Source organism: Myxine glutinosa, chromosome 10, assembly GCF_964187855.1.
Source record: "Myxine glutinosa chromosome 10, kmMyxGlut1.1, whole genome shotgun sequence".
Classification (NCBI taxonomy): Eukaryota; Metazoa; Chordata; class Myxini; order Myxiniformes; family Myxinidae; genus Myxine; species Myxine glutinosa.
The window spans coordinates 73,102,821-73,391,178 of record NC_136270.1 but is presented as its reverse complement, the minus strand read 5'-3'; the positions used below and the strand labels follow the sequence as shown (position 1 = coordinate 73,391,178).

Here is a 288,358-nt window from a genome sequence, read left to right as displayed (position 1 = left end):
TATATGGGGGCCTGTGAGTAGCTCACCATCACTTCTCCACCCGTCATCAGAGAAGATGGAGGATCCTGAGAGGCTTCGACAACAATACCAACTAGTCGTTCTCCAACATCAGTATGACATCATCGAATTGGCACTTCACTAGATCCGTGCCAATAGGATGAGGAGGAGAAGAGGTCAACGACGGGGGAAGGTCTGGGTCAGACCATGGATCGGCGGCTTTGGACGATGATGGTGAGGATGATGGTGTAGATGTGTTCTTGCCTCTACCTCGACCCCTGGCAGACGTCTCGGTTGCTGTCTTCTTCGTTTTCTTGGGTGCCATGTTGATGTTGATAGCTCGCGGTACTGTAGAGATCGGCGCCGTATTTATGCAGAACGTCACGTGATCGTCGGCAACACGCCGAGCGCGCTGCGCATAGGTTTCTCATAAGTTACTCATACGTTGGGCATAAGTCGAGAACGCTGGACCTACGCTGTCATAAGTTATATATAAGTTAGTGATAGGTTACTAATAGGTTAGACATACGCTATGTATACGTTCAATACATTATGCATACGCCCAATTTATTCATGCTGTAGAATTTGATGCTTTTTTTGGGCGCATGCCGACGTGTTGACATTATTTTATGATTTTTCATACGCTAGATATAAGTTTCTCTAAAACGTCATAGTGTGACTGCACCTTCAAGCTGCCTAAATCCAGAACCACTTCTCACATCCACTCATTTACACCTCTCTTTTCCCACCTGTGGATCAATCTTCCAAACACTTCAATCTCCTTCTTCCCTGCAGATCTTTTTGTCTTTATCTTTGCAATTGTTGGGGCTGTATTCGTTGCTATTACGGTTTCATGTATGATACATTATATCCGCACATGTCTTTGGAAACGTTTTGCAAGTGGAGTTAGAAATAGCTTTTTGGTTTTCCGTCTTCGTGTTTCCAAAGACATTGGATTTGGTAGTGTGTTGAACTTTTCAATGTGTGTGTGCGCGCGTGTAACTTTGCACTCCTGAACCGCTAGACTGAACGAGTTGAAAACTAGTTGTACTCAGGAAGGTTGTTTTTTTTAGGAGGGGGGGGGGGGTGGGGGGAGGGAGTAGGGGCAGGGAGTATTACAAGTATTACTAAAATATGCAAATTCTGGGGGAATTAACCAGTCCTTAGGAACAAATTATTTGATCTTATAAATGTTTAACTCGTGGGGAAAAAAATAAAATAATAATAATTTGAAAATGGACAAATCAAGAATGTGAATTCACTTGTGAAAACAGAAGGGCAGGTAGTTAAACATGAAACATTTCACCAAGGTAGAGATTGGTACGACTATCCATCGGAGTAAAAAAAAAAGTAGTTTTCATTTACCGTATTTCCTGCGAATTTGATCTGATCTGGCTCTCCTTTCCGCTTTCCTGTAAATAATAATAGTTTAAAAAAAAAAATTTCAATCCATTTCTGATGACAATTTCACCACTTGGTTACAGATAAAGCAACAAAATGAATGAGTCATTTGGAAACAAAACGAGTATCTCCATTGACCGAGAGGTGACAAACATGTTTTAATACCGAAACTTATGTGATACTTAATTGGCATGCAATGTTACCTGCTTTCTTGCTTTTCCAATCTTGCCCTCCTCTCCTGTTCCCATCTTTCATCTTCATTGGAATTTCTTCAAAGACAAGAAGAATGAGATTTGATGTTCCATTTGCAAAATCTCTCTTTAGCTTGCACACAGCCTACAGCTCCAAAAGCCGAGTACCATCAACTGAAAATTGCTAACCCTTAAACTACACAAAATTGCTAACCCTTAAACTACACAAAATTGCTAACTCTAAAACTACACAAAATGGCTAACCCTTAAACTACATAAAATTGCTAACCCTTAAACGACACAAAATTGCTAACCCTTAAACTACATAAAATTGCTAACCCTTAAACTACACAAAATGGCTAACCCTTAAACTACACAAAATGGCTAACCCTTAAACTACACAAAATGGCTAACCCTTAAACTACACAAAATTGCTAACCCTTAAACTACACAAAATTGCTAACTCTAAAACTACACAAAATGGCTTACCCTTAAACTACACAAAATGGCTAACCCTTAAACTACACAAAATGGCTAACCCTTAAACTACACAAAATGGCTAACCCTTAAACAACACAAAATTGCTAACCCTTAAACTACATAAAATTGCTAACCCTTAAACTACATAAAATTGCTAACCCTTAAACTACACAACATTGCTAACCCTTAAACTACACAAAATTGGAAACCCTTAAACTACACAAAATGGCTAACCCTTAAACGACACAAAATGGCTAACCCTTAAACTACACAAAATGGCTAACCCTTAAACCTCAACACGAAAAAAAAGCCTAATTATGACAATGAATAGCAAGATTTATATGATCATGATTGATCCTGTTCCAGTACATGGCAGTGCTCACAGTTTGTGCATTACAACTCATTCTACTATTCCTCCAAAAATAGTCTGATGATGAAATTCATGAACAAAGTAGAGAGGAGCAGTAGCTCTCAGACACCCTGGATAAAACACCAACTTTGAGAAGTGATAATACGTGACTTTTGAAATGACGCACGCATGAATGCTAGCAAGGCGTTCCATGCATGCATCGTGTGTGTGTGTGTGTGTGTGTGTGTGTGTGTGTGTGTGTGTGTGTGTGTGTGTGTGTGTGTGTGTGTGTGTGTGTGTGTGTGTGTGTGTGTGTGTGTGCGCTTCTTCAGTGACTCGTTATACTCGCCGAACACTTTAACCTGCCGTTGCTAGCATGAAATCTGTGATTCAAAGTCTTTTAAACATAATTTTCAGCATTTAAACAAAAGAGTTGAAAAACGAGATATATTTATGGATAAGTGGTGTCGGGTTCATGAATTTCCTGTTCATACAAGCTAATGTTGGCAGTGGATAGAACGTACACGTACACGCACACGCGTGTACATGCGCACACGCACGCACACACACACACACACCTTTTACCAATAGATGCAAAAAAATCTAGCACAATTTATCTTGTGGCCCCAGAATCACACCAAATATATATTTATAACAGCCCTCACAATGCATACGGCATCCACTCCCACCCCTACTCCCAAACGATTAATAGTAAATATCATTTTTAATGTACCATGTGCATCAACAAGCCCCAGATATGACCTTCCCTCACTGACAGGGATGATTGGGGATGTCGGATATAACACGCCGTCCATAGGCCTTGCACCTGTCCACGTCCTTGGCATTTTGCAGTACGGAAAGCTGCAAGATCTTGGCTTTTTGGGTGAACTGAGAAATTTCTCCAATTTTTGTTGTGCAGAGGCACATCCCTTTCTGGCAGGTATTTTTCCAAGTATTTTTGGCTTCTTTTAGAAGCGTTGTGCCATTTTAACAATCCTTACCTCGAACACACAATATACTTTGTCACCTGAACACCGCCATTTCTTGGGGGTTCTGTGCATGCCCAAACGAGCATTCTGGGGCAGATTACGTCATTTTGAAAGTCATATTGAAAACAAGCGTTACGCCTCGGTCCGCCGTCGTTGAAGTGATGCGAGTTGACAAAGTGGAAGACGCAAGGCGGCCATCTTGGATTTTGACGTGGCGACCCAATTTTCAATAGCGTTCTTCCGTATGCGTAGATACACACACACACACCAGATTAGAAGTTAGTAGTTCGTTTATTTTTCAAGACATTCCGCTCACAATGTCCAGACATACATGGCGGTGGCCATCTTTGATTTTGACGTGGCGACCCAATTTTCAATAGCGTTCTTCCTTATGTGTAGATACACCCACACACCTAATTAGAAGTTAGTAGTTCGTTTATTTTTCAAGATATTTCGCTCACAACGTTCAGACATATATATGGTGGTGGCCATCTTGGATTTTGACGTGGCGACCCAATTTTCAATAGGGTTCTTCCTTATGCCGAGATACACCCACACACCAGATTAGAAGTTGGTACTTCGCTTATTAGTCCCCTACCGGTGTACACCGGAGGGGACTATAGGTTTGCAGTCAGTCCGTCAGTCCGTCAGTCCGTCAGTCCGTCAGTCCGTCCGTCCGTCACGCAAAGAACAGTTTTCAGGACTTTTTTTCTAAACGCTTAATGCTAATGATTTCAAACTTGGCACATGGTTTCCTCATGATAAGTTACTGGTCAAGTTCGAACTTCACGACGTTTCGATCATTTTTGACAAAGTTATGGCACTGTTACATATTTATGTGAATGTATGTGAATTACCATTCAGGGTTGCTTATCCATGTTCAATAGATTAAGGGTTGTTGTGGTTGGAGGGTCAGGAGCCCTTCTGAAAAGTGTCCGGAAACGGAAGTGACCGGAAACGGAAGAAGAAAAGACACGAGGAAGAAAAACGACGAGTATTCTTCTTCTTCCTCGCCCCGCTCCGACGAAAGGTGGGATTGATTGAGCCGTGTGGAAAAGCGGCGTTCCCGAGCCCGTCTGGCGAGAGGAGTTACCGGGACGGATACCTGCCCGGTGGACGTCAAACTGTCGTGTGGCCGTGCACCGACCCAGCGTTTGGCACCGTTCGCGACACCGTCTAAAAAGACGCGTACGGGTCGCCCGTTGGGGCCTAACACACCTTGCAAGCGGCGTGGGGCTTTTGGCTTGCTTTCCCGTACCCGCTTCGCGTGGCCACGAGGGGCTGCAGCCGGGGTGCCGGGTACGATACCTGCCCGGTGGAAACACGTCCACCCGGGGTTCATTCAACCGCCCGAGTGCGGCGACGCCGACCATCATCTTGGTCAGGAGGGGCCCAGAGACCTTGTGCGGGACCGAGACCAAAAGGGGGTCGTGAGTACTCACGGGGACACACACATAAGATGGCCATCTTAATCATAGGGAATTGATTGTGGATTGGGAATTGTGTATGGTGGTTTATTGTTGATTGCTCGGGGAAAATCTCCGTGGTTGTATCATTGAAATTGTATGGTATCATTACCATTGAAATATATCCTTGAACATCAGTTGTCTCTTGGGTGGAATTCATATGGATTGCGTGGCGAAAGCGCATATATAATATAACTTTCTGGCGAAGTTCCTCTCACGGTCCGGGGGTCACCGAGACCAGGTATTCACCGAGGGGACCACGTAACAGAATTGGGGGCTCGTCCAAATTACGATTTGCGGATCCGCAATTGGGTCTACGTCCGGGATCTAAAATTGTATAAAATAATAAAATATTTTTATTAATTAAAATTTATTAATTAAGTATTAATTGGTAAATTTTTGGGGAAATTGGGGTAAAGTCTTGGGGTGAAGGTTAACAGGTGTTAACGATAGTCACCATGGCGTTTGTGGCACAGAACTTTGCGGTAACACCGAGTGAGGCACAGTTCCGAGCGTTACTAAAGTCGGACCTCTTGAAATTGGCCAAACATTTTAACGTGGAGGTCCGAACTAATTTGAGGAAGGCAGAGTTGCAGGCCACGGTGATACAATCTATGGTGGGATTAGGAACATGGGACGAGATAGCCTGGGAGTGGCTACCCGAAGAACCAGAAGACGTTGAGCTCCGGAAACTGGAGTTGCAATTACGGAGCCAGGAACGGATCAAAGAAGAAGAAAGGAAAGCAGAAGAGAGGAGAGAAGAGAAACAAGCAGAGGAAAGGAGAGTGGAACGAGAACTCCAGGAAAGGTTAAAAGAAGAAGAAAGGAAAGCAGAAGAGAGGAGAGAAGAGAAACAAGCAGAGGAAAGGAGAGTGGAACGAGAACTCCAGGAAAGGTTAAAAGAAGAAGAAAGGAAAGCAGAAGAGAGGAGAGAAGAGAAACAAGCAGAGGAAAGGAGAGTGGAACGAGAACTCCAGGAAAGGTTAGCAGAAGAAGAAAGGAAAGCAGAAAAGGAAAGATCAGAAGAAGAAAGGAAGGAAAGCAGAAGCGAGGAGAGAAGAGAAACAAGCAGAGGAAAGGAGAGTGGAACGAGAACTCCAGGAAAGGTTAGAAGGGAGAAAAGCAGAGGAGAGGAGAGCTGCAAGGGACCTCGAAGCAGAGGAGAGAAAAGCGGAAAGGGAATTAAAGGAACGTGACATGGAGCTTCAGCAAGAAATCAAATTCAAGGAGCTGGAGTTAATGAGAGAACGGGGAGAGGCACCACCCTTGCTGACGGGGTCGACACCTAACCAGAAAACCTGGGATGTGGGCAGACATGTGAGGCTGGTTCCACCGTTCAGTGAAAAGGAAGTCGCGAAATTTTTTCCACACTTTGAGAAAGTGGCTCGACAATTAAACTGGCCGGAGGAGGCCTGGACCATACTCGTGCAAAGTGTGCTGGTGGGGAAAGCTCAGGAAATTTATTCGGCGCTACCAATGGACCAATGTGCAGATTATGAGGTACTGAAGAAGCAAATCCTCAAAGCCTATGAGTTGGTTCCGGAAGCTTACAGGCAAAAATTCAGGAATGCCAGGAAGAGGGAGAGTGAGACCCATGTGGAGTTTGCCAGAGTGAAAGAAAACATGTTTGATCGGTGGTGTGAGTCAAAAGGAGTCGGGAAAGACTTTGAAACATTGCGGGACTTGATCCTGGTGGAGGAATTCCAGCAGTGTGTCCACGAGGACATCAAAGTGTACCTGCAGGAAAAGAAAGTACCAAAGTTGTGGGACGCAGCCACCATGGCAGATGATTATGCCTTAACCCACCGAATAGGGGTCCACGAACCTAACTCCTCGCCTAGATCTCCGCAGGGGAGGTGGGGAACAGCAGGTGCGGAGAACGACCATACATGGCGGCGGCCTCGAGATGATTATGGGGACAACTACGATACCCCACCTGTTCGAAATCAGAGGGATGCGGGCCCAAGACAAACTTATAGTTCGGGGGGCCCGAGGCAGACCACGAGTTTTTCCTCCGGGCCTACTTGCGCTTTTTGCAAGAAACCTGGACACTTGAGGTCCAGTTGTTACCGCATGAAAAGCGAAGACCCAGAGCGGAGTCCGACTACTACGACTCCAAACGCAATGGCCATTGTGAGAAATCGCCATCAAAAGGGTTACCAACCATTTATTTCCGAGGGGTTTGTGTCACGGGATGGAGCCTCGACTAACCGGAAACCGGTTAGGATATTGAGGGACACAGGGGCACATCAATCTTTAATACTTGAAGGCATTTTGCCATGGTCCGAGGAGACGGCAACGGGGGATAGTGTTCGTTTACAGGGGATCGGGGGCGGTGTTAGTGCTCCCCTTCATGTCATCCATTTGGAGTCCGATTTGGTGTCAGGACCGGTCACCGTCGGTTTACAAGCCACGCTTCCTGTAGAGGGTGTATCTGTGGTTATCGGGAATGATTTGGCCGGGGGTCAAGTTTATGGTAACCTGAGGGTTGGTAAAGAGCCCAGCAGGGAAAATAACGCCACACCAGCTCGGGATGGCGACAAAAGTGCCAAGTTATTTGTAGGGGGACTGAACTTCAAAACAGAGGAAGAAGTTCTGACCTCTGTCTTCAACAGATATGGGCCGCTGGTGGAAGTGCGGTTGGTAAGAGACTGGGAAACGCAACAGTCAAGAGGGTTCGGCTTTGTCACGTTTGCCAGCACAAAAGACGCCAGAGAGGCAGAGAAGAATTGGAATGGCAAGGATTTGGAGGGTCGGACCATAACAGTAGGGAAGGCATTTCGTAGGCGTCGAGAGGTCTTACAGGAGAGGACAACTGGGCGGTAGTTTTGGTGGTGGCCGCAATCAATATTATTATGGAGGCTCCCTGAGTTACGGCCGCTCCCGAAGGAAGGATTGGCAAAGTAGTGGCCGAGAAGGAGACCGCTATTCATGGGACTACAGGGACAAGTGGTCCCACCCTAAGTATTAGGGAAGTTCTGAGAAGTTGAAGCACTGAATGCGGCGGAGCCGCCGAGCCAAGATTCCTCCACGGATTAACCGTGAACGCCGTTCCTAAAGGCGTCCATGTAGTGAACTTTCATGCACGGACTAACCGTGAACTCCACGTTCCTCAAGGCGCCCATGTAGAGAACTTTCCTGCACGGACTAACCGTGAACTCCACGTTCCTAAAGGCATCCATGTAGTGAATACTCGGCTTGGCCTCCCGGAAAAAGTGCTATCGAGTGGCTTAACTTTGGATCTTTGATCAACCCCTTAACCTTCATTCACAAGAAACTGACGGTCAAAGTCAGAGGGTCATGAGATGGAGTTTGATTTGGCAGGGACAATGTCGTTGCTGGTGCTTAGTCCAGAGTGAGTAATCTGGAGGGGTTGTGGTGAAATTTTGGTTGCTTTATTTTTAAGTGATAACTGTGCCCGGGGGGAACTGATAATGTGGGGGGGTTGAGTTATCTGGTTTGTTTCTCCAAATTGGCCGGCAAAGAAAGTTTTCGCTGGGTTCAAACTTTCTTTCTTGAAGGGGGGGAGTGTTACATATTTATGTGAATGTATGTGAATTACCATTCAGGGTTGCTTATCCATGTTCAATAGATTAAGGGTTGTTGTGGTTGGAGGGTCAGGAGCCCTTCTGAAAAGTGTCCGGAAACGGAAGTGACCGGAAACGGAAGAAGAAAAGACACGAGGAAGAAAAACGACGAGTATTCTTCTTCTTCCTCGCCCCGCTCTGACGAAAGGTGGGATTGATTGAGCCGTGTGGAAAAGCGGCGTTCCCGAGCCCGTCTGGCGAGAGGAGTTACCGGGACGGATACCTGCCCGGTGGACGTCAAACTGTCGTGTGGCCGTGCACCGACCCAGCGTTTGGCACCGTTCGCGACACCGTCTAAAAAGACGCGTACGGGTCGCCCGTTGGGGCCTAACATGCCTTGCAAGCGGCGTGGGGCTTTCGGCTTGCTTTCCCGTACCCGCTTCGCGTGGCCACGAGGGGCTGCAGCCGGGGTGCCGGGTACGATACCTGCCCGGTGGAAACACGTCCACCCGGGGTTCGTTCAACCGCCCGAGTGCGGCGACGCCGACCATCATCTTGGTCAGGAGGGGCCCAGAGACCTTGTGCGGGACCGAGACCAAAAGGGGGTCGTGAGTACTCACGGGGACACACACATATAAGATGGCCATCTTAATCATAGGGAATTGATTGTGGATTGGGAATTGTGTATGGTGGTTTATTGTTGATTGCTCGGGGAAAATCTCCGTGGTTGTATCATTGAAATTGTATGGTATCATTACCATTGAAATATATCCTTGAACATCAGTTGTCTCTTGGGTGGAATTCATATGGATTGCGTGGCGAAAGCGCATATATAATATAACTTTCTGGCGAAGTTCCTCTCACGGTCCGGGGGTCACCGAGACCAGGTATTCACCGAGGGGACCACGTAACACTTGGCATTTTGCAGTACGGAAAGCTGCAAGATCTTGGCTTTTTGGGTGAACTGAGAAATTTCTCCAATTTTTGTTGTGCAGAGGCACATCCCTTTCTGGCAGGTATTTTTCCAAGTATTTTTGGCTTCTTTTAGAAGCGTTGTGCCATTTTAACAATCCTTACCTCGAACACACAATATACTTTGTCACCTGAACACCGCCATTTCTTGGGGGTTCTGTGCATGCCCAAACGAGCATTCTGGGGCAGATTACGTCATTTTGAAAGTCATATTGAAAACAAGCGTTACGCCTCGGTCCGCCATCGTTGAAGTGATGCGAGTTGACAAAGTGGAAGACGCAAGGCGGCCATCTTGGATTTTGACGTGGCGACCCAATTTTCAATAGCGTTCTTCCGTATACGTAGATACACACACACACACCAGATTAGAAGTTAGTAGTTCGTTTATTTTTCAAGATATTTCGCTCACAAGATCCAGACATGCATATGGTGGCGGCCATCTTGGATTTTGACGTGGCGACCCAATTTTCAATAGCGTTCTTCCTTATGCCTAGATACACCGACACACCAGATTAGAAGTTGGTACTTCGCTTATTTTTCAAGACATTCCGCTCACAATGTCCAGACATACATGGCGGTGGCCATCTTTGATTTTGACGTGGCGACCCAATTTTCAATGGCGTTCTTCCTTATGTGTAGATACACCCACACACCTAATTAGAAGTTAGTAGTTCGTTTATTTTTCAAGATATTTCGCTCACAACGTTCAGACATATATATGGTGGTGGCCATCTTGGATTTTGACGTGGCGACCCAATTTTCAATAGGGTTCTTCCTTATGCCGAGATACACCCACACACCAGATTAGAAGTTGGTACTTCGCTTATTAGTCCCCTACCGGTGTACACCGGAGGGGACTATAGGTTTGCAGTCAGTCCGTCAGTCCGTCAGTCCGTCAGTCCGTCAGTCCGTCCGTCCGTCCGTCATGCAAAGAACAGTTTTCCGGACTTTTTTTTCTAAACGCTTAATGCTAATGATTTCAAACTTGGCACATGGTTTCCTCATGATAAGTTACTGGTCAAGTTCGAACTTCACGACGTTTCGATCATTTTTGACAAAGTTATGGCACTTAGAACTTTGGGAATTCTGATAATTCTGATGATCCTTAACTCAGTGCCATTTTAAGTTTTAATTTCCTTTAAAAACAAATTTCTCTGCAATAATAGGACCGATTGAGATAGAATTTTCACCATATGATAGACTCGGTCTGTAGAATATTTTAATGGTAATTATGACGTCACAGGTCATGTGGTTCGGCCGCCATATTGTTTTTCATGAAAACACGAAAACCCCTTTTTCTCTGCAATGGCTGAACAGATCGAGGCCAAACTTTGCAGGCAGAATCGCATACCCATGACGAACAAAAAGGTCAACGAGCATGACGTCATCCTTCACATGGTTTCAGAGTTATGACGTTTTTAAGCATGAACCTTTAAAACCGAGCTCCTCACTCATTTTTGATCCAATCGAGGGGAAACTTCACAGATCTGTTCAGCACTAAAATGTCCTTTTGGAATTTGCGATAGGGCACGTGGTTTGGCAGATATCGTTAATTAAACGAAATTTTTTTTTTTTTTAAATGGATATCTCTTGTTTATTCTCGAGTTCTCCTCAAGCCGCACTGCACGTCCTCAGCCTCGTCTCGCGAACGTCAACAGCGCGACACAGCACGCGCTTTCCGGAGGGGCGGAACCAAGCCGAGCAACATATATATATATACACATCGATCATTGATCGTGAACCGGAAAATATAATAAATTACTGATGGTTTCAGAGTTATGACGTTTTTAAGCACGAACCTTTAAAACCGAGCCCCTCCCTCATTTTTGATCCAATCGAGGGGAAACTTCACAGATCTGTTCATCATGTCAGGCCACTAAAATGTCCTTTTGGAATTTGCGATGGGGCATGTGGTTTGGCAGATATCGTTAATTAAACGAAAATATTTTTTTTTAATGGATATCTCTTGAATCGCTCGTACATGAGTTGGCAATAATTTATATAATTCACACAGTGCAATACGTGCAGACCGCTCCACGGAGCGACCTTGCGGGCTTATCAACGAGGCGAGGCGTGACACACATGTCTCAGCATACCTCAGATCAAGTTTGAAAACCCGCATCAACCGTGCATAAATTTGCATATTCGATCATTTTTGACAAAGTTATGGCACTTTGAACTTTGGTAGGGGACATGTATTGCAGCGCAATACTCAGAATGCTTGTTTTTCAAGATATTCCGCTCACAAGGTTCAGGCATACATGGTGGCGGCCATCTTGGATTTTGACGTGGGTTGCACCCACACACCAAATTCGAATGCGGTCCTCGCACGCACGCACGCCCACACGCACGGAGGGGTAAACCACAGTCCCCCTTTTGCTCCGCGGTGCGACGGGGGACAACAAAATCGGAAGTTGGAAGTGAAAACAAAATCAAGAATTTGAAGGTGAATGTTAACAACCCATCATACACTAACAAAAGTACACAATTGTAAGGGCAACCCACAAAACCACTACCGCTTTCAACATCTGCAAATTAACCAATCCAGCTTTCAACATCTGCACATTAACCACTGCCCCTTTCAACATCTGCAAATTAGCCACTGCCCCTTTCAACATCTGCAAATTAGCCACTGCCACTTTCAACATCTGCAAATTAACCACTACCCCTTTCAGCATCTACAAATTAACCATTACCCCTTTCAACATCTGCAAATTAACCACTGCCCCTTTCAACATCTGCAAATTAACCACTGCCCCTTTCAACATCTGCAAATTAGCCACTGCCCCTTTCAACATCTGAAAATTAACCACTGCCCCTTTCAACATCTGCAAATTAACCACTGCCCCTTTCAACATCTGCAAATTAACCACTACCCCTTTCAGCATCTGCAAATTAACCATTACCCCTTTCAACATCTGCAAATTAACTACTACCCCTTTCAACATCTGCAAATTAACCACTGCCCCTTTAAACATCCCCAAATGTTTGGTGACTCTTTGTGAAGCCTGGTTCCGAAGAAGCAGAAATTGGAAGAGCCCTGTTGGACTTCGTCCGAATGTGTGTATTACTGCTTTCACAATCCCAAAACCATTAAACCCCCACTTACCTCAACACATCATTGGATGATTGATGCTGCAATGTACAAACTCAACTGTTTTTCTTCACTTACAAACACGAAGGTACACTTAAAACAGATCTGAAGTAGAGTCTAGTGAAAAAATGTTGGTGTTGTCAGCACTGCAATCAGAGTGGTTTGCAATCCTTCCACACCAATATCAAGTGGCAAAGCAAAAAAGGAAACCTTTAAAGGCATGTAAATGGAAGATAAATTAGAACATCCCTCTTTGTTTGACCAAAACGCCTCTGCTCACATTATCACATCATTATACATACTTGTACCAAGTTTGATTAATCCCTTAAGCTGTTCTCAAATATCACATTTTTACCCGCCATGACCTTTGATGCCAAAATCGAATCAGTCCATATTTTCATCACAATATATACTTATACCAAGTTTGGTCAAAATCCCATCACTGGTTCACAAGTTAGTGCAGTAACAGAATTTTTAATCAAACGGGACCTCTAACCTTTGACCTCTTGACCCCTTATTCTAATCAGTTCATCTTTACATCATTATATATACTTGTACCACGTTTGGTGTGGTTGCCTTCAGCCATTCTTAAGTTATCGCGATAGCAAAAACCTATCATGGACGTACGGACAGACAGACAAACCGAAAACAATGCCAATGGAGACTGTCAACGGAGGCATAAAATACAACACAACAAAACAGGCATTTTAAGGTCATTTTCCCTGCTAGAGCGGTGGTTAGCCTTGCGGTAAATAGATAAATTAGACAATCCCCATGGGAGGTCTTCTCCATTTTGCCCCATGACAATCTTCTCCATTTTGCCCTATTTTCTGCATCTCTCCTTGTTAACCCCCTTGCCCGCATTTCTTCTTCCGCCATCTTTAGCCAAGTCTTTCTCGGTCTTTCCCGTCCTCTACTTCCTTCTACATTCATTTCCATCACTCTTCTCAACCAGTCACTTTCATCCTTCCTCAACACATGACCAAATCATCCTAACCTTTTTCTCTTCACAGCATCCATCACAGGCTCTATTCCCATCATCTTTCGCAATTCATCATTTGTCTTCCTCTCTCTCAATGATACTCTGCACATCCACCGAACCATTCACATTTCCACCCTTTCCAGCCTTCGTTGCTGCTCTACGTTCATTACCCATGTCTCGCTCCCATAAATCATAACACTTCTCATTGGACTTAGCATAAAATAAATAATGCAATTAATACATATGCACCATGCTCAAGAAATTAATTTGATTCACTTTAATCTCTACCCTGGATTTCTTACTATAACTCTTTTTCTCGTTTTCAACAACGTTTTGTTTGATTTGTTTTGTCCAAGTCAACCACACTAAATCGACATAATGCAACAACATTTTCAGTGACACTTCAGTCGGCGACAGCTTTTTCTAACCTGTAATGTGTGGCAGTTGATGAGCCTCATCAACTTCTTTTCAGGTGCATCGGTGACAATGGTAAAAATTTAAACATGTTCAACTTTTACAACGAGGTATCCCTCTTACCTCTTATCAACTCTTACTATGTCTCTCCGAAAAGACCGACTGGACAACCCTCCCATCTACTTTCTGAATAATCCTCTCCAAGAAGTTCTGTCACTCAAGCTTTTGGGTCTCACTATCTACCATGATCTTTCCTGGGAAAACCACATTTCCAATCTGGCCTCCAAAGCCAGTCGCTGACTGGGCATCCTCCGTCGTGCGAAGTCCTTCCTTGGCACACCTGAGCTCCTCACCACATACAAGGGGGTATTAAGTGATAAGTGCGGGGTATTAAGTGATAACTGAGGCTATCCTCCTTTTAATAAAGCACCAAAGTTTGAGAAGTAGCTGAAGGATAAAAGATGAAATGTCCATCAAAAAAGAAGGACGATTGAGCGTTCTCCAACAATCGCAGAAGTGGCAGAATGTATTGACCAATTAAAATTCGGCTTTCATTGGCTTCTGGCTAAAGTGTCATATCATCTGCAGCATTAATAATAATAATAAAAAATTGTACTTTTTGTGAACTTAAGCAAAAGAGGTATTAGGAAACTTCAATGTAATAGCCAGAACCTGCCCTTTATTAGCCCCCATTGGACATAGTCCAAAACGGGGGCTTATGGATTGGGTCCCGTCTGTCCATCCACAACCATATCTCGGAGTGGTATGGACCGATTCTGTTCATACTTAACCACAAAGACAATATATGACGGTATACATATGCACGTCATTTTGTTTAACTATGTGATCGATCATAGATGGCCGACTGGCGGCCATTTTAGTTGAAAAAAACAACAACCCAATGTTGAACACGTCCTCAACCATTTCTCAGACAGGCATTTACATATGTTGTTCAAACTTGGCACACAGATAATGAATGATGGCTTACACATGCACGTCATTTTATTTTGAAATCAGATCCAAGATGGCCAACTGGTAGCCATTCTATTACTTAAAGGTGTCCCCAACAATTTTTCAGACATGAATGGACCAACTGTGTTCAAACTTGGCACAAAGACAATACATGAGAGTATACATATGCAGAAGACTTTGTTTTGTAATTCAATCAAAGATGGTCAACTGACGGCCTTTAGCTCCGTACAGCAAAATTACTAAAACCACCGGGGCTATGACATTTTATGTCTTTTTATCCTTGTTTCCTATACTTCGGTACCCTTTGAGTATGGATGACGTCCAGTGCCACAACCTGCGAAAAAGTTTTGTGTACGGATGACGTTACTACACGTCATCGACTATACCTATAAATAGATCGTCAGTACGTGGTTGCATTCCCATGCCAAAATGCAAATTAATCCCGTACCGGTGGTATTTTTATCAAAAAAAAATCCCGTACTCAAAGGGTTAACAACCCTTTAGAAACCAAGACCAAGTCTCAGGACACAGTCATACAAACTTATTACATTGATCGGTACCTACTTGGTGTGTGCGCATGTGTGTGTGTAGAGTCACTGCAACAGTACTGTGGTCAAAAACGGTTATTGCGACTCGCTCTCAAAATGATGGCACCGTTTGAAAGCTAATAATCAAATTATTTGGAACAAAAATTAATGTCCGTTTAAACATGAAGATGCTCGTTTTTAAAGCGCCTTTCCGGAATTGAAGAAGCGGAAACGAGAGTTTAATGCAGCGGCACATTCCCAAAGGGAATGGATATTTCCTAGTAAATATAAATATAAACTCCCTCGTCTTCTATAGCAATTTCCACGAGCAAGTTTGTTTTACAGTCCCAGAGCCGACCATCTCTCCACCCAGGATTTCTCCCACAGATGCTTCTTTCTCCTTGCATGACGTCGGCAACATATCAGCACAAGGTCCAAAGCAACAGTGCTCAGAACCTTTATCCTTGTCATCCCCTCCCTGTATTTGTTCTTCGGTACCATTTTATTTACCAAAAAACCTGACACTGACAATCGAGCAATGCGAGTCAAGTGTGCGGCAGTCTCCGACAAAACAAGATTCGTCACCGACAATGTTGTTACGTTGTTGGCAAACATTGGCTATTGTAAGGCAGCCTTTCGAGTACAAGGCAATGACTTCGGGAGTGGGAAGCCAGGTGGTGCAGATAACCAGAAAGAATGTTCATAGAATTGTGGCCATTTTGTTAAAATTATTTGACTGCTTTCAGATTAGGTTTTTTATGAAGAGAATTACTCAGGTTTTTGCTAACACCAATACTGCTTTTGTCATCTTCATCAGTGGTGTACAAGGTTGAGGTAATCGATAACTTCCTCTTATACAAAGTTCACTAGTACCTGCAGCAGTCTTTGCACCAATTGCGACGACAGCAACAGCAACAACAGAGGGTAATAGAGAGCAGAATGAGTCCAGCCATTGTTGCCATGGCAATTATCAAGGCCTCAAAGTTCACTGCAGAGATCACAGCACAATCAATAGGTTAAGCATCAGCCTCTCATCACTTTTCCAAACCTTTAAAACCTTTCCCTTCACCTGTTGGTGAAATCCCAACCTCTTCCTCCCCCAATCCCTTCCCATTATGAGTTCAAATTTCCAAGATCCACAATTTCCATCACAACCTCAGGGTCACAGGACAACAGTTTTGGTATCAAAATGAAAAAAGGCAAAAGGGTTTCTATGGAAGAAAATAGTTTTGAAAACTGAAATAAACTCGAGCAATGCGACTGTGTTGTCAATATGCCTCCGCATAATCCCACAATGGGTAGATGCCCTCGTTCACTGTCCTGAAAATAAACAAGTTTGATTTAAACCCCTTCAGCTGTTTTGAAGTATCACATTTTCACCAGCCTTGAAAGGTTTCACATCGATCGTTGAAGCACTTTCAGGAAGGTTTTTTTTTATTTAAAATATCGGCTTTTAAGCTAATATGGCTGCCACACCACGTGACATATGCCCTTTAAAAATGTACACTCTGCACATGTATGGGTAGGGGATAACGTTTGTGAAGCTTTGTGTTGATCGGATAAAGTTCGATTTTCTATCCAAGATGGCTGCCAAACTACATGACCTACAATATCATTTTCAAACTATATGCAACAATTGTGCTGGATGATATTTGTAAAATTTCGCATCAATAGGGTAAGCGGTTTCAGAGATATAATTATTTAATATTTTCCTTCAATCCAATATGGCTGCCACACCATGAGACCAATGATGTTTTTGTGATCATCTTTTAATCACCATGCCCAGTCAATGACACATGTAAAGTTTCAAGTCAATCAATTTGGTGGTTTGGGAGAAGATGTTTTTTTAAAGGTTTTAGGTTAAATCCAATATGGCTGCCAAACCATGTGACCTATGATGTCATACATTTAATATTACAATACAAATAGGTCATAGATCATGTGCATGCAATTTCATATTTTTAGGATAAGGAATTACATTATAATTTTTGGCTGGTATACGACTTCACCTATGATATAATCATTATCACCATTTTGTTCCCCATTGGGAGTACTTCACAATGTGCCAAGTTTCAAATTTTTCCATTCAGCGGTTTCCGAGAAATATTTTTATTATTATTTGTGTTTATTCCAAGATGGCTGCAATACCACGTGACCTATGACGTCACACGTGTGATAACATTCTGCATGGGTGTCTCTTACCCTGAAGGTTTAACCTCAATTGGACATGTGGTTGCTGAGAAAAACGAGGTTTAGCCCATATGGACAGACAACCCGAAAACAATGCCTCCGGCCACCTTCGGAGCGGAGGCATAAAAAAAAAAGTGCCACTTTTGTTTTCTCTCGACACGCCAAGGCTCATGGAATAGCTCGGGTTGTACGATTGCAAACTTCAGCTATGTCCACATTTTTCAAAATAATGTAAAAAAAACAAAAACAAAAAAAACCACCCACAATAGGCAAATTTTTCATGGAAATGCAAGATAAGTAACTTGATTTTACAAGTTCGTTTTTATAAATAACAGCCTAATGACCAGTCAGTGGCGTTGTGGTTAGAGCGTACACTGTGTGTCTTGGAGGTCTGTGGTTGGATTCAGACACCGGCCGAGTAATATGAAAGGGTACATGCCGTTTCCTTGCTTGATGTCCAGCATTTAGTGGAGAGAGCATGGACAAACAAGAATCCCATTACGAAGGGGGGAGTTAGGAGATTTTAAATTCAAATTCCTCAATTTCCCGCTGACTACATCACAACATGATGTCATCAGTACCCGGTGTACTCCATGACCTGGTGCTACACCTCATCCATGAGCCTGAGATAATGTTCAGAAAATTCAACTCTACAGGTAAAAATACACAATGAGCAAATACAATGCAACTAGTTAGGAATTTCTAAACCCAGAAGTGAAGTTGGTTCAACAAAGTGTCATGGAAGCAATTCGTAGAGAATGTGAATTGGAGGTGTACGTACCCCAGCACACGCCCCAGCGAGCCTTTGACAACGGGCAGGAATGTATGGGTAAAATTCTAGTTGTAGGGTAGTCCTTGCAGCTGTTGTCCACAAAGCACCATAAGCACTGTAAAGAGCAGCACGGAAGCTACATTATGATGTAAACATCGATAAGATTGTCCTCATCATCTTGTGTGGTCGTTTGAGGTGAACGACAAAGGAAGATGTCTCGTGGAGGGGACAGTTAGAAATTCATTTTCCACTTGTATGACTCACCGACACGTTCTTCAGACACCGCTCACAGCTTGTATTGCTGTACGTTGCACATTCTGCAGGAACATTCACAAAGCCAGAGAAATGTTCATCCATGCTTCCCAATACGGGAATTTCAAAATGACATAATCCGCCACAGAATGCTCAGCATGCATGCAGGAACATGTTAAACTACAGTTCTAAAGGGTAATGCCAGAGATTGTAATGAGTTCTCGAGGGTAATTCTAGAGATTCTAATTCTAGAGACTCTAATGAATTCTAGAGGGAAATTCCAGAGATTCTAATGAATTCTAGAGGGTAATTCAAGAGATTCTAATGAATTCTAGAGGGTAATTCTAGAGATTCTAATTAATTATTGAGGGTAATTCTAGAGATTCTAATTAATTCTAGAGGGTAATTGTAGAGATTCCAATTAATTTTATAGATTCTAATCAATTCTAGTATATTTCTAGAGATTCTAATTAATTCTTGAGGGTAATTCTAGAGATTCTAATTAATTCTAGAGGGTAATTGTAGAGATTCCAATTAATTTTATAGATTCTAATCAATTCTAGTATATTTCTAGAGATTCTAATGAATTCTCGATGGTAATTCTAGATATTCTCATGAATTCTAGAGGGTAATTCTCGAGATTCTAATTAATTCTAGAGGGTAATTCTAGATATGCTAATTAATTCTCGAGGGTAATTCTGGAGATTCTAATTAATTCTAGAGGGTAATTCTAGAGATGCTAATTAATTCTAGAGGGTAATTCTAGAGATTCTAATTAATTCTTGAGGGTAATTCTAGAGATTCTAATGAATTCTAGAGGGTAATTCTAGAGATGCTAATTAATTCTCGAGGGTAATTCTAGAGATTCTAATTAATTCTAGAGGGTAATTCTAGAGATGCTAATTAATTCTCGAGGGTAATTCTAGAGATTCTAATGAATTCTAGAGGGTAATTCTAGAGATTCTAATGAATTCTAGAGGGTAATTCTCGAGATTCTAATGAATTCTAGAGGGTAATTCTAGAGATGCTAATTAATTCTCGAGGGTAATTCTAGAGATTCTAATGAATTCTAGAGGGCAATTCTAGAGATTCTAATGAATTTTAGAGGGCAATTCTAGATATTCTAATGAATTCTAGAGGGCAATTCTAGAGATTCTAATGAATTTTAGAGGGTAATTCTAGAGATGCTAATTAATTCTCGAGGGTAATTCTAGAGATTCTGATGAATTCTAGAGGGTAATTCTAGAGATTCTAATTAATTCTAGAGGGTAATTCTAGAGATTCTAATTAATTCTAGAGGGTAATTCTAGAGATTCTAATGAAATCTTGAGGGTAATTCTAGAGATTCTAATGAATTCTAGAAGGTAATTCTAGAGATTCTAATGAATTCTAGAGGGTAATTCTAGATATTCTAATTAATTCTCGAGGGTAATTCTAGAGATGCTAATTAATTCTAGAGGGTAATTCTAGAGATTCTAATGAATTTTAGAGGGTAATTCTAGAGATGCTAATTAATTCTCGAGGGTAATTCTAGAGATTCTGATGAATTCTAGAGGGTAATTCTAGAGATTCTAATTAATTCTAGAGGGTAATTCTAGAGATTCTAATTAATTCTAGAGGGTAATTCTAGAGATTCTAATGAATTCTTGAGGGTAATTCTAGAGATTCTAATGAATTCTAGAAGGTAATTCTAGAGATTCTAATGAATTCTAGAGGGTAATTCTAGATATTCTAATTAATTCTCGAGGGTAATTCTAGAGATGCTAATTAATTCTAGAGGGTAATTCTAGAGATTCTAATGAATTTTAGAGAGTAATTCTAGAGATGCTAATTAATTCTCGGGGGTAATTCTAGAGATTCTGATGAATTCTAGAGGGTAATTCTAGAGATTCTAATTAATTCTAGAGGGTAATTCTAGAGATTCTAATTAATTCTAGAGGGTAATTCTAGAGATTCTAATGAATTCTTGAGGGTAATTCTAGAGATTCTAATGAATTCTAGAGGGTAATTCTAGAGATGCTAATTAATTCTAGAGTGTAATTCTAGAGATTCTAATGAATTTTCGAGGGTAATTCGAGAGATTCTAATTAATTCTAGAGGGTAATTCGAGAGATGCTAATTAATTCTAGAGGGTAATTCTAGAGATTCTAATGAATTCTTGAGGGTAATTCTAGAGATGCTAATGAATTTTAGAGAGTAATTCTAGAGATGCTAATTAATTCTAGAGGGTAATTCTAGAGATTCTAATGAATTCTAGAGGGTAATTCTAGAGATTCTAATGAATTTTAGAGAGTAATTCTAGAGATGCTAATTAATTCTCGAGGGTAATTCTAGAGATTCTGATGAATTCTAGAGGGTAATTCTAGAGATTCTAATTAATTCTAGAGGGTAATTCTAGAGATTCTAATTAATTCTAGAGGGTAATTCTAGAGATTCTAATGAATTCTTGAGGGTAATTCTAGAGATGCTAATTAATTCTAGAGGGTAATTCTAGAGATGCTAATTAATTCTAGAGTGTAATTCTAGAGATTCTAATGAATTTTCGAGGGTAATTCGAGAGATGCTAATTAATTCTAGAGGGTAATTCGAGAGATGCTAATTAATTCTAGAGGGTAATTCTAGAGATTCTAATTAATTCTAGAGGGTAATTCGAGAGATGCTAATTAATACTAGAGGGTAATTCGAGAGATGCTAATTAATTCTAGAGGGTAATTCGAGAGATGCTAATTAATTCTAGAGGGTAATTCGAGAGATGCTAATTAATTCTAGAGGGTAACTCTAGAGATTCTAATGAATTCTAGAGGGTAATTCTAAAGATTCGAATTAATTCTAGAGGGTAATTGTCGAGATTCTAATTAATTCTTGAGGGTAATTGTGGGGATTCTAATTAATTTTATAGATTCTAATCAATTCTCGTATAGTTCTGGAGATTGTAATTAATTCTAGAGGATAATTCTAGAGATTATAATTAATTCTAGAGGGTAATTGTAGAGATTCCAATTAATTTTATAGATTCTAATCAATTCTTGTATAGTTCTTGAGATTCTAATTCTAGAAATTATAATTAATTCTAAAGGGTAATTGTAGAGATTCTAATCAATTCTAGTATAGTTCTGGAGATTCTAATTAATTCTAGAGGGTAATTCTCGAGATTCTAATTAATTATAGAGGGTAATTGTAGAGATTCCAATTAATTTTATAGATTCTAATCAATTCTAGTATAGTTCTGGAGGGTAATTATAGATATTGTAATTAGTTCTGGAGGGTAATTCTAGAGATTCTAATTAGAAACCTCTAGAATTAAACTTTAGAACCATTTAAAATTAAACACTGCATGTTCGAAAGGTTCTTAATTTTTGATGGACGAATGAAAGGAAGGACATTAATTTGAGAGGTCTTGTGCTCCACTTCATCACCCCCAATGAACTAAAAATCAATAAACTGACAGATCAAATTAATATGGTGTGGGTAAATTTTAACAAGTTGCCCATAATAGTTTTTCACATCAAACCTAGGTTTTTTCGATGTTTTTTGATGAAATTCATTCGAATTTGATATTCATTTCGTCAGCAAATGACTCATTTTTGAGATGGGACCTCCCATCCCAATCATCAAACATCGGGGCAATACCCCTGGTGCTCACCTGGTGGAATAAACAGTATACTGCATCGACCAAGGGTATTTTAAACCAATTTCAATGGTTGCTGGAAGACTGAGCAGCATGTAGAATCATACTAACATAATCATAAGACTTTAAACAAAGAAAAAAAATACCTATTTTGGGGGGCAACCCTCCCTCCCCCAACCCCATATACCTCCTAAGACCCCAATTTCTGTAATGCCTTGAACAAACACATTGGTACATCATGGATGATGATGGTTGTGGTGAGGTTTCATCGAAATTGCGTGTGTGATTTCAGGAAAAAAATCAAATTCCTATTTTGGGGGTGAAACCTGGATCCACTTTGACCCCGGTAAACCCCCTTAGACCCCGATTTTTTTTTAATTCCGTGAACAAACTTTAGTCATAACACAACAAATATAATTTGGGCCAAATTTGGTCACAATCTCATTGGTGGTTTCGGAGAAGTTCCAAGTGTTTACGGACTGACGGACGGATGGATGGACGACGCGCCATCGCATAAGCACCCCTGAACTTCGTTCCAGGTGAGCTAAAATGAGTTATTTTGACCGAAATAAATATTAAATTTAAATGAATCTCCTGTAACCCTAACCTAAATGAAACCCTAACCCTAACCGGGAAGGCCGCTCATTGGCCGATATGATCACATGATGTGTCACTGCTCTATGATTGGCACCTTCTCGTCGGAAGGAGGCAATTTATTTTCGTATTTTCTCCGTTAATAATTTTTTCTGCAATATTACTCTGTAGAAAAGTTGTCAGAAATGACAAGATATAATCGATTCTGGGTCTAAAAATTGTGTACGAATTTATTAGTCAGGTTCACTATGTCAATAAATTACATTTCGTTCAAAATCATGGTAGATTAGCAAACCTATACATTTTTGGAAAGGTTATAGCATAAGGAAACTAAAAATCAATGTTTACATTTGGAGAGATACCTGTATGGCGGCCATTTTGGATTTTCAAAATGGCCACTGTAAAATACATATTTTGTTCTATTTCTGCCTCTAATTACCCTAAAAACTTTTTTAAATATACTAAACCTATATTTTCAGGCACAAGGAATCCAATGAAAGTATCAAATTAGTGCTATGGGGAATGGTAAGACACGAATCAAAGGTTTTGAATTGCAAAATACTGTCTTTATATTCGCGATAAGTTGCATAATCAAATACATGTTATCATTTTGTACAGGCAGTTAATAACATCAAAATGTGTCACAATAATTCATATCACCAAACATACACAGGCAGTCAGCAAAATCATATATACACATGCAGTCAGTATAACTTCACATCTACACAGGCAGTCAATGACAAAATATACACAGGCAGTCAATGGCATCAAACATACACGATTACAGAATATGCCATTTAGAGTTCGTCATCACTGTCCTGTGTGTCGTATCCGACAATATAGTCCGCATCGTTTTCACAGTCCGTTCCACACAAGCAAAGGTCGGTCAAATTGATTGGCAAATCGAATTGGTCGAATGGTCGATCGAATCGAATTCGATGAATCGAATCGAATCGAATCGATCGAATGGTCGATCGAAGCAATTGGTCTAATGGAATTGGTCGATTGGTCGAATTGGTCGAATCGAATTGGTCGGAATTGGTAAATGTAAACATTGATTTTCAGATTTTACATGTAATAACGTTTCCAAAAATGTATAGGTTTGCTAATCTACCATGATTTTGAACGAAAAAACATAGCGAACCTGACTATATGGACAACTTGGTGTGTAAAAAAAATAAATATGAAAATATGTGTGGATGTAGCACAGTGTTAATGGGTCAAATGACCTTCTAAGTCACCAAAGGACGGATCGCACACACAGTAATTAAAATAAATAAATAAATATAGAATACGGGAATGAGACTACATTGAACAAATTCCTTTCAGCGCATCAGTGACGGGATTATTATATCAATGTACCTGTGGCCATGACTCCTTCGAGTAACCAGTTCGTGAATACTCGAAGACTTTACAAACGACAACAAAAACACAACCTAGTCTCAGCACCAGACGTGAAAATCGTGAAATGACTTCCTTCCCCTTTACAGGAAATTAAATAATACATGAAGAGGAATAAATATATAAGGCTAAGCGCGAATGATCTTACCGCTTCGATGAGGAAATGCTTCGATCACCGATCCAAACGACATGGACATGCCAAGAATGAAACACACGATGAATAAACCGGAATCCATGTTTGGAGGAGAAACCCGCCAAGGAACCCCTATTGACAGCCACAAAAAACCTCCTTCGATGGGTCACATGAAACCAACGTCATTTCCCTAAACCAGTAAACGTCATCGAATTACGCTGACCTTTTGTGTCATTTGTGATTTAAGTTGATTCATTGAAATTAAAGTTGATATCCTAAAATAAAGCATAATCACTCACTATTACGATATTTGTATCGTGCAACATAGTGACCAGAGTTTAGAGCGATGTGACCAACATGGATATATATATCCAACACAGTAATTCACCTCCTACGAAACCGCCACCATTTCACCGCCACATTGGTTGGTATTGAAATAACAATACAGTATATATATATAGAACACATTTATATGGAATTCAAATTTCATATACATAATACAATATACGAGGGGCATTCAATAAGTAGCCTAAAAATATTTTTCACAACTCGTTTACCATATTGCATGTATGTGTGTTAATTGCTGTGTTATTTTTCAACATAATCTCCATTGCGTTCAATGCATATTTTCCAGCGCTTTACGAAGGCCTAGATTCCTCTAAAATAAAATAGTTTGGCTGCGTGTGTAGCCATTCGTGCACCGCCTCTTGGACCTCTTCATCGGATCAGAAAGTGGTTCCACCAAGCGTGTGGCGGGCACATGGGGCAATAATTCCGCGCACCAGTGGGTGGCGAGAGCGCCCAGGCGGGGACCGATGGCACATGCCCCGCCCTTCGACCGAGCGGCCACGCCCGGGGACTAGGCGTGGCCTCAGCACATATATGCGGGCTCAAAGCTCGAGCCCGCCCAGTGCTGCAGTTCGAGCTTTCGTAATAAAGACTCTTTTGGTTTTAACAAACGCGTTGTGGCCTCCCTCTTTGGCAAGCAAGTTGTGTGCGCAGCACCACACTTCACTGGTGACCCCGATTGGTTCAGCCATTGCTGACCATGGAACGCGCCATGGCCAACAACGCCGTCGCGGTAAAACTCCCAGAGTTTTGGAAAGCACAGGCCGACGTGTGGTTCGTGCAGGCCGAAGCGCAATTTCAGCTTCGAGGCATAACGGCGGACGAGACCCGTTACTACCGCGTGGTCGCCGCCCGAGTCGTGTCCATCCTGCGGCACCCGCCGGCCGACCACAAGTACAGGGCGCTCAAACGTCTCCTCATCGCCACGTTCGGCCTCACGGAGATTGAACGGGCCGACCGCCTCCTGGACCTTCCCGAACTCGGCGACACACGACCATCCGTGCGGATGGATTATATGCTGTCGCTGCTGGGTGACCAAGCCCCGGATTTCTTATTCCGGGCGCTTTTTCTACGCCAGCTACCTCTACAGGTACGCCGCGCGCTGGCCGGTTCCGAAATAAGGGAACCCCGCGCCCTGGCCATAGAGGCCGACAAGTTCTTCGCGGCTTGCGACACGCGGTCGAGTTACGGTGCTGCCGTCGTGGATCCCGGGGCAGAGGCTACAGCGTCCCTCGTGGCCGCTGCCGCGCCGCGCCCACCACCACCGCCGCCGAGAACACCGCGGCCGCCGCGGCCGCCGCTACCGCAAGCCTGGTGCTATTTCCACGCCAGGTTCGGCCACAAGGCTAAGAAGTGTTGCCCGCCGTGCTCGTTTGACAAGTCGGGAAACGACCGGGCCAGCGCTCGTTAGCGGTCCTGAGCGTCGGCCATTCCGGCAGCCTCCTATTCATCACGGACACCTTGTCCAGGCCCCGTTTCCTCTGCGATACAGGAGCGCAGGTAAGCGTCATCCCAGCCTACATGTCCGACAAGCGAACCGCGGGCCGGGGCCCCGCGTTGCTTGCCGCCAACGGTACACCCATCCGCACATTCGGGAAGCGCTGCCTCTCCCTGCGGTTCGGAGGGCAGCGCTTTCAATGGTCGTTCGTGACCGCCAGCGTGCCAATGGCATTGCTCGGTGCGGACTTCCTATGTGCGCATGGGTTGTTGGTCGACGTGAAGCGCAGACGGCTCGTCCAGGCCGAAACCTTTAGCTTGCTCGCTTGTTCGCTGAGCAGCTCGTTGAGCGGCTCACTGAGCGGCTCACCGAGCAGCTTGTCAAGCGGCTTGCTGGACGGTTCCGTCCCGGCGAGTTTAGTTTGCACGCTTCCGGCAGCGGACGACTTTACCCGCCTCCTCGCCAGTTTCCCGGCCCTCACGCGGCCCACCTTCTCAGCGGTGGCCATTAAACACGGGGTGGAGCATCACATCCCCACGGTCGGGCCGCCGGTCTATGCCCGGGCACGCCAACTCGAGCCCACGAAGCTCGCCGTGGCGAAAGCGGAGTTCGCCACGCTGGAGCGGCTGGGGATCGTACGGCGCTCCAACAGCGCTTGGGCTTCCCCGCTGCACATCGTGCCGAAGCCCGGCGGGGGATGGCGGCCGTGCGGGGACTACCGCCGGCTCAATGATGCCAACACCCCCGACCGCTACCAGGTCCCACACATTCAGGACTTTTCCGCCCGGTTGGCCAACACAACCGTGTTTTCAAAGGTGGACCTCATCCGGGGCTACCATCAGGTCCCCGTCCAACCGGACGACGTCCCGAAGACGGCCGTCATCACCCCTTTCGGCCTCTTCAAATTCCTAAGGATGCCCTTCGGGTTGAAGAATGCGGCTCGGGCGTTCCAGCGGCTTATGGATAGCGTCTTGCACGACTTACCTTTCCTGTTTGTCTACCTGGACGACATCCTAGTTGCGAGCGCATCCTGGGAGGATCACCTGCTCAACCTCCGCACACTTTTCGAACGCCTGGGCCAGCATGGCCGAATCATCAACCCTGCCAAGTGCCGTTTCGGTGTCGCCACCATCGACTTCTTGGGGCACCGCATCACCGAGCACGGGGCCGTCCCTTTACCGGCCAAGGTGGAGGTAGTCAGGGATTTCCCGTGGCCCCGCACGAGCAAGGGGCTCCAGGAGTTCCTGGGCATGGTAAACTTTTACCACCGCTTCGTGCCCCACGTCGCCCGGCTCCTCCGCCCCTTGCACGAGGCTCTTCGGGGCAAGCCGGGCAAAGGTGACATCCCATGGTCGGAGCCGATGGCCGCGGCGTTCGCGGTCGCAAAGCTGGCTCTGGCCGACGCCATCATGCTGGTGCACCCGGCGCCCGATGCACCGATCGCCCTCACCACCGACGTGTCGGACTACGCGGTGGGTGCGGTGCACGAGCAATGGGTGCGTGGTGCTTGGCAACCACTGGCGTTTTTTAGCCGGCAGCTTTGCCCGCACGAACGCCGGTACAGCACCTTCGACCGCGAGCTGTTCGGGCTCCACCTGGCGGTCCGACACTTCGCCACCTGCTGGAGGGCCACCCGTTCACGGCCTTTGTTGACCACAAGCCCCTTGTGTTCACGATGGCCAAGGTCGCCGAGCCATGGTCGGCACGACAGCAGCGCCACCTCTCTGCCATGTCCGAGTACACGACGGACATCTGTCACGTGGCGGGTAAGGACAACCCGGTGGCGGATTGCCTTTCCCGGTCCGTCGTGCACGCGGTCCACCTCGGGGTCGACTATGCCCGGATGGCGGAGGCCCAGACCACCGACCCCGGCGTCCAGGCCTTGCGGACCGCCGTCACGGACCTCCGCGTCACCGAGGTGCCATTCAACGCCGCGGGCATGGCCCTCCTATGCGACGTCTCCCTCGGCCGGCCTTGCCCCATCGTGCCCGCTGGCTGGCAGCGCCCAGTGTTCGACGCCATCCACGGCCTGTCCCACCCTGGCGCGAAGGCATCCCAGAAACTCGTCGGGGCGAAGTTCGTCTGGCATGGCCTCAGGAAGGATGTCCGCGACTGGGCCAGGACGTGCCTCGCGTGCCAGCGCGCAAAAGTCCACCGCCACACCCAGGCACCGTTGGCCCCATTTACGGTGCCTGAGCGGCGGTTCGACCATGTGCACGTCGACGTGGTGGGACCTCTGCCCCCCTCGCGAGGGTTCACCCACCTCCTCACCATGGTCGACCGCACCATGCGTTGGCCGGAGGCCGTCCCATTGGCGGCGACGTCTGCGGCTGAGGTGGCGCAAGCCTTTATCACCACTTGGGTTGCCCGGTTCGGTGCCCCCTCGGGCATCTCGTCCGACCGCGGCCCCCAGTTCACCTCAGAGCTCTGGGCCGCGGTGGCGCGAGGACTCGGGGTGAAGCTACACCACACCACGGCCTACCACCCCCAGGCCAATGGCCTGTGTGAGCACTTTCATCGCTCTATGAAGGCCGCGCTCTGGGCCAGCCTCCGCGACGGCGGCTGGGTCGACAGGTTCCCCTGGGTCCTGCTGGGCCTCAGGACGGCGCCCAAGAACGACCTGCACGCGTCCTCGGTGGAGTTGGTCTTCGGGCAACCACTGCGGGTACCGGGTGAATTTATCCCCGACGCCACGGCTCCTTGGTCCGCGGCGCAACAGCACTCCGCCCTTCAGGAGACCGCCCGGAGGTTCGCCCCGGTGCCAACGGCACACCACGGTTGTCCGCCTTCCCATGTCGCCCCAGAGCTTCGCACGGCAAGGTACGTGTTCATCCGGGCACGACGCCCACCGGGCACCGCTACGGCCCCCGTACGACGGGCCCTTCCGCATGCTTAAGACCGGTGACAAGTTTTTCACGGTCGACATCGGCGGTGCCCCGGATCGCATTTCCGTGGACCGCCTCAAGCCGGCCCACCTCGATCCGGACCACCCCCCGCCGGCAGCGCTGCCTCTGCGTCGAGGCCGCCCCCCGGCGGTCGGACCCCCGGCACCCCTCAGCCCCACCGGCCCGCTGCCCCCCAGCCCTGCACCCATCGCCATGGGGCATTTCGGCCGGGTCATCCGGCTTCCCCGCAAACGCACCCTTCAGGTGCACGGGAATGATGGGGGGGGCGCGTGTGGCGGGCACATGGGGCAATAATTCCGCGCACCAGTGGGTGGCGCGAGCGCCCAGGTGGGGACCGATGGCACATGCCCTGTCCTTCGACCGAGCGGCCTCGCCCGGGGATTAGGCGTGGCCTCGGCACATATATGCGGGCTCTAAGCTCGAGCCCGCCCAGTGCTGCAGTTCGAGCTTTCATAATAAAGACTCTTTTGGTTTTATCAAACGCGTTGTGGCCTCCCTCTTTGGCAAGCAAGTTGTGTGCGCAGCACCACACTTCAAGCGCCTCTTGAAGTGGCCCAAAGATGTGGTAATCCAAAGGGGCCAGGTATGGCGAGTAGGGTTGATGAGGAAGACACTCAAAATGCAGGTCCTCGATTGTTGCAACTGTAGCACGGGAAGTTTAGCTCCGAGCATTGTCATGCTGCAGCAAAACACCGGTCGTGAGTAGTCCACAACGTTTTGATCTGATTGCTGGTTTCAGATGATTTTTAAGGAGGTTACAGATTTGCAGTATGATGCACTGGTGACTGTGGTCCCTCTGGGCCCTCTAGACATTCACCACTGGGCCATCTTCAGCATCTGATACAGAACAGACGTTCCTTGCAACCTTCTTTGGCTTGCTGAGTTCCGTGCCTATTTCAGCCAAGTTGTTCATGGCAAATGTACGCATATCCAAGAATGTGGTTGAGGAGTCTGCTTTCACCTGCTTCTTCAGCTCCCACCGCAGCTGGACATCTGCGACACTCTCGACAAACTGCTCATTCAGCATTGTGTTCCTGTCAGTGATTCTCTCGGGGGCAATGCGAGCGAGGCGGTCCAAGATACCCACGAGTGCATGGAAGAAATCAGCCAAAGACTCGCCTTCCTGTTGCTGCCTCTCGTATAAATTTCTCAATAACTGAGGCTGAAAGACGCTCCCCGAACAGCCTGCGCAATACCTCAAAGACATCTCCTTCAGCCATGCAGTCCTGGCCCCTTATTTCAATTTTGGCTGGGTCTTTCAAATAAAAGGCTAAATAGTCCACAGCTTCGGCGCCACTGAGGTCTTCTGCTCGAAGTAACCTATGTGCATCATCAATCCAATCATAAGCCCTGCTCATTATACCGTTGCAACTTCCACTCTAACAACAGCAAAATTCCTGGCTTTTGGCTTTTCAGTACTGACAGACTCCCCTAAGGCTTTGAAAGCAGCCCGCTCCTGGTCTCTTTCCAATGAACTTCTGCAAGTTGTCTCTCCAGTTCCTGCATCTCCTCCTCATTTTACCTGGCATTCTTCCTTCTCCGGGACAGAACTTATGTACACCTGCTTATGACAATGACAAAAACGAAAATCAGAGGTAAGTAATTTCGAATGACAGTGCACTACTATACTCTCAGTGCAATTTCTCTAATACCCGATTGTTTAAATAAAAGCCATGAAGCATCAGTCACATCCAGCTGGAGTCCACCGGGCAGAAATATTGCAATCAGGTGAATCCCGTTCAACAATGGCAATTCCAGAGCTTATCGGTTGTCCAGCAGCCCTCTACTGAGTTAGCCATCGTCTTCCTTCCTCATCATGTGCCTATCCCACTCCTGACACCAGTGAAGTCATTCGAGACTCGCATGGACAATTAGGCACAACATTAATCAGACAGACAATTAGGCACAACATTCATCAGACAGATGAACGTTTTATTGATGAGGAGTGCTGCCAATGTTAAAGTAAAGCAAACGGAAAATCGATGGCTAACCAGTATACATCAAGGATATAGACCGATCCGACGGAGGGTTCACGGACGGTCGCCCTCTATAGACGCCGCCATAGTTGGGAGGCGTCTGCTTCATTCGGCTTGCTCTCCAGCGTTCAGATTACATGCAGTTACCGGTCTCAGTTCACTTTGCCGAAAGAATATCGATACAAAATATATTTGTTTGTTAGATTAATCGGAGAAGATGGAATCGTGGACTGATGACGTTCGTGAGTGGCCTCGGCTGCAATTTCAAAGTAGGTATTTTATTATTTGATGACGAAACGCAACTTATATGTCATGTTTGTACCATGAACCATCTTATGTCGTGTAGTCCCATGTGCTCGTATTCGTGTATTGTGGATTGTGTGCCGAGAGTTTGTCTCAATTTTTGCTCCACTTATTCCTTTTTTATTTATGATATATGATTTCTTGCAAATATATTAGTATATGCTATCCACCTGCCAAAGAGTAAAAACAGCCTCCAAAGTGTATTTCAATCTAAACTTTTTTGAAAAATACACATTAAGCTGTTTGTTGATTCACTTGATACAAATGAAGATTTGCTACTTAACAGGCGACCTTCACAAAGGAAGCGGACGGGCACAACCAACTGACTTGAGTCTAATCATACAACTGATTTGTAAAATAAGATGTATTCTACCTTGATTTTAAAATCATTTTAAATGTTTTACTGAGATAAAACCTAATGAATTTTTTTCTCATTAATCTCATTTTCAGATATTTACGAGTATTTTGTCTGTGCGCCGGCATGCGATGACCAGCCAAACAGGAACTTTCGCAGCATCGGCGAAGGGATGAATTATCTTCATTCAGGATGGATTGGTGTTGTTCAACATCGATTTTGTTCAACAGACAGGAACAGCATCACTTTGAGAGCTCAAGTTCGATATTCTCAGATGATCAACAGTTACCACAATGTTGAACTTACCATGGACAAGGACAAGCAGTCAATTATTTGCGTCAAATGTGACTGCATTGCATCAGAAGGCAGGTGTTGTACTGTTGTAGCCATTCCGCAAGGGTAGCTTTCAAGATCAACGAGGCCAACAAGAAAGGTTATGTAGGCGTTTCATGCACTGACCGGTCCTGTATCTGGAACCGCAGCACACAAGAGAACGTAGTACCAGACAGCATTGAGAACATTTGTGGTAATAGCAACAAGTCCACGGCCAACAATGTACTCGCATTTGAAACAGACAAGAGTTTACAGGAACATCTTGATCAGCCACATTTGCAAGTACCTGCTGCCATTCCAGGGACAATGCTTAACCACATACTGACGGCAAAGCCCCCAGCTGAAAAGCGAGACAACCAGGATGCCTGAACATGGAGATCACAGCAGTGAACTTGTGTGTGAACCCTGCAAAGCCACGTCAAAGGATCATGTTAAGCTGACAGGACGGGAGGCCACTGAGCTAGCCTCACAAACCAGAACTCTGCCTTATGGACATCACAAAGAAAAATAAGAATCACCAGTAGCACAGCAGCTAGTGTACCGAACAAAGCAGACTCCGCGAAATGGGTTGCAAACCACATTAATCCAACCTTCAAGGCAATGCCGCAACAAAGTGTGGACAGGAACATGAGGCACATGCTCGCGAGCTGTTTGAGAAAGTTACAGGAAGAAAAGTTAGCACGACAGGGCTAGTTGTTCCTCCGGAAGAGAGTTGGCTTGGTGCAGGTCTTGATGGAATCGTCGACCATGAGACCATACTCGAAATTAAATGTCCAACTGAACAAAAGCTAGCAAAACATGGGGGTACCGTTAAGGGACTAGTGGAGAGTGGAACATACGACGTTCGTCTCAAGGATGGTCAATATTTCCTTCGCCAAACAACAGCAGCGAGTGGGTAGGCCTACTACACACAAGTACAGCTAGCTATGATTTGTTCTCAACGTTCAAAGTGTAAATTTATGGTGTGGTCACCAAAAGATTACTTAATTATTGACGTGAACCTGGATGCTGTGTGGGTTCGTCAGAGGATGACACATCTCCGTAGATTTTACTTAAAGCATTTGCTCCCAGCACTCGCAGATTCTATCTGTTCTGGAGAACTCAAAGTTGTCAAGCCATTCCATAAACTGTAAGGTATACATGGAGGTGGAAGTACATGTAGAAATACACATTCAAAATGTATAATTTTACTTTCTTTTGTGTTTTATTTGAAGGAGCCTGAGTGGATGAAAGCGTGTGGAATTTGATATTTTGTGATGGACTGAGAAAGGATTACGAGAAATTGAGAACAGGAGTGTTGTATTTATATATAAATATAAATGTGACATTTTGTGATAGACCGAGAGAGAATTGTGAGAAATTGACAACAGGATATACAAACTTTTGTTTTCATGACTTTTATTCATACTTATTCATTCAATTGCATTCATAATACACCTTTTTTTTTTCAAAGCCATCTCACGTTTACATGAGAATGCATATCTGCATTACAAGTCATATTACAAGAATATATTACAAGCTCTTCAAACTCAAACATGTGACTTCACCATTGCATATCATCCTCATCTAGTGCCAAATCCACATCCATTGGTACAACTGCATCTTCATCATTTCCAGAGCTTCGAGCATTGCCATGCTGCAGCAAAACACCGGTAGTGAGTAGTCCACAACGTTTTGATCCGATTGCTGGTTTCAGATGATTTTTAAGGAGGTTGCAGGTTGCAGTATGATGCACTGGTGACTGTGGTCCCTCTGGGCCCTCTAGACATTCACCACTGGGCCATCTTCAGCATCTGATACAGAACAGACGTTCCTTGCAACCTTCTTTGGCTTGCCGAGTCCCGTACCTATTTCAGTTCCGTACCGTACCATATTTTTCGAGTTCCGTATGACCATCGTTCCCTTCATTGATCAAGCATGGTTGTAAAGGCAGAATGTCTGCAATGGTAAATCCACGATCTGCCAATACTTCATCACCTGGAAGCAAGTGTTCACCAAATCCCGACTTCTCAGATATAAATGTGTCACTGGCTCGGCCACCAAACAGTTTTGACACATATGTCACGAAACCATTTGGAGCAATACAATACAATGCCTTGTATGTGTTATGGTGTTTGTAATTTGAATATTTCTGTACAGTTAATAATACAAGCAGCCCTTGAGTGAGATGTTGCAAAACACTTTGGACGTATTCTTGATAAAGTGTCACGCGGTGGCCAGAAGATGAGATTGTCTTTCATGTACTTTGCGACGACCGGCAGCCATGTTGCAAAGATATCACAAGCAGTTGATCTGGAGAGTTTGAATCTTGTCCCAAGGTCTGTGAACATGAGACCCAATCTGAATCTCATCAAAACCAGCAACACCTGGTCATGTATAGCGAGTCTGAATTTCGGTTGTATAGACAAGCACATCAGCAAAGAGTTCACAAAAGCCCAAAATACCTTTGTACTTAATCCAGTATAAAATTGGACTCCAGAATCATCTAAACAGGGTACTGATATTTCAGGGCAGTGATCTGTCTGAACAGACCTTGATTGAGTACTAATTACAGTATCTTTATTGGTATAATTGTGATGGCAAATTGTGGCATCATACCACTGAATGCTTGCGTCTTTCGTCTCTGGCTCGTTTGTCTGGACCGATGTATGAACAAGGTGAATGAATGAATGAATGATCGTTTTAAGGCCATTTTCCCCGCTAGAGCGGGGGTTAGCCTTGCGGGCCCCATGACAATCATGGTTCCCTGTTTGAGGCAATGTTATTATGGCCGGATGCCCTTCCTGACGCCAACCCTTGGTCACGCTCTTACGATGCGCAGGGATACGGTGTACCTATTCTAAACCGGGGTACACACCGGTATCATTCATCCCAGCAAGCTGGTACTCAATTTGCCGACCTCGGAAGGATGACAGGCTGAGTCCCCCCTGGCGTTAATTTAGCGATCGACTGGGATTCGAACCCAGGATCCGAGGATCCCAAGCCGGCACCCTAACCGCTAAGCCAACACCAGGCTCTAACACCAGGTGATCCATTGTAATTTCTTCATGTTCTTCAATATCAGCTTTAGCCATTTCTGCATGCGGAGTGAGAGTGGAGACACGCTGCTGTGGAGCAGGTCTTCCTGGTGTCATCTGCTTCTGTGAAAATGGATATACAATTGAATATAAAATGAAGTGTCATGGAAGGATTGTTAGAGTCATTATGGTAAGAAAGAACCACAATAGAACTTCAATTTATGATTTACATTTTTTTCATACAATTTTTCTTTCTTCAAAACTTACATATCTTTTGTATCCCATGTTCAAAGATGGATATGGATGGCCTGAAGTTGATCTTCCATCACAGAAGTGAACTGAGCACACCTGGGTAATAACAGAAAAGACACAAGCAGAATAGTTTAGATGCAAGGGGCTCGGCTTTATTTGATTTATTTATTATATTTTGTGGGAGAGGTGGGTGCATGCTAGTTTGATACATATGCAAGGTGCAAGGGGCTTTATTTGATTTATTTATTATATTTTGTGGGAGGAGTGGGTGCATGCTAGTTTGATACATACGCAAGGTGCAAGGGGCTTTATTTGATTTATTTATTATATTTTGTGGGAGGGGTGGGTGCATGCTAGTTTGATACATACGCAAGGTGCAAGGGGCTTTATTTGATTTATTTATTATATTTTGTGGGAGGGGTGGGTGCATGCTAGTTTGATACATACGCAAGGTGCAAGGGGCTTTATTTGATTTATTTATTATATTTTGTGGGAGGAGTGGGTGCATGCTAGTTTGATACATACGCAAGGTGCAAGGGGCTTTATTTGATTTATTTATTATATTTTGTGGGAGGGGTGGGTGCATGCTAGTTTGATACATACGCAAGGTGCAAGGGGCTTTACTTGATTTATTTATTATATTTTGTGGGAGGAGTGGGTGCATGCTAGTTTGATACATACGCAAGGTGCAAGGGGCTTCATTTGATTTATTTATTATATTTTGTGGGAGGGGTGGGTGCATGCTAGTTTGATACATACGCAAGGTGCAAGGGGCTTTATTTGATTTATTTATTATATTTTGTGGGAGGGGTGGGTGCATGCTAGTTTGATACATACGTAAGGTGCAAGGGGCTTTATTTGATTTATTGATTATATTTTGTGGGAGGAGTGGGTGCATGCGAGTTTGATACATACGCAAGGTGCAAGGGGCTTTATTTGATTTATTTATTATATTTTGTGAGAGGGGTGGGTGCATGCTAGTTTGATACATACGCAAGGTGCAAGGGGCTTTATTTGATTTATTGATTATATTTTGTGGGAGGAGTGGGTGCATGCGAGTTTGATACATACGCAAGGTGCAAGGGGCTTTATTTGATTTATTTATTATATTTTGTGGGAGGGATGGGTGCATGCTAGTTTGATACATACGCAAGGTGCAAGGGGCTTTATTTGATTTATTTATTATATTTTGTGGGAGGAGTGGGTGCATGCTAGTTTGATACATACGCAAGGTGCAAGGGGCTTTATTTGATTTATTGATTATATTTTGTGGTTGGAGTGGGTGCATGCGAGTTTGATACATACGCAAGGTGCAAGGGGCTTTATTTGATTTATTTATTATATTTTGTGGGAGGGGTGGGTGCATGCTAGTTTGATACATACGCAAGGTGCAAGGGGCTTTATTTTTATTTTTTTTATTTTTTTATTTTTTTGTATACTGAATCGAGGCTTGTGAAAGAGCTAACATTTATTTCACAAACAAATCAACCAGACAAACAAAATATACAAAAAGAGGGAGCGGAAGACAAGATGGGGAGAGAAGGGGAAGCACACAACCACAACATTTGAGAGCAGGGAGAAGTGTGGGAGGGAGAGGGCTTGGGGGCAGGAGGCGTGGGAAGCGGAGGGGGGGGGGGGGTGAGGGGGGGAGAGGTATAAAACACAAGGGGACCGAAATTAGCAGGGGTAGAAAAGATCAAGGTTTTGGATGGGGGAGGATAAGAGATGGTGGTGAACAGCTGTTTTAAAGACCTGGAGGGTGGAGTGGGATTGAAGATAGTGAGGGAGTTTGTTCCAGAGGCGGGAGAAAAGAGAAATGAAGGAGTGAAGGTGAGCAGAAAGTCTTGATTTTGGCAGTTTAACCATAAGAGGGTTGCAGGCAGATCTTGTGCGACCTGTAGGAATATTTGGGGGACAGAGCCCAGAGAGGGCTGGGGGGGCAAGGCCAGAGAGGAGTCGGTAGAAGACGGAAAGACCACCAACCTGCCTGCGGTGAGTGAGTGAAAGGTCCTTGGAGTTAGCTTCATCGCGGGAGATTCCAATGATTCTGAACGCTTTGGTTTCAACAGCGTGAAGACGGGCTAGGTGTGAGGCAGGAGCACCAGACCAGAGGGGAGAGCAGTATTCCATAGAGCTGCGGATGAAAGCCTTGTATGTGGTGAGGAGCTCAGGTGTGCCAAGGAAGGACTTCGCACGACGGAGGATGCCCAGTCGGCGACTGGCTTTGGAGGCCAGATTTGAAATGTGGTTTTCCCAGGAAAGATCATGGCAAATAGTGAGACCCAAAAGCTTGAGTGACAGAACTTCTTGGAGAGGATTATTCAGAAAGTGGATGGGAGGGTTTTCCAGTCGGTCTTTTCGGAGAGACATCGTAAGAGTGTGAGATTTATCAGGATTGAAAGACATGTTCCATTTGTTTGCCCAGTCTGTGATTTTGTCCAGGTCTGCAGAGAGTGAGGAGGCTGCAGACTGCCGATCTGAGGGATGAGGAATGGAGCGACAGAGAGTAGAGTCGTCAGCAAAGAGATAGAGAGGATTTTCAAGAGAGTCAGAGAGATCATTGATGAAGACCAGAAAAAGCACAGGGCCCAGAACACTACCTTGGGGAACTCCAGCCTGAACAGGAAGAGGAGATGAGAGAAACCCATTCAGGGCCACACGTTGACTACGACCAGAGAGAAAGTCCGCCAGCCATGCTTGGAGATTTCCATGGATACCAAAGGAAGAGAGTTTGGTGAGCAGAGCAGGGTGCCAGACCGTATCGAAGGCATGTGAAATATCAAGGGAGACGGCTCTAATTTCCTGTTTGGCGTTGAGGACCTCCATCCATTGTTGAGAAAGCAGAAGCAGCATGTCCAGAGTAGAGTGACCAGGTCTGAAACCAAATTGATGATCAGAGATCAAGCCATTGGAGAAGAGGAAAGATTTAATATCTGAAGCAATGATGGATTCCATGACTTTGCTGATAATTGGGAGAAGGCTGATTGGTCTGTAGTTGCTGGGATCTGTTTTTGCACCTTTTTTGTGCAAAGCGGTGATGTTGGCTGATTTCCAAGCAGATGGCAGATGACCTTGAGCAAAAGAGAGGGTGAAGAGAACAGAAAGAGGGAGTGAAAGAGCGGAAGCACATGATTTTAGGACCCGTGGGCTGATGCCGTCAGGACCAGTTGCAGAATCAGAGTCGAGGGTTGACAGAAACTTTTCCACCTTGTCAGGAGGAAAGGACACAGAGTCCAGGAGCAGCTGGGTATGACTGGGTACGGTGGGTACAGAGAGGGATGGGTTTGGGACACAAGATTTAGAGGCAAACACAGAGTTGAGGCATTCAGCTTTTTCACGTGCGGAGTCAGCCGTTAAGCCGTTTGAGGTGAGGGAGGGGATGGAGGGGGAACAAACACCAGAAACAGATTTGACCAGACGCCACCAGGATTTGGAAGAGGGAGACAGATAAGAGAGTTCGGTCTTGAGAACGGTGAGATATTGTTTCCTGGCTCTCCTGAGGGTGGACACACACTTGTTTTGGGCTTTGTGAAAGGGAATGAGATTTCCTTCCGTTGGATTTGCTTTCCAGGAGACGAAAGCAAGTTGTTTCAGGGCAACAGCCTCACCACAAGATTCCGTGTACCATGGATGGGAGGAAGGGTATGACAACTGAAGACGAGATGGGATAAATCTGTGCATGAGAGAGAGCAATTTACTTTGAAAGAATTCCCAGGATGAGTTGATGTCAGAGGCGGTAGAGATGGGAGACCAGTCCAGATGATTGATGGCTGCTTGAAGACCGTGCCAGTTGTTGGCCTGAGTGAAATTCCAGACTCGTCGACGCTGAGGAGGCTCTCTGAGAATGGTCAGAGAGATGTCCACTTTGACAAGCACATGATCAGATGAGCCGATTGGAGCAGAAGAAGAGCAGCAGACATTTTCAGGGAAGTTTGTCATAACCAAATCCAGAAGAGAAGATGCTCCGTTGACTGAGATCCGGGTCGGGAAATTGACAGATTGTGTCAGTCCCAGTGAGTCGCAGAAGTCCTTTGCTGAAGAGCCATGGCTGGTGAGAGAGGTACCCACACCCAGCCAACTGGCATGGTGACAATTGAAATCACCACATATGAGGAAGAGAGAGTTGTATCATACCGGAGGAGGGAGTAACCTGGGAGAGATACCAAGGCATCAGAGACACCATGAAGGAGGAAAGTTTCTGTTAAGCAGATCACATCTGGTTTGTCAGAAGCAACCTGTATGGAGAGATCAGTCAAGTTTGAGCGAAGGCCCCGGATGTTTGAGGTCCATACCGTTAATGAAGAGGAAGGGGGAGCATCGGGTCCAGAACAGGGGGGGAGGGGGGAGGGGTAGGGTAAGATGTGGAAGAGGAGGAAGAGGTAGGGAGAGCTGTTGAAGGTGTGTCAGAGATTTCAGAGATTTCAGAATAGCTTGGAGAAAGGGAAGAATGGGGCGGACAAAAGGTTTGATGGAGATTGGGTGAGGCACAGTGAGGTGTTATTTGAGGAGGGGGAAGAGCGGGGCAGAAGGTTGGGGGAGATGAAGGTGAAAGTTGGAAGGGGGAAGAAGCAGGGAGGTTGCTTTGAGGAGGAGGGGTGAGAGGGGAGTCTAGGAGGGGAGGAGCGAGGGAGAGTCTCGGAGGGGAGGGGTGTGGGGGGAGTTTAGGAGGGAGGGGAGGGAAGGGGCAAGGGGGGAGATTTGAAAGGGATGGGTGATGGGAAGGATTTGGAGGGGTGAGATTGGATTTTGAAAAGTGTACGATTCATGGGAAACGAACATTTTTTGCAAAATGAGTTTGAGACCTTCGAGTCAAAAATACGTTTGAGGACACTGCAGGAGGGGTGGAGTTCTGGATAGTTTAGGGAATGTAGAAAGGAGTAACTGTAAGAGATGGTATTATATATATATTTTTTGGAATGAATAGATTTGGTGAGCAAGATGAAAGCATCCTTTTGTAGGAAAAGAAGAAAAGGGTGTTATAATATATGCGAGAAAATAGTTGTTCAGGGGAGAGATTATACATTTCTCACCACGTGATCGCGTGATCGCGAACGAAGAACGAACAAACAAAAAAGAACAACAAAATAAACGAATAAGACCTGGGAAGGAAATATTTTTTGGGTTTCTTTTTTTTTTTAAGTAGAGATATTAAACAAGGAGGTATGGGGTGAACGACTGGGACGAAACAGAGAACGAAAATAATTGCAGCGCATTCGACGAATCGCTGAGAGAAAAACAAAACCACAAGTTAGGAGACGGTACGGTAGCCAAGCCTACGAGTACTAGGCCTCAGAATACTCGATACGCATTAACCGACGATTGTGTATACATGTACGAAAAATTAGCACCGAAAATTTTCCAAAAGATACGCTATAGGTACATACACCGAAAGATGGATACAGTCTCGACAAAAACACAATTGAGAAAGATCACTTAGCTTCGAAAGCGTGAGCGCATGGAACAGCTTCGAAAAGACGTGACCTCGCCGTGATCTCGCGAGATTTATTATATTTTGTGGGAGGGGTGGGTGCATGCTAGTTTGATACATACGCAAGGTGCAAGGGGCTTTATTTGATTTATTTATTATATTTTGTGGGAGGGGTGGGTGCATGCTAGTTTGATACATACGCAAGGTGCAAGGGGCTTTATTTGATTTATTTATTATATTTTGTGAGAGGGGTGGGTGCATGCTAGTTTGATACATACGCAAGGTGCAAGGGGCTTTATTTGATTTATTTATTATATTTTGTGGGAGGGGTGGGTGCATGCTAGTTTGATACATACGCAAGGTGCAAGGGGCTTTATTTGATTTATTTATTATATTTTGTGGGAGGGGTGGGTGCATGCTAGTTTGATACATACGCAAGGTGCAAGGGGCTTTATTTGATTTATTTATTATATTTTGTGGGAGGGGTGGGTGCATGCTAGTTTGATACATACGCAAGGTGCAAGGGGCTTTATTTGATTTATTTATTATATTTTGTGGGAGGGGTGGGTGCATGCTAGTTTGATACATACGCAAGCTGCAAGGGGCTTTATTTGATTTATTTATTATATTTTGTGGGAGGGGTGGGTGCATGCTAGTTTGATACATACGCAAGGTGCAAGGGGCTTTATTTGATTTATTTATTATATTTTGTGGGAGGGGTGGGTGCATGCTAGTTTGATACATACGCAAGGTGCAAGGGGCTTTATTTGATTTATTTATTATATTTTGTGGGAGGGGTGGGTGCATGCTAGTTTGATACATACGCAAGCTGCAAGGGGCTTTATTTGATTTATTTATTATATTTTGTGGGAGGGGTGGGTGCATGCTAGTTTGATACATACGCAAGGTGCAAGGGGCTTTATTTGATTTATTTATTATATTTTGTGGGAGGGGTGGGTGCATGCTAGTTTGATACATACGCAAGGTGCAAGGGGCTTTATTTGATTTATTTATTATATTTTGTGGGAGGGGTGGGTGCATGCTAGTTTGATACATACGCAATGTGCAAGGGGCTTTATTTGATTTATTTATTATATTATGTGGGAGGGGTGGGTGCATGCTAGTTTGATACATACGCAAGGTGCAAGGGGCTTTATTTGATTTATTTATTATATTTTGTGGGAGGGGTGGGTGCATGCTAGTTTGATACATACGCAAGGTGTAAGGGGCTTTATTTGATTTATTTATTATATTTTGTGGGAGGGGTGGGTGCATGCTAGATTGATACATACGCAAGGTGCAAGGGGCTTTATTTGATTTATTTATTATATTTTGTGGGAGGGGTGGGTGCATGCTAGTTTGATACATACGCAAGGTGCAAGGGGCTTTATTTGATTTATTTATTATATTTTGTGGGAGGGGTGGGTGCATGCTAGTTTGATACATACGTAACCCCCTGCCTTGCGCCTGATTTACCACTTAGATGGTATCAAACTATGGGCATGGGACATATCATTATCATTAATGGCAAATTGTGTTCATTCTTAATCTAGCGTCTACTGATATTTTTTTATGAGAAAAATCCTTGGCTTTAAAAAGGAAATTATCTTGTTGATAGTTAAAGCAAAATTACTCGCCGCGTTGGTTGGCATTTATTCTTTCTTTCTTTTTTGCACGGATTTAGTCATGATAGTGAGTATTGTAGCGGCTACCGCTGGGTTTTCACAATCGCCTTGCATCTACCAAGGACGCGGAGCGATCACCATGCCAGGCTCGTCCAGGACGCCCGGGCAGGCCCGCGCTCAACTTGCCAGGCCTCGGCCGGGACGCCCGGCCACGCCCGCTCTCGCCGTTCCCGGGCAAACGCTCCGGGATAATGTGTGTATATATATTGCTGCCCGATAAACGGGCTTTTGAGATTACCTGAGCTGTTTTGTTTGAATAAAGCAACTCGGACGAATTCCAGCTTTTTGTCGCGTCCATTCTTCCGATCGACGTGGGAGCACGGCTCCTTCATTGGTGACCTACCGACATGGACACGGCAGTTGCCCTCAAACTGCCTACCTTCTGGGAGGCTCACGCGGCGGTTTGGTTCGCACAGGCGGACTCCCTGTTCGCCCTGCGAGGCATCACGGCCGACGACACCCGCTTCCACCATGTGGTAGCAGCGCTCGGTTCAGCCACCGCGGCCCGCGTCCTGAGCCTCCTCGAGAGCCCGCCAGCCGCTGACAAATACGGCGCGATTAAAAAGCTCCTCCTCGACGCTTTCGCCCTCCCATCGGCGGAATGCGCACGGCGCCTGCTCGACCTGCCCGAGCTCGGCGACACGCGCCCGTCCGAGCGAATGGACTACATGCTTTCGCTGCTCGGCGAGCACTCTCCGGCATTCCTGTCCCGGGAGCTGTTCCTCCGTCAGCTGCCTAGCCCGGTACGCCTCGCCCTGGCAAGCACGACGATCACGGATCCCCGTGCCCTCGCCAGGGAAGCCGACAAGATCTCCGCGGCAGGCCAACGCATTGCAGCAGCGACCTGGGGCCCACCGCCGTCCCACGCAACACCCATGGTGCCCGAGCACCCGGCACAGTCGACGACCGAACTGCCGACGCAATCGGCGACCGCTACGCCGAGCCGACCACCTCCAGCACGCCGACCGGGGCCTCCACCTGACCAAGCGTGGTGTTACTATCATGCCAGGTTCGGACAGAAGGCCCGGACATGCCGACCCCCGTGCACCTTCGGCAGGCCGGGAAATGGGGTGATTCGATTCATTACCAGCCATGAGCGCCGGCCACACGGGCAAATTACTGTTCATCACGGACAAAGCATCCGGACGGCGCTTCCTGTGCGACACCGGCGCCCAACTGAGCGTCATACCCGCCTCTGACCAGGACAGGCAGTCCACGGTTTGCGGCCCCTCCTTGGTTGCGGCCAACGGATCGGCCATCCACACCTTCGGCCCGCGCAACGTCACCCTCTGCTTCGGCGGCCAACGCTTTACTTGGACGTTTGTAACCGCAAACGTGCCCATGGCTCTGGTAGGCGCTGACTTCCTCTGCGCACACGGACTGCTGGTGGACGTCCAACGGCGTCGCCTAATCAACGCCGAAACCTTCAGCTCCCTGGTATGCACATTGAGCAGCTCCGCTCCGACCGAGCTGGCATGCGCCCTCCCGGCAGCGAACGAGTTTGCTCGCCTGCTCACGGAGTTCCCGGCCCTCACGCGGCCGACGTTTTCGGCCGTCGCAGTACGACATGGGATCGAGCACCACATACCAACCACGGGCCCGCCGGTCTACGCCAGAGCCCGCCGCCTCGACCCAGCCAAGCTCGCCGTGGCCAAAGCCGAGTTCGACGCTTTAGAACACCTCGGCATTGTGTGGCGCTCCGATAGCGCGTGGGCTTCGCCACTACACATCGTCCCAAAGCCAGGGGGCGGCTGGCGCCCATGTGGCGACTACCGCCGTCTTAACGACGCTATCACCCCCGACAGGTATCTGATTCCGCACATCGAAGACTTCTCCGCCCGTCTGGCGGGACGGGTCATTTTTTCAAAAATCGACCTCATACGGGGATATCACCAGGTACCTGTCAAGGCGGCCGACTTCCCTAAAACGGCAGTCATCATGCCGTTCGGCTTATTCGAATTCCTACGGATGCCGTTTGGTCTCAAGAACGCGGCTCAGGCGTTCCAGCGCTTGATGGACGGCGTGCTGTGTGACCTGCCGTTCCTCTTCGTTTACCTGGACGACATCCTCGTCGCCAGCACGTCCCGGGCCGAGCACCTCCTCCACCTCCGAACACTGTTCGGGCGCCTCAGCGAGCACGGCCTCATCGTCAACCCGGCCAAATGCCACTTCGGCACGACGGCCGTTGATTTTTTGGGCCACCACATCACCAAGAACGGGGCCGTGCCGCTGTCAACCAAGGTCGAGGCCATCACCACGTTTCCGCGTCCCCGCTCCATAAAGGCCCTGCAGGAATTCCTGGGAATGGTGAATTTCTATCACCGCTTCGTGCCCCGCGCTGCTCAACTCATGCGGCCCCTCTACGAAGCCCTCTGGGGCAAGCCGGCCAAGCACGACATCGTCTGGTCCGCAGCAATGGACGCGGCCTTCCAAAGCTCAAAGCGGGCCCTCGCCGACGCAACACTGCTCGCTCACCCGGTGCTCAACGCTCCCATCGCCCTCACCACGGATGCCTCCGACTACGCGGTGGGCGCCGTACATGAGCAATGGGTGAACGGGGTTTGGCAGCCACTCGCTTTTTTCAGCCGGCAGTTGCGGCCGAACGAGCTCAAATACAGTACGTTTGACCGTGAGCTCCTCGGTCTACACCTGGCCGTTCGCCATTTCCGCCACCTCCTAGAGGGCCGACCCTTCACGGCGTTCGTCGACCACAAGCCGTTGGTTTACGCAATGGCCAAGGTCACGGAGCCGTGGTCGGCCCGCCAACAGCGCCACCTCTCCGCCGTGTCGGAGTTTACCACGGACATCCGGCACGTCGCCGGCAAAAACAACGCCGTGGCCGACTGTCTTTCTCGGGCCAGCGCGAACGCGGTCCACCTCGGCGTGGACTTCGCGCTTATGGCAGCGGACCAAACCACCGACACCACGGTGCAAGCCCTCCGGGCGGCGGACACGGGCCTTCGCCTGGCCGACATCCCCTTCGCGGACACTGTCCTGCTCTGCCACGTCTCCCAAGGCCAGCCTCGCCCCATCGTGCCCGTTACCTGGCAACACCGCATCTTCGCCTCCCTCCACGGCCTTTCCCACCCGGGCCGGAAAGCTTCCCAGAAGCTGGTGTCGGCGCGATTCGTCTGGCACGGCCTTCGACGGGACGTCCGCGATTGGACCAGCACCTGCACAGCCTGCCAACAGGCCAAGGTCCACCGACACACCCAGGCCCCGCTGGCATCTTTCACCGTACCCGAACGACGTTTCGACCACGTCAACGTGGATCTGGTGGGCCCCCTCCCCCCGTCACGGGGGTTCACACACCTGCTCACCATGGTGGACAGGACCACCCGGTGGCCGGAGGCCGTTCCCCTTGTCTCCACCACCACCGCCGACGTGGCGCAGGCTTTCATCGCCACCTGGGTCGCCCGCTTCGGCGCACATCTCGTCAGACCGCGGACCACAGTTCACCTCCGAGCTGTGGGGCGCGGTCGCCCGCAACCTGGGGGTCAAGCTCCACCGTACTACGGCCTACCACCCCCAAGCCAACGGGTTGTGCGAGCGATTCCACCGCTCCATGAAGGCCGCGCTCATGGCCGGCCTTCAGGACGGCGGTTGGGCCGACCAGCTGCCGTGGGTCCTTTTGGGCCTCCGCACGGCCCCCAAGGAGGACCTCCGGGCATCCACCGCCGAGCTTGTCTACGGCCAGGCGCTACGCGTCCCGGGCGAGTTCGTGCCCGACGCTACCAGTCCCTGGTCCGCAGCTCGCCAGCGCTCGGACCTCCAGGAGGCCGCCCGACGGTTTGCCCCCGTGCCAACATCCCACCACGGTGACCCCCAGTCCTACGTCCCCCCCAGCACTTCACACAGCGGAGTATGTTTTTGTGCGTCATGACGCACATCGGGGGCCACTCCGGCCGCCGTACGACGGGCCCTTCCGGGTCCTGCGACGGGACGACAAGTCGTTCGTCATCGACATCGGCGGCAGGTCGGACCGGATTGCGGTGGACCGCCTCAAGCCGGCGCATGTGGACATCGACCAACCGCCACGGTTGGCCCTTCCCCCGCGGCGAGGCCGCCCCCCGTCCACGGTGCCCCCCACTCGACCGCCCACCACCATACTGGACCCCCCCCACAACCCGCCAGGGGTCGCTTCGGCCGGGTCATCAGGACCCCCCTCAAATTGACCCTCCCGGTGCAAGTCGATTCTGGGGGGACGTGTGTAGCGGCTACCGCTGGGTTTTCACAATCGCCTTGCACCTACCAAGGACGCGGAGCGATCACCATGCCGGGCTCGTCCAGGACGCCCGGGCAGGCCCACGCTCAACTTGCCAGGCCTCGGCCGGGACACCCGGGCATGCCCGGGCATGCCCGGCCACGCCCGCCCTCGACTTGCCAGGCCGTGGCCAGGATGCCCGGCCACGCCCCCTCTCGCCGTTCCCGGGCAAACGCCCCGGGATAATGTGTGTATATATATTGCTGCCCGATAAACGGGCTTTTGAGATTACCTGAGCTGTTTTGTTTGAATAAAGCAACTCAGACGAATTCCAGCTTTTTGTCGCGTCCATTCTTCCGATCGACGTGGGAGCACGGCTCCTTCAGTATAAAAAAATTAGTTATTTTTACGAAACTTACTCGGCTGTTTGCATTCGGGCTGAAGTCCTTACGATTGATATGTTTCAGCTACTGCTTCAAGTTTTCAGCGGATGTTTGAAGATCCGTTTGGAAAGCGATGCATTTGGTACGGCTGTCGACACCGGCAATCTTGGCGAGTCGCTGGCATGTGAATTCCACACTCTGATAGTTTCCACTTTATGAGTTTTTTGCTGTTGTTTGTGCAACCAACAACAGCACAATGCTTTCCTGATCCTTCTTTAGTCTCTCCCATGACGACAAGACGTCAAACACGTATCGAGAAACACTTGAGAACGATTTTCCGAACGAATTATCCGCCGAACTTGGATCGGGGCGCCTCCCAGTAATGGCGGACGCAAGGCCAAGAGCGCCGCCTATCGGCAAAGGGGGCACGATCGTCCTTATCGGATCGGTCTAGATATGATGTGGCCATGACTAGCACGTTATTCACACAGGATGGGCAGAAAAGGTCAGACTATACAGGATGACCGTATTATCTCTGTGGTGTGGATATCAACCATGAACAGTTCGGAAAACATCGAATTAATCCTCCTTTTCTTTGACTCGCCTCACAATCAACCATCTAACTGCCACCTGGTCAAGCACTTCCTGTCCGAGGAGCGGTAATCACTGATCTCTATACTAACTGGATAGGAAGGGAAGCTCATTTTTTGAAGCCATTTGTCCGCCATCTTTGCTCCCCCACGATTCCCCAAAACAATGTCATTTACCGATGTAATGTGATTCCTCTTCTTCATTCAAATCGACCGCTGCGGTTTTTATAACCGTAAGCAGCGTGCGGTGGCATTTCATCAATCCTGGAATAATGCTTTTTCAACCCTGGAACGGATTAAAATCAATTCGGAATGGAATAACATAAAGTGGGAAGGTGGAATTTTCGTAGGAAATATGCTGATAATTAAATATTAAATTCTTTAAATTCCTTCTAATTAAATATTAAATATTAAATAAATTAAATATTCTAATAATAAATAATAATATTAAATATTAAATAATTAATTAATTAAATATAATTAAAAAAATTAAATTAAATATTAAATTATATTCATATTAATATTAAATATCAATAGTAATTTAATATTCTTTAAAAAATTAAAGAATAGGAAAATAGGACTGCGTTTACTTTTTCATGGCTGATAATATAACATGGATCTGCAAAATAAATTGGTATGTGAATACTTGTATACGTACCATATATGTGGTCAAGAGTTGTTTTTTTTTGTTTTTTTGGACTACACCCTCCATCATGAACATTTTAACTTACCTGTGAAAGGTTAATCTCTTTTCTCTTCTTTGCCCACGCTCATCCCGGTTCGTACATCCATACGCTGTGCAGGACAGCATCTTTCCTCACAGCAACTTGCTGTCTGAAGTCGATTTGAATCGAATGTTTTGTTGAAATTTCGATGAAATTATTTTATAGCTGGCGAAGCCGGTGTTGTGAATGAACGCGTACGTATTATGTTGAAAAGCCAGATTTTGGTGGATCCCTTGAGAATTTCGAAGCTTTGACGCACCAAATCGCTCCATAGAGGCCGCCATCTTGCGGATGCGGAAGTATGCATAAACAATTGCGAAAAAGTTCAATAGGAGTTTGTTTCACCCGTCTTTTTTTGATTCACAATGTTATGCACCTCTAATGTGTAATTAAAATACTTTGAGGCTTTGGCTTCGCCGGCTCATTGCGGCTTTGCAGTCGGGTCATATTAGCCGGCGAAGCCGGTGTTGTGAATGAACGCGTACGTATTATGTTGAAAAGCCAGATTTTGCTGGATCCCTTGAGAATATCGAAGCTTTGACATACCAAATCGCTCCATGGAGGCCGCCATCTTGCGGATGCGGAAGTATGCATTAAAAAATTGAGAGAAAGTTCAATAGGAGTTTGTTTCACCCGTCTTTTTTTGATTCACAATCTTATGCACCTCTAATTTGTAATTAAAATACTTTAAGACCAACCTCGTTCCCCGGGCCTGCACGGGCCTGGTTATCTTCAACGAAAATCGTCACCAAACACCGGAACCAATGAGATTCGAGCATTTGAAAAAATATTTAAAAAACCAAATCGCTCCATGGAGGCCACCATCTTCCGGATGCGGAAGTTTGCACCAAAAATAGCAAAACAGTTCAATAGGAGTTTGTTTCACCCGTCTTTTTTTGATTCACAATCTTATGCACCTCTAATTCGTAATTAAAATACTTTAAGACCAACCTCGGCCCGCACAGGCCTGGTTATCTTCAACGAAAATCGTCACCAAACACCGGAACCAATGAGATTCGAGCATTTGAAAAAATATTTCAAAAAAAGCTTATTACCGTTTCGGAGGCTGAAAACAGCATCAAATATTCTAAAATTGATGAAGAATTATTTTTTTTAGAAATCTCGCGGCCGTAGGGCATAGCTTTTCACGGCCGGAAATATCCGAGGTTGAGACGGAATTCACCGAATTAATCAAGAAGGAAATTTTATAAATTTTAATCTCATCCAGAATGCAAATGGTGTCATTTTGAAAGAGATACGGTACCTACTAGTACCCGACTGCAAAGCCGCAATGAGCCGGCAAAGCCAAATCCTCTTGCCACTATTTTACCCATCACTCTGGCATCAGTAGGTTAGGTAGTTGGTAGTAGGTTGGTGTAGTAGGTACCATACCGAGTTCAAATTGACACCATTTGCATTCTGGATGAAATTAAAATTTATTAAATTTTCTTCTTGATTAATTCGGTGAATTCCGTCTCAATTTCGGATATTTCCGGCCGTGAAAAACTATTCCCGATGGCCGCGATATTTTTAAAAAATAATTCTTCGTCAATTTAAGAATATTTGACGCCGTTTTCACCATCCGAAACGCGTAATAAGCTTTTTTGAAATAATTTTTGAAATGCTCGAATCTCATTGGTTCCGGTGTTTGGTGACGAATTTCGTTGAAGATAACGAGGTTGGTCTTAACGTATTTTAATTACAAATGAGAGGTTCATTAGATTGTGAATCAAACAAAGACGGATGAAACAAACTCCTATTGAACTTTTTCGCAATTGTTTTATGCATTTAAATGCTCGAATCTCATTGGTTCCGGTGTTTGGTGACGATTTTCGTTGAAGATAACGAGGTTGGTCTTAACGTATTTTAATTACAAATTAGAGGTGCATTAGATTGTGAATCAAACAAAGACGGGTGAAACAAACTCCTATTGAACTTTTTCGCAATTGTTTTATGCAAACTTCCGCATTCGGTCGATGGCGGCCTCCATTGCGTGATTTGGTTTTAGAAATATTTTTTCAAATGCTCGAATCTCATTGGTTCCGGTGTTTGGTGACGCTTTTCATTGAAGATAACCAGGCCCGTGCGGGCCGAGGTTGGTCTTAAAGTATTTTAATAGCTGGCGAAGCCGGTGTTGTCAATAAACGCGTATGTATTATGTCGAAAATCAGATTATGCCTTGGCTTGAGAATTCCGAAGCGCAATGGAGGCCGCCATCTTGCGGATGCGGAAGTATGCATAACAAATTGAAAAACGTTCAATAGGAGTTTCTTTCACCCGTCTTTGTTTGATTCACAATCTTATGCACCTCCAATTTATTATTAAAATACTTTAAGACCAACCTCGGCCCGCACGGGCCTGGTTATCTTCAACGAAAAGCATCACCAAACACCGGAACCAATGAGATTCGAGCATTTGAAAAAATATTTCTAAAACCAAATCACGCAATGGAGGCCGCCATCGACCGGATGCGGAAGTATGCATAAAACAATTGTGAAAAAGTTCAATAGGAGTTTGTTTCACCCGTCTTTCTTTGATTCACAATCTAATGCACCTCTAATTACCTTCGCAAAAGCGGAAGGTTATGTTTTGATCGCTGTGTATTTATTTGTATGTCTGTGTGTGTGTATGTTAATCGCATAACTCAAAAAGTATTCAACCGAATTGCATGAAATTTGGTGGGATGATTGGTTATTATACGGGACACATTTGATTAGATTTTGGGAAACAGATTTGCTCAAATTCTGACTATTTTTAACTCGATCGTATTTCACTCAAAGTTATGAGCGACTGAAGAAGAAGATGTCCATCCAGGACGTCATCACTATAACGCGATCTCCCGCGATCATTTCAACCTCAAAAAAAATTATAATTGCAGATTTGACAATAGATGAGGCATATTAACAAACGAATGAAACAGATTTGCTCAAATTCTGACTATTTTTAACTCGATCGTATTTCACTCAAAGTTATGCGCGACTGAAGAAGAAGATGTCCATCCAGGACGTCATCACTATAACGCAATCTCCCGCGATCATTTCAACCTCAAAAAAAATTATAATTGCAGATTTGTCAAGAGATGAGGCATATTAACAAACGAATGAAACAGATTTGCTCAAATTCTGACTATTTTTAACTCGATCGTATTTCACTCAAAGTTATGAGCGACTGAAGAAGAGGATGTCCATCCAAGACGTCATCACTATAACGCGATCTCCCGCAATCATTTCAACCTCAAATGAAATTCAAATTGCAGATTTGTCAATCGGGGAGGCATATTAACAGACGAATGAAACAGATTTGCTCAAATTCTGATTTTTAAAAATCGATCGCATTTCACATAAAGTTTCACATCGCATACACTCCCATGCCAAGTACAGAACAGTAGCTGCGGCGAAGGTATGCGCTCTACCGAGTGCCCGTTCTAGTTTGTAATTAAAATACGTTAAGACCAACCTCGTTATCTTCAACGAAAATCGTCACCAAACACGGGAACCAATGAGATTCGAGCATTTGAAAAATATTTTTATAAAGCTTATTACGCGTTTCGTACGCTGAAAACGGCATCAAATATTCTAAAATTGATGAAGAATTATTTTTTAGAAATCTCGCGGCCGTCGGGGATAGTTTTTCACGGCCAGAAATACGGTATAAGCAGTTTACATAAACAAAAGAAAGCTCGGTTTGATTAACGACAGTGACACATTGCCGTTGAAACGGCGCTATCGTCTGATCTGTCGGCACTGATCTTACTGCAAGCTAACTTCTTCTGGTGGAGGAAGCCGCAGTGCCCGGAGAGAACCAGCCCTGACAGCGACTGAAGTTAGAAGACGACACACATACTGTGAAAACGAATGTTAAGCCCAGTTAAAATTTCTTAAAATAGGCCTTAAGCTAGCACATCCTTTAGTTACTTCCTTAAGCTTCTTGTGACATTTATTGTATGTAGGTATTGGGGAGGACTGTCTGCTCTTCTCTTTTACCAAGTCTTACCAGGTACGGTACCTACACCGACCTACTATCAACTACGTAACCTACTGATGCCATCATGATGGGTAAAATAGTGGCAAGAGGCTTTGGCTTCGCCGGCTCATTGCGGCTTTGCAGTTGGGTACTAGTAATAAATTAGAGGTGCATAAGATGGTGAATCAAACAAAGACGGGTGAAAGAAACTCCTATCGAACGTTTTCAATTTGTTATGCATACTTCCGCATCCGCAAGATGGCGGCCTCCATTGAGCTTCGGAATTCTCAAGCCAAGGCATAATCTGGTTTTCGACATAATACGTACGCGTTTATTGACAACACCGGCTTCGCCGGCTACTACACCTACCTACTACCAACTACCTAACCTACTGATGCCATGGTGATGGGTAAAATAGTGGCAAGAGGCTTTAGCTTCGCCGGCTCATTGCGGCTTTGCAGTCGGGTACTAGTAAAATATAGCAGGCATTGTCTTTTGATAAAGATAATGAACGGACGCAGATTTTCTGGGGGAACAAATATGGCGAAGAATCTACTTCCGGTGACTTCACAGCGCATGGACCGATTAGCGTTGATTTGGCGTTCAGCCTCCAATCCAGTTAGCATAGAGATCAGTGGCGGTAATCTGTTACGTCATATCCGGAGAGTTATTTCCTCCTGTATTAGAATGTTTTACAAAAAAAATTTTTTTACAACACTAAACCGGCCTGTCTACAAGTACAAGTAAAAGAGAATCTCTAAAAGTAAAAGGAAATCCCAAGACGCGCTCAACTTTACAAGAATTGTCATCCATTGTGTGTTCCGTTACCAAGCAGCTGGCTAGCGCTCATCAAGCCAGCCGTTCCTTATAAACAGTTTCGAATGGAGCGCTTGCTTGAGTGCTTAAGCCACTTTCTACAAGAAACTTGATAACTGAACACACTCCATGTTTCATAGGAAGCTCACGCTGCCTCGCAGGCTTGTGCTATGTACGTAAAAAGAAGAAGCATAATAATAATGAGGAAGCAGAAAGAAGAAGATTGTTGTTGTTTAATAATCTTTTAAAATTTTCCTTAAGAGTAATTTTCGCTTAGAATTATTAACGAAATTTACAGTGCAGTATGGAAAATGTTTGTGACATCTTTTGGACTTCCAAAGTGGAGGAAAACGTCATTTGAAAAGTCCCCTTCCGGTTCAGGTTCTCGGGTACGTTTCCACGGAGGTATATGTGTACGTTTCCTGTTTGAACTTCAGTCTTCAAGCCATTTCTCCATCACTGTAAGTGAGGATCGCGGTGGCTATGTGTGCTGGGAGTACCTGCAGCTTGGAGGCGTTTCTCTCTGTTGAGGACAGTTGTTGCCAGGTACGGTGTTCGGCTTCCAAGGCCTTGTCATTTTGATACGACGATGTGAAGGGAGGCCTGAGGCTGCAGAGATTCTCGCTTCCTGGATCGTGTAACCCAATCTCATTCTATTATGAAAGGCATTTTCATTTAAAAATACATTAACATGCGTCAAAAAGTGTAAAAACTTGTACAGTTGATCATGACGCAGACTCTGAGCATGGGCGATCGGCGGTTCGAATCCTGATCGAGTCTCATAACAATTACAAAGACGTTAAAACTGTCTGTGCTGCTGCTTTGCTTGATTTGCTACTCAGCATTTAAAAACGACAGAGCACGAACTAAGGACCATAGGTTGGGAATAATAGCGCAGGCTTTGATGGGCCGATGCCGGATCCTAATGACTTCCACCTGCGTCATATTATAAATACGGTATAAAGAAACCATCTGCACATAAATCTTTAATCGGATAATCCACCCCTCCCTCCCTTTAACCTCCACCTCCCTCCCTCCACCTCCCTCCCTCCACCTCCCTCCCTTTAACCTCCACCTTCCTCCCTTTAACCTCCACTTCCCTCCCTCCCTTTAACCTCCACCTCCCTCCCTCCCTTTAACCTCCACCTCCCTCCCTCCCTTTAACCTCCACCTCCCTCCCTCCCTTTAACCTCCACCTCCCTCCCTTTAACCTCCACCTCCCTCCCTCCCTTTAACCTCCACTTCCCTCCTTTTAACCTCCACCTCCCTCCCTCCCTTTAGCCTCCACCTCCCTCCCTTTAGCCTCCACCTCCCTCCCAGCGCCTCCACCTCCCTCCCAGCGCCTCCACCTCCCTCCCTCCCAACGCCTCCACCTGGCTCTCAGCGCCTCCACCTCCCTTCCCCCCAGCCCCTCCACCTCCCTCCCAGCACCTCCACCTCCCTTCCTCCCAACGCTTCTACCCCTCTCCCACCGCTTCCACCTCCCTCTCACAACGCCTCCATCTCCCTCCCTCCCAACGCCTCCACCCCTCTCCCAGCACCTTCACCTCCCTCCCTCCCAACACCTCCACCCCATCTCCCAGCGCCTCCACCTCCTTCCCTCCCAACGCCTCCACCTCCCTCCCTCCCAACGCCTCCACCTCGCTCTCAGCGCCTCCACCTCCCTCCCTCCCAACTCCTCCACCTCCCAACTCCTCCACCTCCCTCCCTCCCAACGTCTCCACCTCCCTCCCTCCCAATGCATCCACCTCCCTCCCTCCCAACGCCTCCACCTCCCCTTCCTCCCAACACCTCCCTCCCTCCCAACGCCTCCCTCACCCCTTCCTCCCAATGCCTCCACCTCTCCTCCCTCCCAGAGCCGCCACCTCCCCTCCCTACCAAAGCCTCCACCTCCCCTCCCTACCAAAGCCTCCACCTCCTCTCCCTACCAAAGCCTCCACCTCCCCTCCCTACCAAAGCCTCCACCTCCCCTTCCTCTCAAAGCCTCAACCTCCCCTTCCCCAGTCTGTCCATCTCTGCTCTCTCCTCAACCCCAACTCTGTTCTCCCCTCATCACCCTCCTCCCGTTCATAAAAGCGATCGGTTTTTCCCACATCGATCATTGAATATTTATTCATGACCTCGGCGAAACAGCGGAATATTTAACGCTTTCCCCTCCCCTATCACGCTATCACCAACTTCACAGAAACCAGTGTTTCAACATGTAGTGTAGGTGGTTCAACGCAGCTCTTACATGGCATGGGCCATCAGTGTCACCTGTCCAACTCGCAATCCTGCGAGATCTCCGTAAATCCCAATGGAATTGCAATTCTCAAGTCTCATGTCACCATGAGCAGCCTAATTATGCCAATAAATGACTCGGAGCCAATTATCTTTTCCCTGATGCATATATACACATCGTCAAAAGTAAATAATGATGGATGTTATCTTTCACAATCTCTCGAGATTCCTAGCAGTACTTGGACAAAGACATTTATCTTGACATGGGTTTTATGGTACCAAGTCAAATCATTTAGGAGGAATGACCCAATATCAAAATTTGAGTTAATTTTCCCATTTGTCCCATTTGGCCCTCCAATCGCTCACCCAGTCGTTCAATTTGGCTCCCCATACTCATCTGTACAGCTGCCTGTAGCTGCGCAATGAGGGCCTGCATGTCAATCCCTCCCACTTGTGCAGCGGGCGCGGCCGCCATAGCCATGTGCGAGGCGCCATTTTGTGCGTCTGATACCCCCTCAACCGCCTCCTCATTGCTCTCCTCCTCCCTTTCTTTCCCTAAGTCCTGGGTTACCCCTAACCCGTCTATTTCCCCCACCGACATCCGATCGCCTTGATTGTCCATGGCGCGATCTCAAAATTCGGGTTTTATAAAACAAAATAAATTTCGGCAGCTTGTAATTTTGAGCGCGTTAAGCGCGCTTCGGGTCCGATTTCGGGTCCGATCTCCCTCCTCGACACCAATTGTTACTCTAATAGTACAATTGGTGTTCCAAAATTTGGGCCTAACAAATTTAGTCCCAGGTCCGAATCCAACTCCTGACAACCAATTGTTACAGACGCGGTTTTAGATGTTATATTGACCGAGCGGTGGTGTATTACCGCGTCCGAACAGTTACTCCCCGATTAGAACCCGATTCCACCCGACGTTGACCAGATCGCCCCACAGATATTCAATCGGGAAACCTCTAAAGCGACCGAAAGAGAAGGAAAAGAGAAAAAGACAGAGTACGGAGGAAGAACAGATTTATTATACACACACAAGCAAAAAGGAAGAGCGACCAAAATTATTTACAAGCAATGGATGGAAAAAACAGTCACACAGTGCATCGTTAGCTTATTCTACTCAATTTACTTAATCCCAAGACAACGAGTAGGACAGGACGTTCACACTTACACAGGGGATATTGCAGGCAGGTAGGGCTTGAGGTGGATTGCTTGAGAGGGAGGCAAGGTCGGAGGCAGCAGCTCTCAATTCCTCGCGGTTTTTGGTGGGAAAACCCTCCGTCGCGTATCCGCTGCTATAGACGTCACGCGCTGGTTCGGCACACCTGCTCCTCTTCTTGTGCTGGAGCCGTCTCCCTCCTTTCAGCGCGTCTCTCCAAAGCTGGTTTCCTCTCCGAGTACCTCTCCTCTTTGGCTTGGAGCGTTTCGCATCTCACCGCTCTTCTTGGTGCCGCCTCTTCGCTCCTCTCCCAGGTCATCTCGTAAAGCAGTCCCTTTCAGTCGCTTTTATAACTCGCGGCGGAATCAAGCCGCCGGCTGCGAGGGCACGCCTACCGGTTCGCTCACCGCGGTGCTGATTGGCCATGCGACCCTCTGGCTCACTCCTCCCCTCGATGACGAGGTGGAGACACGCCTTTCTTCTCCGAGATTAGCACATGGGCAATGGCGGCTTGCGGGATTGAACACAACTCCCACCCTTTTTGAAAGGAACTTTGGAGAGCGGAGATGTTTGGGGAAATTGGAAGGGCCTACGCTTATTTTGTTTGATACAATGCAAAGTCAATCTAGTGGGAAACACATATTTAGCCTACATGGAATAAGGAAATACACTATTTAAAAGATATACCGTGACCTGCGTGTAAGTTTCATGGAATTAACTAGGAGGACGGCTGCGACCATTATTTACATTACGAGGATGTTACACATAACAAAACCATACTTTTGTAACGTTCACATTGTAACGTTTTCACATTCGTTACACTTCCTCCAAAATTGTTACTGCACCATTGTTATTGTTACACTTCTCAAAAAACCGTTACACTTCTCAAAATCGTTACAATATGTATATATATATATGTATATATATATACAGACTTGGCATTTAATATGGAATATTTTTTTGTGGGGGTGAACTTACTTTTCAAGATGACTTAGAACCAAAAGTTCATTGGAATTATGTTGAAATTGTTCTAGATTTTGTTAATGTGACCTTTAAAAGAAACAAAAACCACATTTGACATTTCGAAGCAAATAAATTGATCCTTGAAAGTGATGGAAACTGATATCGAACTCAATTCACGGACAGTACTGTGTTAAATTTCTGTACGTTTTCCAGAAGTATCTCTTTATTTTGCACATTAGCCAAATTTTTTTTCAACAAAAACAAAAGCTAAATTATGACTGGGATTACAGACAGTAAAATTACAGTTCAGTACTTCGTGTAACCCCCACGAGCATTCAGGAGAGCACATACACGTCGAGGCATGCTGTTCACGAGATTTGCCAAGGTTTGGACAGGAATCGCTTGCCAAGCAGTGACAATAGCCTGCTGCAATTCACGCACAGAGGTCGGCTGCTGGTCCAAGTTGTAGACGCGTTCATTCTGCCCACAAGTTTTCTATCGGATTCATATCCGGGGACATGGCAGGCCACTGCATATGCTCTACACCACGGTCAGCAAGAAAGTGTTGGATCATGCGAGCATGATGAGGCCGTGCATTGTCATCTTGGAAGACAAAGTTTCCACGAAAGGCTGTACGAGCAAATGGAAGCAATTTTTCTTCCAGAATGACCCTGTACTTGAACTGGTTCAGGTTTCCATTCAGAACAACCAGGTCAGTTTTGCCCCCTGCATGAAAAGCAGCCCAAACGGTCACCCCACCACCTCCAGCTTGGACTCTTGGCACTATACAATCTTCGTTGTGGTCTTCATGCACTTGTCTGCGCACTCGGACGCGGCCATCTTGATGATAGACCAGAAATCTAGACTCGTCACTGAAGGTCACGTGATTCCAGTGTCCTGGCTGCCATTGACGGTGCTCTCTGGCCCACTGCAATCGGCGCTGGCTGTGTTGTCTGGTCAGGCGTGGCTTTCTTAGGGGACGCCTGGCACGATAGCCTGCTTGAACCAGTCGTTGGTTGACTAGCCTTCTGGATACAGGCACATTAGTCAGTTGCTGCTACTCAGCCCTAAGCCGATTAGCTGACTTCGTACGGCCATTGCAGACTAACCGGTGCAGCTGCCGATCATCTCTCCTTGTGGTTCTGCGTGGACGTCCTGGCCTCGGTATTGGAGGAGGGACACCCCTCTGAGCATTTCGTTTCAGGATCTTTGACACCTGACCTTGAGTGATGCCATACTGCCGAGCAATAGCACGCTGTTTCATGCCAGAATTTCGTAAAGCCACCACTCCATGACAAACAGCATTGTCAAGTTGACAGACCATCTCCAGAGGAAGCGGCAATAACTTTTGTAGATGTGCAGCAGTTGTTTTCCACTAATACAGAACGCAACAACCCTTATATACCCGATTGTGAAGCCAATCGTCAAATGTACCTGTCCTTACATTTTGTCACGCCACCTGTGATATAATCCTGTTGTTGACTTCTTGCTGCGAAAGACAATTAGTGACATGGTTCTTTCAACAAAGACATCACCGAAGGGTAAAAGAAACTCACCAGATTGATATACTGAGTTCAGAAAGTAAACCCAAGTCAAGAAAAAAAAAAAATTCCATATTAAATGCCAAGTCTGTGTGTATATATATATATATATATATATATATATATATATATATATATATGTATGTATATATATTGGCGTATATATATTGGCATATATATATTGGCATATATATATATATATATATGCCTATATATATGCCTGTATATATATATGCCTATATATATATATATATATATATATATATATATATATATGCCTATATATATGCCTATATATATATATATATATATATATATATATATATATATATATATATATATATGCCTATATATATATATATATATATATGCCTATATATATATATATCATATATATATATGCCTATATATATATATATATATATATATGCCTATATATATATATATATATATATATATATATATGCCTATATATATATATATATATATATATATGCCTATATATATATATATATATATATATATATATATGCCTATATGCCTATATATATATATATATATATATATATATATATATATATATATACATACATACATACAGTATATGTATAAATACATACAGTATATGTATAAATAATCTGAGATCAGTCTCTCAACTCCAGCCCATCCCCCCCGTCCCGTCCCCCTCTTTCTCCCTCTCTCCCCATTTTACTGTTCAATTCATCTTGTAGGATGATTGCAACGTTTGATGTTTTTTTAAAATCAGACTAATTTACTACTGACATAAGATATAAAATTCTGCAGATTTCTCTTCACCAATATTAATTTGTTCCGATTGATTTTTTCCCCACTAGTCCTCACTTGTACATCGGCAGCTGAGTGAACGCCTTAAGAAGTCTCTGTACTATGGATGGGAGGAGAGTGATAAGGTGGAAGGTCTTTCATGTCCTGTAACAGGTAAATATAAATGATTACCTCCAGCATCGAAGTTGGACGGAAGTTATGTGTTCACCCGTTTGTCTGTGAGCAGGATATCTCAAAACGTTGTGGATGGATTCGGACAAAATTTGGAGGAGAGGTTTGGTATATAACATGGACGAATTGATTTGATTTTGGTGAAAATCCGGATACTATAAAATTTTAAAGTGATTCTTCACCAATGACAGATGGGGCCAAAAATGATACACGATATGTCAAAGTTGTGCTCGGTTTATGACAAAACTTGGTGGACAGGTTGGATAGTTGACAAGAACAAGCCAAGTTAATTTTGGTTCAGGTCAGAATGCAGATCCGGCCTATCAGTGGGATACAAAAGGTAAACTGATCAGCCTGGCAGAGGTATGCACTGTAGCGAGTGCCGCTCTGGTAGTGTGTATATTGTGTGCACATGTAATTCATGTAAAAAGTACAATTACCGATATGTCTCCTGTGGTTTTTCATGTTGCATGCGATTTATATATAAATTTACTCGGAATGGACCTTGGCTTACATTAACGATGAAAACACTTGTTTTCCTCTGAGCCTGCCTTCAACTCACAATTTCATTCCATACAACTACATGGTACATGCATTCATAGAATACTTATCAGTTATCATATTCGTAGAATACATGCACTCTTAAGGACTTGGTGTGAGCCAACTCATCCCTTTATTAAGTTTTTTCTTCTTCTTTGATCCAATATGGCTGCCAGACCACGTGACTTGTGACGTCATAAGTTTACATTCCCCAATATAATTGCTGCGTAGATCATGCTCAATGAATTTCAAACTGATTGGACTAAGCATTGTCCGTGTCAAATTATGACATCATAATGAAGGCACCGATGACATCATCATTAACAACACTTATCCCCATGCGGAGGTATTTACAATGAGCCACATAAAAAAAAAAAATTCATGGAGCAGTTTCGGAGACATAGAGGTCCAACGTTTTTCGGTTTTTCCAAGATGGCGCCTGTACCATGTGTAATTATAAACGGTCTCTGCTCGTGGTGGGCAACCACACGGCCTGCATGCTTTTGCCCTTCACATTATTACAGGAGGAATTGTGAACAAATCTTTTCAAGGTCCTGAGTCGCCAGTTGACGATCTATTGCAATGACGTGTTCAACGATTCAATCCTTGATTATATTTTTAAAGTTTATATAATTTAATATACTGTATCACCCTTTTTCATTTGAATGTATAATTGTGGAAAAGGTGGTGTTGGGCCTTTGCAGTTTGAGTGTCAGCTGCTGCTGTCTGATTAGCTTAGGTTGAACCACCACCACTGGTATGACAAACGGTAGCTGGTTTGCAGACTACCTAAGGGTATTTTCGGATTAAGGGGAGGTACACTAACATATAGCAGATACATTTATGTGGTACACTGGATTCAAACCTATGATGATGACCACCCTCTGTCAAGACATCTCATCCTTCAGACAGGCAGGCTGCAGCCTCTTCGTGGTCACTCCTGGTGGAAGAGTAAGAAAAAAAAATCTCAACCTGGTCAAACACTTGGAATATGTCTTTCAAACCTGACAAATCTCTCTCCAAAAGGACCGTCTGGTAAACCCTTCCATCTACTTTCCTGATCCTCTTTAGCAAGTTAAGTCATTCAAACTCCTGGGTCTCACTATCAGCCATGATCGTTCTTGGGAAAACCACATTTCAACCTTTGCTTCCAAAGCCATTCGCTGATTGGGGATCTGTCGTACAAAATAATTTATTGGCACATCTGAACTCCTATCCACCTACAAGACCTTCATCTGTAGCTTGGGGTACTGCTCTCCCCCCTGGGATGGCTTCCTGCCTCACATCTTGCTCAACTTGATACTGTGGAAACCAAAGTCTACAAGATTATTGGAATCTCGGATGAAGCCGAGTCTATTGGCCTATCACTTCGCCATCTCAGACTTTCTGGTCCCTCTGTTTTTTGGGGGTTTTTTCTACCGCCTCCTTTCCTGTCTTGGTCCCTCTGCTCTTACCGTGCTTTGAACCTCCTCTCCCCTTCCCCCCCAGATTTCCAGTTTTTACCTCCTGATAGGTTCCTTCTGTATATCCATCTTGTCCACCCCGTACATTCGCTCCTGCCCCCCCCCCCCCCGCCCCTAATTCTTCCCCACACCCTTGTTTGTCCAAGTCTCCCCCTTGAACTCCACTGTTGGGCCCACCCTCTCTCTACTGTTCCTTTTGGCCTGATCTGTTCAGTACCCTAGCTCTTCCACAAGCCGAGACTCTGTATACAAAAACTTTAAAAAAATAAATAAAATAGGTCAGCCTGGTGGAGGCATGCCCTCTACAGAGTGCTGTTCTTGTTAAGCAAATACTTTTAGCATTCCGCTCTAATGATATTATTTCAAATTGTATGTTATTGTATTTCAAATTGTATTTCAAAAAATACAAATTGTATTTCAAATTGTCCTTACGTCGTGTCTGTGCTGCCGAAGCAGTTTCTTGGCAAGGATTATACTGGGTGGTTTGCCATTGGTCTCCCAGTAGTAGTTGGAGCAGGAATTTGGGATTTGTTCATGGTGCTGGTGATTGCTCACCAACTCTTCATGTAAGGACGCTGTGGGGTCTTTGACATCCACCAACTAATCCCGGCCAATGGAGCACCCAGTTCAACGTCCATCTGACGGACGACACACACATTGATGAATCACCCTGCCTGTGAAATACAAGGATGGAGGTTTATAGCTGAGTTGGGATTCAAACCCAGCTAGATGGCTCAGCTGGCTTATGGGTGAGTTCGCGTCTAGGGCCTAGGCAATCCTGCCTGCCATGATGAATGTTATTCGTTCTTCATTTTGCGTCCTCCCTTTTCTTCAGTAAATGTTTAATATTTAGTTATTTAACATGTGCAGTAATTTGTCTCATGATATTTAGGTCTTCCTCGCAATCAATGGGTAGGCTACATCGAAACTACAAACCCAATGTTCTTAACCCAACCCATCGTACAAACCATTTCAGCTAGATCTATACTTTGCGATATTGTGAGTTTTTATATTGTGGGACAAAATATAGCTTAACATGTGCAGCTGCATAAATGATGGAAATTTCTCAACCATACCTAAAGTAGTAAATATTTTAAGAAATGGCATCATTACATGCATAGATCATGACAAATTGACAATCCTCGTCGGACCCTTTGCCCTGATCTCTTTTAGATATCGCTGTGGAGTTTTTCCAGAATGCTGCACCAGCTCCCGTGCACAAGCTGCAACAGAAATACGCTGCACGTGTAGCCAGGTGTGCACTTGTTCCCCATTTCCACTCCATTTCCTCCTGATCTTGTTAAAATTTGGAGAACCTTTGTTCCTGATCATTTTAACCTGGAGATGTCAATAAATCATTTGAGTCACGTCTCAAGTAAGTCACGAGTGTGAGGGCAAGTCTCAAGTCAAGTCACCGTAGTATTAATTCAACTTGTCAAGTCCCCCATTTACTTGTCAACCTTGGAGTACAAGATATCAAGGAATGAAAACGCAGCTACGGCTTCATTTATTGCAATATATTGCTACGGTTTTGAGATTTGCACATATTGATCATTAAAGGTTAAAGGGTTGCCCCCCCATAGTTGGTTCCACGAGCAACACGTAGGCCCACTTGTAGTATTAGTTATGTCGTAGTATGTGTAAGTATAGGCCATTTCCCCTATTAATATCTGCGTTGTGTAAAGACATGAGATTAGGTCCCGTTCATTTTTGCGTCCACCCTCCAATTCCACCTCGATGGGCGTAATTGATCCCGCGCCCCATTTGGCTGCCCGCTCAGTTTGTTACGCTTTGGCTGCCCGCTCAGTTTGCTGCCCTTTGCTCGCTCACTAGTCGCGTCACACGAGGTAGGCCTGAGAAGGAGGAGCGCAGGGTCGGGGTGGGGGCAGCGTGGAGATAGGAGCGTCAGAGGCGATGACGGTCAGAGCCACCAGCCAATCAGGGCTCGAACGGCATGGCATGAGAGGGCGTGGAGAGGCGCGTCTGGTGAGTTCGAGAAGGTTCGCGGGGCTTGCCTATACAAGTCGCTACACAAAGCCCTTGAACAGGACTCGTTGGGAGAGGGCTTGGTGAAAGGACTCGCAGAGGAGAGGGAAAGGACTTGCGACCCGAGGACTTGTGTGGAGAGAACTTCGTGCGATAAGCGTTTTGAGGCATTGAACTGTAAACTCGCCATAATACGTTCGCGCCAGAGGAGAAGAAGAAGAGGCGTTGGCGGCACGAGTACACGGCTGCAGCCAGACGCACCGGTGGCGAATAGCGCCTACTTCAGCCACGCGAGTAAATGCGGTCATAGCCGCCAGTGATTAACCGCCAGAGCCCATACCCTACCGTTCGCCCCGTAATAACCCTGTGCGTCCAAATGACACGTGGAGAGCTCCTGCCTTCTCCTCTTACCATCTGCACGGGACGAGCTGGAGACCGGAGGAAGCTGCACGGGAGCCATCCCTGGACGCGTGGACCATCATCCTGCAGCTGCAAGCCGTGTGTGTGTGTGTGTGTGTGTGTGTGTGTGTGTGTGTGTGTGTGTGTGTGTGTGTGTGTGTGTGTGTGTGTGTGTGTGTGTGTGTGTAACGGGCCCGTTTGTCCTGGGTATTAAGTAAGACTGTCTAAGGCTGCACTGTGTCCCCTTTTTCTGGAATCATCGTATAGTGTAAATAAACCTGTTATTCCTTTTTCCAATTCGATCGCCTCTGTGATTTCGCCATTGACCAAGCGTGGCACGAATAAGACCGCTAGAACCGGGTTCACCATCTAAACGGCACGGATCGCGTGTACGCACCGCTCGGAGTCTCAACACGCGTGGTTCGTGCAGGGTTTATTTCCTCGTTTCAGGGCAGCGCGAGTAATTAGGTAATAGCGAACTTTAGTCCTAATACCCTATTTCGCGCTGTCCGGAAGGGACGTCATCAGTCTCGGGTCCAGCCAGGCCAGTCAAAGACAAGGGGACTAATCCCCCCTTGGTAAGGGGAGAAGGCCGGCGGCAGATCCACAACAATATGTTCAGAGAAGTTGTTTAACACAAGTTTTTATTTGTAAACTTCATACAGTGTACTTTTTTTTTTTGTTCCCATTAAAAATAAATTTGTTAAATTTACTTATGTTCAAGTAGGTACACTAGATATGATATTGTTACATTTATGGGGGGTAGGTAAAAGGATCCCATAGGAAAGGTAGCACTGTATAATTATTACCATGGACTATGTGACGCGTAGGAGATATCTCGATGTACGGTAAGTGGGGAAACTGTAGCTCAAGGTTGTTTCTGTGCTCACCACATGGGGGGGGGGGGGGGGGGGGGAGGGGGTGTGCTAATTATTGCTAAGGTCTAAAGCTGATTTACCCCCCCCCCCACCCCCCCTGTAATCTTTCCCTTATGCTTTTGCACCACCTTTAAATTGCATTTACCACAGCCGGCCGGCCATGAAAGCCACCGTCAGATGACAACTACGCTGGCAAGAAGCCAGGAAGACCCGATCCGACTAAGCTCTGCATCCAAAGGACCTAATAGGCTGTGAGACCATGCCCCGAGGGACGTGATTCAACCGTGGGATGTGGGCGGGGTGAACTGGGAGCCGAACAACCCGATTGGCTCTCACAGCTGAAGAAGAAGGGTTGATCTCTCTCTTGGCTTGGACAAGAAGGTGGTGCCATCTTGTGGACGTGTTGCTGGGAGTTTGGGGCACACTTTTTAGATCGAGGAGCTCTTTGCTGCGTCGGCAGTGTTTCGCAGGAGGTTTCGGCGACTGTTGGGCTCTTGTTGGGCTGAAGGCCGTGCCATTCATCCTCGGGAGAGCAAAAGAGGGCAGTCTTCACAACTTTCCTCACGACCTTTGGCGCCATCTTGTGTGCTTCCCGAGGGGGAGGCTCTGAGCCTCGTCACCACCACTCTCCTCAAAAAGAACTCGTTGGACAACTTAAGTGCTGGCACTAAAAAGGGACATTTTATTTTCATTTTATATTCCCCTGTGTGTCCGTCTTTGAGTCAGTGTGAGGTACCTCTGTAGGAATTAGTTTTTACCATAACCTTTTATTTTGACATTTTCATTCCGTGCTTTATTTTTATTAAATCCTTATTGTTGCATTTTCCTTGTCTTGTTTGCATGGTGTTGGGTTCGGGAATAAACCCGTGTATATTTTTTCGCTCAGCTAAATGTCTCGCATGCCATCATTCCCGTGCGTGTAAAAGTAACTACCATTTCCGGCCGGATACCTCAGAGTTAAATCTGGTTCGGCTATTCGTCTTGGCTGATCTTCATAGGCTCGGGACCACGTGGCAATATGTACATGAAACTAGTCAGTGTTAATGGTTTACACGTCGAACCAAAGCATTCAATGTGGAACGGGAAAGGGGATTTTAATAATTTACTTGTATATTTATTATGTACGTTAAAGTGAAAAGTGTCATCTGAAAGGAAGGTGTTGAATCAGGAAGCTGGTGGGACACAGAGCTCTCAGGAAGCTGGCGGGGCACTGGGCTCTCAGGAAGCTGGCGGGGCACTGGGCTCTCAGGAAGCTGGTGGGGCATTGGGCTATCAGGAAGGGGGCGTGGCACTGGGCTATCAGGAAGGGGGCGGGACACGGCTGTCAGGAAGGGGGCGGGACACTGGACTGTCAGGAAGGGGGCGGGACACTGGGCTATCGGGAAGGGGCAGGACACTGGGCAATCAGGAAAGGGGCGATACGCTGAAGAAGCAGAAACGTATAACTCACTTTTTTTTTTTTTTAAGATACCGTACTTTTTATGTTTTTTTTTTTTTTTTTTTAAGTCTTGATATAATTTACAATTAACGAAGTTGAGTCATCAGACATTTTATTCAACACGAAATCTTATCAGGTCGGGATGTGCATGGGGTTACTGATCAGGGGCCAGGTTTCCCCCTGCACAAATGTTCATGGTTTGAATAAAGTAGCTTCCCACATCGCCACGTTGGTAGGATTGGTGCTTGGCTGTTGTGTGCTGCTTGGAGAGTGGACACTCCCTTTAACCTTAAAATAGTAGGGGGGGGGGGGGCAGGTGGGGTTCCCTAACAAAATTTTGCGACTTGTTTAAGTCACCAACTCTGCTTTGTCCCCCACGACGGTAAACTTATTTAGTTAAAACACAAACATACACCTTCCTCATTCTCTTCCTTTGCATGTTTGTGTTACTCAGACAGTCGAGTTCACTCTCACCTGTCGCGCAGATTCAAATTGTGCTGCAATTTTTCAGGGAACAGTATCATGTGGCCTTTTGCTTTAGTCCCTGGTGTTTTGTGTCAGGCCTTGCATGTTTGTGCTGTGCAGAGAGGCATGCGTCTCCCCATGTGCAATGGTGCTCGCGCTGGTTTACATCGAGCGGCTAAAGAAGCGAGACCCGGAGTACCTGCGCTGTATCTCATCTTCTGATCTTTTTCTCATCTCGATGGTGAGTCGTCTGAGTCAACCGCATAATCGATGTCTGTCCCTGCGCGCTTCGTTCACAACTGTGAATGGGAAGCGGTTTGTGTTCGACGTGAGAGTTATTTTTGAAGTTTGCATTGTGATTGGAGCTTGGATTTTAATTTGACAAATGTTTTCATGTTGTTTCGTGCAGATGATGGCCAGTAAATACCTTTATGATGAGGGTGAGGAGGAGGAGGTGTTCAATGATGAGTGGGGTGCGGCGGGTCAAATCGCTGTGGGTGATGTCAACCATCTCGAGATGGGCTTCTTGCAGGCCATGGTGTGCACCGAGCATCTTGTGATGTCTTTATAATCTCCACTTGTCTAGTCATCCCAAACCTCACCATTAGCAGAGTATTCATCTTCTTCATCATTGCTTTAGCTTTATTTTAATTTGTTGTGCTTCTAGTTAGGCAGTTAAGAGGAAGCATCGTTCATTTTTTCAGGAAAGCACCAAATTTGGCACAGATGTAGTATGGACCTGTACAATTGTTTTCCTGAGGGGTGCCCAAAAATTCAGAAAATTCCAAAAATCCCCAAAAATGTCCTGGATGCCGTGAAAAAGGGGAGGAAAGGGGTATTGATTCGAACTGTAGATTCTGATATTGTGGTCTTGGCAATAGCACACTACTTTACCTACCAGTCACATGGTGTGGAGGAACTCTGGATTGCCATTGGCACTGGTAAAAGCTACCGCTACCTTGCCATCCATAAAATTGCCACCGGCCTTGGCCGCAGGAAGTCCGAGTCTTTGCCATTATTTCATGCCTTCACTGGCTGCGACACTGCTGGCTGCGACACTGGCTGCTGCGACACACTTCATTTTTTGCCGAAATTGGGAAAAAGACAGCCTGGAAGGCTTGGGAGGCATACCCCAGCATCACGCAGACCTTTCATGCTCTCGCTTATAGGCCATCTGTGGACGCTATTACTATGGAACTACAGAGAATAGAAAGATATGTTGCCATCCTCTATGACCGGACTACCGAGATAAAGACAGTGAATGACATGCGCCAACACTTGTTCACGAAGAAGGCAAGAACAATTGATCACATTCCCCCAACAGCAGACGCCTTCGAACAACACCTAAAACGTGCATGTTTTCAGGCTGGACACGTATGGAGTTAGGCACTTGTGCCCTACCCAGAACTTCAATCACCAGCTGATTGGGGCTGGATGAAAACAGGGACTTCTTGGACACCAATTTGGACCACAATACCACTGATACAGGAGGCATGTTCAGAGCTTACAAGCTCCATTGTAAGTCGGCCTGTGTATTAAACCCCCCCCCCCCCCCCCCACCTTTAGAGGCCATTTTTCCCCGCAAAGCGGGGGTTGGCCTTTTTCGGGCACCGTGGTTGTTGTTGTTTTTGAAGCAATGTTTTACGGCCGGATGCCCTTCCTGCCGCCAACCCTTTTTGTCACCTTTTACGACAAACAGGGAATTACCAGTGAACTGGTACTCAATTAGCCGACCTCGGAAGGATGACATGCTGAGTCAACCCCCCTGGCGTTAATTCAGCGATCGACCGGGATTCGAACCCAGGATCCTAGGATCCTAAGCTGGCACCCTAGCCGCTAGCCCAACACCAGGCAACACCTGTAAAGGCAACTGTAAATGCTCCAGGGCAAATCTGCCCTGCACATCACTGTGTGACTGTGATGGACAGTGCTTGTAGTACTACGCGTCTGTGCGAGAGCCTCCACCTTTCAAGTGCCCACAATATTTTAAGTTAAAACTGCAACTGTGTGTAACTTTGATTAATTAATACCATTCCATTGTTATCAGAGACCAATAAAACAATGTGTATCACTTGGAATTGAAATTTTACCTAAAATACTATGAGATTCAAGGAAAATGGAAACACCATGGTGGCCATCTTGAAATTAAAGATGATGGATGCCAATCTTTATGCAATTGATCCCATTGGATTCAGAGACCATGAAAACATGGGGTAAGACACTGGAACTGTGGTGTTATCGCTCATAGTATAGAAGTTATTGAGGGAAATAGGTCACAGAGGGCGGTCATGTTGAAATTCAATATGGCGGCCACCAGGGGTTCTGAATTTTTGGGTGCCCCTCAGGAAAACAATTGTATAGGTCCATACTACATCTGTGCCAAATTTGGTGCTTTCCTGAAGAAATGAACGATACGCCCTATTTTTCGGTCTTAACTGCCTAAGTATTCTACACTTAAACAGAATCCCAAGTGGGATTAATACAAGGTATGTATAGGTATACCTATAATTACCTTTTTCATTCTAGGAAGGAGTTTATCAGTTTTTGGACTAATACAGTTTAATGTACGATGAAACTCTTATTTTGGGGGGTGGGGGGGGGGGGGGGGGTAGAAAGGGTGTCCTCAGGCATTTTAATGTTCCTACTAATAATGTCACTCATCTCTTTACCGCCTTCTCCCCACCCCAAAAGGATTGGGAGCTGTTCGTTCACCCGCAAGATTTCTTTTCCTTCCTCGCGTGTCTTGAAGCCAGGTGCGTTTCCTTGCCAAAGCAAATTAATTGGGGTTTCTTCAAATTGTTACCTACAAGTAAGTGTTTGAGAATGTATTTACATTGTTATTATTACCTCTGCCATCAAAGGTTGATGAAGGTCATGTTTTCACCCCTGTCTGTTTGCTTGTTTATCTGTCTGTGAACAAGATATCTCAAACTTGTGGATGGATTCGGACGAAATTTGGCAGCGATGTAGTGTATGTGACACGGACTAAATTATTATATTTTGGTGAAGATCCGAATTTGGCGAGTATAATTTTTTTAAGTGATTCTTCACTATTGGGCCATCGGGCCAAAATCGATAAATTGCAGGATATCTCAAAAAGTTGTAGATGGATTTGGATGAAACTTCGTGGACCGGTTGGGTGTCTGACAAGGACGAATCGATTCGATTTTGGTGAAAATCTGAATATTGATTCGGATACGAGAATTATTTAATTTTTAAGTGATTCTTCACCATTGGGAGATAGGGCCAAAAACAATATTTAGCAGGATGTCTCAAAGTTATGGACGAGTTTTGACAAAACTAGGTGCATAAATTGGTCAGGTGACAAGAACAAGCCGATTAGATTTTGGTTCAGGTCTGGATCCAGATACGACCTATCAGTGGGATACAAAACATAAACTGTGTTCACCTGGCGGAGGGAGGTATGCTCTCTATTGAGTGCCATTCTAGTTTGTTAATGTGATGTCTTTATCACTATTGACTTGAGGGTCTATTTATTTTAAATGCTTATCTCCTATTGGTCTTTGTGTAGTGTCACATCACGAGAAGGTCGGCGTCGTGGCTGGTTCATGTACAGCGATCTGGTTATTCTCTTCGGAAGGCCATGTTTGCACCACACTCTTGTACAGCTCTCGGTTCTCCTCTCAAAGGTAGCATGCCAAGTACCACTTTGCTTTGGTGAAAACAGGATGTCTGGTTGCATTAAAACGGTATTCTTACAAACATTACTGGAGCGTTTAACTCTGTGCACCTTTCCACACCTTGTGTGCAGGTGCTGTGTACATGTAGCCTGGTGTACGTTTCGACCTTCGGTGCTCTACTCGGCTGTGCCACGCTTATACAGTTGGCTTCGGTTACTCGCCATTCTCCCACTGTTACATCACAATCTCCTCTTTCTGCCGGTCATCACGCTTGGCTCCCGCAGCCTGAGGCTGCGGTGCACAATGCCGTGGCACCTTCATCCCCATTAACCGACGGGGGATGGCCCCATGAGGATCACCAAAGTGCAGGCCTTCACATTGCTACAAATGATCTCTGTGCTTCTGCTTTCACATCTTCAAAACAGGTTTCATGTTTGACAAATTGGCACATTTTGAGGCCGGAAGGTGCAGATGCTTGTCGGGATCATACCTGGGACGCAAGTTCAAAGGAACATGCTCATCCCTCTCATCATGACCTCTCTACGACCAAGGCACCTGGAAATAACCTCACCGTGTGCATTTCATGTAAGGGTGGCTGCCGAGCACACTTGGAAACGCATGCCAAGTCGGTGTTGATTGCTACACAGCCATTGCATGGGCCGTTTAAATCAAGACCCCCTCTTAATTACAGGTATTGGCAGGATTTTCAATGTGCACTAAAGGTGTAAGTTAATTCAATTCCAGGTGGACAATGCCATTAATGGTATAGTCTTGGTTTTCTTAGCTTTTGGGTTTTGGCAAAAAAAAAAAAAATTTCATTCTCTTAAAACCAGACTGTTTATTACTTGAAAAATTTCAAACGGGTTGTATTCAAGGGTGATGGTTTTCTTATGATGGTTTAGAATCTCCTTCGTAAAACTCTTTCCCTATGTCACCGATTATAGGTACTGAGCATGTTTTTGCACGGCCCTATGCTGAGCAGTGCACACTGATGTGACAAGGACCGGACATGTTATGGTTTGGATATTTTGTTCAAACAGAAATTGCGTCTATTATCCAGAGGTGATTTAAATTGCTCGCCCCAGCACCTGCCGTTCCATTTTCCAGGCGTTAATGGGAGAGTTTTTCTTCTCTATTGTATAAAATCATAAGACTTGTAAAGTTTTCAGGAAGCCATACCAGGCTGCAGAATTGCAAGCCATGTCCCTTCCTTAGTTACCAAAACAGGAAGGTTGATTCAGGCATTGTTTTGTTTTCAGGTTTTGTATGTTCATATATGTATATAAATATACTACTACGAGAGTAAATGTATACACTTTGAAACTGTGTGCACATTTCCAGCTAGTTTCAACAGTTGTAAATTCAAATGATCTCAACACCACCACCACCACCTTGCGTTATACCTTGGAATTATTTTCTCTGTTCCTTTCAAATGTCTTGCCTTTTCAAGCCCATAGTTGCACTTTTTGGTGACAATACAATTGTGCTGTTTTGTTTCAATTTATGCTAAAGCTATTAAAATTGTATAAAAAAACCATTACTTGCTGTAGATAAAGTAAAAAAAAACTACTTATCCCATAATGTGAATTTTGCAGATAATCAAGTGATTATACATTTACATCTTCCACAATGCACAGCATTTCCTGCTGGTTCACAACACTAGATCTGTACTGTATAGGACAAGATACACAAATTACAATTTCATTTTTTGTTACAAATTACTAGATAATCTACCTTAAAAATTAAAAAAACAACAAGTACAGATACATTCAAAGTACACCGCCTCCATGCAACAACAACAACAACATGCATTTTAAGGCCATGTTCCCTGCTAGAGCGGGGGTTAGCCTTGCGGTCCCCATGACAATCTTCTCCATTTTGCCCTATTTTCTGCATCTCTCCTTGTTATTTTGTTCTCTCCTTGTTATCTCCTACTGCATCTTTCTGCCTCCATGCCAAATAAATAAATAGCCTCCAGCGTGCGGCATTGCCGGGGCACCTTCGGTGTACAATGGGAGAGGTTACAATAATTTTATTGATTAATTGCGTAATTAAAATCAATAAATAATAATCGTCGTAAAATAATTAATCAATTGGCTAATAGCATACCTCAACCACCAGTGTTTCATCCAAAGCTGCAACTTTTTGAAAATTAATTAAATAAGTCATTAATCGAAAAAATTAAAGAATTGATTCATCAATAAATAATTAATCAACGAGAACGCCACTTAGTGGAGCGCATACTCCTGCCGTTGGTCAAGTTGGAGCCCTATCTTCCAATGGTAAAAAATCCTTCAAAAAATTCCTGGATCCAGAATAATATCCTGAGCTTCACCAAAAACTAATCAATTCTTCCTTATCGCAAGGGCAATCATCCCACCAACTTTCATCCAAATCCGTTCAGAACTTTTCCAGATATATTGTTCACGAACACACACACACACACAATCGAATGCATTACTCCCTAGCGGGAGTAATAATATCACATGTTTAATAAATTACAAATGATGCAAATACAAATAAATAGATCACATGTTTAACAAGTTGGAATCTATCTTCCAATGGTAAAAAAATCCTTCAAAAAATTCCTGGATCCGGAATAATATCCTGAGCTTCACCAAAAACTAATCAATTCTTCCTTATCCCAAGGGCAATCATCCCACCAACTTTCATCCAAATCCGTTCAGAACTTTTCCAGATATCTTGTTCACAAACACACGGATACACGGACACACACACGGACGGACACGATCAAATGCATTACTCCCTGGCGGGAGTAATAAATCAAAAATATCCTTAATAGCCACAGCACTTGGTCACTGTTGTGGCCGAATATCAGCTTCCTAGTTCAAAGGGTGCCTGAGATATTGCCCAGATGAGAAAGAAAATAAGTCATTAATAATGAAAATAAATAAATAATAATGGTAAAATAATTAAACTATTAATCAATTGGCTAATATAATATCTAAACCACCACCATTTCATCTGAATCTGTAACTTAGAAAAAATTAAGTCATTAATCGAATAATTAAATAAGTAATCAATTAATCAAATAAATCAAAAATACCCTTTACAGCCAAATCACTTGGTCATTGTCATGTCCAAATATCAGCTCCCTAGCTCAAAAGGTGCCTGAGATGTTGCCCAGAAGAGAAAGGAAATAAATATACTTAATTAATCGATAAGTAATTCATCAATTAATTGATAAATCAAAATATAAAAAATACTGTTTTTGCCAAAGCACGTGCGCACAATTGTGTCCAAATTTCAGCTTCCTAGCTCAAAGAATAGCTGAGATATCGCCCGGACAAACAAACAACCGGAGTGAAAACTGAGTACTCCCTTTCAGCGCGCGTCATCACCGGGCCCCCTTCGGTGCCCGGATGATGTCATGCAGCGCTTGGAAATGGAATAGGAAAGGAACGGTGTACAATAAAAATTGCTACAGACTTCACATGTTCATGGGGAATCCAGGAAAAAGGTAACGCCGAGGTAAATGTTCAAAGGAAAAAAATGTGGTCCAATAGACTGCCGTCACACAACTTATGACATCACGTTGCATCATTACATTTTATACAAAAGTGACCACAAAATGAAACGAAGATATTTTTCCGTGGTTGAGAAAAGAAGGCAAATTGTATTAAGCACAACTGGTCAGAGCAAGAATCTGATTGGTTGGAAAATGCCAAATAATTGCAAACACATGACAGTGCAGTGACTAGGATGACAATTGTACACATTGTTCCACATCATCCTACTATGAATTTGCAATTCGTCACTGACTTTGACTCGAGGATCGAAAAAGCTATAAATCTATAAGTTTTAAATGGAGGCCCTTGCTACCATTAGAGCATTTAAGATGCACCAGATGAGGCAAGAAATGGGGATTGATGCTTCCAGCTTGCTGTCTCGATGACAAGACGCCTTTTGCATTTTCGTCATCGCCATCCCTACCCTGTTTAGAATCCCATGCAGGTACAAGCAACTTGCTGTTGTTCTTAAATACTGCAAGGCTCAGAAACTTTACTCAAATATAGAGCATGAGCGAAACGGTGTTTTCATGCAAAGTGTGTTTCATTTATTGAGCAACTCTCCCATTTATTTACTAACGCAGACCGATACTTTTACACTGCTCAATACAGCAGTAAACATGGCGAGATCATAATTGGCAATAGTATTAAAGAGGCTAATTTAAAAAAAAAGTGTCTTGAACAAGGTTAAGAACACCAGAAGGACTTCCATCGGTTAAGATAGCAAAGTGGTTACGAAACCAATGTAAACTCTGCTCAGGTTGCTTTGGCAAGGGATATGTCCGAGTTCCGTTGCCACGCAATACAGACACACACAGTTGTGGCAAAAATGAAGGCCTTGCAAGCCAAAGCATAAACATTGTGTGTGATCGACGGAGGGATGGAGGTCGGTGTTGCGCTATGGTGAAAAGGCACTCCGTGTTGTAAGGTCGGTTGAGAGAGGTGACAGCTTGCCTGTAGGCCACTGTGAGAAGACCTAGGCTGCGATTCATGTGAGGATTTCTCTGCGTGTGCAGCCTGTGAGCACGGCTGGCTCTCCGATACCGTACAAGATCAAGCTTGCTTGGTCAGTGGCAGCCCAAAAGAATGCTAGGGGTACAGGGCCTCTTCACAAGTAGCCGCACACAACAATAATCACTTAGGGCCCATCTGCCCAAGCAGGAGGCAATGAGTTCCTGTTCAAAGTCGTCATTTAAAGGCAGCATTTGGTACAGAGAAGCATCCAGCACGGCGGCGTTAAAAACCATGAGGAAAAATAATCCCAAATGTAAAACTCGTCCAATTGTGCAATACAGAGGGCAAAGTGTATAAAACCCTTGGTTTAGCAGTGTGGGTCCGAGTTTGCAGATTGGCAGGATGCAGAGGTGTGTTGAAGCTACAAGGCCGATTCTCATGATGGCTCTACTCCTAACCTCGTGTCGTCGCAAAGTTGGCACCGTCAGTAAAGGGCAGCGTTCTTCTTGAGTACGAGCTGTCGCCATGGAGGAAGTACCGCAAACACCTCACGTGTCATGCACAGTGCCTCCTGTTCACCCAATATGAGCAACATAAACATTAGAAAGGGAGGTGAGGTACAAAAGTCAACGTGGAAGTGAGAAGCCACACAAGGCCGTAATTGCTGCATTGGTTATTTACTTTTGTATTTCGCTCAAACGCGAACCAGACAAGGATGTACATTAAACATTTGTAATGGAGATTAGGAAGGAAGGAAGAAAAGATGGACAAAAACTAAAAACAATTTTATGCTAGCGAGGCATCTGTGCTCCACACAGATGTGAGGCCTGTAGCAGACAATACAGAAACGGTGAATGCCAAACCATGAACCAATAAATTCCACATTCCTGGGCCATCTTCATTAAATTCCATCCATAAATTCCACAAAGTGAAACTTAACGGCAGCTATGGTTGATTGGAAAATAACCTTTCGCTTGGATTCAGGGGGCCAGCAGGAGAAACCTGATGGTGGAACATGGTGATGCTTGAGAATTCCTCCATAATTTCCATTTATTGTGCAACAAAATCAAACCAATAGAAAATAAAACACACTTAAGCTTTTGGTCGTCATAGATTTACGTTACATCCTTTTTGCCAGTTCACCTGAAAGTCCCGATCGGACAGGTAAGCCTCGAGACGGAGAGGATCAACACCCGCAGGAAGGGGCCTCGTGCGCAGGTCCTGCAAGGAGTAACGAGCCTGCTGCAACTGTCCCAGTACCTCCTGTATGGGCTTCGGCAATCCGGGTATTTTGACTCCGGCCTAGAATAACGCGCAAACCTTGAGATTACAACTTGTGAACGTCACCAGAATAGGAGACAATAAAAATGTTCACAAATCCACTATTCTGAGGACAAATGGATGTTTATTGAGAAGATGCAACAACATTGCTCGGGTGATCCAAAGTTGTATTAGTGGTGGTATCCACAATGTGGGCAAGTTTTATCACCACCTTTAAGAGTGAGCAACAATTTTAGAATTTTTAACCTTGAAACACAAGTTCTACAGAAACCTACCATATATCAAGCGAACACAGACATTACATTTCTGATCTCAAATGTAAGAGTTCAAAATAGCCAAGACCAAATATATTGAATGCACAGGTTGTGCGTGATTGATCAAACACAAGGAACGTTTTTTTGTATACACAGTCGAGGCTCGTAGAAGAGCTGGTACACAATTGATCAGGACATGACAGGCCAGAAGAAACAGGAGAGGGGAACCAACAGCAAAAGTGTTCATTAATTAATCACCAATCCATGTGTTGTACATTATTTTGAAATGCTTACAACTCACTTTTCAGCCTTGATTGAGCGTCTATGTGCAAGAGTAGAATTATTTAATAATTAACTCAACGCATGATTATGATTAAACTGTTGAGTTCATAGAACACCTTACCCAGCACAGTCTTGTCAAAAAGGACGTGATAAGGATCTTTTAAACTCTTGCTTTGCATTTGCGAGCACTATCTAGATTTGCTCCGAGTCACAATTTTGTCTGAATCTCGATGTTTCCCAAAACATATTGGATTGGTCAAAATGGCGGAACATTTTATACACGTCCTGCTAAACTGGAGCTTTTGGAAGTCCAAACGAGGCGATTTGTGTTCTATAGTGTTGAAGTATAATGCAATTGAAATAAATTAAAAGGTTCCAAAAAGCTGCAGGAAAAAAATTCAGAAGTTTACCGCCGTTGATGCAGCGTCTTTTACACCACCTCATTTAACACGTTGCATTAGTTCTCCGTGCCTGTTTTTGGGTCTTTTATGACGTGTTTAAAACAGTAAGTTTCCTGTATGGAATTATTTTCAATTTTGCCTGACTGCAGGACAGGCAGACAGTGTGAATCAATTGCTTCATCCCTCTTTTTGTACCGCACACAGGGTAATAATTTGATCTCTCTCTGTGATGTCATACTCAAGGCAGGTACTCTGCTGCCAAAGCTGCACCATGGCAAGGGTTACACCAGGTGGTTTGCCTTTACCTCTTCAGAGAAAGTATCAATATATCAGGTCAGTGTAAATTCAGCCCGCTGGTTACATCATCACAGAGGTGCTGCTGACGCAGTGGCGTTGTACGGAGCAGGGATTTGTAATTTGTTCACGGTGTTGGCGATAACTCACCTACTCTTTGTGAAGGACCCAGGGAGACATTGAACATTCACCAACTAATGCTGGCAGACAGGACGCACATCTCAACGTCCATCCGAGGGACGGCACATGCAGTGATGCCCCGCACAGAATGTGAAACTCCATGTAGGTGACAGTTTATTGCTGGGTTGGGATTCAAACCTTGAATACACAGATCAAAGATAAAGTGTGCTACCTCTACTGTATATATCCTGGCAGATAAATCATTCCATGAAATAATGCATCAAATACCTATTAAATCACCCACAGATAATGCTCGCTGCCACTTGCGGAATGTGGAGAGCGACAATGAACGAATTGTGAGCTCACAATTCGAATCACAGGCTTACACAAGCCATTGCAATCAATGCAACCACATCGCCCCTCCCCTATCAAGTTTGACCCTTGTGAAATGGAAAGGTAGACACCAGACCAATTTTTACCTGCTTTAGTCTGAATGAGCTGTGGAAAGGTGTGTTTGTGCCAAGTCTTGTCTGGATTGGTTTAAATACGAAGGCTGGCCAGGCCAAACCTTAATTTAGTGACCATTTTTTATATTTGACCCCTGCATGGAATGACCCCTTTGACCCAAAACGACTCGAAGCTAAATGTTTCTCCACATCCCCACAGGATGCGATTGAAATCACCTTCCGGCCAAATCTCATCTCGACTCAAATACGTATAATGGTTGGAGCCATGGTGAAGGATAAGAGTTAGAAATTTTTTTCTACACTTAAAAACAGGACGATAGCAAAGGCAAAACATGCGATTTCTTTAGTATTGCAGGTATGAGCCATTAAAATCGGAATGAGGGGGGATGCACCGAAATAAATAAAAAATAGTAATTGAAAAAAAGCATTCTGGATGTACTGAACCATGGTACCAACGTTCTAAACTTGAAAAGGATTGGTGCAGAAATTAAGGAATGGAATGTGTAATTGTTGGAAGCAGAGAAAAATAAATAGGAAAAACAATTGGATCAGTGTCCCCGCCGTGCACAATGCCAATCGGCGTAAACCCAGTCGAGGCCGAAGCTCAAGCACCCCCAACCGGCTGAGGGCCACGCCAGTGCACCCCCAAACGGCTGGCACCCAGGCTCGCACAACCCCAATTGGCTCATGCAACCTCACTCAGCTGGCGCCCAGGCTCGTGCAACCCCAATTGGCTCATGCAACCCCAATCGACTCGTGCAACCTCACTCTGCTGGCGCCCAGGCTCACATAAACACAATCAGCCAGCGCCCAGGCTTGCACAACCCCAATCAGCCAGTGCCCATGCTCGCACAACCCCAATTGGCTCATGCAACCTCACTCAGCTGGCGCCCAGGCTCACACAACCCCAATCAGCCAGCGCCCAGGCTCACAACCCCAATCAGCCAGCGCCCAGGCTCACACAACCCCAATCAGCCAGCGCCCAGGCTCACACAACACCAATCAGCCAGCGCCCAGGCTCACACAACCCCAATCAGCCAGCACCCAGGCTCACACAACCCCAATCAGCCAGCGCCAAGGCTCGCGCAACCCCAATCAGCCAGCGCCCAGGCTCACACAACCCCAATCAGCCAGCGCCCAGGCTCACACAACCCCAATCAGCCAGCACCCAGGCTCACACAACCCCAACCAGCCAGCGCCAAAGCTCACACAACCCCAATCAGCCAGTGCCCAGGCTCGCGCAACCCCAATCAGCCAGCGCCCAGGCTCACACAACCCCAATCAGCCAGCGCCCAGGCTCGCGCAACCCCAATCAACCAGTGCCCAGGCTCACGCAACCCCAATCAGCCGGCGCCCAGACTCGCGCAACCCCAATCAGCCAGCGCCCAGGCTCACACAACCCCAATCAGCCAGCGCCCAGGCTCACACAACCCCAATCAGCCAGCGCCCCGCTCGCACAACCCCAATTGGCTCATGCAACCTCACTCAGCCAGCGTCCAGGCTCGCACAACCCCAATCAGCCAGCGCCCAGGCTCACGCAACCCCAATCAGGCAGCGCCCAGGCTCGCGCAACCCCAATCAGCCAGCGCCCAGGCTCGCGCAATCTCAATCGGCTGGCGCCCATGTGTGCACTGCCAATCGGTGCCCAGGCACTCAGCCCCGATCTTCAACCAGGTGCTCAAACCTAATCAGCACCCAGGCACGCAGCATCAATCATCGACTTGGTGCACAATGCCAATCGTCTCCCTGGTGCATAGTGCTAATCATTGCCCTGCTGCACACCGTCAATCATCACCTTGGTGTGCAGTGCCAATCATTATTGATGCGCCTATACACCAGTTTGCAAATAGCCTTCGTGCGACTCTGACAATTCATGCACAGTATTCTTGTTCTAAGGTTTCCAGAGAGATGAACAAACATACTTCAAGAATAATGGAATTAATGTATCTGAAAGGAGTATTAATGAAGAGAACAGTTCTCATTTGAAGGGAACATCACTGGTATGAGGCATTTATAGGATGAAATCAATGAGGCAAGCTCTTGACAAGAATATACAAACCCATATAATGCGATTTCACAAGAACAAAAATAACCATTCTCCGAATCACGTCGTGAATGAGAAATGTTGAACTTGAACAAAAGGACACTCCGTGGTGCCAACATGCTTGGACAAGTGGAAATTCCTGATATGGAAATCGTTTTTTGTACGACCCCTTTTTCACCATTCTTATGCTAAAGAAGCAACGCATCAATAATGGTGCTTTTACTCACCGCTCGTGCTGCGGACTCTGCTTCAATGTGGGCTTCCCAGAACGGGAACAGGTTCGTAAAGGTCAGAGGTTCAGCACCGGCATGGACCAGAAAAGCTGAGCGCTGGAAACATCCTTCTACATTCCAATAATAAACAATCACACTCAAATGTACCATGTTGCTCCGAGCTGCACATCACTCTCTTACAAAGTTGAATTCAAAATCATCATATGGGACATCGTTACGGATTTATTCGCATAATTTGTGCCTAATATCTTTCAGGTGACACAAACCTTGGCTCAGTTTCAAGGCTATCTCGAGGGCTTGGGTGCGGTCTGCCTCCCAACGGATCCTCTCGGAGCCACGGCAGGCCTCTTCCTCGGGCCACCAGCCCTGCCATATGAACACAATGTCCGAATCCACCAGCAGGAACAATGCTGGAGAAAGGGGAATAAATGAAAGGATCGACTTAAAGCCTGTCCTGAAGCACTATGCGGGAGAGAAGTTTTGAGGTCTTGCATAGTTTTCCAAGGGTATATTAAAATCCTTTCTTGGAATCATTTGATCATATCAGTCTCATTGAGCCAACAATAAAACAGCAGAACTAGAGGGAAAAAAAAGTCTTAGTCATCTCTTATTACCTGCTCAAATAACCTCACATAGTGGTGGCGGCACAGTGGAAACAGACAAGGAGACCTCATCTCTGGTCTCGTCCCACAACCCCCTAATCTCTCCCCATCTTGTCTCCCGCTCCCTTTATTGTATGTTTTGTGTGTCCGTTTGTTGTTTTTGTGATTGATGTTAGCTCTTAGACGAGCCTCGATCTTGTATTAAAAAAAAAAAAAATCCTAAATCCAAGCTAAGGGCTCACCTCCACTCCGTCTCCCACTTCTCTCGACTGTGGAATTACCTCCATGAATCTGTCCGATCATGTTCATCTCTTCAAGTTAAATGGCAAGCCATCACCACCTCTCATCTTCTCTATTCCTGTTGTCAATCTTTGATATTTTCACCGATCTTCCTTTCCTGTCTACCTGCACTTTTACACATTTACCCTACTCATCAGTGTTTCGTGTCTGCTTACAGTTCTCCATCAAGTTATAAAAAAAATAAAAAAATGCAAATACACAAAAATAAAAAAATGCAAATACACAAAAATAAAAAAATACTTCTCCCACTCCACCCTTCAGAGATTCAAATTGGCAGTGCACTACCACCTCAAGGCCATCCTCCATCTCCAGCAATGATCTTTATCATTAATCCTTCCCTACTTTACTTCATCTTTTTTTTTGGTATGCCAAGTCGAGGCTCGTGTAAGAGCTAACAATATAACATATAATAAACGGAGCGGGAGACAAGAGGGAGAGAAAGAGGGAAGTACATCAACAGTAGAGACACAGGGACATCGGGAGATCTGTGAAAGGGAGAGGGCTGGGGCTGGGTACACGGGATAAACAAGATGGACACTACAGGGACTTTCAGGAAACAACAACATCAAACAACAACATGCATTTTAAGGCCATTTTCCCTGCTAGAGCGGGGGTTAGCCTTGCGGTCCCCATTTCAGGAAAGAAAACCGAATTTGAAGGAGGTAGATTTGGAATGTATTAACGGGGGTAGAAAAGATCAAGGTTTCGGATGGGGGAAGATGGTGGTGAACAGCTGTTTTGAAGACCGGGAGGGAGGAGTGGGATTGAAGAGTGTGAGGGAGTTTGTTTCAGAGGCGGGAGAAAAGAGGAATGAAGGAGTGAAGGTGAGCAGAGTTTTGTTTTTTGGCAGTTTCACCTTAAGAGGATTGCTGGCAGATCTTGTACGACCTGAAGGAATATTTGGGGGACAGAGCACAGACAGAGCTGGGGGAGCAAGGCCAGAGAGGAGTTGGTGGAAGAGAGAAAGACCACCAACCTGCCTGCGGTAACTTGCGTGGAATCCACCAAAATGACTTACAAAAACAAAGAACGGGCACTCGGTCGAGCACAATCCTCAGCCAGGCTGAACATTTGGCATCCCACTGATAGGCCGGATCATATCTGGATCCGGATCTTCACCAAAATCTAATCAATTCTTTCTCGTCACACACCCAACATGTCCACCAAATTTTGGCCGAATCCATTCACAACCTTTTGAGATACCCTGCCCACAGACAGACAAGACAGACAAGACAGACATAAGTGAAATAACAGTTTTGAGCAACTAGTGTTCATCTACAAGCAGGTTCCTTCAATTCCTTCTTCCCTCGTCTCTCTTCTTCTCTCTCCTGCTGTTGGTCTATCTCCTTGTGTCCACATGTGGTTCCACTGTCACATTGTCGGTGTGTTGTCTTCTACCCTGTTGCCTCACTCTTCCAAGAATGTTGAATTGTTTTCTCCAAAAATAACTCAGAAACATCTTGGAAATGTACACGTCACCAGGAATCACTTGTGAATGCAGCTTGCTAGGTGTGTCACAAATTTCTACAGTTTCTTACTACTAGGATGCAGCTCGCCAGTGATGAAGCCGCCCACCCGACCCCACCATCGCAGTCATAGATATGCAAGGCATTCATAGTTTAGAGTATTGACCCAAAGACATGGACGTCCAGAAAGATGTCATGGAATCTGAACATGAGACTTCAATACTTTTCTTGGAAGGTGTCAAGACCAAGCATGCACCTGATGAAGGTAATTTCAAATAAGTCATCTATGACTATTGAACACGATTATAAAATGTACAAAGATCATGAGTGGCAGAGCTAAAAGCAGTGTCCTCCAAGATTCTACAAATCGATTCTCAAGTTTGATGCAGTTCCTCCAGCGGTTTAGCAAGCGATAGATAGCAGCTTAGTAATCATCGACGGCCGTGGCATGCAAAGTCCCATTGGTCGGTGGGTCTTCACATGCACTCTGTATCACATAATCTTGCTTGCGCTGGACCTCGGTTCAATGCTCTGTCGTACCTGTGCATTACTGCTACCTAGCAAGGGATGTTGGCATAACTTCTCGGCACGGCGACATAAGCCATGGGAAGTTCTGCATGACAAAGTCATACATTAAACTTTTGAAATGACACTTTATGAAATACGGGGAAAAGAATATACATTTTTGAATGCCACGTATCGTCCAAGCAATTCATAGGATATGTGGCATTATTCGTAGATTCTATCATCGTGCCATATATCCTCCTGGCAATTCCGTTTATTTTTATTATATATTTTTTGTACTGGGACGCGAGGAAAGAGATGCAGGCCTTCTCAACAGCAGTGTGAGGCAAGCCTGGAAAAATGACAAACATCAGCAAATTGACGCTGTCTCACCAGGCTGGGTGGCACCATAGAGGTCGTCTTGCAGGAAAGGCAACAGAGTGGGCACACCTGGCGAGCGAGTCAGACATACGCATTCGGCAGCATGGAAATCTCCCGAGGTACTGCTCAGCTGAAACAACCGGAGGGTGTTCTCTTCTTTTCTCGGCTCTGAGCAGGAACATGAAAATTGGACAATGACGATTATAAATGAGAACACGTCAGGGAGGTGGGAGCACTATAAATTGGTATGATTAATGCTAAATCCTGTGTAAGCAACCACAAGCTTTTGCTCAAACCTTTCAGGAGCGAGTGGTATGCATTTCGATCTCTTCCTCCAACCGCTTCCCAGAATTCTGGTGGCTCCTTCCCCTCCTCCACTCTCTCTAGTGCTGGGTTGAGGCATGGTTCTAGTCCGCAGTCAGAGTAACACCTGTGAAATCACAAGTAGCAAAGTCGACTTTTTAAAAAGTGCTTGTAATTGTATGCAGCCATTAAAAATAACGGATTGTAAGATCATATTGTTATGTAGGTAGGGTAAAGGAATATCTAGAGCCAGGTAGATCTGAATAGGTAACATGCTTCGACTGTCGCGATAGGGAATCTACCTGTAATAAGTTCTGTGTGTAGTCCGGTTTGTCGGTTAAGATGTCTGCTTGTGAACATACCAGGATGTTCGTGTGCTAGGTAGTGTAGGGATTAACAGTACACCACCGATAGCCAAACCATTGGTGAAGTGCACAAAAGGAGCTTCGGCGCAGGAGGCCATTCGGCTCATTAAGACTACGCTACTCATGTATACCATTGTAAATTCAATCCAACAGGTCATCAACTAAAATTCACTTGGGAAGGAAGTGTGAGGGTGGAGGATTGGGGATGAGAACAATCGGGGCAAGCACAGACATCTATCTACCAGGGCTTTTTATACAGGTGCACCAGGCACAACGATTTTTCAAGTGACATTTGTAAGCAGGTCAAAGGTATTTCTTCAATTCGTGGTCGATCATGTAGAGAAAAATTAATATTTAGAAAAACAACAAAAGGCGGAACTTGCCTTTGCTGAAGCTTCCTTGCTGAATGCTTAGCAGCTTCCCTGCTCGAGATGGAAGTGCGGCAGCCATGCCAGAGATACAGGGTTTGGCCTGGTTTGTCAAGCAGGACAAAAGATGCATGCGAGCGCAAACTGCTTGCCTGGCATGGAACTTCAACAAGGTAGGCCTCAATGGGCACCTCACCACGTGAGCAATAAAGCTGCCGCTTGTCTGCAGGCACACAAAGAAGAAAAAGCGAAAATAAATTTCATTTTGTTTCATTCATTGCATTCGACTTGTGGCTAATTTACCATGGTTTGGAACACATCAAGAGCACTACAATGGATTTTACATTGCAATGCACATTAAGGATAGTTTACTTCCTACTTCTGGTTTCTAGCCTTCGCCAACCAACCTGCAAACTCAAACTCCTTTTATTAACACATACAATACATCAGCCAAGGCCCACACCCATGTACATATCAAGAACGACAAAGGTATTCGAGGATAACTTGAGAAAAATAAAATAAAGAAAAAGGAAGGGGAGGGTAGAATACAGTGAAAGAAAACCCAGCGAGAATAGAAGAGGTGAGCAGAGGAAGAGGCAGAAAATATCGAGGAGGATGGGAAGAAGTGAGGGGGGCTCTCGACACACAAAAAAATCTTCCATTTTCTTCACAAGTTGCAGATGGTTCTTCAATGTCTGGAAAATAAAGATGCTTCAGAATGTGAGTCCAACATGCTGGGAAACTTTACCTGGCTGTTTGTGCTCTTCCCTCTGGTGCAAATGAACAAGCATCGCACCCTGGAACAATTGTAAAAAACATGGCGATTCCTTCCCCTGCTGCACTGGCACCTACAGGAAGAGCACAGAAGATGAATATAAAAGTGAGTGTGGGGAACGTACAGTAGTAAACTCCTGCCCAAGCCCCCGCAAAAAAGACTCGTGGAATTTGCTGCCCACATGGACGAGGAAAAGCGTGCGGTGGATAAATATTATGCTTCAACACGTTCTCTGTCACACCAAGAACCAATAACTCAGATTGCTATGCCAATTACACCTCAACTTCCTCTTCATCTCAAACTTGCTTTTCCATCCACTCTTCCACAATAGGCCTTACCTGTGGCCCCTTCTCCTGGTCGAGTTCCACAGTCATGAGAGCAGACGCTCCTTTTTCATTCGCGCTCGCCCGTCGGCCTTGCCAGAAGAATAATGCACATCGTTCTCTGCCGGTGGTCATCGAACGCGACTCATCACGTCCTTTGGAACGTTTTCCCACTGAGAACACGTGAAACGGAGGAAGTCAAACTAAAAGCATTGCCAAATGGCTTCATTAACCAAGGGTTCAGCTCCACCAGGATGAACTACGCTTCTCAGCATAAACTAGAGCATATCTCCGCCTGGTTGGCCATATCACTCAATGGTGAGGAATCTTTTAATAAATCATACGAGCTGGATCTGGATCCAGGTCATCACCAAAATTGAATCGATTCTTCCTTGTCACACACACAACCTGTCCAACAAGTTTCGTCCAAATCCATCCATAACTTTTTGGGATATCCTGCTGTTTATAATTTCTGGCCCCATCTCCCAATGGTGAAGAATCACTTCAAAATTCTACTAGCGGATCCGAATTCGGATGTTCACCAAAATCTTATTTCGTCCTTGTTACATACGCTACCTCGCTGCCAAATTTGTCCGAATCCGTCCACTACTTCTTTGAGATATTTTGTTCACAGACAGACAGACAAACAAAAAAGAAGACATCATGCAGAGCACGATACTTGCAAAATACACCCCCTCCCCAAAAAGGGTTGCCATTGATCCAGAAAATTGTCCATTTCATAAAGATTAAAATTGACAATCTTGATCAAACCTCAGGTCAATAGGATGAAAAGTGACGATTTTTCAGATGAAAATTGATGATTTTAGAAGTTTCACCTTGAGTTGACCTTTGACCTCAAAATAGTTGGTTTCCCAATTCAATGAGGCACTATGCAAATGATGTTCTATTTTCAAGTCAATCGGATGAAAATTGATGATTTTTCAAGTTTGACCTCAAGTTGACCTTTGACCTTTTGACCTCAAAATAGTTAGTTTCCCTCTTTAGTGACAATGTGCAAATGCGGTTCAATTTTCAAGTCAATCCGATGAAAATTGGCAGTTTTTCAGATGAAAATTGATGATTTTGGAAGTTTGAACTTGAGTTGACCTTTGGCCTTTTGACCTAAAAAGTAGTTGGTTTTCCAATTTAGTGACTCGATGTGGAAATGCTGTTCAATTCCCAAAGTCAATCAGATGAAAATTGGCAGTTTTTCAGATGAAAATTGGCAGTTTTTCAGATGAAAATTGACGATTTTGGAAGATTGAACTCGAGTTGACCTTTGGCCTTTTGACCGAAAAAGTAGTTGGTTTTCCAATTTAGTGACTCAATATACAAATGGTGTTAAATTTTCAAGTCAATTGGATTTAAAATGGTGATTTTAGAAATTTGACTTCCAGATGACCTTTGACCTCAAAATCAATAGGCTTGTGACGATGTGAAAATCAATGTGACGACCTCTACAGCTTGGTGAAGCTTCGTGACGATCGGTTTAGAATTGTGACCTGTAGGCCGGTGACAAAGAAACAAACAAACAGACAGACAGAATAACAAACGCAACCGACCAATATACTTGAAAAATCTTCGCTTTTGCAAGTAACAAACACCTCAAGTAAGACAAGACAGGAGTGAAAACATAACCTCCTTCACCTTCGGTAGCGGAAGTAATCATGATCTTGAGAATTTTTTATTTTAAAAAAATATACATGACCGAGGCTCATGAAAGCTAGAGCAGAATGAAAGGGAACAAAATGGAAATGGGGAAACACAAGCAGCAGAAGAGGTGAGTGAGAACAAGGGGAGTGGGAGATGGACACAGGGGTGAAGAAGCTGCACACAAGCTGAATGAAACACAGCAAGAAGAGGAAGGGGAATGCAGAGAAGAAAGGGGTGGTCGAGTCACAATGCCCTAGAAAAAAAACAAACAGGAATGCTTGGTAATGGGGTCATTTGGGATAGAAAATATAGATATTTGAGACACATTATGATGAATGGTGGATGAACAGCCGTCTTGAAGCCCTGATGGGAAGAATGGGACTGAACAGACTGGGGGAAGCTGATTTCACAGATAAGTGAAAAGAGGAACAAATGAGTGGAGGTGAGCAGCGATTTTGGATTTAGGTCGTTTCACCAGAAGGGGTTGATGGGGTTGACGGTGGGCAGTGTGATCCCTGCAGAAACCTGGGGGCAGAGGGCGCAAGACCAGAAAGGAAGCGGTAGAAGACAGAGTCCACCGACCTGTCTGCGATGGCAAGTGATAAGCCCATAGACTCAGCTTCATCGCAGGAGATTCCATTCATCTTGAAGGCCTTGGTTTCCATGGCATCAAGCGGAGCAAGATGAGTCCAGAAGGGAGAGCAGTACTCCATCAAGCTGCGGACGAAGGTCTTGTAGGTGGGAGAGGAGTTCAGGGGTGCGAAGGAAGGACTTTGCACGATGGAGGAATCCCAGTCGGTGACTAGCTTTGAAAAGTGGTTTGCCCAAGAAAGATCATGGCTGATAGTGAGACCCTGAAGTTTGAATGACTAACTTTCTCAAGAAGATTGTTAATAACAATACGATTTCCCTGACACCAACCTACAAATAAATTAACATTTTTTCTATATTCTGTCATCACTGTTTAAAATCAGCCCAGCAAATCAAATATCATCTGCATATTTTACCATAAAACACGTTAAGCCAGCACTTGTGCATTCAAAATCACATATATCGGATAAACAAAGTCGGTGATAAAACACATCATTGCGGAGTACCAGCGTTGCATGCGATATCGTCAGAAAATGTATTAACCATAGATTCAAATTTCAATTCACACACATACGCTTCAACTTCTCCATCGATGAATGAGTCTGAATGGTATTCAAAGCCGACGAAAAATCTACAAACTAAACCCGTGCATAAGGTGTTGCTCTATGAAGGTGCGCAACAAGGTTAGGCCTGCACCTTCAACACATCAATTCTCTTGAAAGCAAATTGAAAAGGATCCAAACATTCCTTTGTTTGCCCCACAAGAATGTTTCTCACAATCCTTTCCAAACGTTTCATGGGTATAGCAGATAATGTCATTGGTGTACAATTATTAAATTAACATGTTTGGATATTTTAGGTGGAGGTACAATGACAGAAGACTTCCACAACTTTGGAGCTACTTTAGAGTCCAGTGAACACTGAAGCAGCAAATGAGAAACTAAAGGCAATTCACTTTAACATTCCTTAAGAACACGTCCAGACAGGCCATCCGGACCAGCAGCCTCACCAGATTTAACATTCTTTAAAGAATGACGAAGTTCAATTCCTTCCTCCTTCCTTGCTCAGTCTCATGTGGCCTGATAAATTATCCCTAACTAGCATAAAATCATATTCATCAAATCGAACAAATAATTTCTTAAAACCATTGGCAAGAGGTAACACGTGATCAGAACGATGCTGGGATATTTTTTCTTGTCGTAATCTGTCATCTCCTTCATACCGTTCCACATTTCCTTGACATTCCCTGATCAAAATTTCTGTTCAATATTATCTGCGTACAGCGAGTCCTCGATGTAATAGTCCAGTTATCTTTTTTTCTTGGTATAACGTTGATGAATTAACACTATTTTCTGATACAATAGGTATGTTTCCACATGAAAATGAAAATGAAAATAAAATGAAAAAAATAAAATAAAATAAAATAAATAAAATAAAATAAATAAATAATAGCTCCGTCTCTCTCTGCCCTGTACAATATTGTTGCACAACCATATTTGTTGAATGTGTATGACCCGATTCATTTTATTCACTTTTGGTAGTGTATTTATTTTCCTCTTAATACAGTATGAGTGACAAACGACCGTCAAGCGAGGCTAGCGAGTCTATGAGCAAGAGGAGACGCAGTATAGTTAGTCACCTTGCAGACGAAATTAGATCTGTGTTCAGGCGGTTTCATGCTGGTGATCGTGCAGTGCATGTAACTGCCGTCATTGGTTACCTGTGATGACTGCAAGGACAATCCGGGCAAAAAAGGACAAATGTGAGAGCCGCTTGGCAGTGCAATTCGCCACCTGGTGCTACTAGGAATGTATGCATTCGTAGTTTGGTGAAGGAGTATATGGAACGTTTATTATCAGTCTGGATCGAAGACCAAAACAAACATCATGTGCCAATAAAGTTTGCTTGCGATCCAGGCTAAAGCCCGCAGTTTATATAATGACCTGAAGGGTGAACAAGGTGAGTCATGTCAAAGTGAAACCTTTAAACACGAGCAAAGGTTGGTTTGGACGGTTTAATCAGCGCATTACCCTCCATAACATCAAGATGACAGGCAAAGCAGTTTTTGATACTTTCATTTTACATTATTCAGTGTTAAAATATGTTTTATAACTTGTCTAAGAGGGAACCAAAATTTTCCAGGAACGCAACCCCCCTTTACAACATGTATTCCAATGGAAAATACGTTCTAATATACACTGTTTAGATACAAATATCATTTCCCAGGAACGCATATGGGTGGAATATAGAGGACTTCCTGTACATTATTTCTTACTGCAAGCAACCAATTTTTGAAATTTCCTTTTGTAATCAGCTCATTTCCAACTGGAGTTGATAGAACACCTAACCCATGCAGTCTTGTGAAAAAAAACGACATGGGTGGGATCTGTGAGCGGTAAATTTGATTGGGCGAGATGATAAAATGATGTAGTATATTATAATAGTACAGTACTGCTAAAGGGAAGGGTTTTGAAAGGTTAAGTAAGGCAATTTGTGTTCAAACAATGTTCAAGTATATAGTTAATTGGAAATCAAATAAAAATTTTAAAGGTTGGAGAATTTTTTTTTTTTTTTCCCTAAAGTTTACCAAAAGTTTCGTTTACTGTTGATGCACCATCTTTTACACCACGTTATTTAACACATTGCATTAGGTCTTCGTTCATGTTGCTTGTGTCCTTTATGACGTCCTTATAAACAGTAAATTTCCCCTTCGGAATGATTTTAAATTTCGTTTCACTGCCAGACAGGCAGACAGGGTAAAAAACAAACAAGTTGAGCTACATTCAAAATACAGCACCCCCGTGCCAAATAAATAAATAACATATCCTCCAGCATACAACATTGCTGGGACTCCTTTGGTGCCCAGCAATGCCGGAGTGCGGCACGTTGAGACGGTATTGGAAGGGAGCTGTATAGAATAATTGACTGATTAATTGTGTAATTAAAAGAAATACATAATAATCGTAAAATAATAAATGTATTCATCAATTGGCTAGTAGCATACCTAAACTACCGACGTTTCATCCGAATCTATAAGTTCTTGAAAATTAATTAATTAATCAGGCAAGTAATCGAAAATTAAATAATTAATTGATTGATTGATCAATAAATCAAAAATACACTTTACAGCCAAATCACTTGGTCACTGTCATGTCCAAATATCAGCTTCCTAACTCAAAAGACACCTGAGATATTGCCCAGAAGAAAAGGAAAATAACCAAGTGTTTTATAAATCGATAATAATTAAGTAATTAATCAATTAATTGATTAATCAAAAAATAAAAAGTTTTTGTCAAAGCACTTGTTTACTATTTTGTCCAAATATCAGCTTCCTAGCTCGAAGGATGGCTGAGGTATTATATTGCCCAGACAAACAAGAAAACAAACAAGAAAACAAGAAAGAAAGACAGAAACCGGAGTGAAAACTCAGTACTCTCTTTTGGTGCGCGTCATTGCCGGACGCCCTTTGGTGCCTGGAGATGACATCATGCAACACCTGGACATGGAATATGAAAGGAGCGGCGTACAACATTATCTCCCTCGTCTCTGCGCATGCGCAATCGGGCCAAATTCAGTGCCAAAGTACTGCTAAACTACAGGTTCGTTTTCCGATTCATGTTTTAAAGACGCATAACATTGAATTGAAATGAAGTAGTTCCTTGATCATAAACTGATAGACAAAGCGAACCAATTGCTTAACCATGCTTTTCCCTTCACGTGCAAGGATAATGAACAATTCAACCTGCTGACGACACAGGACACATCATGAACTGCCAATTGTGGACTTGATAAAGGGGCACACACAGCAACAAAAAAAATTAAAAACAAAAAACAGGAATATTTACTTACCGAAGGTTACATTTTCTTAAGGTTACACAGTACAGTACATTTCTGTGAATAATGATCGATACAAAATGGAAAGATGATCAGATGCAGTAAAAGTACATAATTCTGAATATTCTTATCCTAATGGAAAATTCACTTCAAATCCTCCAAAAGCCTGGACTCTTAAGAATAAAAAACAAAAACAACCAACAACAGCTCCAAAAGTGAAAAAAAACCTAAAACTAAAGCAAATGTTTGCCAACTTGAATACTAATACCCCAAACTTGCCTGAAGGACCGAGCCTGTACTTCCACTTCACCACGTAGGCATGGCCCTGACAGAAAAGACCTAGAGAATCAGGATCAAGTGCATGGTACCCATGCTCTTCAACATGCCAGGCCTCGGTGGAAAGTGTGATCAGTTCAAAAGTACGACCATCGTCTCCCTCCACCACCCCGTAACCTCGACCCACGTTGGTTCCTTCGAGCACCGTAGCTGGTGCGTCACGTGGCTCTTCCGACAGAAGACCCATGGCACTCACGTGTAGATCGCGGATAGCAATGTTAGGCCGTGCTGGCAGGTCTTGAATCTGGGTATTGAAGTCAAGGTCAGGAAGGGTGGAGGGTTAAGAATGGGAAGAGAACGCAATCAAAATCATAGTGAAGTGCTCGTATAAAGTGCTTAAGACGCTGAAATGAAGACTTTCAGATAAAAGAATAGTGTGTGATTTTTAAACTTACTCCAGAGGAAGTTTGACGTCACCTTGCATTGAAGCTTCCACAATGGATTTTTCTTGATTTTGTATCTTCAAACCATGTAGAATTAGAAACTTGAGGATGCCAAGCTGACACCCATGAGCATTTTGCAGAAATGGCTGGTTTTGATGGCAACCGTTCCCCTCCATTTGGATGTAAATGAGAAAAACCAAAATCTCCATATTTCATCAATTATAACTGATGTTATATTCAGTAAGAGTTCTATTTCTATTATATATTTTTTCACGTGAGATCAATTTCTTACTCTAATACCAAGGTTAAACCAAAAACATGCCAATATAAATCTTGTGTTTTTGTTCAAGCAAAATTTTTTTATGTTGTGCTATAACATGTACACAACCAGAATGGCACTCAGTCGAGCCAGACAGCAACGTAAACGTGATGGATGACTTCATTCTACGCTTGAGGGGCCTGCACTTTATAATGCACTTCATTGGGTCTGTCAGAAACCCTAATGGCAGACACTGTCAGATGCAATGGAATTTGCTTTTGGACGAGTTGCTCACATGTTGACAATCAAATGATTTCCACAGAACTTCAGAGCACTAATGATGGTAGTTGAAGAGCCTCTTCACAACATAAAAACCACCTTTGGAGGCCAACTTTCCCCGCAGAGCAGGGGTTGGCCTTTTTTGGGCACCTTGGTCCCCTTTTTGAAGCAATGTTTTATGGCCGGATGCCCATCCTGCCGCCAACCCTGTTAGTCACCTTTTGTGACACACAGGGAATTACCAGCGAACTGGTACTCAATTTGCCGACCTCGGAAGGATGACAGGCTGAGTCAACCCCCCTGGTGTTAATTCAGCGATCAATCGGGATTCGAGCCCAGGATCCTCGGATCCCAAGCCAGCACCCTAACCGCTAAGCCAACACAAGGCTAGCTTCTTCATAATATGATGCAGGAAATTTACACCATGACAACTTTTGTCGTACACAGCATACATGTATTTATTATCCCTTTGTTTAAATATCCATTACCTAAGTTTTGTCTTAGGCTGATGACAGGCCGTTTTTCCTCCACCACCGAAGGTGGATGGAGTGTATGTTTTCACATCCTCTCTATCTGTCTGTCTATCTTTCTATCTATATGTTTGTCTATCTGTCTATCTGAGCAGGTTTCTTAAAAACTTATGGACTGATTCAGACAAAACTAGTGGATAGGTTGGGGATGTGACAAGGACTATTTGATTTAATTTGGTGGAGTTCCAATTAAAATTATTCTCCACCATTGAGAGATGGGACCAAAAACGATATAGAGCATGATATCTCAAAAGGTTGTAGACGAATTATGACAAAAGAGACAGAGGGGTGGGGAATAACAGAGAGTGGGGAGAGAAAAAAAAGAGAGAGAAAGGTGAGGGGAGTGGGAGGGGTAAGGGTTCATCAAAGATAATGATATGTTACGCTTAATGACCACATGGGCGGCGCGGCACGGCGCGACACACACACACACACACACGCACGCACGCACGCACGCACGCACACACACACACACACACACACACACACACACCTTGGGATTGTACCTGAATTTTCTTCATGTTATTTTTGGTTGCACCTCGGTATTACAGTATGAAATTGACCTTCAATCAATATAATTGACCTTATTGAACATATCTCAATTGTAGTTGATGAAATATGCAGATTTTGGTTTTTCTTTCTCATTTACATCCAAACGGAAAGGAACGGTTACAATAGAAACCAACCACTTTTGTAAAATGCTCAAGGGTATCAGCTTGGCACTCTCAAGCTTCAGATTCTACAGGGTGGCCTGAAAGTTGGGAAGTGCAAAAATTTAGCAGGTGTAAAGTGACTTTCAGACCACACTTCTACATGGTCTGAAGATACAAAATGAGGAAAACCCCATTGTGGTACTTTTAACGCAAGGTCAGACAAAAAAAAATTCCATATTAGATGCTTAAAAAACATGTTATTAACCCCATGTTTCATATTGACCAATTTTACCTGCAGTGTTTTTTTTATACCACCAGCAGGGGCAGTGTCGAGCCCAAAACCAAAAGCCCCTCTTGGTGAAAAAGCAAAGAAATAAGATGGGAAAATGTAATAATTAAATGAGATCTGTACGATTGATCTGTACGAGAGAGAGAGAGAGGAGAGAGAGAGAGAGAGAGAGAGAGAAGAGAGAGAGAGAGGAGAGAGAGAGAGGAAGAGGAGAGAGGAGAGAGGAGAGAGAGAGACCCTTGTCGGCAGATTTCCCACAGTCATGTATTGAAAATTATTGTAAAACTTATTTTGTAAAAAATGCGATTCTTTTGTAAAAATTTATATAAACAAGCATTTTGAGTATTGCGCTGCAATACATGTCCCCTACCGGCAGTCTGTCGTCCAGAAAACTGTTGGGGAAATTACCAAAGTTCAAAGTGCCATAACTTTGTCAAAAATAATCGAAACGTCGTGAAGTTCGAACTTGATCTGTAACTTGTCATGAGGGAACCATGTACCAAGTTTGAAATCATTGGCATTAAGAGTTTAGAAGAAAAGTCCGGAAAACTGTTCTTTGCGTGACAGACTGACAGACGGACAGACTGACAGACTGACAGACGGAGGGACGGAGTGCAAACCTATAGTCCCCTCCGGTGTAAACCGGTAGGGGACTAAAAACAATTCCAATGACATTATGGAGTATCATGTGTAGATCAGTGACAAAAACTCTCAATTTAAACCATTTAAAATTCAAGTCATAACAACAAAATGTGAAAGAGTCAAGGGGTGTGAATACTTTCTGAAGGCACTGTACGTTACAAAAGTATTGGAATAAGTATTGTTAAAAAGGCAAATTGCAGTAAACCGGTATACTGGTAATATAGCGCACCTCTAATTGTGGAAGAATTCACATTTATGAGTAAGATTGTACAGGCCGAAGGCAAATAGCTTGTGCACAAAATTAATTTACCATTGTGTGATCACACACTAACAGAACACCCCGCACCACATGTGGAGCTGCACACAGAGCGGAAATGTCCCTTGGTGCAGTTTAGGGATCCGTTCGTAATATCCTATTTGTAGTACTCCTAAAGGGGACATTATTCTCTCTAGTATTCCAGAAAAAAAAAAAAAATCTGTGGCAAGGTAATCCCGATAACAAGTCGACTCCTTTGTGACAATGCCATGTCATGCACTTCGATGACAAAAGGTTGCATTTGAAGCTGTGCATCAACAGGCCCCAGGTTGTGTTGTTTATATTTGATTGATTATATCTGTACTAGATTTTAAGTGAATTTTAAATGCAAGGGCAGCACCTGTCCACCTGGCCGAGTCGCCTCGGCTGCACGGGGGTCTGACGCACTGTTACTCGCCCAATCAAGAAACTTCTCCTTGAAGAGGATAGTTTCATTGTGCTGCGTTATACGTCCCAACAAAGCCCAAGATGGTCGCCCTTCCCCAGTTCTGAAAAGGAAAAAAAACAAAAAACAAAAACATCAAAAAACAGGATTTTAAAAATACATCAATTAACAGGTAAATCCACATTTACATCCCATCAAAAATGACTTCATATCCATAAATATAGTTCCTGCATATATCCGTCCTCCTCTACTCATTTGACATCTTATTCTTCTTCCTTGATATATTAGTAATATCAAGTAATACGACATGCTTTTAGGAATACAAACTAAAAGGAATTAGACGTCTTTCAATTGTGTATTTCTATCCTCCGAAGTACCTAGGAAGTTCTTTCCCAAGAGGGCTGAGACGGCATGAAGAGTAGTCATACGGCCCGGCCCAGAGCTGCCGTGCCAGTTGGAAAGCCAGCTTTCGAGTGCCGAGGCTAACCTCTTTACCGTGCCACACGTACACCTCACTACCAAAGTCAAACACCACCACCTGCACACCACAAAAATATATATGTGGTGTTTGCAACATCATGGCACTGTTATCTCTGCAGTGGCCTTGACGGTACAGGTGCATAAATCAGAACATTCATTTCCACATCCATTTTGCCATAAACAAAGACTTGTAACATCAATTCAAGTTCTGAGGTGAGTACATAAAATAGAAATAAACCATTAATTGGGCATCGACATGACGTCGCCATTTAATCCCATCAAGCCCCTACCAAATAAATCTCACCCATCAATTTAATTATCTTCATCATACCAACCCCATTCTTATCAACACATGCAAGTCGATATCACCACCCAATTTAATCTTCATTTCAGATTTCATTTCAAGGCAGCGAATTTGACCAGGGTATTGGCAGACATTGGCCTACGCTTTAGAAAGCCAACCTGGAATATTTAACGCCCACAACCTAAATGCAGATGACCCCAATCGGAAAAAAAAACACCCAGTTCCCGATATTTGCAGCACCCCTGCTCGAACTGCACCAACAGCACAGCGGTTTAGTCAGATCCATCTCCACTGGGAAGCAAATATATGACCAGGCAGGTTATAGGCAAGTGCGCTGCCATTCAGACAACCATTCCTTAAGCTACAGCACCCAGCCTTCCACGGAGCTTCTCATCCAAGTACTAACCTGGATCAACTCGGCTTTTTTTTTTTTTTCCAAGATATGATGGATAGGGAAAACTGAAGCCGATAGGTTGTGAGCAATAATATCTCTGCACCTCGCAAACAAAAACTTAAATCAGCTTCTTCCTGTACTTGTGGAATCGTTTATACTGTGCTAAGTTGAATGAATATTATCATCAGTCAAAGGACATTGACTGCCATGATAGAAAAGGAAGAGACTCCAGATACGATAGCTACACCTATCTAGTTCCATCAAGTCGTGTCCGACTCTTGTTGACATTCATGATCAGATTTCTCCAAACACATCCCTATCCTGCACTGCTTCCCGAACCTCTGATATAGACAGCTTGGTTGCAGCCTTTTCCCAGCCATCCAGCATATACAAAATCTGCCTCTTCCTCTTATGATAGCTATAAAATGAGAACGGCACTCTTCGCTGTGATGACGGTGACCGATATGCCTCTGCCCACATTATTACATCATTATACATACTTGTACCAAGTTTGATTTAAATCCCTGCAGCTGTTCTCAATTATCACATTTTTACCTGCCACCCCCCCCCCCCCTCTTACCTTTGACGCTAAAATCTAATCAGTTCATCTTTGCATCATAATATATACTTACACTAACTACGTTTGCTCAAAATCCCCATCACTGGTTCACAAGTTAGCACAGCAACAGAATTTTTACCTCACGGGACCTTTGACCTTTGACCTCATGACCCCATAATCTAATCAGTTTATCTTTACATCATAATACATATTAGGTGTACTGCAAAGCAACCTCCGGTACACCTAATACTTGTACCAAGTTTGTCTTTGTTCCCTTCAGCCGCTATTAAGTTATCACAGTAACAAAAAACTATTGCAGACTAAAACCTTTGATCTCTTGACCCCAAAATCAAATCAGTTCATCTTTACGTCATAGTACATACTTGATCAAATTTTTATTTAAATCCATTCAGCTGTTCTCAAGTTCTTGCGGTAACAAAAAAATTTGACGGACAGCCGGACGGACAACCCGAAAACATAACGCCTCCGGCGACTTCGTCGGTTAGGTTAAAAAAAGGAAAATATGTAGAATAGGTACACACGACTTTTCAAATATGTTTGAAAAGCCCAAACGTTTAATTGGCCGGTAAACTAAGAAAGAGGGTTCCTCACATCAGTGGATCCCAGGATAGAGCAGCAGGGAATATGACCCCAGAACTTGTCATCTGGGATGAGGCGTTCACCTTCCAATCGAAATACACAGTTTGTGGCCACAATTTCTGTCTCGTAGTCTTCGTCTTCCTGCAACTCACCAGTTCCTGCCATAGCCATGACCGGGTTGGTGATTAGTTACATGGTCCCCAGGCCACGACTCCAACTTCACCTTTCAAATCAGCAGGCTATTCTCACAGGATGCATGAGAAAATACTTAAGTGCACCATCTTGTACCCAGAAATGCAGGAATAAAATGGTGAACAGTGGCTAGTTAATCCACCAGACAAATACAGGTCGTGTCTACAAGCACAAGAGACTTCACCTTAAATGACATGGCGAGTCGAGGGTGAGCAGATAAAAATACGAGCTTTCTTCAAACCTTATATCACAACTTATATCACAACTGTTTTTTACAACACAGCTTTTAGCTTATCAGAATTGAAAATGAACTCCCGGTTAATAGAAAGGAAGAAGATGAGAATATAATTGTCTTTCAAAGGTTTCCGAGTGAATCAATGTTAAAAGCAATCGGTCAATTGCAGGCTATTGTTGTGAAAGGAAGGAAATAAAATGATGAAGATAATCATCAGTTAGTGATTTTCAAACTACGTATATGAAAAGGCACAACAATAAATTCATTAATGGGAACCGACACCCTATTTCATTTAAACACAAAATACGTGTCAGGTGATTGGCAAACCAACATGAAGGTTAAAGCAAATGATATAGATGAAGGGAACTATTTCCAGTTTGAACGGAAGCTGTGTGCACGGATATTAATAGCCAAATGAGGAGTCCAAATCTGATTGGACATTTAGGACAGTCGGCTATCTCGTATATTACACAAAAACACCAAATTGTGAACAGTCCTCTATAACTGTCAATGATACCTCCCATGTATGTCTCTTCCCTCCCCTCTCTGCCCCATCCAGCAACACAATATCTATGTTGTCAATAAATGGTCCCTTTTGTAGATAGTATTGTGAATGGCAAGAAAGCAGTATTGGTTAGATGCTATTCATGGAATATCTACTCTGTGCAGTCTTGAGAAGGACTTGGTGCGAGCCAATTCTTCTCCAAGGTTTTTTTCTTTTATCCAATATGGCTACCAGACCAGTGACCGATGACATCACTTTTATCAAACTATATTTCCCATTAGTCCAGGAGCCAGAATCTGCTCCAAATGATTTCGTGCAACACCCACTACACAGTTGGTTTGTCACTTCCAGGTGATTGGGGAATATCTATAGAACAAATCCAGCCCTGATGTACAGTTGAATTGTGGCAGCAACAATAAATGGCAGCCACTTTTCTATGAGGGGGGTGGTGTCCGAGGCGTAAATCTGAGATTTTGACGGATTTCATTTATTTATTTTTTCTCTTAGTCCCTACAGGCAGGATACATCCAATTTTGTTGTGAAAGTTTCATTCATGAGTATGAGACATCTATATGTGTATGTTATAAAATAGTTTTATATTTCACATGTCATAGCTGTTCATATAATTATGCAAAAATAATATCGCCTAATTCGAGGAATTCCCGAAATTTCCAAATATTTTGCTATCAAAACATTTTACACAGTTGTCGATGCGTTGAAATAGTATTGATGTGATGAAATATCATATTATTGTTGTAACATGAAACTGCACTTTGTATTTTGCAGTTGTCTGAATAAGAAGCAAGGAACATAACAACCTAAGCATGGCGAGCGAGAGTAGTGCAGAGGAATCTTTCCCACTTCTACCACAAAAACGCATGAAACTAATCGATTGGAAAAAATGCATCATCTGCCAAACAAGCACAGCTTCAGATTTTAGGAAAGCAGGTGATGAAGGAATTGCAAAGTTTGTATCAGCTGCAAAATACAGACGTGATGAAACCTACCAACGTCTCGAGACTTCTATTGAAACGTTGCACACTATGGAAACTGTTTGGCATCGTGCATGTTACCAGTCGTACACAAGCTCACACAATCTTAAGTATGTCCATGGAAAGCCAGCAGAGGATTGCTGTTTGAAGGACGTTGACGAAAGTACAACCCGGCTGAGAAGTTCAGCACCTGCTGTGGTTTTTGCTGAGAGTACTTGTGGACTTTTGGTCATAACAGGAGTGGGGTTGATGATTTAAGGAGAAATGAAATCTATATTTTTCTGACTTTACTTAAGGATTGTCCAATTTTGTTTCTTGAAAAGATCATAACGATATATCATATTACAACCATAACCGCATTTGAACGACATAAAGATGACATTGCATAATTACAGTCGAAAAGCAAAAACTACATATTTCAGTGATTTTGTGTGTTTTGGGTATAATACAAGGTATAATAATAAAAAAATTTTTTAATCATACTTGAACAGCATAACGAAAATCCCCTCATACTTCCCACTATCCTTTTAATTACAATGTTGAAGAATCCCTATTGGAAGAGCTGAAAAAACAAAAATATCCCAAAAAAATCGTCAATTTCGAGCTTTACGCTACCCCCTTAATAGAAAAGTGACTGCCATTTATTGTTGCTGCCACAATTTAACTGTACATCAGGGCTGGATTTATTCTACAGATGTATCCCAAGCACCCTGAAATGACAAACCAACTGTGTAGTGGGTGTTGCACGAAACTCATTTTCTAGGCCTCTCTTGAAAACTGGCTCCTGGACTACATGGGTCGTTGATCAATGCGTTAGTTTTGCATTGATCCATTAAGCGGTTTCAGAGAAGAAGAGTTTCAAAGATTTTCGGTTAGATCCAATCTGGCTGCCCAACCATGTTACCTATATGATAAATTTATAATCTGGCTCCAATTGAGTCGTGGATAAGGTGTTTGAAGTTTTGTGGTGATCGGATAAGGTTCGTTTTTCTATCCAAGATAACTGCCAAACCACATGACCTCTGACATCATCATTTTCACACAATATAGAGCAATGGTGTTAGGTGAACCTATCGAAGCGAAACTTTCCAAATATTATCTGTTTCAGATAAATAATCCACTATGCTGCATATTTTCATATAAATAAAGGGCTTCACTATGCTGCATAAAGTTAAAAAACATAAAAATAACCACCTTTAGAGGCCATTTTTCCCCGCAAAGCGGGGGTTGGCCTTTTTCGGGAACCGTGGTTGTTGTTGTTTTTCGGTCCCCTTTTTGAAGCAATGTTTTACAGCCGGATGCCCTTCCTGACGCCAACCCTTTTTGCCGCCTTTAACGACAAACAGGGAATATACCAGTGAACTGGTACTCAATTAGCCGACCTCGGAAGGATGACAGGCTGAGTCAACCCCCCTGGCGTTAATTCAGCAATCGACCGGGATTCGAACCCAGGATCCTTGGATCCTAAGCCGGCACCCTAGCCGCTAGCCCAACACCAGGGTAGTGCTGCATAAAGTTATTATATATAAATTAATATATCCTGTATATGCATGTATAATTTTACCAAATGCTACAGATTTGCCTTGGAGTGGATTACGAGAGAGTTCTCAAATTTACTTTTCCGAAGACGATCCTGAAGCCGCCGGCTCCGCAGATAACTCTGTGGTGTGATGGGCTGTTAAACCACAGATGCCGACTGAGATGCTAAATTTAGAGACTGTCCAGCATCCAAATCACACTTTACCTTCCTGGCAAATTACACACCCCCAGATATGGTACTATGCTTCCCAACGTGCAACCAATTCCAGGATATGGCTGAGTATTAGGCCGAAAAAAATATATTGCTGGTCTCTGGTCAGACCAAAGTCAGACCAAAACGGATGGTCAGACCATCCGGTTTTTTTTTTTCTTGTTTTTTTTTTTGAAAAGCATGGATTGCACATATAAAGGTGTTGTTTTTTGTGTCCTCATGCCTTGTGGTCCTCCTCATCTGCCGTGGCACTGTCCAGAGAGAAATTAAAGACAGCCAATGGGACTGGTAGGCCTTTTTGTAAATAATGAACACGAGCTTAAGTTATTTTAAAATGTATTTATTCTGAAAATCATTAAGTTCTTCAAGCATATTGTAGACTGCTATTTTGTTCTCGAGATCGCCTCGCCGTACCGTCAAACATTCCAATACGTCGATCGCGTCAACACTGCGCTTGGGCAAGTGGTCTAACAGGCTGATGGTCTCCCACGATCTCTTCTCCCAGTCCACCAGATTATTACAGACACTTACAACTTCATGACAAACGAGATAGGATCCAGGCCTAACTAACGAGACCAACCGCAGCTCTCTAGGCCTTCTGGTTATATAACCACCTTTAGAGGCCATTTTTCCCCGCAAAGCGGGGGTTGGCGTGGCCAATGTGTGCTTCATGCACATGCAAAGCACATGTGTGCTTCACACAAACCCGACAAAGAACGTCTTCGTTTCAATAAATGACAATATCCAGCCGATTGGATTCATGACGGCACAGCACACAAAACCACTCTTATCTTTGGAACGGCTTGTTGGATCTGGACAAACTAAACGGAGTTTTGCAGGGGAGAACCGTGCATGAACGTCGACACCAATGGCGACCCTCACAGACCCGTATTGCCCGAGATAGCGCGCCGGCCCGGCAACAACAGGCGCGTGCTGTTGTAGGTACCGTCGGAAATTAGAAAAAAAAAAAAAAAAAATTGTTGACGTGCAGGGTCAAAATCGATGCGCGCGCTGACCAGAGACCGGAAATATATTTTTCTCGGCCTTACCATAGGTTTACCCATTGGCGTTTGACTACTTGTAACGAATCAGCTAGGGTGAACATCCTGATGTAGCACGCTATGTCTATTCAATTGAAACAGACAACCGGATACGTTTTACACAAATAACATGAATAGGAATTGGGAACCTGTGTATGGGGCACGTCCCTGAAGCAGATCCCAGAAGTTGCGAGCTCGGTTGCTGGTGCAGTTAATGCCTTCCTCAATGATGGTTATATTTGGTGCTCGACAACCCAAGTCCCTCTTTGTTTGGATGAGGGCTGCTAGGTCAGAGGCCTGGAGGTGGTAGAGCAAAGCAATGCCAGTGTTTAAATACGAGTCAAAATACGTGTGCACTTTTTACATGATTGACAATTCTGTGGCATAAAAGCTCAAAATATGCAAGGCATTGTTTGTATTGTCATATCTTAAAATAGAAGATTCACAAATTCAATCTCAAACTAGATGGTAGAACCAGACGAAGGCAGCAATGGATATGCCTCTACCCATGTTACATATCAACCCACTGTTATGCGTTCGATCATTAAATGAGGGAACTTTGATCTTCGTAAATCCCAAAATATATTTTGTATCCTGCTAATACATCTGGCATCATTCATCATGTATCCATGTATGGAAAACCTCAATCTCCAAGATTTTGCCGCCCTTATGATACTCCAGAGCAGACAGGGAATTTTCTAGACACTTGTGGACCCTGTGAGGACCCTTCAAGACCTTGAGGTCCAATCGAATGCTGCTAATGAAGTGTAAATTGGATGTGCACACCATTCCAATCAAAATTAAGTATCGATTGTGAGATTTGGTCGAGTAGTGCCTGGGATTGAAATGATTGACCATTTATGGGCCTGTTGCTCAGTCCCTGGCCCTTTTTTTTTTTTTACCCCAACACCCATGCTACCAAGCTTATCACTCTTACTGCCCACCCTTGAACCTATCTGACCACCCCCCACCCCCAGATTTCACTCTCATCGTTGTCTCAGCTGGTCAAAAAACAGTTCGTAATTCGTGTCTTTATAGTTATGATTGCATAGTGCTGGTGGCTGGTTGGGCAACAAAATGGTGCCTATTATGATGTCATAGTCTAGTTTGACAGACTTTATATACGGCACTGCTCTGATCTTCCGCAGCAGAGGCATAAAAAGAACAAACACGCCAATAATAAAAGTAACCTTCTCATCAAACCTTTTGAAAGCCCTTTGTACTTAGTACTCACTCATATAAGCAAGGCTGCGCACACACTACTACTATCGTTTAAACAGTGAGGTCCAAAAATCCCTGCCACAACCGCATGCTTTTGTACGGAAATTAAATAAGCGTATTAAGTGACTGGCCAATTAACAATCTATTAATAATCCCTTTACGAAACAAAACTAATTTGTTCCATATTTTAACTCTCATCTCAACTATGACAAAGTAATTGATTTGATAAATTTTAAAAAACAACACATTTTGAGTTGCGTTTTCATTTCTGATATTGGATTAAGCATGTAAAAGGTAAAATGGTACATTTTACTACGGTATGTGAAAGCACCTGCAAAAAGACAATCTATCCTCTTGACTCGACACGAGGCAGAATCATAAAGCAAGATAATTACAATTATTCCTAATTTTCTTTTTCTCCTGTACAGGTGAAAAGGCTCATGAAAGTGCAGGGCAGTGAGGAAGGGGGGTCAGAGGGGCAAAAAGTTGGATAAAAGAAAACCAGGAGGATCTAGAATGGCACTCCATAGAGCGCATACCTCTGCCAGGCTGATTAGTTAACATTTTGTATCCCACTGATGGGACAGATCTGCATCCGGACGTGAACCAATATCTAATCGGCTTGTTATTGTCACCTACTCAACCTATCCACCGAGTTTTGTCATAATCCATCCACAACGTTTTGAAATACCATCTTACTATAATTCACCCCAAATGTCCGTCCGTTCGAAGGTACCGCAAAAACGGCTGAACCGATCGCAACGATATTTTGGGTGGGTAATCCTGGGATCTCCTGGAGCAAAATAGGGCATATTGTTTTTCCAATTTCAGCTTTGGCCTCCAGCATTTTCAGGTTTGGACTCGCGCATAACGTTATTTTCCCGGGTGCCTCACAAACGGCTGCACCGATCGCTGCACTGCTGCACCGATCAGCTGCACCGATCGGACAAAGACCTTTTATAAGGACATGGGTTGAATCCCTGCTTGAGAGAATGCCAACCCCCTCCCCACCATCACGGTTGTCTCTCCAACTCACAATCCCACGATATATGCGGAAAGGACGACCCAAAACCAATTATCTTCTTTTGATTCGTATATAAACATCATTAAAAGTAAATAATGACCTCGGCCAAAGTTCAAATGACGTGAGTATAATCTCTACATGAGAGAATTCCACATAGCTATTTGGGCGGTGTATACACTAACAGATCGCTGTCTCCATCGATCTTGCCAAGGCAGTAACACCTATCGGCTCAAAATCCTTTTAGCTGTTGACTTGGTAGTTTTTGCAATGAAGGAAACATTAACAATGTTGTTAAAAGTTTATTTTGTGATTAATTTGTGATTGGAGTTATGTTGTTTGGAATGAAAAAAGAGATATCGAGTTCAAGTAAATGACGACATGCCGTGATGGTTTCTACTTTCGGAACGTGAACTTTGTGGATCGCCATATGCAGATTCGCCACGGACCAACAATCGATGTTTCTGTATGTGAACGTACCCGTTTGTTTGCGAACGGGTACGTTTTTCATGGAAATCCTTCACAAACTTGCTGTCCATGTTTGACGTGCGACTGAGGGTACGACACTACTACAGGAATGTGGAATTTATTGGTTTCATGCTTTAGCATATGCCGTATCTGCATTGCCTGTTTGCTTCTGGCCTCCCACACGTGCGTAGAACGGGTATCTCACTAGTATATATAAATAATCGTTTTGGCCCCATCTTTCAATGGTGAAGAATCACTGAACATTCTCAGATCTGGATCCAAATCTTCACCAAAATCTAATCATTTCGTCCTTGTCACACACCCAACCTGTCCATCAAGTTTCGTTTGAATCCAACCATACTTTTTGAGATATCTGACAGACAAACAAAGAAAGACGTTGTGGATCAAAATTTATAATCTTAATCAAAGCTCAGGTCAATCGGATAAAACTGATTTTAAAAGTTTGACCTTGAGTTGACCTTTGTCTGTTTGACCTCAAAAATAATTGGTTTCCCAATTCAGTGACAATGTAAATCCTGTTCAATTTTCAAGTCAATCGGATGAAAAATGATTCTTGAAATTTGACCTCAAGATGACCTTCGACCTCAAAATCAATAGGTTTCTGAGTTGCGACTCCCTCGACAAGTTGGTAAAGTTTCATAACAATCGGTTTAGAATTGTGACCTGTCGGCGATGGTTGACAGAAAACAAAAAACAAGACAGAATAACAAAGGAGGGTAACAAAGGAGCCAGACAGAAAGGGGTGAAAATATAACCTCCATCTACCTTCATAGAGGTAATTCTTTGTGGTTGGGAGGGGGGAGGGAGAGAGGAGCGAAATTGCTTCAGATTTAAAATGCTTTCTTATTGAAGTGAAAATATCCACCAATCGAGACAAACATTAACAAAAATCCATAAACCCGCATCAAAACAAGAGTGGTGGAAACCCAGCACGTGTGCTGTTTGTACCCGTCCACGACTGAACTGTGAGTTCTTTATAAATTTTGAGTGCACAAACCATGGTATAAATCTCGGCAATGCTTTAATGGTGAATATCCCATTCCAGCTTTAACGGACTTTTTAGGCCAACTCGTTATTCATATTTTATACAAATGAGAGATTTACTCAATCTTTACATGCGGCAGCTTACGACAGGTGCAGTAGATATTTATTTGCAAGAGTATATAAAGATCCCTCGAAATTAATAAAAAGCAACAATGCAAAGATTGACAAATCCTTGTGCAGGTAAAGTAACAATATTTAAAAAAAAAAGAAGTTATTAATGGTTAAAATCATAGTGCTTTGTATCAAAACATGCCTCTTCTTGGATCAATCATAGATAAGAATGGTAACTGGCAATGTGAGCGATACCTTTGCCTTCTCGATGACATTGGAAAACTCCCCGATCCACAGGTAACAATGTTGAGGACAAATGAGCAGGAAACAATCACCACTATTGAGGGAGGTCGCTTTCGGTTCCACCAACCGCGTCTGCACATGCCGACGGCCTGCAACCGTCACACAACTCATGAGCTCCTCATATCATAACACTATCTTCCCAAACATACAGTCTGGTTAAGGAAGGTTGGATTCTTTTTCTGTGGAGAATTTTCTTTACTTCTACATTTAGTCTCGCCCAGAAGGCGATGTGAGGCTATTGCAATGCAACAGTCTGTCTGTCTTTCTGTATATTTATGTCTCTGTGTATGTCTGTGTATGTATGTGTCTGCATGTGTGTCTGCATGTGTGTCTGCATGTGTGTCTGCATGTGTGTCTGCATGTGTGTCTGCATGTGTGTCTGTATGTGTGTCTGTATGTGTGTCTGTATGTGTGTCTGTATGTGTGTCTGTATGTGTGTCTGTATGTGTGTCTGTATGTGTGTCTGTATGCGTGTGCGCCTGTCTGTATGCGTGTGCGCCTGTCTGTATGCGTGTGCGCCTGTCTGTATGCGTGTGCGCCTGTCTGTATGCGTGTGCGCCTGTCTGTATGCGTGTGCGCCTGTCTGTATGCGTGTGCGCCTGTCTGTATGCGTGTGCGCCTGTCTGTATGCGTGTGCGCCTGTCTGTATGCGTGTGCGCCTGTCTGTATGCGTGTGCGCCTGTCTGTATGCGTGTGCGCCTGTCTGTATGCGTGTGCGCCTGTCTGTATGCGTGTGCGCCTGTCTGTATGCGTGTGCGCCTGTCTGTATGCGTGTGCGCCTGTCTGTATGCGTGTGCGCCTGTCTGTATGCGTGTGCGCCTGTCTGTATGCGTGTGCACCTGTCTGTATGCGTGTGCACCTGTCTGTATGCATGTGCACCTGTCTGTATGCATGTGCACCTGTCTGTATGCATGTGCACCTGTCTGTATGCATGTGCACCTGTCTGTATGCGTGTGCACCTGTCTGTATGCGTGTGCACCTGTCTGTATGCGTGTGCACCTGTCTGTATGCGTGTGCACCTGTCTGTATGTGTGTGCGTGTGCGTCTGTGTGTTTGCGTGCGTGTGCGTCTGCGTGTGTGTGCGTGTCTGTGTATGCGTGCGCGTGTCTGTGTGTGTGCGTCTGTGTGTGTGCATCTGTGTGTGTGCGTCTGTGTGTGTGTCTGTGTGTGTGTGTGTGTGTGTGTGTGTGTGTGTCTGTATATGTGTGTGCCTGTATGTGTGTGTATGTATGTCTGTGTGTGCATGTGTTTGTGTGTCTTTATGTGTGTGTGTGTGTGTGTGTGTGTGTGTGTGTGTGTGTGTGTGCGTCTGTGCGCGCGTGGGTCTGTGCGCGCGTGGGTCTGTGCGCGCGTGGGTCTGTGCGCGCGTGGGTCTGTGCGCGCGTGCGTCTGTCTGTGCGCGCGTGCGTCTGTCTGTGCGCGCGTGCATCTGTCTGTGCACGCGTGCGTCTGTCTGTCTGTGCGCGCGTGCGTCTGTCTGTGCGCGCGTGCGTCTGTGTGTGTGCATCTGTGTGTGTGCATCTGTGTGTGTGCGTCTGTGTGTGTGCGTCTGTGTGTGTGCGTCTGTGTGTGTGCGTCTGTGTGTGTGCGTCTGTGTGTGTGCGTCTGTGTGTGTGCGTCTGTGTGTGTCTGTATATGTGTGTGTGTGTGTCTGTATATATGTGTGCCTGTATGTGTGTGTGTATGTGTCTGTGTGTGCATGTGTTTGTGTGTCTTTATGTGTGTGTGTGTGTGTGTGTGTGTCTCTGTGTGTGTGTGTGTGTGTCTCTGTGTGTGTGTGTGTGTGTCTGTGTGTGTGTGTGTGTGTGCGTGCGTCTGTGTGTCTGTGTGTGTATGTGTGTGTGCATGTGTCTGTCTTTGGTTGTTATCTCCAAATGCAGGTTTCAGAAGGTGGAACAAAGCCCTCCCAGATCTCAAAGTATCCACCTTGGTGTGTGCGTGCACGTCAGTTGTTTTGCCTACTATCTCCACAAGTGGGTGCCTGTGTATGTCTGTGTCTATATTTTTGCTTTAAAAATGGTTCCCTGCAACCACTTGTCTGATTCATGCAAAACATTAAACATAGGAGCGACTTCCCGTGGTGAATATTTTGTTGCCAACTCTAATGTCATAGGTCACATGGTATGGCAGCCATATTGGATTAAAGAAAAAAGAGTTGGACATCATTTTCTCAAATTGCTCAACTAAAAAAAAAAGAAACTTGGTATATGTCATCAACTCCACATAGGGTATATCGGGTGATAACGATGATGTCATTGGTGAAGTTGTATTCCAGCCATTGGTCGAATTGAAAGACACATGAAAGCCAGGTTGGAGTTTGCAAAAAAGCACCTAAAGGACTCTCAGACTGTGAGAAACAAGATTCTGTGGGCTTTCATGTGTCTTTCACTGAGGAGAGGCTTCCGTCTGGCCACTCTGCCATAAAGCCCAGATCGGTGGAGTGTTACAGTGATGGTTGTCCTTCTGGAAGTTTCTCCCATCTCCACACAGGATCGCTGGAGCTCAGCCAGAGTGACCATCGGGTTCTTGGTCACCTCCACTACCAAGGCCCTTCTCCCCCGATTGCTCAGTTTGGCTGGGCGGCCAGCTCTCGGAAGAGTCCTGGTTGTTCCAAACTTCTTCCATTTAAGAATTATGGAGGCCACTGTGCTCTTGGGAACCCTCAATGCAGCAGAAATTTTTTTGTAGGCTTCCCCAGATCTGTGCCGTGACACAATCCTGTCTCTGAGCTCTGCAGGCAGTTCCTTCGACCTCATGGCTTGGTTTTTGCTCTGATATGCATCGTCAGCTGTGAGACCTTATATAGACAGGTGTGTGCCTTTCCAAATCATGTCCAATCAATTGAATTTACCACAGGTGGACTCGAATCAAGGTGTAGAAACATCTCAAAGATGATCAAGAGAAATGGGAGGCACCTGAGCTAAATTTAAAGTGTCATCGCAAAGGGTATGAATACTTATGTCAATGTGAGATTTCAGTTTTTTCTTTTTAATAAATTTGCAAAACTTTCTAAAATCCTGTTTTCTCTTTGTTATTATGGGGTATTGAGTGTAGATTGATGAGAGAAAAAATGAATGTAAACGATTTCAGCATAAGGCTGCAACATAACATAATGTGAAAACAGTGAAGGGGTCTGAATACTTTCTGAATGCACTGTATGGGCCATAATAGCAGGACACCATAACAGTAGAGTGTTCATTTAATGATGGTATGGTTATGTGTGTGGGGGTAGGCAATGAAATACCGTAGTCGAGGTAGAATTGTATAGAATAGCGTGCTCCGTATGCCGTGAATCCACGTCAATGTATTTAAGTTAGGGCCGGATGTCCGTGTAAGTGTTATGTGTCTCCATGCGAGGGGTGGAGCTGTGCTAATTAGTTAGGACATATGGACAAATTCCTAGTGTGCAATTACCCTTGTGACTTCTCCCTTCGTTCTTATAAAGTACACTTGGCCAGCCATGTGATCGGCACGTAATTGCAAATAACATCATCGCTGATGATACCCAGACATGACTACACCACCTAGCCGAATCATCTCGATGGGCGCCAAGTGTGGCCGTGAGGCCACGCCCCGAAGATCGATTAGTTAAAGAATGATGAGGTGAGCGAGTGGCGCTTGGTGATTGGAGCACGGGTGACATCAGAGAGAACGTTCGAGACAGTCTGAGTAAAAAGGAAAAGCACCGCCATTTTCTCTTTATCTTGGCCCGGGCTCTTGGCATGAGCAGTCGCACTTCCTGCTCTCTCTGTTCCTCGCACGAAGGTCGCATTTTGCATTCTCTCTTGTGCTGGGTTTCATCGCTAGCAGTCGCACTCTCTCTCTTTCCTGGGCTTGATCACAAGCGGTTGCACTTCCCTGTCTCTCTCTGTTCTGGTGTTGGTGAAAGTGGCCGCATATTTTCCCTCTCTTTGGTGCTGGCTTTGTGACGGCTGCGCGTGGAGTGGTGCGCGCTTGTAAAGTAAAGCATGCTGTCCCCGCCCATGCAGGTAAGGACCTCGCTACCCTTGCTAGTGGTGGAGCCCGGTGGATCGCACCATCAGAGGAGGAGGGAGTTTGGCCGTCACTCCGTGGGTCGGTGGCTACTACGGGCACAACTGCGCACCATCTTGTGCGGTGGTTCCACGACTGGTCAAGGACGCCAGACGGAGTATCGGCCAATGCACCACACCACCGTTTATCTTTATTTTATCATCCCCTTGTGTTGTATACGAGTCCGTATGGAGGGCCCCTCATTTAGGAATTCAGTACCTTACCTTTTGTTATTCTGGCATTTATTTTCATCAAACCATTATTTGTTGCATTTTAATTGTTGTATTGTCGATTTGCCTGTCTTGTACGTTTATTTGTTGTGGGTATCGGATAACCCCCCCATGTGCAGTCCGCCCGTGCAGGTAAGGACCTCGCTACCCTCTACCTCCCCCCCTCCCCCCACCACCCACACGTGCAAAACATACCGCCATCAATTGGTCATCTGTCACCCTGAGGTCTTCACTACAGGATAGACGCGACAGTATTATTGTTCAGAATGAACGCGTGAGGCGAGACTATGCACTTTACTGATTGCTGTTCCAGTTTAATAAGTCTTTCTCATGTACAAATCCTTTATGATCTGTTGGATTGTATATTTGCTTGTTTATTTATCCTCTTCGTATCATTAGACACATTAGGCCAGAGACTCAGTTTCTTGGCTAGGGTTGCAATGCAATCCTGAAGGAATCACCATTTTGATGCAGGATACTTGCCCGAGAGCATGAGTTTGGATCTTGTTCAGGGTGCCGGAGATTAATCACCTGCTCTTTGTGAAGGACACACCGTGGGATCTTAACGTCTACCAACTAATACCGACAGAGGGATCACCCAGCTGAACGCCCATCCGAGGTACGGTGCACAGATTGATGCCTCATCCTACCTACGAAATACCAAGATGAGTTTATAGCTGGGCCGAGATTCCATGCCAGCCACTTCAGAGGGTGGTGTGCATATCTCTAAGCTGGGGTATCCTACCAACCTAGAAGTTAAATCAACATCTTCATTATGCAGACACAAGGCTAATCAATTGCAGCAAAAACTCAAACGTGTTTGTACCTTTAACTTTCAGTAGCATCAGAGACTTGTATGGCAAAGCACTGTTGTTCGAGCTTGGCTGGGAGCCTGACGTCTTCCTCAAACTCACACGACTGAAGTCTTCTCGACTGGCAAGGCCAGCCAGTGCACAATCCGCAAGTCGTGAGTGCTTTGCCACTATCAACAGGAAATAAAGCATTGAAAGCAATATTTTAAAACACTGTTTCAGCTGAATTTCACTTCGGACATTTACAAATTTGTGTATTTTTAAAACAAAACATTATTTCAACAATTGAGCCACAGAGAAGTAAACCGAGCGAACCATCAAAATACACAATGTGAGAAAAGGGGGCATAAGTTCCCCAAACCCCAAAAAGAAAAAAATCCCATTCAACTCCAACTCAACAAACATCAGTATCAGCCTCAAACTTTTTTGGTGAAAACTGCCACAAGCACCAAAGGTGTAGACATTGTAAGATCCATTTAATACCGTGCGCTTAACTGAATTTAGAACGAGATGTGTGATTAGCCGGTTTATCTCTTAGGGACTGAATTGGAACCGTAAATGTTTGGCTGGAAGTTTCCCTCTTCTCTGCACCAGATTATTCAAGGTAACTCACTCCTTTCTGCATGGATGCGGTTGCGCTCAAGCGTCGCTACGTTGAGTCGAGTCTCAACATATTCGGCTCGTAGGTCTCCTCGCTGTGCCAGTGCCCTCAGAGGGTTACGTGAAGCCCCGGCCTTGCGCGAAGGCCGCACCGAGCGGCGATGGGCAGCCGAGGCGGATGATAGTGGGCTGGGGGATTCAGAAGTCTTATTTGATTATTGGTAAAAGTAACAACAAAAATGGTCAAGGTGACTACCAAGCAAAATAAATAGTGACAGTAGTTGATGGCCTCACAATCGATCATAAATCGCTCGTAATTTAGCAAGCCCCACCTTAGTGTGCTGCTGATTAGGGAATTGAAGTCTTCTTGCAAGATCTCCTGGCTGCAGGAGGTTATGGTTGCATCATTAGAACCATAAAATTGCACAAACGTGTCGTCGTCGATCTGTGGTACCTCCTTCACCACTTCATCTGTTACTCGCACAAGTACCTCACGTGGACTCGCTGCAACAAAGTAGAGTCAGACAAGGACACAAATTCATTTAATAGAGCTTCAACTTGTAATCTCGAGAAAATATGTTTGTTTGTTATCAGACATCACAGCAAACATGTCTCATGCGTGCTGAAATGAAAAAATATATGACAGGATATATCAGGGAAGCAGAGTTATTTAAGGTGTTGAAGTATGCCCTTCCTCACTTTTGTTGTTAATCTTATCCAGAAAAGACTCCAGTTTGTCAAGCTTCTTGTCCGATTCTGTCGAGCTTTTCACCTCAATCTCTGGTGGAGTAATGCAAGCAAAGCAGCAAGTTTTTATAATAAGGGTTAAAACTAAAACAAAATCAGCGAACCATAGTGTATGAATAAAATAAAAACATTAGGTGTAAATAAATTCACCACATGGTACAGTTATGGCCGAGACATCATGTATGAACTACAAAAATATGCGAGAACACAAATAATTTTGATTCCTAAGTTCTGTAAACCGAGCGAATCTCAATAGAACATGTCGCTATCAAATTGATGACAGGAATAAATAAATAAATAAATAAAATCAACATTGCTCACTAATGACCTTTGGGAAAAAGTTGATAACTCCCCCTTACCGCTGCACTTCCCCAATCCTCATATGATCTACCAGTCCAGACTTTGTGGTTTAACTCTTAATGATTACGAGGAAATTTGTAGTGGTGCATTATTAAAATGAATATCCCAATTAAACAAACAAAACAAACAAGTGGTCCGTACTTGCAAAATCAAACGCCGTGACCTTGCCCTTTGGACCTCAAAAGCAATAGCCTTCTAGCTTTTGATTGGTGAACCAATTCTGTGACACAAAATTAATATGCAAATTATGTTCAAATTTCAAGCCAATTGGTTGAAAATTGACAATTTTGTGACTTTGACCTTCTGACCTTTTTCACCTCAAATCAATAAAGGTTCTAGTTTTTGACTAGCTCTACCGGGTGGTTGAGTTTCGTGTAGATCGGTGTAGAATTGCGACCTGTAGACAATTGACTGGCAGACAGAACATATATAGTAACAAAAGCAAATAACAATCATAACAAAGAGCACAACATAACATAACTGATGATTTTCAAACATTTTCAACACAACACAATGTAATGATCCTTAATATAGTGCTGATGATGTTGGATAGAGCTCATGTAAGTGCTCTACTGCATTTATTCCTAAATCCACACAGTCATTTCATCAAATGATTTATCCGATTCCTTTTCCTAAACACATGTACAACTGAAGGAAAAAAATACCAATGTGGTTAAAATTGTCAAGGAATGAGAAACACTGCAAAACGATGTCAGCTAAATGTGTTAGGCCAGTGGGGGTAGGGATCGAGGGTTGCAGATTGACACTTTTCAGAGAAAAGCTAATCTAGATGAATAAGGAAGAGGAAGAAGCTGTGAAAATGATGAGAGTATATGCCTGTAAACTCTGGGCCCCACCGTTCTCAGGTTTGCAGATGGCCGGTTCAAAGCTGCGGTTGCGGAGCTGAGGCTGGGTTGGTGTCGGGCTGGGCATGGCCGCCACCAAGCCTGATGCAAAGGAATGTAAGGAAACAGAATAAAATTGTCATACTTAAAGTGCAAAATAATTGCTCAAAGTTATAGCATATTGCTTCTGCCCAATATATTTTATTGTCCAATGAATATCATTGAATCATTTCACTGCAAATACCGTGCTTTCCGATTGACCAGAAATGAGTACGAGACTTGATTACAGCATCCTTCATTTAAAGTCTGCACTAAGTAACAAATTTGTTCAATATTTAAAAGTTCACAAAACCCAGGCAGTATGTGAAGTTCAGTATGCATTTTCACTTCCAGTTCACCGATGGCGATTGGTTCACCGAGCTGTTACAAAGGAAGCCTTGGCCCTTGCTTTTAGCTAGTTGTGGATCTTTGGTGAAGAGCATGATGTAATTGTAAATACCACCTTTCAACAGTCCAATTTCCAACAACCATGTTTTTTTAAAATCTGAACTGTACAGGGTATTTTTGACATTAGTGATGCTGTGGATTATAAAGAAATTGCCCACAAGCACGCACTTAAGATTTATAAAATGATTTATGTTTGATGCTAAAAAAAAGTCCACATCGAACAAGTTATGACTAACAAAGCACAGGATATCTGTGCATCTATTGAACAAAGGATTTTTCACAAGTGTTATTCGTAAATCACATTTCCTGGAATTCATATCATTAGGAGTTTCTGGAACTTGTTCCTGTCCCATGGGCCTCATGAGAAAACCCCAACAAAGGGAACCAATCACATATACAATTTACCATCGAGTTGAACCATGGAGTCCGGTGCATCAAATCTCATCAAGCCTGTCATATATAATTCAAACATTACATTCAGCACAAACTTGCTTGATCGTCTATCTTGTTTATTGAGCTTGTTATGAGCTCTATCTATGCCTTGACAGGATCGAAAGTAAACACATGGAAAAGAAAAATCATGTAAGGAGAATATAGACAGATCGAATAAAGACGCACGCATACACTCGTGGACTCTTCACACATCTTTTTTGGTGCTTCTGACAGAAGGAAGCAGTACAAATAAAGAGGTTAAGGGTTAAAATAATTGGAGAAAACCTTTTGCATATGGCATCAAATAGTCACAATTCCTATCAGCAGTACACAGTCAAAAAGTTCAGCACAACGTAACAAAGACATTCTGCACACAAGGAGTTATACAAGGAAGCCCGACGAAGGAGGAGGCCATCCGGCCCATAATGCTTACGCATTTCCACCAATATCCAAGTACCCCTCTCTCCTCAATGCTTCCAGGTGCTTATCCAACTTCAAGTTTTGGCCACCACTACCCACCCCTCCAAGGAGACTATTCCATGCATTAACTACCTTCTGAGTGAAAGGCCCTTGCCTTAATGTTGTCCCAACTCTCCTCTTCTTCACTCTCAAGCTATTGCCCTTGGTCCTATTGCTGACTATTCTGCTGTAAAACTCATTATCTTAAACATCTCCATCAGATCTGCATGCAATCACCTCCTTTATAATAGACTAGCTGAATGCAACCGGCGTTGCCCGGGTTCTTTTTGAATGAATTTAATCTTCTGTACATAGGTCTTACTACTATAATTCAGCTTTTACTCGCGGCCGTAGAAGATTGACTACTATAATTCAGCTCAGCTTTTAATTGCGAAATGGGCCCAGCCCAGCCGAGGCGGCCTCGCCACCCAGCATATAAACCTTCCTGGGATCCGTCCAGACATTTTTTGTTTCAGAGGTTTCCTCCTAACTTTCACCGTTCAGGAGATTAGCGCATGCAGACAAACAAACAAACAAACAAACAAAAACTTTCTTTTATATATATATTGTTATGGATATGAGGATTGTGTTTTTTTATTGTGTTTTTTATTATTATTGCTTTATTCTGGACCCTCCTCACTCCAGTGTTGTATAAAGGTCAAAGGGCGTTCCCGTAGTTAATTCCATAAAGCATACACGTTAGCCAATCATAGATTTCCCCCTTGTTGATAGTTATATCTTTATTATGTGTATTAGGGTAAGGCCTTGTCTTCCATTAAGATGACACTCCATTGCACCAAGTGAAACAAGATAGATCCCCTTTCATTCCCATTCCCAAAATCTCCATTTCCAGCTACATCCCCTCCAAGTCTCCATTGCCAACCGCACTGGGCAGTTTGCCAGGTTTGTTACAGCGGTGGGTTGCTGATTTCGCCCCAAAGCCGCCATTAAGCATGTGCTCAGCACGGGGAAGAAGGGCGTGCCCGCCCATCGTCATCAAGGGCGGAGCCAGAGGGCCGTGCCGACCAATCAGGGCCGAGGCGAGCTGACCGATGGGCGTGTCCTGAAGGCCGGCGGCTTGATCGCCGAAGGCGCTATAAAAGCGCGCGCGCAAGAAGCAAGGTTGTTGTGGAGTTGTGGAGTTGTTGAGTTGTTGAGCTGAGTGGTTGGACCAGATGAGCTTTTACAGAAGTGGTTGGACCAGATGAGCTTTGACAAGACGAGAGAGACGGGCCCTAAAAAGAGCACGCGACGTCCACACAGCCGCAGCCGCAGTAGCAGCCACAGCAGCAACAACAGCAGCTTGGGGCCTGGACGGCAGTTTTGAGCAGGGCCGCGAAGGAACGGCGGCTGCGAAACGCGCCGATCGTGCTGCAGGACCCGTTGGACCTTCCTCTCCCTCCAGCCATCCACCTCCTGCCTTTCCATCCTTTTGTGTACGTGAGTTTGTTCTGTGTGTCTTGTCCCTGGTTATTAATTAAGTTTGTATAAGCTAGCGTTGCACTGTATCTCTGAATTCTTCTGTAAATTATTTTCTTATCTTTCCTTCTTCCTTGGTTACTTTTGGTTGTAAATAGTAAATAAATTATATTCGTATTCCTTACCCTTTGTCTTTCTTCTTCTTCACATCCTTCGCTTTAGTCTTTTCCCCATTGAATATCTGTGGCGCGATCCGGCCAACGTTCAGGAATCGGGTTAGTCGGGGTAACTGTTCGGCCGCGGTGCCATCCGCTCAGCAAACCAACATCTTATCCGCGGTCCGTAACAATATATATATATAGAAGATAAAGTGCAGTCTCTTTCAGCAGTCTGTTCCTCATAACTAGATTTAGCTAGTCCATGATGAATCTACCGGTAATTGCTCTGTACTGGACCTTTTCCATGACAGCTATGTCCTTTCTTAAAAGTGATGACCAAAGCTGAACACAATATTCCAGTGAGTATCACATGCAACAGCATCACATTAGACAGGAGTGATAAATTGTTTTCTAAAGTACTCAAAATCCTGACCTTTTCTGAACATTCGACCTTCCACAGTGAATTGGACCGAATCGTTGGCAGCACCTTGTCCACGAGCTCTCCAGCCAGCTTCACTCTCCTCAATTTGTGCCTTGCGTTCAGAGATGGAAAGTTTGAGATCCACTTGTGGCCCATTTCGCTGCAAACCACAGCAGCGGTTGGGGAAGTTAGGGCAACAATTAATGAGACAAAGCAGTACTCAGCATTGTGATAACAAAGCCAATGTTCTGGTCTTCTGCAGGTGTGGACAAGCAAGTTCCGCTTCAAGTGACTCGAGTCCACAGCTAAGAATGCCATTCTGTATTGTCCCATGCACCTGTCATTTGTTATCTGCACCGATAGATGTAATTTTACTTTGTATGTGTGTGCTGGTCCTGGTCCAGGTCCAGTTCAAGGCCCCGGGCACATGTGCTACGGGTTCTGCAGCATTATATGAGAATTGTATCTCCATACATGTTTATCTCTCGCCCTCCTTCCGACACATTGCAGTAGTGTTGCTGATTTACAATCACATGTGTAAAGTCCAAACCTCTTAAAGTGCCAGCAGGAGTCTTTAAATATTTTTGGTCTTAATGGTTAAATACCAGAGGCCATTTACACATAATTATAGACAGATAGAACAGAATAATATTACAGGAGATTAACTCAGGAATAATAGGGAGGAGGTGCTGGGATTAGCTCTGTGGTCTGGACTGACCAGGTCAAAAAAACCATTTCTGCACTGGCTTTAATGGTAAATCCCTGGGGGAGGAGGAGGGGGGGGGGGGTGAAAATTGGTAATGGTCTCTTAAAGACACCGGTGGAATTAACAATTCCGACAGGGGAGCCTGGCAGATTAATGTATATTTGGCAATTTTCTCTATTTTCCAGGAATTGCAAGGAGTTTCAAGGAGTGTGCGGACCCTGATCTGATCTTCTCTCCCGATCCACGATCTCTTCGAACCATGACAGATAAGTATAGAATTTAAAAATTAGTAAATAAAACAGCCACACGCATCCCTCTTCAAGTTTCTATTTTTCTGTCTATACTCCCTCTCCTCTAATCTACTCGAATCTACTCCTCTGCTAGCTGTTTGTTTGTGTTTGCAAAGTTTGAGTCATTAACCCTTACAAATAAGCATTTCTGAAAGTAAAATGTTGAAATAAAGCTCATTGTACATATAGAAAACAGCATATATCATGCCTTGCAATTAACATCAATGCACAGTTATCAAGTGCAATTCGCACAGAAAAACGAGACGAGTCACAAGTTGTAACATGCTCACTGCTCAAGCTTGTCAGCGAACAAGTGAACAGCTGATACTGCCAAACGTGCCAACAAGTCACTCATTAAATGTTGGTGTTGCTTGCACAAAGTAATCTTCTTGTCAAAGGTAAATTGCAATGACACAGAATGACTTGTGCAATCATCCTCACATGCCCTCAAACAGGTATCATTAATGATGGTGGTCATTTAGTCACACAGATGAGCTCATTGGTTAAAAGGGTAATCACAAAGGTTAAAGGTTAGATTTATTTGTAATCAGGCAGTGACATTCACAACATTCCCCCCTCCCTCCCCACGTGTTAATCACCTTGCATCGCTCACTTGACTGAAATACAATAGGCCTCAGACATGAAGCTAGTTCAGCAAATCAACTGAAACTTGTAATGCGTGACAGTTTTGCTGTGGTTCATCATGCGCTTGTAAATGTGTTTTAATCATGTTAGTATATTGTTCAATGAAGTAAAGAAAAATAGTAGCAGGAAAGAATAATCAGAAACTAAATTGGGTCTCAAAGAACGACCCACTGTTTTCCATATTGAAAACATTAGCCTTGGCCTTGTGTCAATATAGATATAGCTCAGGTTTTGTGAATCGAGGATCTGCTGCTCACCTGTTCGGAAACAGAAGAGCATTTATAGTCTGTGTCAATGGAAGAGGCACCAGGGGTGAAGACAGAGGAAAAGATTGGCTCCTGAAGAACCAGGAAAAAGAAAAGGGAAAAAGGAAAAGGCCTCGACAATAGAAATAACATGGAGACGAATGTACTTTTGATTTGCAAAGTTAGCTTCAAGAAACTGACATCTTGTAGATTCTTGACAGACATGAAAAAAAGGAAAAACCATTCCATGTTGGATTCAAAACACGATATTTACCTCTGCCACCCAAGGTGGACAGAGGTTATGGTTTCATCACGATCTGTGAGCAGGATGTCTCAAAAAGTTATGGATGGATTCGGATGAAACTTGGTGGACAGGTTGGGTGTGTGACAAAGACAAATCGATTCGACTTTGGTGAACATCCGAATCTAGTTATGATCATTTTTTTATTTTACAAGCGATTCTTCAACAGAGATGGGGTCAAAAACAATCTATAGGACAATATTTCACAAAGTTGTAGACGGATTATGACAAAACTTGGTGGATGAGTTGGGTTAGTAACAATAAGCCGATTAGATTTTGGTTCAGGTCTGGATCCAGATGTGACCTATCAGTGGGATGCAAAACGTAAACTGTTCACCTGGCGGCAGTATGCGCTCTGCCCAGTGCCGTTCTGGTTATACATGCAATTGCTGCCTCATCAGTCAAAGACTCCCAATGTTGATGCTATAATCCACACCCCCATCTTCACTCCACTCCACTCCACTCCACTCCACCCCCAAAAATAAAATAAAACGACTAGCAATGTCTGAAGTCATGACGGAATGTATTTGATCAGTGGAGGTGCGTCCTTCAAAATGAACTACACGTATCCGATCAGGTCCAAGCAAGCAGCACTTACCAGCAGCTGCACAGGTTCTGCATTGTCAGCTATCTTGGGAGGCTGCACCGGGAAAAACCGGCAAGATAGAAGGCCAGGTGGGTGGTAAAAACAAGTAGCAATACAGGAACAATAAATACAGAGGAGACAGCAGAGAGTTCAAGATGAAAGCAATGTGGAAAATTTGATGACAAAAGCTCAAATGGTAAACTAGAAAGCATCTCGAAATGCAAGCGGCCAGCATAAGGAAACATGGAAGCAATTACAAAACGCGGCTGTCGCACACTGCTAATCAAGAATATATGTACGGTACTTACTATGACTTACTCAAATACATATGGACGGACGGACGGACGGACGGACGGACACACACACACACACACACACACACACACACACACACACACACACACACACACACACACACACACACACACACACACACACACACACACACACACACACTGCCTTGTGGGAAGACAGGCTAATAATTAAATTGATTAATAAGTAGACAAGATATTTTAGATACAAGACCATATTTCTTGTTTAAGTTTGGTATACTGTACATTCTGTTACAGACCAGGGTGTCTTGAAAGTGATTCGATTAAACCAATCACAATCACATCACATTTCATCACCACTTTGCCTTGTGGGGAATCTGGAGCATCATTCCACGATCATCAAATTCTCAATAAGGGTTCATAACGTTTCCACCTCATTCCAGAAAGTACCAGTTTTCTCTCTTTCTTTATGCCATTTCCCATTAATTTGGAGATCGGTGGCTTGTAGAGCGAGCATGCATTGCACTTGGCCCAAGTCTTTCATGAAGAGGCTGCGGTCAGACATGACGTTCCTGTACCGTGATGTAGCCTGACTCCTTACAGCTCACACAATACAAACATTTCATTCAGTCAAACCAGCAGCAAATTAAAAAATAAATAATACAGGGATTGGTATCTCGTATGTTTACAAAATATATGACCAGTTTTTAAAAAAGTAAAAGGAAAGTGTGTTACTAATCTATCCTAAACTAGCAACAAATACATTTTGCTCATATAAGAAAATAGTGCAGGGCCTACCACGCTTGGTCTGATGCCAGTTGGCACCTGTCAAACATTTGAGTGGATGCTGAATTTGAGGCCAAACATCAATTGTGTAGAACAAAATGTCATTGCCAAAGTTTCTGTGTTTGTATTCCTCGATTTCGGTTGACATTGCATTCGTGCACGTACTTTAATCGTACTGTACGATGGGGGAGTCTGGCTTCCCCTTCCAAAACATTTCAGCCAAAAAACCACTTTCAGTATAATGGCATCAGGAAACTCAGCCAGTGCTGGAATGCCTCTGGTTCCAAACTACATTCAAAAGGAAGAACACCGTACCGAGTTGTACTTGGATGGAACAATTCCTTCAATTGTGGAAAAGCTTTCATAATCCCTCCTGGTGGGGCCCGTTTATCAAGTTTTACAGGTCAAAACAAGACAAGGCCACAGTGTCACGCGGTGCAGGTGAAGAGGCCCCATAATTAACGCTAAAGAAAAGCATTAGTTAACCTTGCACTGAAGTGCAAGATTGGCTCATTGTCGAATGAGGATATGGTATTAAGGGATAGTTTGAAAGTGAAAATGATTACAAATTCCCATCAATTATACAATGGGCCGGCCGCTGTGATTGTGGATTGGCCCATTTGTTTGTATCAACATAGTCAAAGGATAGTTGTACAAGAGCATTTTGCCGCACAATTTAGATGCCTCTATGGTTTCCATATTACGTCGGTTGCAGTAAACACTCAGATGAAATCAGGAAACAATCCATACAGCTGGCAGACCCCATGGTACCCATGGTATGGTGGAGGATTTCAAAAGAGCGAGTACTTTGGCTGAAGAATACCTTCCAGTCTGCTGTATTACTAGGCCACAGCCTGTTACATGAGGATACAGTGAGTAATGGCGAGTGTGTAGTATTGTGGTTGAAACCACACTCCACTACTCAAAGGCTAAATGCCCTTCCAGAGAGAAAGGGAAAATATTTCAGAGCATTCAAAGTAAGCAAGCAAGGTGGTTCACATCAAACAAAAGTCAAACAAAGCAGCAAAGAATATCTGGCAAAATTGTGCCCCCTCGTGTCCTCTCCCCATAAGCACCAAGGCAGGCCTCTGCTGATTATACACTGCTCGGGCTTGTTGCGTCTGTTTGGGTCAATTGTTATTCACGATGACGATGAAAGACCCCAAAAATATAACAATATATCGAATAATTGTGTTGATACCGGATCATATGTCATGATCCTGGGACCAGATTCCTGTTGTTGTAATTGTTGTTGTACTCTTTTCCTACTCTCGCCAGACTCAATAAAGTGGCAGTGAGACTTGGCACGATCATGGTGTAGGGTCACTGAATACGATCGCAACATGGTGTCAGAAGTTCAGAAGCCACGTACTGTATGAACTCGGCAAAGTGAATACGTTTAAACCACCGGAAACTTTCTCCTTTACAACGGGGAATGTGGTGGAGAATTGGAGGCACTGGGAGCAGCTTTTTCGGACGTATCATGCTGCTGGGGTCGAGCTTGTCCAAAAGTCAAGGAAAACGCAAGTCGCCATTGTGCTGCACTGTGCTGGCGCAGAAGCGCAGGATATTCAAAAGAACTTCATATTTTCGGAAGAGGAGGATCCCGATGATTGGGAAGTGGTTCTCCAGAAGTTTCATACATACTGTGAGCCCGGACAGAACGAGGTATTTGAAAGATACAAGTTCTGGCAACGTGGTCAGCGCGACGGGGAGACTGTTGACAACTGGGTCAAGGAGGCGAGCAAAACTCAGCTTCAAGCTATGTCCTCCAGTCAGCACTCTGCACAGGTACATGCTGTGTATTGGCACAAAGCGAAAAGAGAAGGAATCAGGAAGCAGACAGAACCATGAGTCAGGGGCATAAAAGCTGATAGCAGTCATAGCCATAAGCAAGGGGGTAACTGTGGAAAATGTGGTATGCAACACCCAGCACGTAACTGCCCAGCTTATGGCAAGCTTTGTCGAATCTGTAACAAGCCAAATCACTTTCAGACACAGTGTCGCTCTAAGAGGAGGGTGAAGGAAAAAGGAACTGTCCATGTGGTTGAACAGGAGTCGTATGACAATGACACAGATCTGTTCATTGGGACAGTAACATCAGCACCAGCTCAGACAGCTGTGTCTCACTCAGAAGGACAAAGTGACTGGATCGTGATGGTAGTGATAAACAGATTCCAGGTACGCTTCAAGCTTGATACTGGAGCTGACACCACTATTATAAGTAATAGGGACTATCAGCGTCTGCAGCCCAAGCCACGTCTGAGGCGGAGCCCAGTGACTCTGAAAGCATACAATGGCAAACCCATACCTAATCTAGGTATATGCTGCGTGCAGCTTGAGCGCAAGGGGCAGTCATTCACTATCAACGTGGAAGTTGTTCCTGATGGCCAGCCTGCACTACTGGGGCACCAAGATTGTCTCAGATTGGGTCTTGTGAAAAGGGTGTACATACACGGTACCCACAAAGTCCTTATGCTCACAGTCAAGAGCAACTACACTCAGGGAGCAGGTGCAACAGACGCACCCATTACTGTTTACTGGAAGAGGATACCTTCCGGGTGTGCACTCGATTCAACTGCGTGAGGACACAAAACCAGTCATCCAAGCACCAAGGCGTGTGCCTTTTGCCTGCCGGGAGAAGCTCCGAGCAGAGCTCGACAGACAAGAGCAAGAAGGATTTATCAAGAAGGTCAGTGAGCCTACAGAGTGGGTAAACTCACTTGTCATAATAGAAAAGGCGAATGGGAAAATAAGGTTGCGCATTGACCCCAAAGCCTTGAATGAAGAGATTCAAAGAGAGCACTTCCAGCTGCCCACCAAAGAGGAAATATTGAGTGAGCTTGCGGGAGCTCAGTTCTTCACGAAGATGGATGCAGCAGCATCGTTCCATCAAATCAAATTAGATGAGCACTCATCAAAATTGACAACCTTCAATACTCCATGTGGGCGATATCGTTATCTTCACATGCCTATGGGTATCTCGTCTGCTCCAGAAGCGTTTCACAAGAAACTTTGCCAGCTACTGGAATATTTGCCAGGTTGTCGAGTATTCATAGATGATTTGATTGTGTGGGGGCGCACAGCTGAGGAACATGATGCACGGTTGGAGGCAGTACTGGATCGCTTAGTGGATGTGGGACTTCGCCTCAACCTGGATAAGTGTTATTTCAGGCAGACTGAGATGATGTATCTTGGAGATCGAATAACAGTGCAGGGAGTGCAACCGGATCCAGCTAAGGTGGAGGCAATCACCAAGATGCCCACACCCTCGGACAGAGATGCATTGCGAAGAGCACTTGGGATGGTGACATACGTCGTACATGTGAGGACCTTTCAGAACTAAAAGAAAAGGAAACCATACGTGTGAGGAACAACGGCCGTTGAGATGACCGAGGCCGAATAGTGCGGATGGTGGGTCCCAGATCATATGAGGTGGAGCTTGATGATGGACGAATCTTTCGAAGAAACAGGCGACATCTCTTGACAAGGAGTGTTTCCCAGTGCAGGATAGGTGGCCTTTGATTGAGGAGAAGTTGTAGACTGCTGAGGAGCTGGAACAGCGACCACCACAAGGAGAGCAAACAGGACCAGCCACCCAACCGATGCCAGCACAACATCAGGTGCAGGAGCAAATGCCTGTACCAGCTCTGAGACAGTACTCGGATCTCCAATAAGCCTGCCAGACTAATTGAAGAGATACAAAGTTATCATCCTACTAATAAGTGCAGTGTTAATTAACACAAAGATGACTGCCATTTTAATAACCTGGTAAATTAGCTTAGAATTATATTTGCCAATTGAAGTGAATTATATTGTTTTGATTTGAATTGAATGCTCAACACTATCGAAAGAAGCATTGCCATATTGTTTCATCATAATTCTTGTTTACCTTTGATATCCCAGCAATATTTGCTAAAAGGGAAAGATGTGTTGACACCGGATCATATGTCATGATCCTGGGGCCAACTTCCTGTTGTAATTGTTGTTGTACTCTTTTCCTACTCTCGCGAGATTCAATAAAGCGGCAGTGAGACTTGGCACAATAATGGCATAGGGTCACTGAATACGATCGCAACAATAATAATAGGAAGGTTTAATCAATCCCATCAGAGTGCACTGTAATCAAGAGTTGCGTTACGTAATCAAGAGTTAGGTTACACAAATTACTAAAAAAAAATAGCGTTACATAATTCTGGGACGGCTTCATATTGGGGTTAAGCAATCTTGATCATGTGACAAATCAGCTCGTTTTGATTTAATCGTGGGGAGGGTGACATGGATTGGATAAGAGGTGTCGAGTTAATTTTCTTAGTAATGCATTAAATGTTTTCCCAATCGTGCCGTTAATCTTTAAGAGTGCTTTAAATTCACGTTTCCCAATCGGCCTGTTACTGGATTTTGTTGCCGGTTGTGACCACAGTGCAGTCATTCCTTTCTTTCCTGAGAGTTTGCTTCTGTACCCAGCTTGTCCACCCATTGTATTCTCTCCTACCCACATCCCTCGATCCTAGTGGAATTTTTTTTTTAAAATTCTGTCCTGTATTGGTAGCCACCTTGGATTTTGGCCCAGACAAACCAATCTTCTTCTCTAGAACTATATTATAATGATCTCCATGAAATTTCAGACAGTTCAAGTACTCCTCGGCAGTATTAAAGTGCGAGCTTGAAACTTCTGCACTACAAACTTTGGAAGCTCGCTATTGATCAAATACGTTACGTAATCACAAAACAATGAAATTTAACAAAATAAGCAGTTTACTCAATGTAGTTTGGCCCACTGATGCTGAATGGGCCTCAAAAAGTAACAATCTACATTTCTTTTTCCTGTTAACGATGGATTTGGCTCCATTTTCCCAGAAAATGTACAAATGGGGATCCATGTGTGACAGATTCGGATTGCTTGGACTTTAATATAATGTAGCTCTCCTCAAGAGGAATAAGTTTTAAAATTTCAACATGATTGGTTGTATGGTCTGGAAGTTAGAAGTCGTTATTGCTGGAAGAATATGAAACGCAACACTTTTTCTTCTCAGGCCATGTAACGGATTGTGCCACTGCCATTTTTCGGATTTATTTCCTTTAAAAATCATCTCTCTGCAATCGTTGGACCGATTGACAGGAAATTTTCACCATAGGAGCGTCTCAGCCTGAAGAATATTTCAATGGTAATTATGACGTCACAGGTCACGTGGTACGGGCAACATCTTGGAAAAACAGAAAAACTTTGCACCTCTATATCTCCAAAAGCGCTGCACAGAAAAACTTGAGACATGTCTCAATTTAAAGTATTCCCCATGCAGAACAAGCATTCTGAGTTTTGTGCTGCAATACATGGCCCCGACCGGCAGTCGGTCGTCCGGAAAACTGTTGGGGAAATTACCAAAGTTCAAAGTGCCATAACTTTGTCAAAAATGATCGAAACTTCGTGAAGTTCGAACGTGATCTGTAACTTATCATGAGGAAACCATGTACCAAGTTTTAAATCATTAGCATTACGAGTTTAGAAAAAAAAGTCCGGAAAACTGTTCTTTGCGTGACTGACGGACAGGCGGACAGACTGACTGACAGACGGAGGGACGGAGTGCAAACATATAGTCCCCTCCAGTGTACACCGGTAGGGGACCAATAATATATGCGAATGATGATGTCATAGGGTCCTCCATTATGACGTCATCATTCTACAGGTAAAACACTTCACCCGATCAGGGTGAAATTTCTTGAGCATCATCTGGGTATAAATTGATGCAGAAATTTTTTATAATGACGTCGTAGTTCACGTGGTTCGGCCGCCATATTGTTTTAAGTGAAAAGCCTGAAAAACCACTAAAATCCCATTTTCTCCAAAACGACTGAACAGATCGAGGCCAAAATTTGCAGGCTGAATCGCATACCCATGACAAACAAAAAGTTTAGCGAGCATGACGTCATAAGTCACATGGTTTAGGACCTAAGACATTTTTAAGCATAAACCTTTAAAACCTAACTCCTCCCTCATTTTTGATCATATCGAATGGCAACTTCACAATTATGTTCCCCATGTCAGCATGCTAAAATGCCCTTTTGGAATTTGCGATAGCTCACAGGGAATAGCAGCAATAAATAATTAAACGAAAATATGTTTAAAAAAAATTCTATCTCTTGAACCGCTTCATTGATCGACGTGAAACTTTATAACATAGGTTTCATTATGATGAAAGTGTGGTTGTATCAAATTGGGGTTGTATCAAAGCGTGTCTGATGAAAGCGTGTCCAATGAAAGCAGGGTTTTATCAAAGCAAGGTTATATGAAAGCGGGGTTGTATCAAAGTGTGTCTGATGAAAGCGGGGTTGTATCAAAGTGGGGTTGTATCAAAGTGTGTCTGATGAAAGCAGGGTTGTATCAAAGTGGGGTTGTATCAAAGTGTGTCTGATGAAAGCGGGGTTGTATCAAAGTGTGTCTGATGAAAGCGGGGTTGTATCAAAGTGTGTCTGATGAAAGCGGGGTTGTATCAAAGTGGGGTTGCATTCAAGCGGGATTGCACCCAAGCGGGGTTGTATCAATGTGGGGTTGTATGAAAGCGGAATGGCGGAGGAAACCCGTCATCACTGCCAACAGTTATAAAGTGGCAGTTCTAGTTATAATTATTATTATTCGCGCTTTCGGCTTCGGTTGCCAGGTTTTACGCTTCCCTTTCCACAACTTTTCCATATTCTACCACATTTGAGAAATAAACAGCAGTACATTTTCACATCAAAATATTTCACTCAATATTTGCAATAATTTTCATGAAATGACCGATCATTTATCGGGGACATTTATTAATATTTTGGAGGAGGGAGGAAGTAGAAAGATTTAAAATATATATTTTGAAGACAAGTAGTATGTTGGATCCTTAAAAATTTGAAGTCCTGAGATCCATTGGCATAGTGAGGGGAAGAGTGGGGCAGGGGTGCGGGGTTTTTTGGGGCCGGCAAAATTGTTTCCTCGATGACCTATCTACACTTCTGAGGACCTTTTTCCCATGGCGCATTAGAACACCAGGACATTGTGGGTGGGAGCACAGGGAGAGGTTGAACTGTGCAAATGGCCCCACCGTCTGTGCGCTGGCCAATGGTTGTGGCCAACGTTGTGCCGGAGAGAGGAAACTGGCAAAAAGGAGCGCTGGGCATGCTGGGAAACTAACTCAAAAATGAAACTCTGCCGCCTCTGCATCTCATTGACTAATTCCCATCTGGGAAGGACAAGCTGTCAGTGACGGTGATGTTGGTAAACTGCAAACATGTGTTTGTTTTCGCTCATCAGGTGTTTCATCCATGCTCCCACACACACACCACGCACTCCCATATCAAAATATAATTTCCAAAAGTTTTGATATTTACAAACGGTGAAGTGAGTTTCCAACACTCGATGAGCTGCAAGCACGCAAGCACGCAAGCACGCAAGCACGATGCAGTTGTTGCTGCATGGTTCTACTTGTATGAAATATCCAAAGCTCTGGAGCATCACCTTCGTGATGGTAACGCCAAGACACAGAATATGCTCAGATGCAGCTATTCTGTTGAATGACCAACATTTTCTCACTGTACATTTATTATTTTGGAAGCTGGTGCCAACTGAGATGAATGACATGCAAAACATTCTCCAAACAGCTGGGTGAGTGCTAGATGCCTTTGCTGCCAAGTCCGGGGCCCTTGTTTGATTTTTTTTTTTTTTTTTTCCAAAATAAGCAGGATGAACATTGTACATCGTAGTGGAGGAAAAAATGAAGGTGCCAATTTTTGTGAACAAATGGGAATCTTCACAAAGCAGCGGATGAAGAGGAAGAAGAGAATGCCTAAGATAAGACATTATGCACACAGGTCTCTTATTGCAATCTCAAAAGTAAATGGGAGCAGTATGAAATATTGGATCGGCTGAAAGAGGAAACAACCTGACGCACACATCAGGTTAGTGACATGAACCTTAAGTTTGGGTTTCGGACGTCATTTACCTGATGGACACATCCAATGACCACAACATTACCATGAAAATACACCAGCTCACTGACACGTGCAATGATATCATCACCAGCGAGTTATAGAGGGAGATTCATAGTCTTCATCGACACATAAAAATGTATGAGGAAACCACTGGGAAGGAAACGGTGGAATGGAAGACACAGGTAATCTAGCCATCCTCTCCATTGAACATGAACTAGCTGAGTTAATCGACTTAAAAGTTGTGATAGACAAGTGTGCCTCACTGACGGCTAGGTAGAGGTGAACCACAGTCACAACAACCACTGCACTCTTAGTCGGTAGGCCAATGACCATTTAGAAAGGTGGACATTTGAGATCTCATCCCGAGCGTCATTTCCCTCGATACGCCATTGCTGAGATCAGAGTCCCTGCCAAAGCCCATGCATGCATAGATTATAGCGACTCAAGTCCTATATCAAGGCCTAATACTTAACCTCAGAGGAATATTAGGCCTGTACATACAAACTAATGGATGAGCTTGGGCTCTTCACTCATGGAGAATATACGTGGAAATTGCAAAGAATGCTTCACATATTGTCACGCCCACATGATAACAAAGCGAGGTTTGTGACTGTGGGAAGCTTTTACCATACAGTATTGTCAAATTAATTTTCAGATGCCAGATATAACCTGTGCTTCTGAATCCATGAGCAGGATAATAGATCTTCAGTTTGTCCATGAGCAGGATAAGTGTGAATCCCATTGGCACATCCGAATCACTAATGAAGCAATGGTAGTGGTAACAGGATTATTTCAGCATCTACTTTCAGAGTGGAAAAATAGCTCCGTTGGTAGTGTGCTCATCAACAACCTGTATAGTTAATGTTTGCTTGATGATGGGGTTGGATCCAACTCAGGGTCGGCGTCATGGGGGGGGGCATTCGCGGGCCATGCCCCCCCAAATGAGTTATTGTGCCCCCCCCCCCCCCCACAGGCCAAGCCTTTGGCACCAAACTTTGCGTTTTATTAATTAATTTATATTTATCATATTAAAAGTGAACATCTTTTTGCTAAATGAAATGAAATAAAAACAAAAATAAGAAAAGAAAAAAACACACCCTGTTGGTCATATTTGCATCAGCTCACATTTGAGGAAGTAGTATGCTCACTGACGAGGAGTTTAATAAGGTGTGGGACATGGCCACGGCTGCCAGCGCATCACTGAGACCCGCGATCCCCAAACGGAGACGCAAAGCGAACACAAATATGGATGAGTATGTCGTTATGGGAACTACAGGACACAGGGATGATGACGAAAAAACAGAACTTCAGAGACTGGACTACAACACTATTGATTCAGTGCTTGGAGAGATGGATCACAGATTCAGCGAGCAGAACTCACACTTGGCTAGTGCACTTGTTGCACTGAATCCAGAAAGTGATACATTTCTTGATGTAAAGGCTGTGAAGCATATTATGGACCTGTCACGATCACCTATAATTGAGACAGAGTACAACATGCATTTTAAGGCCATTTTCCCTGCTAGAGCGGGGGTTAGCCTTGCGGTCCCCATGACAATCTTCTCCATTTTGCCCTATTTTCTGCATCTCTCCTTGTTAACCCCCTTGCCCGCATTTCTTCTTCCACCATCTTTAGCCAAGTCTTTCTCGGTCTTTGCCGTCCTCTACTTCCTTCTACATTCATTTCCATCACTCTTCTCAACCAGTCACTTTCATCCTTCCTCAACACATGACCAAACCATCTCAACCTGTTCCTCTTCACAGCATCAATCACAGGCTCTATTTCCATCATCTTTTGCAATTCATCATTTGTCTTCCTCTCTCTCCACGATACTCGGCACATCCACCGAACCATTCGCATTTCCACCCTTTCCAGCCTCCGTTGCTGCTCTACATTCATGACCCATGTCTCGCTCCCATAAATCATAACACTTCTCACACATGCAGCATACACCTTTCCCTTCAGCTTCAACGACACTCCCCTCCTCATCAGCACGCCGCTCAGTTCCCGAAACTACTTCCATGCACATCTCACTCCAGCAACCATTGCCGCGTCTGATCCACCTTCTCCATTCAGCATGTCTCCGAGGTAGCAAAATGTTTTCACACCTTCCAGCTTCACGCCGTCTCCAAGATCCAACTCAACATTTCCTCCATCTGCAGCTCCCTCTGTGCACACCTTACATTTGAATGTAGCTGCCACACTGGTTAATGACCCTCTCAGACCACTACATTTTTGATGAACCCACTCAGCGCACATTGTACATTGAATGGAGTTCACTCCGACACCCTTCCTGCACACAGCACATGGCCACTTCCCAGTTCTTTCCACCTCACCACATGCTTTACCACTTGCCATCACCTTCGTCTTTCCTATATTCACCTTCAGACCTTTTGTCTCCATACATTCCTTCCACTTGTTGATCTTTTCCTTTAGTCCATCCAATACTTTCCGCAATCAACACCAGATCATCTGCATACAACAACTCCCACGGTAAACCCTCCTTTACGTTCTGAGCCAGCACCTCCATCACAGCTACAAATAGTAGTGGACTTAGTACCGACCCCTGATGCACTCCCACCTTCACCTCAAACTCACCACCGTTCCCGTCCTTCGTCCTTACAGCTGTGCGCGCTCTTTTGTACATTGCCATCACTACTCTGATCAACCATTCCTCCACTTCTAACTTCCTCAATGCCCATGTCAATACTTCGCGTGGAACCCTATTGAATGCTTTCTCCAGATCAACAAACCCAAGAAACAACTTCTTCCTCTTCTCCATGTACTTCTCCTGCAACTGCCTCACAATAAAGAGCGCGTCTGTCGTTCCTCTTCCTGGCATAAATCCAAACTGAATTCCGTCGATCTTCACCTTCTTCCTTATCCTCCTCTCCAACACCCTTTCCAATACCTTCATTCCATGCTCCAATAACTTTATCGCTCGGTACGAGCCACACTCCAGAGGGTCACCTTTCCCCTTGTATAGAGGGATGAGGGTACTCAGTTCCCAATCCACTGGAATGCGGCCCTCTTTCACCACCAGATTACAGATCTCTGTCATTCGCTTCACACCCCAACTTCCTGCTGCCTTCAACATATCTCCCACAACTCCCGCCGGCCCTCCTGCTTTTCTACTCTTCATTGCTTTTATCGCTTCCTCAACTTCCTTCTCAGTTATCTTCTCTGCCGGTCCTAAAACTGGGTTGCTCTCTATGTTGCCATCCCATTCATTATCTGTATTCAACAGCATTTCCATATATCTTTTCCATCTTCCTTTAATTCCATCTGGGTCCACAACGATTTGTCCCACTTCATCCTTCAAGCAACTCACCCCCATCACATCACACCTCTCTTTCGCTATCTGCTTTGCAATCCTGAATACCGCGCTCTGACCCTCTTCCGAATCCAAGCGTCCGAATCTTCCGAATTGAGACAGAGTACGAAGTTGCTGAACAGTTTTTCAGCTCACAAAAACAATCACAGCCAATCGAGAGAAATTGGACTACACAGCACATCCTCTCAAAGTACCACACACATCTGATCGGAATGCCCAGTGTACTGACTGCTTTCAAACATGCCTCAACATTTGGCGCCTCCACAGCAATGTGCGAGAATTCATTCTCCACTCTGAGAAACGTATTTTCAGACCACAGACACGCAATGCTCCACAAAAGAAAGACCCAGTTGGTTCAGCTAGCGCTTGAGAGTGACTTAACCCGAAAATGCACAACTGAGTGGAAGGACACCATTCCTAGGAGGTTCAGCACCAACACTCGCCACCTGCAACTCTTCTGAAGGTAAGCCATGCGTTTAATTCACTTTATGATGCCAGCCTTGGCTTTCATGATTATTACGCAAAATGTTGAATGATTTTTGTGTCTGTCTGCATTTATTCGGTAAGAGTGGAGTATATAGTCTATTTCAAATGATGGTCCAATGATGCGCACAGTGCAGTGAGTGAAAGAGTGAAAGAGTGAAAGAGTGAGAGACAGACGTGGCTTGCACGTAGGCTATATTTTGTGCAGTGTGGGGGCGGTGTGTGTGTGTGTGTGTGTGTGTGTGTGTGTATGTGTGTGTGGTTACGTGGTCCTCCCGGTGACTACCTGGTCTCGGTGACCCTCGGACCGTGAGAGGAACTCCGCCAGAAAGATCTATGATTCATACGCTTTCGAAACGCAATCAATATGAAAGACACAACAATTCAAGTCAATAAGAAACCCCACACCAAGGATCCGGATTCATCAATAATATATTCCCCAATCAATCAACAACCATCAATTAATCAATCACCAATATTACTAAGATGGCCATCTCATGTATGTCCCCCCTTTCCCCACTCACGACCCCTCAATGGTCACTGTCCCTCACAATGTCTCTGGGCCCCTCCTGGCCAAGGTGAAGGTCGACTTCTCCGCACACGGGCGGTTGAACGGACCCCTGGCTGACGTGCTCCAAACGTGCACGTCACGTACCGGGAACAACTGCTGCAGCGCCCTCCTCCTTGCACCGCCAAGCGGGCAAAAGCAAAGCGCGGCTGGCAAAGCGCGCGAGGCCCAAGGTGCGACCCGTACGCGTCCTTGTAGACGTCGAGGCGAACTGTGCCGGACGCTTGGTTCCGTGCACGAACCCACGGCAACTTGACGTGTAATCGGTAATTACCCTGCGCAGGTAACTCCTTTCGCCAGACGTGCTTTCAAACGCAGCGTCCCCCACGCTGCTCAATATCGACACCGCTCGCGTCGGAGCTGGGCGAGGAAGAGGAAGATCGCCGCTTCTCCCGGACCTCGTGTCTTTTTCTTCTTCCGGTTCACTATCCCATTTCCGGTCTCCTGTTATCCGGAGCCTCTCTAACCCTTTAACCACAACAACCTTTAATAGAATAAACATCTATCTATAATTCCACTAATCTCTGTGTGTATGTGTGTGTGTATGTATGCGACAACGATTTCTCGACAACTACCGGTCCGATATACTTGAAACTTGCCAGGTATATTGCTGGGGACCCGAGGATGTGCCTTTTCAAGGTTTGAAATTAATCGGACAAGTACTTACCGAGCTATGGCGATTTAGCCGTTCGCCGTTCGCTTTGGCGTTGCGAATGGACCAAACCATTCCATGTAAATAGAGGAGGGGGTTCTGTGGTCGTTGCGAATGGACGAAACCATTTCATGTAAATAGAGGGGGGGGATTGTCACTGTACTCGCAAGCCGTTCGCCGTTCGCTTTGGCGTTGCGAATGGACCAAACCATTTCATGTAAATAGAGGGGGGGGGATATAATTTTAGATAGATATATAGTACGGGCATATATATAGTACGGGCATGCCCTAGTTAATAAGCAATGACATGAATAGTAACTTCTCTAAATCCGGGATCCGTAACAGTGTGTGTGTGTGTGTGTGTGTGTGTGTGTGTGTGTGTGTGTGTGTGTGTGTGTGTGTGTGTGTGTGTGTGTGTGTGTGTGTGTGTGTGTGCGCAAGAGAGAGACTTTGCAGCATGTTTTTAAATAATTGTAACTGGGTTGGTGTGTTGATTGTTGATGGCAAACTCTTATTATCAAGCATTTACATCATAGATTGAGTTCTCGAACGGCAGTTTGTGCCCCCCACCCCCCCCCCCCCCCGCGTTTACCCTAATGCCCCCCGATTAGATTTGTTCTGACGCCGACTCTGATCCAACTATAAACTGCCATTTTGGTGCAATGCCAGCACTGGATGCTGCATCTTGGAGCATACCATCCTCTATGTAGCCATGAAGCTGGCCTTCCAATTTGTATGAAGGGAAATAAATGCCATCGCATTATCGTGAACGAAACAAAGAGGGTGTACGAAGGATGTGGGAGGTGCGGCGAGATAACCTTTCGTCTCCAAGACTGTTCTGCTTCCTGCAGCTTCCCAAAGCGCTCAGCAAGTGACACTCGTACTTCTCCTGGCATGCGGTTCAGCTGGTTGCGTCGCTCCTCATCACAGCTGCGCTGTAGCACACTCATCCTTCAGGAAGGAATGACAGAATGAGATAATTGTTAGCAAAGGAACAACCAGAGAGAAAAATAATACCAGGAAAACATGATGAGGGAGAGAAGGGGGACTGCAGTAGGGAAATAGAATACCACATGATCATCGGGTTTCTGGAAAGGAACATCAAGGACAAAAGCAGCGCAGAGAAAGGTTGTGTGGCGAGGCAAGTCAGAGGAGATGCAAAGAAGGTGACAATTTGAGATAGAATATCCGTTTCAATTCCCTCTTGGAAGAAAAACATTTTCAATCAACTTGTTGTAGAAGGTTGGGACAGACAAATAGACAGAAAGAATCCCTTTCCGTGTCTTCCTTACATTTGCAATCAGTCCAAGGCAAATACAACAGATGGAGTCGAGAGTTAAAGCACATTGTAGCCTTAAGGTTCAGCCGCAACCACGAAGGTTTGATCAGTGAACCATTTTGCTTCAACTTCAAAGTATAATCTTATCCACTTCTTGTAGAGAGTAGGGGTATGCTCTTTGAGGGGGCAGGGGTATTCAGGTAAGGTGGAGAGAGTAGGGGTAGGCACTTTGAGGGGGTAGGGGAAATTCAGGTAAGGTGTAGAGAGTAGGGGTATGCTCTTTGAGGGGGTAGGGGTATTCAGGTAAGGTAGAGAGAGTAGGGGTAGGCACTTTGAGGGGGCAGGGGTATTCAGGTAAGGTGTAGAGAGTAAGGGTGGGCACTTTGAGGGGGTAGGGGTATTCAGGTAAGGTGTAGAGAGTAGGGGTATGCTCTTTGAGGGGGTAGGGGTATTCAGGTAACGTATAGAGAGTAGGGGTAGGCCGTTTGAGGGGCAGGGGTATTCAGGTAAGGTGTAGAGAGTAGGCGTATGCTCTTTGAGGGGGCAGGGGTATTCAGGTAAGGTGTAGAGAGGAGGGGTAGGCTGTTTTAGGGGGCAGGGGTATTCAGGTAAGGTGTAGAGCGTAGGGGTAGGCTGTTTGAGGGGGCAGGGGTATTCAGGTAAGGTGTAGAGAGTAGGGGTAGGCTGTTTGAGGGGGCAGGGGTATTCAGGTAAGGTGTAGAGAGTAGGGGTAGGCTGTTTGAGGGGGGCAGGGGTATTCAGGTAAGGTGTAGAGAGTAGGGGTAGGCTGTTTGAGGGGGGCTGGGGTATTCAGGTAAGGTGGAGAGAGTAGGGGGAGGCTGTGGCAGAAGGGAGGTGGGGAAAGTTGGAGGGGGTGGGGGTGAGGGGTGGAGATAGAGTTAAAAATGAGTGCAAGAAAAAGTGGAAGACAACTACTACACAACTAAAAAACAACTCTTGTCATCAGTAACCACAAAACTGCCAGTCAGGCGTGTAGACACTCCAAAACAGCGTGCCGTTCACAGGGCAAGTCTGGCCAGGACGGCAAGCCAGCATAGCCAAAGGGAGACGTCAGGCCAACCAAGCAAGCCCAAACACTCGCCCTGCACATGTCATTCTTCAACCCACCCCCACAACCCTCAATAAAGTCCATCCGTCCTCTTCCTTTTACCCCCCCCAACCCCAACCACCAAGTACATCCCCCCTCTTCATTTCCCCCCACCCCTCACCAAAACCACCAAGTACATCCTCCCTCTTCCTTCCCCCCCCCCCCCCCACCAAAACCACCAAGTTCATCCTCCCTCTTCCTTTTAACCCCTCCCATTCCCACCCAACACCCATTTTCTCACTTCATTTATAATCTCTAATGCCCTTTAAACAGTCATATGTTGGCTTGTCCGCATTTTGTAGTTAGAAGAACACAACCTTTCTCAACACTCGCTTGGGACATTTTTACAATATACGATTCATCCGACCTCATTCCCTCTCCAAATTCATGGACTGAATAAAGAATACATATTGAAACTGGTGATGCTTTGATGTGCCCAGGTCCAAGATGTTTATGAATACTGGAAACGTCAAATACCATACCATGTACATGGAATCGGATGTTAAACGTTTACATTGCCAGTATATTTCGTACTGAGTTGCCAGGTGCCTTTAACCCGTTTCGGTTGGGTTTGATTCCCGAGCAGACTATACACCTGCTCGTTGGTATATTTGCAGGTGGGACGTCGAGCCACTGAATATGCCATCCTTGGGAGGCACATCAACCTGTGGGGTCCCATCTATGAACCATTTGCTGGTGCACCTTAAAGATCTCTCTCAAAAAGAAAAGGCCATTGTTTGCTAGCATTCTGGCCAAAGTCCAAGTTTCTGCCCAAATCTCCAATGCCCTGTGGCAGAGTAACAGAGTGACGACCCTTCTCGGTTTGGTTTGAGGCGACTCACTTGGCGTGAGCACCCTGGTGAGCTCTGAAGAGAACGGCCATACCTTGATCTTTTGTTACATGAATATATATATATATATATATATATATATATATATCGAACTATTGACCAGCGTTTCCCCACAAAACACTTCCATGTCACCAGCATGGTGACCCTCTGCTTACAACAAACCACAGACCTGCTATATATTGCACAAGTTCACACACATATAAAATGGGGACAGGAAGGACTACATGAAGATGCCTTCACACATTTGCACACAATTCGTTCAGGCATTCTCATCAGAGCAATCGTATGGTGTGTTAAGAGGTTAGGGTAGAGAAAGGTCAATCGATCGCAAGCAATAACACTATAAATAGGAGAAACGAGGTTAAGATGGACGGACATCGTTTCGCAGACAATGAGAGCACAGTATATCGGGGATTTCGACATTCCCTCACCTGTCTTTGACAGACATGAGGCTGCTGGAGATCGTATGGCGTCCTTCGTCCTGCACGCTTCCTGCCTCCGCATCGCCTTCTGATTCTTCAGCCGTTGCCGTTGGGCCAGGAAAGGAATCCGGTGCCGATTGGCTGAGCCGATGAGGGGCGGTGCCGCTGTCCGACCGCCCAGGAGCGCGCTGCCATGGTGACGAGGGATGCGTCTTCGGCGATGTTTGTGCTTCGCTCAAATTGTCTTCAATGAGGACTATCGAGAGTACGCAGAGACATAATTAAAGCAGCAAAAAATAAGTAAACCTAGTCGACATAACACTGAACAAGAAATCAATCAAATTCATTATTTGGGTTCAGCAAATCAAAAAATGTTGATGAAATATAAAGTATATTTGAGGACGTGTATTCATCGGAAGAGAGTACAGATTACAAACATAAACAGCGCAGTATTTCCACTCTTTCTGGCATCAAATACTCATGTGGATGTAGAAGTGTTTTTAAATAGTGACGTGCTAGCCATCAGCTATCAGGTTTATTGGGAGAACACCAATCAGAGAATCTGTAATATCGAAGGGACATTGAATGTTTCGCACACAACAAGCGACTCGTGTCGATTAAATAATCGGAAACGTTCATGTGCATTTCCGGCTGCATTGCCTCTCATTCCCCACCAATAGTGAACTGTACTCTGTTGAGATTGTTTTTGTTAAATTTTAATATCAGTCGGATTATACTTTGAACCTGAGACACATTACCCTGCGCGGTCTTGAGAAAAAGGCCATGGGAAGGGTCTTTTCAACTCTTGCTTTATGTTTGAGCACTATCTACATCAGCTTTGTTCATGAACTTTGAACAAGAGGCCATACGAAGCCGATTGGTCAAACAGAACAGTCCAGAGCTCAACCTTGCGCAAACTCTTCTCTGAGAAACTAAAATTCCGGAACAATATTTGAAAAAAAAAATTGCACTGAACAAACATCTTTTAGACAAAGTTATCGCTTGGCACTGCCTATTTTGCCTGATTCTCGGCGAAGTAACGAAGGCAAATTTGATTGGTTGAGATTGTGTAAAATTTGGCCAAACTACGACTAAACTGTTTTATACCTCTCCCACCCGCCTCCCCCCCTACCCGTTCCTCCTCCACCCAAGCCCTCTCCCTCCCACAGATCTCCCGATGTCCCTGTTCTCCACTGTTGTACTTGTGTGCTTCCCTCTCCCTCCCACAGATCTCCCGATGTCCCTGTTCTCCACTGTTGTACTTGTGTGCTTCCCTCTCCCTCCCACAGATCTCCCAATGTCCCTGTTCTCCACTGTTGTACTTGCGTGCTTCCCTCTCTCTCCCCATCTTGTCTCCCGCTCCCTTTATCTTACGTTTTATGTCAGTTTGTTTTTTTGTGATTAATGTTAGCTCTTACATGAGCTTCGATCTTGTATACAAAAAAAAACAAAAAAAAAAAACGTTTTTTGGGGAATTGATAGAGCAAGGCGATTTGAGTTCTATGGTGTTCAAATATACAATTCAATCGAAATAAAATAAAAGTTTAAGGGCAGTAGAAATTTTTTTGAAGCACAGCCTTATTTAATATGCTAATTAGTTATTCATGCCTGTTGTTTGTCCCCTTTATGACATCTCCAAAACAATAAGCTTCCTATTTCGAATAATTTTCAACTTTGACTGCCAGACAGAGACAGACTGAAGCAATTGCTTTACCACACTGTGCACGTGTGCACTTATATTTTATTTTTTTGGATACAAAATCGAGGCTTGTGTAAGAGCTAAAAAAATTAAACACAAAAAACAAACGGACACACAAAACATATAATAAGGGGAGTGGGAGACAAGAGGGGGAGAGAGAGGGAAGCACAACAACAGTAGAGAACAGCAACATCGGGAGATCTGTGGAAGGGAGAGGGCTGGGAGGGTTGTGGGAGGGTGGTACACGGTGGTATAAAACAAATTGACACTACTAGGAATTTCAGGAATGAAGTCGGAGATTGAAAGAGATGGATTAGGGGAGTATTAACAGGGGTAGAAAAGATCAAGGTTTTTGATGGGGGAAGATAAGAGTTGGTGGTGAACAGCTGTTTTAAAGACCTGGAGGAGTGGGATTGAAGAGAGTGAGGGAGTTTGTTCCACAGGAGTGAGAAAAGAGGAATGAAGGAGTGAATGTGTGCAGAGAGTCTTGATTTTGGGGTTGCAACCCATAAGAGGGTTGCTGGCAGATCTTGTGCGACCTGTAGGAATATTTGGGGGACAGAGCAGGGGGAGAGCACATATAGAGCAGGGGGAGCTGGGCCGGAGAGGAGTCGGTAGAAGACAGAAAGACCACCAACCTGCCTGCGATGAGTGAGTGAAAGGCCCTCAGAATCAGCTTCATCATGGGAGATACCAATGGTCTTAATACCAATCATCGCGGGAGATACCACTTGGGACAGACGACAATTTGCCAAATTCAGTCAAAGTAATGCTAAACTACAGGTTCATGATCCGATTCATGCTCTCACAATGATCAAAATGTGAAATTCAATTGAAATGTCGTAGTTCCTCGTTCATACAGATCGACTGACAGAGTGAACCAATTGCGCTATGCGCACAGGGTAAGATTAACAGGTTAACCACAGAGTCAGGCGGGCTATCCTACCACTACCAGCTTCCAGGCCACATGGTTTTGGGTTCAATCAAAAAGCACTTCTGACAATAACACACTAATCATACAGATTATGTACAATAATGCATCAAAAAGAAACAGCGACTTGGTGCTCGAGCCACAAATGAGACGATGCAACACTTCCGCAGAAGAGAAAAACATGGCCGACGGCTTGCTACAGGAGCCACAAATCAATATGAACAAGAAAGAGCAATTAGAGATTGCAGACTCTTGTTAGGACTTGCGTGGTTTTGGCCTTGGGTCCTCAGGGTCTTTTGCATATTTTGGGTATTTAAGGGAATTCGGGGCAACACCCTCTCCTCTAGCAAGGGTAAAATTTGATACATACTAAAACTGCATTTTATAACATTAAAAAGTTGAGTTTGAATGAGCTAAACATAGCAAACCCACAATATTTACAATCGTATACGTCTTTAAAACTAAATTTGTCATAGAACCAACAAATATGTGTACAAAGGGGCCATAGGTGAAACCATAGGTGTACTTAAATAAAAGGGCATACACTAAGTTACAACAAAGTTACAGCTCATGCAACAAATGCCCAACAAGTAACCATAACAAAGCATTTCACATGCAATGCACATGGAATGCACATGGATGGCAGCTTAAGATGTTTAAAAGGTTACAATATGCTGCCTGCTTGTTTAAAAGGTTACAATATGCTGCCTGCTTGTTTAAAAGGTTACAATATGCTTGTTTAAAAGGTACTCAAGCATGTACCTATAAAGGTAAATAAAGCTTTAAACAAGCGTTACGCCTAGGTCCCCCGTCGGTGAAGTGATGAGTTGACAAGGTGGAAGAGGCAAGGCGGCCATCTTGGATTTTGACGTGGCGACCCAATTTTCAATAGCGTTCTTCCTTATGCGTAGATACACCCACGTCCTGCAACGCCTAATATCTCATCCCATCATTATGGCAGCGTACTGCCATATTGCAGTATTAATGCATTTTCATGTATTCCTGTTTTTGGGGGATGTTTTGGGTATAAATATTTTTGTGCCCATGGCCCCAGGTTATGGTAATACACCTCTGGGCATGATCGTTGCTTCAGACTTAGAGTGATCACTACGGATGAAATCCTAGTCACAGATGTGGATAATTCATTAGATGAGAGCTGTTGGTTGTTCCTTCTAATTACAGGTGAGAGACATGATTAAGCCTTTGGCATATACACCGATGCATGTATTCATGTATACATGTATATCTAGATGAAACCTCATTGCTTAATCAATCGCAGCTAAGAAAAACAAGAACTAGAACGGCACTCTTCGACGTAACGACATCGACTAATACGCATCCGCCCACATTATTACATCATGATAATACTTGTATCAAGTTTGATTTAAATCCATTCAGCTGTGTCCAAGTTAGCACATTTTTACCCGACATGACCTCTGACCTTTGGCCTATTGACCCCAAAATTTAATCAGTTCATGTTTACATCATTATACATACCTGTACTAAGTTTGAATTGATCACTTCAGCCGTTCTCAAGTTATAGACCTATTACAGACTTTGACCGTTGACCGCTTGACCCCAAAATCTAATCAGTTAATCTTTGTATCATTCTACATAAGTGTACCAAATTTGGTCAGAATCTCATCACTGGTTCACAAGTTATCATCGTAACAGTATTTTTTTAAACCTAACATGACCTCTGACCTTTGACCTCATGACCCCAAAATCTAATAAGTTCATCTTTACCTCATTATGCAAACCTGCACCAAGTTTGACTGAGATCCCTTTAGCCGTTTTCAAGTTATTGCGGTAATGAAAACCTATCACGGACAGGACTACCTGAAAACCCAATGCCTCCGGCAACTTCATGGGCGGAGCAATAAAAATACATAAAATGTCATAGCCCTCGCTATGAGGGAGACATCAAAGGCGTGGCACATGTTTTAGTAATTTTACTGTACGGAGTTAAAGACTATCAGTCGGCCATCTTTGGTCAGATTACAAAACAAAATATTCTGCAGATGTATACCCTCATGCATTGTCTTTGTAGCAAGTTTGAACAAAATCGGTCCATGCATGTCGAGAAATGGTTGGGGACACGTTTAAGGAACAAAATGGCTGCCAGTCCGCCATCTTGGATCTGATACAAAAAATAAAATGACAAGCATATGTAACTCATCATTCATTAATCGGTCTGCCAAGTTTGAACAAGATTGGTAAATGCATATCTGAGAAATGGTTGAGGTTGTGGTCAATATATATATACTGTATATTGTTTTTTACAAATAAAATGGCCGCCAGTCTACTTGTCGGACATGTTTGATCAGATCACAAACTAAAATGAGGTGTACGTGTATGCTATCATGTTCTCTGCTTTTGCCAAATTTGAACAAAATAGGACCATGCATCATGCATGTTCAATAAATGGTTGTGGACATGTTTAAGTAACAAAATGGCCACCAGTCGGCCATCTTGGATATGATCTCGAAAAACAATGACGTGCATTTTTAAGCCATCATTCATTTATCTGTCAAGTTTGAACAACATTAGTAAATGCTTGTCCGAGACATGGTTGATGACATGTTCAACATTGCATTTGTTTACAACAAAAATGGCCGTTGGTCGGTCATCTTTGATCGTATCGTGAAACAAAGTGAAATGCATATGTATACCATCATGTATTGTCTTTTTGTCAAGTATGAACAAAATTGGTTCGTACATCTCCGAGATATGTTTGCAGACGCACGCACGCGCGGATGGACGAGACCCAATCCATCAGCCCCCATTTCGGACCAAGTCTAATGGAGGCTAATAACACACCTCCATCTTTTCGTGTAAAAACGAGGCCAAAATATGCACACACAATTTATTCAATGTTTATCTCTTGCAAGGCAACAAACTTCAACATAAAAATAATGAACTTTTTCAAAGGCAATAAAGTTGCATCAGCCGCAGTCCAAGACGCAGCTTCAGTGTTTTTCTTGGGTGACTGAACCTCATGTAAATCGAATACATGTCACACGAGTGCACAAAACAAAGCAACGTACGTGCTATTTTAACCAGACGGACACAAAGCAGGCTGCCAGCCATGTTGTGCTCAAATGAGACCATCTTTCAGGAGGAGGCAGCAGTAAATCTCAAGCGTCTCAGGAATGCTCTGATAAAAATGTATTTCCCACTATATCGTCCCATTCATCAAGTAAACGAGAATACATGCTCTTTAAGCTTAACTGCAGATTACTACTGAATGAGCCAACAAATTGAGCTCAGGATGAACATGTTTGAGAGCTGCACAAACCACGCAAGATCTCCTGCATCGACATCATAAACAGAGCAAAGAGCTCAGGACAATGGGAGCAGCTTTGATAACAAAACCAAACGAGGATCCCGTTCAAGGGAAAGCGAATCAAGGGTTGAAAATACATCCAAAGAAGAACAGAAAACAGAATTGAACATAAAAAAAATACATTATAAACAAGCAAATACCAACATGACCGAGTGCAAGTTATCCTGCTCACGTTCTTCACCATGGCAGCACAATAATGTACAGTAAATACTTCCTTGATGGTAAATTATTTTAGGAGTGAAGAAAATATGAATGGCTTGATAGGAATGAGTTAACCTTATCTGCTCTTACCTTGTTCAGGTGGTGACACAAACTTGATATTGCCGTCCACCACCGCATTGTTCCCGTTGTTGTCGGGCAGCAGCTCACATTCACCTGCCAATCTCTCTTCCTCCATTTTAGTTTGGCTCCTGGCTGTCTTTGAATTCAGCCAAAGGTCAGTTTCTCTCACTTGCTCTGACTTCACCATTCCTTCGACCATATCACCTATACACAGGTCAGCCATTATTGGCTGTGCAGGTGGTGATGTGGCCTCCTTTTCAAACGCAATCTCAACATTTCTCCTCGGTGCAGGTTCTTCAAGCGTGCTTTCCGAAGCTGGTTCATACTCCAAAGGTTTTTCCAATGTGACGCTGGAGGCTTTTAGCTCACAGGTCTCCATCACCGTCCGTGAAGTTTCTCGTTCACCATATGCTTTCTCCAAGTCTGTGGCAACGCCTTCCCTATACCCATGGCCTTCCACGAAGCTGGGTGTGTCCAACCCCGTTTGGTTGTCCATGTGGCCAACGTGCAATCCAAACTGGGATCCAGGCGTGGAGGATGTACGGGTCAAAGGACCAGGGACGGTTATCAGATTGTCTTCTCCAGTGAAATCTGTGGTGCAGCCAACCTAGAATGTGAAAGAGGAATAAAGTAAGCATGCCTGTTAAAAATGAACAGGCAGAGACAGTTAGATGAGTGAAGGAGTGTGTGAGCGGGGAGGGGGAAAGGAGAGGGAGGAGGCGGCGGAGGGGGAGGAGGAGGTGGAGGGGCATTGTACACAGAGATTTGTTGCACCAGGAAGAGAAGCATGCGGGCAGAGAGATAATCCAGGACAGAACAATGTGGTGATGTTCTCTGCAAACTGTGATAAAGCACAAAATTAAAGCCATGTGTGATAAACACACTCCCGCACTCTCTCAGTGAAATGTTCAAAATGGCCTGTTTTATGCAAGATACCCTCAGCCACAGTATGGTAATAATGCAAACGTAATACAAACGACAAGCAGCAAAAACTGCCAATGCTTTTATATTTGTAATTAGACATTTCAAACGATGCAAGAGAAAACGTAAACCACAAGCCTTCACCGAAGGGAATGATAATACCTTTTGCCATGTTATTCCGGTCATAAATGTTCTCAGAGGCAGTTTTATAGTAATTACATTGGGCCAGTGACATCATCAAAGCAGCGATATGTTGGCAACGTAACATAACGGCTTGCACAGGGATTCGTTGATTTAATTAAATTAATTGGGAAACAAAGCGAGACAGGACCACAACATTATATGTGTGAGAAACTCGAGCAACCTGCATTGCAATCGTCGAATGGCTACTCCACATATTGCAAAGGCAGACCAGAGAATGCTGAAGGCAAGCAAAATGAACCTGATGCTCCGCATAACTGGTATTTTCAATTGACAAGAGAAGGAAATGAAATGGAGGAATCAGAATGTGATAAAGAAGGATAAACAATCTGCAAGACTCAAGCATAATAGGGAGTGGTATTTTGGCTCTGTCGATGTTTTGCAAATGCTGTTGCAGCAAAAAGGTCGTCAGTGCATATTTGATCCCAAGGCCTTGCCTATTATTGGCATCTTCCAGCAATGTGAGAGGCTCGCAGGGCCTGCTCGGTGCGGTGCACATTGCAGGGAGGTTAGGAGCCTGCTTTCAACAAACTTTATCTCATACCATCAGTGTTCACAATAATCAGCTCGACGACGCAAGGCCAACTCCACAGCATTGTCCACATTCATCAAACAATATGGTGCTTGTTCACATACCTGCGTAATTTTGTTATCTGCTCTACCATTTATGGAAATTGCCTTCCTGAGTACATCAATTTTGCCCTTCTTTGCAATTCTTCAAGCTAGCAACTCATGCTGGATCCCATTTTTGATTCATGCTCTTTTATCATTTAATTCCCACCAAATGTCTTTTATCCGAATGTACCAACTCCACCTGTTTGTCACCATGGCAATAGTTTGTTATATTTCTTTTTTTTTTGGCTCACACTTGATAGTTTCCTCAGATTCCTGCTTTTTACCCCAACTCCAAACATTCACTGGCAGCACACACCCTACTCCAAAATATGAAAACAGATTTAAAATATTATATATATATAAACTGAACATCAAAATAAACTTATCACTTTCATTTTTTGGAATGCACAGATTTACAAACACGTTTCTTCAATTGTAATGGCTGATTATGTAACTGGAACTTCACTTCAATCACCTGGTTGATCAGCAATGGCATGCTTGAGTGGTTCTGTATAGGGATCTTTCCCTTTAAATAATGACCCTCATAATGAAATCCTTCAGTTTTCGTGGTTAGACATTCATTTACTGCTTTCTATAGTCACTCTAGAGGCTTCTGAAAGGGAAAACAAGAATAAAATTCAGATGCTACGCCTGACATCTGAACAACGTTTAAGGGCAATTGGGATGCTTGAGGCTGGTGTAAGCCAGCGAACAATTGCCCAACGTCTTGGCTGCTCACAGCCTGCAATTTCCAACCTGGCCAGGTGTTACGGTGAAACTGGAACTGTGAATGATGGTCCACGAAGAGGAAGACCACGGGTAACCACCTCAAACAAAGACCGCTGGATTGTGCTGCAGCATCTTCGTGATTGTTTCCACCCTGTGATGCAAACAGCTGCAGTGAAAAAAGGTCGCCACAACAACCGCATCAGTGTCTCTACTGTGCGGAGGTGCTTGAGAAGTTGGGGCCTGGTGGCAAGACGTCCTTGCAGAGGTCCAGTGTTGGACGCAGTGCATCGGCGGAACAGACTAAGATGGTGTCTGCAGCATCACCGCTGTACACAGCAACAGTTGAGTGCAGTCTTGTTCAGCGACGAGTCCAGATTTTGCCTCCATGCTGCTGATGGGTGTCAACGAGTATGGCACAGAGGTGGGGAAAGGTATGCATCATGCTGTATTCGCCAGATCAATCGTTGGGGAGGACCAAGTGTGATGGTATGGGCCGGCATTTCCACCCGTTTCAGGACACCTCTGGTCATCATTGAAGGCAATCTCACTTTTTAGCATTATGTAAATGAAGTTTTGAGACCTCATCTGCTGCCATTTCTCCAGGCTCATCCTGACATCGCAGTTTTCCAGCAGGACAACGCTCGACCCCATGCTGCTCGCCTGACCACCAACTTCCTCCAGGAACAGGGTGTTGAAGTGATGCCTTGGATGCCTTATTCCACTGACCTCAATCCCATTGAGCATTTGTGGGATTAGCTTGGTCGATGTCTTGCATCGAAGACATCAACGGCTGTCAATCGGCAAATGCTCATTCAAGGTTTGCAGGAGAAGTGGGACAGACTTCCCCAGGACTGCATCAGACGCCTGGTACAGAGCATGCGTCGGAGGTGTACAGCCTGCATCACAGCTCAGGGAGGACACACACGATATTGAGGACTGCTGTCATTCTGTCCTTGACTGTTAGGAGTGTTGGGTGCATTCCTGTGTCATTTTGTTTTGACTGTATTCAGGTGCGTGCCTTTGTGTTGCAGTGCTGTGACTTTTGTTAGACCACCCCTTGTGATGTTCATGCTTTTTGTGATTGTGGCAACCTCTCGTTTATTGACATGTGTTTAGTAAAGATAGCTGAACTTTACCTCTGTGTTCAAATATTTTTCATTTTTGCGTGGAGGATTTCAATGAGTGTCCTTCTAAAGATTTGATAAGTTTATTTTGATGTTAAGTTGAGTTTATATATATATATATACACAAAGAATTAAGTTAAGCACCCCTACACAAAGAATTAAGTTAAGCACCCCCTAATATATATTCGTTTGGGACATGTTGGGACGACAAATTGCGACGATGGTCCCTCCAATAGCCAATCTGGATGAATTGGAACGTGCATTACATCGGGAATGGAACAGCCTGCCACAGCAACGCATACGACGGCTTACAGGGTCTATGAGACGTAGGGTTGAGTCAGTGATCCGATCACGTGGGTCCTACACACGTTATTGACGCAAAGATCGCTAGAGGTCTTCTCAGAACAATGACTGTACGTTAGAAAACATAAACGTCATCCACACTGTCCGTGATGGACCTATAGCTCCATACTTAAATTGAGGTGAAAATATGCCTAAAATTCCCAATAAATTTCACCTTAAATTATTCAGAATAAAATATTGAAAACGGCATGATTGTTATGTTTTTATGTGACCATAATATCACTTCTCCAGAAAATATAGCAATATCATGGGTATATTACACTGTTTTGACGACAACAACCTTGTAATGTGCGAGGTTGTAAAAAAACGGGGGGGGGGTGCTTAACTTAATTCTTTGTGTATATATATATATATATCCACACCCATCCCACCATGAAATTAAATAGATAAACTAAGTGAATTAATTTGATGTTGATGGAATGCAGCCATGATGGGTCAAATAGTTTCCTCCTGTGTCAAATTTCCTGATATAAAACTATCATCCTGTTGCTTCACAGGCAGGACACTATCGATGTGGATACCATACACCAGATGAGAAATTTAGCTGGGTGTCCTGTCAACATTTAATGGTGGATGATGAAGGCCCCACGGTGTCTTTCACAAAGAGGCGATTGCCAGTGCCACCCTGAACAAATCATAAATTCCGGTAATAACCTATTGAGTCGACACTGTGCACATATGTGCTCCCAGAATGCGGCAACCAGCAGCCAGATGCTGCATATAAATCAATGGAAGGAGTGTGCATGCACTTCATAATACAGGAATGGAACATTTACAAACCTCAAACGTGCAAGTCAGTGAAATTGAAGAGTCCAAATAAATAATTTTGGTTTTTAACAATTAAAGCTGACCTGCTGTTGCTCTGTAAGACTGAAAGCTGGTTGGGTGTGGAAGCGTGTACGATCCCTGGAATGCCGCGTTGCACTGCGATGGCTACACACAGTTAACCCAGGACCAAGCTCAATAGCGTTGGCAGATGAGGAAGATCTCCACAGTGGATTCCTTGCTCTCTGTTTGCTGTCCTCACCTGTCACACTTTTTACCACATTCAGTCCTGCTTTGCGGTCTAGAAACCTAAGAAAACACAATCAACACAAAACACGCATTGAAATGTGTACATTAAGCCATCGATCAGCCAAACAGATGTACAAAGAAAGATGTTCTCACACACAAGCTGCACAATGCACCTGCTCAATGAGAAACCAAGAGGCATCAAAGCACCTTTAACCTTTGACATTTTGCAATTTATTCTACACGATCATTGCCATTTCACCAAATGGTTGCACAGCTCGAGTTAATCACATTTATGCCACATACAAGTGCCTTTTCTGTGGAGCTACTGGTGCCATCCCTTGGACTGAGTGGCAAATGGTGACAAATGGTGACAAGCTTGATAGTGTACTCCTTTGGATTCATTGGCCAATTCCTTTTTAATTTTTTGAAAACATGTTTCAGCTCCATGAACTGCAATCAATAACAACTAGACAGCTGTGATACATAACAACTAGAGATGCACAAAAAGTAGTGCCATAGGCATTGAGGAAATTAGGAGTGGAGGAATGGTTGATCAGAGTAGTGATGGCAATGTACAAAAGAGCGCACACAGCTGTAAGGACGAAGGACGGGAACAGTGGTGAGTTGGAGGTGAAGGTGGGAGTGCATCAGGGGTCGGTACGAAGTCCACTACTATTTGTAGCTGTGATGGAGGTGCTGGCTCAGAACGTAAAGGAGGGTTTACAATGGGAGTTGTTGTATGCAGATGATCTGGTGTTGATTGCAGAAAGTATGGATGGACTGAAGGAGAAGATGAACAAGTGGAAGGAATGTATGGAGACAAAAGGTCTGAAGGTGAATATCGGAAAAACGAAGGTGATGGCAAGTGGTAAAGCATGTGGTGAGGTGGAAAGAACTGGGAAGTGGCCGTGTGCTGTGTGCAGGAAGGGTGTCGGAGTGAACTCCATTCAATGTACAATGTGCGCTGAGTGTGTTCATCAAAAATGTAGTGGTTTGAGAGGGTCATTATCCAGTGTGGCAGCTACATTCAAGTGTAAGGTGTGCACAGAGGGAGCTGCAGATGGAGGAAATGTTGAGTTGGATCTTGGAGACGGCGTGAAGCTGGAAGGTGTGAAAACATTTTGTTACCTCGGAGACATGCTGAATGGAGAAGGTGGATCAGACTCGGCAACGGTTGCTGGAGTGAGATGTGCATGGAAGAAGTTTTGGGAACTGAGTGGCGTGCTGATGAGGGGGGGAGTGTCGTTGAAGCTGAAGGGAAAGGTATATGCTGCATGTGTGAGAAGTGTTATGATTTATGGGAGCGAGACATGGGTAATGAACGTAGAGCAGCAACGAAGGCTGGAAAGGGTGGAAATGCGAATGATTCGGTGGATGTGTGGAGTATCGTTGAGAGAGAGGAAGACAAATGATGAATTGCGAAAGATGATGGGAATAGAGCCTGTGATGGATGCTGTGAAGAGAAACAGGTTGAGATGGTTTGGTCATGTGTTGAGGAAGGATGAAAGTGACTGGTTGAGAAGAGTGATGGAAATGAATGTAGAAGGAAGTAGAGGACGGGGAAGACCGAGAAAGACTTGGTTAAAGATGGTCGAAGAAGAAATGCGGGCAAGGGGGTTAACAAGGGGAGATGCAGAAAATAGTGCAAAATGGAGAAGATTGTCATGGGGACCGCAAGGCTAACCCCCGCTCTTGCAGGGAAAATGGCCTTAAAATGCCTGTTGTTTGTTGTTGTTGATCAATAACAACTAGAGAGCTGTGATCACAAAGCAATAAGCCTCCCCTATTGGAGGAGGCGTATCCTTGGCGATCGCTTGCGACTTGCCCTTGAATCACAATCCAATGATGACCATGTTTTTTTTTTGGACCACCATATGACCACCTTGACCTTCAACATTTATGGATAGATTGTGAATTAAGAAAATGTGTCTCCATCTACAATCTATCCATAAAACTCAACATCATGTAAATCTGAGGATAGTTATTCAAGTTTGATCAAAAGTGTTGTTTTGTTAATTGGATCACAATCCAAAAAATTGGGTCAAGTACACTAATCAAATATCAAGTGCATAACTTCAGTGCAAGTACAACATCATGATGCAAGAACATATTGTGGAAGGCCAAGCAGTCTTTGATATATATGTGTGTGGAAATAAAGACTTGGCATTTAATATGGAATATTTTTTTTGTGGGGGTGAACTTACTTTTCAAGATGACCGAGAACAAAAAGTTCATTGGAATTATGTTGAAATTATTCTAGATTTTGTTAATGTGACCTTTAAAAGAAACAAAAACAACACTTGACATTTCAAAGCAAATAAATTGATCCTTGAAAGTGATGTAAACTGATATCGAACTCAATTCAAGGACAGTACGGTGTTAAACTTCTCTACGTTTTCCAGAAGTATCTCTTTATTTTGCACATTAGCCAAAATTTTTTTAACAAAAACAAAAGTTAAATTACGACTGGAATTACGGACAGTAAAATTACAGTTCAGTACTTCATGTAACCCCCACGAGCATTCAGGAGAGCACGTACACGTTGAGACATGCTGTTCACGAGATTTGCCAAGGTTTGGACAGGAATCGCTTGCCATGCAGTAACAATAGCCTGCTGCAATTCATGCACAGAGGTAGCCTGCTGGTCCAAGTTGTCGATTTGACGCGTTAATTCTGCCCACAAGTTCTCTATCGGATTCATATCCGGGGACATGGCAGGCCACTCCATATGCTCTACACCACGGTCAGCAAGAAAGTGTTGGATCATGCGAGCACGATGAGGCTGTGCATTGTCATCTTGGAAGACAAAGTTTCCTCGAAAGGCTGCACGAGCAAATGGAAGCAATGTTTCTTCCAGAATGGCCCTGTACTTGAACTGGTTCAAGTTTCCATTCAGAACAACCAGGTCAGTTTTGCCCCCTGCATGAAAAGCAGACCAAACGGTCACCCCACCACCTCCAGCTTTGACTCTTGGCACTATACAATCTTCATTGTAGGCTTCATGCACTTGTCTGCGCACTCGGACGCAGGCATCTTGATGAAAGACCAGAAATCTAGACTCGTCACTGAAGATCACGTGATTCCAGTGTCCTGGCTGCCATTGACGGTGCTCTCAGGCCCACTGCAATCGGCGTTGGTGGTGTTGTCTGGTCAGGCGTGGCTTTCTCAAGGGATGCCTGGCACGATAGCCTGCTTGAACCAGTCGTTGGTTGACTAGCCTTCTGGATACAGGCACATTTGTCAGTTGCTGCCACTCAGCCCGAAGCCGATTAGCCGATTTGGTACGGCCATTGCTGACTAACCGGTGCAGCTGGCGATCATCCCTCCTTGTGGTTCTGCGGGGACATCCTGGCTTCGGTATTGGAGTAGGGACACCCCTCTGAGCATTTCGTTTCAGGATCTTTGACACCTGACCTTGAGTGATGCCATACTGCTGAGCAATAGCACGCTGTTTCATGCCGGAATTTCGTAAAGCCACCACTCCATGACAAACAGCATTGTCGAGTAGACGGACCATCCCCAGAGGAAGCGGCAATAACTTTTGTAGATGTGCAGCAGTTGTTTTCCACTGATACAGAACACAACCCTTTTTTCCCCGATTGTGAAGCCAATCGTCAAATGTACCTGTCCGTACATTTTGTCACGCCACCTGTGATATAATCCTGTTATTGACTTCTTGCTGCGACAGACAATCAGTGACATGGTTCTTTCAACAAAGAAATCACCGAAGCGTAAAAGAGGCTCACCAGATTGATACACTGAGTTCAGAAAGTAAACCCAAGTCAAGACAAAAAAAAAATTCCATATTAAATGCCAAGTCTGTATATAGTCACGTGAAACAGTAAGTACATCCCATGTAAAGATTTGACTTTTTCAACATATTTCAACATACAGCTATTTGATCTTCATTTCAACAATATTGACAGATAAAGGTGATATAATATAACAAATATCATGAAACATTTACCTTTTGTAGTCCATTGTATAATTTAAATAAACATGAATGCAAATTTCGCATGTGGAAAAAGTAAGTACACCCCTACATTTATCACTACTTCAAATACCTAAAATTAGAATCAGGTGCACCAGCTCAGGTGCAAATGATTAGAACATCGTTAGAGAGGATCTTGGAGGAACATGTCTTATTTAAACCTCACATATTTAGTTTGGTTTGCTCTTTGTTGTTGAAGTGTGTGGCGTCACTATGCCTAGATCAAAAGAGCTCTCTGAGGCCTTCAGAAAGAAGGTTATAGATGCCTACGAGTCTGGGAAGGGATTTAAAAAGATCTCCAAACAATTTGAAATCAATCATTAGACTGTCCGGAAGATCATCCACAAGAGGAGAAGATTCCAAACAACTGCCAACTTGTTCAGGCCAGGCCGCCCCAGCAAGTTCAGCCCGAGAGCAGACCGCAAGATGCTGAAAGAAGTCTCGAAGAACCCCAGAATGTCATCACGGGACCCACATGTAGCTCTTGCCACTGTTGATGTCAAAGTGCACGAGTCTACCATTAGAACGAGGCTGCACAAATTTGATCTACATGGGAGGTGTGCCAGGAGGAAACCTTTGCTGTCCAGAAAGAACATCAGGGCAAGACTAAAGTTTGCCAATGAACACCTAGGCAAAGACCAGCACTTCTGGAATAATGTGCTCTGGACAGTTGAGTCAAAGGTAGAGCTATTTGGCCACAGTTCCAGAAGACATGTTTGGCAAAAACCAAAGACAGCATTTGACCACAAGAACCTGATACCAACTGTAAAGCATGGTGGTGGAAATATTATGGTTTGGGGCAGCTTTGCAGCATCAGGGCCTGGGCAGCTCACCATCATATACTCCACGATGAATTCTTCATTGTACCAGAGGGTGCTTGAGGATAATGTGAGGCCATCTGTTCGAAAAGTTGAAGCTCAACCGAAGGTGGACCTTGCAACATGACCATGACCCTAAACATACCAGTAAATCCACCAGGAATGGCTGAAAAGAAAGAAATGGAGGGTTCTGGAATGGCCAAGTCAAAGCCCGGATCTAAATCCCATCGAGATGTTGTGGGGGGATTTGAAACGAGCTGTGCATGCAAGAAACCCCTCAAACATCGCACAGCTGAAATAATTCTGCATGGAGGAGTGGGCAAAGAATTCTCCCAGTCGATGTCAGAGACTGGTAGACAGTTAAAAGAAACGCGTAATTGAGGTCGTTTCTGCCAAAGGAGGCTGCACCACCTATTAGAGCCAACGGTGTACTTACTTTTTCCACATGCGAAATTTGCATTTATGTTTATTTAAATTATACAATGGACTACAAAATGTAAATGTTTCATGATATTTGTTATATTATATCACCTTTATCTTTCAATATTGTTGAAATGAAGATCAAATAGCTGTATGTTGAAATACAGACTTGGCATTTAATATGGAATATTTTTTTTGTGGGGGTGAACTTACTTTTCAAGATGTCTTAGAACCAAAAGTTCATTGTAATTATGTTGAAATTATTCTAGATTTTGTTAATGTGACCTTTAAAAGAAACAAAAACCACATTTGACATTTCGAAACAAATAAATTGATCCTTGAAAGTGATGTAAACTGATATCGAACTCAATTCATGGACAGTACTGTGTTAAACTTCTGTACGTTTTCCAGAAGTATCTCTTTATTTTGCACATTAGGCAAATTTTTTTTAAACAAAAACAAAAGTTAAATTACGACTGGGATTACGGACAGTAAAATTACAGTTCAGTACTTCGTGTAACCCCCACGAGCATTCAGGAGAGCACGTACACGTTGAGGCATGCTGTTCACGAGATTTGCCAAGGTTTGGACAGGAATCGCTTGCCATGCAGTGGCAATAGCCTGCTGCAATTCATGCGCAGAGGTCGGCTGCTGGTCCAAGTGGTCGATTTGACGCGTTAATTCTGCCCACAAGTTCTCTATCAGATTCATATCCGGGGACATGGCAGGCCACTCCATATGCTCTACACCACGGTCAGCAAGAAAGTGTTGGATCATGCGAGCACGATGAGGCCGTGCATTGTTATCTTGGAAGACAAAGTTTCCTCGAAAGGCTGCACGAGCAAATGGAATCAATGTTTCTTCCAGAATGGCTCTGCACTTGAACTGGTTCAGGTTTCCATTCAGAACGACCAGGTCAGTTTTGCCCCCTGCATGAAAAGCAGCCCAAACGGTCACCCCACCACCTCCAGCTTGGACTCTTGGCACTATACAATCTTTGTTGTCGGCTTCATGCACTTGTCTGCACACTCGGACGTGGCCATCTTGACGATAGACCAGAAATCTAGACTCGTCACTGAAGATCACGTGATTCCAGTGTCCTGGCTGCCATTGACGGTGCTCTCTGGCCCACTGCAATCGGCGCTGGCGGTGTTGTCTGGTCAGGCGTGGCTTTCTCAGGGGATGCCTGGCACGATAGCCTGCTTGAACGAGTCGTTGGTTGACTAGCCTTCTGGATACAGGCACATGTCAGTTGCTGCCACTCAGCCCCAAGCCGATTAGCTGACTTGGTACGGCCATTGCGGACTAACCGGTGCAGCTGGCGATCATCGCTCCTTGTGGTTCTGCCGGGACGTCCTGGCCTCGGTATTGGAGTAGGGACACCCCTCTGAGCATTTCGTTTCAGGATCTTTGACACCTGACCTTGAGTGATGCCATACTGCCGAGCAATAGCATGCTGTTTCATGCCATAATTTCGTAAAGCCACCACTCCATGACAAACAGCATTGTCGAGTTGACGGACCATCTCCAGAGGAAGCGGCAATAACTTTTGGAGACGTGCAGCAGTTGTTTTCCACTAATACAGAACGCAACAACCCTTGTATATCCGACTGTGAAGCCAATCATCAAATGCACCTGTCCGTACATTTTGCCACGCCACCTGTGATATAATCCTGTTGTTGACTTCTTGCTGCGACAAACAATCAGTGACATGGTTCTTTTAACAAATAAATCACCAAAGTGTAAAAGAAACTCACCAGATTGATATACTGAGTTAAGAAAGTAAACCCAAGTCCAGAAAAAAAAAATATTCCATATTAAATGCCAAGTCTGTATGTTGAAAAAGTCAAAACTTTACATGGGGTGCACTTACTTTTTCACGTGACTGTGTGTATATATGTGTGTGTGATATATATATATATATATATATATATATATATATATATATATATATAGTTGTGGATATGAGAATGTTGTTTTTTTTATTGTTGTGTAATGAATTGTTGTAAAATGTCACCCTCCTTCCTGCATCTGTTGTTGTATAAAGGTCAAAGGGCGTTCCCGTAGTTAATTCCATAAAACATACACGAAGGACACCATATATCCCTGTTCAGTAGTTATATCCTTATTATGTGTTTTAGTGTAAGGCTGTGTCTTCCATTAATTTAAATACTCCATTGCACCAAGTGAAATAAGAGTAGATCCCCCTTTCATTCACATTCCCCTTCCAACAATTGCCAACTGTTCCCTCCGCGACTCCATTCGCCACGAGGTCGGCTCGGAGAAGAAGGGGGAGGAGCTGCCGAATCCTGGGCGTGCCCGCCCCTCGTCATCAAGGGTGGAGCCAGAGGGCCGCGCCGACCAATCAGGGCCGAGGCGAGCTCACCGATGGGCGTGTCCTGGACACCAGCGGCTTGATCGCCTGAGGCGCTATAAAGAGCGCGTGCGAAAGCCTTGAAGTAGTTGGACTAAGGGAGAGGAAAGAAGTGCGCAGTTGGACTAAGGGAGAGGAAAGAAGTGCGCAGTTGGACTAAGGGAGAGGAAAGAAGTGCGCAGTTGGACTAAGAGAGAGAAAAGAGAGTCCTGCGAGTTGAGAGAGGGAGAGAGGACCCGTCACGCCAGACCCCCCACCAGCAGCGTTGGCTCCACCAGCAGCGTTGGCTCGTTTCCTCCACCAATTGGCTCCACCAAGCAGCTCCGACCCGTTACCCCGCGCACACGACAGGATCGGTGGCATCGGCGGCCGTCGAGGTCCAGCCCGACGTCCCGTGCGGGATCAAGCTCCAGCCAGCTCCGTGCCTTCCTCCCCCTCCAGCCACCCACCTCCTTCCAGCCAATCCACTCTGCAATTCCCCGTGTGAGTCCGTCTTTGTTTGTTCTGTCCAGGGTATAAGTTAAGCCTGTTTAGATAAGCTAGTAAATTTCACTGTGTCACCTTGCCTCTTCTGTATTTTATTTCTTATCCTTCCTTCTTCCTTGGTTTCTTTCAATTGTGTAAATAGTAAATAAATCATATTTGTATTTCTTACCCTTTGCCTTTCTTTCTTCTTTACATCCTTCATTTTAGTCTTTTCCCCATTGAATATCTGTGGCGCGATTCGGCCAACGTTCAGGAATCGGGTTAGTCGGGGTAACTGTTCGGGCGCGGCGGCCATCTGCTCGGCAAACAACATCCTCGCCGCGGTCCCGTAACAATATATATATATATACTACCGTTCAAAAGTTTTAGAACACCTCAATTTTCCAGTTTTTTTGAAATTTACACAGTTTAATGTCCAGTGAATAACCTGAAAGGGTACAAAGGTTAAGGGTACAAAGGTTTAACCTGCTCGAGGTTTAAAAAAAAGTTTAGGTTAGCAAAAACGGGAAAATAATGTAAATTGCAGCTCTATTGTAAAAAAAAAAAAAAAGGCCTTCTTCAGGGAACAAGTAATGGGTTAACACCTTACAGCTGTTCTGCAGCAATGTAAGTAAATTCAGCCTTGAAAGTTGATGCAAACAATCCCTACAGGTGTCCCAACCTCTGCCGATTACTTGATTACAAACCCCCTGTCTGTATAAATGCAGTCTTGGAACAGACTGTTATTGCACCATCTGAAGCATTATTTGGACAACTAGAGGAAACTCTGACAGGAAGAGGTCTGGCAGACCCAAAGCCACAACAGAATCAGAAGACAAGTTTCTGAGAGTCAACAGCTTGCGTGATAGGCGGCTCACAGGATAACAGCTTCAAGCACAGCTTAACACTGGTCGAAGTAAGCAAGTCTCAGTTTCAACTGTGAAGAGAAGACTTCGAGCTGCAGGTTTGACAGGTCGATTGGCAGTAAGAAAGCCATTGCTGAGATAGAAAATAAGAAAAAGAGGCTTGCCTGGGCCATGAAGCAACACATTTGTGGGAACTTCTGCAACAGTGTTGGGAAAAAATTCCCGAACAATATTTGATTTCCATTGTAGAAAGAATGCCACGAGTGTGTTCGGCGGTTATATCTGCAAAAGTTGGCTACTTTGCTGAGTCAAAATTTTAAATTACATTTTGTTGAACAAAATGATTCCATGATCTCTTTATCTCCAATTGTTTATTTGTTCTATGCTTAATTTCAGAGTACATCGAGACATTAAACTGCATAAATTTCAATAAAAACTGGAAAAATTGGGGTGTTCTAAAACTTTTGACCGGTAGTGTATATATATTGTTACGGTTTTTTAGAACCTTCACATGTAAGTTTAGTAGTAAATTCCCTTATAAATAACCCCTGTGTACATGTTCCCTTAATTGGCTGTTAATTAAAAATTGCACCTTAGTTAGTCCATGTACAACACGTAGTGAACCATAGGACCTCTCAATAGTTATGTCATTAGTATGTGTTTCAGGTAAGGCTGTGTTTCCAATAGTTGATTCTACGTTGCATCAATCAAATAAGATAGTTCCCCTTTCAGATCCCCAATCGCCTCTGCCAAGTGCCAGTGACAGTTGGGCTGTTTCGTTGGCATTACACCGCCAAAACTCCATTGCCCATGAGGCCAGGATCGGAGAAGAAGGGCATGGCCCCACTTCGTCATCAAAGGTGGAGCCAGAGAGGGCTCGGTGGGCATGGCTTGATAGGGCGTGGCAAGAAACATCTCGGGAGTTCGAGAGGGTTCCAAGGGCGTGGCAAGAAACGTCTGGTAGGTTCGAGAGGGTTCCAAGGCGTGGATATAAAACCCTTGGCGCGAGGCCCCCACCAGAGAGACGCGGGAGAGGTTCATGAGTGAGGGGGCACGAACAGAGTTTTGACAGAGAAGGTACGAGTTGGAGAGTCGGTGAGAAGGCAGGAGAGACGAGCTGCGCGGAGCTGCTGCAGGAAGCCCCTGCCGTGTAAGCTGTATACGTCGGGGCCGCCGGCTGCTCGCTCCGAACTGTGAACCTGGAGCGGACCTCTCTGCTGCGCATTTGCCCAGACCTTCCTGCCCTGTTGTCCCACCTGAACCTTCTCCTTCCAGCCATTCATGCCTGCCTGCAATTCCCTATTCGTGTGAGTCTGTCTGTATTGTCCTGTGGGTATAAGTAAGCCTGTTTAGAATTGCGCTGTGTCTTCTTCTTCTTCTGTGTATTGCTTTCGTTTCTCCTTTGGTTTCTTTGGTTTTGTAAATAGTTAATAAATACCTGTTCCTTTTATTCTTTGGTTTCTTTCTCGTCCGATCGTCTTCGTGTTTTCCCTATTGAATATCTGTGTCACGATTTCTGCAGAACCGCTTACGATCGGGTTTAGTCTTTTGTTAACGGCCCGTGGCGCAGCTCGCTTCGCTCGGCGCAATCCATCAATTACGCTGCGGCCCGGGCGGGAGTATTTCCTTGCGTATCAGAAGGCGCTGGTACTTAGATCATAGGACGAATCGGCCTACTAACCTATTCAGCGCTGACCGGGCATGACGTCATACCCCCAGGACCGGTCGGATGGCCAGCTTAACAAGACAAGGGGATCAAACCCCCCCTTGCTGACGGGAGTGCCGTCCCCCGGATCCGTAACAATATATATACATATATATATATATGAATGAATGAATGATGTACTCAGGAAGGCAATGGCAAAATTAAGCAATGACAAAAAAAACGTTTTTTCAGAGTGCCATATGACCTTGACCTTTATCTGTAGGGGTAAGATATTGCCAGAGGAGTAAGATGAAAATTAAGTGTAAATGCCCCTTTACGTTATCTAGAGGGCAATTCCGTTCTGATCAGACAGCCCTTAGTTGAGTTTTGGTGAAAAACGTTAAAATTAATATAATTAGGTCATGACCTTAAAATAGGTCATTGCCTTAAAATTAGGTGAAGGTCAAAAAATTGTCAATCCCACATAATTTATATTCATAGTGTTGATGCAAAATTGTATTCCAAAAGTCCCAGCTAGTTCTGAGATACACCTCAGAAACTTGGAGTGTTGGGAGTGAAGGAATAAAAAAATAAATAAAATAAAAGAAATACATAAATAAATAAGTCAATAAATAAATAAATACCCGATAATGCGTTAGTACTTTCTATGTCGGGATGGCTTGAAAAAAAATCCAGGTCCCATCCGCTACATACAAAACAAAAGTTGGAGTATCTTCTCCAAAAAATTGCTTTTGTCAGCTACATATGAGAGCCCACCTGGTCTGTTAAGCTGATTGTCTAGGCAGCGATCACTTTTCTGTACTCCAGACCATGGCAAAAGCAAAACGAAAGCAAAAACTTGACCGTTCAAAACTGGAAAATCTTCTACTCGATCATAATAATACACATCTTCAGACAGCGTATTTCCGAGCTGCCTCTCTCAATGGCAATGGCACTGGCACCATCCCATAAAAATAACTGTGCAATGGCACTTCCTGCACCACAGCACATTACGCAGACATGGCTGACATGCACTTGTCAGACAGATGGTGATGGCCTTTCACACACGTGACATGTGAGCCTCTGTCATGGCAAAATCACCTAGCCCCACCCACAAACATGGTGTTTACGCCCACAAAATTGATATCTAACCTGTCTATAAATTACATACGCTGCCTTCTCAGCATCATGTGCAACAAACGACTTACTTTGCCATGTCCCTGTGACATGGCAATCTGACCTACTTGAAACACACGGACCATACTAAGCTTACCACAGTATAGCTACAGACCGCCAACCCCATTCCACGCAACAATACATTCTTAAAAAGCAAACAATGTGTACATTCCTAAAGATGTTTCCCACCATCTCAGATCACTCCCATCCAAAACCATGATCTTTTTCAACTTGCAACATGTCGAAGGCCTACAAGAGCTTCATGTTCATGTTGTTGGGGTTCTTGTTGTTGGTCAATTTTTGAAATGTGCACCCATTGTTTGGACAGCTGCTGGACCACACCCACATCTGTCGCTCAACTCCACATACCATTGTGCCAAGATGAAATTATATGGCCGCCATCTTGGTTTTCTGGTGGGACTAACACATTTGACATTTGCTGATTATACTGTCTGGCTTTGTTGCATCAGATTTCCATTGGCTTTGTTTGGGTCGAGTGTTAAATTATTTACAAGATTTAATCTATGGAATTCATTCACATGGGAACACAGGACAGACACAGCTCTATCTAATCTGATTCATTCACAGACATGGATCAGACATGGAACAAGGTTAATGAGTCAGAGAATGGAAGCTGAGCCATGAGGAAATGTTTTTTTTTTCATTACCTGAAATAACACCAACTGAAAGGGAAGAGACCATGGTTTATTCAGTTACCAAGCAGCTATCTAGCGCTTGCGAAGTCAGCCTTTCATTAATCAACAGTTAGGAATGGAGTGCTTGCTTGAATGCTTAAGCCACTTGGCGAGCGCTTTTCAAGAACCTTGGTAACTGAACACACCCTGACTTTATTGAGGCTCGAGCAAAGACCTACTGTAATCTATATACCCCAGAGAGGATAATAACATGACCCTTCCTGTCGCTACTCTACTGATTGGGCGTACTAGTTGCCTGAAACCAGACCCAGCTGTCCGTCAGACTCATAATTTATATTGAACCAAACCATGAAGACCCTTGAAGATAAATTGTATAATACTTTCAACAGCAAGGATGAGATTTGAGTGGACAGAGGACACAAAAAATATACATTTTGTGTTGTAGGTTGTGACTACAGTGTGGTCATTCTGGTTTTACCCGTTAACACCACCCCCTCCACAAGCTCCCCCACTTCTAAGTTCCTGAGGTAATCCCTGAGGTTGTTATTTCTTCCTGAGGGTTTGCTTCTGCATCCATCTTGCCCAACCCACGCATCCTCTCCTAACCCTCTTTCCTCCCCAAATCCCGAGCTTATTTATCCAAGTCTCCCTCTATTTTGTCCTTCAACTCTGCTTTGGTGTCCCGCCCTCCCCCCTCTCTCTGGTGTTTCATTTGTTCTGTTGCAGCCTGATCAATTCAGTGTTCTAGCTCTTCCATGAGCCTGGAATTTGTATATAATTTAAAAAATAAATAAAAGAATCTGTATATTCATAAAAACCAAACAATGTGTACATTCTCAAAAAAGAAACAATGGGTACATTCTCAAAAAAGAAACAATGTGTACATTCTCAAAAAAGAAAATGTGTACATTCTCAAAAAAGAAACAATGTGTACATTCTCAAAAAGAAAATGTGTACATTCTCAAAAAAGAAACAATGTGTACAGTCTCAAAAAAGAAACAATGTGTACATTCTCAAAAAAGAAAATGTGTACATTCTCAAAAACCAAACAATGTGTACATTCTTAAAACACCAAACAATGTGTACATTCTTAAACACCAAACAATGTGTATATTCTGAAAAACCAAACAATGTGTACCATTCTTAAACACCAAACAATGTGTATATTCTGAAACCAAACAATGTGTATATTCTTATAAACCAAACAATGTGTACATTCTTAAACACCAAACAATGTGTACATTCTTATAAACCAAACAATGTGTACATTCTTAAACACCAAACAATGTGTATATTCTGAAAAACTAAACAATGTGTACATTCTTAAACACCAAACAATGTGTATATTCTGAAAAACCAAACAATGTGTACATTCTTATAAACCAAACAATGTGTACATTCTTAAACACCAAACAATGTGTATATTCTGAAAAACTAAACAATGTGTACATTCTTAAACACCAAACAATGTGTACATTCTTATAAACCAAACAATGTGTATATTCTTATAAACCAAACAATGTGTATATTCTGAAAAACCAAACAATGTGTACATTCTTAAACACCAAACAATGTGTACATTCTTATAAACCAAACAATGTGTACATTCTTAAACACCAAACAATGTGTATATTCTGAAAAACTAAACAATGTGTACATTCTTAAACACCAAACAATGTGTACATTCTTATAAACCAAACAATGTGTATATTCTTATAAACCAAACAATGTGTATATTCTTATAAACTAAACAATGTGTATATTCTGAAAAACCAAACAATGTGTACATTCTTAAACACCAAACAATGTGTACATTCTTATAAACCAAACAATGTGTACATTCTTAAACACCAAACAATGTGTACATTCTTATAAACCAAACAATGTGTACATTCTTATAAACCAAACAATGTGTATATTCTTATAAACCAAACAATGTGTATATTCTGAAACCAAACAATGTGTATATTCTTATAAACCAAACAATGTGTATATTCTGAAACCAAACAATGTGTATATTCTGAAACCAAACAATGTGTATATTCTGAAACCAAACAATGTGTATATTCTGAAACCAAACAATGTGTATATTCTGAAACCAAACAATGTGTATATTCTGAAACCAAACAATGTGTATATTCTGAAACCAAACAATGTGTATATTCTGAAACCAAACAATGTGTATATTCTTAAAAACCCAACAATGTGTATATTCTTATAAACCAAACAATGTGTATATTCTGAAACCAAACAATGTGTACATTCTTATAAACCAAACAATGTGTATATTCTTAAACACCAAACAATGTGTATATTCTTATAAACTTAATGTGTATATTCGGAAAAACCACATAATGTTGACCTGAAAAATTAACCAGGTTTCACTGGAGGTATTCTGGTATAATCCCCATGACCGTTACAATATTGTTGAATCCTAAATGTATATATTCTTTAAAACGCAACTCTGGTAATGTTCAGGATTAAGACACCACCAAGCTTTCAAATGGTACATTTGGAGTCGCAGCTGTCCAATAGCCAACTACAAGCATATTACATGCGATTTCCAAAACATTACATTTCAAGTAAAGTTCGAGTGAATGAAAAAATATTTTGGAAAACCAGACAATCTGGGATTGCATTTCAACAGGCAGCCAGACATTTGTGTCCTGAAGGGATGTAGGATTGAGTGTCAGGATTTTAGGGAAACGGGATTCATTACTCAAGGAAGGAGTGAAAAAAAAGTGTAAATTAACAATAAAATTGTGTTCAATACCCTTGATAAATAATGGAAAACACGTGAAACATGACATAAATGCATACAGAGTTCATCGTCAGTTGGCTAGGTATACAAAGCATGAGTCTTTACAGTGCCGACTCAGCACCTGACGGAATCGCCATTATTTCTGGGAAAAACACAGAACAGAGCTTGACAGGACGAAGGATTCCCAGGCGATCATCAAAGTTTGGTTTTTCCAGCCGGGTTAGCAAACCCATATGGCTTGGCGCCAGCAGACGTGGCAGCAGGAAGTCTGCACTAGGTGAAAGAAATTCATGCACAAGCAGCTTTCAAGTGTGGGATATGTACAGTATATAAAGTAAAATACCTCATCGATGTTTGTACTTTTGAAGCCACACATGTGGCTCGCCTTCGCCGTTTTTGCAGTGAGTGATGGGCAGTAACACGACAACAACCCAAGAGCTCTTGGTCATGTGCCAGATGTAATTACCAGTACATACAATATGAACCAAACCTTCCTCCAGGCATACAACCAAGTGGTGAAAAGCAGATAAATTCTGGTGCTTGTGGCTCCATGCGCAAAAAAAAAATAATTCTCCAGCCCTTGGGAGCTCCAAGCTGGATGTAATTTCAAAGGTTAAAATCCTAGAATTGCACCATTGTGCAGCCCAGGAGTAAACTGGATACAACTTTTCGTGAATTATATTTCTAGAGAAGCAGATTAAGATCTTAGCAATCTCTAGGCCACACAAAGTACGTATCATATATAACAAATAAATTCAGGTAACCTGGTGCAGAAAATTAGCAGCTACTGTAATTTCACAACAATCATTCCAAAATGCAAACATAATTATGCTAATAAATTGGCACAAACCGCCGTCATGTTTTAGAAACAAGAATGCTGGTAGGTACATCAATTCTTCCTGTTATTTCTTTCATGAGAAAACACTCCTGTGTTTGAAAGCCTGAGATGGCTCGAAATCAAAAGCTATTTATTTAGAATGCAGCTATTGGAATGCAGACAGGTAACTCATCCTGGTTGGGACAGCAACCAAGTGCAGAGTCATATGGCTGATACCAGATGTTACAATCAAGGAAAAACATCACAAGATGGGGAAAACCCCAAATTTGTTGTTCAGGTCCTTAAAATTTGCTGAAGTAGGTGGTGGGTGGCGTAGCGGGAGGGATGAAATACAGCTGAATGGAGGAAGTGGGGAAGCGGAGGTTGATTGTGGTATAACATGGTATCAGAGGAGGGATGAAATACAGCTGGAGAGATTGTGAAGGGAAAAGAGAGAGGAATTTGATTACGATCACATGACATCAGATCTGCACAGGTTTTAAAATGACATTTTAGCCAGATTAAAATGTCCATTGAAAGGGTATAACGGATGATGTCAGAGACAGACAGTCATTGTAATGATTCAAAGATTGGTGACGAATAAGGGATTAAAGTAAGAAAAACACGTCTTCATAAACCATTGTTTTATTTCCTGCACTTCTCAAGCCTTTTGCCTGGTGTTGGCTTAGTGGTTAGGGCACCGGCTTGGGATCCTAGGATCCTGGGTTCGAATCCTGGTCGATCGCTGAATTAACGCCAGGGGGGTTGACTCAGCCTGTCATCCTTCCGAGGTCGGCAAATTGAGTACCAGCTTGCTGGGATGAATGATCCCCGGGTTAGAATAGGTACACTGTATCCCTGCGCATTGTAAGAGGCGACCAAGGGTTGGCGTCAGGAAGGGCATCCGGCCATAAAAAAACATTGCCTCAAACAGGGAACCATGATTGTCATGGGGCCCGCAAGGCTAACCCCTGCTCTAGCGGGGAAAATGGCCTTAAAACGATCATTCATTTTCATTCTCAAGCAACTGGAAGCATGTGCAATGGCCCAATACTGAGTGTGGAGGCCTGTTACTTCCACATCGCAGGATGGTTGGTGTAATTTCTGTATTCTACCACCTCCATTTTGCTCTTGCACCCTTCTCTCTCTTGGGTCTATCCTTCCCAGGTTTCTGCAAGGCACATACGGCCTGCCAGTAACCCTCTTATTGTTAAACTCCCAAAGTCATTTGTTTCTCTTTTCCCTCAGTTGTGGAACAATCTTCCCCCAGTCTGTTCATTCCAATTCTTCACTCCAGGGCTTCAAGACAGCTGTTCAACACTACCCCAGGTCATCCACCATCCATACACTTCCCTCATGATCTCTTCTACCCCAAAATGAGCACATTCCTAAGTACTTCCTTTTTCCATGTTATTGTGATTTCCCCCTCACCCTCGACCCTTTTCGTTTGTTAGTTGTCAATTGGTTTGTTCCTTGGTTCACCCTTTCTATTCCATCTCCTGCTCTAGCTCTTCCTGGAGCCTTGACCATGTATACAAATTATATATATATATATATATATATATATGTATATAATCTCACCATATAATGACAAGCAGCTCTGATTCTCTTTCTAACCATTCTACATCGAATAGCATGTTTGTTTATCTGCAAATGCAATTCTTTGAACCTTTGTTCAAATAACTCCCTCCTTTGCGCATCTTCTGGGATTTCCGCATCATCTGGCGTCCGGCCATTCTTACCAAGGTCACAGCTCACTGCCTCCAAGGCCTTTCCACTCAGGCGGTTGATCTCGTTTCCCCAGGACGCAACACCAGTGCCAACTACGACGACTCATCCACAACTTTGTCGATTAAACGGTAATTAAACAAAACAGTATCATGTTTCTTTGTTTGTAAAGAAAGATTCACTTTCTTTCCCCACGATTAAACGATTACATTTTCTTCGCAAAACATTTAATGCAATTATATATACATCCATGCATATATGCATATAATCACTATCAACAATATTTATATAAAACAGTGTTATTGTCTCGACATAAATATATTTAATGGCCAAAAAACCCACTCGCTCCAATTTTTGGATCAAGTAATGAAAAACATTTGCAATTATTGCTTTTCAATTAGCAATAAGCAACAATCCAAATCAAAACACCATGGATAATGGTATTGGTACCCGATTACCAGCACGATCCTTAAAAGTTAGACAAGCAAATACATTTGGGGGAACATTAGCATTCATTGTTACAAATACGAGGAGACACGCAATGCTTCTGAAACAATGCAATCCATTTTTTAAATTCAGGTTCTGCGCTTTTGCGTCCAGGTACTCAAGATCTACGTCTCTCGATATACAACTAGGTGATTTTACTGAACTTTGTCCAGCCTCATGCTCCTGCTCGGAACTTTAAGGCAGCATTGCATCAGGTGAAAGCACAAGCATTTTAAATAACATATCGATATTACCAACTATATTTTGTGTCCATTCGTCAGTGCTGGCTCTTTAAAATGAGATTTTTTCCAAATCCATTTAATCACAACGATGAACAAAATAAAACAGAATTGTTCTTAACAACAAGTTTACTGAAGTCTAAAAATCAGGAAGACTTACAGAAAGCAGCGGTATGTCTAGCGAGGCAGTCGGAGGTGTAAAATGCGCATCCGTGGGGAGATTCCCTGTAACGCTTTACCACCCCTTACCCTCCACCCGCACAAACTATACCAAGTCACTCCCACAGCGAGTGGTGGAGAAAGTGAAAGTGAAACTGTGAGGATTGACAGAGAATGATGGGGAGGAAGTTGGCAAGATGAGGGTAAAAAGGAACACATCCTGCCCAATCTCAAACATCTCTTGCTTACCCCACACCCCCAATCCCCTTACTCCCCACCCCAGAAAAAACCAGGTATGGATTGATTTAGGGGTTTTATTAATAAAATGACATGAGCAAAACAAACATCATAAGATATTTAACCCAATTATACTCGACTCCAGGTTGGCGATTTCATTTTTACTGTCCATTGAAAGTGTACAGCACGGTATGTACCCCGGTTTAGAATAGATACACCGTATCCCTGCGCATCGCAAGAGGCGACCAAAGGTTGGCGTCAGGAAGGGCATCCGGCCATAAAAAAAACATTGCCTCAAACAGGGAACCATGATTGTCATGGGGCCCGCAAGGCTAACCCCCGCTCTAGCGGGGAAAAATGGCCTTAAAACGATCATTCATTGAAAGTACATCCATGGCCTTTCAGGTGAAGGCGTACACTTGTGGTCCAGTGATGACACTGTGCTGACATACCATACATAGCTTTGGGATTCAAACGCAGCTCAAAGTGGTATTCAATATTTATATTCTAAGCTTCTAGTGAAGAAAAAGAAGTGAAGATAGTCTCCGAAGAATGACCGAGTTACTACTGGATTGACAGCAAGAAAAATGAACAACCAGCCGACGATGAACAACCTTCCGGGAGGTGGTGATCTGATCACTTCATCCGATGTGTGTACAACTGATGCAAGACCACTCTTGGTGGTTGACTTTGGATATATATATATATATATACATATATATATGCATATTAAATTACGTATATAATGTATATTATATCTCGGCCACGAGTGAACATGTAAATGGGAAAATTAAGGTAGTCGAGCTATGGATTTGAATTTACCAACAAGCGAGGAAGTTGTTCAATAATTCATGCAAAGCTAAATCAGACGTCTTCAATGATTAATCATCCATATTTTTTATGCTTTTGTAATACGATATTGGGCACGTCACTGCGGATGCAGGAAAATAAATGGGCAGATCCAGTCAAATGCACACAATAATCGGACAGACCGACACACACCTGCACTAAGAAACTCACCTAGCAGCTGACAGTGAGCCTTCAGTCTTCTTGGCAGGGCCGCCCGGCTGTGGCTCTCCCTGCGACTCTGACAGATGCTGCCCAGCTGGTTGCCTTGGTGAAATAGTCGTTGGGCTCACCGTTGCCAAGGCGACGGTGGGTGGGGATTCCAAGGGAGGTGACTCTACTAAAGATGGTAGTGATGAGAGGCAAAGACAAAGAAAGTCAGTTCATCATAAGAGGCTTCAGCAGCAGAATGCAACAGCACACTCGAGGGAGATTTTATCCACACGACGGCACACAGAAACATTACATGTACAAGGCATTAAATATTAAATATGTCTGTAGTGATATCGGCTCAAATAATATGAGGAAAATGGTATGCTACATCCATTACACTGGTGTCACTCCTGCAAGCTTATGTTCCTGACCCTGGCAAGATCAACTGGTATGGAGAAAATGACTTAAAAATAGAGGAATACGTTAAAGAGCAACAGAAGATACAAACAAACAAAAATGAGGCAAATGGATCAATGGCAAATAAACATCTATTATACGCCTCGGCATTGATGCTGGGCCTGGATGATTGCCTTGAGCTACGCACACTAGCCTCTAAGCTGTCTAACCGAGGTTTGAATCCCGACCCAGCTATAAAATGTCATCCCAGTGTTTCACAGACAGGAGTGATTCATCATTGAGTACCATCCTTCAGATGGACGTTAAAAGGCGTCCCGTCTTCTGACAGTTTGTGGATGTGAAAAACAATTCACATAAAGTAGGCGAGCTACCACCTGCACCATGAACGAATTACACATTCCTGCCCCAACTACTGCTGGGAAGGCAATAGCAAACCACCCAGTATAACCCTGGCTCAGGAAGCTGCTTCGGTGGTACTGACTCTCTGCGAAGAGTAACATACATGATACAGAGAGAAAGCAATGATGCTAATGGGAAAACACATCTCACAATTATTGTGTAAATGTGGAAAACAGATCAACAAATTCCCAACAGGCATTGCCATCAACAAAAGGGGACAGCGCTTCCTTCGGAAGAAACTAAAACCTGGGAAGACAAAAGTTACATGGGTCGAGAAAAAGTGTATACAGTAAGTGTATGCCTCATGGAAGATTTGTAATTTGAAATTGTCAATGGCAAATTTGACAATATCTTGTTTGTACTATCACTGTAAGCTAAATGAGCAAAACTATTTCAACTATCTACCACTTTCAGGAGTTCAAACACTGGATCAATAAGATCTCCCATATCTAGCATTTCTCCTTCAGTTCGTCTGTTACAGGAGGTCACCAGGAGGTCACCAGGAGGTCAATGTATGGGTGTCATCCTAACTGACTATGGGATTCATCCTTCTCCTGCCCTCAATATATTTTCAGCAGCAGAGAGAGACAAGCATTCAACCAAGCTCAGGGCACCTACCAGATCACTTTTGATTTTCAATGACCAGGTAACTGTCACTTAACCCTACCCTTTGTTCAAAACAAGATATTGGTCATCAGAATGTTCATGTCTTCATAAAAAAAATGTTTCTTGTTAAATCACGATAGACATACCAATTCCGTTTGATGGAAAGAAGCTGCTCTCTGTTGTTCAGTCAATGATCATTACTCAACTCTATAATCGTACTAAAATACACAATTTGGTGTCTGCCTGTTCGTCTTTTTTGACCGCGACACCTTCTGGCATTGCTTATCTAATCTCAACCAAACCAAACTTGATAGGAGGACTAAGGATCACACGATGGAGGTTGTTGCGACTTCATTTCCCTCGCCCTTCACATCCCCAAGGAGGTTTCCGCCTTAGGCGAAATCCGTGTTAAGGTGCACTGTATATTCACGATAAGATAGCAAATTGTGGCATTTTTCCAAGGTGGCATTAAAAACAAAAGAAACAAGAAAGAGCACTCAAAGATTGCAGACCCTCGCCAAGATGTCTTTTCACTGGTTTTTAAGGCTTTTGTGTTAAAACAAATATGGCGCCGAACCACGTGACCGATGACATCATCATTATTTTTTTTCTAAACTAATTTATTCCTAGATTATGCTCAAGAAATTTCATCTTGATCGGATGACGTTTTGTACTTGTCGAATTCTGACATCATAATGGAGGCACCAATGACATCATTAACATTTTATTCCCCATGGAGGGTTCTTTACAATGAGCCATGTCTCATTTTTTTTTTCTATTCAGCGCTTTCGGAAATATAGAGGTGCAAAGTTTTTCGGGTTTTCCAAGATGGCGACCGAACCACGTGACCTATGATGTCACAATTATAATTCAAAAATACTACAAGTGGAGGTGCACCTATGGTGAAAATTTCCTGTCCATCAGACCAACGGTTGCAGAGAAAATCGTATTTATTCTGTGCGGACAAACAGACAGACAAACAAACAAACGGACTCAAATGCAACCAACACCCTCTCCTCTGGCGAGGATAAAAAGAAAGGGCAATCAGAGATTGCAGAGCCTCGCCAAGACGTGTTTTTAGTGTTTTTTTAAGGCTTTTGTGTTAAAACAAATATGGTGGCTGAACCACATGACAGATGACGTGTTAATTATTTTATTTTTTTTCTCCACCAATTTATCCATAGATGATGCTCAATAAATTTAATCTTGATCGGATGAAGTTTTGTACTTGTCAAATTGCGACGTCATAATGGCGGAACCTATGACATAATCATCAACATATGTTATTCCCCATGGAGAGTTCTTCACAATGGCCATGTCTCAATTTTTTATATGCAGCGCTTTTGGAGATAGAGTTGCAAAGTTTTTCGGTTTTTCCAAGATGGCGCCGGTATCACGTAACCTAGGACGTCATAATTATCATGAAAAAAATTCTACAGGTGGAGTTGCACCTATGGTGAAAATTTCCGGTCAATCAGACCAACGGTTGCAGAGAAAATCATATTTATTATGTGCTGACGAACAAACAGACAAACAGATAAAGAGAGAAAGACAAACAAAGACAGACAGACAAACAGACTCAAATGCAATACCCTCTCCTCTGGCGAGGGTAATAACAACAATAATGACACTGTAATACTAATAACATATAATATAAATGCAATTACAAAACAATACAAGTTAGGAGAGACGACGATGGTTCACGAGCGAGCGGTATTCAATGACAAAGGACGGACTGTTACATATTTATGTGAATGTATGTGGATTACCATTCAGGTCTTTGCTTATCCGTGTGTAGTATATTAAGGGTTGTTGTGATTGGAGGGTCAGGAGCCCTTCTGAACAAGTGGCCGGAAACGGAAGTGACCGGAAACGGAAGAGAAAAAGACACGAGGAAAAAAGGACGGGTATTCTTCTTCCTCGCCCCGCACCGACGAAAGGTGGGATTGATTGAGCCGTGTGGAAAAGCGGCGTTCCCGAGCCTGTCTGGCGAGAGGAGTTACTGGGACGAATACCTGCCCGGTGGACGTCAAACTGTCGTGTGGCCGTGCACCGAGCCAGCGTTTGGCGCCGTGCGCGACACCGTCTAAAGAGACGCGTACGGGTCGCCCGTTGGGGCCGAACACGCCTGGCAAGCGGCGTGGGCTTGCTTTCCCGTCCCCGCTTCGCGTGGCCGCGAGGGGCTGTAGCCGGGGTGCCGGGTACGATACCTGCCCGGTGGAAACACGTCCACCCGGGGTTCGTTCAACCGCCCGAGTGCGGCGACGCCGACTATCATCTTGGTCAGGAGGGGCCCAGAGACATTGTGCGGGACCGAGACCAAAAGGGTGTCGTGAGTACTCACCGGGACACACGTATATAAGATGGCCATCTTAATCATAGGGAATTGATTGTGGATTGAAATATTGTTGATGGTTGTGTATTGTTGATTGCTCGGGGAAAATCTCCGTGGTTGTGTCATTGAAATTGTATGGTATCATTACCATTGAAATATATCCTTGAACGTCAGTTGTCTCTTGGGTGAAATTCATATGGATTGCGTGGCGAAAGCGCATTTATAATACAGCTTTCTGGCGAAGTTCCTCTCACGGTCCGGGGGTCACTGAGACCAGGTATTCACTGAGGGGACCACGTAACAGAATTGGGGGCTCGTCCAAATTACGATTTGCGGTTTCGCAATTGGGTCTACGTCCGGGATTTAAAATTGTATAAAATAATAAAATAATAATTTTTTATTAATTAAAATTTATTAATTAATTATTAATTGGTAAATTTTTTTGAGAAATTGGGGTAAAGTCTTGGGTGAAGGTTAACAGGTGTTAACGATAGGCACCATGGCGTTTGTGGCACAGAACTTTGGGGTAACCCCGAGTGAGGCACAGTTCCGAGCGTTGCTAAAGTCGGACCTCTTGAAATTGGCCAAACATTTTAACTTGGAGGTCCGAACTAATTTGAGGAAGGCAGAGTTGCAGGCCACGGTGATACAATCTATGGTGGGATTAGGAACATGGGACGAGTTAGCCTGGGAGTGGCTACCCGAAGAACCAGAAGACGTTGAGCTCCGGAAACTGGAGTTGCAATTACGGAGCCAGGAACGGATCAAAGAAGAAGAAAGGAAAGCAGAAAAGGAAAGAGCAGAAGAAGAAAGGAAAGCAGAAGAGAGAAGAGAAGAGAAGCAAGCAGAGGAAAGGAGAGTGGAACGAGAACTCCAGGAAAGGTTAAAAGAAGAAGAAAGGAAAGCAGAAGCGAGGAGAGAAGAGAAGCAAGCAGAGGAAAGGAGAGTGGAACGAGAACTCCAGGAAAGGTTAAAAGAAGAAGAAAGGAAAGCAGAAGCGAGGAGAGAAGAGAAACAAGCAGAGGAGAGGAGAGCTGCAAGGGACCTCGAAGCAGAGGAGAGAAAAGCGGAAAGGGAATTAAAGGAACGTGACATGGAGCTTCAGCAAGAAATCAAATTCAAGGAGCTGGAGTTAATGAGAGAACGGGGAGAGGCACCACCCTTGCTGACGGGGTCGACACCTTACCAGAAAACCTGGGATGTGGGCAGACATGTGAGGCTGGTTCCACCGTTCAGTGAAAAAGCAGTCGCGAAATTTTTTCCACACTTTGAGAAAGTGGCTCGACAATTAAACTGGCCGGAGGAGGCCTGGACCATACTCGTGCAAAGTGTGCTGGTGGGGAAAGCTCAGGAAATTTATTCGGCGCTACCAATGGACCAATGTGCAGATTATGAGGTACTGAAGACGCACATCCTCAAAGCGTATGAGTTGGTTCCGGAAGCTTACAGGCAAAAATTCAGGAATGCCAGGAAGAGGGAGAGTGAGACCCATGTGGAGTTTGCCAGAGTGAAAGAAAACATGTTTGATCGGTGGTGTGAGTCAAAAGGAGTCGGGAAAGACTTCGAGACATTGCGGGACTTGATCCTGGTGGAGGAATTCCAGCAGTGTGTCCATGAGGACATCAAAGTGTACCTGCAGGAAAAGAAGGTACCAAAGTTGTGGGACGCAGCCACCATGGCAGATGATTATGCCTTAACCCACCGAATAGGGGTCCACGAACCTAACTCCTCGCCTAGATCTCCGCAGGGGAGGTGGGGAACAGCAGGTGCGGAGAACGACCATACATGGCGGCGGCCTCGAGATGATTATGGGGACAACTATGATACCCCACCTGTTCGAAATCAGAGGGATGCGGGCCCAAGACAAACTTATAGTTCGGGGGGCCCGAGGCAGACCACGAGTTTTTCCTCCAGGCCTACTTGCGCTTTTTGCAAGAAACCTGGACACTTGATGTCCAGTTGTTACCGCATGAAAAGCGAAGACCCAGAGCGGAGTCCGACTACTACGACTCCAAACGCAATGGCCATTGTGAGAAATCGCCATCAAAAGGGTTACCAACCATTTATTTCAGAGGGGTTTGTGTCACGGGATGGAGCCTCGACTAACCGGAAACCGGTTAGGATATTGAGGGACACAGGGGCACATCAATCTTTAATGCTTGAAGGCATTTTGCCATGGTCCGAGGAGACGGCAACGGGGGATAGTGTTCGTTTACAGGGGATCGGGGGCGGTGTTAGTGCTCCCCTTCATGTCATCCATTTGGAGTCCGATTTGGTGTCAGGACCGGTCACCGTCGGTTTACAAGCCACGCTTCCTGTAGAGGGTGTATCTGTGGTTATCGGGAATGATTTGGCCGGGGGTCAAGTTTATGGTAACCTGAGGGTTGGTAAAGAGCCCAGCAGGGAAAATAACGCCACACCAGCTCGGGATGGCGACAAAAGTGCCAAGTTATTTGTAGGGGGACTGAACTTCAAAACAGAGGAAGAAGTTCTGACCTCTGTCTTCAACAGATATGGGCCGCTGGTGGAAGTGCGGTTGGTAAGAGACTGGGAAACGCAACAGTCAAGAGGGTTCGGCTTTGTCACGTTTGCCAGCACAAACGACGCCAGAGAGGCAGAGAAGAATTGGAATGGCAAGGATTTGGAGGGTCGGACTATAACAGTAGGGAAGGCATTTCGTAGGCGTCGAGAGGTCTACAGGAGAGAACAACTGGGCGGTAGTTTTGGTGGTGGCCGCAATCAATATTATTATGTAGGCTCCCGGAGTTACGGCCGCTCCCGAAGGAAGGATTGGCAAAGTAGTGGCCGAGAAGGAGACCGCTATTCATGGGACTACAGGGACAAGTGGTCCCACCCTAATTATTAGGGAAGTTCTGAGAAGTTGAAGCACTGAATGCGGCGGAGCCGCCGAGCCAAGATTCCTACACGGATTAACCATGAACGCCGTTCCTAAAGGCGTCCATGTAGTGAACTTTCATGCACGGACTAACCGTGAACTCCACGTTCCTCAAGGCGCCCATGTAGAGAACTTTCCTGCACGGACTAACCGTGAACTCCACGTTCCTAAAGGCATCCATGTAGTGAATACTCGGCTTGGCCTCCCGGAAAAAGTGCTATCGAGTGGCTTAACTTTGGATCTTTGATCAACCCCTTAACCTTCATTCACAAGAAACTGGCGGTCAAAGTCAGAGGGTCAGGAGATGGAGTTTGGTTTGGCAGGGACAATGTCGTTGCTGGTGCTTAGTCCAGAGTGAGTAATCTGGAGGGGTTGTGGTGAAATTTTGGTTGCTTTATTTTTAAGTGATAACTGTGCCCGGGGACAACTGATAAGGTGGGGGGGTTGAGTTATCTGGTTTGTTTCTCCAAATTGGCCGGCAAAGAAAGTTTTCGCTGGGTTCAAACTTTCTTTCTTGAAGGGGGGGAGTGTTACATATTTATGTGAATGTATGTGGATTACCATTCAGGTCTTTGCTTATCCGTGTGTAGTATATTAAGGGTTGTTGTGATTGGAGGGTCAGGAGCCCTTCTGAACAAGTGGCCGGAAACGGAAGTGACCGGAAACGGAAGAGAAAAAGACACGAGGAAAAAAGGACGGGTATTCTTCTTCCTCGCCCCGCACCGACGAAAGGTGGGATTGATTGAGCCGTGTGGAAAAGCGGCGTTCCCAAGCCTGTCTGGCGAGAGGAGTTACCGGGACGAATACCTGCCCGGTGGACGTCAAACTGTCGTGTGGCCATGCACCGAGCCAGCGTTTGGCGCCGTGCGCGACACCGTCTAAAGAGACGCGTACAGGTCGCCCGTTGGGGCCGAACACGCCTGGCAAGCGGCGTGGGCTTGCTTTCCCGTCCCCGCTTCGCGTGGCCGCGAGGGGCTGTAGCCGGGGTGCCGGGTACGATACCTGCCCGGTGGAAACACGTCCACCCGGGGTTCGTTCAACCGCCCGAGTGCGGCGACGCCGACTATCATCTTGGTCAGGAGGGGCCCAGAGACATTGTGCGGGACCGAGACCAAAAGGGTGTCGTGAGTACTCACCGGGACACACGTATATAAGATGGCCATCTTAATCATAGGGAATTGATTGTGGATTGAAATATTGTTGATGGTTGTGTATTGTTGATTGCTCGGGGAAAATCTCCGTGGTTGTGTCATTGAAATTGTATGGTATCATTACCATTGAAATATATCCTTGAACGTCAGTTGTCTCTTGGGTGAAATTCATATGGATTGCGTGGCGAAAGCGCATTTATAATACAGCTTTCTGGCGAAGTTCCTCTCACGGTCCGGGGGTCACTGAGACCAGGTATTCACCGAGGGGACCACGTAACACGGACTAAAACCGAAACAGGCCCGGACTGGGGGGTCGGGGGCCCACGTAGCAGGTGTCGGCCCCCGACATGCGGTGTACATGCCTATTTACAAAGGGCCCCAATGCGCTGCGTGCACAGGCCTTTAAGAGCTAGCTGTACGTAATTGTGTGTGGTGCTGGCCCGAAAATGTCAAAACAAAGGTTACAGACCTTGAAATGAGATAGAAAAGAATGTATAATCAGTTGTGAGGTTGGTGAGCTACACAATACCGAAAATTCGGTTCGATTCCGACAACTTTGAAAATTTGACCTTTGTGACCTTCAAAGGTCAAAGGTCGAAGATTCTGAAATTTGTTGGAAAACTTGTATTTCATGATCTATGTGATAATATAAAATCATGTACGATATTTCACCCTACCAGGAAGCGAACAATGTAATAAAACCATCAAAAATCAACTTTTCTAAATTTCGTGACATTGTGACCTTGACCTTGGGGCGAAAATGAAAAATCGAGCTCTGTGGGGCTAGACACATGACATTGGCCTAACCAAATACCGAAACCCCTGTCAGATTCCACCAAACCCCTTGGAGAAGATGTAGCTTTAACTAGATTACCCCATAAAAAGACATCTTTTTTGGGCGTCGCTCCGCCCACAATGGGCGCAATACACCCACTCTAGGCAGGACACAACTAGATAATGATATCAACCTCCCACCCAAGTTTCATCAAGGTCGGATGATATCATCGGGTAGCTAAGCTGCAGACAGACAGACAGACAGCCACACACCCATGACGAATATAGTGGTCACTCTGTTTGATAACTCATGAACCAATTAATACTGTGGCCTCTGTGTCCTCTCTTGACAAGGTGGAGAAGTTTCTGTCAATCCTTGACTGATTCTGCAACTGGATCAGACGGCATCAGCCCACGGGTCCTAAAATCCTGTTCTGCCGCTCTTTCACACCCTTTCACATTTCTCTCATCTCCCCTTCCTGTTCAGGCTGGAGTTCCCCAAGGCAGTGTTCTGGGCCCTGTGCTTTTTCTGGTCTTCATCAATGACCTTTCCGACTCTGGAAAATCGTCTCCAACTCTTTGCTGATGACTCCACTCTCTGCCGCTCCATATCTCATCCCTCAGATCGGCAGGCAGCAGCCTCCTCACTCTCTGCAGACCTGGACAATATCACAAACTGGTCAAAGTGGAACATGTCTTTCAATCCTGACAAATCTCACACTCTCACGATATCTCTCCGAAAAGACTGTCTGGCCAACCCTCCCATCTACTTTCCAAACAATCCTCTCCAAGAGGATCTGTTACTCAAGCTTTTGGGTCTCACTATCTGCCATTATCTTTCCTGGGAAAACCACATTTCCAAGCTGGCCTCCAACGACAGTCACCGACTGGGCATCCTCCGTCGTGCGAAGTCCTTCCTTGGCACACCTGAGCTCCTCAACACATACAAGGCTTTCATCCGCAGCTCAATGGAATACTGCTCTCTCCTCTGGGCTGGTGCTCCTGCCCTATACCTAGCTCGGCTTCACGCTGTTGAAACCAAAGCTTTCAGAATCATTGGTATCTCCCGCGATGAAGCTGACTGAGGGCCTTTCACTTGCTCACTGCAGGCAGGTTGGTGGTCTTTCTGTCTTCTAGCGACCCCTCTCCGGTCTAGCTCCCCCAGCTCTGTCTGTGCTCTGTCCCCCAAAAACTCCTTCAGGTCGCACAACTAAAATGGCCACCAGTCAGCCATCTTTGATCCCACCGTGAAACAAAATGATATGCATTTGTATACCATCATCTATTGTCTTTGTGCAAAGTATGATCAAAATCAGTCCATACATCTCCGAGATATGATTGCGGACAGACGGACGAGACCCAATCCATAAGTCCCCGTTTTAGACCAAGTCCAACGGGGGCTAATAATATCCCACCTCCCCAAGGGGTTTTTCCTCTTTGTACAAATGCCATATTAACATGTATAAATAGCTTATCGTGTCGTTTCGTGGGGGGCACCTCTGCCAGGAGTAAAGTATATTGTTATGAATTTGGTAGAGCAACATCTAGAGCTAGGTAGATCTGAATAGGTAGGTATTCGGCTGTCGTGACAGGGACTCTACATGTAATAAGTTCTTGATGTTTAGGCGTTTGTCGGGGTAAGATGTATGATTGTGGATCTACCTGGAGGTTCGAGTGTTAAATAGTGAGGGATTAAAGGTAACGCCCCTGTGAGTTTCACCTAGTAGTCAAACCTTTGTCCATTATGGCACTGCAAACCACATAAACATTAGTTAGGTCCTTAGCGCAACATTAAATAATTCCTTTCCCTGACAATGACTTCGGAACAAACGGACAGGAAACCAGGCCAAAACCACCGCCACAATTGGCCGCCACCGTTTACACCTCCAAGGCCTACAAACCTCGCCTGGCACGTGTTATAACACAAGGACCGCGGGGTCGGGGACGCGGAGTGGTGAGGATGCCGCAGAGGGCGTGACCTGGGCGAGCCGGCGAGTTGGGAGGCTATGATTGGCTGAGGAGTGCGCCAATGGGAGGTCATCGGCGAGAGATATGAGCGACGGTCGGACGCCATTACAGAGAGTTCGTGGGAGGCAGTTCGTTGAACAGTTGGCACTGAACAGTTGGCACTGAACAGTTGGCACTTGGCTGCCAGCACTCCCGCAGAGAGTCGAGTCGAGTGGAGTTCAACGGAGTCCTTCCTGTCCCTGGTCAAGTGGAGTTCGTTTGCTCTGTGCAGCCCTGCGTTGGACTTGGAGCGAGGGACCTCGTGGTGTGCGATCGGGCCGAAAGGAGCGGTGTTGGACGGCCGCCACAAAGACGACGAAAGACAGACAAGATAAGCCCGCATCCGCGTACATTTTGAACGACGTGACGTATTCTTTTCGTAATTCATCTCCCTCGTTTTGTGTTTGCTGTCAGTCGTGTGGGGACGTCCCGATCTAGGATATTAGATTTACCGGCGCTGCTTTGTCACTGTCTTTGCTTTTATTTAATAAATCCTTGTATTATTTTTGTATATATCTGAACGCAGTTTCCTGGGTGTTTGATTTTAATAGGTAAGGTTGCGGAGCCTTCGCTGTGTCCCGCCATTCCGCGCGTTTGTGTTGAGTTTGAATCCGCCATTGAGTTTTCGCCTCGGGAGTGTAAAGTCTCGCAATCGGCCATCCGTAACTGTGGTGTTAATCACGGTTGCGTAACAATATTATAAACCACAGACACTGATGATTACCTTTTAAAACAGTCGCTACTGCTGCTCAACACGAAACTGAGGGGGTCGGGGTCGGCCAAGATAATTAATATACATTATGCTTAATGACCCCACACGCACACATGCACGAGATTTATACACATTATACGTGACATATACTGCTTATTGCGTACACACATATTATACGTGACATGTTGTTTGTACTGTATATTATATGCACACATATTACACTTGACATGTTATGAAATTGTGCCCACGTGTGAGCTCACGCACAAGCACACACACACCACACACCACACACCACACACGATATGCCTTCTCCCACATTATCACATACTTATACAAAGTTTGATTTAAATCCCTTCAGCTGTTCTCAAGTATCACATTTTTACCTGACATGACCGATGAAATTGACCTATTGACCCCAAAATATAATCAGTTCATGTTTACATCGTCATACATACTTGTACCAAGTTCGGTCAAAATGCAATCACTGGTTCACAAGTTAGCACAGTAACAGAACTTTTACCTAATGGGACCTCTGACCTTTGACCTTTGACCTTATAATCTAATAAGTTCGTCGATGCATCATTATACATACTTGTGCCAAGTTCGACTTGAAACCCTTCAGCCGTTCTTATGTTATCGCGAGAATGAAAACCGATCACAATTGGGTGGATGGACATACATCCGGACGGACAACCCATAGACATCATGCCTCCAGTGACTTCATCAGTGGAGACATAAAAATGCCTTCGAATTCGTGAGCAATCAAGGATATGTGCACGTGCCACCGACTCGAAGGCACGCACCGTCTCATCCTATAAGTGTCACACGATACAATCCATGGGCACATGCCAGCCAGCATCACATGCTAATGGACAAGTGCCACCGACTCGATGGGACGTGCCACCATATCAATCTATCTCGCGGAGCACCCGCCACCCACACATGGATGCATTCTACCAATTCCTGAGCACACGCTACAAACTGCTTTCACAATATAAAATATAAACACGTGGGATTGCAGACAAATTGCATCGTCAGCGTTGGAAATGTGAAATTAATCATTCTTTCTCACTCGACGTTTAACAATAGTAGTGCAAGGTCGGTACAAATTACCACGTGATGAGACCAGGGTCCATCATTTCATGGCAGTTAAAATGGGCCAGCGTTATTTAATAGGAGTTAAAGTCACCTTTAGTTTTCATCTCTTTGGCCACTCGGAGAACATCTGGGCGGCAATAGGTTTACAAACGATGAATACAGCAAATCACGTGTCCTGGAATGGCCGTGTACATGTCCCAAATATTTATACTCGGATGGCATCAAGGGACGGCGACAACGCCGTGACAAGTTTGTACATGGAGCACGGGCAACGCTCGAGAAAGCGGTGACATTTAATCAACTTCCTTGTATCTTTTGCTTTTCGACAATAACTTTGAAACTCAGTTGTAAATATTCCTTAAAATACATTATTGGGAAACTTTTCATGATTTTCTTTTTTTGGATGTAAAGTTGAAGTTTCTGGAAGAGCGAGAACCCAGAATGCAGCAGGACAGAGGGAAATGGGACAGAGCGGGAAATGGGACAGAGAGGGAAATGGGGCAGAGAGGGAAATGGGGCAGAGAGGGAAATGGGGCAGAGGGAAATGGGGCAGAGAGGGAAATGGGGCAGAGAGGGAAATGGGGCAGAGGGAGAAATGGGGCAGAGAGGGAAATGGGGCAGAGAGGGAAATGGGACAGAGTGGGAAATGGGGCAGAGAGGGAAATGGGGCAGAGAGGGAAATGGGGCAGAGAGGGAAATGGGACAGAGAGGGAAATGGGGCAGCGAGGGAAATGGGGCAGAGAGGGAAATGGGACAGAGAGGGAAATGGGGCAGAGAGGGAAATGGGGCAGAGAGGGAAATGGGACAGAGAGGGAAATGGGGCAGAGAGGGAAATGGGGCAGAGAGGGAAATGGGGCAGAGAGGGAAATGGGGCAGAGAGGGAAATGGGGCAGAGAGGGAAATGGGACAGAGAGGGAAATGGGGCAGAGAGGGAAATGGGGCAGAGAGGGAAATGGGACAGAGAGGGAAATGGGACAGAGAGGGAAATGGGGCAGAGAGGGAAATGGGGCAGAGAGGGAAATGGGGCAGAGAGGGAAATGGGACAGAGAGGGAAATGGGACAGAGAGGGAAATGGGGCAGAGAGGGAAATGGGGCAGAGAGGGAAATGGGGCAGAGAGGGAAATGGGGCAGAGAGGGAAATGGGGCAGAGAGGGAAATGGGGCAGAGAGGGAAATGGGACAGAGAGGGAAATGGGGCAGAGAGGGAAATGGGACAGAGAGGGAAATGGGGCAGCGAGGGAAATGGGGCAGCGAGGGAAATGGGGCAGAGAGGGAAATGGGGCAGAGAGGGAAATGGGACAGAGAGGGAAATGGGGCAGAGAGAGAAATGGGACAGAGAGGGAAATGGGACAGAGAGGGAAATGGGGCAGAGAGGGAAATGGGACAGAGAGGGAAATGGGGCAGAGAGGGAAATGGGACAGAGCAGGGAAATGGGACAGAGAGGGAAATGGGACAGAGAGGGAAATGGGGCAGACAGGGAAATGGGACAGAGAGGGAAATGGGGGCAGAGAGGGAAATGGGACAGAGAGGGAAATGGGACAGAGAGGGAAATGGGGCAGAGAGGGAAATGGGGCAGAGAGGGAAATGGGGCAGAGAGGGAAATGGGACAGAGAGGGAAATGGGACAGAGAGGGAAATGGGGCAGAGAGGGAAATGGGGCAGAGAGGGAAATGGGACAGAGAGGGAAATGGGGCAGAGAGGGAAATGGGACAGAGAGGGAAATGGGACAGAGAGGGAAATGGGGCAGAGAGGGAAATGGGACAGAGAGGGAAATGGGGCAGAGAGGGAAATGGGGCAGAGAGGGAAATGGGACAGAGAGGGAAATGGGGCAGAGAGGGAAATGGGGCAGAGAGGGAAATGGGGCAGAGAGGGAAATGGGGCAGAGAGGGAAATGGGGCAGAGAGGGAAATGGGGCAGAGAGGGAAATGGGGCAGAGAGGGAAATGGGACAGAGAGGGAAATGGGGCAGAGAGGGAAATGGGGCAGAGAGGGAAATGGGACAGAGAGGGAAATGGGACAGAGAGGGAAATGGGGCAGAGAGGGAAATGGGGCAGAGAGGGAAATGGGACAGAGAGGGAAATGGGACAGAGAGGGAAATGGGGCAGAGAGGGAAATGGGGCAGAGAGGGAAATGGGGCAGAGAGGGAAATGGGGCAGAGAGGGAAATGGGGCAGAGAGGGAAATGGGGCAGAGAGGGAAATGGGGCAGAGAGGGAAATGGGGCAGAGAGGGAAATGGGGCAGAGAGGGAAATGGGGCAGAGAGGGAAATGGGGCAGAGAGGGAAATGGGACAGAGAGGGAAATGGGACAGAGAGGGAAATGAGGCAGAGAGGGAAATGGGGCAGAGAGGGAAATGGGGCAGAGAGGGAAATGGGGCAGAGAGGGAAATGGGGCAGAGAGGGAAATGGGACAGAGAGGGAAATGGGGCAGAGAGGGAAATGGGACAGAGACGGAAATGGGGCAGAGAGGGAAATGGGGCAGAGAGGGAAATGGGGCAGAGAGGGAAATGGGGCAGAGAGGGAAATGGGGCAGAGAGGGAAATGGGGCAGAGAGGGAAATGGGGCAGAGAGGGAAATGGGGCAGAGAGGGAAATGGGACAGAGAGGGAAATGGGGCAGAGAGGGAAATGGGACAGAGAGGGAAATGGGACATAGAGGGAAATGGGACAGAGAGGGAAATGGGACAGAGAGGGAAATGGGACAGAGAGGGAAATGGGGCAGAGAGGGAAATGGGACAGAGAGGGAAATGGGGCAGAGAGGGAAATGGGGCAGAGAGGGAAATGGGACAGAGAGGGAAATGGGACAGAGAGGGAAATGGGGCAGAGAGGGAAATGGGGCAGAGAGGGAAATGGGACAGAGAGGGAAATGGGGCAGAGAGGGAAATGGGACAGAGCAGGGAAATGGGGCAGAGAGGGAAATGGGGCAGGAGGGAAATGGGGCAGAGAGGGAAATGGGGCAGAGAGGGAAATGGGGCAGAGAGGGAAATGGGACAGAGAGGGAAATGGGACAGAGAGGGAAATGGGGCAGAGAGGGAAATGGGACAGAGAGGGAAATGGGACAGAGAGGGAAATGGGACAGAGAGGGAAATGGGACAGAGGGAAATGGGACAGAGAGGGAAATGGGACAGAGCAGGGAAATGGGACAGAGCAGGGAAATGGGACAGAGCAGGGAAATGGGACAGAGAGGGAAATGGGACAGAGAGGGAAATGGGGCAGAGAGGGAAATGGGGCAGAGAGGGAAATGGGACAGAGAGGGAAATGGGGCAGAGAGGGAAATGGGGCAGAGAGGGAAATGGGGCAGAGAGGGAAATGGGACAGAGAGGGAAATGGGACAGAGAGGGAAATGGGACAGAGAGGGAAATGGGGCAGAGAGGGAAATGGGACAGAGAGGGAAATGGGACAGAGTGGGAAATGGGACAGAGAGGGAAATGGGACAGAGAGGGAAATGGGACAGAGAGGGAAATGGGACAGAGCAGGGAAATGGGACAGAGCAGGGAAATGGGACAGAGAGGGAAATGGGACAGAGAGGGAAATGGGACAGAGAGGGAAATGGGGCAGAGAGGGAAATGGGGCAGGAGGGAAATGGGGCAGAGAGGGAAATGGGGCAGAGAGGGAAATGGGGCAGAGAGGGAAATGGGGCAGAGAGGGAAATGGGGCAGAGAGGGAAATGGGGCAGAGGGAGAAATGGGGCAGAGAGGGAAATGGGGCAGAGAGGGAAATGGGACAGAGAGGGAAATGGGGCAGAGAGGGAAATGGGACAGAGAGGGAAATGGGGCAGAGAGGGAAATGGGACAGAGAGGGAAATGGGGCAGCGAGGGAAATGGGGCAGAGAGGGAAATGGGACAGAGAGGGAAATGGGGCAGAGAGGGAAATGGGGCAGAGAGGGAAATGGGACAGAGAGGGAAATGGGGCAGAGAGGGAAATGGGGCAGAGAGGGAAATGGGGCAGAGAGGGAAATGGGACAGAGAGGGAAATGGGGCAGAGAGGGAAATGGGGCAGAGAGGGAAATGGGACAGAGAGGGAAATGGGACAGAGAGGGAAATGGGGCAGAGAGGGAAATGGGACAGAGAGGGAAATGGGACAGAGAGGGAAATGGGGCAGAGAGGGAAATGGGGCAGAGAGGGAAATGGGACAGAGAGGGAAATGGGGCAGAGAGGGAAATGGGACAGAGAGGGAAATGGGACAGAGAGGGAAATGGGGCAGAGAGGGAAATGGGACAGAGAGGGAAATGGGGCAGAGAGGGAAATGGGGCAGAGAGGGAAATGGGGCAGAGAGGGAAATGGGGCAGAGAGGGAAATGGGGCAGAGAGGGAAATGGGACAGAGAGGGAAATGGGACAGAGAGGGAAATGGGGCAGAGAGGGAAATGGGGCAGAGAGGGAAATGGGACAGAGAGGGAAATGGGACAGAGAGGGAAATGGGGCAGAGAGGGAAATGGGGCAGAGAGGGAAATGGGACAGAGAGGGAAATGGGGCAGAGAGGGAAATGGGACAGAGAGGGAAATGGGACAGAGAGGGAAATGGGGCAGAGAGGGAAATGGGGCAGAGAGGGAAATGGGACAGAGAGGGAAATGGGACAGAGAGGGAAATGGGGCAGAGAGGGAAATGGGGCAGAGAGGGAAATGGGGCAGAGAGGGAAATGGGGCAGAGAGGGAAATGGGACAGAGAGGGAAATGGGGCAGAGAGGGAAATGGGGCAGAGAGGGAAATGGGACAGAGAGGGAAATGGGACAGAGAGGGAAATGGGGCAGAGAGGGAAATGGGGCAGAGAGGGAAATGGGACAGAGAGGGAAATGGGGCAGAGAGGGAAATGGGACAGAGCAGGGAAATGGGGCAGAGAGGGAAATGGGGCAGGAGGGAAATGGGGCAGAGAGGGAAATGGGGCAGAGAGGGAAATGGGGCAGAGAGGGAAATGGGACAGAGAGGGAAATGGGACAGAGAGGGAAATGGGGCAGAGAGGGAAATGGGACAGAGAGGGAAATGGGACAGAGAGGGAAATGGGACAGAGAGGGAAATGGGACAGAGAGGGAAATGGGACAGAGAGGGAAATGGGACAGAGCAGGGAAATGGGACAGAGCAGGGAAATGGGACAGAGCAGGGAAATGGGACAGAGCAGGGAAATGGGACAGAGAGGGAAATGGGACAGAGAGGGAAATGGGGCAGAGAGGGAAATGGGGCAGAGAGGGAAATGGGACAGAGAGGGAAATGGGGCAGAGAGGGAAATGGGGCAGAGAGGGAAATGGGGCAGAGAGGGAAATGGGACAGAGAGGGAAATGGGACAGAGAGGGAAATGGGACAGAGAGGGAAATGGGGCAGAGAGGGAAATGGGACAGAGAGGGAAATGGGACAGAGAGGGAAATGGGACAGAGAGGGAAATGGGACAGAGAGGGAAATGGGACAGAGAGGGAAATGGGACAGAGCAGGGAAATGGGACAGAGCAGGGAAATGGGACAGAGAGGGAAATGGGACAGAGAGGGAAATGGGACAGAGAGGGAAATGGGACAGAGAGGGAAATGGGACAGAGAGGGAAATGGGACAGAGAGGGAAATGGGACAGAGCAGGGAAATGGGACAGAGCAGGGAAATGGGACAGAGAGGGAAATGGGACAGAGAGGGAAATGGGACAGAGAGGGAAATGGGACAGAGAGGGAAATGGGACAGAGAGGGAAATGGGACAGAGAGGGAAATGGGACAGAGCAGGGAAATGGGACAGAGAGGGAAATGGGACAGAGAGGGAAATGGGACAGAGAGGGAAATGGGACAGAGTGGGAAATGGGACAGAGAGGGAAATGGGACAGAGAGGGAAATGGGACAGAGCAGGGAAATGGGACAGAGAGGGAAATGGGACAGAGAGGGAAATGGGACAGAGAGGGAAATGGGACAGAGAGGGAAATGGGGCAGAGCAGGGAAATGGGGCAGAGCAGGGAAATGGGACAGAGCAGGGAAATGGGACAGAGCAGGGAAATGGGACAGAGCAGGGAAATGAGACAGAGCAGGGAAATGGGACAGAGAGGGAAATGGGACAGAGAGGGAAATGGGACAGAGCAGGGAAATGGGACAGAGAGGGAAATGGGACAGAGAGGGAAATGGGACAGAGAGGGAAATGGGACAGAGCACGGAAATGGGACAGAGCAGGGAAATGGGACAGAGCAGGGAAATGGGACAGAGCAGGGAAATGGGACAGAGCAGGGAAATGGGACAGAGAAGGAAATGGGACAGAGAAGGAAATGGGACAGAGAGGGAAATGGGACAGAGCAGGGAAATGGGACAGAGAGGGAAATGGGACAGAGAGGGAAATGGGACAGAGAGGGAAATGGGACAGAGAGGGAAATGGGGCAGAGAGGGAAATGGGACAGAGAGGGAAATGGGACAGAGAGGGAAATGGGACAGAGAGGGAAATGGGACAGAGAGGGAAATGGGACAGAGAGGGAAATGGGACAGAGCACGGAAATGGGACAGAGCAGGGAAATGGGACAGAGCAGGGAAATGGGACAGAGCAGGGAAATGGGACAGAGCAGGGAAATGGGACAGAGCAGGGAAATGGGACAGAGCACCGAAATGGGACAGAGCAGGGAAATGGGACAGAGCAGGGAAATGGGACAGAGCAGGGAAATGGGACAGAGCAGGGAAATGGGACAGAGCAGGGAAATGGGACAGAGCAGGGAAATGGGGCAGAGAGGGAAATGGGACAGAGCACGGAAATGGGACAGAGCAGGGAAATGGGACAGAGCACGTAAATGGGACAGAGCAGGGAAATGGGACAGAGCAGGGAAATGGGACAGAGCAGGGAAATGGGACAGAGCACGGAAATGGGACAGAGCACGGAAATGGGACAGAGCAGGGAAATGGGACAGAGCAGGGAAATGGGACAGAGCACGGAAATGGGACAGAGAGGGAAATGGGACAGAGTAGGGAAATGGGACAGAGCAGGGAAATGGGACAGAGCACGGAAATGGGACAGAGCAGGGAAATGGGACAGAGCACGGAAATGGGACAGAGAGGGAAATGGGACAGAGTAGGGAAATGGGACAGAGTAGGGAAATGGGACAGAGCAGGGAAATGGGACAGAGACGGAAATGGGACAGAGCAGGGAAATGGGACAGAGACGGAAATGGGACAGAGAGGGAAATGGGACAGAGAGGGAAATGGGGCAGAGAGGGAAATGGGGCAGGGAGGGAAATGGGGCAGGGAGGGAAATGGGGCAGAGAGGGAAATGGGGCAGAGAGGGAAATGGGACGGAGAGGGAAATGGGGCGGAGAGGGAAATGGGACGGAGAGGGAAATGGGGCGGAGAGGGAAATGGGGCGGAGAGGGAAATGTGACGGAGAGGGAAATGGGACAGAGAGGGAAATGGGACAGAGCAGGGAAATGGGACAGAGCAGGGCAATGGGACAGAGAGGGAAATGGGGCAGAGAGGGAAATGGGACAGAGAGGGAAATGGGACAGAGAGGGAAATGGGACAGAGAGGGAAATGGGGCAGAGAGGGAAATGGGACAGAGAGGGAAATGGGACAGAGAGGGAAATGGGGCAGAGAGGGAAATGGGGCAGCGAGGGAAATGGGGCAGAGAGGGAAATGGGAGAGACAGGGAAATGGGGCAGAGAGGGAAATGGGGCAGAGAGGGAAATGGGGCAGAGAGGGAAATGGGAGAGACAGGGAAATGGGGCAGAGAGGGAAATGGGGCAGAGAGGGAAGTGGGGCAGAGAGGGAAATGGGGCAGAGAGGGAAATGGGGCAGAGAGGGAAATGGGGCAGAGAGGGAAATGGGGCAGAGAGGGAAATGGGGCAGAGAGGGAAATGGGGCAGAGAGGGAAATGGGACAGAGACAGAAATGGGGCAGAGAGGGAAATGGGGCAGAGAGGGAAATGGGGCAGAGAGGGAAATGGGGCAGAGAGGGAAATGGGGCAGAGAGGGAAATGGGGCAGAGAGGGAAATGGGGCAGAGTGGGAAATGGGGCAGAGTAGGGAAATGGGGCAGAGTAGGGAAATGGGGCAGAGAGGGAAATGGGGCAGAGAGGGAAATGGGGCAGAGAGAGAAATGGGGCAGAGAGAGAAATGGGGCAGAGAGGGAAATGGGACAGAGAGGGAAATGGGGCAGAGAGGGAAATGGGGCAGAGAGGGAAATGGGGCAGAGGGGGAAATGGGACAGCGAGGGAAATGGGACAGAGAGGGAAATGGGGCAGAGAGGGAAATGGGGCAGAGAGGGAAATGGGGCAGAGAGGGAAATGGGGCAGAGAGGGAAATGGGGCAGAGAGGGAAATGGGGCAGAGAGGGAAATGGGGCAGAGAGGGAAATGGGGCAGAGAGGGAAATGGGACAGAGAGGGAAATGGGACAGAGAGGGAAATGGGGCAGAGAGGGAAATGGGGCAGAGAGGGAAATGGGGCAGAGAGGGAAATGGGACAGAGAGGGAAATGGGGCAGAGAGGGAAATGGGACAGAGAGGGAAATGGGGCAGCGAGGGAAATGGGGGCAGAGAGGGAAATGGGGCAGAGAGGGAAATGGGGCAGAGAGGGAAAAGGGACAGAGAGGGAAATGGGGCAGAGAGGGAAATGGGGCAGAGAGGGAAATGGGACAGAGAGGGAAATGGGACAGAGAGGGAAATGGGACAGAGCAGGGAAATGGGGCAGAGAGGGAAATGGGACAGAGAGGGAAATGGGACAGAGAGGGAAATGGGACAGAGAGGGAAATGGGACAGAGAGGGAAATGGGACAGAGAGGGAAATGGGACAGAGAGGGAAATGGGACAGAGAGGGAAATGGGACAGAGAGGGAAATGGGACAGAGAGGGAAATGGGACAGAGAGGGAAATGGGACAGAGAGGTAAATGGGACAGAGAGGGAAATGGGACAGAGAGGGAAATGGGACAGAGAGGGAAATGGGACAGAGAGGAAAATGGGACAGGCAGGGAAATGGGACAGAGAGGGAAATGGGGCAGAGAGGGAAATGGGACAGAGAGGGAAATGGGACAGAGAGGGAAATGGGACAGAGAGGGAAATGGAACAGAGAGGGAAATGGGACAGAGCAGAGAAATGGGACAGAGAGGGAAATGGGACAGAGCAGGGAAATGGGACAGAGAGGGAAATGGAACAGAGAGGGAAATGGAACAGAGGGAAATGGGACAGAGCAGGGAAATGGGACAGAGCAGGGAAATGGGACAGAGCAGGGAAATGGGACAGAGAGGGAAATGGGACAGAGAGGGAAATGGGACAGAGAGGGAAATGGGACAGAGAGGGAAATGGGACAGAGGGGGAAATGGGGCAGAGAGGGAAATGGGGCAGAGCAGGGAAATGGGGCAGAGAGGGAAATGGGACAGAGAGGGAAATGGGACAGAGAGGGAAATGGGACAGAGAGGGAAATGGGACAGAGCAGGGAAATGGGGCAGAGAGGGAAATGGGACAGAGAGGGAAATGGGACAGAGAGGGAAATGGGACAGAGAGGAAAATGGGGCAGAGCAGGGAAATGGGGCAGAGCAGGGAAATGGGGCAGAGCAGGGAAATGGGGCAGAGCAGGGAAATGGGACAGAGCAGGGAAATGGGGCAGAGCAGGGAAATGGGGCAGAGCAGGGAAATGGGGCAGAGCAGGGAAATGGGGCAGAGCAGGGAAATGGGGCAGAGAGGGAAATGGGGCAGAGAGGGAAATGGGGCAGAGAGGGAAATGGGGCAGAGAGGGAAATGGGGCAGAGAGGGAAATGGGGCAGAGCAGGGAAATGGGGCAGAGAGGGAAATGGGGCAGAGAGGGAAATGGGGCAGAGAGGGAAATGGGACAGAGAGGGAAATGGGACAGAGAGGGAAATGGGACAGAGAGGGAAATGGGACAGAGAGGGAAATGGGACAGAGGGAAATGGGACAGAGAGGGAAATGGGGCAGAGAGGGAAATGGGGCAGAGAGGGAAATGGGGCAGAGCAGGGAAATGGGGCAGAGCAGGGAAATGGGGCAGAGCAGGGAAATGGGGCAGAGAGGGAAATGGGGCAGAGAGGGAAATGGGGCAGAGAGGGAAATGGGGCAGAGAGGGAAATGGGGCAGAGAGGGAAATGGGGCAGAGAGGGAAATGGGGCAGAGAGGGAAATGGGGCAGAGAGGGAAATGGGACAGAGAGGGAAATGGGACAGAGAGGGAAATTGGCAGAGAGGGAAATGGGGCAGAGAGGGAAATGGGGCAGAGAGGGAAATGGGACAGAGAGGGAAATGGGACAGAGAGGGAAATGGGGCAGAGAGGGAAATGGGACAGAGAGGGAAATGGGGCAGAGAGGGAAATGGGACAGAGAGGGAAATGGGACAGAGAGGGAAATGGGGCAGAGAGGGAAATGGGGCAGCGAGGGAAATGGGGCAGAGAGGGAAATGGGAGAGACAGGGAAATGGGGCAGAGAGGGAAATGGGGCAGAGAGGGAAATGGGGCAGAGAGGGAAATGGGAGAGACAGGGAAATGGGGCAGAGAGGGAAATGGGGCAGAGAGGGAAGTGGGGCAGAGAGGGAAATGGGGCAGAGAGGGAAATGGGGCAGAGAGGGAAATGGGGCAGAGAGGGAAATGGGGCAGAGAGGGAAATGGGGCAGAGAGGGAAATGGGGCAGAGAGGGAAATGGGGCAGAGAGGGAAATGGGGCAGAGAGGGAAATGGGGCAGAGAGGGAAATGGGGCAGAGAGGGAAATGGGACAGAGACAGAAATGGGGCAGAGAGGGAAATGGGGCAGAGAGGGAAATGGGGCAGAGAGGGAAATGGGGCAGAGAGGGAAATGGGGCAGAGAGGGAAATGGGGCAGAGAGGGAAATGGGGCAGAGTAGGGAAATGGGGCAGAGTAGGGAAATGGGGCAGAGAGGGAAATGGGGCAGAGAGGGAAATGGGGCAGAGAGAGAAATGGGGCAGAGAGAGAAATGGGGCAGAGAGGGAAATGGGACAGAGAGGGAAATGGGGCAGAGAGGGAAATGGGGCAGAGAGGGAAATGGGGCAGAGGGGGAAATGGGACAGCGAGGGAAATGGGACAGAGAGGGAAATGGGGCAGAGAGGGAAATGGGGCAGAGAGGGAAATGGGGCAGAGAGGGAAATGGGGCAGAGAGGGAAATGGGGCAGAGAGGGAAATGGGGCAGAGAGGGAAATGGGGCAGAGAGGGAAATGGGACAGAGAGGGAAATGGGACAGAGAGGGAAATGGGACAGAGAGGGAAATGGGGCAGAGAGGGAAATGGGGCAGAGAGGGAAATGGGGCAGAGAGGGAAATGGGACAGAGAGGGAAATGGGGCAGAGAGGGAAATGGGACAGAGAGGGAAATGGGGCAGCGAGGGAAATGGGGGCAGAGAGGGAAATGGGGCAGAGAGGGAAATGGGGCAGAGAGGGAAAAGGGACAGAGAGGGAAATGGGGCAGAGAGGGAAATGGGGCAGAGAGGGAAATGGGACAGAGAGGGAAATGGGACAGAGAGGGAAATGGGACAGAGCAGGGAAATGGGGCAGAGAGGGAAATGGGACAGAGAGGGAAATGGGACAGAGAGGGAAATGGGACAGAGAGGGAAATGGGACAGAGAGGGAAATGGGACAGAGAGGGAAATGGGACAGAGAGGGAAATGGGACAGAGAGGGAAATGGGACAGAGAGGGAAATGGGACAGAGAGGGAAATGGGACAGAGAGGTAAATGGGACAGAGAGGGAAATGGGACAGAGAGGGAAATGGGACAGAGAGGAAAATGGGACAGAGAGGGAAATGGGACAGAGCAGGGAAATGGGACAGAGAGGGAAATGGGGCAGAGAGGGAAATGGGACAGAGAGGGAAATGGGACAGAGAGGGAAATGGGACAGAGAGGGAAATGGAACAGAGAGGGAAATGGGACAGAGCAGAGAAATGGGACAGAGAGGGAAATGGGACAGAGCAGGGAAATGGGACAGAGAGGGAAATGGAACAGAGGGAAATGGAACAGAGGGAAATGGGACAGAGCAGGGAAATGGGACAGAGCAGGGAAATGGGACAGAGCAGGGAAATGGGACAGAGCAGGGAAATGGGACAGAGAGGGAAATGGGACAGAGAGGGAAATGGGACAGAGAGGGAAATGGGACAGAGAGGGAAATGGGACAGAGAGGGAAATGGGACAGAGGGGGAAATGGGGCAGAGAGGGAAATGGGGCAGAGCAGGGAAATGGGGCAGAGAGGGAAATGGGACAGAGAGGGAAATGGGACAGAGAGGGAAATGGGACAGAGAGGGAAATGGGACAGAGAGGGAAATGGGACAGAGCAGGGAAATGGGGCAGAGAGGGAAATGGGACAGAGAGGGAAATGGGACAGAGAGGGAAATGGGACAGAGAGGAAAATGGGGCAGAGCAGGGAAATGGGGCAGAGCAGGGAAATGGGGCAGAGCAGGGAAATGGGGCAGAGCAGGGAAATGGGACAGAGCAGGGAAATGGGGCAGAGCAGGGAAATGGGGCAGAGCAGGGAAATGGGGCAGAGCAGGGAAATGGGGCAGAGCAGGGAAATGGGGCAGAGAGGGAAATGGGGCAGAGAGGGAAATGGGGCAGAGAGGGAAATGGGGCAGAGAGGGAAATGGGGCAGAGAGGGAAATGGGGCAGAGCAGGGAAATGGGGCAGAGAGGGAAATGGGGCAGAGAGGGAAATGGGGCAGAGAGGGAAATGGGACAGAGAGGGAAATGGGACAGAGAGGGAAATGGGACAGAGAGGGAAATGGGACAGAGGGAAATGGGACAGAGAGGGAAATGGGGCAGAGAGGGAAATGGGGCAGAGAGGGAAATGGGGCAGAGAGGGAAATGGGGCAGAGCAGGGAAATGGGGCAGAGCAGGGAAATGGGGCAGAGCAGGGAAATGGGGCAGAGAGGGAAATGGGGCAGAGAGGGAAATGGGGCAGAGAGGGAAATGGGGCAGAGAGGGAAATGGGGCAGAGAGGGAAATGTGGCAGAGAGGGAAATGGGACAGAGAGGGAAATTGGCAGAGAGGGAAATGGGGCAGAGAGGGAAATGGGGCAGAGAGGGAAATGGGACAGAGAGGGAAATGGGACAGAGAGGGAAATGGGGCAGAGAGGGAAATGGGACAGAGAGGGAAATGGGGCAGAGAGGGAAATGGGGCAGAGAGGGAAATGGGGCAGAGAGGGAAATGGGACAGAGAGGGAAATTGGCAGAGAGGGAAATGGGGCAGAGAGGGAAATGGGACAGAACAGGGAAATGGGGCAGAGCAGGGAAATGGGACAGAGCAGGGAAATGGGACAGAGCAGGGAAATGGGGCAGAGCAGGGAAATGGGACAGGACAGGGAAATGGGACAGAACAGGGAAATGGGACAGAGCAGGGAAATGGGACAGAACAGGGAAATGGGACAGAGCAGGGAAATGGGACAGAGAGGGAAATGGGACAGAGAGGGAAATGGGACAGAGAGGGAAATGGGACAGAGAGGGAAATGGGACAGAGAGGGAAATGGGACAGAGAGGGAAATGGGACAGAGTGGAGAAATGGGACAGAGAGGGAAATGGGACAGAGAGGGAAATGGGAGAGATAGGGAAATGGGACAGAGCAGGGAAATGGGACAGAGAGGGAAATGGGACAGAGAGGGAAATGGGACAGAGAGGGAAATGGGACAGAGAGGGAAATGGGACAGAGCAGGGAAATGGGACAGAACAGGGAAATGGGACAGAGCAGGGAAATGGGACAGAGCAGGGAAATGGGACAGAGAGGGAAATGGGACAGAGAGGGAAATGGGACAGAGAGGGAAATGGGGCAGAGAGGGAAATGGGACAGAGAGGGAAATGGGGCAGAGAGGGAAATGGGGCAGAGAGGGAAATGGGGCAGAGAGGGAAATGGGGCAGTGAGGGAAATGGGGCAGAGAGGGAAATGGGGCAGAGAGGGAAATGGGACAGAGAGGGAAATGGGGCAGAGAGGGAAATGGGGCAGAGAGGGAAATGGGACAGAACAGGGAAATGGGGCAGAGCAGGGAAATGGGACAGAGCAGGGAAATGGGACAGAGCAGGGAAATGGGGCAGAGCAGGGAAATGGGACAGGACAGGGAAATGGGACAGAACAGGGAAATGGGACAGAGCAGGGAAATGGGACAGAACAGGGAAATGGGACAGAGCAGGGAAATGGGACAGAGAGGGAAATGGGACAGAGAGGGAAATGGGACAGAGAGGGAAATGGGACAGAGAGGGAAATGGGACAGAGAGGGAAATGGGACAGAGAGGGAAATGGGACAGAGAGGGAAATGGGACAGAGAGGGAAATGGGACAGAGTGGAGAAATGGGACAGAGAGGGAAATGGGACAGAGAGGGAAATGGGACAGAGAGGGAAATGGGACAGAGTGGAGAAATGGGACAGAGAGGGAAATGGGACAGAGAGGGAAATGGGAGAGATAGGGAAATGGGACAGAGCAGGGAAATGGGACAGAGCAGGGAAAGAGCATAGAATGCAAAATTCAGAAAAGTGTTGGTGGAAGACAGAGAGGACACCAACCTGTCTGCGATGTGAAATATATAGGTCCAGATACTCAACTTAATCCCAGGAAAAGGCAATGACATTGAAGGCCTTAGTTTTCACAGCATGAATAAGTGTAAGGTGTGAGAAAGGGGCCGCAATCCAAAGAGGAGAGCAGCACTCCATTGAGCTGCGGATGACGGCCTTGCAAGCCGAGAAAAATGTCTAAGCGCAAAACTCTCTCGGTGAATTATCATTTACAGTAAAAGTTCACCTTTGCTTGAGCGATCTTGTTTGCCAGATTCCGATAATATCTTCACGGGGTCATCATCTAGCCACCAGCAAATACTTCCTGATGACGCTTTATAGTAGCCTTCACCTCAGCCGTCATCCAGGATTTATCGGCAATGTGTAGTTGAACCGATTTACGAGGAAAGATGCCCAAGCCAATTGTTGCTTGAAGCCTTGAACTGAACTATAAAAAAAAACATCAAACTTTAATTGAATATCTGGCTCGATCGAGACCTTTTCTCGCCAGTTACTCTCCAACAATAGCCAGAGAGATGTCTGGTCTCACAAGCACTTGATAATATCAACCAACTGGAGCAGCGGAAGAACAGCAAACATTAGCAGAAAAATTGGTCATTTTCAAGTTTGGAAGGGAAAATTTGTCATGGCAGAAATCCAAGTCAGAAGGTTCACAGATTGGGACAGGCCCATGGAGTCGTAGAACTCTTTTGTTGACGCACCATGGTTGGTTGAAGAGGTACCAACAACAAGCGAATCGTCATGGCGACAGTTGAAATCACAACATATGAGGAAGAGAGATTTGGGATGGGTGGTTAAAAATTGGTTCATGTTGGCAGAGTAAACAGAGTCGTCGCTGTTAGGAGGACGGTACAGCACAGAAAAACAAAAGGTGGTTCCAGAGGGGAAAGTGCATCCAAAGGTACTCCGAGCAGTTTGGAGGGGTGAGAGCAGCACAAGGGCAGTGAGAAATGGAGTTAATGATGGAAACCGCAACTGTGCCACTGGGGCAGGATTCCGGCCTATCGAACCAGAGGAGACGATTGCCAGGGAGAGACAAGGGGATCAGGGACGTTCTGTTCTCGCTCGACATAATCGTGAAGGCAAATACCGTTTGAAATGCTCAACAATGATTCACAAAAGTCTTTCAAAGGAACTTGATGTTTCAAACAGAAACTGCCACAGTCACTTTCTTCCTCTTTTGCATATAGAAAACGAGGCTCCTGGAAAACCCAGGTGCCAGAGGACAAAAAGGTAATGTATTGTCGGTGGGGTAATGGGGCCACAGTTGGATACAAGCGGTGGAATGAATGAACGGGAAAAGAGTGAGAGGAGGGGAGGAAACAAAGTAACCTACATGTAATAGAGAGGAGATAGCAGGCTTTTAGAGGTAGAATGATTGTGGGTATAGGGATGAGAATGACATGAGATGGTGGTGTACTGGGGTACAGGAAGAACGGATACATCATGGAGTTGCCTGGGAGAGTCACAGAGCTAAGATAGCAGAGGGAGCTAACCAGAGGTAGGATGGTAAAAAAAAATTATATATATATATATAGATATATATATCAATATATATAAATATATATCTGTCCTAAGGCTTTTTTTATTTAATTTAAAAAAAAAAAAAAATTTTTTTCAACTTCAATTGCTCATAAAAAATTTCACAAAAAATTACAAATGCATTTTGCAAGATAAACGTTTGTATTATGATTGCTGTAAATCATGACAACACAGAATCTCACGTACATCTGGCTCTAAAACAAACCTCACGAAAAAACAAAAACCTTAAAACCTCAAATAAAAAACAAGTTAAAACAAATCTTTGTATGTATGTATGTTTGTATTATGTATATGTATATATATATATAAAATATACCTCATTACAATTGGTACACACACACACACACACACACACACACACACACACACACACACACACACACACACACACACACACACACACACACACACACACACACACACACACACCCTTATTGAATGAAGACTATGCCAACGATGTTCAGAGCTTTGGATTCCACATAAACTATGAGACACACGTGTTGGGCTATGGAAAGTCAAAGGCCTTATCGTATTGGCTGAATGCTTCCGATTTTTCAAGGAAAGCATGTGATATTGGTTTCGTATTTTCAATGTTCGAAATAAACTTCATTTAATTTTTTCGGTCATTTTATTTTGGTTCATGTTTTTAAAGAAATGCAATAGCGTACTCGTGAAAATAAAAACGTGCTGTGTACTCTTCGCGTTTTGCAATTTCACCATTCATTCATTCATTCATTCATTCATTATGTTACAGAAATAACATGGAATCGGTATGCCTGAGCGTCTGGGACACACATGGACCAAACCAGCTCACAGCATGTGTACGAGTACTTTACAATGCAGCATCTGGTTAATAGTACAAGTCAAAACATGTGGCTTTACTGAAGTACTGATTACAAATAGTCTCATCAAGGGTGAGAGCAGCTTTAATCAAAGCAATAAGGACGACTTGGTGACGGGAAGCACGAGTATCATTTGATCCAGCGCTTGATTTGGGCCGAGAAGAAAACACGACGCTTCATTAAATAATTGGCAAAGCGAGGGGAGACCAACTACAGGTGATGCAACAGGTGTGAAAACAGCTTGCATTGTCAACCATAATCATTGCCTAGGGAGGAAAACTGCTGTGCATGTGGTCGAGGCCTAAGGTCATGACGGCATTCAATGAAGAAGAATGCAACGGCACCAATTGAGTAACTGTTGAAAATTGTTTAAAAGTTTGGAGCAGAAGTATTCAAAAATTTGCATTCATGATAAATAATAAAAAGTGCAAAAAGTCAAAGATGGCAACGAGTTTAAAGCCTGTATACATGGACAGTGGGGGAAGAAGAAGAAGAAGAAGAAGAAGAAGAAGAAAGCAATGAACGCATGTTCTGAGCTAAATACACATGAAGGCACCGAATGAATATGAATGATCGTTTTAAGGCCATTTTCCCCGCTAGAGCAGGGGTTAGCCTTGCGGGCCCCATGACAATCATGGTTCCCTGTTTGAGGCAATGTTTTTATGGCCGGATGCCCTTCACTCCTTCATTCCTCTTTTCTCCCACCTCTGGAACAAACTCCCTCACTCTCTTCAATCCCACTCCACCCTCCAGGTCTTTAAAACAGCTGTTCACCACCATCTCTTATCCTCCCCCATCCAAAACCTTGATATTTTCTATCCCCGCTAATTTCGGTCCCCTTGTGTTTTATACCTCTTCCCCCCCCCCCCCCCCTCCCACGCCTCCTGCCCCCAAGCCCTCTCCCTCCCACACTTCTCCCTGCTCTCAAATGTTGTGGTTGTGTGCTTCCCCTTCTCTCCCCATCTTGTCTTCCGCTCCCTCTTTTTGTATATTTTGTTTGTCTGGTTGATTTGTTTGTGAAATAAATGTTAGCTCTTTCACGAGCCTTGATTCAGTACACAAAAAAAAAAAAAAAAAAAAACAAACCCTTGGTCATGCTCTTACAATGCGCAGGGATACGGTGTTCCTATTCTAAGCCGGGGTACACACCGGAATCATTCATCCCAGCAAGCTGGTACTCAATTTGCCGACCTCGGAAGGATGACAGGCTGAGTCAACCCCCCTGGCGTTAATTCAGCGATCGACCGGGATTCGAACCCAGGATCCTAGGATCCCAAGCCGGCACCCTAACTGCTAAGCCAACACCAGGCTAATGATCTGCTCATTTGGAAATCAGAGGCCCGGACAAAACTTCTCCATTAGAAATACCTTGTATCAAAGCATGGAAATAAAAGTGATAGAATGGCCTCAATATTCCCAATCGAAGCACTGCTCCAATAGTGTAAGATCTACACAGGCCATTATAATGGACTACTTTCCAAAAGGAGAATTATGCAAGGATGACATGAATTTTCACAAGTTTTCATCAACACCAGTTAATTAAATTAACAGGATGTTGATCCAGGTATGCCAACCACTGTGGAAAGCAAGGAGAAGCTTTCATTCTGGGCATCAACCATTAGTCAACATCCTGTTGATTTCATCCAAAGCCTGGTGTTGGCTTAGCGGTTAGGGTGCCGGCTTGGGACCCGAGGATCCTGGGTTCAAATCCCGGTCGATCGCCGAATTAACGCCAGGGGAGTTGACTCAGCCTGTTCATCCTTCTGAGGTCGGCAAATTGAGTACCAGTTCACTGGTAATTCCCTGTATGTCGCAAGAGGCGTACTAACAGGGTTGGCGCAGGAAGGGCATCCGGCCATAAAACTGCTTCAAAAAGGGGACCACGGTGCCCAAAAATGGCCAACCCCCACCCGCTCTGCGGGGAAAAATAGCCTCTCAAGGCGGTTCTTTTGATTTCATCCAATGTTGTACCCGTCCGCCAACGCAGACAGGCACTAGCCTTGACCAGCAAGACTATTTCCTCATTCTGCATCAACACCAGTCATGGAGAGCACTGGTTTTAGACAGAACGTCCTCATTTGCAAAACTTAAGTTGATTTGAAGGAAGAGCAAAAGCCCTTTATTCTGTTGTGCAAAACATGCGAGAGAGCAAGAATAATGCAAGGAAGTGTGAATAACATTTCCTGGAAAAGAAAGCACAAAGGAAAAGAGATGAGAATAAACAGGAAAGATAAAATGAAAAAGAAAAACTAAAAAAAAAGAAAAAGAAGAAAATTGAACAATAAAAAAAAGCATAGGAGAAAGAAAATAACGCATTTTCTGGTTATTACATCTCATTAACACAATCACACGAGTAGTGAGTGGATCGACCAGCAACAATTGAAGGTGTCCATTACGAAACTGCTACCTAGGAGGGAAACAAATCAACCTTTTGATTGCCAATCAGGTAACTAACACACGTTACAATACATGTACAACAAGAACGGCACTCAGCAGCCTCCGCCAGGCTGAACAGTTTATGTTTTGTATCCCACTGAGGCCGGATCTGGATCCGGACCTGAACCAAAATCAAATTGGCTTATGCTCGTCACCTAACCAACTCGTCCACCAAGTTTAGTCATAACCTGTCAACAGCTTTTTAAAATATCATGTTATATATCGCTTTTCACCCGATCACTCAGTGATCACTTTAAAATGGTGAAGAATCACTTTAAAAATTCTCGGAACCGTATCTGGATCAGGATCATCACCAAAATCTAATCATTTCTTCTTTGTCATGCACCCAACCTCACCACCAAATTTCGGACGAATCCGTCTACAACTGAGATATTCTGTTCACAGACAGACATAAAGAGAGGTGAAAAGAAACATGACCTCCCACCACCTTAGGTGGCGAAGGTAAATAGACATGTTTCTGCAAATTTTAACTTGGTGAATATTGTGCTTCAGGTTTGGAAATAAGTCACTAATTCTCCTCTATTATTTTCACCGAGTTACATCTACGCCTCCATTTTGTGCATTTACCGAGGTGTGCAAGTTTACCATTTCCTGTCAAGTCACTATGAAGCCAGTGATGCTTTTGCCTCGATGTAGTTTCAGTCGTTCCCATATCCTCCACCACCTCCACCGGCATGGGGGCAGCTCTTGACAAGCAGGTGGGAGACTTTGCGTCAAATGGAGATGCATCTCCTGAGGAATCATTTTCCAAGGTGGATGCCAAAGTCGCTTTTCCAGTAAGTGATATTTGCCGATGGGATGAGCCTTTTGGAACAGGTACGTCGTTTCGATTTGTAGCTGTCTGCAACTGCAAAGAAAATGATATTGAGATATGGTCCCCTCCATGTAGGTGGTGTTTTCAATCGCAAGTCAGTAATGGTTGGTTCCCCAAAAACCTTATGCTTCTAAAGGGTAATCTTGCACAAAATGGTTCCTGTTTACATTTCAAAGAAGAGAGAAACAGTCGTACAACAGATGGTGACAGCACAAACATTTCACGATGCAACAGAGAAAGCCTTGGATGAGCAGCTGAAAGCAATCGAAGCAATACTACCACTCAGAAAAAGAGTATCAGGTATGAAAGCCAATTCATTCCATTCATCTCCATGCCAAACCAATGGACCCAAACAGAGAGCACACTGAACCGCATCATTTGAGCTCGAGTTTCCACAGCCCACCTGCTGTATTTCTCCGACAGTCACAGGCTGCGTCTGGAACCTCGTGCCCTCCCTCCTGCGATGAGGCACACCGTGGCGCCCACACGCTGCGGGCCTGGACTCTGGCTTGGAAAGGCCATCAAACAGAGCAAGCTTCTGCGCAAGGCTCAGCGTTGCTGTGTCGCTCTCGCATGCGTTTTGTCTGCCAACTTCCAAAATGGTCTCCGTCCTGCTCTCAACACGTAACCCTCACACTCCGGCTCTGGTTCCCTCAACAAACTGAACATATCAAAGCCTTTGCACAAAAACAATAAAACTACAAAAAGATCCCCCAAAAAGATCAAAATTATTTTATATATCAGGCTGGGATTATTGATCAAATTCGAATCTATCAGCGAGTGGGCCAGATGATAAATCAGGTATGAGAATGACGACACAAAAATTAACATCTGTATTAGCATCAAGAGTGATTGCTATAATACTTCACAAGTTAAAAACCTTGGAAGTTTCACCTGAACAACATTACCAGGGTCAAGAGATTGAAAACACACCTTGGGTAACATAGATCATTGCAGTAAAGGCTCAGGAAATGCCAGGATTGAGGTCAAACAAAGCTCCAGATGGACATGGCATAGAACGAATACAATTGTCTCCACAAGGCAAAAAGCAACATGAGAACACTTCATAGTGATTACAAAAAGTAAAGTGCTCCAATTGATGGGCTATTTTGTTATACCCGCTTTGCCACCTCCTGCTCCCTCCCCCTGCCCACCACCCAACCTCAACCTACTTGAACACATCAGCACAGACAACAGGCTGCGTATGTGCTCGCTCCTTGTGCCGCCGCAATCGACGTTCTACCGCCGCATTGCGACTGTGCGGTCTTGGCATTGGCACTTCTGAAGATGTACGCTCCAATTCCTGCTTCCAAGCATAGAACAAAGAAAGTATGAACAGGTACCTGCGGAAACTTTGCATCATGTAAAATTTAACTTCAACAATATTGTGCAATTAACTTGACTAAAACTTTATTTTACTAAATCAACACACCCACCCGTTGCCCCAAACCCTCAACTCCTAACCCCAAGTGTGCCCAACACCCCTCATGCGGCCCCCCACCCCCAACCATAAGTCCTCATCATCCTCTCCCCCCAAACCATCAAACCCCATCCCAAGTCCTCAACACCACAACGCTGCGTCAACCCCTTTCTACCAACTCTGTCCCCTCTCTTTCCCCCTCTCCTCCCCTCTTCCCCCTCCCCCCCCCCCCCCCACATCCCAACTCTGACCTCTCCTCGCCCTTTCTTCCCATTCCTCAAAGAAAGAGCATTCTTACATCTTTACATATTATTTCTTCACTACCTTGTTACAATTGGTATATTTAACTTTTATTCCATGTCATTACCAACTTCACCAACTCCTTCCCACCTGCTTGTAACCTGCTTTCCCACCTTCCCAATATCTCCTTTCACATACTTGTAATTCACAGTCTGGGTAACGAGATATGCCTCGGGAGAACAATTATCCAAACTACCTTCAGGTCCCCATTCACAATCTTGTGAGATATGTCCCGTGGAAATTCCGTGAATTGCCCTCAAGTGATTGTGAGTAGTCCAATTACCTCGTGTGCGTAACGCGAAGTGGAGGTTGGGGAGGGAGCGAGTGGAGGGAACTGGGAGGAGAGCAATTGGTTCAGTCTTTCAGTCATTTATGGAGGAACTACTTCATTGCAATCAAATTATATATTTTCAAACCAGCTTGTTGGAACTTACAATAACCTGCAGTTTAGCAGTATTTTGACTCTAAAGTTGGCAATATTGTACCACATGTGCACGTGTCTCGTGGAGTAAAGCTAAAGCATTGCTTCAGTCCATCCGTCAAAAACTTTTTGGAACTTATTCCAAACAGGAAACTTGCTGCTCTTAGGGACTACGTAAAGGACACAAACAACAGCACGAATAACTAACGTAATGTGTTACATAAGGTGGTGTAAAAGACGGTGAATTCCCAAATGCAACGGTGGTAAACTTACGATTTGATTGTTTGGATTTTTTTTTTTGCTCCCTTAATTGCTGTAGAGTAGAGACCAACAGAGCTACTTCTACCAGATCAATACATAAATATATATATATATATATATATATATATATATATATATATACACTCGATCGTACTCATCGCCACAATTATGCACGCAACATCTGCTTGTACTATCTCAGACTCTTGAACATGGACACCACCCATCCTAACATTAAGCAACAACTTGAACGAGGTGGTTTATGTGAGGTTGTCATCAAATTCCTTTGCCAGACAACTAGTGGATCAAACACTAGAGAGTACAATCAATGCAGATGCAGTTTCACAACAAACTGGAATCACTGCTTTCCATCAAAACCAAGGAGCAACCAAGTGCTGGTCAGTTACCAGATCAGCTGGAAGCACCATCGTTAGGTAAATGTGAAAAAGCAGCAATAAAGAAGGATACTAATGCAAACCATGAACTACGAAAGTCAAAAGTGAGTGAATTCCAAAGAGACTTGGTAAGAATTCCCGAAATCATTGAGACGACAATAAATCCTTCTGTCTAGCAGATGGCAAAAAAATGCCAGACAAAGTAAAAGAGGACATGCTAAATCTCAATTTTGGGAAAGAAGTGGAAAGATGAGCTCCTCCAGGAATGTTTTAAAAATCCCACAAAGTTTGAAAGACCACTGCATAGAAGTAAAGTGAGAAACTTTGCCAGTGCTGCCGTCAAGATCAAAGTACGAGTTAAAGATGAAAATGTTGTTGAGCTGAAGACAACATGGGACTTGCTGGGCAGATTAGTCCATCTTGCTTGTATCAGAAAGATTGTGCTTGAAAGGTAGTTTCTTTGTCCACTTACCCTGGTTCCCCTCTCTTTGGCCGGTATTTATGGCACGGTGAAGAAGACACCAAAGTACAAACTCTCGAAACACCTTGAAGATTTGATTACACACAGAGAGCTGACAACAGTTGATACAGTTCTTTATGCTACCATGTTTTTCATCCATTCACTGTTCTCTGCCTTGCCTCTCAATTTTGGAAATTAGCAGAGCTGCTCCTGAAGATCTATGCAGTGCACAGGTAAGTGAAGTACACCTTGTCTGTGACAATTACGTGAAAAGCATAAAGAATGTTGAGCAACAGGCAAGAGGTGCAAATGATAGATCATTTCACCTCACTGGCGCAGATCGGTTACAGCCTAAAGATTTCAGACATGCCATGAGATCACCAAATTTTAAAACTGCACTTATCAAGTTCATCGTGGAAGAATGGAAATATAAAAATTATGCACCTGTCATAAAACAAAAGACAGTTGTTGTTGCACATGAAGAGTAGTGTCTTCGGTCGGTATACAGCAACTCTATCAAGAAATGTAGAACACCATTTCTTTTCCCTTTTGTATACTTAGTCTAGGCTCGTATTAGAGCTAACACGTAGAACGTATAATAAAGGGAGCGGGAGACAAGAGGGGGAGAGAGAGAGGGAATCACAACAACAGTAGAGAACAGGGACATCGGGATATCTGTGGAAGAGAGATGGCTGCGGCGGGGTACATGGGATAAAGAAGATGGACACTGCAGGGGCTTTCAGGAGAGAAAACAGAAAATTTGAAAGAGGTGGGTTTGGGGTGTATTAATGGGGGAAGAATATATCAAGGTTTTGGATCGGGGAAGAAAATATCAAGGTTTTGGATCGGGGAAGATAAGAGATGGTGGCAAACAGCTGTTTTGAAGACCTGGAGGGAGGAGTGGGATTGAAGACAATGTGGGAGTTTGTTCCAGAGGTGGGAAAAAATAAGAATGAAAGAATGAAGGTGAGCAAATATTTGGGGGTGGGGGGGGGGGGGGTGGCAGAGCACAGACAGAGCAGGGGGTGCTAGGCCGGAGAGGAGTTGGTGGAAGATATAAAGATGACCAACCTCTACCTGCTTACGGTGAGAGTGAAAGCCCCTAAAAATCAGTTTCATTGCAGGAGATTCCAATGATTCTGAAAGCTTTGGCTTCTACAGCGTGAAGCCGAGCTACGTGAGGCAGGAGCATCAGCTCAGAGGGGAGAACCGTGCTCCATTAAGCTGCAGATGAAAGCCTTGTATGTGGCGAGGAACCCAGTTGGGCCAAGGAAGGACTTTGCATGACAGAGGATGCTAAGTTGGCAACTGGCTTTGGGGGCCAGATTGGAAATATGGTTTTCCCTGGAAAGATTATGGCAGATAGTGAGACCCAAAAACTTCAGTGACAGAACACTCTTGTTGTCGAGAGGATTGTTGCGAACGTAGATGGGAGGGTTTTTAGACAGCCTTTTCAGTGAGACATAGTGAGAGTGTGAGATCTGTCAGGATTGAAAGACATGTTCCACTTGTTTTGACCAGTCTGTGATTTTATCAAGGTCTGTAGAGAGTGAAGTGGCTGCAGCCTGCCGATTGAGGGATGAGAAGTGGGGCGGCAGAGGGTGGAGTCATCAGCAAAAAGATAAAAAGGATTTTCCAGAGTTGGAGAGATCATTGATGAAGATTAGAAAAAGCACAAGGCCGAGAGGCACCTGAGAACATATGCTCATACATACAGGCCGATACTAGCCTGGTGTACCATCTAAACGCACTGTCAAAAGCAACACCAGGATAGAATGTTGTTGTCCATGCAACATACACCGATATCATGGCCATCCTCCTGTATCATGCCAGAAAACTCAAGGCCAATGTGCGGCTGTACCTTAGGCAATCGAGTGATAACACGAGAAGGTATGTCCATATCACTGCACTAGCAAACCACCTTGGTCCAGTTCTTTGCAAGGCATTGCCAAGTTATCATGCTCTGACAGGATGTGACTAGACATCACCCTTCTTTGGGAAGGGAAACCTGAATCCACTAAAGAAAGCTGGAAAGAGTGTTCTCCATCCTGAATGCCCTGGCAATCTTGGAGAGAACACCACCTTTGATGATGGTGACAGCCTTGTAGAATAATATGTGTTCACTCCATGGGCAGGGAACTTTATTATCTGTGAATGAGACCTGGTTGAAAATCTTCCTACATAAATACAAACACCAATCCAGACAGTCCATTGGATAAAATAAAGGGAATTGATGCAGGCATGCTTCCACCCAGCAAAGATGTTCTGGTGTAACTATGTGACATATCGCTGGAAGCATGCACATCTAAGAGATCCACGAGAGAACATTCAACCCATACATCCTGGCGGGGAAGAGGTTGATGGAGTTTTTCTACCACTCGGGTTTACAGGCATTCCGATGCCAACTCTGCTTTCTGAGACGATGGAACCGGAAGATGTCGCAGATGGAGATGAGGATGATGACAATGATCGTATTAGTGATGCTGGTTCAGAGGATGAAGAAGCCAGTGCTGATGATGATGATGATGATGATGATGATGATGACTAATTGAATGTGGTTTTGATAGTGTGTGATTAAACCCATTTATGTTTTCATGTTTTAGTTCAAAATGTATTATTTGATTATAATCAAATCGTATATGTTATTGGCGCTGAGGAAGCGCCTTTAGCGATTGTCTTCCAGCCAGTGTAACGCTAATTCCTGTCACAGGAATTCGGAGATCATATAAGTGGGCGTGGCAGTTCCTGATTGGTTCGTGTTGGGGAACGCCTTCTCGCTGCCGACGTGACGTAAATTCGCGCACGCGCACTGGTGATTGGCGCTGAGGAAGCGCCTTTAGCGATTGACTTCCAGCCAGTGTAACGCTAATTCCTGTCACAGGAATTCGGAGATCATATAAGTGGGCGTGGCAGTTCCTGATTGGTTCGTGTTGGGGAACGCCTTCTCACTGCCGACGTGACGTAAATTCGCGCACGCGCACTGGTGATTGGCGCTGAGGAAGCGCCTTTAGCGATTGACTTCCAGCCAGTGTAACGCTAATTCCTGTCACAGGAATTCGGAGATCATATAAGTGGGCGTGGCAGTTCCTGATTGGTTCGTGTTGGGGAACGCCTTCTCGCTGCCGACGTGACGTAAATTCGCGCACGCGCACTGGTGATTGGCGCTGAGGAAGCGCCTTTAGCGATTGACTTCCAGCCAGTGTAACGCTAATTCCTGTCACAGGAATTCGGAGATCATATAAGTGGGCGTGGCAGTTCCTGATTGGTTCGTGTTGGGGAACGCCTTCTCGCTGCCGACGTGACGTAAATTCGCGCACGCGCACTGGTGAAGCTTACTCGATCTTACTCGATCCCATATTACATGTACTTTCATTGCATACAAATTATACTTCCTCCTAGAAATTCCAAGCCCGAACCTCAGCGCAATCCAAGAGGATTCACTTGTTGTATATAATATTGTATATAATCGTATATAATTGTATATGTTATTCTGTGTACTCTATGCGCAGTATTTTGGTAAAAACTGAACATCGCTAGCCATAAAAAGCCATTTTGTATTTTCTGTCTGTATTTGGCATTATAAATTTGATTCCCATGAATTTTTACATGTTATTCATATCAGTTACAATTGTATTACTATTCCTATGGAAAATAACTGGTTTTGGCCAAAAACTGAACAAATCTGGCCAAAAGTTGACCACATTGATCAGATTATTATTCCGTGGCCAGACATTGGCCACAAAATAGTGTGAAAGATTTAGGAGCTCATTAGATACAAAATGATAACACCAGACAGTCCGTTAACAAAAATTCTGATTTTGGCCATATTTGGCCAAAAAGGCTATTTTGTCTTACGTGGGGTCAATGGAACCAGCACCCTTTACATAGGGTAACCTTGTTAAACCATCCTTACCCAAAATTATGATTAAAGCCATCTAACTCAAATTATCGAAAGGCAAACAGCATATAGTCATCAAGGAAGGTAGGGTGAGTAAAGGATTTTTGGTCCTGACTGAACATAGCATAATATAGAGAGGGAATATAGATTTAGGAATGGGCCTTGGACTGAAAAGTACTTATATAAAGCAGAGTTTTACTGTCTGCCATGCATCGACAGTTTCTATCAGGTTGAGGAAGCTGAAAAGTAACAAAAATCACCTCACCCTGAAGAGTGAGCGCTTGGCTGCAACACTCAATTTGGCCTTCTCATCCAACTTCTCACCTGCAGAGATACTTTCAATTACAGCAAGGCCTCACACAATGGGAACAATGTCACTTCAGAATGCGATCAAGCTAGAAATATACACTTTGACTTTTGACACAGGCTCTGCCACATCGCAACACGGCAAAGTAGGACAATCGGATTGTTGAGCAGCCCGAAGCTCACTCGAGAGTTCGTCAATTATGGACACTTAGCACTTGGCTCAAAATTCAATTCAAAGTGTACAGAAATTGTCAAATGTCATTGGCTAAAGCTCGTCCATAAAAGCCCTGTGTATTTATTTTCGGTCACGGAGGAAGTGACCTCACGTTCACGGAAGTGACGTCGCGACTGCCATCATCCCATTGATTGGACAGCCCGACCCGACTGACTCTGCCCACAATCAAAATCATGCGCCACCATTTTGTGAAGCAGCATAGGCCTCAGGAATCAGTCCATGGCCTGGTGCAATTGCAATTAACCCAGGTAAATAATCATGATGTATTATATATGCACCAGCAGTACGCAGGTTTCCACTTCATGTACGTACACCAAAGGAGGGGGATTTCTTTATTATTCTTTTTGAGATGATCTCAGCAGCGATCTGTGGCATTATTCACCCCCCGCATAAAGGGATAATAAAATGGTTTAACAAATAAAGGTTTTTGAACATAATTTCGGTTTGAGCCCAACTTTTCAAGGCTAAATAGTATGAAAATATAGAAGGGTGTCCCTTCAGGCATGTAATTCAAATAAAGGAATGAGCAATTTGCTCGATTTTTATTGATATTGCAGTTGTCGTTGTAGTCGTTTTGAAAATCGTGTCTGTTGACGTAATGTGTGCGACAAAAGCTTGGTGTTAGCTTAATGGTTAAGGTGAATCTTAAAGTTAAGGCGAATGTGTGTGGTTGAAGTTATTAGGCTCTTGAGTTTGAAACCCAGTCGTGCTGTTAAATAACATCAGGTGGGTTGATTCAGCTGGTCATCCTTTCGAGGTTGACAAAATGTATACTAGGTTAGTGTAAACAGGAAGCACTGCATCAGCGGCACAGCCGTAGGCTGCATACAAAATACAGTGTTCCAAAAACACCCGGACAACTTTGGTTGTTGATATATTTAGAACCACAATTGATGCAATGATACCCTTTGGTTTATATGATACAGAAACTCAAAGTTTTGTGCACACCATCATTTCACTTCAATGTGAGGTCCATTTGTCGTGCACTGGACATCAAGGTGGTACCCGAGTTCTTGCTATGTTTGGCTCAGCATGTTTGCGTCCACCAGTGCGCATGCAGCTGTGATCCGAGAATGAAGATCCTGCAGACAACATTTTTGACAACCCCACAGAATCAAGTGTGGGGGCAGGGGTGGGGAGGGAATAGGGGGGGGGGGGAGTTATGTCTCGTGATCATGGCGGCCAGGTGGCTGGTTTGTCTCGGCCAATTCAGCAACGTGGAACTTTTTCACTCAGGATGGCTTGAGCAACTAAGGCCCAATGAGGGGGAGCACCTTCCTGTTGAAAAATAATATCGGGTTGCAGGTCTTCAATCTGTGGGAAGGTGAATCCTTCCTACATGTTCATGTAAATTGTTGAGGTCACTGTATCCTCCACAAAGGAAAACGGCCCCACCAAGTGGTCATGGAGAAGGCCACTCCACACATTGACCTTTGGACTGTCGCGTATGTGTTTAATGACCACATGGGTGTTTTCAGAGCTCCAGATCCTCACATTGTGCCGGTTGACCTTCCAAGATACATGAAAGCAAGCTTCATCTGTGAACATAACCCTTTTCAGGTAATCTTCATCATCCTCTATGCAACTGAGCATTTCCAAGGCAAACACCTTGCATTTGGGTCTGTCATTTGGTTTGAATTCCAGCAGAATCTGCACCTTATGGGCATAACCCTTCAGTTGTTTATGCAAAATTCTGTGTACAGTGGTGGTTGTTGGTCCCAATTCTCTGGATGCGCATCGGATTGATTTCCTGGGACTTTGTTAAAATGATTCACGCTCTCGTTCAACATCTGCTGCACTTGTGCTTAGCCGACCGGTACTTTTCTGTTTTTAGAAATTTCTAGTCTCCTTAAACCCCTTGTACCACTCTCTGATACTAGTCTGCGATGATGGATTCCTTCATACCTTGTACGGAAATTAGGCTGCACATGCATGTTGGATATCGTCTCGATTAACTATTTGATGTACTGAGCTTTCTTTTTGTGGAGTCGACATTTTATTTTACATTAAACCACCAGACCGAAAAAATAAAGAAAACTTTACGAGTTTCTGTATCGTATAAAACAAAGGGTATCGTTGTATCATTTGTGGTTCTAAATATAAACAACAAAATTTGTCCGGGTCTTTTAAAAAATTTGATTCGATATTATTTTCACAAGCAGCATTAATTGTAGGCATCATTGACATGTTTTCACGTGTATAGTTTTTGGACATCGAGTCCAATACTTTTTCGTTGAATTTTATAACCTCTGTATAAAAGGGCTAGCACCGTGGTTGTTTGGTGTAATGATGAGAGTTTGTCAAAATAAAAATGTCTCTAATAAGTCTTACAATTGGAGCAAAGGCAGAGCTTCAATAGTGAGTGAATAATAATAATAATAATAATAATCACAAACAAGTTTGGGCCTTTACATCCCCTTATCATCCACTTACTACTACACTGCTTTAGCTCATGACTTTCATATTCACCACATAGATCAACCTTCCTATTGTCCAAGGTCTTAAGAAAAACTTTTACACATGTTACATTAAAGACAAATGCAACAATACAACATTTGCATTTTCAGGTAACTCAGTGAGCTTACGCAGCCAAAAGCATTTTCCCCAAATTGAACAATCCAAATTCCACGCTCACATTGCTGATAGTACAATAAGCATGGGACCCAAGAGTACTCGGTAAATACATGTGAAGCTAATCAAGGCAGGTGGAGCTTCCAATGTATCCAAAGTATCATCACCAGGGCATAAAAAAGTGAGACAAGGCAGACAATTCATAAACGCTGGCTTGGTAGCCCAAAAAGGTTGAACTGCCAGTGCTCTGGGCAGACAAAATTTATGAGGTAGAAGAAAGAGAGCTCCAAGCACATCATCCAACATTTCATGCCGAAAATGTTTCCAAATAAAATTTATATATACATTTGTGGTGTTCACCTTATTTCATAGAACAAGAATTGGTGTAGAATTTAAATTAATTGAAATCCTTCCTTTTCTCCAACAGCCTCATCTCAGATCATCAATTTGGATTCAGACCAGGTTTCTCAACCTTGGACATGCAGCTTCCACTCATCAAACAATGGATCTGTTCACTTGTCTTCTACCACCTCCTTTCTGGTCTTGCACCCTCTGCTATTTCCGTGTTTTGTCCCCCTCCCATCCTAAGTTTCTGCAGGGTGCACGTGGTCCACCAACAGACACCTGCTGGTGAAACTCCCAAAATCCAGAATCACTGCACACCTTCACTCATTCGTTCGTATTTTTTCCCTGCCTGTGGAACCAGCTTCCACATTCTCTTCAATCTCATTCTTCCCTCCAGGTCTTCAAGACAGCAATTCACTATCGTCCCAGACCTTCCCCAATCCAAAACCATGATATTTCTACTCTCGTTAAATGATGGAGATTTGAGATGGGAAAACTGGAAATGGCATGCTTAACTAGCGGGAACAATTTCCATGGCTATCCTAATGCTACCTTAACATGGGCAGACTCGGCAGGAACAGAAGATGCACAGTAGAGCTGACAGTATGCGTAGGTATGTGTGTGGCTTTCCGAGCATGCCGACAGGCATGATGCAGACAAGGCTGAAGACCCCCTCTCTCGGTCCAGTCTCATCCTTGGCTGTCTGTTGCTGTAAGGCTCTAGCAGGGCGTCCCTGCCTGTTGTGCACAGCTCTCCTGATCGCTAATCCGGGCTGTCCATGTTGTGCTCACTCTCGGGGAAGGGAGGGATCCCAGCTGTATGGCTTGATAGTCCTGGCTGAGTGGCTCACTCTCTTGGGTTCCCCGGCAGTGAATGACCGATGGCAGGGTGCTCTGTGCCGAGTTACCAGGGGGCGCTATCATCCTGCCTTACATCGGCAACCCTCTGGTCCCAAGTTGCACAGGTCTTGTGCATGCCCCATCAAGTGCAGGTAGCACATGTGGCTATTGCATATTTGTATAACCTGTATTCAAGGCTTGACATAGCACATGTGTGCCCTTCATGTTGAGGTGCGATGAAATGACAACAAGGGTGATTTAAGATGCACATGGATGGGAGATGGGAAAAGGGACAGACATGAGGATAAGGGTGACGGGGAATCTAACAAGGCAACAGATTCTGTTCAATGCCAATTAGGGTCTACAACCAGTTATGCTGACACTCATGAAGATAATTACTGAATAATTAACCCCTCATTAGCTACAATGTCATTTTCCTCACAATACATACCTTCGGAATCATCTCTTGCATCTTCGGTCCTGCAAAAAAGGTAGAATGCTGAATTAAAGATCGGGAAGACTCATTTTCAAGTTACCATCCTAAGAACCATGTGTTTCCTCTTTCTCTACATGGTCGTATCAATTTCAGTCTGAGTTTTCATGGCATGCATTCACCAGATTCCAATGTGGACCCCAAATTGGAACCTTCACGATCTGCCCTACAGGCCCTGCTGTAGCAGCCGAGCAAGACTTGGGCTCAAACGATGTGACAATGCCACAAACACTGCATCGCTGCATTTATATTGAAATATTATCCCATTCATTCCTCTAATATTTTTTATGAATGGCAGCCACAATTTCAGGCTTGAAGGAAAAAATAAATAAATCACAAATCGCAATTACTTGTGACTGCCATGTGCTAACAAGTTCATCATTTATCTAGGATTTGCCTTTACAGTGTAAAACTCCCAAAAGGAACAAATCTGCATTTCATCGACAACATCTCACAAACACAGTCACAAAGGCCACATGTACTACCTGGTTAACTAAAAGTCAGACAACTCTGCAACTAAAGAGAGTATTTATTTGGTGTTCTTGTACAGCAAGAATGAGTAATTGGAGCAATTGGTCATGTATGAAAAAACCCAATTGGGTCGACTTTCCAATTGTGTCGACCTTCCCTTTACTCATGTGGGGAGATTGGAAACAGCACAAATGTGGCACAACTATACACATGAAGACAAATCATTTTTGCAAATGTTACTTTTGAGAAATAATAATAACGACCGCACTGTGGTCACAACGTGCGACACAATATTTATATTTGTCACCTCCTCTGTCCACCGAACTCCCTCATCCTTGCTGTTGAAGGTATTATACAATTCATGTCCGGGGGTCTTCATGGTTTGGTTCAATATCAATTACAAGTCTGACATTGTTCCCATGTGAATGAATATTCGATAGAGCTGTGTCTGTCCCATGTTCCCATGTGAATGAATAAGATTAGGTAGAGCCATGTCTGTCCCGTCTTCCCATGTGAATGAATATTAGATAGAGCTGTGTCTGTCCCATGTTCCCATGTGAATGAATAAGATTAGGTAGAGCCATGTCCGTCCCATACTTCCATGTGAAGGAATAAGATTAGATGGAGCCATGTCTGTCCCGTCTTCCCATGTGAATGAATATTAGATAGAGCTGTGTCTGTGCCATGTTCCCAAGTGAATGGATAAGATTAGTTTGACAAGATTCATTGTGATTCTGAACAGGGGATTTATTTTACATCTGTTAACTCAGTTTTGTCGTGTCTCTCTGCGTCTCTCTGTGCCTCAATAAACCTTTTGTCATAACAACCTGTGCATGGTCATTCGAGGTACAGGACATTGCCAGCGCGAGTAAATTGGCTTTAAATATCCGGTCATGGGCTGATTGTGAAACCCACATTGAACATGCGTATGGGAAACGCTCAAAAATTACGTACGGTAAGGCTATTTTTTAGAGAGAGGTGTGTACAAGCTTGATTAAACCTTACTGATAACTTAACACTCAACTCAAACAAAAGTACAAAACTAATGGAAATCTGACAGAACAAAGCCGAGCAGTGTATAATCAGCGGAGGCCTACTCGCCTATGTTAGGCCCACAACGAACCAAGATTGTGGCCATATCATTTAGTCTCAGTACTATGGTGGGTGGAGACAAGCAACAGATGTGGGTGTGGTCTGACAGCTGTCTGACCAATGGGTACACATTTCAAAAAGAGATTCCTAACAGTAACCCCAAGAAGAACAACACAAAGCTCTTGTAGACCTGTGACGTGTCGCAGGTAAAAACTACATACAGCTTTCTGTTTGGCATTTACATGTTGTGACTTCACATGATTATTCCCATTGTAACAAGGCCGACAATGCAAAACGATTGCCTGTAAACGCTCTTCTTACTTTACTTTATACACCGACTCCACGTCAATGCTCCCCACAATTTCAAATTTCATTTCCATGTGTTGAACAACCTTCATCAGCATTCAGTCCTTCATACTTCCTTTGTGTTTATATTAGACATGCTGCACACAACGTATTAAACTTTCTGCAAACAATTAGCGTTTTGCCAATCAGCTGAACCCTTCAACAACCCCTTTCCAGGTTAATTCCTCCAGAATTGGCATATATTATAGTAGGACTTTTAATACCCACCGCACCTGCAGCAATACACATTTATTAGAGAACTTTGGAGTCTTCACCCCACTCTGGACCCTGAGAATACGATCTTGTTTATCTATTAACCCCCCCCCCCCCGTCTCTTCCCCCAAATCCCCACCCACTGTGCATTACCCTCCTCCCCCTCTCCCTCCTCCTATTCCCACCCAAAAACAAACAGACCCACAATTCTCGAATTATAGGATGAATGCAAACATAGTGTATTCAGAAAGTATTCACACCCCTTGACTTATTCACATCTTGTTGTGTTACAGCCTGAATTTTAAATGGATCAAATTGATATTTTTGGCACCGATCTACACATAATAACCCATGAAGTCAAATTGGAATTTTATTTTTAGAAATTTTTACAAAATAATTCAAAATGAAAAGCTGAAATGTCTTGAGTCAATAAGTATTCAACATTTGTATTCAACCCCCTTTGCTATGACACTCAAGTGCATCCAATTTCCTTTAATCACACTTGAAATGTCTCTACAACTTGTTTGGAGTCAACCTGTGGCCAGTTCTGGAGGAATTAAACTGGGATGCCACTCATCATGCACATGAAGGTAAAGGTGTGGTGCGAGGGCTGCTTGTCTCTTCCATGAGCCTCAACTGACAAAACTACAGACACAAAAAGTGACTGATTGGACATGATTTAGAAAGAAACACACCTTTCTATATAAGGTCCTACAGTTGACAGTGAATATCAGACCAAAAACTCCACCATCAAGTCCAATAAACTGTCTGTATTCGTCCGAGATAGAATTGTGAGGAAGCATAGATCTGGGGAAGGGTATAAAACAATTTCTTGAGTGTTGAAAGTTCCCAAGAGCAAAGTGACCTCCATCATTAGGAAATGGAAAGCATATGTAACTGCACAGCCTCTTCCTCGAGCTGGCCGTCTGACCAAACTGAGCAACCGGTCAAGAAGGATCTTGGTCAGGGAGGTGACAAAGAACACAATGACCACTCTGACAGAACCACAGAGTTATTCGCTGAGATGGGAGAACCTGCCGGAAGGACAACAGTCTCTGCAACCCTTCACAAATCTAGGCTTTATGGGAAAATGGCCAGACGGAAGCCACTCCTGAGTAAAAGGCACTTGACAGCATGCCTGGAGTTTGTAAAAAGGCATGTGAAAGACTGAGAGCATAAGGAAAAATATTTTGTGGTCTGATGAGACGAAAATTGAACACTTTGTTCTGCGACTCACTGGGACTGACACAATCTGTCAATTTCCCGACCCGGATCTCAGTCAACGGAGCATCTTCTCTTCTGGATTTGGTTATGACAAACTTCCCTGAAAATGTCTGCTGCTCTTCTTCTACTCCAATCGGCTCATCTGATCATGTGCTTGTCAAAGTGGACATCTCTCTGACCATTCTCAGAGAGCCTCCTCAGCGTCGACAAGTCTGGCATTTCACTCAGGCCAACTGGCACGGTCTTCAAGCAGCCATCAATCATCTGGACTGGTCTCCCATCTCTACCGCCTCTGACATCAACTCATCCTGGGAATTCTTTCAAAGTAAATTGCTCTCTCTCATGCACAGATTTATCCCATTTCGTCTTCAGTTGTCATACCCTTCCTCCCGTCCATGGTACACGGATTCTTGTGGTGAGGCTGTTGCCCTGAAACAACTTGCTTTCGTCTCCTGGAAAGCAAATCCAACGGAAGGAAATCTCATTTCCTTTCACAAAGCCCGAAACAAGTGTGTGTCCACCCTCAGGAGAGCCAGGAAACAATATCTCACCGTTCTCTAGACCGAACTCTCTTATCTGTCTCCCTCTTCCAAATCCTGGTGGCGTCTGGTCAAATCTGTTTCTGGTGTTTGTTCCCCCTCCATCCCCTCCCTCACCTCAAACGGTTTAACGGCTGACTCCGCACGTGAAAAAGCTGAATGCCTCAACTCTGTGTTTGCCTCTAAATCTTGTGTCCCAAACCCATCCCTCTCTGTACCCACCGTACCCAGTCATACCCAGCTGCTCCTGGACTCGGTGTCCTTTCCTCCTGACAAGGTGGAAAAGTTTCTGTCAACCCTCGACTCTGATTCTGCAACTGGTCCTGACGGCATCAGCCCACGGGTCCTAAAATCATGTTCTTCTGCTCTTTCACTCCCTCTTTCTGTTCTCTTCACCCTCTCTTTTGCTCAAGGTCATCTGCCATCTGCTTGGAAATCAGCCAACATCACCGCTTTGCGCAAAAAAGGTGCAAAAACAGATCCCAGCAACTACAGACCAATCAGCCTTCTCCCAATTATCAGCAAAGTCATGGAATCCATCATTGCTTCAGAAATGAAATCTTTCCTCTTCTCCAATGGCTTGATCTCTGATCATCAATTTGGTTTCAGACCTGGTCACTCTACTCTGGACATGCTGCTTCTGCTTTCTCAACAATGGATGGAGGTCCTCAACGCCAAACAGGAAATTAGAGCTGTCTCCCTTGACATTGCACGTGCCTTCGATACGGTCTGGCACCCTGCTCTGCTCACCAAACTCTCCTCCTTTGGTATCCATGGAAATCTCCACGCATGGCTGGCGGACTTCCTCTCTGGTCGTAGTCAACGTGTGGCCCTGAATGGGTTTCTCTCATCTCCTCTTCCTGTTCAGGCTGGAGTTCCCCAAGGTAGTGTTCTGGGCCCTGTGCTTTTTCTGGTCTTCATCAATGATCTCTCTGACTCTCTTGAAAATCCTCTCTATCTTTTTGCTGACGACTATACTCTCTGTCGCTCCATTCCTCATCCCTCAGATCGGCAGTCTGCAGCCTCCTCACTCTCTGCAGACCTGGACAAAATCACAGACTGGGCAAACAAATGGAACATGTCTTTCAATCCTGATAAATCTCACACTCTTACGATGTCTCTCCGAAAAGACCGACTGGAAAACCCTCCCATCCACTTTCTGAATAATCCTCTCCAAGAAGTTCTGTCACTCAAGCTTTTGGGTCTCACTATTTGCCATGATCTTTCCTGGGAAAACCACATTTCAAATCTGGCCTCCAAAGCCAGTCGCCGACTGGGCATCTTCCGTCGTGCGAAGTCCTTCCTTGGCACACCTGAGCTCCTCACCACATACAAGGCTTTCATCCGCAGCTCTATGGAATACTGCTCTCCCCTCTGGTCTGGTGCTCCTGCCTCACACCTAGCCCGTCTTCAGGCTGTTGAAACCAAAGCATTCAGAATCATTGGAATCTCCCGCGATGAAGCTAACTCCAAGGGCCTTTCACTCACTCACCACAGGCAGGTTGGTGGTCTTTCCGTCTTCTACCGACTCCTCTCTGGCCTTGCCCCCCCAGCCCTCTCTGGGCTCTGTCCCCCAAATATTCCTACAGGTCGCACAAGATCTGCCTGCAACCCTCTTATGGTTAAACTGCCAAAATCAAGACTTTCTGCTCACCTTCACTCCTTCATTCCTCTTTTCTCCTGCCTCTGGAACAAACTCCCTTACTCTCTTCAATCCCACTCCACCCTCCAGGTCTTTAAAACAGCTGTTCACCACCATCTCTTATCCTCCCCCATCCAAAACCTTGATCTTTTCTACCCCCGCTAATTTCGGTCCCCTTGTGTTTTATACCTCTCCCTCCCCCCCCCCCCCCCCTCCACTTCCCACGCCTCCTGCCCCCAAGCCCTCTCCCTTCCACACTTCTCCCTGCTCTCAAATGTTGTGGTTGTGTGCTTCCCCTTCTCTCCCCATCTTGTCTTCCGCTCCCTCTTTTTGTATATTTTGTTTGTCTGGTTGATTTGTTTGTGAAATAAATGTTAGCTCTTTCACGAGCCTCGATTCAGTATACAAAAAAAAAAAAAAAAAAAAAAAAAAAAAAAAAATGCAAAGCGCTACGTCTGGAGGAAACAGAGCACAGCTCATCACCCATCTATCATCCCTACTGAGCACAGTTCAATGAATGGAGGAAAATACAAGCAAATCCCTGAGGAGAACCTGCTTCAGAGTGCAAAAGACCTGAGACTGTGGCGAAGATTTATGTCCGAACAAGACAATGACCTCAAGCATACAGCAAAAGCAACTCAAGAATGGTTTCAGAACAAGAACATGAAAGCCTTTGAGTGGCCCAGCTAAAGGCCAGACTTCAATCCCATTGAGAATCTGTGGAAAGACTTGACGATTACTGTTCACCGACGCTCCTCATCCAACTTGACAAAGCTTGAGCAAATCTGCAAGGAAGAATGGGAGAAACGTTCCCCCAAATCCAGATGTGCAAATCTGATACAGACATAACCAAGAAGACTCACACAACCAAGACTCGAGGCTGTAATCGCTGCCAAACGCACTTCTATGATACTTAGGGGGTTGAATCCTTGTGTAAATTAGATATGTTTTTCATTTTCAATAAATTTTTATAAACTTCTAAAAACTAGTTTTCACTTTGTCATTAAGTGATATTTTGAGTACAGAAGATTGGTGACGAAAATTTGAAATTTTATCCATTTTTACTTCATGCTGTAACACAACAAAGTAACACAAAAATATGTGAAAACGTTTTTGGGAGTGAATACCTTCTGATGCCACTGTGTGTGTGTATATACAGACTTAGCATTTAATATGGATTATTTTTTTTCTCTTGACTTGGGTTTACTTTCTGAACTCAGTATATCAATCTGGTGAGTTTCTTTTACCCTTCGGTGATGTCTTTGTTGAAAGAACCATGTCACTGATTGTCTTTCGCAGCAAGAAGTCAATAACAAGATTATATCACAGGTGGCGTGACAAAATGTAAGGACAGGTACATTTGACGATTGGCTTCAAAATCGGGTATATAAGGGTTGTTGCGTTCTGTATTAGTGGAAAACAACTGCTGCACCTCTACAAAAGTTATTGCCGCTTCCTCTGGAGATGGTCCGTCAACTTGACAATGCTGTTTGTCATGGAGTGGTGGCTTTACGAAATTCTGGCATGAAACAGCGTGCTATTGCTCAGCAGTATGGCAGCACTCAAGGTCAGGTGTCAAAGATCCTGAAACGACATGCTCAGAGGGGTGTCCCTACTCCAATACCGAGGCCAGGACGTCCACGCAGAACCACAAGGAGAGATGATCGCCAGCTGCACTGGTTAGTCTGCAATGGCCGTACCAAGTCAGCTAATCGGCTTAGGGCTGAGTGGCAGCAACTGACAAATGTGCCTGTATCCAGAAGGCTAGTCAACCAACGACTGGTTCAAGCAGGCTATCGTGCCAGGCGTCCCCTGAGAAAGCCATGCCTGACCAGACAACACAGCCAGCGCCGATTGCAGTGGGCCAGAGGGCACCGTCAATGGCAGCCAGGATACTGGAATCACGTGACCTTCAGTGACGAGTCTAGATTTCTGGTCTATCGTCAAGATGGCCGCGTCCGAGTGCGCAGACAAGTGCATGAAGCCCACAACAAAGATTGTATAGTGCCAAGAGTCCAAGCTGGAGGTGGTGGGGTGACCGTTTGGGCTGCTTTTCATGCATGGGCAAAACTGACCTGGTTGTTCTGAATGGAAACCTGAACCAGTTCAAGTACAGGGTTATTCTGGAAGAAACATTGCTTCCATTTGCTCGTGCAGCCTTTCGAGGAAACTTTGTCTTCCAAGATGACAATGCACGGCCTCATCGTGCTCACATGATCCAACACTTTCTTGCTGACCGTGGTGTAGAGCATATGGAGTGGCCTGCCATGTCCCAGGATATGAATCCGATAGAGAACTTGTGGGCAGAATTAACGCGTCAAATCGACAACTTGGACCAGCAGCCTACCTCTGTGCGTGAATTGCAGCAGACTATTGTCACTGCATGACAAGCGATTCCTGTCCAAACCTTGGCAAATCTCGTGAACAGCATGCCTCGACGTGTACGTGCTCTCCTGAATGCTCGTGGGGGATACACGAAGTACTGAACTGTAATTTTACTGTCCGTAATCCCAATCATAATTTAGCTTTTGTTTTTGTTGAATTTTTTTTGGGCTAATGTGCAAAATAAAGAGATACTTCTGGAAAACATACAGAAGTTTAACACAGTTCTGTCCGGGAATTGAGTTCGATATCAGTTTACATCACTTTCAAGGATCTATTTATTTGCTTCGAAATGTCAAATGTGGTTTTTGTTTCTTTTAAAGGTCACATTAACAAAATCTAGAATAATTTCAACATAATTCCAATGAACTTTTGGTTCTAAGTCATCTTGAAAAGTAAGTTCACCCCCACAAAAAAAATATTCCATATTAAATGCCATGTCTGTATATATATATATATATATATATATATATATATATATATATATATATATATATATATATAGATATATATATAGATATATTGTGCAGTAATGCTAACAGGTGTTTTTTTGTTTGTTTTTGTTTTGTTTTTTGCATACATAATCGAGGCTCGTGAAAGAGCTAACATTTATCACACAAACAAATCAAACAGACAAACAAACAAAGTATATAAAAAGGGGAGCGGTAGACAAGATGGGGAGAGAAGGGGAAGCACATAAACACAACATTTGAGAGCAGGGACATCGGGAATGTGTGGGAGGGAGAGGGCTTGGGGGGAGGCGGCGTGGGAATGGGGGGGTGGGGGGGGGGGGAAGAAGTATAAACACAAGGACACCAAGGACTTCCAGAAAAGAAGTTGGTATTTCAAAAAAGTGGATTTGGGGTGAAATTAGCGGGGGTAGAAAAGATCAAGGTTTTGGATGGGGGAAGATAAGAGATGGTGGTGAACAGCTGTTTTAAAGACCTGGAGGGAGTAGTGGGATTGAAGAGAGTGAGGGAGTTTGTTCCAGAGGTGGGAGAAAAGAGGAATGAAGGAGTGAAGGTGAGCAGAGAGTCTTGATTTTGGCAGTTTAACCAAGGATTGTTGTGTTCTATATTAGTGGAAAACAACTGCTGCTCGTCTCCAAAAGTTATTGCCGCTTCCTCTGGAGATGGTCCATCAACTCGACAATGCTGTTTGTCATGGAGTGGTCGCTTTACGAAATTATGGCATGAAACAGCGTGCTATTGCTCGGCAGTATGGCATCACTCAAGGTCAGGTGTCAAATATCCTGAAACGAAATGCTAAGAGGGGTGTCCCTACTCCAATACAGAGGCCAGGACGTCCCCGCAGAACCACAAGGAGGGATGATCGCCAGCTGCACCGGTTAGTCCGCACCAAGTCAGCTAATCGGCTTAGGGCTGAGTGGCAGCAACTGACAAATGTGCCTGTATCCAGAAGGCTAGTCAACCAACGACTGGTTCAAGCAGGCTATCGTGCCAGGCGTCCCCTGAGAAAGCCATGCCTGACCAGACAACACCGCCAGCGCCGATTGCAGTAGGCCAGAGAGCACCGCCAATGGCAGCCAGGACACTGGAATCACGTGACCTTCAGTGACGAGTGCAGATTTCTGGTCTATCGTCAAGATGGCCGCGTCCGAGTGCGCAGACAAGTGCATGAAGCCTACAACAAAGATTGTATAGTGCCAAGAGTCCAAGCTGGAGGTGGTGGGGTGACCGTTTGGGCTGCTTTTCATGCAGGGGGCAAAACTGACCTGGTTGTTCTGAATGGAAACCTGAACCAGTTCAAGTACAGGGCCATTCTGGAAGAAACATTGTTTCCATTTGCTCGTGCAGCTTTTCGAGGAAACTTTGTCTTCCAAGATGACAATGCACGGCCTCATCGTACTCGCATGATCCAACACTTTCTTGCTGACCGTGGTGTAGAGCATATGGAGTGGCCTGCCATGTCCCCGGATATGAATCCGATAGAGAACATGTGGGCAGAATTAACGCGTCAAATCGACCACTTGGACCAGCAGCCAACCTCTGTGCGTGAATTGCAGCAGGCTATTGTCACTGCATGGCAAGCGATTCCTGTCCAAACCTTGGCAAATCTCGTGAACAGCATGCCTCCACGTGTACGTGCTCTCCTGAATGCTCGTGGGGGTTACATGAAGTACTGAACTGTAATTTTACTGTCCGTAATCCCAGTAGTAATTTAACTTTTGTTTTTGTAAAAAAAAAAAATTTGGCTAATGTGCAAAATAAAGAGATACTTCTGGAAAACGTACAGAAGTTTAACACAGTACTGTCCATGAATTGAGTTCGATATCAGTTTACATCACTTTCAAGGATCAATTTATTTGTTTCGAAATGTCAAATGTGGTTTTTGTTTCTTTTAAAGGTCACATTAACAAAATCTAGAATAATTTCAACATAATTCCAATGAACTTTTGGTTCTAAGACATCTTGAAAAGTAAGTTCACCCCCACAAAAAAAATATTCCATATTAAATGCCAAGTCTGCATATATATATATATATATATATATATATATATATATATTTTATTTTATTTTTTTCGATATATATATATATATTTATATTTGTATTTATATTTAGTTATTTTATTTTATTTTTTTCGATATATATTGTTACGGTTTTTAGAACCTTCACATGTAAATTTAGTAGTAAATGCCCTTATAAATAACCCCTGTGTACATGTCCCCTTAATTGGCTGTTAATTAAAGATTGCACCTTAGTTAGTCCATGTACAACACGTAGCGAACCATAGGACCTCTCAATAGTTATGTCATTAGTATGTGTTTCAGGTAAGGCTGTGTTTCCAATAGTTGACTCTACGTTGCATCAATCAAATAAGATAGTTGCCCTTTCAGATCCCCAATCGCCTCTGCTGAGTGCCAGTGACAGTTGGGCTGTTTCGTTGGCATTACACCGCCAAAACTCCATTGCCCACGAGGCCAGGATCGGAGAAGAAGAGGGAGGAGCCGCCAGAGCACGGGCGTGGCACCACCTCGTCATCAAAGGTGGAGCCAGAGAGCCCTTAACTACCAACCAGGGCTCGGTGGGGATGGCTTGATAGGGCGTGGCAAGAAACATCGAGAGAGTTCGAGCGGGTTCCAAGGGCGTGGCAAGCAACATCTGGTAGGTTCGAGAGAGTTCCAAGGGCGTGGATATAAAACCCTTGGCATGAGGCCCCCACCAGAGACGCAGGAGGAGGTTCATGAGAGAGGAGCACCGAGCAGCTTTGTGAACACAAGCATCGTTGGGGTGCGAGAGTCGGTGCGCTAGGATCGCCAAGAGAGCGGCAACATAAACCGCGCTGCGGACCGGGTTTTTCCACTGAACCTGGAGCGGACCTCTCTGCTACGCATTTTGCCCGGACCTTCCTGCCCTATCGTCTACCTGGACCTCATCCCTCCCGCCATTTCCTGCCTGCAATTCCCATTAGTGTACATGAGTTTGTTCTGTTTGTCTTGTCTCTGGGTATAAGTAAGCTTGTTTAAGGATTTGCGCTGTGTCTTCTTCTTCTGTATATTGCTTTCATTTCTCCTTTGGTTTCTTTGGTTTTGTATAGTAGTTAATAAATCCCTGTTCCTTCTTATTCTCTGGTTTCTTTCTCGTCCGATCGCTTTCGTGATTTCCCCATTGAGTACCTGTGGCGCGATTTCGGCCGAACCGCTTACAATCGGGTTTAGTCTTTTGTTAACGGCCCGCGTCGCGGCTCGCTTCGCTCGGCGCAATCCATCAATTACGCTGCGGCCTGGGCGGGAGTATTTCCTTGCATACCGGAAGGTGCTGGTACTTAGGTCATAGGACGAATCGGCCTACTACCCTATTCAGCGCTGACCGGGCGTGACGTCATACCCCCAGGACCGGTCGGACGGCCAGCTTAACAAGACAAGGGGATTAAACCCCCTTTGCTAATGGGAGTGCCATCCCCCGGATCCATAACAATATATATATATATATTTTCGGTATATGTGGAGAAAAATAATTTGCACTTTCACATAAATTACAATGATTTATAGGAGAAAATGGACAATGTGTGAATGGCATCAATGAACTCAAAACTGAATGCACCACAAACTATCATGTACCTCATCAACAGATGCAATGACAGCACGAGCCTCACCTATTGAGCAGCATCTATTGGGCCTTCAATTTAAAGATGGGTCTCCCTTACTATACCATCAACCATTTGCAAACTATCAAGGAATGTATTTTGATGAACCACAATTTGTGATCATTTTAACAAAATTCGGTTCAATAATCAAAACGAATAGTGTTGCAAATGTTGGAGGCAAAGAGCCTGAACCTGAAAGTCACTCTGCTGATCAAAGATCAATCACAATGGTAAAATAGGAATGGTTTGTGTACATCCTACGTCGGGCCAATTTATAAAGGTGTACACACCAGCAAATAGGATCACAAAGTATCACGAGGTATGAAAGGCCATTGTAGAAGCAGATTGCATGTGATGGCTAAACAAGGTTTATATCAGTAACTCTCCCCAGACACCGTAGCGCGACCCTAATCGTACACCTACCTTTGCATAAACCGTTGCTCGGCAGCCGTGACAGGTTGGGTGCGAAATCGTTCTCCAGAACGCCGCGCTGCCATCACCTTCACACCGTGCCGCCCTCTGCCACATGATGCAGGTCAGATGAAACATTCAAATTAAGACATTAATTCTCTATTCAAGGAAACAATTGGATTTGAATCAAAAGTTCAGGATCATTGCACTATCCCTGCTGGAATGTGCCGAATATTTAAAAAAAAGATAAAATAACTAGGCCATAGACAACAATTCAATGTTATTGTGCATAGAATCAAAGCACCAATCATTACGTCACACTCCTCCAATTGCAAGTGAGACTACATTGTGTGGGAATCAATGTTGGAGTGCAGATGTGACGTGGGCAACAGGACTTCATTGTAAAATCTCGGCTTCCGAAACATCAAATAACAGTTTGCAGTTTAAAGCTCCACAAACAATCCATGCAAAATGTCCTTTGGGCCTTGTGTACAGTGGGTTCACAGACGGTGTCGGGGAATTTGACAGTGGAGCAATGGGGGAACATGTGGGCATGGGAGGAATGGAGAGAGAACGTGATGGCAAACAAAAGTCAGCAGCTATATGGGTTAAAGAACAAGCATCCTGAGTATTGCGCTGCAATACATGTCCCCTACCGGCAGTCTGTCGTCCGGAAAACTGTTGGGGAAATTACCAAAGTTCAAAGTGCCATAACTTTGTCAAAAATGATCGAAACGTCGTGAAGTTCGAAATTGATCTGTAACTTATCATGAGGAACCATGTACCAAGGTTGAAATCATTAGCATGAAGAGTTTAGAAAAAAAGTCCGGAAAACTGTTCTTTGCATGATGGACTGACAGACTGACAGACTGAGAGACGTAGTGCAAACCTGTAGTCCCCTCCGGTGTACACCGGTAGGGGACTAATAAGTGGAGGGAGCAAGAGGATGCTTCCAGGTTAGCACAGGTACAACTAGAACGGCACTCAGTAGAGAGCATACCTCCACCTGGTTGGCCATATCACTCAATGGTGAAGAATCACTTTTAAAATTCTATTAGCTGGATCCGGATCCAGATCTTCACCAAAATTTAATCGATTCTTCCTTGTCACACACACAACGTGTCCAACAAGTTTCGTCCAAACCCGTCCATATAAATTTTTGAGATATCCTGCTGTGTATCGTTTTTGGCCCTATCTCCCAATGGTGAAGAATCACTTTAAAAATTCTAGTAGCCGGATCCGAATCCAGATCTTCACCAAAATCTAATCATTTCGTCCTTGTTACATACGCTACATCTCTGCCAAATTTCGTCCGAATCCGTCCACAACTTTTTGAGATATTTTGTTCACAATCAAACGGACAAACAGACAGACAGGGGTGAAAACATAACCTCCATGCACCTTTGGTGGCGGAGGTAAAAAGAGCAGTCCAATCCTGTTATGGAGACAAATAAATAAATGAATATTTAAAACATAGGGGCAATAAATACACCTGGCGCTCACCTGGTAGAGTAAATAGTATACTGCACCGACTAAAGGTATTTTAAACCAATTTCAATGGTTGCTAGAAGACAGGTCAGCATGTAGAATCATACCAACATAATCATAAGACTTGAAACAAACAAACAAAAAAAATACCTATTTTGGTGGGCAACCCTCCCCCCCCCCCCCCCCCCCCCCCACCCAGTGTACCTCCCCAGACCGCAATTTTTCCAATGCCTTGAACAAACATTGGTAAATCACGGATGAAGGTTATGGTGAAGTTGCATCCAAATTGTGTGTGTAGTTTCAGAGGAAATAGCAAATTCCTATTTTGGGGGATGAAACCTGGACCCACTCTGACCCCCGTTAAACCCCCTTAGACCCCGAGTTTTTAGTGTTTACGGCCGGACGGACGGACTGACGATGCGCCATCGCATAAGCTCCCCTGAATTTCGGTCCAGGTGAGCTAAAAACAGAACTTGAGTGGCACAAAGATGATTTCACAAGCAGGAGAAAAAGCAAACACAGGAGTGGAGATGAGCAGAAGGCCTGGGAGTTTGGAAGCCAATTTCAACATGAACTCTACTCGCTCTACTTTCAGCAACGTGAAGTTTCATTAGAGACGCACAATATCATAAATGAAGGCAACAAGTTAATACAATCAAATTAAATCATTGACAATATGTTGTCATAACAAATAAACAATGGCACCTGCAATACCTCAGCTTAATGACACAAGAGTAGTCACATGGTGCACGTATGACACAAACTGAGGTTTCCTGAACTTGCAACTCTCTGTTATTGTGTCATTTTGTGGCTGAACCAAATACATTTCGTCATTTGCTTTGTTCTCCTGTCCTTGTTGCCATTTTGTCCCTCCCAGGTTTCTGCATGGTGCATATGGTCTGCCAGTAACCCTTTCCTTTCCTCCCAAAATCCAGCCCACTGCTCACCTGCACTCATTTGTTCCACCTTCCCCAATCTGATCAGACACCTGTTCACCACAACCTCAGGTCATCCCCCATCCACACTCATGAATTCATGATCTCCACTACCCCAAATGATCCCATTCCCAAGCACTCCGTTTTCCAGGTTATTATGATTTTTCCCCTTCTTCCTCACCTTTTTTTAGTTTGTTAGTTGTTGGTTGGTTTGTTCCTTTTCTGTTTCATCCCTGCTTTTCCCTTCCTCTTCTTGCCGTTTCATTCAGCTTGTTCACCACCCCCTATGTGGCCTTCTCCCTATCTCCTTGATATAGCTTTCACTTCTACTCTGCTGTTGGTTTTTCCCTCCAGGTTCAATTCTGTTCTCGCTCTTCCACGAGCCTCAACCATATATACAAAAAAAAAAAAAATACATCTTCGTAATGCACTATTGTGACGTATGAATCACCTGCACTTGTGTCATTTTGGTAAAGAGTGAGATAACTCCCTTATCATTTCACTTTGAATGATTCACAGCTTCAGTGGTGCAGGAAGCTTCAAGCTGTGCTTGCCACTCACCTTTACCAGTTTTGTCGCTCATCTTTTTTTATTGTATACAATGTCAAGGCTCATAGAAGAGTTTTAAAGTCCACCAATTAATGCTGGCAGACGGGATGCCAGTTTAACATCCATCGGAGGAACAGCACACACATTGATGAATCACGCGGCCTGTGAAATACTGGGATGACAGTTGGGTCGGGATTCAAACTCAGGCTAGACAGCTCAGAGGAGAGTGTGCACAGCTCTAGGCCACCCTGCCATCCCCGTGTTAATATTATCATTTGATGGAATTGATCGATTAATTTGTGGTTATAATAATTTTAACGAAAAATATAACTTGGATGACATACAGTAGATGCTGGAGTTGGGATTGGAGGAAGACGTATCAACAATCAAAGGTATGCTGATGCTACTCCTCTGTTGGCAGAAAGTAAAGAGGATCTGATGAAACTGCTGCAGACAGTGAAGGAGAGTGAAAACGCTGGTCTTTATTTAAACCTAAAAAAAAGATAAATCTGGTCAACTGAAGATCGACGTATTCAGAATTCAGAAGTGGTGTGGTCCATCACCAATCAGCTTGTAGAGCACTCACCAAGTGGCGCACTTGATTTTAAGCACTCAAGCAAGCACTCCAACGAAATGGGTGATAAGGAACGGCTGGCTTGGCAAGCGATAGCAAACCGAATGGTAATGGAACACACCCGCAATGGATGGGGTAAAAGCTGCATCCAAGCCACCTCTGCCAGAGCTTTGGAAAGCAGTGATGGGATGTTTGGAGACATCTGATCATGAATGCCACCAGAAGTCTGTCGCAAATTGATAACTGGTTATAATATATTTATGTTTCTTCTGATGTGGGTGTGGATCCACCGCCAATGCCCAAGTAAAATCGAATTTTCTCCAAATTTCCCTCTGGCCAGTATCAAAATGTTAACAAACCTAAGGAATATGGTTGTGCATCAAATTAAGGTCACAATTGGCCCGTAAGAGTGTCGGTGGAAATATGACACTGTGGCGGACACAAAAGCCCACTGGCGTGGTGACATCATTCCACGCACCAAGTGGGCGGTGGCCATGCCCGAGGGGTAGGCGTGGCCTCATGATATACACCGGGCGACCAGCCCGGAGCATTTTCAGTGTTACAGTGTAGTCTTACAATAAAGACGTTTATATGTTACCGCTTGTCCGCTTCCTCCTTGCTCACAAGCAGCGCGCGTAACGCCGCGCTTTACTGGTGACCCTCGACGTTGGATCTGCCGTAGCGATCCTTCCGAACACGACGCCATTGCAATGGCCAACGACAAGGCAATGGCGATTAAACTTCCCGAATTTTGGGAGGCCCAGGCCGAAGTCTGGTTCGTTCAAGCCGAAGCCCAATTTCAGCTTCGGCGCCTCACCAACGACGACCTGCGCTACTGCCATGTCGTCGCCTCCCTCGGGCCCGGCACGGCCGCTCGAGTTGTGTCCGTCCTTCGCCACCCACCGGACGGCCACAAGTACAAGGCACTCAAGCGGCTACTCCTAGCCACGTTCGGCCTCACGGACGACGCACGGGCCGACCGCCTCCTGGATCTCCCCGAGCTCGGTGAGACGCGCCCGTCGGTCCGAATGGACCATATGCTGTCACTGTTGGGCGACGAAGCCCCCAGTTCGCTATTCCGGGCGCTTTTCCGGCGCCAACTTCCAGCGCAGGTTCGCCTCGCGTTGGCCGGGACCGAGCTAACGGAACCCCGAGCATTGGCCGCCAAGGCGGACAGGTACTTCGCCGCTACGGACACGCGGGCGAGCGTCGGCGTGGCCGTCACGGCCCTCGACGCTGAGGTTCAGCAGCATGTTCCACAGCATCAGTTTCTACAGCGCGCTGATGTTCAGCAGCATGTTCCACAGCATCAGCTTCTACAGCGCGCTGATGTTCAGCAGCATGCTGATACGCACCTCGTGAACACCGCCACGCCCCGCCCACCGCCGCGGCGAAAACCGCCACCGCGGGGAAACCCGCCAACTCCACCGGCCTGGCGGAGCCAGCCGCGCTCCTCCAGCTCCACCACCTGGTGCTGGTTCCACGCCAAGTTCGGCCACGAAGCTCGGCGGTGTCATCCGCCGTGCTCCTTCAACGGGTCGGGAAACGCCCGGGCCGGCGCTCAATAGTGGCGATGAGCGCCGGCCGTTCGAGCAGCCTGCTGTTCAGAACGGACACCTTCTCCGGGCGCCGTTACCTGTGCGACACGGGAGCGCAGGTGAGTGTCATTCCCGCCGGCACGTCAGACAAGCACGCCGCGGGTGGGGGCCCCGCGCTGCTTGCCGCGAACGGGACGCCCATCCGTACGTACGGAAAACGCTGCCTCTCTCTGCGGTTTGGAGGGCAGGTTTTCCGATGGACGTTCGTCACCGCCGACGTGCCCATGGCACTGCTTGGCGCGGACTTCCTGTGCGCTAATGGGCTCCTGGTCGACGTCAAGCGCAGACGGCTTGTCCAGGCCGAGACGTTCAGCTCGCTCGCTTGTGCGTTGCCCAGCTCAACGAGCGGCTTGCCAAGCGGCTTGCCGAACGATTCGGTTCCGGCCACGTTGGTCTGTACGCTTCCGGCAGCGGACGCATTCACCCGCCTCCTCGCCGGCTTCCCGGCCCTCACGCGGCCCACCTCGGCGGGGGCCGTCAAGCACGGGGTGGCCCATCAGATCCCCACCGTCAGGCCACCAGTCTACGCCCGGGCACGCCGCCTCGAGCCGACGAAGCTGGCGGTGGCAAAAGCGGGGTTCGCTACCCTGGAGCGACTCGGCATCGTTCGGCGCTCAGAGAGCGCTTGGGCGTCGCCGCTGCACATCGTGCCGAAGCCCGGTGGGGGATGGCGACCGTGCGGGGACTATCGCCGTCTCAATGACGCCACGACTCCCGACCGCTACCCCGTCCCCCACATTCAGGACTTTTCCGCCCGTTTGGCAGGCAGGTCCTTCTTCTCGAAGGTGGACCTCATACGCGGCTACCATCAGGTCCCCGTCAGGCCGGAGGACGTCCCGAAGACGGCGGTCATCACGCCATTCGGACTCTTCGAGTTCCTGCGCATGCCCTTCGGTCTGAAGAATGCGGCTCAGGCGTTCCAGCGACTGATGGACAGCGTCCTGCGCGACTTGGATTTTGTCTACGTCTACCTGGACGATATCCTCGTCGCCAGCGCGTCCCGCGAAGAGCACCTACACCACCTCCGCACGCTCTTCGAACACCTGGGCCAGCATGGCCTGATTGTGAACCCCGCAAAGTGCCGGTTCGGCGCCGCCACAATCGATTTTCTGGGGCACCGTGTCACCAGGCACGGAGCCGTCCCCCTGCCGGCCAAGGTGGAGGCGGTGAAGGGGTTTCCGCGCCCCCGCACGATCAGAGGGCTGCAGGAGTTCCTGGGCATGGTGAACTTTTACCATCGGTTCCTGCCCCGTATCGCCCAGCTCCTGCGCCCCCTGCACGAAGCTCTCCGAGGTAAGCCGGGCAAAGGCGACGTTACCTGGACCGAGCAGATGGACACGGCGTTCACGGGCGCGAAGCTCGCCTTGGCTAACGCCACCATGCTCGCGCACCCGGCGCCCGATGCACCGATCGCCCTCACCACCGATGCCTCGGACTACGCGGTGGGCGTGGTGCACGAGCAATGGGTGCGTGGAGCTTGGCAACCGCTGGCTTTCTTTAGCCGGCAGCTTCGCCCGCCCGAACGCCGTTACAGTACCTTCGACCGCGAGTTGCTCGGACTTCACTTGGCGGTCAGGCACTTCCGCCATCTGCTCGAGGGCCGGGCGTTCACTGCCTTCGTCGACCACAAGCCGCTGATCTTCGCGATGGGCAAGGTCACCGAGCCGTGGTCGGCCCGGCAGCAGCGTCACCTCTCGGCCGTGTCCGAGTACATGACGGACATCCAGCACGTCGCGGGGAAGGACAACCCGGTGGCGGATTGCCTTTCCCGGGCCGTCGCCCACGCAGTCCACCTCAGCATCGACTATGCCCGGATGGCAGCGGACCAGGCCGCTAACCCCGACGTCCAGGCCTTGCGGACCGCCGTCACGGGCCTCCGCGTCACCGAGGTGCTGTTCGACGGCGCGGGCGTGGCCCTCTTGTGCGACGTCTCCCTTGGGCGTCCTCGCCCCATCGTGCCCGCGGGCTGGCAGCGCCAGGTGTTTGACGCCATCCACGGCCTGTCCCACCCGGGCGCGAGGGCCTCCCAAAGGCTGATCGCCGACAAGTTTGTCTGGCATGGCCTCCGGAAGGCCGTCCGCGGCTGGGCCAGGACGTGCCTCGCGTGCCAGCGCTCCAAGGTGCACCGGCACACCCAGGCCCCGTTGGTGCCGGAACGCCGGTTTGACCACGTCCACGTGGACCTGGTGGGACCTCTGCCCCCCTCGCGGGGTTTCACCTACGTCCTCACCATGGTGGACCGCACCACCCGGTGGCCGGAGGCCGTGCCCTTGGCGTCGACAACGGCGGCCGATGTCGCGCAGGCTTTCATCGCCACCTGGGTCGCCCGGTTCGGCGCCCCCTCAGACATCTCATCCGACCGTGGCCCCCAGTTCACCTCGGAGCTCTGGGGGGCGGTTGCGCAGGGGCTCGGGGTCCGGCTGCACCGAACCACGGCCTACCACCCCTAGGCTAACGGCCTGTGTGAGCGATTTCACCGCTCATTGAAGGCCGCGCTCCGGGCCACCCTCCGCGACGGCGGCTGGGTCGACAGGCTCCCCTGGGTCCTGCTGGGCCTCCGGACGGCGCCCAAGGAGGACCTGCGCGCATCCGCGGCGGAGTTGGTCTTCGGGCAACCGCTGCGGGTGCCGGGCGAGTTCCTCCCCGACTCCACAGCACCATGGTCCGCGGCACAGCAGCGCTCCGCTCTGCAAGAGACCGCCCAGAGGTTCGCCCCGGTGCCAACGGCATGCCACGGGCACCCACCGACGCACGTCGCCCCGGAGCTTCGCACGGCGGAGTACGTCTTCGTCCGCCACGATGCCCATCGGACACCACTGCGGCCCCCGTACGACGGGCCTTTCCGCGTGCTGGAGACCGGGGCGAAGCACTTCACCCTGGACATCGGCGGTACTCCTGACCGCGTTTTGGTAGACCGCCTCAAGCCAGCCCACCTCGATGTGGACCATCCACCGCCAGTGGCCCGACCCCCACGTCGGGGCCGCCCTCCTGCGGGCGGACCCCCGGCACCGCCCAGCCCCACCGCCCCCCGGTCCTGCACCCATCCCAGGGGCAGCCAGGGGCATCCCACCTGGCATCCCTGCACCCCGGACGCCGCCGATCGCCAGGGGGCGCTTCGGCCGGGTCATTCGTCTGCCCCGCAAACTGGCTCTCCAGGTGCGCGGGAATTCTGGGGGGGCGCGTGTGGCGGACACAAAAGCCCACTGGCGTGGTGACATCATTCCACGCACCAAGTGGGCGGTGGCCATGCCCGAGGGGTAGGCGTGGCCTCATGATATACACCGGGCGACCAGCCCGGAGCATTTTCAGTGTTACAGTGTAGTCTTACAATAAAGACGTTTATATGTTACCGCTTGTCCGCTTCCTCCTTGCTCACAAGCAGCGCGCGTAACGCCGCGCTTTACAACGCCGTGCTTTAACACGTCACAAATGAAACCATGGCCAATAGAACTCACATACGAGGCCCCAATATATACCTTATAAACAATCCACATACAATCTGGTGGCTAGAAAAACCAGACAGGCAATGGGATTCATCATTCATGCGTAAAGACTCATGCAATCAGCTTTGTTTATTTGCCGTTTACCTAGGCCGAGCAAGTCGAGACACTCCGATCCGTTCATCTGAAGATGCGATAAGTATTAATGCCTAAAGCAAGTCAAGTTTTCTCCAAACCTCTTCCAGTTTAGTAGCGACTGTTTAAGAATGTAATTGTATGTTGGACAGAATTGACTGAATCGTTTATGGTTATAATATTTATTTATGTCCCTTAGGTGTGACCCATTAAATGCCATGATAATTCCTGTTATACACCTTAACACGGAGCTCATCCAAGGCACAAATCCCCCTTGAGGAGGGGAGGGGGGCAAGTTAAATTGTTACAACCTCCGTTGTATGACCCTTAGTCCTCCTGTCAAGTTTGGTTGAGATTGGATAAGTTACGACCAAATGTATCTCGATCACAGACAGACAGACATGAAATTGCAGATTTTAGTACGATGAGGTAAATTGGAAAAATGGGATAGCAAAATGTGGAAGCCGAGCTTGATAGATCAATGGGATGGAAGCATACAGAGAGTAAACCTGGAATAATGGCTACAGAGACAATTGCCTGAGCGTTAAGCACCAGCCTCTAGTCCAATATTGTTACCATTCAGGTGACAAAACTTAAAAGTTAGTCGATTTTATTTATTATTATTTTTTGAATACAAAGTCGAGGCTCGCGTAAGAGTCAACACACACAAAAAAAAAACAACAGGAACACAAAAAAAACGTTATAAAGGGAGCGGGAGACAAGAGGGGGGGGGGGGAGAGAGAGAGAGAGAGAGAGAGAGAGAGAGAGAGAGAGAGAGAGAGAGAGAGAGGGAAGCACAACAACAGCAGAGAACAAGGACATCAGAAGATCTGTGAAAGGGAGAGGGTGCTGGGGGAGGATGAGGGAAGGGTGGCAAGAGACAGCTCTGATCTGGTGGGGAGGACGGTTTACATGGTATAAAGCAAATAGACACTACTAGGAATTTTAGGAATGAGGTCGGAGATTGAAAGGGAGGATTTTGGGTATATTAACGGGTGTGGAAAAGATCAAGGTTTTGGATTGGGGGGGGAAGTATCTCAATTTTTTTTCTCAATCTCGATCAGTGAGTTCTCAATTACCTGAGATCACAGGCCACTCGGCACAGAAGACAAGAGATGGTGGTGAACAGCTGTTTTAAAGACCTGGAGGAAAGAGTGGGATTGAAGAGAGTGAGGGAGTTTGTTCCAGAGGTGGGAGTAAAGAGGAAAGAAAGAGTGAAGGTGAGCAGAGTTTTGATTTTGGCAGTTTAACCATAAGAGGGTTGCTGGCAGATCTTGTGCGACCTGAAGAAGTATTTGGGGGACAGAGCACAGACAGAGCTGGGGGAGCAAGGCCGGAGAGGAGTTGGTGGAAGAGAGAAAGACCACCTACCTGCCTGCGATGAGCGAGTGAAAGGCCCTCAGAATCAGCTGCATCGCAGCAGATTCCAATGATTCTAAAAGCTTTGGTTTCTGCAGCGTGAAGCCAAGCTCGGTGTGAGGCAGAATCACCAGCCCAGAGGGGAGAAGAGTACTCCATCAAACTGCGGATTAAAGTTTTGTATGTGGTGAGAAACTGCAGATTAAAGCTGTTTTCTAAAGATGGCTCGGTTTACTCCACAAGGTCAGGCATGTAGAATGGATGGATTCCTACAAAACACCCAACTATTTAAATAAATAAAAACATAGACGGAGGACACACAATTACGACTACATATGGGCAGGGTACAGCCCGAAGTACCCCGTGGGGGACCCCACTCCCTCTTGTCAAAACTCAAGGTGGGGAACCAGATCGAAGCAAGGGTGGAAATCATTCCATTTATGATGACGAAACGTCTGATGCCCGACGTGGAGATCGGTTTCTGAGGTTTGGGACATGGAATGTAGGGACAATGACAGGGAGATCAGGAGAAGTGGTGGAAGTATTGGTCAGAAGAAGAGTGGACATATGTTGTGTGCAGGAGACGAGATGGAAGGGAAGTGGTGTGAGAATGGTGAAGGGTAGGCAGGGACAGAAATACAAGTTTGTGTGGCAAGGGTGCCCGGAGGGCGTGAATGGTGTTGCTGTCCTGTTTTCTGAGGAGTTTGTAGACAGTGTGGTGAGTGTGACTAGAGTGAGTGAAAGGTTGATGATGGTGAAAATGATGATTGGAAAGCTCTTGGTGAACATCATCTCGGGATATGCTCCGCAGGTTGGTCAGAGCGATGAAGAGAAGGACAAGTTCTGGTGTGCTATAGAGAAGCTGATGGAAAACGTGAAAGATGAGGAAGTTGTTGTGGTAGGAGGAGACCTAAATGGACATGTGGGAAGGAGTATGGCCGGTTTTGAGGGAGTTCATGGGGGTTACGGATATGGTGTGAGAAATGGAGAAGGTGAAAGGATTTTGGAGTTTGCTGATGGAGCTGATTTGTTGATTTGTAATACTCAGTTCCAGAAAGAGGATAATAAGCTTGTTACATACACGTCAGGTGGGTCGACGACAACCGTTGACTACCTGCTGGTGCATAGGCGAGATAGGGGGCACCTCCGGGACACAAAGGTGATCCCGGGGGAGGAGGCTGTTTCACAGCACCACTTGGTTGTCTGCGACATAAGGGTGAAAGGTGCGAGGAGAGCTCAGCGGGTGAAGTACCAACCGAGAATGAAGGTGTGGAGGTTGAAAGAGGTGACAGTGAGGGAGGCATTAAAAGAGAGGCTGAGTAGGGTAGAGGATGATGTGGTTGAGCTTGAAAGTGGTTGGATGTCAATGAAAGATAGTCTGTTGGGAGCCGTTGGTGAGGTATGTGGATGGACAAAAGGACCACCGAGGCACTCGGAAACATGGTGGTGGGATGATGAAGTTGGAAAGAAGATTGACGAGAAGAGGAAGAAGTTCAAGGAGTGGCAGAAGGCGAATGGTATGGGGGCAGAAAAGGCAGAGCATGAAAGTTATAAGGCAGCCAAGAAGGCTGCAAAGAAAGAGGTAGCAAAGGCACAGGAGGCATGTAGGAAAATGTTCGGAGAATGCTTGGATTTGGAAGAGGGTCAGAGAGCGGTATTCAGGATTGCAAAGCAGATAGCGAAAGAGGGGTGTGATGTGATGGGGGTGAGTTGCTTGAAGGACAAAGTGGGACAAATCGTTGTGGACCCAGATGGAATTAAAGGAAGATGGAAAAGATATATGGAAATGCTGTTGAATGCAGAGAATGAATGGGATGGCAACATAGAGAGTAACCCAGTTTTAGGACAGGCAGAGAAGATAACCGAGAAGGAAGTTGAGGAAGCGATAAAAGCAATGAAGAGTAGAAAAGCGGGAGGGCCGACGGGAGTTGTGGGAGATATGTTGAAGGCAGCGGGAAATTGCGGTGTGAAAAGAATGACAGAGATCTGCAATCTGGTGGTGAAAGAAGGCCGCATTCCAGTGGATTGGGAACTGAGTACCCTCGTCCCTCTATACAAGGGCAAAGGTGACCCTCTGGACTGTGGCTCGTATCGAGCGATAAAGTTATTGGAGCATGGAATGAAGGTATTGGAAAGGGTGTTGGAGAGGAGGATAAGGAAGAAAGTGAAGATTGACGAAATGCAGTTTGGATTTATGCCAGGAAGAGGAACGACAGACACGCTTTTTATTGTGAGGCAGTTGCAGGAGAAGTACATGGAGAAGAGGAAGAAGTTGTTTCTTGGGTTTGTTGATCTGGAGAAAGCATTCGATAGGGTTCCACGCAAAGTATTGACATGGGCAATGAGGAAGTTAGGAGTGGAGGAATGGTTGATCAGAGTAGTGATGGCAATGTACAAAAGAGCGCGCACAGCTGTAAGGACGAAGGACGGGAACAGTGGTGAGTTTGAGGTGAAGGACGAAGGTGGGAGTGCATCAGGGCTCGGTACTAAGTCCACTACTATTTGTAGCTGTGATGGAGGTGCTGGCTCAGAACGTAAAGGAGGGTTTACCATGGGAGTTGCTGTATGCAGATGATCTGGTGTTGATTGCAGAAAGTATGGATGGACTGAAGGAGAAGATGAACAAGTGGAAGGAATGTATGGAGACAAAAGGTCTGAAGGTGAATATCAGAAAAACGAAGGTGATGGCAAGTGGCAAAGCATGTGGTGAGGTGGAAAGAACTGGGAAGTGGCCATGTGCTGTGTGCAGGAAGGGTGTCGGAGTGAATTCCATTCAATGTACAATGTGCGCTCAGTGGGTTCATCAAAAATGTAGTGGTTTGAGAGGGTCATTAACCAGTGTGGCAGCTACATTCAAGTGTAAGGTGTGCACAGAGGGAGCTGCAGATGGAGGAAATGTTGAGTTGGATCTTGGAGACGGCGTGATGCTGGAAGGTGTGAAAACATTTTGCTACCTCTGAGACGTGCTGAATGGAGAAGGTGGATCAGACTCGGCAATGGTTGCTCGAGTGAGATGTGCATGGAAGAAGTTTCGGGAACTGATTGGCGTGCTGACGAGGAGGGGAGTGTCGTTGAAGCTGAAGGGAAAGGTGTATGCTGCATGTGTGAGAAGTGTTATGATTTATGGGAGTGAGACATGGGTAATGAACGTAGAGCAGCAACGAAGGCTGGAAAGGGTGGAAATGCGAATGGATCGGTGGATGTGTGGAGTATCGTTGAGAGAGAGAGGAAGACAAATGATGAATTGTGAAAGATGATGGGAATAGAGCCTGTGATGGATGCTGTGAAGAGGAACAGGTTGAGATGGTTTGGTCATGTGTTGAGGAAGGATGAAAGTGACTGGTTGAGAAGAGTGATGGAAATGAATGTAGTAGGAAGTAGAGGACGGGGAAGACCGAGAAAGACTTGGCTAAAGATGGTCGAAGAAGAAATGCGGGCAAGGGGGTTAACAAGGGGAGATGCAGAAAATAGGGCAAAATGGAGAACATTGTCATTGGGACCGCAAGGCTAACCCCCGCTCTTGCAGGGAAAATGGCCTTAAAATGCCTGTTGTTGTTGTTGTTGTTGTATAGACGGAGTGATAGTCCTCACTCCTGTGGGGGCTGCCCTGTGTTGGCCTGTGTTGCATCTCCTCGAGATGATGAAAATGTCAAGACTGCTCTATTTCATGGACAGCATTAGCAGCTCATATTCGAGCATTTAGCAGCCAACGTGCAATTGCATCTGTGATATCCTCGTCTTTGAATGCTGAGTCTGAGCTGCGATGGACATAGAAAAAAACAAGACCGAAAGTCTAACAGCAGCGTAGCCGGGCTTGTAAAATATTATAAACCACAAACACATATGATTAGCTTTTTAAAGTCGCTAATGCTGTCTACAACATTAAACAAAAAAAAAGTGGAGGAATCCCGACATCCGTGAGGTAAGTTTTACTTACAGAACTGAGGGAAGATCTCCTGTAATCTATATACCCCACAAGGGTTGGGTTAATAACATGCTATCAAAAAACCGAGGCGAATTCTTACTTCCGCAGTTGTCTGTACACCGCTTATCATTGATTCATGAACCATACACATCTTCAATCCAATAACTATGTATTCACGACATTGGGATTAAAGTGTTATGGTTACATTTACTATATTATTATTATTACTATTACTAAAACGATACTACTGAAAAGATACACTACTGTATTAAGAAACCTGGGCTTAATTTGTCCAATGCAGCCTGAAGGTGAGGCATGAAGCCTAAGGCCTATACATACCATTTTGTTGGAAGACCCGTAACGCCGATGCTTTCGATATTTGATGGTCATTTTAACAATCGGGTTGTTTGTGTTTCACACTGAATGAAAAAGATAAAGTTAGAGCATGGCGATTGTAATATATGACAAGTTTGACGATATGTTCGGCCTGAACGAAATTGGAATTAAAATGCCGGAGTGTGGAGAGTCAGCCGCCGTATCGCCATAATGACATCAGATATAATCATATCACCCTATCATGTGACCAGATCCTTAGCTCTGATTGGTATACATTTGAGGGGACATACATACATACATACATATGGACGGACAAACACTGTTCTAGATGGCTTTGAACTATGGGCTACGCCGTAAAAATCACCTTCCTCCTTTTGAGGAATGTCAAACTTTAATACAACACTGGGATTGCAACCATTCAATCTGTTCACATTGACATCAAACTCCAGGGTTTTAAAACTAGATCTTGATGTCATCTTTCTCTCCATATTCACACTTTGGGGAAATTGAAAAGGCCATCTTCCAGAATGGAAATTTGGAAAATCATTGCAAGATACCAGGATCTCAAAATTTGGCTAACATGGATTTTACAACACACAAACAAGCTTTGTTAAAAACCAAAATGAGAAGCATCTTCTAAAGCTAGATATGGACCGAAACAGTCAGCCATACTGAGCCTTGTGTCATGGCTCAGGTTTGTAGGATGAACATGGTTTAAATGTGTGACTGAATGGTACACCCTGAGATCACAGGCCACTCGGCACAGATTGCCATTTTCAAAGTCCATGCCCAAATATATTTCACAAAACGAGTTTGAAAAATTCCATCAGTAGATTTGCCGATGATGTCAATTTCCCTCAGGTGCAGCCTCAACTGGTTTTTAAGATAGTGACGTCAGGTTTGCAAAAAGAATACATGAAACACATTTCATGAAACACAAACACAGGAAATGAGTTCTAAGCACATTTCCTTAACTGTTTTGCTCATGTTGATACTATATAGACTGAAGCAAATTACACAATAAAGGGATAAATTCATGAAAGTTTCATGCCATATCCTCTTTCAATGTCTCTGATAATTTGAATCAGAGTGCACTGACAAACTGCTATCAGTATTGGGGAGATATCAAGAGGTAATCAAAGTAGGTCTTCTACTTCAACCACATAAAGCAGCAATACAGGAACTAGAGAGTTCATGTCACTCATTACGCCACGCTGACTTGAGAAACAAGGACATGGGTGGGGTCTGCGAGCAGAAAATTTAACTACAGGTTCATTTTCTGATTTATGTTCGAAATAAAACACTCAATTTACATCTAGTTGTTCCTTGATCAAAAACCGACATTTGTGGACACACGGACGGACAGACAGATAGAAATGAACCAATTACTTAACCCCACTGTGAGTGCATGGGGGTAATGAGCAAATAGGAATTATCACACATGATTCCAAAATCAAAATGTATTTTAACAGAATCAATATTGATCGTATGGAAGAAGAAGACGAGGAAGAAGAGGCCATCAGGATAGTTCAGAGTTCACATAATCACCATTGAATTGCTTAGTCTGGGTTACATTTCCTGTCGAACTACAGGTTGGGCATTGCAGTCTTTTGAATGACATCAAGTCAGACATCCTGCCCAATAGCATTCGCTTATGGATGTCAACTACCACATGGTGACTTAAAAAAGTAAGCTATCGTGTGCTGGTATCCTGGCCAAATTCCAAATTTCTACCCTAACATACAACATGCTGTGACCTGTCCGGGGTTGATCCTCAGGCACATTCAATACTTATTGTAGCATCCTCCCATAAAAACAGAGTATAGTCAGGAAAAGGATGAAGACAGGGCAAAGGGGGTATGAGTCTATGGTGAATATAGATTAATCCTCACCTTTCTGCTGCCACGTTGAAAGGATGAGTTTCGTGTGAGCAAGGATCTCGCACCTGCCCCTGCCAGGCAGAGATGCAGTGCGTGGGTCCAACAATAGAAGGCCCAGCAAATACAATGGAGTGGTGCCGATTATCAACTGCTGGTGAGGATAAAGAGTTTGGATTGGCATCTTCCAGTTTGCATGACAGACTGCGTACGATTCTACGCGTGGCCAACTGTTTGCACGGAAGCTGCGTCATCAGGCGGCTCCAGGTCACACTTCCCTGCATCCAATCTTTAGCAGAACTTGCAGAGATGTCAGTCTCCTGCAATAACTTGTCACCCAATTTTCTATTATCACAACACTGAACCCCTTCATCCATTACAGCTCCATAACTTTTGGAGCTGCATGACAGTTCCAAACTTGCCTTTGCATCAGGTCCTTTAGAATTATTGGTTTGCAATCCAATACCATCCTCACTTTCTATTTGTCGAATGTTGTGCTGGGTACTCGAGGTTGTGCCGAATAATTCCGCGAGTTGGCGACGTCGCTCAGCCTTGTAGCGAGCAATCCGTTCCTCGCGCGAAACTCCTTCCGACACGCCATTTGTTGGAGCATTGTTGTCCTGTGAAGTTAAGTCACAGGCTTGGTACCCCTCTTTTGCTTCCGAACTTGTACTGGTCATAGCAGAAGCTGTAGGTCAAGAAAAACACAACATCCTCACACTTGCAAGTGCGAGGACGTCACCCAATGAGGATCGCAGCATTATCCAAATAATCATAATCCACGTTACTGCAACAATCCTCCAAATGATGGAGTTTGCAAAACAAGTCGGTATGCCTCAATGTGTGTCTAATATATATATATACAGTCAGGTGAAAAAGTAAGTACACCCCATGTAAAGTTTTGACTTTTTCAACATATTTCAACATACAGCTATTTGATCTTCATTTCAACAATATTGATAGAAGAAGGTGATATAATATAACAAATGTCATGAAACATTTACATTTTGTAGTCCATTGTATTATTTAAATAAACATAAATGCAAATTTCGCATGTGGAAAAAGTAAGTACACCCTTGGCTCTAATATGTGGTATTGCCCCCTTTGGCAGAAACAACCTCAAGTAGGCGTTTCTTATAACTGTCTACCAGTCTCTGACATCGACTGGGAGAAATTTTTGCCCTCTCCTCCATTCAGAATTCTTTCAGCTGTGCGATGTTTGAGGGGTTTATTGCATGCACAGCTCGTTTCAAATCCCCCCACAACATCTCGATGGGATTTAGATCCGGGCTTTGACTTGGCCATTCCAGAACCCTCCATTTCTTTCTTTTCAGCCATTCCTTGGTGGATTTACTGGTATGTTTAGGGTCATTGTCATGTTGCAAGATCCACCTTCAGTTGAGCTCCAACTTTCTGACAGATGGCCTCACATTATCCTCAAGCACCCTCTGGTACAATGAAGAATTCATAGTGGATTCTATGATGGTGAGCTGCCCAGGCCCTGATGCAGCAAAGCTGCCCCAAACCATAATATTTCCACCACCATGCTTTACAGTTGGTATCAGGTTCTTGTGGTCAAATGATGTCTTTGGTTTTCGCCAAACATGTCTTCTGGTACTGTGGCCAAATAGCTCTACCTTTGACTCATCTGTCCAGAGCACATTGCTCCAGAAGTGCTGATCTTTGCCTCGGTGTTTATTGGCAAACTTTAGTCTGGCCCTGATGTTCTTTCTGGACAGCAAAGGTTTCCTCCTGGCACACCTCCCATGTAGATCAAATTTGTGCAGCCTCTTTCTAATGGTAGATTCGTGCACTTTGACATTAAGAGTGGCAAGAGCTACCTGTAGGTCCCGCGATGACATTCTGGGGTTCTTCGAGACTTCTTTCAGCATCTTGCGGTCTGCTCTTGGGCTGAACTTGCTGGGGCGGCCTGGTCTGAACAAGTTGGCAGTTGTTTGGAATCTTCTCCACTTGTAGATGATCTTCTGGACAGTCGAATGATTGATTTCAAATTGTTTGGAGATCTTTTTAAATCCCTTCCCAGACTCGGAGGCATCCATAACCTTCTTTCTGAAGGCCTCAGAGAGGTCTTTTGATCTCGGCATGGTGACGCCGCACACTTCAACAACAAAGAGCAAACCAAACTAAATGTCTGAGGTTTAAATAAGACAGGTTCCTCCAAGATCCTCTCTAACGATGTTCTGATCATTTTCACCTGAGCTGGTGCACCTGATTCTAATTTTAGGTATTTGAAGTAGTGATAAATGTAGGGGTGTACTTACTTTTTCCAAATGCGAAATTTGCATTTATGTTTATTTAAATTATACAATGGACTACAAAATGTAAATGTTTCATGATATTTGTTATATTATATCACCTTCATCTATCAATATTGTTGAAATGAAGATCAAATAGCTGTATGTTGAAATATGTTGAAAAAGTCTAAACTTTACATGAGGTGTCCTTACTTTTCACATGACTGTATATCTATATATATATATATATATATATATATATATATATATATATATATATATATATATATATATATATATATATATATATATATATCAGCCATGCGTGCATCCTTGCAAGTTCCACCCATTGGTTGGACAGTTCGCCTGACTCCACCCACAATTTTTAGGCTCTCAAATTTAGGAACCACTTGGAATTACCCTTTCCCTCAAGCAGCACTTTTACTGCGAATATTACACACGTTTGCTAATATTTCCCATTATTTTCTCTTAAAATTGTGATAGGTTTCTGTGAAGTCGGTGATTAGCATGATAGGGTAGATCAAAGTGTTACATATTCCGCTGTTTCGACATGGGAATGCCGTTTGCTTTTATGAGCAGGAGGTGGGTGAGAGTAAGGATAAAGACCCTGTGGGTAATGTGCCGGTATATATTAATCTTTTCGTGTTGTCGGGTGGATATGTGAAAGGCATGTCCATTTCTGGCAGAAAGCATGAAAATGGGTATAGTATTTAGGAGTTTTCAGTTATGCAGATTTCAAAAATAATCAGAAACGAATGATCCAAAAATAGGAAAATATATATATTGTTGCGGATATGAGGATTGTATTTTTCTTATTGTGTTTTTATTGTATAGTAAATTGTTGTAAAATATCGCCTTCCTGCCTCCAGTCTGTTGTATAAAGGTCAAAGGGCGTTCCGGTAGTTAATTCCATAAAGCATACATTGAAGGACACTATAATATCCCTGTTCAGTAGTTTATTTCCTTATTCTGTGTATTAGGTTAAGGCTTTGTCTTCCATTAAAATGACACTCCATTGCACCAAGTGAAATAAGATAGATTCCCTTCATTCTTCATTCCCATTCCCAAAAACCTCCATTTCCCTTTCGTCATGGCCAAGCCTCAATTTGCCAATTACATCCCCTCCAAAACCACCATTGAACATGTGCTCGGGTCGGGGAAGAAAGGCGTGCCCGCCCGTCGTCATCAAGGGCGGAGCCAGAGGGTCGCGCGACCAACCATGGCCGAGGTGAGCACACCGATGGGCGTGTCCTGAAGGCCGGCGGCTTAATCGCCGGAGGCGCTATAAAGGCGCGCGCGCAAGAAGTGCGTGGGTTGCGTAAGGAGGTCCATGACAAGAGTTGCGGCAAAGAGATCACCGAGAAGAGAGTTGAGTAAGGGATCCCTGAAGAGAGCAGCTTGAGCCACCGCGGCTGCATCAACAGCAGCTTGAGCCACCGCGGCGGCATCAACAGCAGCTTGAGCCACCGAAACTGCAGCCACAGCAGCTTGGGGCCTGGACGAACGTTTTGAGCAGGACCGAAAAGGAACGGCGGCTGCCAAACGCGCTGATCGAGCTGCGGTATCCGTGGACCGGCCTCCCCCCTCCAAGCCATCCACCTCCGCCATTCCTATCATCATTCCCCATGTGAGTCATCTTCGTTTGTTCTGTCCTGGGTATTAATTAAGTCTGTTTAGATAAGCTAGCGATTTTCACTGTGTCTCTAAAATCTTCTGTATATTATTTTCTTATCTTTCCTTCTCCTTGGTTATTTTGAGCCTGTAAATAGTAAATAAATTTAGTAGTATTTGCCAACCTTTTCGTCTCCTCCTTCTTCTTCACATCCGTGTCGCTTTTGTCTTTTCCATATTGAATAGCTGTGGCGCGATCCGGCCAACGTTCAGGAATCGGGTTAGTCGGGGTAACTGTTAGGCCACGGTGCCATCCGCTCGGCAAACCAACATCCTTATCCGCGGGCCGTAACAATTGGTGTCAGGCAACTCTTGGCAACTCTGCCATCCCTCACAGCGGGGGCAAAGGAGCACTAGTCTTATGGGGTTGGCAGTGAAAACTAGCCCGGGAGGGTTTGGATAATGGTAGGGATCTAGAAGATGACAATAGGTAACGTTAAGATTAGTTAGTGACAATGGTACCTGTAGTGGGGACGCAGGTAGATTAGAGTGGATGATAATGACGTGGTATGTGCTTAGTTTAAAGGGAAGACGGGGAGCACTAAGTTAGCAGGGCAACAGGTAGATTAGATGATGCTGTGTGAGTGTTGGAGGTGTATTCAGAAGTGTATTGTGAAAAGTGTGTGAGGAACAGGTGTGATTGCACAGGTGTGCAACAACAGGTGTATGGAGAATGGTTGTGTGAAATACATGGAGTGTGGAATACATGGAGTGTGGAATATATGGAGTATTGGAATGGATGGTCGTGGAGTGAGTATGGTGGAAACTATGGAGTGGAGTGGATGGTGCGAAGTTGTGAATGGGGGAAGAGTGGAGCCCCATCACGAATACCCGGGGCGGGTAGTGTAAGTGTTAGGTAGAGGGTACAGGTAAATTGTGGTTGGATATTGGCATCTGTGGTGCGGGTGGAAGAATGGTGATTTGGATGGGTGCATTAGTGACGTGGAAATGGCTGGGCGTGTAGCCTGTTAGTGTGTGTAGTTGGTTTGGGCACTCCACCACTGTGAGGATGTCGGCCAGGTGAGGCCGCAGGTGGGCTCTGGGAGCCGGTAGAGTTGTTGTGGATGGGGCCCGAGGATCCGGAGGACGGACCCGGGTAGCCCAGTGCCAGAGGGCACCGAGGGGTGGCAGAGCGAGGAGGGGCCTTCCCCAGTAGATAGGTTAGGTTAAGGAGCAGGTACGCTCGGGTGGAAACTACAGTGGTGGAGGTGTGCAGGTGGGTAGACCTGCTGGGAGAGCTGCACAACCTAGCCTGGAAATTGTGCAAGGGCACAGGGAGATGAATCGGGGGAGTGAGACCCCAAATTGAGAAGCACCACAGTTTGGTCAATGGGAATTGGTTTTTAGAACCCATAGTGTAAGTTGGCCAATGGATTGGCAGGGAAAGACCCCGGGTAGTGTAAAGTGTGTTAAAGTCATTTAGAGGATAGTTAGGATTAAGAATCTCCTCGCACCATCTACATCCACTCACCTGAGGTGACGTAACTCCACACGATGCCATGTTTTATTATTTTTTATTGTGCAGATGTTTGGAATGAGATGCGTCATGACGTGGGTGTGACATTGTGCTTTGTGTTCCATCTCTTCCTCCTTATGAGGATTGATGACGAATTAGGTGATGGCAAATTTTGGTTAGAGGGATTGTGGAGACGAATTTGGTATAGGGGAAATATGGGGAAGATGTGACATTAGCGACGAATTTGTAAATGTGTAGATTTTTGTAAATATGGGGTAAGGGCAAGGGTAGAGTAGGTGACAGGGGGGGGGGGGGGGGTGACGTATGGTAGGGACGAGCTTTTCTCACTTCGCTCTCCGTACGCACTTCGCCTTGCATTGCTTTGATTGATGTGTACCCTTGTGACCTTACCCCTCACTCATCTGTCTCTCCCCCCCTTTGTCTCCCACATGAGGACCTGTGTGCCACTGGGCGCCGAGGGGAGCGTGCGTGAGTCCGCCATTGTGCGCCCGGAACTCCCAGAACCAGCTGTCTGCATCGATGCACCACATTATGGACCACATGTCTGTGGCCGAGCACCACTTATGGACCCCATGGGTTGGGGCATGGCCCCTCTGCTGGAACCGGCCATGAAGGCCCGAAATCTTGCTGGCGGACCTCGATCACAGGGCACCGATGCCCCACAGGTGAACCATACATAGTCGGCCCCTGTGGGCCATAAATAAATACAAATGGACACGTTGGGTGCAAGTTTTATTACAAATAGGCCGCCAGCAAAGGAAGATGACAACACCAGGAAAATAATAATAGCCAGCAGAGGGAGCTGAAGAGCAAGAGACCACCTGCAGGGATAGGGGTTGTTGTTTTTATTTTCATGAACAGTGATGACTGTGCACCGATTGGTGCTTGAGGGTGTGTTGGTGCGCTTTTGGGTGCTTTCATGGTGCGTCGATGCAGAGCAGACTGTCTCCCCCCCAGAAAGAACAATCACAGGTCCTGGGTTAGTTTTGTAAATAAAAGCAGAGTCATTGTAAATAATGCTCCCCACCGTCAGTGTATAGTTTGAAGACCATTCCGCAATTCGGTTAGCTGTGGGCGTGAGTCTGTTAGGTAGGGTGCAATGGAGCAGCGGGACATATTTATTTATGTTTTAAAACTGTCGCACTCAGGGGCAGGTTAAAAGTAGAGGGAACTACACCTACGTGTCACACTAAGCTAAAGTTATAGGCCCGGGACGTGCCTAAGAGGAGGAGGGTGCAGTGTTGCGGATATGAGGATTGTATTTTTCTTATTGTGTTTTTATTGTATAGTAAATTGTTGTAAAATATCGCCTTCCTGCCTCCAGTCTGTTGTATAAAGGTCAAAGGGCGTTCCGGTAGTTAATTCCATAAAGCATACATTGAAGGACACTATAATATCCCTGTTCAGTAGTTTATTTCCTTATTCTGTGTATTAGGTTAAGGCTTTGTCTTCCATTAAAATGACACTCCATTGCACCAAGTGAAATAAGATAGATTCCCTTCATTCTTCATTCCCATTCCCAAAAACCTCCATTTCCCCTTGTGTCATGGCCAAGCCTCAATGTGCCAATTACATCCCCTCCAAAACCACCATTGAACATGTGCTCGGGTCGGGGAAGAAAGGCGTGCCCGCCCGTCGTCATCAAGGGCGGAGCCAGAGGGTCGCGCGACCAACCATGGCCGAGGTGAGCACACCGATGGGCGTGTCCTGAAGGCCGGCGGCTTAATCGCCGGAGGCGCTATAAAGGCGCGCGCGCAAGAAGTGCGTGGGTTGCGTAAGGAGGTCCATGACAAGAGTTGCGGCAAAGAGATCACCGAGAAGAGAGTTGAGTAAGGGATCCCTGAAGAGAGCAGCTTGAGCCACCGCGGCTGCATCAACAGCAGCTTGAGCCACCGCGGCGGCATCAACAGCAGCTTGAGCCACCGAAACTGCAGCCACAGCAGCTTGGGGCCTGGACGGACGTTTTGAGCAGGACCGAAAAGGAACGGCGGCTGCCAAACGCGCCGATCGAGCTGCGGTATCCGTGGACCGGCCTCCCCCCTCCAAGCCATCCACCTCTGCCATTCCTATCATCATTCCTCGTGTGAGTCGTCTTCGTTTGTTCTGTCCTGGGTATTAATTAAGTCTGTTTAGATAAGCTAGCGATTTTCACTGTGTCTCTAAAATCTTCTGTGTATTATTTTCTTATCTTTCCTTCTCCTTGGTTATTTTGAGCCTGTAAATAGTAAATAAATTTAGTTGTATTTGCCAACCTTTTCGTCTCCTCCTTCTTCTTCACATCCGTGTCGCTTTTGTCTTTTCCATATTGAATAGCTGTGGCGCGATCCGGCCAACGTTCAGGAATCGGGGTAACTGTTAGGCCGCGGTGCCATCCGCTCAGCAAACCAACATCCTTATCCGCGGGCCGTAACAATATATTTACATTAATAATCTGGATAATAACTCATATATCCTTGACATATTTTGCAAGAACTTCCGCAGTGGAAAATTTGCATGGAACATGGTTGCTGGTCTGTTACATTTTTTTAGCCACGTCGCAGACGCTGCTAATAGAGTGCCCTCTGCTGTTGTTGTTGTTGTTCTTCTTGTTCTTGCAGAGAAGACAAAACCTCAAAGCTCCACCCATTCTGGGAACCATAGCTCCACCCATTGTGGGAGAGGCTTCATATAAACAAATATCCACCATTTTATTAACTCGCATAGCTTTGAGGCCTGTTTTGTAGGCCCGTGGTGTCTTCCTCTCTCACACAGTTTTATTTCAAATCAAATTCGATATATCATTTCATTTTTCACAGTCGCTAACATCGTTTTAGACTCGGTTGAAAAAAAACGGGAAGAAAATCCGATGAAAGTTGCCCTTTATAGAACGAAATGAATTCTCAAAGGCCTGTAACTTCAAGTCCATTGAGATATATATTTTTTAAATTGCGGCATGGTCAGTCATACACCGCCCGAAATAAGACGGGAAAATGCCGAGATATATATATTTTGTTTAAATCGCGGCATGGTCAGTCATACACCGCCCGAAATAACAGGCGGGAAAATGCCGAGATATATTAAAAATTCGTCCATTTGATGACAATCGTCACGATGAAATATTTAATTTATATGTCGTCACAATAATGTGGAGAGAGGAGCATAGCTTCGTTCACGTGTCGCCACACACGGGAAATTGCCGAGATTTTTTTTTTTTTTAATCGCGGCATGGTCAGTCATACACCGCCTGAAATAACAGATGGGAAAATGCCGAGATATATTAAAAATTCGTCGCCACACACGGGAAATTGCCGAGATATATTTTCACTTTGCACAAAAATAACATCAAGTAATCGAATCAATAGGAATGTCCTGTGCCTATAACATCGACGTTATAGGCACAGCTGCATCTAGGCATTGTGTAACATCGACGCGGCTTTTGTTTTAATTAAAACTTTTTGTACTTGTTTTTTTATTGCTTATACACATTTTATGAAACCTTTCGCATGTTTTTCAAAACTCTTAACACACCATTTAATTATATGACTCAAACATCCAAGTTTTTCAAAACTCTTAATACAGTTTTATTAGTTTACATCAAAATATGAAATGTTGTCTCCTTTTCAATTTATAAAATTACAATCCTGAAGTTAAAAGCACATTTCATATCTTATTGTTCTTTCAGCAAAACTCCTAATTCGTACTTATTTTTAAAACACACACTACGCATTATTGAAAATTGCTTTATCAATGTGTAAACCAGGTGATACTAAATTGATAATCCCCTCATCACGGTTTTGAAGTCTGGTTGTGCAAAACAAGTGCAGTGTGTGAAAACATGGAGCAGGCAATTCAACAGTGAGGACGTTGTGGTCATGGTTGTGGTTGTGTGTATGTTTGGGATGGTGGTCGTGGTTGTGGTCACGTTCGGTGTGGTGGCCGGGTTCGGTGTGGTGGTCATGGTCGTGGCCGTGCTCGGTGTGGTGGCCATGGTCGTGGCCGTGCTCGGTATGGTGGCCATGGTCGTGGCCATGCTCGGTGTGGTGGGCATGCTCGGTATGGTGGCCATGGTCGTGGCCGTGCTCGGTGTGGTGACCATGGTCGTGGCCGTGCTCGGTGTGGTGGCCATGGTTGTGGCCGTGCTCGGTGTGGTGGTTTAGTTATTTAATAGTGATGATATTATTTCATCTTGTTTAGATTATTAAATGAATGACATCGTCATGTCATTGGAAGTTTTTTGCTTTGATGCAAGTTTGTGTTTTTTCTGAAAGAATTGACATAAATTTGGAGTTTGACATATCTAACTATTTTTTGTAAATGGAGTTGTTAGTTTTGAGTTTTGTGTTAAGAGTCTTGAAAACTGAACCAATTGTTTGAAAAAATTTGAAAGTTTGAAAACAACACAGATTATATCATTCCACCAGAGTTGAGCAATTACCTGAAATGTTTGCAAGCAAAATAAAACAAACTGTAAAACTGATCCCTGAAATGCATTTACACAATGTATTCATGAATACAAATGTTTAACAATGGCAAGTAACACAGGCAAGTCAGATGAAATGTAATATAATTTTTAAATGGCCAAAAAAGATTGTTAGATATTCCAGAGATATTATATAATGGAGGCTTTGTGAATTTACCTTGAATTTCCATTTATGAGTTAAAATATTTTAAGAAGGTGTATGACATGCGTATTGGGTTAAACTAGAGGCGAATACAGTAACTAACACTTATTTATTCCAACAAATTACACATGAAGTACAGTTTTTACATCAAATTATCGATGTGTGCAATATCTAGAATAAATTGGGTCAATATGTTACAAAACAGACATTTTACTCATCAAAATATATAAAAACATGTATTCAAATAATATAACAAAATGGGCTCAAATATGTATATTCAGTGGTATATTCCCGGCCATTTTTGAAATCTGCATGCTTTAAATGACATGCCTGCAAATTTTCATGCTTTCTCCCAAAAGTGAACATCTCATTCCATTTTTGTCGCGTATCCGCCAAAACTATTGGGAACTTTTGCTATACAGTCATAAATAAACAAGCCATTGTACCAAAAATATATTTAAAATCTAAATATTGGCAGTACTGCATATCATTTTAAAAACTGACAAATCTTAATGAACCTGTGAAGATATTTCAAGAGAACATCAAATGTATACAAACTAAAGCAATGGTACAAAGTTGGGAAACAGCCAGCACCGCCAGATGGCAGCATTTCAAGGTGTTTATAGCTCTTGATTTCTGATCCCACCTGCCAGAGCTATGACACAGTTCATGGAACACAGGTGGCTTGTTTAGCTTTCCCATATGAATGTACAGCTAACAGTGTGGTATACCAGAATCAGATTCCAATTACTGTGGCGAGTTCCCCATTGTGTACTCATGTTCATTGTCCGAAGAAAATACAAGATAAAATAAAATAAAACAGCAAAACGAAAGCAATCAACGCGTAGATGAAAAACTATTACGTCGGGCGAGCCAGTGTAGCCCACCGTGCACCTCCCTCCCCCAACACCCCAACCCCAGGACCACTATTGAAGTTGAAACATTGCACCTAGATCAGTACATCAGGCATATCTCACTAAATCTTAAAGATAGAATAACAACACTGGTCCCAAAATAGAGGTTATGCATTTCTCCTTCAATACCCAATGTTGTTATGTTAACGAGTTCATTTGCATAAACATGAATATTTATTAAATTTAGAAATGTTCAAATTTTTATGTAAAATTTCAAAACTGTCTACTTCAACACCTCTCTGAAATTAAAGGAGATTTAGTCACATCAAAATCTGCACCAATGCATTTCGAAATTCAAGACAATTACAATGCCATTTGGTACCCCATTTGGTACTCTGGAATATAAATAATTAGGGCTGATTAGTAAAATCGAACCCTATGGTCACGATGGCACTCAAAAAGCCACCTTCTTCTTCAGAGGCTATCATCACTTCTCGATGAAATTTATGTTTCGATTTTAATTCTAATTTTTTTTCATATTTGTGACCATGTCGATCCGATAACCAAGATATATCATAAAATAAATAATTTTCGAGCAATGTAAGCTGTAGATTACACATCATACTGACATTTCAGAATGTAACCAGGAATTAGAAACTTCCAAGAGTAAGAGATTTTTTTTTATGTTTATGTTTTTGTGTGCAATACAATAGTGATGAGTGATGACATAATGGAGCAAGAACAGAAGAGGAAAACTAGAAAATGGAAGGGAGAAGGGACCAGCGTTTCCACCTCTAAGAAGCGGTAGACATGCATCTTACATCATGAGGTGCAAAATGTGACATTTACCATGTTATCTGATGTAAAAGATCCAGCCAAAAGACTGTAATCTCCATGAGATCCATCATCAGATACGGTCAGAACCAGTTGGTTGTAAGACTTGAGCGGAGTGTGCTTGAGAGCCGATACCAGATGAATTCAGCAATGAACACAAATATCAGACACTGCTATCAGCGCTTCACAAAGAATCTTGATCGACTGTGCGGGTCTGAACCAAGATCAGGCTCTGAGACCAACCCCCTGTATCGAAGTGAGAAGTTGAAAGCAAAATTGGAGCACACCTATGGAGAGAAGATAGCCTTTTGCCCCCTAAATATCATGAGAAAGTTTACCTCAAACTTGGTTTACAACTTAGATATGAAGTTGGAAACAGTGCAGTGGGCATTTCTGCTCGGAACTAAAGATAATTTGGCAGAAATTGCAAGATCTTTACGACATGTAATCTCATTGCTTCGGCCCACAACTGCTGACCATCTTGACAACACAGATTATATCATTCCACCAGAGTTGAGCAATTACCTGAAATATATTACAGCTGGAAAAGTCAAAGAACCCTTTATGCAGACAGACAGGCTTGTAAGCTCAATCGGACAGGACACATGTCGGGAAGTTACAAATGGTGAGTTGAAGATGCCAAAACATATCTGGCATCACTGGCAATTATGATGCGAAACCAGCGGTGGGTCAGAACTACACATGCACGATCCAAACATGTGGAAGCCACTCTAACCATGGCAGATATGTTGGGTGACTCTAAATCTGGCACGAGGCACAAAGACCTGTGGCCTGAATAAATTCAGAAGAGTGATCCTGTATTTCTGCTCGGAACTAAAGATAATTACAAGACACACGATGCCATTAATGGATTCATGAATCCATTCACCATTGATGAGACGGCTCCTCTATACTGCATTCTGTCTGATGCTCGTCTACTTGCTGACAATGAGTGATATTCTGATTGCTGATACCAAAGGTAAGGAAGCTAAGGAAGTATTTATCAAAGGAAGGTTGGAAACAAATGAAACCTCTTTGAACCAATAAAGAGAATAAAGCTGAAGACCATGGAAGCCATGGAGAAAATGGTGAAAAATCAAAACTGCAAATAACAAGGTAGTGGAGCACAGGTAGCAGGGGAGCATTGCATTCTAACTGTTCGTCAAATCATAGAACCAGGAGCCACCGGTGGATCTGATGAAATATCCTGAGATTCCAGTTCCACACAGCTTTGACACTGCCGATGGCAACTTCGTGAAGACTGACAAATATAAAGGTTTCAAGTACTTGGTGAAAGAGATAGACACTGCCAGTAAACCACCACATGGTAACGCTAGTTATAGAGGATGGAAATGCATGGTTTCACTGCATGAAAGACGTTCCGAACAATTTCAGACAAATATGCGAAAAACTGTTCAACATGATGCCCTGCTCGCCAACACCAAGAAACCAGATGACAGGAGATAGTGATTGACGAATGACGACCTGATAACTGAGCTTGAAGAGGTCACGTGTGCAGTGTATGGCAAGGCAAGCTTCGGAGAAGTGGACGATTTAAGACTGTTCATGATCAGGGGGAGGTGTCGAGACCAGCCCTCGAATGCAGCGTGCAATGTTGACATGGGAATCTTGCCACCTTGCAGGAAGTGCTTGGAACAACACCTCATAAAGGTAAATGATCAAGATGCAGTGTGGAAGAACTCCCACATTGCAACACCAGACATGCCTGCAGAATTGCAACAACATGGACGGGCACACAGATGGAATGCTGCAACCCTTAATGGATACAAGGAGATATCCTTCCACAGCAGGTTGTTGGTGTTCTTCGGGAGGCATTGGAAGCCGACGGTGATGATGGTGAGGGTATTTCAGGGGAAAATGGAGAGATTTTTGATTGGGACATTGAGTGACAGGACACAATATACCAGACCAAACATGAAGAAACAAATGAGAGTTTTTGAAGGTGGCTGTGGTGGGGATTCTTTTAAGCTAATTGATGTACGTATTCATATTCCAGAGTAACAAACTGGGTAACACGGTAATTTCCTTGAATTTTGGAAAAGCATTAGGACAGATTTTGATTCGAATAAACCTCTTCTATAATTTCTGCGAGGTGTTAAAGTTGACAATTTTTTTCAAAATTTTAAGCTACAAAATTTCAAATTTTAAAGAATATTCATGATTATGTAAATAGCTGATAGGATGGCCGAGAGGTATGCACACACGCCTCGAAGCTGTCTGGCCTGGGTTTGAATCCTGACCAAGCTATAAACTGTCAGTTTGGTGTTTCACAGGCAGTGTGATTCATCAATGTGTGTGCCGTCCCTCGGATGGACGCAAGTTAAACTGGGAGTCCCATCTGCCAGGATGGGTTGGTGGACGTTGAAGATCCCATGGTGTCCTTCACAAAGAGTAGACGACTATCGCTGGCAACATGGCCAAATTCCAAATTCCTGCCCTAACTAGGTGAATGTAAGGCCTGGCCAAGCCGGTTCGTGAAAGACTTCGGCCAAGCTTCCTCTGGCCGACCCCAAAAGGTGGGATAATAGTGGCCGTTAAAGAGCAACAAATTCATGATTATGCAAATGAGATAATTAACATAACATCAAGTATTAAAGGAGAAATGCATAACCTCTATTTTGGAACCAATGTTGTTATTCTATCTTTACGATTTAGGGAGATATGCCTGATTTACTGATCCTGATGCAATGGTTCAATTTTTGATAGATTGCCATGGAAACGGCTCAATTTGATATCGTGCAAATGAGTTATTTTTATGGGAACGTTTTTTTTTTTCATTCACCTGATCCTAATGAACAATTTGATACCCAATTAGATACCCTGGGAGAGTACACTGGCTCCTGGCCTATGTTATGCCTTGGCTAAACTGATTTGACATTTCGGAATTATTTTAAAACGTGAACCTTCACCGATATATTTCACTTGGGCAAACGATCATACAAATCGCATACACACACTGGATTGTTACAAGGTGTGCCGGAGATGAGAACTGTCACGGACGGTTCTGAACATTTAACTTCCATCAATAAACTATTGCAATTGTAAGGCAAAACGTGCTGGCACCACAGATTGAATCAGCAAATGATATCACAAGTATCTAGAACGGTACTCGGTAGAGCACATAGCTCCGTCAGGCTGAACAGTTTACGTTTTGTACCCAATGATAGGTTGAATCTAGATCCGGACCTGAATGAAAATCTAAACAGTTTGTTCATGTCGCCGAACCAACTCCTCCACCCGACCACCCAGTGTTGTGTTAATTAATTCACAACTTTTTGGTATATATATATATATATATATATATATATATATATATATATATATATATATATATATATTGTTGCGGATATGAGATTGGCCTCCATCCATATCCGCTTGTAAATATTCCCCTATTTCCCCAATACTTCCCAACTATCCCCAATCCCCCATTCCCTAGTCCCATTTTCTGTAAACAACACTCTGTAGACCCGACCTTCCCCTATTTCCCCCATTAAATGTCGCATCCAGGTCCACCGCATCTCACGTAGACAACTATAGGACATCTTGCTAGTTATTCTTAGTCTATGTCAGTTAAGGACTCGTTTCCATTAATTCTGACTCTTCGTTGCACCAGAATGTGATTGTATGGCACCGTTAGGAAGTTTAGGACCTCCCAATACCTCCCCGCAGCTCTTCCTCACGGTTCAGCAACAACAACAACAACAGCAACAACAACGGCGGCGGCGCGGGGAGTGCGCGTCCTCACTCCGGCTTGGTTAGCCGCCATCGAACATGTGCTCGACGGGGTTACCACGTAGGGGCTCGGTCAGCTCCTCGTCAAGGGCGGAGCCCGGTAACCCCCCGCACCCAATAGAAGCGGCGGACCGATCCCATCTGGGGCGGAGCCAAGCAGCCGAGGGCGTGTCACTCCCCGTTGAGCATGCGCAGGAAGAGGGAGGTGACGTCAGATGCGCGCTGGACTTGAAGCAAGAGAGACGCCACCTCCGAGCGCTGCAATACCTCCCCGCATCTCTGGACTGGACCGTGCTTGATTCTGCCCCTGAGCCAAGGTGCACCTTGTGCTATCGACTGCCTGTCCTTCCCTGCCATCAATCCCTGTGTAAGTCAGTCTTGTTCCGTTTGTCTGTGGTCTGTCTGGGAGAGATAAGATTGTGTCTAAGTGCCTATCTCTTCTGTGCTTTACCTCTTACCTTGTAATCTACCCCTTTTCTCCACCACCAATTATATCCTCCTCCGGAGGTCTTGAGAACTGTACCCCTTGTGTCGTTTCATTTATCCCAGCCGTTGTGTCCTTTCCTTCATTGATTTAGCATAGTGCGATTTGGTCAACGTCGGGTGGAATCGGGTAAACTGTGCGAACACGGCGGCCATTCCGCTCGGCCCATCATCACATCTAAGCCGTGTCCGTAACAACTGGTGTCGGGAGGTGGGATTGGACCCGAAGCGCGCTTCACGCGCTCGAAATTATTAACGGCGAAATTTGATTTTGTTTTACAAAAATAAAAACCCGAATTTTGAAAGTCGCGCTATGGCAGATCAAGACGGCTGGGTTCCGGTAGAGGAGAGTGAGGCAGGGTCGATCCAGGCCCAAATTGAGGGACATGAGGAGAGCGAAGCAGTGAGGGCGGCAGGTTCGCAAAATGGCGTCCTCGCGCACGAGGTTGCGGGCGCGCAAAATGGCGCCTCGCACATAGCTACGGCGGCCGCACCTGCTGCACAAGTGGGAGGGATGGCCCAAATGCAGGCCCTCATGGAGCAATTTATGGCGCAAATGCAGGCGTCCCTCAAACTGCAGAGTGAGCAATTGGGGGTAATGGGGAACCGGATGGATGCTCAGGGTCAGCGATTGGAGGGCCAAATGGGGGTAATGGGGTCCAATAGCGAGAAATTGAGGGAGGACATGGGGTCCAATAGCGAGAAATTGAGGGAGGACATGGGGTCCAATAGCGAGAAATTGAGGGAGGACATGGGGTCCAATAGCCAACGGTTAGAACAAAGGATGGGGGCCCAGATCGGAGGGTTAGGGAGTAGAATAGAGGGATTAGACAATAGATTAGGGGAAATACAGGAGGGGTTAATGGGGGTAGAAAACAGAATGGCCATTCAGGAGAATCAAATGGAAGGGATGAAAAAGAGGTTAGAGGGGTTAGAAAACAGTATGGAAGGCAAATTGAGGGACATGAGGGACCAAGCGGAAAGGGAAGTTAAACAAATGGGGCAGCAGATAGAGGGGGTCAGAATGGGGGTAGAAACTAAATTGGATGCTCACAGGGAGGAAATGGAGCAGATGAGGGTGGCATCTGGGCAGGAGATGCAAGTGATGGGAGAAGAGATCAGAAGAGGTGTGAGTGAGGAGGTCGGAGGAGTGCGCGAGGAGGTGAGGCACTGTAAGGAGCGCATGGAGAAGGAGGTGAGAAAGGGGACTGTAAAATTGCAAGGTGGTATAGAGGAGTTGACGCTGGGAGTAGAACAACTGACAGTGGGACAAAAGGAGTTGGGGGACCAGGTAAAGAAGAACACAGCGGTAATAGAGGGTTTTAAATCGACACAGAAGGAGATGAAAAAGGACGTAGGGGTAATTAAAAAAGAGTGTCAGACGGTACATGAGGACCTGGCGAGGAAAATGAACAAGGTGGTAGAGGTGATGGAGGTTAAAGAGCGGGAGGTGCGGGAGCACATAGAAAAAAATAAGGTGGAGTTAGAGGAAGAACTTAAGGGGGCGCACGAGGAGATGAAGGAGGTGAAGCAGAAATTAGAAGAAGTGGAAGAAGGGGTGAGCGAAATTAAGAAGCGACGGAGAGAGGATAAGAAAGAGATAAAGGAGGAAGTAAAAGAATTGGTCCAAAGTCTGTGTTCGGATCGTGATGATGTGCTCATTAACCGGATGAGGGATTCGCAGGTGATGGAGGAGAAGCGAAGAGAAAGAGGACCCGGTGTAAGTGGTGACCAATATGGTCGTGCGTATGATGCGCCAGGTGATTTAATAAGCTTGGGGGTCGAGATAGACCCGGATGTTCGTGAGAGGCCAAGAGTGAGGTGTATGGCTGGTCCGGAGGGTATGGAACGAGGGTGCGAGCGAGAGGGTCCGGTGATGGGAGAGGTGCGAGGTGTGGGTGAGCAAGGTTGTGGTGGTATGGAATGGGTAGCGGGTTGTGGAAGTGTGACCCATGCATCGACACCAACAGGGGTAGTTTTTAGAGGGACAGGGGAGGCACGAGAGCCCCTTGGGGGTAATGTACTGTGGGGGCCCGGCCGGTTCGGCCCCGCGCTGACCCCGCAAGGGGCGACGCACGGGGTCCGGCAGGCGGGCAACGACTCGCATACGAGGTGGTCCCACAAGGTCCCACTCGCGCCGTATGACGGCAAGAGTGATCTACGCGCGTACCTGGCGCAGTTTGACTGTGTGTGTAAGGGCAACGGTTGGGGTGAGGACGAAGGTGGAGTACACCTGGTGGCCGCATTGCGCGGCGCGGCGGCGGAGGTGCTGACGGCATTACCACCGGGTGCTCTCACCCTGCCAGCCCTCCGCGACGCCCTAATTAATCGATTCGGCATCGAACAGCAGAGCGAGCTTGTTAAAGCTCAGCTCGCGCTGCGAAAACGCAAGCCCCAGGAAGCCATCGGGGAACTTGCCCACGACATTCGCCGCGCAGTGGGGATCGCACATGCTAGCATGGCAGCGGATTCCCGGGAAAGCCTGGCGCTGGACCATTTTATCCAGGCCCTCCCGGATATTGAGCTCCGGCAACAGCTCGCCATGTGGCGCCCGCAGACTCTGAGCCAGGCGGCTGACGCTGCGGCCCGTTGGGAAGCAGCGAGGCCCCTGGCCCGGGGGAGCGAGCGTCACGCAATGGCGGTCCGCCAGGTGGGACCCCCGATGGGGGGCGGACCCCTTAGGGGGCCCGCCCCCGACGTGAGTCCTGACCTGGCGGGCATGGTCCGGAGACTGGTGGACCAGCGCCTGGCGGGACCTGGACCATGGCAGGCGGCCCCGGAGGTGGCCCGCGGTGGACCACGAGCGGGTAATCCAATTCGGACCTTCAGGGGGGGAAATTTGGAATTCCGGAGACAAGCACCTTATCAGGTGAGGTGCTATACTTGCAACCGTCTGGGTCACCTGGCGCGGCACTGTCGAGCCACGCGCTGGGATGATCCCCGGCGGTTGAGGCCCTCAACTCCGCCCAGGGGGGAGCGGGTTAGCCGACCCCAGACACCCCCCCCCGCCAGACCCCGGGAAACTAGAAGGCCTTACACCGGCGAGCAGGCGCCCCCGTGGATTGCCTCGGCTTTAGATGCCGAGGCGGGACACAGTACCTCTGAATAAGGGGGGCTTATTAGTGCCAGAGGACTGGGGGATTGAAGAGCGATGGGCCCGGTGGGTAAGGGTGGCATCCCTGCCACCCTTCCCATGGTGGGGCAAATGCGCTATAGCTTATGGGGTGTATGGCAGTGAAAACTAGCCCGGGCGGGTTAGGATATTGTGTGTAGGGATCTAGCGAAGATGACATTAGGTAACATTAAGGTTAGTTAGTGACAAGGATACCTGTAGAGGGGACGCAGGTAGATTAGAGTGGATGATAATGACGAGGGAGCGCAATAGTTTAAAGGGACGACTGGGAAGCGCAAGTTTCAGAGGGGAGTAGTTAGATGAGATGATGCTGTGTGAGAACTGGACAGGTGTGTGGAGCAGTGAGGGAGTAGTGAGTGTTGTGGATCAGCGCGAATGCGCTTTGGGGAGAGAAGGGTGCAGGTGGCACCAGGTGTGAGAGCACAGGTGTGCAAGTACAGGTGTGTGGAATACATGGAGTAAGTGGTACGGAGTGGTGTGCATGGTGCGAAGGTGTGGATGGGGGAAGAGTGGACCCCTTTCACGAGTACCCGGGGCGGGTAGTGTATGTGTTAGGTAGAGGGTATAGGTAAATTGTGGTTGGATATTGGCATTTGTGGTGCGGTTGCAGAATGGTATTGTGGATGGGTGCATTAGTGTTGTGGAAATGGCTGGGCGTGTAGCCTGTTAGTGTGTGTAGTTGGTTTGGGCACTCCACCACTGTGAGGATGTCGGCCAGGTGAGGCCGCAGGTGGGCTCTGGGAGCCGTTAGTGTCAGTGGGTGCCTGAGGATCCCGGGTGTGGATCGGGCAGCCCGTGCCAGAGAGGGCACTGAGGGGGTGAGAGTGCGAGAGGGCCTTCCCCAGTTAGTTAGGTTAGGGTGAGGAGCAGGTAAGCTCGGGTGGCAACTACAGTGGTGGAGGTGTGCAGGTGGGTAGACCTGCTGGGAGAGCTACACGTCACAGCCCAGAAATTGTGCAAGGGCACCGGGAGATGAATCGGGGGAGTGAGACCCCAAATTGAAGAAGCACCACAGTTTGGTCAATGGGAATTGGTTTTTAGAACCCATAGTGTAAGTTGGCCAATGGATTGGCAGGGGAAGACCCCGGGTAATGTAAAGTTGTTAAAGTCATTTAGGAAATAGTTAGGATTGATGAACCTGTCGCACCATACGCAGCCACTTACCTGAGGTGATGATGATGACTCCACACCTGTGTTTTCTTTGTTCTGTGTGCAGGAAAGGAGAATTGCTGTGTGGATTTGTGAGACGCATCACGACGTGGATGAGACATTGGGGTGATTCCATCTCTCCCTCCTTAGGAGGGACTGATGATGAATTGGTGATGGCAAATTTTGATGTTGAGTTGGAGATGGCAAATTTTGATGAGAGTTGGAAATGGCAAATTTGATTGGTTAGAAGGGAGAGAAGACGAATTTGGTTTATGGGAGGAACGGGGAAGACAGTAGGGACGTTTGTTGATGTGTAAAGTAGATGTTTATGGGTAGTGTTGTGTTTTGTGGATACAGTAAGGGGTAAGGGAGGGGCAATGTAGGTTACCTGGTGGGGGGGGGGGGGGGCGTACGGTAGAAACGTACCTGTCTCACCTGGTTCCCATGTGCCCCCAGTGTGCATTACCTTACATTGCGTGCACTTTTGCGCCCTTACCACCTTACTCACTTGTTTTCTTTTGTCTCCCACCTCCGAGGATCTGGCTTTGGGGCAGAGAGAGAGGAGAGAGAGGTGCTGGCTCCGCAGTTGTGGGCCTGTACTTTCGCTGCTTGCTGCCTGGATCGATACACCATATGGACCGCAATTTTTGTGGCCGCCCACAATGGACCGCAGCTCTTTTGCGGGCAAGCACCACCCGTTGATGGACCTCTGGGTCAACGTGGCACCTATGCCATACAGCTGAACCACTTATAGTTGGCCCCCTGACGGCCACAATTAAGAAATGGACGCGGTTGGCGCCTTTCTTTATTTTTAAAGAAGCCAGAAGGCCAAGTGCACTCCATGAAGGCAAGACCAGCGGCAGAACATCGGCCGGCTGCGACACCACCGGTGACTATGAACACTTTATTGGTGCACCGGATGGTGCTGACTGTGTGTATGGGGTGGTGCTTTTGGTGCTTGGATGGGGTGCTCTGCACATTATTAAAGGCCGTAGGGCCACAGGGCACTCGTGGGTTGGTGTATCGATGCTGGCATGCGTGCTCTCTCTCTATGCATAACATCTGCATGTGTTCCTCAAAGAACAGGTCCTGGATCGTAGTGTAAATATCAGTGTAGTGTTGTATAAATGATGCTCCCTACCGGCTGTATGTTTAGTTTGAGGATTCTTTCCGCGATTCGGTTATCCTGTGGGTGTGTTTCTGTGAGGAGAAGGGTGCAACGTCGCAGGGGGACATATTTACTCATTTGTGAACATCTGTAAAACTGTCGCACTCAGGGTTGAGTTAATAGTAGAGGGAACTACATCCGAGTGCCACACTAACGTAGGTAAAAATTTATCGGGTCGGGACGCCCCGAGGTAGAGAAGGGTGCAATGTTGCGGATATGAGATTGGCCTCCATCCATATCCGCTTGTAAATATTCCCCTATTTCCCCAATACTTCCCAACTATCCCCAATCCCCCATTCCCTAGTCCCATTTTCTGTAAACAACACTCTGTAGACCCGACCTTCCCCTATTTCCCCCATTAAATGTCGCATCCAGGTCCACCACATCTCACGTAGACAACTATAGGACATCTTGCTAGTTATTCTTAGTCTATGTCAGTTAAGGACTCGTTTCCATTAATTCTGACTCTTCGTTGCACCAGAATGTGATTGTATGGCACCGTTAGGAAGTTTAGGACCTCCCAATACCTCCCCGCAGCTCTTCCTCACGGTTCAGCAACAACAACAACAGCAACAACAACGGCGGCGGCGCGGGGAGTGCGCGTCCTCACTCCGGCTTGGTTAGCCGCCATCGAACATGTGCTCGACGGGGTTACCACGTAGGGGCTCGCTGTCAGCTCCTCGTCAAGGGCGGAGCCCGGTAACCCCCCGCACCCAATAGAAGCGGCGGACCGATCCCATCTGGGGCGGAGCCAAGCAGCCGAGGGCGTGTCACTCCCCGTTGAGCATGCGCAGGAAGAGGGAGGTGACGTCAGATGCGCGCTGGACTTGAAGCAAGAGAGACGCCACCTCCGAGCGCTGCAATACCTCCCCGCATCTCTGGACTGGACCGTGCTTGATTCTGCCCCTGAGCCAAGGTGCACCTTGTGCTATCGACTGCCTGTCCTTCCCTGCCATCAATCCCTGTGTAAGTCAGTCTTGTTCCGTTTGTCTGTGGTCTGTCTGGGAGAGATAAGATTGTGTCTAAGTGCCTATCTCTTCTGTGCTTTACCTCTTACCTTGTAATCTACCCCTTTTCTCCACCACCAATTATATCCTCCTCCGGAGGTCTTGAGAACTGTACCCCTTGTGTCGTTTCATTTATCCCAGCCGTTGTGTCCTTTCCTTCATTGATTTAGCATAGCGCGATTTGGTCAACGTCGGGTGGAATCGGGTAAACTGTGCGAACACGGCGGCCATTCCGCTCGGCCCATCATCACATCTAAGCCGTGTCCGTAACAATATATATATATATATATATATATATATATATATATATATATATATATATATATATATATATAGTTGCGGATATGAGGACTGTATTTTTTTGATTGTGTTGTATTGTGGTAAATTGGTGATGAATATTGCTCGAGTCTGCGGCTCCTGCCTCCGGAGCTGTGTAAAGGTCAAAAGGGCGTCCCATAATTAGTCCACGAGCATACACGTCAGCCAATCATAGAATACCCCTGTTCGATAGTTATATCTTATTCTGTGTTTTAGGGTAAGGCTGTGTCTCCCTTTAATAGAAGTACTCCATTGCACCAAGTGAAAGAGATAGATTCCCTTCATTCCCATTCCCAAAACCTCCATTCCCCCTTTTCGTCGATTGGAAACTACCTCCGCTCCAATTGCCGCCATTGACCACGAGGCAGGGTTGGGGAAGAAAGGCGGGTCCCCACCTCGTCATAGAGAGGAGGAGTGAGTCAGCCCCACTCAACCAACCACGAACAAGGGGTTGGACTTGGAGAGGGTGTGGAAAGAAACATCGAGGAGGTTCGCGAAGGTCGAGGGGCGGGGCCTATATAACCCGCAGGCAGGGCGTTCCCAAAGGAGACGAGAGATGAACCATTACAGAGAGGCGAGAGGAGGTCCGTAGACAGAGGAGAGATGAGCTTTGACGACAGAGAAACTGCGAAAGAAGTCCAGGGTTGAACTGCAGCTCGAGCCACCGAAACTGCACTCACTGCAGCTCGAGCCACCGAAACTGCACTTGCTGCAGCTCGAGCCACTGAAACTGCATTTGCTGCAGCTCGAGCCACTGAAACTGCATTTGCTGCAGCTGGAGCCACCGAAACTGCAGCCACAGCAGCGTGAGGCCTGGACGGCAGTTTGGAGCAGGGCTGCGAAGGAGCGGCGGCTGCCCACGAGTCGATCAGCTGCAGGACCAGTTGGACCTCCCTATCCCGCAAGCCATCCATCACCTGCCATCCCTATCATCATTCCCCGCGTAAGTCTGTCCGTGTTTGTTCTGTCCCTGGGTTAACTAAGACTGTAGGTAAGCTAGCGTTGCACTGTGTATCTAATCTCGTCTGTAAATAAACGTGACTACTTTCTTCTTGATCATATGTGTAAATAATAAATCCAATTACTCTTCTGTACGTCTCCTCGTCTTATTCCTTTTCCTCTTTGTATTCGGTCGCTTTAGAGTTTTCCCGATTGAATAGCGGTGGCGCGATCCGGCCAAAGTTTGGGGCAAATCGGGTATTAGTTGGGGAATAACTGTTCGGTCGCGGTAATACCAACCGCTCGGTAAATAACATCTTTAACCGCGTCCGTAACAATATATATATATTGTTGCGAATATGGAATTTGGCCTCCATATCCGCTTGTAAATATTCCCCTATTTTCTCCAATACTCCCCAACTTTCCCCGATCCCCCATTCCCTAGTCCCATTGCATGTAAATAACAATCAGTAGAGCCGACCTTCCCCTTATTCCCCCATTAAATGTCGTGCCCAGGTCCACCGCACCACACGTAGACAACTTTCGGACATCTTCCTAGTTATTCTTATTCTATGTCAGTTAAGGCCTCGTTTCCATTAATTATGACTCTTCGTTGCACCAGAATGTGATTATATGGCATCAGTAGTGAGTTTAGGACCTTTCCCATACCTCCTCCCATCTTCTTCCCCAAACAACAACAATAACAACCACTACAACAACAGAGGGGCGGGGAGTGTGCGTCCTCACACCGGCTCGGTTACCCGCCATGACCATACGCTCCACGGCGTTACCCCGAAGGGGCTGGCTGTCAGCTCCTCGTCAGGGGCGGAGCCAGTAACCCCCCCCGCACGCACCCAATGAGAAGCAACGTGCCGATTCCACGAGGCGGAGCTAACGAGCCGAGGGCGTGTCACTCCCCGCCGGATATACGCGGCCCCGCGCCGGATGTGAGAGAGATGCGCCCCGAGCTGGAGAAAGAAGGACCTGCGAGCGCTGAGAGAGAAAGGCCCGCCTGTGAAAGAACGTCCCCTCCGAGCGCTGTGAAACCTCCCGCATCTCTGGACCGGACCGGGTCGATTCTAACCTTTGAGCACAGGTGCACCTGGAGCCATCGCTACCCGCCTGTCCTTTCCATCAATCCCCGTGTGAGTCAGCTTTGTCCCGTTTATCTGTCGTCTGTTGGGAATAATATAAGATTGTGTCTAAGTGCTTGTCTTTCTATGCTGTCCCTCTTGTAGTTGTAATCTAACCTTCCGCCTTAATATAACCTCCTCCGGAGGTCTTGAGAACTGAACCCCTGGTGTCGTATTGTGTTATTGTAATCCAGCCGGGTGTCTTCTTTTTCTTATTGAGCCAGCATCGCGCGACTAGTCAACGTTCGGGCACAATCGGGTAACTTGTGCAGACGTGGTTATACCATAAAACCGCTCGGTAAATAACATCCAAGCCACGTCAGTAACAATTGGTGTCAGGAGTGGGATGAGTGTCCACCTGTGGTGAGTGTTACAGAGGGTGTAACGGGAGAGTGTGCGCGAGAAAGGTGTGTGACGGACAGGTGCATGAGGAAAGAGTGCGCTGTCAGAAGTAAGGAAGAGTGTCCACCTGTGGTGAGTGTTACAGAGGGTGTAACGGGAGAGTGTGCGCGAGAAAGGTGTGTGACGGACAAGTGCATGAGGAAAGAGTGCGCTGTCAAGAGTAAGGGTGAGTGCGCTGTCAGGAATGGAGGTGAAAGTAGTGAGAGTGACATGGAGCGTGAGTTAGTTGTGACAGGTGAGCGAGGATGTACACCTGGGATGGAAGGATGCACACCTGGAATGGTAGAGCGTGAGTGGGAATGCACGCTGGAGTTGGTGGTGAGGCACGTGGTTGGGTGTGCGAATGAGAGCACACCTGTGATTGTCACAGAGGAGGTGACCAAGGAGGGGGCGCGAAGAGGTGTTTTGGTGAGGTGTGCTACGAACGAATGTGTGCCAAAATGTTCGGTGGTCAGGTGTGTGACCAAGGCTGTGAGTGGAATGGGTGTACCTGGGTGTGTAAGGAAAGGTACGAGGAGAATGGGAACGGCTGCATGTATGAGCACGAAAGGGGTAGCGTATGCATGTAAGCCTGCAGGCGAGGCGTCGACGATAACCGGGTCAAAGGTTAGGTCGACTTTTAGCCGAATCGGGCCCTCGGTGCGTGCCGGGCTTCGCGTGCCGCGAGAACCAGCGGAGATCCGAGCCACGGCGGGTTCGAAAGGACCGCCGTGCGCGATCCACGCTGGGCCTCGCGTGGAGCGGCCGCGTCCGGGCTCCACTAGGCGGAGCGGGCAGGCCGATAGAAAGGGTCGTCATGGCGACCACTTCTTGGTGAGACGTGCCGGCAGGTCGAGATCGGGCAATTGGATGGCTCCACGCCGAGGGGGTGCGTGGGATCTCGGCCCGGGTAAGCCCCCGTCCCTGCCCCGAATGCCGGACGCATCCAGCCGCAGGCACAAAACAACCAGCATCCATTGCTTGGCTTTACGAAGCCGGGCTTTGGGACAGGAATTGGCGCACCGAGAGGCAGTAGTGAGTAGACTGGGTGATGAGGTTAGTGTTTTGGACCCAAAATTAGAGAAAAACAACATTTGATGATTGGCAAGGGATTGGCAGTAGTGATTGGCAGATGAGTAGTGATTGGCAAATTTTTGATTTGTTGAAATTTGATGTGCAAAATTGGTAGTGAGAGACCCCCGATGTGGTGGGATGGCAAATCCACCATCCTTCCCATGGTGGGGCAAAGGAGCAATAGCTTATGGGGTGTATGGCAGTGAAAACTAGCCCGGGTGGGTTAGGATATTGTGTGTAGGGATCTAGAGAAGATGACCTTAGGTAACGTTAAGGTTAGTTAGTGACTGATACCTGTAGTGGGGACGCAGGTAGATTAGTGTGGATGATAATGACGTGGGAGCGCAATAGTTTAAAGGGACGACTGGGAAGCGCAAGTTTCAGAAGGGAGTAGTTAGCTGAGATGATGCCGTGTTTGTGAGAATTGAACAGGTGTGATTGCACAGGTGTGCAACTGGACAGGTGTGTGGAGCAGTGTATGAGTAGTGAGTGTGTGGATCAGCGCGAATGCGCTTGGGGAGAGAAGGGTGCAGGTGGCACCAGGTGTGAGAACACAGGTGTGCAGGTACAGGTGTGTGGAGAGAGTTGGAGTGAGTGGTACGGAGTGGTGTGCATGGTGCGAAGGTGTGGATGGGGGAAGAGTGGACCCCTTTCACGAGCACCCGGGGCGGGTAGTGTAAGTGTTAGGTAGAGGGTGCAGGTAAATTGTGGTTGAATATTGGCATTTGTGGTGCGGTTGCAGAATGGTGTTGTGAATGGGTGCATTAGTGTTGTGGAAATGGCTGGGCGTGTAGCCTGTTAGTGTGTGTAGTTGGTTGGGCACTCCACCACTGTGAGGATGTCGGCCAGGTGAGGCCGCAGGTGGGCTCTGGGAGCCGGTAGTTGTGAGTGGGTGCCTGAGGATCCCGGGTGTGGATCGGGCAGCCCAGTGCCAGAGAGGGCACGGAGTGGGGAGAGAGCCAGAGGGCCTTCCCCTGGTAGTTAGGTTAGGGTAAGGAGCAGGTAAGCTCGGAGGCAACTGCAGTGGTGGAGGTGTGCAGGTGGGTAGACCCACTGGGGGAGGTACACGTCGCAGCCCAGAAATTGTACGAGGGCACCGGGAGATGAATCGGGGGAGTGAGACCCCAAATTGAAGAGCACCACAGTTTGGCCAATGGGAATTGGTTTTTAGAACCCATAGTGTAAGAGGGCCAATGGTTTGGCCGGAGAGAGACCCCGGGTAGTGTAAAGTTGTTAAAGTCATTTAGGAAATAGTTAGGATTGATGAACCTGTCGCACCATACGCAGCCACTTACCTGTGGTGATGATGATGACTCCACACCTGTGTTTTCTTTGTTTTGTGTTGCAGAAATGAGAATTGCTGTTGGATTTGTGAGACGCATCACGACGTGGATGAGACATTGGGGTGATTCCATCTCTCCCTCCCTAGGAGGGACTGATGATGAATTGGTAATGGCAAATTTTGATGTTGAGTTGAAAATGGCAAATTTTGATGAGAGTTGAAAATGGCAAATTTGATTGGTTAGGAGGGAGAGAAGACGAATTTGGTTTATGGGAGGAACGGGGAAGACCGTAGGGATGTTTGTCGATTTGTAAAGTAGATGTTTATGGGTAGTGTTGTGTTTTGTGGATGCAGTAAGGGGTAAGGGAGGGGCCATGTAGGTTACCTGGTGGGGGGGGCGTACGATAGGAACGTACCTGTCTCACCTGGTTCCCATGTGCCCCCAGTGTGCATCACCTTACATTGCGTGCACTTTTGCGCCCTTACCACCTTACTCACTTGTTTCTTCTTTTGTCTCCCACCTCCGAGGATCTGGCTTTGGGGTAGAGAGAGAGGAGAGAGAGGTGCTGGCTGCGCAGTTGTGGGCCTGCACTTTCGCTGTTTGCTGCCGGGATCGATACACCATATGGACCGCAATGTTTGTGGCCACCCACAATGGACCGCAGTTCGTTTGCGGCCAAGCACCACCCGGGGATGGACCTATGGGTCAACGTGGCACCTATGCCATAAAGGTGAACCACTGTTAATTAACACCACTGAAGGCCACACGAAGAGCAAGAGACACCTGCAGGGTTAGGGGTTGTCGCATTTATTTTTAATCATTGAACAATGGTGACTGCACCGATTGGTGGTGGGGTGGTGCTTTTGATGCTGGGAAAGGGTGCTCTGCACGTTATTAAAGGCCGTCGGCCACAGAGCACTCGTGGGTTGGTGTATCGATGTTGGCAAGCGCGCTCTCTCTCTATGCATAACATCTGCATGTGTTCCTCCAAAAACAGGTCCTGGATCGTAGTGTAAATAGCAGCGTAGTCGTGTAAATAATGCTCCCTACCGGCTGTATGTTTAGTTTGCGAATTCTTTCCGGATTCGGTTATCCTGTGGGTGTGTTTCTGTGAGGAGAAGGGTGCAACGTCGCAGGGGGACATATTTACTCATTTGTGAATATCTGTAAAACTGTCGCACTCAGGGTAGAGTTAATAGTAGAGGGAACTACATTGCGTGCCACACTAAAGTAGGTAAAAATTTATCGGGTCGGGACGCCCCGAGGGTAGAGAAGGGTGCAATGTTGCGAATATGGAATTTGGCCTCCATATCCGCTTGTAAATATTCCCCTATTTTCTCCAATACTCCCCAACTTTCCCCGATCCCCCATTCCCTAGTCCCATTGCATGTAAATAACAATCAGTAGAGCCGACCTTCCCCTTATTCCCCCATTAAATGTCGTGCCCAGGTCCACCGCACCACACGTAGACAACTTTCGGACATCTTCCTAGTTATTCTTATTCTATGTCAGTTAAGGCCTCGTTTCCATTAATTATGACTCTTCGTTGCACCAGAATGTGATTATATGGCATCAGTAGTGAGTTTAGGACCTTTCCCATACCTCCTCCCATCTTCTTCCCCAAACAACAACAATAACAACCACTACAACAACAGAGGGGCGGGGAGTGTGCGTCCTCACACCGGCTCGGTTACCCGCCATGACCATACGCTCCACGGCGTTACCCCGAAGGGGCTGGCTGTCAGCTCCTCGTCAGGGGCGGAGCCAGTAACCCCCCCCGCACGCACCCAATGAGAAGCAACGTGCCGATTCCACGAGGCGGAGCTAACGAGCCGAGGGCGTGTCACTCCCCGCCGGATATACGCGGCCCCGCGCCGGATGCGAGAGAGATGCGCCCCGAGCTGGAGAAAGAAGGACCTGCGAGCGCTGAGAGAGAAAGGCCCGCCTGTGAAAGAACGTCCCCTCCGAGCGCTGTGAAACCTCCCGCATCTCTGGACCGGACCGGGTCGATTCTAACCTTTGAGCACAGGTGCACCTGGAGCCATCGCTACCCGCCTGTCCTTTCCATCAATCCCCGTGTGAGTCAGCTTTGTCCCGTTTATCTGTCGTCTGTTGGGAATAATATAAGATTGTGTCTAAGTGCTTGTCTTTCTATGCTGTCCCTCTTGTAGTTGTAATCTAACCTTCCGCCTTAATATAACCTCCTCCGGAGGTCTTGAGAACTGAACCCCTGGTGTCGTATTGTGTTATTGTAATCCAGCCGGGTGTCTTCTTTTTCTTATTGAGCCAGCATCGCGCGACTAGTCAACGTTCGGGCACAATCGGGTAACTTGTGCAGACGTGGTCATACCATAAAACCGCTCGGTAAATAACATCCAAGCCACGTCAGTAACAATATATATATATATATATATATATATATATGTATATATATATATACACACTACCGGTCAAATGTTTTTGAACACCTCAATTTTTCCAGTTTTTATTGAAATTTACGCAGTTTAATGTCCAGTGAATAACCTTAAATGGTACAAAGGTAAGTAGTAAACTGCTCGAGGTTAAAAAACAAGTTTAGGTTAGCAAAAACGGGAAAATAATGTAAATTGCACAGTTATATTGCAAAAAAAAAAAAAAAGGCCTTCTGCAGGGAACAAGTAATGGGTTAACAACTTAAAGCTGTTCTGCAGCAATGTAAGTAAATGAAGCCTTGAAAGTTGATGCAAACAATTCCTACAGGTGTCCCAACCTCTGCTGATTACTTCATTAAAAACCCCCTGTCTGTATAAAAGCAGTATTGGAACAGACTGTTATTACACCCTCTGAAGCATTATTTGGACACTATTGCACTGCAGGAAGTAGTATATTGGAAACCGGAGGAAACTCTGACAGGAAGAGGTCTGGCAGACCCAAAGCCACAACAGAATCAGAAGACAAGTTTCTGAGAGTCAACAGGTTGCATGATAGGCGGCTCACAGGGTAACAGCTTCAAGCACAGCTTAACACTGGTCGAAGTAAGCAAGTCTCAGTTTCAACTGTGAAGAGAAGACTTCGAGCTGCAGGTTTGACAGGTCGAGTAGCAGTAAGAAAGCCATTGCTAAGATGGCAAGATAAGAAAAAGGCTTGCCTCGGCCATGAAGCACCACCGCCAGTGGACTACTGAAGACTGGAAGAAGGTCTTATGGACCAATGAATCAAAATTTGAAATCTTTGGTTCATCATGCAAGGTTTTTGTACGCCGTCAAGTCGGCGAAAGGATGGTTCCTCAGTGTGCGACACAAACTGTCAAACATGGAGGAGGAAGCCTGATGGTCTGGGGCTCTTTTGCTGGATCCAGAGTCGGCGACTTGCAGAGTGACTGGCACCCTGAACCAAAAGGGCTACCACAGCATTTTGCAGCACCATGCAATACCCTCTGGTATACGCCTAGTTGGTCAGGGGGTTCATCCTACAGCAAGATAATGACCCTAAACACACCTCCAGGCTATGTCAAAACTACCTTCGAGGAAAAGAACAAGACGGTAGGCTTCAAATCATGGAATGGCCAGCACAGTCTCCCGCCTTAAACCCCATCGAGCTGGTTTGGGATGAACTGGACAGAAGGGTGAAAGCAAAGCAACCTACAAGTGCAACACATTTGTGGGAACTTCTGCAACAGTGTTGGGAAGAACTTCCCGAACAATATTTGATTTCCATTGTAGAAAGAATGCCACGGGTGTGTTCGGCGGTTATATCTGCAAAAGGTGGCTACTTTGCAGAGTCAAAAATTTAAGTTAAATTTTGTTAAACAAAATGATTCTATGATTTCTTTTTATCTCCAATTGTTTATTTGTTCTATGCTTAATTTCAGAGCACATTGAGACATTAAACAGCGTAAATTTCAATAAAAACTGGAAAAATTGAGGTGTTCTAAAACTTTTGACCAGTAGTGTGTGTATATATATATAGTTATTGGCCACATCTCATTTGGCCATTGGTGAAGAATCACTAAATGCTCGGATCGAGATCTTCCCCAAAATCGAATCAATTCGTCATTGCAACACACTGGAATTGTTCACCAAGTTTCGCCCAAATCCATCTGTAACTTTTTGAGATATCCTGCTCACAAACAGACAAACAGAGACACACAGACAAACAAACAGGGATTAAAACATAAAACCATCTGTGCACCTTCGGCGGTGGAGGTAATAATAACAATGGTCAGCACAAACAAGTCGACACAGCAGGTAAATAAAGGAAAAAAGCTTTTCATATTTTTCCATCTGAAAGTATTCCTAATCTTATCATCCTTTATAATAGATTAACAGCTGTTCCCTCACAAGGAATTTCAACGCAGGTAGAGCCGTGGAGGTCATTAGGACCATCAAAGCCTGCGCTATTATTACTCTGTCCTTTGAAATGCTGAGTGTCAAGCAAGGAAGCAGCACGGACCATTTTAAAAGTCTTTGGTAAGATTCGGCCAGGGGTCGAACCACCGACCTCTCAGACCTCTGACTCAGAGCGAACCCTCGAACCATTACACCACCGGCACCGACTCTGGTGTGAGTAAATACAATTTGAACAGATGCAGCTTCACCCCACACAACCACAATGAATGACCGCCAATCAAGTAACGAGCATCAACCACCGACCACTCACTAACCCAAAGAGCGAACGACCACCGACCAAATGAGCAAACGACCTCCGACCAAATGAGCAAATGACCACCGACCAAATGAGCGAACGACCACCGACCAAATGAACAAACGACCACAGACCAAATGAGCAAACGACCACCGACCAAATGAGCGAACGACCACAGACCAAATGAGCAAACGATCACCGACCAAATGAGCGAACGACCACCGACCAAATGAGCAAACGACCACCGACCAAATGAGCGAAAGACCACAGACCAAATGAGCAAACGACCACCGACCAAATGAGCAAATGACCACCGACCAAATGAGCAAATGACCACAGACCAAATGAGCAAACGATCACCGACCAAATGAGCGAACGACCACCGACCAAATGAGCAAACGACCACCGACCAAATGAGCGAAAGACCACAGACCAAATGAGCAAACGACCACCGACCAAATGAGTGAAAGACCACAGACCAAATGAGCAAACGACCACAGACCAAATGAGCAAACGACCACTGACCAAATGAGCAAACGACCATCGACCAAATGAGCAAACGACCACCGACCAAATGAGCAAACAACCACAGACCAAATGAGCAAACGACCACAGACCAAATGAGCAAACGACCATCGACCAAATGAGCAAACGACCACCGACCAAATGAGCAAACGATCACCGACCAAATGAGCGAACGACCACCGACCAAATGAGCGAACGACCACCGACCAAATGAGCGAACGACCACCGACCAAATGAGCAAACGACCACCGACCAAATGAGCAAACGACCACAGACCAAATGAGCAAACGACCACCGAACAAATGAGCAAACGACCACCGACCAAATGAGCAAACGACCACCGACCAAATGAGCAAACGACCACCGACCAAATGAGCAAACGACCACCGAACAAATGAGCTAACGACCACCGACCAAATGAGCGAACGACCACCGACCAAATGAGCAAACGACCACTGACCAAATGAGCGAACAACCACCGACCAAATGAGCGAACAACCACCGACCAAATGAGCAAACTACCACGGACCAAATGAGCAAACGACAACCGACCAAATGAGCAAACTACCACTGACCAAATGAGCAAACGACCACTGACCAAATGAGCGAACAACCACCGACCAAATGAGCAAACTACCACGGACCAAATGAGCGAACGACAACCGACCAAATGAGCAAACTACCACCGACCAAATGAGCAAACGACCACTGACCAAATGAGCGAACAACCACCGACCAAATGAGCAAACTACCACGGACCAAATGAGCGAACGACAACCGACCAAATGAGCAAACTACCACGGACCAAATGAGCGAACGACAACCGACCAAATGAGCGAACGACAACCGAACAAATGAGCGAACGACCACCGACCAAATGAGCGAACGACCACCGACCCAACAATCCGACCACTAATTCCCAACAATCCGACCACTAATTCCCAACAATCCGACCACCAATTCCCAACGAGCTCGACCACCAATTCCCAACGAGCACGACCACCAATTCCCAACGAGCACGACCACCAATTCCCAACGAGCACGACCACCAATCCAACGAGAACGACCACCAATCAAACGAGAACGACCACCAATCCAACGAGAACGACCACCGACCCAATGAGCACGACCACTAATTCCCAATGAGAACGACCACAAATTCCCAATGAGCACGACCACGAATCCAACGAGAAGGACCACCGACCCAATGAGCACAACCACTAATTCCCAACGAGCGCGAACACCAATCCAACGAGAACGACCACCGACCCAATGAGCACAACCACTAATTCCCAACGAGCGCGACCACCAATCCAACGAGAACGACCACCGACCCAATGAGCACGACCACCAATTCCCAACGAGCACGACCACTAATTCCCAACGAGCACGACCACAAATTCCCAATGAGCACGACAAGTTCCCAACGAGCGCTACCAAAAATCCAACGAGAACGACCACCAACAAAATGAGCATGACCACTAATTCCCAACGAGCACGACCACCACCAAACGACCCAACGAGGACGACCACCACCAAACGACCCAACGAGCACCACTACTAACCACTAACCCAACGTGTGAACTACCTCCGATCCATCGAGCACAACCACCACCGAACAACTCAACGAGGACGACAACCACCTCCGACCCAACGAGGACGACCACCACCTCCGACCCAACGAGGACGACCACCACCTCCGACCCAACGAGGACGACCACCACCTCCGACCCAACGAGGACGACCACCACCTCCGACCCAACGAGGACGACCACCACCTCCGGACCCAACGAGCACGACCAACACCTCCCACCCAACGAGCACGACCACCACCACCGGACCCAACGAGCACGACCACCACCTCCCACCCAACGAGCACGACCACCACCTCCCACCCAACGAGCACGACCACCACCTCCGGACCCAACGAGCACGACCACCACCTCCGGACCCAACGAGCACGACCACCACCTCCCACCCAACGAGCACGACCACCACCTCCGGACCCAACGAGCACGACCACCACCTCCTGACCCAACGAGGACGACCACCACCTCCCACCCAACGAGCACGACCACCACCTCCCACCCAACGAGCACGACCACCACCTCCTGACCCAACGAGCACGACCACCACCTCCCACCCAACGAGGACGACCACCACCTCCGGACCCAACGAGCACAAACCATAAACCCAACCGACACAAGCACAGCGAATGGTACTGTAAGTGTAAGTGTACCGTATGTATATATTTCACAAGAAGCCAAACCAGTTTATAAGCAGGTTCCTCGTTTACATTGACCTCTCCTTCGCACCCTCACATTCACAATGCCGTCCAAAGCGCTTCTCGTCTGTAAAACAGAAATGTAGTAAAACGAACAAACTTTTCAAAAGGAAACCAAACACGTGAACAACAGCTGTTCCACGTAATGTGTACATAGATCTCATTTGATACGTTGTGTTGATCATTCTGTCCCGAGTTTAAATATTTAATGTAATTCGAGCTGAGAAAGCAAACTTGAATCACCTTGAGATGTTCAAAGTCCAAGTTCCCTCACCCAAGCAAACCCCAAATAACACGACCGTCTAATCCAATCAATGAACACCTGCACAGGTCGACACGACCTACCAAATGGATCGATCCTTCCTGCCCTTCTCCGCACAGCCGCCACCACCACCAGACACCCTCACCGGGTTTCGGGCGCCACGCCTATCAGCCGTAACCTGAGCGCTAAAACTTATAATATGTGTACTCAGAGGGAGTCAGGCTGCACAGAAACACACGTGGATGGGTCCGGGGAGGATGCTCGAGGAAGGAGGCGAGGGAAGATGAGTGAGGGAAGAAGGAGGAGGAGGAAGAGGTGGATGGAGGGGAAGAGGTGGATGGAGGGGAAGAAGAGGAAGAGGAAAAGGGGTGGGTGGGGGCAGAAGAGGAGGTTTGGGGAAGAAGAGGAAGTTTGGGGAAGAAGAGGAGGGAGGGGGTAGAAGAGGAGGGAGGGGGAAGAAGAGGAGGGAGGGGGAAGAAGAGGAGGGAGGGGGAAGAAGAGGAGGGAGGGGGAAGAAGAGGAGGGAGGGGGAAGAAGAGGAGGGAGGGGGAAGAAGAGGAGGGAGGGGGAAGAAGAGGAGGGAGGGGGAAGAAGAGGAGGGAGGGGGAAGAAGAGGAGGGAGGAGGAAGAAGAGGAGGGAGGGAGGAGGAAGAAGAGGAGGGAGGAAGAAGAGGAGGGAGGGGGAAGAAGAGGGGGAAGGGGGAAGAAGAGGGGGGAGGGGGAAGAAGAGGGGGGAGGGGGAAGAAGAGGGGGGAGGGGGAAGAAGAGGGGGGAGGGGGAAGAAGAGGGGGGAGGGGGAAGAAGAGGGGGGAGGGGGAAGAAGAGGGGGGAGGGGCAGGAAGAGGAGGGAGGAGGAAGAAGAGGAGGAAAAGGAGGAGGAAGAAGAGGAGTAAGAGAAGGAGGAAGAGGAGGCGGAGGAAGGGAACGAAGAAAAGATGGAGACGAGGAAGGGGGAGAAGAAGAAGAATAACACGAGTAAGGAGAAGATTAATAATAAGAAGATGAATAAGAAGAGAAAGGAAAAGAGGAAACATGAAGAGGAAGAAGGTGAGGAAGAATAAGAGGGAAAACAAGAGGAAACATGAAGAGGAAGAAGGCGAGTAAGAACAAGCATTCTGAGTATTGCGCTGCAATACATGTCCCCTACCAAAGTTCAAAGTGCCATAACTTTGTCAAAAATGATCGAATATGCAAATTTATGCACGGTTGATGCTGGTTTTCAAACTTGATCTGAGGTATGCTGAGACACGTGTGTCATGCCTCGCCTGGTTGATAAGCCTGCAAGGTCGCTCCGTGGAGTGGCCTGCACGTATTGCACTGTGTGAATTATATAAATTATTACCAACTCACGGTCTGAGGTACTAGCGATTCAAGAGATATCCAATTTTTAAAAAAATATTTTCGTTTAATTAACGATATCTGCCAAACCACGTGCCCTATCAGAATTACCAAAGTTCAAAGTGCCATAACTTTGTCAAAAATGATCGAAACGTCGTGAAGTTCGAACTTGACCTGTAACCTCTCATAAGGAAACCATGTGCCAAGTTTGAAATTATTAGCGTTAAGCGTTTAGAAAAAAGTCCGGAAAACTGTTCTTTGCGTGATGGACTGACAGACGGACTGACAGACAGACAGACAGACAGACAGACAGACAGACAGACGGAGGGACGGAGTGCAAACCTATACTCTATAGTCCATTCCGGTGTACACTGGTAGGGGACTAACAATCATTCTGAGTGTTGCGCTGCAATACATGTCCCCTACCGGCAGTCTGTCGTCCAGAAAACTGTTGGGGAAATTACCAAGGATTATTTACCCACAGGTTCTGAATCGTTCCCAATCGCTAATTACCTCAGGATGGCTCACTCGGGACTTCGATTTATACACCTTGCAGACAGGTCAGCAGAAGCACCATAAATAAGTTGTTGATAAAGAACCTTTCGAGTCGCTAAATATCAGTAATTTATTATATTTTCCGGTTCACGATCAATGATCGATGTGTATATATATGTTGCTCGGCTTGGCTCCGCCCCTCCCAAAAGCGCGCGCTGTGTCGCGCTGTTGACGTTCGCAGACGAGGCTGAGGGCGCACGGTGCGGCTTGAGGAGAACTCCAGAATAAACAAGAGATATCTATTTTAAAAAAATATTTTCGTTTAATTACCGATATCTGCCAAACCACGTGCCCTATCGCAAATTCCAAAAGGACATTTTAGTAGACTGACATGCTGAACAGATCTGTGAAGTTTCCCCTCGATTGGATCAAAAATGAGGGATGGGCTCGGTTTTAAAGGTTCATGCTTAAAAACGTCATAACTCTGAAACCATGTGACGCATGACGTCATGCTCGCTGACGTTTTTGTTCGTCATGGGTATGCGACTCTGCCTGCAAAGTTGGGCCTCGATCTGTTCAGCCGTTGCAGAGAAAAAGGGGTTTTCGTGTTTTCACGAAAAACAATATGGCGGCCGAACCACGTGCCCTGCGACGTCATAATTACCATTAAAATATTCTCCCGACCGAGTCCCCCCGACGGTGAAAATTTGATCTCAATCGGTCCTATTATTGCAGAGAAAATGTTTTTTAAAGGAAATTAAAACTTAAAATGGCACTGAGTTAAGGATCATCAGAATTATCAGAATTCCCAAAGTTCAAAGTGCCATAACTTTGTCAAAAATGATCGAAACGTCGTGAAGTTCGAACATGACCTGTAACTTATCATGAGGAAACGATCTACCAAGTTTGAAATCATTAGCATTCAGAGTTTAGAAAAGAAGTCCGGAAAAGTGTTCTTTGCGTGACGGACTGACGGACTGACGGACTGACAGACTGACGGAGGGACGGCGTGCAAACCTATAGTCCCCTCCGGTGTCCACCGGTAGGGGACTAATAAGAGGGAAAACAAGAGGAAGAAGACGAAGAGTAAGGAAGAGAAGAGTAGGGAGAAGAGGAAGAATATCGAGGAGGAGATGGGTGAGGAAGAGGAGGAGGACGAAGAGGTAGAACACCTATGTGGAAGGAAAGAGGAAGGTGGAAGAAGAAGAGGAAGGAGGAAAAGAGGCAGGAGAAAGAGGAAGGTGGAGAAGAGTAAGGAAGAGAAGAGGAAGAATATCGAGGAGAAGGAGGAGGAGGTGGGTGAGGAAGAAGAAGAGGAAGAGGAGGGGGACTTAAAGGTACAATATGGGGAAGAGGAAGAGGGGGAGGAGTAGGAAAATGGTGCGAATAAGGAAAACCATAGGGGGGAGGCCTGTATTTGGTCTTCGATATGATATTTTCTTTATAAACAAATGTAGACGCAAGACGAGTTGAACATTCCATTTGGAGGTCTCCTTGGTGCAGCACCCTTTCTATAACCGAGTACAATTTGTAATGTAATTCTTTGTACAGAACGTTACCAAACGGAGGTGTAAGTCCAAAACAAAGGTGAGCACATCTTCTATTCTTGTTTATGATTCTTCCAAACAAGCTCGACCACACTGTCACCTAAATACTAAACCATCATTGTACTCCTCCATGAGCCTCGACTTCAATATGAAAGAAAATCGTCCATTATTGCGCTCTGCCATGTTGCAATGTGCTGACTTTTGTTGGTAGTGATACAGGAAGAATAATATAAATACGACTACATTGTTAATACTACAAAATATCTTCAATTAGCTCATTTGTCATTTTTAGTTAATTTCATCTCGATTCTCGAAATGAACTTATAAAATGGGTCGTGATGTCCGGATGTCCGGATGTCCGTCCGTTAACTTTTTGCTATGTTTGCTGCTCCTCCATTGTTACCCAGCTGATTGTTATGAAACTTGACACATGGACACAGGACAGGAGTCTGCACAATGCTTCGATTATGTCATGACGTCATCAGGGATGGAGATCGCTTTAAGAATAGATTTCCGACTAGGCCAAGCTGTCACGGAATAAATTGAGGAGTTGCGAGTCAATTTAGATGTCCTAAGTATAAATCGCAGGACACTTTGGCGGTTACAGGGGAGACAGGAAATGTGACAAAGTTCCAGACTGACTCGTTTTATTAATATCGATTTGATCCCTCACCGCGACATGGTCTAATCGTCATGGCACAAACTCTCCATTTCAGCTTGAAGAGTTTGGAATAATCAACTTTTAGTATACTGTGCCTATAGAAAGTCTACACCCCCTTTCAAAATGTCACCTTTTGTTGCCTTATAGCCTGGAATTAAATAATTGCTTTAAATTAAATCAGTTTTTTTTTCCCACCTTTATTTACGCATCGTAACCCGCAATGTCCAAGTGAAAAACAAATTCTGCATATTAAAGAAATATTTATTAAAAATAGAAAACTAGAACATCTTGGTTGGATACGTGTCCACCCCTCTGAGTTAATACTTGGTGGGACCACGTTTAACAGCACTTACAGCTGTGAGTCTGTTAGGATAGGTCCATACCAACTTTGCACACCTTGATTGGGCAATATTTGCCCATTTTTCTGTACAAAACTGTTCAAGTTCAGTCAAGTTGCGTGGGGGGAAGCGTTGATGGACAGCTATCTTCAAGTCATGCCACAGATTTTCGATTGGATTTAGGTCGGGACTCTGACTGGGCCACTCAAGGACGTTTATATATTTTTGTTCCTTAGCCACTCCAGTGTAGCTTTGGCTGTGTGCTTCCGGTCTTTGTCATGATGAAAGGTGAACTTCCGTCCCAATTTCATTTTTTTTGCAAAAGGCAGCAGGTTTTCCTCTAGGATTTTTCTGTATTTTGCTCCATCCATTTTCATTTCTATCCCAACAAGTGCCCCAGTACCTGCTGATGAGAAACATCCCCATAAAATGTTGCTGCCACCACCATGTTTCACAGTCGGGATGGTGTTCTTTGGGTGATGTGCTGTATTGGGCTTGCGCCAAACGTAACGTTTTTAGTCCGGCAGTGAAACGACCATTTCTCACCTAACCCCTTCTTGCCGGATAAAGTTTTTTTAATGTTGATTATTACTCACAAGGGTTTATATAATAAGATCCAGGTGGGTGTAGACCTCTTACCCTTGGGGAAATTGAAGAAAATGACAAAATCCAAGATGGCCGCCATAAAATTCGTAAAATCTTATTTTCTACATATTATGGTTACTAATTGACATAGAAACGTCATTAAAACATCTTTTTATATGTTTTCAGACACGAGAAGTCCGATAGGAGTTATGGCCCATGTCCATATCTCATGAAGGTAGTTTCTATGGCCATGTCCGTCCAAACGCCATTGAATATACCAGCCTTGTGATGCATTGTGTGTTTGCCATCAACAAAATGCTCTTGGATATCAACTGATACGTTTTGTATTGAGCGCAAATAGTAGAGGGCATATCTGGCATAGTGAATATGTCCCGCAGCAAAAAACAGAGGGATCATTTCCTTCACGCCTTCGAGATGCAGAGCCCAATCTGCTTCACGTTCCACTCAAATGTATCTCAGCATTGTGAATATGGGCATGATGAGACAGTCCACCCATACCTTTCCAGTTCTGTGTTTCCTCCAGTGTTTGGAGAAGGTCAGCCATGCTCTCCAGCTGGAACTTGGCAAAGAGTGGACGGAGAAGTTCTTCAACAAGCATTCTGAGGGCTCTGATGTTTTGGGGATATTTCTTGCCGCTGAACATTTTCAATACGCCACCGAATGCAGTCCTTAGAATTTCTACTATACTATACCACTTTCAGCCATTAGTGTATCCACACAACCACAGTAGCTCATGAGCAGGTGCATGCCACCAAGTCTCAGATAGACGTTGCCCAGTTGTGTCTCATTCTCCCACTGGACATGAAGTGCTATTCGGTATAGTTGCTGGTCAGCTGTGAATATCACATATTCTTGTTCTACTTCTTCAGACACCTTCTGGGCTTTCTTCATTGCAAGCATCATCGTAGATGGGTCAGCGGGAGGCAGGTCAATCAAAGGTAGATATACTACTTAGCCTTCGGTTTCAAAGTGTGTCCTTGCTCTCGAGACATCTTCGTGTTATAGCCGTTATATTCTGGACAAATGTTGTGTGTGGTCATATCTTGGAAGAAAGCAAAATCATTCTCTTCAGCTCGCCTTCGAGACACATCTTGGTGTGCTCGGAATTCAGCAGAAATTGATGTAGTAGGTTTTCGCGGCATGGGGGGATTCTGCTGGCAATAGTAAGAAAGTCGCTGTTCCTCAACCTCTTCAACGATTGCCTTACTTAAATCTTCTTTTGGCTTTGGATGTGTCTTGCACATCCGTCACATAGCTGGTTGTTGGTTGTGTGATGATCATTGCCAGAGAATGGGTTGATGATTTTCCATTTGGCGATGATATGTCTGTGTCAAAGTTATCACAGATCACTTGAACTAGGCCTTCTTTCACGTTTATGATTCCCTGTTGACTTAGGTCGTGAGCTGTAGCGACTGCAGCTGATTTCTTGAATCGGAGGACTTCGTCATAGCTGCAGGTAACACGATAGTCATACATGTGAGCTATTAGTTGTTTTGAGTCCCGCATCAGCACCCCGAGTGCCACCTGGAGATCCGTCGGTCCGTTGGTCACCATGCTTGTGATTATACTTCCGATCAGCATAGCTGGCAAGGAGTTGGTAAGTTTCGGTGATATTGCTGTCAGTAATGTTAACAATGTACTCGATACAGATTCTGCTGCAGTGTTCACATCAATATGTGTTGTAAGACGATTTGTCCCAAACAATGGCTGCACACTCTTTTGCTATTTGCTTGCCTACCTTGCCGATGCATGTCGGAACGTTGTCCTCATCGTCATCCTTGACGAGCTTCAGAATAACAGCAGTGTTAGCTCGGAAAGTAATGATACTTGCAAATCCTGGCGAGGAGAGAACAAGCAGATCTCCAGAGAAATGACGGTGCACAGCAACAACAAGGTGGGCTCTACTCAAGACAGTACCTCTGTGATTAAGGTACTCCTGATGCAACTCAATCGAGTTCCAAATGCGGTTTTTGTCATCGCACAGCACATTGATAATAATATCAAGTGCTAAATCTGGACAGGTACCATCGTCTGCTGTCGATGCGTCATTGTTTTCACGAACTAAGCTTCTGTTTGCGAAGAATCGACTCGTATAGTCTCTGTGATATCGTGCTTCCACTGCATGTAGGTCACTTAGGGCACCCTGTACACGATGCTTCACATCTTCTCCCCACTTTAGTTAGGCAGCTTAGCAATTTTTGGGGGAACGACTTTACACAAGTACCATTTTTATTTTCGTGCTTCATTGGACCATATGCAATAGAATTAGGACCGGAGGCAAGACATATACAGTAGGGTGGTCCAAAAAACATCGATCTCTCCGATTTTGATGCTCTACTGGATTATTGTTAGAAATGGTCTAAAACATTCACCCACCAAATATTTTCGCTCAATTCCATCTCGAAACTCATACACACTTCAATTGAAATATGGCGTTTTTCACCAAATTTGGCTAAATGAGAACAATCCAATAGGAACCTAGGTGGAAAAAGTACATGCACTATTGTACGAAGCCATTTTGTGGTTCATGACTTTGCATGCGCTTGCGCCTGTGAGTGTGAAATCATCATGGTCGAAACATGTTTGACAATGCTTGAAACATATTTGAAACATGTTCATACATGTCTGAGTCATGTTTCGACCATGAGGACTTCACAGGGGTATGTACCATCAATGACATTATTTAGGGAAAAAATATTTCTAAAGTCTTTGTAAGTCATTAAAATTGACCAAAATGACAAATTTATATGTTGAGTGTGTATGAGTTTATAGACGACTCGGATGCAAAACATTTTTTGGGTGAATGATTTAGACCATTTCTAACAATAATCCAACGGAGCATCAAAATCCAGATAAAAAAGTGCTTTTTTTGCATTTTTGGACCACCCTAATATACAGTGTTTGACTTTTGCGCAAATACGACTCGCACAGCATAATATCGAGCAATACATTTATGCAAATAAATCATCAGCTATTGGAGTTAGACTGAAATCGTAAATACATCAATTGCTGGACAAATTACCTTGAACAACATGTTGTCTGTTCTGAAGCTATATTGTCATTACAATTACATCCTTGTAGTTGCGTACATGTTAGATATATGAGAGGTGCGCGAGTCACAAGTATAACACATTTGTATAAACACTCGGTATTATATTACTAATTATTATTACATGGAAGCGTAAGATTTATTATGCAGGCATGCATACGTTTTACAAATAACGCTGCAGGTAATGAAATAAAAGTTAGCCTCCTTGTTGAAAATATATACATAATTGGTTTTTGTCCAATAAAAAGGTGAAGAACACTGTATATTTCTTGCCTCCGGTCCTAAATCTATTGTATATGGTCTCATGGACCAACAAAACAAAAATGGCGCTTTTGTCAAGCCGTCCCCCATTTTCGATAAATATGCTGCTAAGCTGCCTGACTACTCGTCCCCTCGGGTATCACATTTCTCAATCAAGTAAAGCTTGTAAGGTTTGTCTCTTTGGTCTGAATGTGTCCATCTGCACATACATGCTGGACGCCACCGTTCAGGATGTTTCTCGTCCTTGGTGACGTTACATATGTCTGCACAATACAAACAGTGTTGTAAGAAGTCAAAAGGCGCTGACGAGCAACGTAAACGCTTTGCTGCTGGAACAGTTTCAGTTGTGTTTTCGGTACTTGTTGATGCACGACGGAGAATGGTCGCCAAGTTGGACTGGGATGTGTACTTTGATACGCAGTTCTTGTGATATTGAATAGATAAACTTGGGTTTGCTGCTGACTTTCGAGGCCTTGCCATAAATTGTTTGTATATTCTGCCTGCTTGGATGATCGATTGTATTCTGGCCGGTCCTGAGTTGGTTATACAAGGAGACTTGTTGTCATATGCTTCTCCTTAGCGTGATTTGAATACACATGATTAAATCCACCTGGATTTCATTATATGTATCTTAATGATAAATTAATCAGCAAAGAAAAAAAACTTTATCAGGCGAAAAGGGGTCACACCCTCCCACTGCCGGACGATTTGCATTTCGGCGAAAAAGTTCCATCCTGCTTTCATCAGACCGCACAACTTTTTGCCACGTGACTTCAGAATCTCCGGACTGTTTTGTTTTGCATACCATTTTTTGCATACCATTTTTTTGCATACCATTTGCATTTTCCAACCAAGATATTCTAGTTTTGTATTTTTTATTAATTTCATTAAATTTGTACAATTTGTTTTTCACTTGGAAGTTGTGGGGAATGAGGTGTCAATGAAGGTAGAAAAAGTCAAATTTAATGCAATTTAATTCCAGGCTACAAGGCAACAAAAGGTGAAAAATTTGAAAAGGGGGTGTAGACTTTCCATAGGCATAGTGTATATATATGTTTGTGTGTGGAGAAACCTGGTTACCTTGCACAATTCAAAACTGAATGCTCACCTCCATTTGTTCATCCCTCCATTCTTTCATGCATGGAACTTACCTACCTCCTGCCCCTCCCTCCAATTCCTAAAAAAATGCTGCACATCGTCACCTCATGATTTCTCCTATAACCACCATAATGTAACGATTTTGAGAAAGTGTAACGAATGTGAGAAGTATGGTTTTGTTGTGTGTAACTGACCCTCGTAATGTAAAGAAAGGTCGAAGCTCGTCCTCTTAGTTAATTTCATAAACCTACACACAGGACACCATATATCCTTTTAAATAGTTAGTCCCTTATTCTCTGTAGGTTAAGGATGTGTTTCCCACTAGTTTGACTCTTCATTGCACTATGTCTCCTGCTCCTTCAATTGCCTTATAAATCATCTTTCTTTAGTGTGTATAAATAGTAATAAATCTTGTTATTCCTGACTCTGTTTTTACTTCTTCATGCTCTTTCGGTCGCTTTAGAGGTTTCCATATTGAGTGTACGTGGCGCGACTCGGCCAACGTTTGAGAATCGGGTTAGTCTTTGGTAATGCTAATGGCTCGAACGTCGGGTTGCTAAAAACCGCTCGGCAACTAACTAGACCATCCAAACCGGGGTTCGAGCGGTACTTGTCTCCCTAGTCTGCGGAGGGACGGATAAAGGTATTCGGGATAAACCCTGGGCCCATAACCCTGATCCGTTCCATCCCGTGGGATAGCGTTACAAGTACCAGGAACGGGGAGACGGCCAGCTTAACAGGACAAGGGGCTAATCACCCCCTTGCTAACGGGAGAGCCGTCCTCCGTATCTGTAACAATAACTTTCTTCTAATCTCAAAACTCTTTCCTTTCTGTCACTCATTGTAATGACACCTCATTGGTCAGAGTATGGGGGATGGA

General features: G+C 45.6%; 3 protein-coding genes across 6 annotated transcripts in view; 1 reads left to right on the top strand and 2 right to left on the bottom strand.

Annotated features, from left to right (window-relative positions):
- LOC137434096 (pituitary tumor-transforming gene 1 protein-interacting protein) overlaps positions 1-24,730 on the bottom strand; it is a 33,347-nt gene extending 8,617 nt beyond the window's left edge. Inside the window, exons 1-6 of the mRNA XM_068126764.2 lie at positions 24,347-24,730; positions 18,588-18,640; positions 18,333-18,438; positions 16,235-16,349; positions 1,602-1,667; positions 1,363-1,409 (exon numbers count right to left, since the gene is read on the bottom strand). Coding sequence (XP_067982865.1) covers positions 1,363-1,409; positions 1,602-1,667; positions 16,235-16,349; positions 18,333-18,438; positions 18,588-18,640; positions 24,347-24,434 — 475 coding nt within the window. The 5' untranslated portion in view covers positions 24,435-24,730. The remainder of the gene's footprint in view (positions 1-1,362; positions 1,410-1,601; positions 1,668-16,234; positions 16,350-18,332; positions 18,439-18,587; positions 18,641-24,346) is intronic.
- A 28,695-nt stretch (positions 24,731-53,425) lies between these two features.
- CNPPD1 (cyclin Pas1/PHO80 domain containing 1) lies at positions 53,426-72,264 on the top strand. The gene is made up of 8 exons (XM_068126766.2): positions 53,426-53,599; positions 59,794-59,896; positions 63,091-63,172; positions 67,204-67,324; positions 67,493-67,621; positions 69,775-69,836; positions 70,616-70,733; positions 70,856-72,264. Exons 1-8 carry the CDS (start codon positions 53,537-53,539, stop codon positions 71,450-71,452), a joined length of 1,275 nt encoding a protein of 424 aa, XP_067982867.2. The 5' UTR covers positions 53,426-53,536; the 3' UTR covers positions 71,453-72,264.
- A 2,515-nt stretch (positions 72,265-74,779) lies between these two features.
- On the bottom strand, positions 74,780-278,237 carry LOC137434099 (supervillin). 4 transcript variants are annotated; one of them, XM_078785767.1, is made up of 36 exons: positions 278,169-278,237; positions 277,779-277,890; positions 242,873-243,577; positions 226,654-226,749; positions 214,173-214,201; positions 209,691-209,749; positions 203,446-203,576; positions 202,677-202,884; positions 202,045-202,306; positions 169,838-170,003; positions 149,817-150,039; positions 145,022-145,619; positions 138,764-139,010; positions 135,913-136,045; positions 121,049-121,090; positions 118,276-118,423; positions 114,940-115,029; positions 113,675-113,755; positions 113,308-113,479; positions 112,989-113,164; positions 112,390-112,545; positions 107,254-107,390; positions 103,322-103,469; positions 98,471-98,616; positions 96,499-96,659; positions 96,077-96,224; positions 92,329-92,629; positions 85,987-86,144; positions 85,622-85,721; positions 84,889-85,096; positions 84,134-84,267; positions 83,850-84,005; positions 80,851-80,994; positions 80,579-80,694; positions 76,352-76,510; positions 74,780-75,779 (listed from the first exon to the last, which is right to left on the bottom strand). In XM_078785767.1, exons 3-36 carry the CDS (start codon positions 243,535-243,537, stop codon positions 75,693-75,695), a joined length of 5,985 nt encoding a protein of 1,994 aa, XP_078641893.1. In that variant the 5' UTR covers positions 243,538-243,577; positions 277,779-277,890; positions 278,169-278,237; the 3' UTR covers positions 74,780-75,692. The 4 variants fall into 4 exon arrangements, with proteins under 4 accessions (XP_078641893.1, XP_078641894.1, XP_078641895.1 ...); XM_078785768.1 differs by lacking the exon at positions 242,873-243,577 and having other exon boundaries at positions 277,809-277,890; positions 278,067-278,200; XM_078785769.1 differs by lacking the exons at positions 121,049-121,090; positions 242,873-243,577 and having other exon boundaries at positions 277,809-277,890; positions 278,169-278,232.
- Between the last annotated feature and the right edge of the window lie 10,121 nt (positions 278,238-288,358).

What these genes read in the sequence shown, in the direction of transcription:
- CNPPD1 (XM_068126766.2), top strand. Translation starts at nt 53,537, where the DNA reads ATGTGTGCTGGGAGTACCTGCAGCTTGGAGGCGTTTCTCTCTGTTGAG. An exon ending in TTGAGGACAGTTGTTGCCAG is followed by an intron (nt 53,600 to 59,793) that starts GTACGGTGTTCG and finishes TTTCCCCACTAG; the next exon opens with TCCTCACTTGTACATCGGCA. An exon ending in TCTCGGTTCTCCTCTCAAAG is followed by an intron (nt 70,734 to 70,855) that starts GTAGCATGCCAA and finishes CCTTGTGTGCAG; the next exon opens with GTGCTGTGTACATGTAGCCT.
- LOC137434099 (XM_078785767.1), bottom strand. Translation starts at nt 243,537, where the DNA reads ATGACCAGTACAAGTTCGGAAGCAAAAGAGGGGTACCAAGCCTGTGAC. An exon ending in GGGACGTGCCCCATACACAG is followed by an intron (nt 98,617 to 103,321) that starts GTTCCCAATTCC and finishes TGGCTATGGCAG; the next exon opens with GAACTGGTGAGTTGCAGGAA. An exon ending in ACCAGGAGAAGGGGCCACAG is followed by an intron (nt 85,722 to 85,986) that starts GTAAGGCCTATT and finishes CTCTTCCTGTAG; the next exon opens with GTGCCAGTGCAGCAGGGGAA.